We start from the raw sequence: 226,729 nt of genomic DNA, 5'->3' as shown, positions 1-226,729 counted from the left end.
AGAAGGGGAAGGGGAAGAAATAGATTGTCTTGTGACATCTCAGTGGAGCTCACCATGTCACTTGATCCAGCTGCAGCCCCACCAGGGAGTGGGGAGAACGTTACACCCACAGGAACATATACTGGGGGCAGGTTTTGTGGGAAGTGGACAGAAAGTATGGAATGTATGGAACGTGTGACGTAGGAAGTATGGGGTGTTTTCAGTCCCCCCAGGGAGAATCCTGCATGTAACTGGAGGGGTTCCCCCGCCATGTGGAGTGGAGCCTGACCCCCTGAGATCACTCTGTGGAGTCTAGTGAGTCCCTCAAAGTGCCTTCTAGAAGGATGTCTTGCCAAACAGGGTGTGTAAGCCTGTGGCGAGAGATGACTGCTCCGTCCAAGGCAAGACCCAGCACTGTTGCAGCCCCGACCCCCGGCCCCACAGGCCCAGAGTGTGAGGTGAGGCCCTAGGAGTCAGAAGAGGGGCTCCTGGGGACCCCAGAGCATTCTGAACCAGAAGGTGTGTGCAGGAGCCTGGGGGTGAGTTTGGAGACAAGCAAACGCTAAATGACCTTAAAGGGGGACTGCGGTAGGGGGAGGGGAAAGCAGTTCTAGCCAGGGGTGTCCAGACTGTTTGCAAAGCTATTGCAAGATCTAAGGGCCCCCCAGGGGTGCAGCTTGAGGGGGGGCTCTCCTTCTGTCTGCCTCCTGTCATGGAGGAACATGAGCCCAGACTGTGTGCCAGGGGTCAGTCCTAAAGCGATTCAGGGTGCTGGCAGCTGCAGAGCTGGGGTGCGCCTCTGCCCAGGCTGACTGAAGGTGCCGCACGCCTGCCCTGGGGTTTCTTTCATCCAGCTTCTGCCGGGACTTCAGTCGCTGCTGAGGACCAGCAAGGTGCTGGAACACAGATTCCCCACAGACCTTGTTTTACAGGGTCTCACTTCCTGGTAACGCCTTCTGACAACGTCCACCTGCCCAGGACTTCATAAGAAATCTGACCCATGGGGCCAGCCCAAGGCCATCAGATGTACCCTCCACCCTTCTACAAGACAGGGAGATGGCTGCCACCTCCAGTGACCCTGCCGTCCGGACACAACGCAGACACTGTGCATCTTGGGATGCGACCTTGAGTGCTGAAGACAGCCGAGCAGGCGTGAATTGTCGCCACTCCTGCTCAAACCCTCTGCTGCTGCCCCCAACTGGAAAACAGTGGGAAGGGGGCCCAACCTGCGGTGCCCCCTTGACCAGCAAAAGGCTTGGTGCTGACGGAGGTGGAGCTGTGGCTCACAGTGAGGCTTGGGGTGCTTGGCGAGTGCGCTACACATGGCGCCCGCCTCCCGGGGAGCCACATGATTGTCGGGTTTGGAGGGGATCCTGCCAGCAGGGGTGAGGAGCTGGAGTCCAGAACGCAGCCCCTGGCCCTCCCTCGCCTATTTCCCCCAGACAGAGCTCCTAAAACCCTTGGAATGTCCTAGGTGGTAAGAGCACTGGTCGCCTCCTTTATCCCAATGAGGGGACCTGGGTGGCTCCTGGATGAGGGCTGTCACCAGAAGAACCAAGCCCTGATTAGAAGCTGGAACCTCCCAGCCCCGCCCCCACCCTCCAGAGGGCAGAGGGGCTGGAGATGGAGGTGATGGTCCATCATGCCTAGGAGAGGAAGCCTCCGTAACATCCCAACAGTACGGGGCTCGGGGAGCTTCCGGTGGGTGGACACATCCGCGCCCCAGGAGGGTGAGGCAGCCCTGGGCTGAGGCAGGCCTCCCTTCCCGCCAGGAGCGTGCCAGCCCAGCTCCACAGCTGTCTGTCATCTTTGGTCTGGAGCTCCTGGTCATCCTGCCAGGACCCCTTGGGCTGACTGACCGCTGAGGGAGGCCTTCAGTCCCCATGGACCTGGGCCGAGGCCCGCGGTGGCTTGGCCAGGACAGCCAGCCAGACCCTCAGAGCTGCAGCCTTCACACATTGCTCCCAGATCCCTGAAAGGATGCAGGGAGAAACTGGAATTTCTATTAATAACCATCAAATACTCAGAACATTCAAAACAAAGCATTTATTACATGTGGTCCTGAGCCAGCCAAGTTCTGAGGAGCATGTTAAACACTTAGCATTGAGATAATACATGAGCCATTGATGTTCAGTAACTCGGCCATGGACGCATCTGTTTTAGGCTGTCAGGCAACCATGGGTACCCCTCTTGGGGTGGGGGCTGTGCAGCGCGCTTGGGCTCAGAACCACATCCGGCACTGCCTGCTGCATCTTAGGTGAGTGAGCAAGGACTTGGGTGCAGGTGGCCCCAAGGAGGGGGCAGGGGCGTGGGGAGGGTGAGGAGAAGAGGCCAAGGAGCCACGACCGTGCCCGTCATGAGCTGGTTATCTCTGTGCCTCAGCCGCACCGGGCCTATCAGAAGCCATGCACGATGCGCTCTGAGCAAGGGGGGGCTGGCACATTTACCCACCGACTGGGTGCAGGACAACCTGAGGTGCCAATTCCCCGGCACTGCCTGCCGGGTCGCTCTGGGCCCCTGGAGAAGGGCCTGGGCCTGGGGCAGGAAAGTGGAGGCCCTGAACGTCCCAGAGGTGGGACCTTTCCAGTGCCTGGCTGCCCCATTGCAGTCGAATCAGAGTGAGCTGAGGGCAAGTGGCCTGGGGCATCCAACATAGCTGGTCTTCATGTACCACACAGATGCTGTGACTGGACAGTTTTCATGGTGCCGCTTAGGTGGGAAGAGACACGTGGAAACCTGGGCTGGCAATACCACCCTTCCGCCTTTTCCAGTGAAGTGTTGGTGCCTTGGAAGCCGGCATCCTGGTTGGCTCAGCCCTTAACCGGCCCTTCCCTTCCACCCTCCTCTTCTACCCGTCACCCCGGTATTAGATATGCCAGGACTGGCACAAGAAGCATTGGCCCTGCTCCAATGGCTAAGCCAGGCCACAACTGGCTCCCGCCACCAGGATGGGGGTGGCTCCTTGGGCTTGAGAACAGCTCAGAAAGAGTGGTGAAGGACAGATGAGGGCCTCCAGCAAGATGGTCACTCCGGACCCCACCTCCCACCCCCGGTGAGCAGGGACAGGACAGGGATATGCTTGGGCATGGACAGGCGTCTTGGTGGGGGTGGGAGGTGGGGTCCGGAGTGATAACCTCAGCTTGACAGGAGAGAGTGAGAATCCAGGCTGTGAGCAAGCCAAGAAAAAAGGCAACTGACCTAAAAATAGATAGGCACAGTGAACAGAATGTCCAGAAATGCCAGCCACAGCTCCAGGTTTCATTTCATCATGGCTAATTATTTAAGTCACATAATGCAGAATGAAACCTGGGAAGAGCCTCCAGTCCTGTATAGGTGGGGCGTGTGGGTTCTTTATGAGAACAGTACACAAAGACAGCGGTGGTTAGCAGCGTGCTGAGTGCCTCCCTGAGGCCAAGAGGCCACCTGGGCCTGGTCACACCCTGGCTGAGCCCTTTACCCACAGTGCCCCCTGCTCCTGAAAACAGGACAGTAACAGCAGCACTGCCTCCCTGTGCCCTGGCTTCAAGCCCACATGAGCAAGGGGCTCACCGTGTCCCTGGTGTGGCGGGGCCCCAGGGGTCTGCTTGCCAAGCTGTCACGGGGCAAGCACTTAACCCTGTCTGTACATCCACCTCCCCGTGTGTGAGCTGGAGCTAGAAATCCCTTCTCACAGGAATTCTGTGGGGACCATGTTTTGGAGGGGGACATTCTGTTAGGAGCCCTGCTTTCAGATGAGAGAGTTGAGACTCAGGAGAGAAGTGAGGACCTATTTAGAATCCAAGTCCCCGGCTAGAATCTGCTACCTAACCTCGGGGTGTGCCCTTTTTGCAGACAGCTGGGCTCCATCCAGGTAAGTGGAGAATACAGTGGTGGGAAAAAGAGGGAAAAAGTCGTTTCCAGTCCAGGAGAGCCACTGCCAGCATTTTGATGCGTTCCTTCCACTCTCTTTTAAAAGAGGTTTTTGCTTTTATGTACTTGTGATCATATCACATCTTCATTTTCTCCTAAGACTTTTCTTTTTTTTTTTTTTGCTTTTCAAAAGCCAATGTTTATTCCTTCTGAAATGCTCAAAATACTTTTAAAAAGGTCCAAAGGCCTAAAGATATCCCAGTTTCAGATAAGATTATAGGCCGGTGCTGACTGCTGCATTCTCCTTTGCTAAAGCATAACTTTCAACCTGTTCAATTCCCGGCCTCTACAATCCTTCCAGCTGGGCAAAGTTCCCCAAAGGTGAGCACTCCAATTGCGACAGGTAAACCATAGCAACCACTGTCACTGCAAGGTAAAAGGTGTTCTGATCCAGGTATCGCGTGTTGCAGAAAATCAGAAACCCTTTCCAAACACCGTTCCGATGGTGATGTAACATGTCAAGTGGACATGGCATAATTTATGTAACACAGTTCTTGGTACTTATTTTAGGTTGTTTCCAGTTTTTGGCTGATGCTGTGTTTTTATCCATAAAGGTTTGGGAGAGACTCTCCTTAAGACCCACAAGTGGAGTTGCTGGGTCAGAGGACAAAAGGGTGTTACCGCCTTTTAAAAAGATGGCAACTCAGGTGGAATGGGGCACCGTCCGCCTGCTGTCTGCCTGTCTGACTGCGCCCTCACCTGCCTGGCTCTTCTCGCTTTCGTTTCCTCCCAAGTTCTTGTTAGTTTAGCAAAAAAAGAAAGAAGGAAAGTGTATGTGGTATTTCTTGGATTATTCATGAGGTCGATTATTTCCCCACATTATTACATAATTACTACCTCTATCTGCCTTTTTGTGGACTGTTTCCTCACCTGAGGATATTGTTTTTGGAAGTCTTGGTTAAATGTACACATGAAATGCATGTAAGATGACCGCTGACCCGGAGGCCCAGGGCAGTGCTGCCCCTAAACACCTCGGGGTGTGAGGTGCCCTTAAACAGAGGGGCAGGTGACTCACGTGGTACCACTTCACTCAGTTGGTTTATTTTTTTTATTAAACTTTTATTTTGAATAATTGTAGCTTCCCGTGCAGCAGTCAGAGAGATCCTATGTGGCCTCTACCCAGACCCCCAGTGGTGACATCTCGCACGACTCTAGTTTAGTATCACATGGAGGATGTGGGCACTGACACGTCCAGACACAGACCGTGCCATCTGCGCACGGGTCCCTCAGCCGCCCTCCTGTGGCCACACTCTCTCTCCTCCCACCCACCCCACCTTAACCCCCACCAACCACTACTCTCACCTCCATTCTGTAATTTCGTCATTTCAAGAGTGTTCCATTAATGGAGTCACACAATATATGGCCCTTTGGAGTTGGATTTTTTCCTTTAGCATCGTTCTATAAAGATCCATCCAGGTGGTTGCATGTATCAGTCGCTCAGTCCTTATTGCTGTGTAGGGTTCCATGGTCTGGGTGGACCAGTTTGCCTAACTAGCCACCTGTCACAGGACATCTGGATTGTTTGCAGGTTTTGGTCACTACAAATAAACCTGCTGGGAACATCTGCTGGCTCACCGCTCTTTATTTTTGGCCCAGCCCCCTGTGGAGAGGGCCTGAGCAGTGGGGCAGAGCAAAACCTGGGTGCCTCCCTTTAGACCCAGCAAGCATACACAATGTCCCAATACATAATTTAACAGGCTCTTTGCATCCTGGACACAATGTAATGGGCTACCAGGAAAGGCTATTTGGGCTCAAGTTCCAGCAACCTTTAAAAAAAGCAAATGCTATCTCAGGACAAAAGGATCTGAAAAAAGAAGGGACATCGATTAATAGCAATGCCACCATTTTTGCCATTATTAAATGGAATTGCTAAACCAGGATTTGTGCTGAATTCAAGCATTTCCAAAATTCCCAAGGCTCTCTGATGGTTCTGCTCAGAGAGAAAATAGCCCAAGTCCCCTTCCTTTTCACAAGCCTGAGTGTTGCCTGGAATGGATCGGAGAGCTGTGCCCTGCCCTGCCTCCCCTCCAGAAAGAAAACGCTTCCACACCGAGCTGGCCCGTGGGGCTGGGACACGGTGTGTACATCGTCAGGAAGGGTTTTTCGTGTCTGTTTTCTCAGTCTCAGGACGACGTCTCTGAGAGAACAGCCTAAAGACATGGAGGTCTGGGCTTGGAGACTACATTTGGTATCATCAAGCGTTTGTTGTTGTTGATTATTTTTATTTTAGCTATTTGAGTAGATGTGAAGTGACATGTCACTATCACTTTAATTTGCATTTCCCTGATATCTGATGGACACTGAACATCTTTTCATGTGATGACTGGCCATTTGCTTTGGTCCTTTCTGACTTGTGTTCTTCTGTTGTTCCTTTCTCGCCTTCTTTTGTATTAATCAAATATTTTATATTCTTCCATTTTATTCTTCTACTGGCTTCTTAGCCAAACCCTTTTTATTATTATTTTCAGTGGTTTTGCTCTAGGGCTGGGTACATGTATCCTTATATCAAATTCCATTTCCGTCAATATTGTCTTACTGCAGTCTTCTCAATGCCTACTTCTCACTTCACATGTGACATTCCCCATTTCACAAATATAGCAGACTGCCATTGCATGAGTCCTCGATCGCCCCGCCCTTTGAGCTACTGTCGTTATGCCTTTTAGTTTTACACACATTTTAAAACCATCACACAAACTTACTATGTATGACTGTCTCTTGCGGAAATTATGGCAAGAAAGTAAAGCATAACAACTTACGTTTACTCACCTGTTGCCCGTTTCCAGGGCTATCCCTTCCTTCCTGTCCGTGTAACTTTGCATCTGGTATCATTTCCTGTTACCCTGAAGAACATTCTTCAGCATTTCTTGTAGTACCTGCCTGCTGGCCACAGGTTCTCTGAACTTTATCTGAAAAAATCTTTATCTGCTCTCATTTCATTTTTGCTGGACATGGAGTTTTGGGCTAAGTTTTCAAAATTCTGCACTTTATTGGTTTTTTAAAAAAAATTTTTTTTAACAGGACTTTATTGGGGAACAGTGTACTTCCAGGACTTTTCCAAGTCAAGTTGTTGTCCTTTCAATCTTAGTTGTGGAGGGTGCAGCTCAGCTTCAAGTTGTTGTCCTTTCAATCTTAGTTGTGGAGGGCGCAGCTCAGCTCTAGGTCCCGTTGCCGTTGTTAGTTGCAGGGGGCGCAGCCCACCATCCCTTGCAGGAGTCGAACCAGCAACCTTGTGGTTGAGAGGACGCACTCCAACCGAGCCATCCAGCTCAGCGGCAGCTCAATGACTTCACTCTAGTTGCGGAGGGCACAGCTCGCTGGGCCCATGCGGGAACCGAACTGGCAGCCCCACTGCCCAGGGCTTACGCTCCAACCAACTGGGCCACCTGTCTGCCCCAGCACTTTGTTGGTTTATGCCACTGTCTTCTGGCTCAGACATTGTGTCTGACAAGAAGTCAGTAGAAATTCTTATCATTACTTCTGTGAAGGTAACATGTCTTTCTTTGCTGGCTGCTTTCAGTAATTTCTCTTTATGGTTTTCAGCAGTTTGATTGTGATGTGCCTGTATGTGACTTTGTACATATTCTGAGGTTTGGCTGAATTTCTTGATCTGTAAATCAATGTTTTTCATCAAATTTGTGGATTTTGGGGCATTATTTTTTCAAATAAAATTTCTGCCCTATTCTCACTCTCTTTTCCTTCTGGGACTCTCGTTACATGTGTTAGGCCATTCTATATTGTCCCACAGGTATGTAAGGCTCTGTTCATTTTTCTTCAATCTTTTTTCTCTTCTTCAGATTAAAGAATCTGTATTGATCTGTCTTGAATATCATTGACTCCTGCTATTTCCAATCTGCTGTTAAGCCAATGTAGTGAAATTTTCATTTCAGTTGTAATTTCAGCTCTTGAATTTCCATTTTTTAATACTTCCTATTACTCTGTTGAGTCCCTATCTCTTTAATGATTAAAACCACATTTTCATTTAATTCTTTGAACGTATTTATTATATAGCTGTTTTATAGTCTTTATCTGGAAATACATTTGGGCCATCTGAGGGTTGGTTTCTATTGACTGCTTTTTTACTTGACTATGGTTTATACTTTCCAGTTTTTCATTTCTAGTACATTTTTAGTGTATATTGGACATTGGTAAATCATAAGTAGTATAGACTGTCAATCATTTTCCACAGAAGAGTCTTGACTTGTTGTAGCTGGTGGTTCAATCACTGTCTTTATCAACTTGACCTTGTATAGGTTTGGTTTTATGCTTTGTTAGGCTGCATCTGAGGAATGTCCAAGGTGTCCCCAACTTGGCAGGATTCAACGCTCAAACTCTCTCTTGTAGATCTTGTCCAGGCTTTGCTGTACCCTTCGTTAAGGTCGGGCCAGCATGGCCTTACTTTAGGGCAGGGGTTAGGGATGGCTCACAGGCCACATCTTGGCCGTGACCTGTTTTTGTATGCCCTTTGAACTAAGAATAGTTTTTATATTTTTAAATAATTGTTTTTAAAAGATCCCAAAGAGGGGCCGGCCCGGTGGCTCAGGCAGTTGGAGCTCCGTGCTCCCAATTCCAAAGGTTGCTGGTTCGAGTCCCACATGGGCCAGTGGGCTCTCAACCACAAGGTTGCCAGTTCAATTCCTCGAGTCCCGCAAGGGATGGTGGGCAGCGCCCCCTGCAACTAAGATTGAACACGGCACCTTGAGCTGAGCTGCCGCTGAGCTCCTGGATGGCTCAGTTGGTTGGAACACGTCCTCTCAACCACAAGGTTGCTGGTTCGACTCCCGCAAGGGATGGTGGGCTGCGCCCCTGCAATTAGCAACGGCAACTGGACCTGGAGCTGAGCTGCGCCCTCCGCAACTAAGATTGAAAGGACAACAACTTGAAGCTGAACAGAACCCTCCACAACTAAGATTGAAAGGACAACAACTTGACTTGGAAAAAATCCTGGAAGTACACATTGTTCCCCAATAAAGTCCTGTTCCCCTTCCCCAATAAAATCTTTAAGAAAAATCCCAAAGAAAAACAGGAGAGAAACTGTAGTGGCCCTCAAGCCTAAAATACTTACCTAGGCCTTCACGGGTAAAGTTGGCTGAGCCCTGGGCGCATGGTCCATAATATAATGTCTCAGCTGAACTGGGTGTTAATGAGGTATCCACCAGGTCTGTCCTGGAGCCCTGACTGGCCTCTAGTCTTTGTGCCGTTCTGGACTCTGTAAGAGCCTCTTCCTGGCAAAGCCAAGACCTGACAGGGCCCCCCACATACACCTGGCTCCCCACCTCTGCCTACCTCCTCATGGGCTCCCTCTGTCCTAACTCTGAGCGTCTCCCCCTCTCCCAGCTATAGTGCACCACACACTACCCACACACACTTAGCAGCAGTGTTCACACTCAAAACTCTTTCACACGTACATTTACTTTTTCATTTGCAATAGTTACCTCAAACATACTTTCCTTACACAAGAAGCTTATAAGTAGTTAAAAGTAAGATTTCATTTTGTGCTGTTCCCAAAATGTGTACCCCACAGGGAAGGCTCTATGCAGCTGGGTACTGGGGCAGGAGAGGAGGAGGTTGGGCACGCACAGCGCCTAGTTTCAAAATGTTACTGTTATGGACACCGGAAACCAGTGCTAACAGGAGTGGCAGGTCAGAGAGAGGTGCTTCATTCCAGTGATCTGGGTTTGTTGCAAGTTGGCCTTGGAGGTGATCCTGGAGGAGGCACTGGGGTGCTGTGGGGTCTGTGGTTGTAGTGAGAAGATAGTAAATCTTGTTCTACTTTATGGCAGCAACACTACTTCGTAAGACCTGTAACGAGAAATACAAGACCCAGGGTTTCACAAGGACTAACGGCCATTCCGCACGGTGGCAGGAATTAATCCGGTGTCTTCACTGATTCCGCCCCCGGCATCCTGCGTTTGGTAAAAAATCGCAAGGCTAGGTCATCCCCACAAGCTCCCACAGTGAGAAACTGTGTGCCTGTGTCCACATGCTGTTGTCAGTGACCCCCTCCCCCGCTGTCCCTGCATCCACAGGTCCTTGTCAGCGACCCTGGCGTCAGCCCCATGTCCACATGCCATTGTCAGTGACCCCCGTGCTGCCAGGTTCCCTGCCCGGGGAATCTGCGAGGTGGAGCTGGGGCCGCAGGGCCAGCCTCCCACCTGTGCCACCAGGTGCGGTGGGGGTGCGTGTGTGGTGGTGTCGGCAGCCCCCTCGGCCGCGTGCACCCGCCCTGGGCATCCTGCACTCCGGGAGGGGAGATGTCTTGGGAGCCCCGCGGCGTCGCTGCCGCTCCCAGGCCAGGCGCCCAGGCCACCCCAGGAGGACCCCAGTCTCGGGGGCAGCTCCCAGCCGTGCAACCCACGCGGGTGGCCGCCGCCCCCCACGGCCGGCCCGCGCGCTGCTTTGGCTCCGAGGGAACCTCTGCAGGGACCTCCCCGCTCGCGTCCGCGGCCGGCCTTCCCTCCCCGCTCGCCGCGCCGCCGGCCGCCTTTCCGTCGGAGGGCAGCGCCAAGGCCGGCTGGACGCCCTCCCCTTTAAGCCGCGCGCCCCGGAAGCGGTATCGCAGCAGCGCCGGCACCGGAAGTGGATGCAGCCGGCAGCAGCGGGCGGCCGGCTCGGGAGCTGCCTCGCTCGGCCGGCCGGGCGTCGCTCTCGCGGCCGGCGGCGCCGCTCAGGCTCGGGGTGGCCGGGTGCGGCCTCGGGACTGCCCATGGGGCGCGGGGGGCCGGGCCGGTGACGCCGGACGCCCATGGACGCCCCTGAGGAGCTGCTGCCGCCGGTGATCTACACCATGGAGAACAAGCCTATCGTCACCTGTGAGTGCCCGGCGGCGCGGGAGGGGGCGGCGGCGGCGGCGGCGGCGGGCAGCCCGGTCCAGGCTCGCCGGCCCCTCGGCCCCCGCTGCCCGGCCGCGGCGCCCCGGCCTGGATGCTTCCTGGATGGAGGTGTGGCCGGGGCTGCGGCGGGGCCTCCGACCCCGCGATTGACCTCCGACCCCGCCGGGGGCGCCCTCCGACCCCGCCGCAACCCCGGTCCCCGGCCGTTGTGTGCAGTTGCCCCACGTCCCGGGCGGGCGGGCGGCGCGCCCAGAACGGAGGGCGAGGACGGGGCAGGGGGACGCCGTGCGCCGGCCCGGCCCCCAGGCTCCGCCGCTCGGCCCGGCCCGGAGGCAGCCGTCCTCCCGCGGGCGGCCGTGCTCCCCGGGGCGCCGCTCCGGGTCCGGGGCGGGCCCTCGTGCGTCGCCACTTGGAGCGGGGACGAAGTTTGCGTGCGTTTTCCGTGTTAGAAGACGTGCGTTTGTACTTCAGGGAAGTGCTGCGCGGTGAACGGCGCCGGCGACCCGTCCGAGCCCCGCAGAACCGCGCGTGCACGGCTCGAGCGCTCCGCGGACGGGCCGGGGCCGCGACACGCGCGGGGCCCCTCCCCGAGTCCCCCGCAGGCCCGCGCCCGCCCGGCCGGGGACAGACGAGAACCCATTTTACAGACGGCGCCGTGAAGGTTGGCCGGGCTCCCGCTCGCGAGTCCACGCTCGGGACTGGACCGGCGCCTTCCTGTCTGGGAGGCGTGGGGTTTTTGCCACGGTTTTGCACACCCAGAGGAAGTGTTTTTCTGGTACAGAAAAAAATTGCCTCTAGTTTTTACAGTCGTGACTTCAGAATTAAATTCTTTAAAAACCAGAACAGTGAGTGTATGGGAAGTGCTGAAACGCTGGCTGACATTTTGATGAGCTGCAGAGACGTGTTTCAAACTCAGGCGTTTTGAGCTTTGATAGTATCCTGTGTCCTCAACTTATTTTTCACATGGCCCTCCATGCCCTGAGAGGAAGCAGTTTTTACAGCAAAACGTGGGCACCGGGGCCTTAGAGGACTGTCCTGTGTCCGTTTTCTCCGCGGACACGGTCCTTGCAGGCTCCCCGTCGTCAGTCCTGAGAAAGGGTGCATGTGAAGTTTGTTTGTTGCTTCGTCTGTGGACGACGAACTTTCTTAGGGAACTGGATGCTTCCATCTCACTTTGGACACTTGCAAAGTTCAGCAATGGCTGTCCCCGTCCCCCCAATGCTTGTAAGTGGGAGTGTTTCTCACAACTCTGCACCTTGAGTCCGACGGCACAGGTGCCTGGAGCTGACCAGGAGACCCTGCTGAGTCCTCCCAGATGCTTTCTGACCCCTCAGGGCACAGGGACCACGCGGGCCAGGTTCTGCGTGCCCAAGGGAGGGCCCCTGAAACCTCTCCCCAGGTGGCCTGCGTGTTGTGAGTGCGGCATAAATACTGCTTGCGGGAGCAGCCACAGATCTAGTCACCTCTGGTTGTCCGCCTTAGCTCACCTTTTAATAGCACGTTCCTCTAGGTGTTGTGTCAACACATTTCTGAAGACCAGGTCCTAACGCGTCCTTGGATTCGTGAGGCCCAGTAAGTAGGCCGTGTTTAACGTCTGCTGTCACCCACACATGCGTGACAGACGGCTGAGGGACAGTTTCCTTTCCTACAGACGTACGTTGGTGGCGGTCCCCCGGTTAGAACCTGAGCACGCGCTGCCTGCACTGACGCCGTCTGAAAAGGCACAACCTTTCATTCCTTGGCGTCTCCGGGAAAAAAGTGGCTTCATAAACTTCCAGAGACAGGTGGCTTGAAAAAATGAAAAGGTCCCTTTCCAAGTTACAGACTAACTTTTAGAAAGGCTGCCTGCAGAGTTCACACGGGCCGTGCCGTTTTGTGCATCGGCTGAGGCTCCGTGCTGTGCTCGTGCTGCTTCCGTTTCAGCCTCTCCTTCCTTCTTTCAGCTGCACGTGCTTTGGAGGGAGGAGCTGGTCTAAGGGAGGAGCACAGACAGGTAGCGGGAAGATTGCTTTAAAAAAATCCATCCGGGTGTTTTATTCACACTTTTTGATATTATGTGGCGCTCTCAGTGTGCAGCACTTTGTTCTCCGAAGTCCATTTACGTCTCCTCCTTGACTGCTCACCCAGCCATTGTGCCCTCAGGAGGTCTCTGCTTGTTCATCTGACAGAGCAGAGCTCATGCTTGTTGTCAGTTTTTTTCATAGAACTTAGAATGTATTACTTTAAGTGAAAATGAATTGTGCGTAGACCTTTCTGAGAAGAATGTAGAATGTAACTGGTTCATGTAAATTTAGGAGCTGTTTATATGTGGCCATGAGAAGAATGGAAAGTCCCCAGAGATGAGGGGGACATAGAAGTCATTATTACTTGGAAACCTTGCTGAATTATTTTAGTGATATTCTGAAGCTCCCTACGAGTTTTAACGGCCTTCGATCCTTAATAGAAGGTTTCGGAGCCTGCTGCTAACTGCCCCTGCTGCAGGGTCTGCCTCAGCGGGGTCTGCTTAGGCCCAGGACTAGCTAAGCTTGTAAACCTGGAGAGGTGCCTGCAAGGTACCTGACGGATGTCCGCGGAACAGCTCGTGGTACTAGTGACATGACAGCGTTGGGTGATGAATGACCTAATCATAGCAATTGGAATACCTAGAGTATAATTTATTAATCATGAAAAATGCACACTGAAACTGAAACAAATCCAGCAGATCCATTTGATCTAAATTTAAGTTTCAGCTTAGATATTTTTTCAACCACTGGGTCAATTCTTTGCTTTAAAATAAAGTCTTAGGTTTCTGATCCAAGGGTATGTTGGGAAAGATATGTCCCTTTTCCAGCTCTCCTTCGTGGACAAAGTGATTGTAATTCAGTGATTTGTGACTTTCCTTTGTTGACCGTCAGCATCAAACCGAGAGTAGTACATCCTGTCAGCACGCAGTTGTGTAGTATCTGAAAACAGCCACACTCCATCCAAATGCTCTGTTCTCACCAGTCACATCTTGTGTTGCCTCTTTCTTTTTTCCAAATCTATCTGCAGTTCCAGATCCTACGTACATTTTGAAAAGGGGAAAAAAGGCAACAAAACTGAGCAGCTCCGCAGTGCTTTGTACCTGGGTGGAGTTTGTTTTGCTTTCCCCTGTAGCTTAGTTTTTAAATTTGCACATGACAGTTTTCCACCGAGCCGGAAAGGATGGTGCTTGTGATTTAACACCGTCTCAGTTTCATTACCGAAAAGTAACTTAAAATGTCGTTTTGTTTTTTTTAAATCGATGCATATAAATGCAGGTCTTGGTCCATATCGAATTTTTAAATCAATAGCAAATCAGCGATTGAGAAGTGGGAGAAACGTTTCTCCTTAGGGACCTCCGTCGTTCCATGGGGTGTGTTCGGAGGGCAGGGGCTGAAGGCACTACCAGATGTGCTACTTCGCTTTATGTCGTTTCTACCTGTGTCTGGGTAAAAACAGCCAGGTCTGACCTGGGTGACCTAGGGTGTCACAGCCTCGTCCGCACCTGTGGAATAGGGATCATGATCGTACCCATCTAATAGGGGTTAAAAGAATGAATACTGCGAAGCACGCAGAAGGTGAGCAACGTGCAGCCAAGTTAGAACTAAGGACAGAGTCCTAAACTTCCTCTGTTCATGGTGGCCTTAGCGTCTCAGTAATGTTTTCATGACACCACTAGGACGAGAGGAATACTTAATCATTCCAGTTAGTAAGTCGTTAGGTCCAAATAATTTTATTAAGGATTATCTTGTAACAGTAGTTATTTGAAAAAAATAATACACATAATTTGGAAGAAAAATGTTTATTTCATTGTTAGATAACCACAGTGACACACTCATGGGCGGTTACACCTGCTGGGCCGGCACCACTTCTCTAACCTGAGAGTCAGATTGAACACTGCTGCCCTCCCTGATTGTGTGTGTGTGTGTGTGTGTGTGTGTGTGTGTGTGTGTGTGTTGGGGGGGTACTTGCCTTTTATCCCACCATCCACCCTGCTTAGTGATGATAATGACATCACGGAAAGGAGTGGACCATGACCTAGTATTGGTACTGAGAATACCTGGAGTGGTCTGGTTCATCTCCAGCGTTGCTGTTTCCTCCTAGATTTAAACTGTCTCCTGGGCCTCGTGGGCTTGCTGGTCCTGAGGCTCCTGGGTGCACCGTTTGGGAACCCGTGTTATTAGCACAGTATCCCAGCTTCTGCGGTGGATTTGAACCGATAGTTTAGAAGTGAAAAGCTTCCTCTTCTATTTGAACGTCAGCTCACATTCCTAATTTGCAAGATGAGGGGTTTCTGAAGCGTTCCTGCTAAAGTAAAATTTGGTTTATGCAAATGAGATGCAAGAGGCTGATTGTTTTTAAAGTGCTGATGAACCTGAAGCACCAGATACGGGCGGACATGGCACGCGAGGCTGAACGGAGCTGACAGCGCGGTGGTGTGGTCCCCGCAGTGAGATGGGACCGGCTAAGGTGGTCGTCTCTCATCGGAGACGCAGTGATCGACTTAAGAAGACGTCTGTGTACGAGAAGCCTTTTGCCAGTTGACAGTGTCTTTTTATGAGTTGCACGATTTAGTGTGTGTGGTCTCACAGGGACCACTTGGGCACAGACGTCTGTTCCTTCTGCTCTTGCCTGGTGGCTTCAGATCTAAATGACAGGCCAGAGGTGGTGGGAAAAACTGCATGGCCTTAAATACTCTGTGGGGGAGGAGGAAACTTTCCCTTGCTCTTCTAGACTCTTCCGGCTGGTCTGATAATCGACATGAGGCAGATTAATAAGAGAAAATGACCAAATTTAATTACATACATACGTATGGAACCCCACATGCATGGGAGAGTCAAGACCCCACATATGTGAAAGGTTCAGAGACAGAAAGAAGCAACGAGGTGTCTGTGACATTCTGAGCTCAGGGTGAAGGAAGCTCATTGGGGCTCCAGAGGGGAGGAAGGTCAGTGCAGGCGATAAGAGCAGATGTCCAGTCATTACTAGTTTGCCCCGCCCTGCGGGTAGGGCCAGAAGGTGATTTCTGGTGCTGGGTCTTATTATGAGCAAGGCCTCTAATTTAAGGGCGAGGTGAAAGTTTCTCACGAGCCTTCAGCTCAAAATAATCCACGTGCCAGAGAGGCACATCTTGGGGTGACTCATTCTGAACCCCTTCAACTCCAAGACACACCTCTTTCTGAACAGCCTATTGTGTTTGCCTCAGAGCCGTCCGTGGCTTTCTCTCCTTATTGCTCACCTTGCCTCTGTCTTTCCTTTCTTCTACCCTAATCAAACCTGTAACTGCTCTCAACATGAATTTTCAATGTGCTGACAGTATTTTGGTCTCAGAAAATATTTGGTTTTTAAATTAAACATCGATGACTTTGGATCATTCCCAACTCCCCTTTTTCTCTTACAGCTGACATTCAGTCAGCAAACAGCATTTTGACTGAAGTTTATTTAGAATTCATCCGCTTCTCCCCACCTTTACTGCTGCTCCCCCAAGCCCAGCACCTTCATCCATCCCAGGGTGACTCCAGCGGTCTCCCCGCTGGCCTCCCCATTTCTACCCAGGCCCTTGAAGCTAACCCTCAGTGGGGAGGAGAGTGATCCGACTGAAAGAGAAGTCGCAGCATTCACAGACCTTTCTGGGGGCTGCGAGACCCTCCATGACCCTGACTGTGACGTCTAGCCCCCTGGCCCCCAACAGCGGCTCTGGCTGTGCCCACACCCACTGCGGCCTTTGCGGCTTGGCTCCGCAGTACCTGCGTGGCTCTGCGGTCCCTCCGTGTTCCCTTCCCTGCCCTGGGGCCTGCTCCATGCCACCCCCGCACCCCACTTCCTGGTGAGCCTCCCTTTGACATTGTTCAGTCTCCTTGGCTCAGCACCCCTAACATTAATGTTTTTTCTTGGGTCATTGTCTCTCTGCACCCTGATCCCAGGCCGCCTGCAGACTAGAGTGTGAGGTTCAGAATTGCAGGAACTTCATCTGTTTTGTTCATGGCTGTGTTTTCAGCATCTGGAATGTATTTGCACAAAGTAGCTGGTCAGTAAAAGTTTGTGGAGTAAATAAATAAATAAGCAAACAAGTCCGCATTCCTCTAAGGGAAAAACTGCTGTAGGTCATTTAACGCTTCCATAAGTTAGAAGCTTGTGATGGCATCCAGTTGTTTTCTTTAAATACATGTTTTTATGAAGCTAAAACAGCTTTGTAGAAAATGCTTGTAGAGTTTGGATGCTCCTCATTCAGACCTGTTTTTAGGTAAACTGCTATACGCTTAGTTGTTTGTTTGTTTGTTTTCATATACTGGAACATTCTCTGTTGAGAGTTTTTGAACTGAGGAAACACGTCAACGCAGTGACAGAAGTGACGCTGACTCGCTGTCTGGTGTGGCCCTCTGCTTGTGCTCAGGTGCACTTCCTGCACTGCACGTCAGCAGGCGTCACCACCGCCGGGCCAAGACGTGGCCGGGCCAAGACGTTCCCGGGCCACTGGTCCAGCTTCTGAAGTGCACATTTAGGTTGGGGACTGTCAACCCCGGCATTTGGATGCAGCCTTGAAAGAAGATACATCTGTAACTTTTCAAAATGAAACTTTACACCTTAAAATGCATAAATAAAACAGGAGCGCATTTTTATTGTAAAGAATGGAATCTGGAAGTGGACTTGCTGGGTCAGAAGGTTCGAGAGCAGGTTCAAGTTTGAAAACTGCTTCTGGATCACGCTGTGAAAAGCCACACCCACTTATGTGTGCCACACAGTGGGACTCAGTTTTTGCCAGTCTGGATGGATGGGGAGAAAACTACCATTATTTCTTTCTTTCTTTTTTTTTTTTTTAAATTTTTATTGGGGAATGAGTGGGGAACAGTGTGTGTTTCCAGGACCCATCAGCTCCAAGTCATTGTCCTTCAATCTAGTTGTGGAGGGCGCAGCTCAGCTCCAAGGCCAGTCTCCGTTTTCAATCTTAGTTGCAGGGGGCGCAGCCCACCATCCCATGTGGGAATTGAACCCGCAACCTTGTTGTTAAGGGCTCGCGCTCTAACCAACTGAGCCATCCGGCTGACCTACCATCATTTTTTTTTTAAACAGCTTGATTGAGCTTTATTCCATGGACTATAAAATCTATCCATTGCAAGCGTACAGTTCTTTGTTAGTATATTTTTAGAGTTGTGCAGCCATGGCCATAGTTCAGCTCTAGAACATTTGCATCACCCAGGAAGTCCCCTCGTACTTGTTAGCGATTAATCCCTTCTACCGAGGCAGAGGCAGCCACCGATCCACTTTCTGCCTATAAATCCGCGTTTTCTGGATGTTTTGCACAGATGCAGTCACGTACTACGCAGTCTTGTGTCTGGCTTGCACTCAGCACTGATTCTGAGGTTCATCCGTGTTGCATCGTTGATCGTTTGTCCCATTTATTGCTGGGGAGCGTTTCACTGGAAGGACGGACCGGCCGCCTCTTGTGTATCCGTCACCAGTGACATTGGGATTGTTTCCAACCTGGGTCTGCATGTGTATCTGTGTGTGGACATGTGTTTTCCTGTTCGTGGAGTGGTTCCTAAGAGCTGGATGGTAAGCTGATGCCTGACTTTCTAAGAACTGCCCCGGTGCTTTCCTGAGTGGCTGCTCTGCTCAGCTCCCCCAGCGCTGTCTGAGGGTCCCAGTTTCTCCACGTCCTCACCAATACTTGTCTGTCTTTTCGATCACAGCCGTCCTGGGGCCTGAAGCAGTGAGACTGTGGTTTTAATTGGCATTTCCCTAGTGGCTAGTGACATTGGGCATCTTTGCTTGTTCTCGTTGGCCATTTGTATGTCTCCTTTAGTGAAATGTTTGTTCAAATCTTTGGCCCCTTTTTAAATTAGATTGTCATTGTGTTGTAAGAGTTCATTATATTTTCTGGATACACGTTCTTTATTAGATACATGGTTTGCACATATTTTCTCCCCTTCTTTGGTTGTCTTAATTTTCTTAATGGTGTCTTTTGAAGTGCAGACATTTTTAATTTTGATGAAGTTACCAGTTTTTTTCCTCATGGGTTGTGCTTTTGGTATCACATCTAAGAACTATTTGTCAAGCCCACGATTAGCATATAATGATTAGTGAGTCTCTTTATATGCTTATTGGTGAGTGGGCCTCTTCAGAATACCTGTTCATCTGTGTTTACTTTGACATTTAAGAGGCATGGGCAAAAACACGTCTAAAAGATGAATTGGAATAGCACCAGGAAACAAATGTGCTTTCCATTTTTGTATTTTGTACCATATGTGTTAGTTTTTTCTAGGGCTGCTGTAACAACTTACCAGAAACTGGATGGCTTAACATAGCAGATATGTGTTCTCTCGCAGTTCTGCAGACCAGACGTTGAAATCGAGGTGTCCGCAGGGCTGCGCTCCTCCAGAGGGTCGCGGGGCGGGTCCTTCCCGCCTGTCCCCGCTCCCAGAAATCCTTGGCGTTCCTTGGCTTGTAGCCGCGTTCATTGCTCTGATCTCTGCCTCGTCTTCACAAGGTCTTCTCTCGCCCTGTGTTTTCTCTTCTGTCTCTTATCAGATGGTCTGGAATGATCTCATTTGAGATCCTGAACTTAACGACATTTACAAAGACCCTTTTCCAAATAAGGTCCCATTCACAGGTTCCGGGGATCAGGATGTGGACACATCTTTTGGGCCCTGTTCAACCCCTTCACCACAGTATCTGCTATTGGCCCGCACCCATCTAGTCTTTCGTTTTTATATCCCTTCTTCCATCTTCTTCTGTCCTCGCTCTGCTGGCTGAGGGAACGATTCCTTGGCATCTAGAATTTGGGCTCCAGAAGTTGACACAAGATGGGATGATCTCTTAGAAAAAGATGAGCCTTTTCAACAATCTCTACTTCTCTCAGAGACATAAATGCCTTTATTTGGCTTCTTGCACGTGTAACTTACATGATATTTCCTTCCTCGATATTATTTTAGCCCCTTGTGTGTGTAGCCCCTCATTTTTTAAAACATGAGCAGAGAAATGATAAACTGACAACAGGTTTAGGCCTTGGTCTCACCAGGAGTGTTGTACGTCTGGACATTTGTCCTGACAGATGTATTGAGCATAGAAGTCATTGCATCAGTTTCAGAGCTGAATTTTTTGGTACGGCCTTGGAACGAACAGTAAGCCCTTTTGGTAGTAGTTTTGTCCTGAATCTGTAGCGCCCCTGAGGGGCACTTTCAGTTCTGCTGGATTGGTAGTGAGTTTCTAAGCATGGGGGTGGAGGGGGCTCCGGAAGGGCTGTCAGGGTCAGTAGGAAGGTGGCGACCTGAGGGCGATTTCCTGGGTCTGACCAGGGTCCTCAGTGTTTGGCAGCGCAGCGACCAGCACCAAGGTGGCTGGCTCCCCTCTACCACGAGTTACAAGCAGTGGGGGAGTAACCCACTCTCTGCCCACATGGAAGGGGTGGTTTTCCTTCAAATTAGCCCTCAGGGAAAGTCTTTCCCATGGAGTTAAGTAAAATAAAAATATCACTTCCTTTAGTTCAGCAATCTAAAAACTGACTAAGTCAGCTACACTAGAAATTTTTAGTATAATCTAAAATTATGTTCATATTCTGAGAGCGCATTCTGCCTCCCAGCACTGTCATTCCTTCTGCTGCAGGATATCCTGTCCTAAGGGGCCCTGGCTTATCTAGGACCTGAAGGAGTCGGGTAGGATTCACGAGTCAGTACGGATCAGCGTGTCCCGTGCCAGGCAGAGTACGGATCAGCGTGTCCCGTGTCAGGCAGAGTACGGATCAGCGTGTCCTGTGCTGGGCAGAGTACGGATCAGCGTGCCCCGTGCCGGGCAGAGTGCGGATCAGCGTGCCCCGTGCCGGGCAGAGTACGGATCAGCGTGTCCCGTGTCGGGCAGAGTGCGGATCAGCGTGCCCCGTGCCGGGCAGAGTGCGGATCAGCGTGCCCCGTGCCGGGCAGAGTGCGGATCAGCGTGCCCCGTGCCGGGCAGAGTGCGGATCAGCGTGCCCCGTGCCGGGCAGAGTGCGGATCAGCGTGCCCCGTGCCGGGCAGAGTGCGGATCAGCGTGCCCCTGCCGGGCAGAGTGCGGATCAGCGTGCCCCGTGCCGGGCAGAGTGCGGATCAGCGTGCCCCGTGCCGGGCAGAGTGCGGATCAGCGTGCCCCGTGCCGGGCAGAGTGCGGATCAGCGTGCCCCGTGCCGGGCAGAGTGCGGATCAGCGTGCCCCGTGCCGGGCAGAGTGCGGATCAGCGTGCCCCGTGCCGGGCAGAGTGCGGATCAGCGTGCCCCGTGCCGGGCAGAGTGCGGATCAGCGTGCCCCGTGCCGGGCAGAGTGCGGATCAGCGTGCCCCGTGCCGGGCACCGTTGCAGGTGCTTGGGTGATGTCCTTGAGCAAAGACCCCAGCCCTCTTAGAGCTTGCATTCTAGCAAAAGGAGACAGACAGTATATGTAACCAGTAAATTACATAATATAGTAGATAGTAAATGCTGTGGGGAAAAAGGAAGAGAAAGGGAGAAGAGAAATGGGGGAGTTGTATCATTTCAAACATTTGTTTATGGAAACTTGCAACTATGTATAAAAATAGACAGTAGTGTAAAGAAACCCTGTAAACCTCTCACCCAACTTCAGCAATTGGTGAGTTGGCCAATCTTGCTTCTCTATATCCCTCATTCACTCTGATCCTATATTATTTTGAGGAAGATCTCAGGCTTTACGTAACTTACCCAGAAATATATATATGGACTGAATGTTTTTGTTGCTCCCCTCCCCCCGTTCATGTGTTGAAACCCTACCCCCCACAGTGTGATGGTATTTGGAGGAGGGATCCGTTGGGAGGTGATCAGGATTCGATTAGGTCACCAAGGTGGGGCCCTCATGATGTGATCAGTGGCCTTAAGCACCTGTGCACACCAAGGGACGGCCACGCGAGCGCACAGTGCGGGGGGCCATCAGCAAGCCAGGAGAGACGGCCTCAGCAGGAGCCGGATGGATGCCGGCCCCTTGATCCTGACTGCCAGCCTCCAGCTCTGGGAGGAAATGCGTTTGTGCTGTTGAAGCCCCTCTGTCTTTGACCTTCAGTCATGGTCACCTGAGCTAAGACAGTGCGTGTCTCTAAAAGATGGGACTTCTTTATAACACCAAAAAAAAAAAAAAATCCCTGATATCAAATATTCAGTGTTTATATTTCCATTGTTTAAAATATCTTTTAAAAAACTCTTTGAATTAATTAGTACCCAAATACTTTTTTAGATCAGTATTTTCAGTCTCTTAAAATCTTGGTTTGCCCTCCACCTGCCTTTCGTTCCCTGCAGTTTGTTGAAGACCCAGGTTGACTGTCCTGTGGTAGAGTTCCCCCACGCCTGCCCCGGACTTTGCCAGCTGCGTCTTGTATGGTCCTTGTAAAGAATCCTCTGCCTGAGTTTCCTGGAAAGTGGTGGTTGGAGCCAGAGGCTCCATCAGATTCAGGTTGGACTTTTCTGGCAAGACCATTTCATAGTACTGGTGTGTTCTCTGGCCAGCGTGAGCAGTGTCTGGGGGGCTCTTTGTGACCTTTGCAGCCATTTATTCTCGCATCAGCTCCCTAAGGGTTGCAAAACGGTGGTATTCTAATTTTACCATTTCTTCTTCACTTATTCGGTGAAACATTTCTGTACAGGAGAGAGTGTGTGTGTATACGTGTGCACACGTGTGTACATACGTATGTTGATAGTATTGGTTACCCAGTGGTGGAGTTCCTACAGGGAAGGCAGACAAACTGCTTGATTCATGGCCTTTTCGTAGCTGTTTTCAAAACGAGCTGGTTTGCTAGTGTCCCTCGCTGATGATCAGTAGCTCCTTTTAGTATCATTATGAACGAAAGGGTTGAAACACCCCTGACTTCTTCCTGCCTGTTGCAGTTGGGGTCCTACTGATGAGCGAGTAGCTCCCTCGTTGCCAGGTGGCTTCTGAATCATAGGAATGCTTGTTCGTTTCTTGGCTGGCTGCTTTGACAAGGTGTCCCAGACTCATGGGTACGTTCCCTGCCCCAGACCCCGAGTGCGCCATTCCTGCAAGGTCCCTGATTCCTCGTGCTGGGCCTTTTCTGGGGACAGAGCTAGGAATTGAAAGTTAGCGCGCACCCTAAGTCCACACTGACCTTTTCGGTTCAAAAGCAGAACTTCGGGGTTTTCACGAGCTGCTCTGTGTTCCGTATTTTCTTTCTTGCTGTTCTCCGGGGTACTTGGGGATGACAGAGTTAGAGCCATGTCGCAGTCCCCAGGGGCAGGACATTAGATCCTGCCACCAGGCGCCACTACGTGTCTGATTCAGCAGGTCTGCTGGCCTGGGACTCTGCATTTCTGCCAACCCCCAACAGATGCATAGGACACTTCCACTCTGCCACCCGCAGGAGGAGCGTGAGCGCCCATCACACTGGCGGCTGTAGTTCTGGGCCGCATGGGGGTTATCCCACCAGGCTGAAGTCAGTGACTGTAGGTTTCAAGTCCCTTGGCACGTTTCCTGTCTCTGGTTGTACTACTGAGTATACATTTAACTGCATTTGTCTTATTTTTCCTGACATGTAGGGAAAGTTGTTTTAAAATTTAGTTTTATAATTATATAAAAATAATTTCATGCTTTCAAAATCAAATCTATCAAACAAGATGCGTTTGAAAGCAATCTAGCATATATCCCTGTCTTTCCTACCCACTCCTTCCCTTACCTAAATATTCTCCTTCCATAAAAAAAATTCATGCACGTTGGTATTTCCCTTTCTTAGATAAGAGCTTGCAAACCGCACACGCTTCCCCACCCGCTTTTCCCCTCAGCGTTACCTGGCGCACGCGCCACTGAAGTCCAGAGGTCTGTCCTCCCCGCGGCGGCCCCGCAGAACCCCGCTGGTCATTCCTTTAGGTGGCTGGTCTGCGGCCCACTGTCCCAGACGCCCGTGTCAGCATGTCGGCCTTTCCGTCCGCCGCTGTACCTGTTGGGGTAGAGGCCTGCAGGGCTGCTGGGCTGTGGAATTCCTCTCCGTGATGGTGCGCCCCGCCCTGCCTCGCCTGGTGGAGAAAGTGATCTTTGAACCTAGACTTGAAGGAGGTGAAGGGAAATGAAATGTGGGGGCAGGGCAGTCTGGGAGCCTTCTGGGCAACGCCCCCCAGCCCCCGGCAGGGGCTGGCCTGGAGCCCTCAGGGTCTCTTCTTGAACTTGCAAATGCTAGGGTTCAAACTGCTACAATCGTCCTATATATTTATTTTATTTAAAAATATACAAACGTTTAGAGGCTCATTCTTCAGTATTCTTACATTTAGATGCATTTATCCAATCTTTCTTTTTCTGTTTAAACTCTCCGATTTTAAGTCTAGTTTGGTCTCTGAGTGCTAGGGAAGCTGACTTCTCCCTCTGGTTCCACGTGTTGTTCAGACCCCTTAACACTTGGCATGTGTGCTAATCATCTTTCCTGTTGAAAAAGAAAAAGACTTGGGGACTTAGAACCTTGTGGCCAGTCCGTGTGTGGGCTGTAGCTCCTCCTCTGCAGACTCCCACAGCACAGAGCTTGCTGAACACTAAGAAAATGTGTCCTTCCCCCCACTGATCACACCTCCCAGGGCTGGTAACTACAGACTGGGAGAGGGGAGAGTGGGCAGAGCAGAGTGGGAAGCGCGCATGTCACAGCGTGTCACAGAAGGGTCAGGAGGCCACGTGAGTAGGCATGCCGTGAAAGAAAGCCAGTGATGAAATGGCAGGATATACCGAGTTGTGGTTTCAAGTCACACTTTTTCAAGCCCAAAAGTGACGGCCAAGTGAAGGCGATCCCATCATGACCTCGGGAGGAGTTGCTTTTCTTTAAATTCGGCCTCTGCGGTGCAGAGCTGTGGGAGGGTTCATTGCTTTCTTCTCACATGCGTGCCTCCCAGTAAAGGGAGGGCAATGTTTGTGGGTAGAAATGGGGATCAGGTGCCTGGTCATTTTAGGGCACAGACTGACTAGCCTGGTTTTCTGCTCCTGTAGTCTGGACAACAGCTGGATTTCTCTTGTTCTTTCATGAACCTTCACTCCCCACCCCAACCCCCACGGAAAAGTGCCGGGAGGTTTCCCTAGTCCGGGAGGTTTCCCTAGTCTGGGAGTGTGCATTTGATTAGTTTTCCCCATGAAAAAGCTGCCAGCTTGAAGCATTAATTAATTTTTATTACTGCATTGACGTTAGGCATAAATTATAGCAAATACTGCTTTACGCATCATTGAACAGGCTGAAATGACTTCCCAGTTTGTGACCTTGGCCATTTTTATCGTCCATTTGAAAGTCTGTTCTGCCAAATCTGTTTCTGTTGAGAAATTACTGTCTGCTCTGTGGGCAAGCACGTACAGTCGTAGGGTTACAGATAGTGCTCTCTTCTCAACGTGCTTCAAATAGGAGTGAGCTGCCGCCCGAAGCAGGAGTGCGGCTTGCTGAAAGAACAGCCTTTTCTGCCAAGTTTTCTATAAAGCAAAAGTTAGAAAAATTATTATTCCCCTTGACTTTTTTCTTCAGAAGTGGAATCACAGCTCCTCTTGCTTGAGAGGGCCTTGAACTAGGTCGTCCTCGGGCAGCCACCCGACTCTGCAGTCTCCAGACCTCGTAGGTGGTCCTCAGATGTGGGAGACCGGCCTCCAAATCCAAGTTCCTCTTACCAGAGCTTGCGTCTGAGTTGAGCTGCAGTCCACCCCCCTCGTCTTCCCACCCGTTACTCTGGGCAGCCTGTGGAGCCCCACGGGGTAAGTTGGACCCTTTTCAAGGAAGACACCGCCCAGCAGATACAGTAGCTGGAGGCAGCCTTCTTGTTGCCAGGCTAAGATAATCCGGAAGTCTTCAACAATTCACGATGAAATGTGACATGTGTCGAATTGGACGAGTTACGATTGCCCTTTAACTGAGATTATACTAAAGATTGTGAAGAAAAATCATGCCGTGTGAGAGCATCAACAAATGTTTGAAACCTTTGTTTAAGGTCTTTTACCCAGTATAAGTTTCCAAGTAAAAATACTGATCTTGAAAATACCTGGTGTCAGTATGAGGAAAGCTGTACGTCAGCTGCCAGTTGGCCGAACATTCTGTTTCTCTGCCGCTTCTCCTGGGTACAGTTTCCTTTATACTTTTGTGTTAAGACCTTCACAGCTCTGTGTGTGTAAGGATTGGTTACCGTGGACAGCAGATGACAGAAATGTCACTCTGCTGGTGGAGGGGCTTCTGGAGCCTGTATTTTCAGCTGAGCGGTGTCACCACAGCCACTGCAGGGTAACAGCAAACCGTAAAAGTGAGAAATGCAGAAGCTGCCGAGCCCGGAGCCCCCTGCCCAGCCCGCAGCCTGCAGCCCGCTGCTGGGTGCGTCTGTCCCGGCTCCCAGCTCAGGAGCCGCCCACCTCGGGCCAGGCAGGGGCGGTCTGGTGCCTCGGTTCCCACGTGTGGAGCGGCTCTTCCCTTGGGCTGGTGTCGGGGTTCAGGGTGACAGTGCCATGCTCCGGCGTGCCCGTCCACGTGCTATCGGGTATGCACAGTACACAGGTGGCCCCTCTGGACTCCCGTCGGCGCTCAGCTGGGGCCTAACCCTCTGGAGCTTCGGAAGCCCTCCTGTATCATCAAATCACAGCTATTGCAGAGATTGCAACTTAAGTGCTTTTATTTTTCCCCTTGAAGTCTTTCATATACTTCTCATAGTTTTTAGTTCCTGGGGCCGCTGTAACCAGTTACACAGATTTAGTGCCTTAACACAGCACAAACGTCTTCTCTTAGCGTTCTCAGGGTCGGAGTCTGGGGTGGGTCTCCTTGGGCTGAAATCTGGGTGTTAGCAGGGCTGGTTCCCCCTGCAGGCTCTGGGGAGAATCTGTTTCCTGCCTTTTCCGGCTTCTAGAGGCGCCCACTTTCCTTGGCTTGTGGCTCCTCCTCCATCTTTAAAACCAGCAGTGACCAGTTCAGTCGTCTTGGTGGTGCCATCTCTTTGGTTCTGGCTCTTCGGCCTCCCGCTTCCCCACTGTAGGACCCTTGTGAGGACAGTGGGCCCATCTGATGATCCAGAAGAATCTCTTTATTTAAGGTCAGCTGATGAGCAGCAACCTTAGTCCACCTGCAGCCTCAGTTCTCCTTTGCTGGGTAATGTAACCTAGTCACAGATTCTGGGAGCAGGATGAGTATAGAAATTTCTGAATGCCCTTAGCACATGTCTGGGGAAAAAAAGTCATAGGAAGTAATGATTTTGCAAGTATGAAAACGCTGTCCGTCTCAACTGAGGGTACTTCCGTTTCCCCGAGGCATAATTTATAACTCGAGCATTGAAACCACACTTGGTAGTTTACGCTACTGTTGCTGTGGATTGTGTTGTGCCAGGTTCAATCTTATGTCATAGCTGAGCCCTCGAATCTTTTTAAAGTTCCTGCGTAGACACTAGAGGAACACTAACAACAGTACATGTACTTTTTCATCACAGGTAGCAAACGTGTTCTCTTAGGGGAAAGAGAATATGTGCCTTTAGTGTAGTTGGCCTGTATCCCGGAAGTGCAGAGGGAACACCCTTTGGGGGGCTGGTGTGGACAGAATTTCAGCAGCGCGGTCCTGGCTGCAGGTCTTGTCTGCGCATTTTCACACAGAGCAGGACGTCCTCGAGTCCTCTGCATATTATCCATTCTGTTCTGGCTGCAATGACTGTTAAGAATTCAGAATCTGAATTTTAAAATGCTTTGACACTAAGGAACCGACTTTACAGTCCTGGTGGGCCCTAGAATGAAAGGTTAGCGCATAAAATGATTGGGAGTGACGCTTCCCTGGCTCTTAGTAAGACAAATGCCGTGTGGCTGACGACAGCTGTGACGCCTGCTCACGTGGCTCTTGCAGCAGCAGCGCATCTCTATCTGTCAGGTCCTTCACTCAGCTCGGGTCGGACTCTCCTGGTGACAGCGCCCTGGGTCTCAGTAGATGGCGGCGCCTGCAGGTGTCTATTTTCAGTGATAATTGACTTCTTTGAGGACTAGAGTTGCTTATTGTCTCATTGTTGGAGACACGATAGCTAAATGATACAACTGTATCTAGTTATTTCTGTTTTGTAAATTGGACAAGTGTTAGTGTCTTTTTAATACTGATATAAGTTATTGATTATTTGCTCTATAATTTAGTTCCCAAGTCCTTCTGTTTTAAAGATTTTTAAGGAAATGTTAAGCAGTTCATTGAAATATGACCCATTTATGCTTAAATCACTGAAATCATCTTTTTAAATTATTTTTTCCCATGTTTAGTTAGTTCTTATCTGCTTTTTAAGTTTTTTATTTTTCAATTACAGTTGACATTCAGTATTATTTTATATTAGTTTTGAGTGTAACTTACTTGCTTTTAACATAAAAAAATGTAAATTGCGCGATTAAGACATGGCTACATGCTTGTAAAAATCCCAGCGTGTGCAGTAATAATTCAGGAAACAGTGAAGGCCTGTGACAGTCGTCTGACTGCATGTGACAAAAGCCGTTTACAACCAGCGTAAATAAGGGCACAGGTTCATATTATCAGAAACACTGGGCGCTGCCTGCCTTTCTTGAGGGGTGTCCGAGCTGGGCCGTCCTCAGCCGCGGGGCAGGTGCTGCACACACAGTGCCCACGTCCCTCCCTTCAGAGCCAGGTGGCCGTCCCTGAAGCGCCAGTCACAGTGCAGTGCCTGCTGTGCCGCCTGCTCGGCCACCCTCCTGCCAGGCACCGATCCTCAGAGAGGCAGGGGACGCCCCAGATGGTCCCGTGCCCCGCAGCTGCCTGTGGGTCCGGGGCCGCGGTGTCCTCACGTCTCTGTGTGTCGTGGTTTGTGGTGAGAACCGGTAGCATGTTTGTAGACCACGTGTACAGGGAGGGACGTCTGTGGTCATGGAAGTGCGCTTTGAGGTACTCTCATTAATTAACTATTTGGATAAGTCTCCCGCTTCCTGCCCCGCCCCCCCCGCCCCCCCCCCGCAAAAAGATCTTAGTGTTTGTAATAGTCTGAGTTGACTCTTGTAAAAGCCTGAGTCAGAAAAATAGACAGCAATTTTCTGAACGGCGTTCTCTGAACGTGGGCTCGTCGATCTTAAGCCTCTTTTTGCCTTCAGCAGCTATTTTCTAACCATTGAATCCTTGCTGGTGTTTCTCCTGCGGCTGTTGCCCTGGGGATTAAGCTAAAAACAGCCTGGAAGTTGTTGCTCTGTCTTACGGTTCAGACCTCAGAGCTCTAATGACTTTCTACTTAGTGGTTGGGCTATTTTGGGAAGCTACAAGTCTACGATGTTAACTTAATTACCTGTCATATAAGCTGAGATTTCATTCTTTTGGGGTTTTACACTGTCGTGCGGGAGACCCTGCTCTGTCCGCCATTTGTTGGGCGGGGTGGCCTGCGGGGTCTCTGGTCCCGCTCCCCACACAAGAACGCAGGACATGGTGAGGCCGAAAAGGAACACCCACGGAGCCGTAGGTAGGGGAGTCATATCACTATGGTCTCACTGGAGGCTGGGCCCACCTTACGCGCGACCTGCCGTCCGCTTTTCTGCCAACCGACCGACCGACGACTCCTCCGCTCTCCTCGACTCTGTTCCTCTCTCTCGGCCCTCCTCTTCGGCTCTGCTCGACTCCTCGGCTCTCCTTTGTAGCCGCAGCAGTTATACCAGCGGCCAATCGGCCAACCGGCCACAGCCGACGGCCAATCAGCCACAGCTGACGGCCATCCACCACCCGAGCCAGCACCCCTCCACGTGAGGCCGAGAGCCTGTAAACTACTTTCTGGGGCTCTGTCCCCACATACACCTAAGCCCTTTCCTGTCTTTGCTACATGCTCTGGCTCTGGATAGCCCATTTTCAAAGGCATTTCTAATTTTTATGACACTTGGTAGAAAGATTTAAGAGTATTATAATTAATAATAGCTATGTATTCTGAGAAAATCATGGTGGCTTTTCTTCATTCTTGTTCAATCAGTGCAGAGCTTCAGCAGGTGAAAAGAATTGACCTTCAGAGGTAAATTAGGGAACTTATTAGTTTGCAGGGCTGTCATAAGAAAATACCACACACCGGGCGGCTTAAACAGCAGAAACTTATTTTCTCACAGTTCTGGTGGCTGGAAGTCCAAGATCAACATGTGGCCAGGGTTGCTTCGGACGGAGGGCTCCCGCCTTGGCATGCGGAGGGCTGCCTTATTGCTGGGTCCTCACAGGGCCTTGTCACCCCCCTGGGGTCTCAGTGTGCCCACACTTTCTCTCTATACAAGGACACCGGGCAGGTTGGGTCAGGGTCCACCCTACAGACCTGTTGTGACTTAATCACTGCCTTCCAGGCTTTCTTTCCAAATACGGTTTAACGTGAATTTGGGGATGGGGTGGGCGGGGCACAATTCATAACATGTTAACTCCCCAGTTATTGTCAAATGACATCTTTGCCCTGAGAGATGTGCTAATTAACCTGTAATATTTTTAAATTACATTTTTGGACACAAATTGAAGATTTATTCCATGATAGAATGTAAGAAAAATTGTTACCATGTAGTCTCCAGTAGACAGGCTTTACTGTATAACTGGGTTTCCTGTGGGAGATAGCTTACGGGTACAGGCATTTCCCTTTGCTTACTCTGTGTACATGTGTTAATTGGGCGTTTATGTGAGACTGTGGCGAACCAAGTGAAAGGAGAAAGCCAAGGGTAGTGATGTTTTTCCCCCAGTTTCAAATTATTTTTAATGGAAAATGAAATTCCTCTTGGTGGAAAAAATTCACATGGAGTTATTTTTTATGCATAATCTTTAACGCGAACTTAAATTCCTAGCTGCCCAGCTGTGACATGTGATTCAGATCTCTTTTCTACGGTAGTTATAATTCTCCCGAGAGTCCTAGGTTTGTACACAGAGTCTCTTTATCCAAAACTATTATGGTCACACTTTTATAACGATTAGTATTTAATAACCAGATTCATCACTCAATAAATTATAATGTTATATAACATACACCAAAACAGTTTTTTTAAATCACTGAAAGAATTTCATTGTTATATTCTACAGTTTTCCTATTTGATCTTTTTCTAACCATCGTGATTAATAAACTTGTAAAGAAATGATATTGTATCTGAGAGAAAGTACCATATTTTTGGCTATCTAGAAAACAATAGGGGAAAAATGCAACTGCACACACTCATAAGGTGTAATTCTCTTCATGGTAAATCTATTTTGTTGATTAATATTAACCTTCTCATTCTCAAATGTTTGGGTGATTAATTATATGGTAGCCCTAATGATAAGCTACCTTCTCTCTTTCTTGCGATATAAATAAGAGAGTCATCAAGGGTAGTGGTTTCTATTAATCTTGGAACCTTTTAAAGAGGCGACAGAAATTGGTAGTCACAGATAAGAAATCTAAGCTAACTAAAGACTTTCTTATTTTAATGATTTCTAAGATGACTACCGAATAAATGAACAGGATGGAAAATAAGTTAAAACATAAACATTGTTTTCATTTGGGCAAACAATGTAACAGTAGCCTTATGAAGTATTTACCTGGTGTTAGGCCTTGTTCAAGGTTATTTATTTGTGTTGACTCATTTAACCCTCACACAGCCCTGCTGGGGAGGTATTCTTATCTCCCCATTTCACAGCTGGTCCTTGAGGCCTAAGAAGGGTAAATGGTCCCCCAAGCTCTTGGGTTGAGATGGGAGCCAGGTGGCCAGGCCGTCAGCGTCTGTGTCCCCAGCCCCACCGCCCGTTGCCACCACTCAGCCGCCCAGAGACCTCCTTGCTCTCTGCAGTGGCTGGCTGCTGTTATATTGTTACGGGGTTTGGAGGCGGTTTGTGTTTGTTTCTTTTAGTTCATGATAGCAAGATAAACAAATGTGTTAAGGGCCCAGGTGAATTCCCAATGCTTTTTTTAAGATCAATAGAAAAGCAATTTGGAAAATGATTTTGCATAAAGTTAGAGGATCCTCTGAATATAAGAATTTGAGTCACCTGTATTACAAAGGTTCTTTGTAGTTTAAGGATAATACGGTTATACCAGCATTTCATGACAGCTAAATGGAGTTTTCAGTTCTGCTAAAGCGACCACGAAAGAGCTAAGTGTGCAGTGTCGAGTCAGACACACGTGGACTCGCTCGCTGGCTGCGCGCTCTCAGCACCTTGACTCTCAGGCCTCACCTTCCTTCTCTGAAATGGGTGGTGTCGTCCTTGCGTCCTAGGCGCCGCTGTGAGGGCTGAGTGTGACGCTGCTTGGCAGGTGTTTTGTGTGGTATTGCGTGGTATGTGCGCAGAGAGTGTCCCGTGAATGTTAGCTCCTATCGGCATTTGCATGCATATTAAGTTTGTTTTGGTGAAGAAGTTCACGTGCACTTCTCCGCGTTTCCTTTTCTGCCTCGAATTTTCTGGCTGTGCCCTTGAAGTTGAAGAAAACAGTGGCTGTGGAGCAGACTCAGGGACAAAGCGGGTGGGGTGAGCCGGTGCCATCTCTCCCACTTTCCTTACCCCTCATTCTCCTTGTGGGGAAATCACACCTGCCTCATGGAGGTGTCCTGAGGGTCAAGTTAGATCAAGTATGCTAAGTGCCAGGTTTTGTAGAGACCAGTTATTTAAGAGACAATCTTTTTTTTTTTTTTTTTTTTTTAAAGATTTTATTGGGGACGGGGAACAGGACTTTATTGGGGAACAATGTGAACTTCTAGGACTTTTTTCCAAGTCAAGTTGTTGTCCTTTCAGTCTTAGTTGTGGAGAGTGCAGCTCAGCTCCAGGTCCAGTTGCCGTTGCTAGTTGCAGGGGGCGCAGCCCACCATCCCTTGTGGGAGTCGAGGAATTGAACTGACCACCTTGTGGTTGAGAGCCCGCACTCCAACCAACTGAGTCATCAGGGAGCTCAGCTCAAGGTGCCGTGTTCAATCTTAGTTGCAGGGGGCAGAGCCCACCATCCCTTGCGGGACTCAAGGAATCGAACCGGCAACCTTGTGGTTGAGAGCCCACTGGCCCCTGTGGGAATCGACCCGGCAGCCTTTGGAGTTAGGAGCACGGAGCTCCAACCGCCTGAGCCACCGGGACGGCCCTTAAGAGACAATCTTGTTTCCTGATACCGTTTTACTACATATAAAATTGTCTAAAATTAGCAATTTAATAACATGTAGAGCCCATTTTGCCTCGATTTACCTAAAACTGTCTCAACTGGATTTCTCGTTGTTCCTGTTGCAGCTGCTGGAGATCAGAACTTATTCGCCTCTGTCTACCCGACGCTTTCGCAGCAGCTCCCGAGAGAGCCTATGGAGTGGAGAAGGTATGTTTGCTTGCTTCTTGGCTGCTCTTCCTTTCCCCTCCCCCGTTTCTGTGAGGAAGCCCAGTGGTCAGTTAAGGCGGAAGTTCTGCAGTGGAACGTGGAGAAGCTGAAGGGCGTCCCACACAACCTTCAGCCTTACTCCTTCAGGGACATGGTGACTTCCTTAACAAGACACAGGGTGGTAGGAACACGACGGCTCCTTTGTGTCACAGGCCTGCTTTTATGGCGGTGCCACCTGACGCTTCAGGCTCACCAGACTGTCTTCAAGGAAGGACAGGCGTGTGCGAGGAGCCGCCACTCACTCAGGCCCCTCGGTAAAGCCGAGGACGTGGCCTCGGTCTGCGGTCTGTCCCAGACCTCCCTGCACCCTGCGTTCGCTCCGCGTGCTTTCTGGAGGCTGAGAAAGTCACAGAAAGCCCTTTGGTAAGAGTTAGGAGACCAGCGCCGGCAGCCACCAGGCGCCCTGCTGTGTGTGGTGTCTGTCCGGTGACTTGTTCAGAGGGAGTCATTGACTGAATCGTCTTACTGGAAAACTCACTTGTGGTAAGGTGTTACTTTTAGAAAACATTTGGATTTTGATTTGTTCATACAGATAATCTGATTTTAGCCAAGGTGGATAAAAAATGTCCTGTTGTTACTTCTGCTCAGTAGTTCTGGTTCTTGGCCACTGTCCCTTTCTGACCACCAGTTTGTACCACAGGAGGATTAGTGTGGTTTCCTGGGGTTGACTCACTCAGGGTCTCTGTTGACTCTCGGGTCATTTTTGAGCCCGATGGTTGTGTTACAGGAATGTATTTAATTACTAACGTTTAATATAAATAGTGTACAGAAAGGGAGAGAATTCTCTTACAGAAAATCGCTCAACCTTCGAGGCGGCCCAATGCTGTGAGCAAGGGAAGACAGTGCAGCAAATAGGGAAGTTAATGCCTGAAGGAATGGAGTCATTGAAAAGGGTTTCAAATAAGCATACGTTATTGAAACATTCAGAAAGATAAAAGCAAAACAAGTGTGGCCATGAAACAAGAAAGGGGGTTATGAGGAAAAAAGTGAAACAGAAAAGCTACAGAGATTCAATGTCTGTATTCATCCTTCACCTTCCTGAAAGCTCTAAATGAGAAAAAGGCCCAAAGAGGCCCAAATGCACAAGGACAGAGGAAGGGGGTGGAGGTGAGGGTGGCACAGATGTGGGCACCTTTGTGGTAGAAGCAGGAAAGATGGAGGAGTCGGAAGAGAAAGCCGAGCCCGTGCACCTGCAGTGTGGCTTCCTAGGGAGCAGGCGCGTTCCTGGCAGGTGACAGGACTGTGGGCCTTTAGGGGAGGGCAAGACCAGGCTGCAGAGGGTGGTGGCCGAGGTCATGGCAGGGAGCCGTTAGACACAGGGCCCCTAGTGCTGTGTGTGCGTGAGAGAGAGAGAGAGAGAGAGAGAGAGAGAAAGCGACCGCTGTTGTCTGCCACTTTGGGAACCTGGGGGCTCTTTCTGGAGACAGAGAAGTTCTAGAGCCTTGGATGCGAGCACTGCAGAAAGCAGGGAGAAGTGCTGTTCTGAAACCAGCAGGTCGAGCTGAATAGCGTACAGCTCAGGTCCAAGGACCCTGTGCCACATGCGTGCTCCCCAGGCAAGAGCAGAGAATTCTTCTCAGGGGAGAGCGGAGGGCCCCGGATCTAAGACCTACCACGCCCCCTTCTCCAGGAAACATGCGGAGGAGGTGCTTCATCGAATTTAGGACACAGACGCATCCCTGCTTAGAGCAGGAGGACGTGGGCTCCTGAGCGACGTCACCGAGGAAAGGGACTGGTCGATTGCCTGGTACCTGGCTGTGTGGGTAGCACACAGCTTACGGTTCTGTTGGAGAGCTTCGGAAGGTTTAAAAATGGTGACACTGACAGCTAAGAAAATGAGAAGTGCCGTGAAGAAGAAAAGTGACGCCAGAAAGCTGCTGTAACCAGAGGGCGCTGCGTGGCCTGTAGTGAGCAGCTCCTGCGTGTAATCCTAAGGGAAACGTGGACTAGGGACAGTCTAAACGTGACAGCTGTCGGGAGGGGGCGGGAGAGCAGGATGGACAGACAGACAGACTGCATCTGCCATCACAGACAGTGGGAGAGCATGTCTGAAATTAAAGCACTTGGGGAGATGCTGTGGGCTGAATTGTGGCCTCCAAAGGGTAGGCCCGTCTGGAACCTGGGAATGGGACCTCATCTGGAATAGAGGTCTTTGCAGATCCAGCAAGTTAGGGCTCCCAGGATGAGGTCCTCCTGGATTGTGGTGGGCCTACGTGCAATGACGTGTCCTTGGATGACACAGGAAAGAAGACACGTGAGGGGGGAGGCAGAGGTTGGAGTGATGTGTCCACCACCAAGGCTCAGAGGGTGGGAGAGGCAAGGAGCGAGCGGGGCCGCGCCGCCCTGCCGACACCGGGGCTTCAATCTTGGGCCCTGGAGCTGTAAGAGAATGTGGTTTTAAACTCCAGGGTTTGTGGAAATTGTTACAGTAGCTGTAGGGGACCAATATGTGGGGAGGTGGAGAAGGGTGGGGTACGCACCTGCTTGTGGAATGCGTGTTTGTGAAAACTATTACTTGGATAAAAATTTAAAGTGAACTGATTAGATCTTGGTGATAAAAAATAGTTGAGGCAGAAACTTCAGTCGGTGCAGTGAACAGCTGCGTAGCTGAGGAGCAAAGTAGTGAGTTGGAAGACTGAGCCATGAGCTGCTGGAGTTTAATGCTACGAGCTGGAGGTGGAGAGCATGGAAAAAAAGCTGAGGTGTGGAGGGTAGACCCAGAAGTGTCAGGAGCCCTCTAATGGCCATTTCCAGGAGGGAACAGAGAGACTGGAAGACAGGCAGTATTTGAAGAACCAATGTCAAGATTTTCCCAGAAGTGAATCAGAGCTCACAGGAGCCTGCTGGGGTCTAGCGGAATACAGCAAAACAGCAAACAGAAAGCCGTGCTGAGAAAACAGAGACAAGGAATATCAAATTAGCAGTCTCTCACAACATTTAAAATGCAGCATAAAATAGAATATTCAGGAAGAGTCTCAGAGTACTAAGGGAAAAGACTCGCACGAGTGGGAAGACTGTATCAGAGCCTTCCTTGGGGGGCTGACCGAGAGGGAGCTGGGAGACCTTGTTCCCCTGGGGGGTGGGGGATGGCCAGCTGGGGCCCAGGACGGGCGGGGACCCTGACCTGTCACTTCTGGCTGCACAAAGCCACATTCGAATATTCTGTTTACTGCTTGCCACGGCATGGAGACAGTTGAATAACTTTCTTAGACACGTGATCAGACACCTCACCACCGTGTCTGAAATAATAATGAAAGGATGTATCTCAAGAAGAAAAACGAAACCAGAGTTCACAAGACGAAAGAAGCAGCTGCCAGCAAACAAGTCATACGCAACATTTTGTGGAAGTTAAGGAATCAATCCTTTTAAAAATGAAAAAAATCTGAAATCCCAGATGTGTGGAAGAAAGCAGAGAGAAGAAAGTATACTGTCTTTCTTGTCTTATTCAGGGAGGATACACATTTACTTTAGACTTTGAAATAAAATTGAAGTTTGTGCATATAAAAATAAAAGTGTAACCAACCTCAGAATAGAAATAGATGATTAAACTTTCCAACCAGCAGAGGAAAAGGAGGGAAAAAGGAACCGTGATTAATGTCATGAAGGGCAGGAAAAGTAGGAGCCTGCCAGTAGGACAGAGACAAGCTCAGGCCTGAGCACGCTCGTGCGCAACAAGGCTGATGTCAGCTCGACAAACACGGACACTCCTGACATGGAGACACAGCCACTAGAGGTGGGAAATAAAGGTGTGGAGAAAAGACACGTGGGGCGTGATTTATTTTTAGAAGTATAGCAGAATTGCATCCGTACCCTCTGATAGCCTTGGATGGGATGTTTGTAGCTTGTGGGACTTCTCTGTGTGGTTTCCCCTGGGGTTGAGGAAAGGGGGGTGTTACCACTGTTTTATTTGTGCTGCGAACAGAAACCTGTTCCCTTTCACCAGACAACCCCCTTTCTGGATAATACAGGGTGTCACAAAAGTGTTAGTGCACTTTACAGCTTTCGTAGTTTCAAACTGCGCTTTTGTCATCTGGTAAACTGCTTTTATAGTGACTTCCAGATTGAGTGACACCCCAAGTATGGTCCATTTTTCTCAGAAGTCTGGATTGTTGCAAATTGCCCTGGTTAGAGAGAATATTACTGTGCAGATATCATTGAGTAAAATGAAAGATTTTATGGGGGCAGCTTTGACATGTAAATGTGAACTATGTTTATAAGTAATTTATAGAATCTTTCTGGACAGGCTATTACAGTTATGATTCAGGGTTAATATTCTATTTGTACTTCTGAACTCATGGAAATGATTAAATTATTGTTGCTTTTTTCTTTTTTTTTCCTTTTTTCTTTCCCTCTTTCTGCTGAACGTTCTGTAGTTGCTTTTCTCAGTGACTTTTTAAAATTGTTTATAGGTCCTACGGGCGGGCTCCAAAGATGATTCACCTAGAATCCAACTTTGTTCAATTCAAAGAGGAACTGCTGCCCAAGGAAGGAAACAAAGCTCTGCTTACGTTCCCCTTCCTGCATATTTATTGGACAGAATGCTGCGTAAGTACCATTTAGGGGCAGTTACGTTGGCATGTCTCGGAATAGAGCTAAGAACTCACTGGCCTAGGGTTTGTTAAGACAACTACGTTTTCAGATGGACTTTTTGATGCACTTTACTTGGGTTTTCTCCTCTTTCCTCCGTTCCTCAGCCGAACGTATGGCTTTGTCGCATATTCTGCCCTGGGCCGGTGTGTGGCACTGGCGGCGGGCCCCCGATAAGGCTTCCTCCTGGGGTTCCGACTGGTTGGGACCTGGGTCTCTGCACCCCAGCAGCCACTGGCATCGGTTGTCTTTAGCTCCGTTTTTCTGAGCCCGTGTGCCCAGCAGCACGGCAGTTACCCATCACCCTCGTTTGACTCACTGGGCTGTGGACCTGCGGGCGCGGCCTGCTCTCCTGCTCACCATGACCTGCATTGTAGGGGCCTCGTGACTGGCCCGCTGGCGAGTGAAGCTGCTGCCCTGGGCATGTGGCCTTTCCTCGCTCCCTGCATGTGTGTGTTCACAAATCCAGACAGACTCTTCTCATTCTCGACACAGTTCATCTGTCAGGTACCAACAGAAAATTCTGCGGGTCATTTCTTCCTGTCCATTTTGACTCTAAGCAGACAGACAATTAACAATACTCAGCATCTGTAAGTCGTTGCCTATTGTGAGAATGCAGCCTGAATCTGAGGAAGCGGAAGGAGCGTTTCTAGTTTGAGAAAGGACTCCGAGCTCACGCCTGGTTTCCCTGGGCTTCACCCCGGGCACCTTTTCCCTCTGCCCAGCAAGGCGTGTGACAGCATGTGTGAGGGGTCGTCTGCAGGGAGCTCATCAGTGATGGGGCTGGTCCCCCGGCACCTCTCCTCGGCACGTCCCCAAGTCCCAGACTCCCAGAGGGCGGGCAGGTGGCAGCACAGCCGTCGTGTCTGTGGGAGTGGTTCAGGCCCGGGAGGCGTTCTCATCACGGGGGTGGGAACCTGTCCTGGTGCAGCCAGGGGCCCACCTCGGGCAGGCCTGGCGAGGGCCGCCCCGGGCCTGGTAACATCTCTGTCCAGTCCCTCAGTGGTGCTGTTAGAGTTGCTTCTCCATGCTGGTTTCTCCATGCTGCAGCCCTGTTTTCCCCTCTGGACTAATAAGCCACCCCCAGGGGGCCTCCTTCTGTCCCCACCCAGCCCCCAGCCCTTAGAAGGCTTGCAAGCACCCCGCCCCAAGGGTAGCAGCCAGAATCCTCCAGGAAAGCGCCTGCCTTGGTTTTTGTGTAGTGTGCTACAGTCAGGGTGTCCCAGATGTGGCGAGAGGGTCATGCACACCGGCTCGTGTGCTCTGTCTGAGTGTTTCTGAGCCCTGCCGCCTTCTCCTGGCATCCGCTACCCCACCAAGCGCTGCTCTGCCGTCCTCCCGCAGGCTTCACGTCCTGTCCGTGTTTTCCTAGGCGCTCTTGCCCATTCGTTTTTCCATGTAAACTTCAGTGTCAAATTGCTTAGCTCCCAACAGAAGCTTTTTGGTATTTTTATTGGGACCACAGGAAATTGATAAAGCGTCACGTGCAGATCCATGCCGTGATGCTGAGATCTTCTAGCACAGACGGGTGTCTTTCCCCTGTGGGGGGAGGTCTGCTTCTGTGTCTGTCAGGTGTGTTTCATACGTCACTGGAGATTCGAAACAGTTCTTGTTCAATTTACTTCTAAGTATTTCACTTCGTTGTTGCTATTGTAAAACGAGGTCTCTGTCTCCCATTGTATCTCCTACTTGGTTGTCTTGTGTGTAGATGAAGGCTGTTGATTTTTTCATGTTAACCTTGCCGAATTCTTTTATTGTGTGAGTTGGTTTTATCATGGATTCTCCATGCCCCACTAGGGTTTTCCAGATATCCTATCGTGGCATCAGAAGACTTCCCTCTTCTCATGCCTCAGATTGTGTGCTCTGTTGTGAGACATTATTAAATAGCAGTGGGGATAGTGGGCGTCTTTGCGGGTCCCTGACTTCAGTGGGTTCCTCGTTAGGTAAGATGCTGGCTGCACGAGTCAGGTGAAGTTGTGAGCGTATGAAGGAAGTGCCAGCCATCCCTGTTCTCTCGGGGTTTTATTAGGAATACATCATTGAAGTTTTTAAAGTCTTTTTCAGACTCAGTGGAGATGATCAGATGATTTCTTCTGCTCAGATCTACTAATATGTTGAGTTATATGAATGGGTTTCTTATTGAGCCATACTTGCTTTCCTGGTAGAAATCCCACTTGGTCAAAGTATTATTTTCTTAATGTGGTTTTGTGTCCACTTTATTTAGGAATTTTGCATCTATATTCATAAGTGATTGGTCTATAACATTTTTTGTGCTATCTTTATCTGGTGTGGGTATCAATGTTATACTTGATTCATAAAAAGAAATTGGAAATGTTTTCTTAATTTTCTATTTCTTAAACAATTTATGTAGCCCTGGTCTCTGAGGTTTGATGGCATTCTCTTGTGAAACCATCTGGGCCTGGTACTTCCCGTAGGATGGTTCCTTTGATCACTTTCTGTATCCCTCCCATGGAAATTGGTCTGTTTAAGCCATTTGTACATTTTGATAAAACGATTTTTCTTAGAAATGACATATTGCAGTTAAGTTTTAAGATTTATTTTCATTGAGGAGTGTGGTCTTCTTTTGACTTAAAATACGCTCTGTGTCAATAGGTGTTTGCCCATTGTTGTTTCTTCCTTTGAGTGTTTGTATGTTCTCCTTTTCCTCCTTGGTTAAGTTAGCTAGTAGTTTGTTGCTTCTTCCCCCCAGGGAATCAGGGTTTTTATTCATTAACCTGATGTACTGTTCATCTGTTTTCTATTTAATTTAATTTCTGCTTTCATTTTTCTTATTTCTTTCCTTTGTTTCTTATAGTTTCCTTTGTTCTTTTTCTTGTTTTTTTTGAGAATGCATTTATTTTCATTTTTACATTTTTATTGATATCTTTGAAGACGTGAACTTAAATATATCCCAGTGTTCTATCATTATTTTTCAGAAATTCTCTGTTTTCTGATTATATTGCCCTTTTCATCCAGTAGTTTAACAGAAAGCTTTTAATTTACAGAAAGTTCAAAAGTTTTTCATTTTTAAATTTCTAATTTTATTGCATTATGATCAGAGAGTGTTGTTTATAATATTTCTGTTTTATGAAGCTTATTTTTTTCTCTGCCGGCCTTGTCCTGGCATCAGCCGTCCCCTCCCGAGTGCTGCTCCTAATAAATGATCAGTTTTTATGGATGCTCCTTGTGTTTGAGAATGTAGTTTCTCTGTTTTCTGATTATAATGTTAAGTATGTATTCGTAAGAGCTATCTTACTGGTTATGTTGCTTAGGCCATTTAAGTCTTAGTGATTTGTCCCCTTGTCCCATCTTTAACTGACGGCGGTATGTTAAAGCTGTCCCTTATAGATGTGTTTCTGTTTCTCTTGCATCTTCTGTAGTTTCTGTTTTGTACAGGTGGTTTGATGTATTATTTAGTGCATAGGTATTTGTAATTAGTGCAATTTTTATGGAATCAGATGTGTCATTTAAAAAATGGTTTCTGAGGAGTGTATCATGTTTGGGGAAGCCTTGTCTGTCTGAAGATAACTGATTTTCTCCTATATTTTCTTTCAATAATTTTATAATTTGTGTTTTATATTTTGATCTGTACAGCTTCAAGTAGTTTTTGTGTATGGTAGGAGCTGTGAGGATTTGGGGCCTACCTTTGTAGTCTAAATTGGTTGCTAATTGGCCTAACATCATTTCATAATTGTCTTTTTCTCACTTGTTGCAAATGTGTCCAGTATTCCGGACACTTCCGTTCTGATCATTGTCTGATCCGTGTGAGGGTCAGACTTATAACTATTAGACTTCTGTAATACGTATTGATATCTGTTCTTTTAAAATACAGCTCTTGGCTAGTATGCATTTTCTCTGCCATATGGGTTTTAGAATCCGATTGTTAGCTGTACAAATTTTATTTTCCAAAGATGGCTGGACCAGTGTGCACCGTCTCTCCGCTCTTCTGTGCATGGCCGGGACATCCTTCCATGAGAGGCCAAGTCTGCGTTTCCACTTGTGGAAGCTGGGTGGGTCTCGGACTGGGAGAAGGGACACTGTCTTTTGAGACTATATATCTTCTGCCAGTCCTCTTAAGATGCTTGCTTTAGAGCCCAGCTACCGTTCTGTGAGGAATTCAAGTGGCCCTTTGCGAAGGCCGCCCGCCCCGGTCTGCCAGCACACACAGCCTTGCTCCAGCCTCAAACCTGACAGCGGACACCAGGGGGCGCAAACCAGCTACCCACCAAGTGTCTGGGTTGCTACTAGAGAGAGTTTCGTGGGCATTCTGAACGAGGTGTTCTTTTTTTCCTTCCAATTGCATTTTCTAATAGGGGGCCTGTGTTTTTCTTGTTGTTGTTTCAGGGTTTTATTGTTTCTCAGTTTGGGTTAGTCTTGATTATTACCTATTAAGTTTCCTAGAGCAAGGTGATAATGTTTAGGATTTGAGATTTCAAAGTAAAGCTCCGTCTTATTTCAGTGCAGTTAGTTCTCACCTACCATCCTTCTCAGGCTGGTGGAACTGCAGCGAAATGGCACCTAAGGAACCAGCCTGACCGCAGGCTGCTGGGTATAAACAAGAGTTAGGTGCCTGTGACACCTTGGCAGTGTCATAACTTAATGGCGTTGAACAAAACTACACTATTGGAGGACCTGCTGTGGTGCTTTAGGGCTTATAGTACACGTCTGTCACTTGTCACTTCCTGCCTTCAAGTCACCTTGTACTACCTGGCACACAGTGTGCTTCTGGCCGCCTCCCAGCCTTTGGTGTTGTGGAGCTGTTATGATTTCAGCAGTCAGTTGTGTTGCAGAGAGAGCAGAGGAAGGAAACAGGTTTGGTATTCGCCCTCACAGCTACCTTTCCAGCCCCCCCCCCCCCATTCCTTTGTGTGCGTCCAGATTTTCAATCGGGTTCATGTCCTTCTGCCCGAGGGACTTCCTCTACGCTTTGTAGGGCAGGCTGTTGGCGACGAGCTCCAAGAAAGTCTTTATTTTGCCTTTATTTTGGGAGAATGTTTCGCTGGCTATAGAATTCTAGATGGAAAGTTCTTTTTTTTTCTTTCAGCACTTAAAAGATGTTGCTCCACTATCTTGATTTCCATGGTTACCCATGAGAAAATTTTTTTTGGTCTTTGTACATAAAGTGTCTTTTCTTTTTGGCGGCTTACGAATTTTTTTTTCTTTATCACTGGTTTTAGACAGTTTGATTATGCTATGCCTTGCTGTAGTTTTCATGTTTCTGTGCTTGGATTGTTTTGGGCTTTCTAAATGTATAATTTTCATCAAATATCTAACATTTTTGGTCATTATTTCTTCAGATATTTTTTCTGTTCCCCCATTTTTCTCCTCTCCTCTGGGGACTCTAGTTACCTTGTATATTTGGCTACTTGAAGTTCTACAGCTCACTGATGCTTTATCGGTCATTTGCTCTGTGTTTCATTTGGGTAATTTCTGTTTCTATGTCTTCGAGTTAACTGGTCATTTCTTCTGCAGCATCTAATCTGTTCTTACTCCCACGCAATGTGTGTCTCGGCAGCTTCACGGTTTTCATCTTCACGAGTCCTGTGTGCGTGCTCCCCTCCTCCTCCTCCTGAACATACCAGATTCCGCGTTTCTGCCTGACACCAGTCTTCCCTCTGCCTTCTTGAGCATATGAACTGTGGTTACAATAACTGTTAGTGGCTTTGTCTACTAGTTCTATTGTCTGTGTCCTTCCTGAGTCTATTTCTACTGATTGATTTTTCTACTTATTATGGACCATATATTCTTTTTTTTTTTTGCCAAAAGAAAGAAAAATTTTAATAGCATAGGTATGTTCAATGGAGAAGTGCAAGCTGTATGGATGGAGTTTAGGAAGCTGGAAAGGATATACTGTAGTTAAGATTCACAAAAGATTTTGCACATCAAACAAAAAAGATTGAATTTTATCCTGAAGGCTATACAGAATATGAATATCATCAATTAAATCTGGAAAGGTCAAATGCCTGACTTCAACAAATAGTGAGCTATTTTTTTTTAAATTAAATTTATTGGGGTGACAGTTGTTAGTAAAATTACATAGATTTCAGGTGTACAATTCTGTATTACATCATCTACAAATCCCATTGTGTGTTCACCACCCAGAGTCAGTTCTCCTTCAATCACCATATAGTTGATCCCCCTTACCCTCATCTCCCACCCCCCACCCCCCTTACCCTCTGGTAACCACTAAACTATTGTCTGTGTCTATGAGTTTCTGTTTTTCATTTGTTTGTCTTGTTCTTTTGTTGTTTTTGGTTTATATACCACATATCAGTGAAATCACATGGTTCTCTGCTTTTTCTGTCTGACTTATTTCGCTCAGCATTACTCTCTCAAGATCCATCCATGTTGTCACAAATGTTCCTATATCATCTTTTCTTACCGCCGAATAGTATTCCATTGTGTATATATACCACAACTTCTTTATCCATTCATCTATCGAAGGACGTTTTGGTTGTTTCCATGTCTTGGCCACTGTAAACAAAGCTGCAGTGAACATTGGAGCACACGTGTCTTTATGTATAAATGTTTTCAGATTTTTTGGGTAGATACCCAGGAGAGGGATTGCTGGGTCATATGGTAATTCTATTCGTAATTTTTTGAGGAACCTCCACACCGCCTTCCATAGTGGCTGCACCAGTCTGCATTCCCACCAACAGTGTATGAGGGTTCCTTTTTCTCCACAGCCTCTCCAACCCTTGTTACTATTTGTCTTGTTGATGATAGCCATTCTGACTGGGGTGAGGTGATATCTCATTGTGGTTTTGATTTGCATTTCTCTGATGATTAGTGATGTTGAGCATTTTTTCATATGTCTATTTGCCATTTGTATGTCCTCTTTGGAGAAATGTCTCTTCAAGTCCTCTGCCCATTTTTCAATTGGGTTGTTTGTTTTTTTGTTGTTGAGTTGCATGAGTTCCTTGTATATTCTGGATATTAGCCCCTTATCGGAGGCACTATTTGCAAAAATCTTCTCCCCTTCAGTTGGTGGCCTCTTTATTTTGTCGATGGTTTCTTTTGCTGTGCAGAAGCTTTTAAGTTTCATATAGTCCCATTCGTTTATTTTAGCTTTTACTTCCATTGCCTTAGGAGTCAAATTCATAAAATGCTCTTTGAACCCAAGGTCCATAAGTTTAGTACCTATGCTTTCTTCTATGCAGTGTATTGTGTCAGGTCTTATGCTTAAGTCTTTGATCCATTTTGAATTAACTTTGGTACATGGTGACAAATAGCAGTCCAGTTTCATTCTTTTGCACGTGGCTATCCAATTCTCCCAGCACCATTTATCGAAGAGGCTGTCTTTCCTCCATTGTATGTTTTTAGCTTCTTTGTCAAAAATTATCTGTCCATATTTATGTGGTTTTATTTCTGGGTTCTCAATTCTATTCCATTGGTCTATGTGTCTTTTTCTGCCAATACCATGCTGTTTTGATTATTGCGGCCCTGTAATACAAGTGGGAGTTTTTCTTAATGGATGCCAGACATTGTGAATTTTATCTTGTTTGGTGCTGGCATTTTTGTGATCCTAGAAATTTTCTTGAGGTTTGTTTAACCAAGTTACTTACTAAGTTTGATCCTTTTAGAAATTGCTTTTATGATTTGGTGGGTCCGGAGCAGTGGCCAGTTTCAGACCAATGATTTCTTACTTCCTGAGTTCTGGACCCAGTGCCCTGTGAATTAGGAAGTTTTCCTGTCTGGCCTGTGAGATTAGGTACTGCTCCCGGCCCCCGGGGGGGTGTCTGGTCTTGTCTGATGGCTCTCTCCACGCCCTGGGCAGTGCCTACCTGCACGTGCCGGTCAGTTCCCTGCCGAATTCTCGAGGGCCTTCTGCACGTGGCCAGGGTCTGTCATGCTGCCCTGCCCTCCCCTCTGGTAATCTGACCTCCTGGGAAGTCAACTGCCTTCACTTCCCAGGACTCCTCAGCTCTGCCTCCTCCACGCGGGGAGTCTGCCCGGCTCTGCCTCAGCCCCCGCCGCACTGTGGTTTGGAAACCCCCAGGCAGTCAGCTGTGCCCCTCGTGGGGTGCCACGCTTGTTTCTGTCCTGGGGTTCACTGTCCTTCGCTGCCTGGTGTCCATGGTCTTGGAAACCCTTGATTCATGTTTTCTTTTTGGGGATAGGAGTGGGGAGATTGTTTCAGGTGGTGTGTCAGTCTGGTCCCTGTCACTTCCTCTTGTCTGTTCATTGATAGATGGCAGAATGCACTCATTGATTTCTAGTTTTTGGAGTATAATCCATTGCTGTCATTACTTATTGTAATGCTCAGATTGTCCCCGATTTGGCTTCTGTGACCTTCTGAAATGTCCTCATTCTCTGAGTACTCCCTAACACAGGGGTTTCAGGGTCATCTTGTCCTTTCTCAGCCTGAACCCTGGGGTCAGCTGTTTCTCCAAAAAACCCTGGGCCTTTTAGTGGAAAATTATATTTAGAAACCAAGATCTGGAGCCACGCGTGCTCTCTGCTGTTGAGCCCTCTCAGTGGATAGAGGTGGAGAGCACACGTATGTGTATATGCACATGTATGTCACCCACACATGCCCCCACATCTGTATTTCCTTCTGTAGCTATATGTGTATGCATGTACACTCGTGTGCACACACACACACACACACACACACCCCATTCCCGTCCTAACCACAGGGTTGATGCAGCTGTCCTCCCTTCTCCGACACGGGAAGCCTGGCACTATCCTCCTTATGTTGGCTCATGTGAAGAGTCGCTGCCAGCAGGCACGCTTCCTCCTGTCCCCGCATCCTGCCCCCACATCGCGGTGCGCCCTGCTCTGGGCAGATGCTCTGCTGGACCATCTGCTCCTCACTCCCCCTGCCCACAGCCCCAGGCCAGCTCACCCACAGGGAGCCCCGCCCTGCTTAGCCCCAGACACCCCGTGCCACCCCCGCCCTGGTCCCTCATTGTCTCACGTGGGGTCCCACATCTTGCTCCGTGATGCCCTGCTCACCCTGCTTGACTGTGATTCCTGGGCGCAGCTGCTGCCCGCAAAGCTGCCCTCCCCGCCCCCAGCACAGGGGCCCTCCCTGCCCTCGCTGCTCATGGGTTTTTCCTCCATTAGCTTTGTTTTCCTGAGAGACCCTTAACCTCACTGGCTCACCTGGGCTCCTCTTCTGAAGAGCCACCAAGTCTACCGAGGACTGTCCCCATTTGCTCACTGTCACCTGTGATGGGTCAGACTGTGCTCCTGCTTTGCCCCAGAGCTCCGGGAGCTCTGTCCTACCTGCTCCTCAGCGACAGCTCCTCTGAGTCCCTGCAAACGGCCCACGCAGAGCAGAGGGCTCGGAACCAGCTGTCTCCTCCCCAGTGCGGAGAGCAGGGGGCGGGTGGAGGGTGCCTGGAGACAGGCCCTGGGGCTCGGGGCTCTTCACGGCCGCTTGGCCAGTGGAGCCTTGTGGTTTGGGTCTGCCCTTCGATAGAAGCTGCTGGGGCCTGTGGCTGCCGGTCATGGCCTTTGGTTTCACCGTCAGATGGGTGATGATGCATTTGGGCTCTTAGGGTTCCGACAGAACACCAGCGTTGTGAAGTCTGCACTGCAAGTCCTAAAAACGGCCAGTCTGTGGGGAATATGCAGCGTGTAGTGTGAGGGTAGCAAGTCACAGAAGATCGAGTTTTGCAAGATGCTTTTCCTCGTAATTTTTAAGCCAAAGATCTTTTCAGGTTGTATTTGCTTCTAATTTAAATGAGGACCTACAGTTTTTAAATTTAGGCTGAAAGTTATTTTGGAACTTTTCACTCATTAATTAAACCAAAAGAAGGACTGGGTACAGAATTTGAGGTTTCACTTGCTCGTGGATCGGTCGCATTCATATACGAGGTCGGATAATTAAGCTTGCGAACTCATCCTAGAAAACGTGCTACACACCCCATTGCTGAATATGACTACAGTCACCTTGGAAGTGCTCCCCTTGGGAAGCTATACACCAACATCAGCACCTAGTCCACCCTTCAAAGCAACTTTGGAACTCTTTTTCTGGAATGGCCATCAGAGCTGTCATCGTATTACCCTTGATGTCCTGAATATCATCAAATGTTTTCCTTTCCATATTTCCTTTATCTTCGGGTAAAGAAAGAAGTCACTGGGGACCAGATCAGGTGATCAGGGAGGGCGTTCCAATACAGTTATTTGTTTACTGGCTAAAAACTCCCTCACAGACCGAGCCGTGTGAGCTGGTGCATTGTCGTGATGCAAGAGCCACAAATTGTTGGCGAAAAGTTCAGGTTGTCTAACTTTTTCACCACTTCCAAATAGTAAACGTGGTTAACTGTCCAGTTTCTGATACCAAAAAAGGTTAGCAACATTGTTGCAACAAGTTGGTGAACTTAATTGTCTGATCTGGTATGTCTGCATGAGTGTTATTCCAGAGAGACTGAAAAATCTATACAGAATGTGGCCAAGATAATAAGGAATCTTCCAGTAAAAGAGGCGAAAGTGTATATTTAAGCTGTAGCTATTATAGTTGACAAAGGTTTTGAAGTGCCTACTTTTGAAAGGATTTCAGCATCTTGGTCTGTGGTTTTCTAAGTGGGTTTACAGAGCCAAGGGCCCTTGTAAGCAGAGGAACAGGTAGCGAGGGAAGCTTGTTTCCCTGCTTCTCCCCGAAGAGATGGGGCTGGACTCCCCGGCCTCTGGGAGGCTGGCTGTGCTGCCCTCTTGGCAGGCTGCTCAGAGTCAGAAGCAGCCCTGCTCTTTAGGACCACGATGTTTCCCCTGTCGATCCATCCACGTGAAGCAGAACAACTTTCAGGAAGCCCTCACTTGCCTTCTTTGCTTGGGTTTGCATCTGAAGCTTCCTTGCCCCTGATGTGGCCTACGAGTGGCATTGAGGTTGGAGTGGCTCTGGGGCTCAGAGAGCTGGGGGGCTGCCCTGGGCCCCGCGCTGCCAGGCAGCCTGCAACTCTAGGAGGCCACCCCTCCTCCCCCGGCAGGGCACACGCCTGGCTGAGACTCCTGCGGGGCTTGGGTGCGGCGCCTTTGCCCACGCAGGCCTGGGTTTTAAAGTCCCACTCACCAAGCCGCCTGGGTCACTGTCGACAAACTCCTGAGCTCCCTGACTCAGTGTCTTCCTCTGTGACCCTGGAAGGGCTTCGGGGGTACTGTGCCCCGTGGGGTGGCGCTGAGCCTGCCCAGAGTGCCTGTGGCCGTGGCTCGGTGCGGGACGTCCCCTGGAGCGTCCCCATCCCCAAGCCGGACACCGCTGTGTTCCCTGTGATTAGACACAGTTTGCCGTATAACGAAGGGATTGATTAACTTGCTTTCACAGTGACTTATTTATTTTTAGGACACTGAAGTGTATAAAGCTACAGTCAAAGACGACCTTACCAAGTGGCAAAATATTCTGAAAGCTCATAGCTCTGTGGACTGGCTAATAGTGGTCGTTGAAAATGATGCCAAGAAAAAAAACAAAACCAACATCCTGCCCCGAACTTCTATTGTGGACAAAATAAGAAATGATTTTTGTAATAAACAGAGTGACAGGTAAGTGCATCTTTAATTTTATCTCCTTGGGCTGCTGTCTGGATGGGACAGATTACTGGCCTCTGGGTAGTCAGCGACTCATATGGCTGCCACTTGAGCACGTGATGGGGCACTGAAGAGAGGACCAGGCCGTTCCGGCACGGAGGTCCTGGTCTGTGCAGTGCCCTGCCCGGGAGAGGTCCTGTGGGTCAGTGACCGTGGGAGTGGCCGTACACTGGGTCCCTTTTCTGAAGATGGGTAAGGGGTGTTCGCCTAGGGGGGCCTTTGAGGAGTCTTGCAGGCCTTGTGAAAAGCAGGATTCCTTCAAGGTCTTATCTTTGGGACCCTCTGTTTTGTTCGTTGACCTTTTGAACACCTAGTGAGAGTTCCTAAAAGCAGAAGTTACAAACTGCTGACTCATCTCCTTCAGAAACTGGGAAGGGACAGCTGACGCTTTGGCGGTCACGCTGTTCGTGGACCGACTTTCCCCTCCGACTTTCCCTGCCTGGGCCCTGCACTCTTGGGGGTGGCTCACTTCCTCTGTCAGTGTGCCGTTTCCAGCCGTGCCGACCAGCATGTTGCTTAACGCCCGGACAGTTTTCATGTGTATCTCAGACTTTAGCACTTTAGCTCACCCAGGCCCTGGGGTGCAGTGGGGAGCTGGTCCCCGCTCTGGTACCACGTGATCCAGTGGCAGAGATAGACCTTGCTTCACACCCAGGTGATCACACCTGGGGTCACTACGGTCGCATGTCCTCAGACAGAGGGTTCAGGGTGTACGGCCGGAGCCTGGTGAGCTGCCCTGAGAATGCAGCTGCGGGGCTGAGGGGAAAGGGTGCCAAGGAGTGGAGTTAGGGGCGCCCGGGGGTGAGGCCTGGGCACCACCCACACTGCCACGTGGCTGCCTGGTTCCGTGCTGTGCCTGTGTCAGGCCACGCAGTGAATGCACAGCTCTTCCGGGGACGCCACACGTGGGTTTCCTTTTCAGGAGTGTCCAAACGTGCCTTGTTTATACTTTGTTGATCTGATGGTTTATATTAGAAAAAGTTCATGCAATCTGGACTTGTGGGATTTTTTTCTAAGGTCTCTTATTCACACATTCGAAAGGAATTCCAAGGGTGAGCCATGACCGAGTGTGTTCTCCAGAGCAGGAAGGGCAGGTTGCCACAGCCCTGGAGGGGCCAGGGGAGGATGGGCCAGCACGGACGAATGAAAACCAAACAAAGTGGCCTTGGAGTGCTTTTAATATAACAAAAGACATCATATTTATTGGGGATTTTAGTAGGTAAATAAGTTGGTATTAATGGAGTGTAGTAGTCTAACATTGTGAAATGTTCAAATTCTGTAATACATTTTTCAAAGTACCTGTTGATTACTTTTAAGTTATGTATTTTTATCTAGTTGCCAAAAGTATGTTTCTGGTGAGCCCATTTAAAACTAACTTGATTTTAATGACTATCTGTAAAATTTAACTTACTGAAATTTTTAGCATTTTATCTTCAGTATTTAAACATGCCTCCTAACATTTTGATTTTCGTTAGTTTGAAAAGCCACCTTGGACAAGTCTATGTTTCTTAATGTAAAAAGCTGGGTCAGATTTTCATAAATTTGAGTTTAGTAGCATCCGTATTGACAATTGTTTTATTAGACTGTGTCGTTTCTGCTGTTGGGGATATTGGAACCTGGTCTTAAAGTGGCTTACTGTTTTTCTAATTTCTGATTATAAATATTTACATGTTCATTGTAGAAGTATTTGAAAAAGGTAATGAGCAAAAAGAAAATAGATATTAACTTGTAATATTTGATATGTATCTTTCGGACTTGCAGACATATGTGTAATGTATTATGCGTAATGTTTTATACCTGCCTTTTCCCCTAAATACATTGTGACAATTTTTCCTACAGTGTATTCCTACACCATTATTGTTGGTGAGTTTCTAATATTCTGTAGTTACCAGTGTACTATAACTTATCTATACAGTCCTCTGCTGGGCTTGTAAGTTATTGCTGACTTAATATTATAAACAACAATGTTATGAAGATCTCTCTAGCTCTGATACTGTATGCGTCCTTAGGGTAAATCCCTAAAAGGAAAATTGCTTGGTAACAGTTTGGTGCATTTCAGGCAGTGGGTAAGTATGCCTGAGTCAGAGGGTTGCCTTGTTAGTTGTCCCCTGACTGGCGGAGATCCCAGCCTGCAGCTCCTGGTGACACTGCGCCTCTGAGCAGCTGCCCAGGACGGCCGAGCAGCCAGGACCCTGAGACGCTGCTCTTCTCCCGATTGGCCCCCACCTCCCCTGACTTGAGCAGCTGTTTGGGGCTCTCCCTTTCCGAGTTAACCATCTAGGCTTGATGGGAATTTCTGAAACATCGTGCTTTTTAATTATCAAAAGGTCTAGAAGCAGCAAAAGTTGAAGGACATAAATACGGGGTAGAGATAATGATGAGTATAGGGTCCGAGTGATAAGAACCCGGTCACTGAGGAAAACACTGTTTCGGGGGTTGCTGTCGGTGTCCGTTTCCTTTCCCACCCACCCCTGGAGGTAGGGGGGCTCTCCTGTGTCTTGTCGGGAGTAACCTGGAACTCCAGTCCTGGAGAGGGCCGGAAGGAGGAACCGCTGAGCCGTAGCTCCTAACCGCTCAGATGGTGACTAAATACATGGCAGTCTTTTGGGGGGGCTCAGGAGTGAGCTGGCTGGACCCCTCTGTCTCTCAGCAGAAGGAACAGTGTGCAGGGGGGTGGAGTGACTGGAATTGAAGTCAGCTCCTGAGTTTTGCATTTTCTCCGTGTGCTGATTGCCCACCTGAGAGTCACCTAGACCGTGCGCTGCTCCCCTCTGTCCAGTGGCGTGTTGTTCCCTAGTTAGCCCTTCGTGCAAGGGTGTGAGTGAGGGGTACAGGGAGAGGAAACTGAGGATCTGGTCCTGTCGCTGGTCAAGCAGGTAGACTTAACTGAGGACACATGTTGGGGCTCAGAGCATTAATATTGTAAAATTATTTCTGAGTTCAGATTGATTCGTCGTCTTTCTAAATTATTAAAGGGAAGAAAGTTGCCTTGCCCAGCCTGTTGGATGGATACGTTGTCGTTTCCAGATCCACTGGACTCTCTTGCAGTGTTAAGCCTCTGATGCTTTCCCACCACAGATGCAGTCTTTGTGTAGAGAAACGTATCGTGCCTCCATGTTAGGCCTGTTCTCCTAAGCCTTTATTTATTTATCATTTACTCGCCCTGCTCTGGAGGAGCTCACAGTCTGGGGGGAGAGACAGGCCTACAAAGAGAGGAGGTGTTGACAGCGTGGCGCTTACTGGGTTAGGGGTGTAATCACGGGCCCAGGGGACAAGCCCTGGGGCGTGATGGTGGCGGGAGGGTTGTGAGGACGGGTCAGCTGAGCTGGGTTGTGAAGTGTGAGTAGGAACGTGCTCGATGGAAAGGGAAGAGCATGCGAAGCTGAACTGAGATCGTAAGGATTAAAGAAGACTGAGTGGGACCCAGTTGTAGGGGTCCTCATATGCCATGTTCAGAAATTTAAATTTTATCCTGTCATGGAACCAAAAGAGACTTTTGAAGGGGGGCAGGGGAAATAAGGTTTAAGAAGTGAGTGTGACATGGTCACCTTTTGTACAGAGAACCCAGAGTCGGAGTCGAAGCTTGTAACCCTCTCCTCCTTTCCAGTCCGTTCTGGAGCGTCTCCTTGGAATAGCACTTACTGCTCATGTGGTGTTAACCTTTTCCTAATCTGATTTCTCACTGCTCGCCTGATTCTTTCACCAGTTAATGAGAGAAGGAGGGAGGGAGGGACGGAGGGAAGGAAAGCGTGGAGGGAGGCAGTTGTTTACACTCCGGAGGATGGCACAGCGGGGCAGTGGGGCTGTGCTTGGAGAGTATTTCCCAGGTAGTCCGTCCGTGTCTCCGCAGGTGCGTCGTGCTCTCCGACCCCCTAAAGGACTCTTCTCGAACTCAGGAATCCTGGAACGCCTTCCTGACCAAACTCAGGACATTGCTTCTTATGTCGTTTACCAAAAACCTAGGCAAGTTTGAGGATGACATGAGAACCTTGAGGGAGAAGAGGACCGAGCCTGGCTGGAGCTTCTGTGAATATTTCATGGTTCAGGTACTTGACTGAGATGGAGCTAGGCAGTTTCTCTCTCTCTCTCTCTCTCTCTCTCTCTCTCTGTCTCTCTCTCTCTCTCTCTCTCTCTCTCTCTCTCTCTCTCTCTCTCTCTCTCTAAGTCTCTAAGTAAGGCGGCTCTCTGTGGTGATTCTAATTGGCATAGTTTTTAAAACCAAGAGACAATGTACTACCGTGTTTCCCTGAAAATAAGACTTAGCCGGACAGTCAGCTCTAATGCGTCTTTTGAAGCAAAAGTTAATATAAGACCCGGTCTTATTTTACTATAAGACCAGGTGTAATATGATATGATATGATATAATGATATAATGTAAGTACCGGGTCTTATATTAATTTTTGCTCCAAAAGATGTATTAGAACTGATTGTCCGGCTCTGTCTTATTTTGGGGGAACAGCGTAGCTAACAGACGTTTCAGTCTCTTGGCTCATCAAGCAGAGGGCCAGAGGTGGTCCCCTGAGTGGCTGTCATCAACTCCCTGCTGCCTCAGCTTGGCATCTCGCCCTTGACGAGATGACCTTGTCCTCAGCGTGGTGCTGGCTGTTGGTGTCGCAGGCCAACACTAGGTGTAATGAGCACACCTAGTGTCGAGATCTTGGTTTCTAGACTCCATTGTCCAGAGGCGCCCGAGCAGTGGTGCCGGCCTGACGGGCAGGGGCCCCGCTGCCTGGCTCGCGACAGGGCCTGACTTCGCAGGGGCGCGGCCGCCGCACTGGGTCGTGACCTTGGGCTCCAGTACCAGACAGTCTCATGCTAGTTCTTTGCTGTTGTTGAACGTGTCTAGTTTTTACAGCTGTTGTCTGTGACAGCCCTGCTTCTGTTTGAAGAAGGAAAGGTGTAAGTGAACACAGGGATGTGTGATAGTGTGCTTCGGGGACGAGGGGGCCTTCCTGACTCTGCACAGGGACAAGAATGTTGCCCTTAGGGTTCCTTGTCCTTCGTCACCATGGGTTTCACGTTTAAATGGCGCTGTGTTTCAGTTACTGACAGAACTGCACTTGGGACGAATAGAAACCAACTCTGCACGTTGCGGAGTTCATCTCTTGTTCTGATGCTTATGCTGTAGTGTATTTGGATGGTTTGCTCCACATGAGGGAACTTCCCGTATGATTGGCCTGCTGCAGACCCTTCAGAGGGCCTGTCTCTTCACCCTTCGAGCTTATTAAACAAAAAAGGAAAAGGGGGAGGGTCTAAATGAAACCGCTGGTGTTGGATTGGAATCTGAGGTATCGTTGTGAACCCGTGGTTTGGTGGATGTTTGGATGGGTAGGTAGATGGATGGTGGATGGACGGGTAGACTAATGGATGGATGGATGGGATGGGATGGGTGGGTGGGTGGATGGATGGATGGATGGATGGACGGACGGACGGACTAGTGGATGGATGTGTGGGTGGATGGATTGATGGACAGACTAATGGATGGATGGATGGATGGATGTGTGGGTAGATGGATGGATGGATGGATGGATGGATGGATGGACGGACGGACGGACTAGTGGATGGATGTGTGGGTGGATGGATTGATGGACAGACTAATGGATGGATGGATGGATGGATGTGTGGGTAGATGGATGGATGGATGGGATGGGTGGATGGATGGACAGACAGACGGACGGACTAGTGGATGGATGTGTGGGTGGATGGATTGATGGACAGACTAATGGATGGATGGATGCGTGGGTGATGAATGGGTGGATGATGGATAGATTAATGGATGAGTGTGTGGATGGATGGATAAATGGGTGGATGATGGATGGATAGATGGATGGATGGATAAGTTAATTCAGAAATATAGGGGCATGTGTGTGTGAGGGTTAGTACACAATCATATACATACATTTTCTTGCTGTGTCCTCTGACAGAACCTAGAAGAAAATGACACCTCAATTGTAATGAGCACACCTAGTGCCGAGATCTTGGTTTCTAGACTCCATTGTCCACTAAGGTGCCAGGGCTTCTTGTAAAAGTGGCTGATTCCAGGGCTGGTGCCCGGGAAAAGACAGGATGGACCCGGAATATCTTGTAGAACCAGCAAGTAAGGAAGTGCACAAGAAAAGATGGGAGGCTGTCAGAGGGACAGAAGCAGCGCCTAAAGGAGCCTCCGTGGCCAAAGCTGGACCAGTTTTGTGCCACAACATAAAGGACAGAATCGGATTTTAACCCAGGGAGTAAACTGAATGCCCACGAGTCTACATGGACAGAAAGAACTAGCGGTTAAATGAGTAAATGGAGGCGAAGGCCCAGCTGTTCCACAGAAGAATTCCAGTTATAAACGTGTGTCTGAGATGGCAAGGGAAGCACAAGGGACTGGAGGGTGACTGTCCCGTGCTGCTGACAGGTCCTGGAGCTTCCCAGCGCTCCTGGCCGCCTGCTTCGTTTGGTCCTCTGTGCCTGTGTAAACGGTGACGTGTCATCACGCTGGCTCTTACTAGCACAGTCCACGCATCAGTCAACGCCGCGTGCCTTTCTCTGGTGTCATCTCTAGGGCTGTTTCTATATCGTGTTTCAGAAAGTTGATTTGTGTTTGTGTTTTTGGACTTCCTGGGTGAACAGGAGGAGCTTGCGTTTGTGTTTGAGATGCTGCAGCAGTTCGAAGACGCGCTAGTGCAGTATGACGAGCTGGACGCCCTCTTCTCGCAGTACGTGGTCAACTTCGGCGCTGGTGGTGAGTGCTGACATCTCGGGCGCAAGTCCTTGTCACAGTGGTTCCCCCACTTTTCAATAGTATGGCAGCTGCCATTTATTCACCACAGGATTCAGTCATCTTTTGTTACTGCTTTTACGTAAATTATATAGGAAATATTCCCACGGTTCCACTAGGAAATGAACAAGAGTTAAGAATTAGTCACTTTGACTTTCGGAAGAATCTTAAGTCCTAAGTAGTTGCTTTTCACCTGTAGTGTCATTGCTACAGCTTAGTGGGGAATTTGACTCCTGTGGGGAGGTCGTCTTTGTAGTATCTGAGTGCTCATTGCACTGAGCTGTATATGACACCGTTGTAATGGGTGCTCATCTTTCTTTGAAACTTTCAGATGATTTCTTAAATTCTTTTAAAAGTGCAGGATTAGCGCAGTGAAACCATATACAAAGAAAACGTTTCTAATCGCCCTCACTGTTTTTTGGTTGATTCTTTGATGGACACGCATCCTCTCTGTGGATGTTTGTCTGCAGCCTGTTGTTCCTGTTGCGGCCCATCGCAGGCGTCTCGCCCGTTAGTGGGCGAGGGTCTCAGTCACTTGTGTCCCCGACTGCCTGGGCTTCGCATTGTGGGCTCCTAGTTTATCAGCCACACCTGGTGTTGGGCATTTGGGTTGTTGCCACTCTTCACACCACAGTGGGGCTGTAATAGACGTCTTTGTTGGTGTTCTTTTTGAGAGAACCCTTGTCATGGTGTCCGAAGAAAAGAGTCATGTCAGAGAACCAGAGTCTGCCAGCAAACCCGGGCAGCTGAGGTCCTGGGCCAGTCTGCCCGGGCCCAGGCGCTGCGCATGCTCTGGACGTGAGGATGAGGTGTCACCGCCGAGTCTCACTCCAAACTGGGTCTCACTGCCTCCGGGTTTGGAGCTCTGACTTTGCTAAGGCACGAATGTAAACATACAACCAAAGCAAAGTATTTACTAATTACATTTTTAAAAATTTAGAAGAGGTCAAGTTACATTTCCTATATTTTGCATATTTGTTTTATACACATATATCTTTTAAATAATCTTCCACATTCCAAGATTTCTTTGTTCTCTCAGTTTTAAAATAAATCTGGGGCCATTTAAAATCCAGAAGTGAGCCTGGACCAAGTTTTGCAGCTGAATGATAAGGTTGTTCGTTTTTGGTCCTTCATTCCATAGATACTTGTGGGGAACCCACTGTGCACCAGGCACCGTTCTAAATACCGTGGGGAATTAAACAAAATCCCTCCCTTCATAGAGTTTACGTGAAGGGGAAGCAGCCCCAGAAAGATAAATATTAACGTAAAGTTAGGTGGTAATAGAATAAGAGCCGGCTGCAGGAAAAGATACAGGGAAGGGGGGAGGGAGGCGGTAGGTGCTGTTTAATTTTAGGACAGTCCTGGAGGGTGTCCGCGCAGCTGGCATTGGCACAGAGACCTGAACGGCAGGTGAGGGTGAGCCAGGAGCATCCTGAGGGCCGGGACTCCGGGGGGTGGACTGGCCCTGCCCTTGGTGTGCGCCCTGTCAGCTCGGAGTGTAGGGTCAAGACCGGAGCGCATGCTGGGGGTTGTAGGTGGCACTCAGACATTCCGTGGCGTTAGACGCCAGCATTGGGTCCTTCTGACGTGAGCATAGAATGAAATGGATATGACATTGCTTTGGAAGTGAGGAAAATAGATTGGAATTTTCTTTCATAAAAATTGAATGACTTGTTATTGTAGATTCTTATGTTGTCTTAAGATAATATTTGGGTGTTGGGGTTGTAAGTTAAAACCGGGAGCCTCGCTGGAGATTTTCCCCACAAGAATATCCCCGGTGCTCCTGCTGCTGCGCCTGCTGTCCCTTCTTGCTGCCCAACACGGTGCAGTTAGGGACAGCAGAGTATGGTGGAGTGTGAGGTGAGGGGGACCAAACGCTCAGCGTGGCCGCATGAGCAGGCCGCCCTCGGGCGCAGGGAAACAGTGCTCCGCCCACGCCCGCCAGGCCTCGCACCCCGCCTTCGAGCTCCCTGAGCCCTCAGTCTGTCACTGTGCACAACGCCTGGCACAGTACGGCGGCGTGCCAAGGCCTCGGCCGTGTTACTCTGCACTCATCATCAGTGCCGAGTCCTGCGGGGGGCTTGGGGTGACTGCCTGGCCCGGAGCCCCTAGCCTGCTCCACGCCGACCCGAAGGGGAGGGCCAGTGGTCAGGGAGGAGCCAGGGCGTCAGCTGCCCGTTGGTGCCGACGCGCCATCGTCCTGCGCACGAGCCTGGAAGGTGAAGGGGAAGGACTGTAGTCAGCGCCTTTCATGATGTGTGTTTGTCTAGATGGTGCCAACTGGCTGACTTTTTTCTGCCAGCCGGTGAAGAGCTGGAACGGACTGGTCCTCCGGAAGCCCATAGACATGGAGAAGCGCGAGCTGATCCAGAGGCAGGAAGCCACGCTGTTGGACCTGCGCAGCTACCTGTTTTCTCGCCAGTGCACCCTGCTGCTCTTCCTGCAGCGGCCGTGGGAGGTGGCGCAGCGCGCCCTGGAGCTGCTGCACAGCTGTGTGCAGGAGCTGAAGCTGCTGGACGTGAGTCGCCCTCCCCACGCGCCCCTTCCGCGTGTCCCCACTGCCCCGACCGCAACCTCCCAGGCCCTGAGCGGGCTGCATAGGCAGCGGTCATCTTCCTGAATGCCCTTGCTTCGCAGCGTGTTACTTGCACAGGCACTCCCGACAGTGATGAGTGAATGGCTGCGAAGTAAGCTGCTCTCTGCGTGGTGCAGTGAGAGCATGTCGGCCCGAGGCTAGCCTCCTAGGTCAGTTTCCTGGTGGACTGAAGCTAGTTCCGTGGGAGTTGGTCTCCACTGGTAAAGCTGACTCGCCCCGGGTGGGCGTGCAGCCCCAGGCCCCGTTCTGTCAGAACTGCCCTCGTTGCTCACTGTGTGGCACGCACGGCAGGCTGTGCCACGGGGTCCGCAGCACGGAGTTTCAGGGAAGGCCCAGTGTGCCTGCGCGTGTGCTTTGTGTGTGAAGGCAAGCCCAGTGAGGCCTCACGTTGCCTACCTGGAGGGAGGAAGCACTGCCCTTGGAGAGCAGAAGGGCTCCCGAGCTCTTCTCCTGCCTGTGGACTCTAAACACCACAGGGCGCTCAGGAACCTCATGCCTCTCGCCTGGGTGCCCACCATTTTGTTTCAGCGACCTCCTTACCCAGAAAAATGCACACGAGCACATACAGAACGTTACATTCATTTCAGAGGATTCTCCGAGTGAGTGGTCTAGTACCCTTCACACCTGAGGAGAGTGGTCTCCGTAAGTCGTCCCAGAAGCAGCTCCCCAGCCAGCTGTCCGGGCCCACACACGTGCTCCCGAGGGGAGGGGCGCAGTCACCAGCGTCTTAGAGGAGATAACGTTACTGGATCAGCTAAGCCATTGGGAGGGATTGTCTTTCATAAAGCAGTGACTCTTCTTTTATGTGCCTACAATACTAAATAATAGGCTCAACGCCTGGTTCAAAACCATCTCAAGAAATGTCAACATGTTTTTAACCCAAACGGAGAGAAATCATTTTAGTTAATTTCTAAAGAACTGCCTAGCCCCACTGAGTCACAAACCCAAGAATTTAAGAGTTTTTAGCAAACTATTTTTCTTGCCTTAGACATCTAATCAGGCACGTGAGGAAAAAGAACATTTTCCACCTTGAAATAACATCCTTTCGGCTGCCTGTAGCCGAGCACGTTTCGGTCATTGCTCTGGCTGCTCCGATCTTGCTGTGCAGACGGAGGCTGTGAGGCAGCCGTTTGTTCACTGGACAAGCGTCCGTTCACGTGTGCTTGGAGAGCTGGCCCGACCTAGAGAGGTCGTCTGGTTAGTGGACTGGGGGCGGTGGGGTGTGTGTTACAGCCCACGGAGGTCACACTTGGCACTGAACTTGGGATAAGCCCAGGAGGGCTCATCAGGCAGCGCTGCACAGCGTGGCACAGGTGTGGGAGCCACAGAGAGTGGTGCCCAGCCAGCCCCTTTTGTGCTTCGCCCAGCCTGTCACAAATGCAAGGACTTGAGACTCTTTCTCAAATTCTGCTTTTTGCCTTTGAAGATTGACTAGTCAGAGCATGGCTGGCAGCCAGCAGAGCAAGTGGCCTTGAGGGCGCAGCGAGGGGCCAGTGGTCCCGGGGAAGGAGGCAACAGGGCAGCAGGGCAGCCCCTCCATCCCTCCCTCCCTCCCATCTCCCCAGGGCACTCTGGAAGCTGGAGGCCAGGGGGCCCCTTGAGGCATCACATAGGACAGCAGGGGGAGAGTGTGGAGAGCGCATCTGGGAGGCCAGCGGGGACATCCAGCGGAGTAGGGGTAATGATGCCTTTCCCTCCGCTGTCCGACCCTGGATCCCTTCTCGCTCCGGTGAGCCCAGTCCATTCTGGTGGTGTCCCGCTCGCCCATGGCCTCTCGTCAGCTCTCCCAGCACACAGCTTGTCGCCTGGGTCCTGTCAGACCTCTGGCCACCGCGGAAGGGCATGGAAAGAGCTGGCTGTTACCCTTAGGCCAGAAAGAGGACGTGCCAGGAGGAGGTGGCATGGCTGTCCGGGGGGAGGTGGCATGGCTGTCCGGGGGGCACGGCTTCCCGGAGCTTCGTGTCGCCCCCTGCTCGGCACACCCGGCTCTCGTCTGAGCGAAATGGTCGTGGTCATCTTGCTCCTTCCCTGCGTGGACGCTGTCCCCACACTTAATCGTGTCTGTTATAAATAAACGGATTAGAGAAAAATTTATTCAGTGACTACATGGTTCGGAGTCAACTGAATATCTGTATGTAAAAATAAGTCTTGATCTCCCACCATGCACAGTTAATTTCAGGTGGAGTTTTGATCTGAATTTGAAAGATGAAACAAGAAAACTTCTAGAAGATAAGGTGGGAGGGAGAGATCATGGTCTTGAGGGTAGCAGGTATTCATCAGCACGCAGGCAGCAAGCATGGAGGAAGGAAGAGGGTGATAAACTGGAAGTGAGCCCTTCTCTTCCCAGGAGATGCCCCTGAGGGAGTAAGAGGCAAATGGGGGGTGGGAGGGGCAAAGGGGGGTCTGCAGGATGTGAGGTCAGGAAGGACTCGGATCCAGAATGCACAAGAACTAACCTGTCACTTAGGAAACACTGACAAATCTGTAGAAAAATAGGAAAAGGAGGTATGCAGTGACCAGTGAGTGCTGTGCAATGACCAGCGAGCATGTGCACTGACCAGTGAACACTGTGCAGTGACCACTGAGCACTGTGCAGTGACCAGTGAGCACATGTGCAGTGACCAGTGAGCACATGTGCAGTGACCAGCGAGCACTGTGCACTGACCAGTGAGCACATGGAAAGATGCTCAGTCTCGCTGATCAGTGCCGTGCAAACGAAAGCCACAGTGGAATGCTACCTCCTTCCCCCCCAGGATGGCTGGACAGCAGATGCTAGTGGGAGGGTGGACACGCTGGACCATGTTCATTGGTGGAGGGATTGGTGTCGCCACTTTGGAAAATTGTTTGGCAGTGTCTGTGGGAGCGTAACATACATGTACCCCTGGTGTAGATAGAAACACATCCGTGTGTGTCCCCAAAGGCAAGTGCAGTGCTCGTGCAGCATTATTCATAGTTTCTAGAAACTGGAAATAACCCAACTGTCCATCACGCCCCAGGATGCAATGAGCAGGACCACGGACACCTCGTGGTGGGTGGACCTCCCCAATGTCAAGTGCAGCCAAGGAAGTCACACACAGAATGCACATGTTTTGTTTCCACGTATGCGAAGTTCAAGATTAAGCAAAACGGTCTGTTGTGCAGGTCTGGCCAGTGCTGGGTTTGCGAGGGGGCTGGAGACTGGCAGGGAGCTCCGAGTGGGGGCTGCTGCAGCTGTGCTCCTCCAGTGGGGGTGGGCGTGTTGGGGTTCACCTGGGACGCTGTGGTTTTCAGTATTCAGATTATGTAAGAAACACAGGTTTAACAGAAGAAAGAATAGAAAGAATGCCTTTCCTTTTAGGCTTTGAAAGTGGTGAAACAGCTTTTGCTGTTTAATAATACCGTTGTTGGGAGAGGTGGGGGCTTTAGGAAAACTAAAGAATGTAGATTAAGAAATTAGGTGACGATTAAGACGTTAGCCCCGAAGTCTGGAAAAGTCTCAGCATCCTTTTCATTAGGGACTGTGAATTGTCAAGAGTCGCTGAGCACACCACCTGGTGCCAGGAACATGACAGCCCAGAGCTTTGCCGGGTACGCTCGGCCTTCCGAGCCCAGTGCAGGCTCACTCTTTGTTGGATTTGGGTGACCTGGATGTGGGTTCTGGGCTGGCGGCTCTCAGGGATGCAGGCTGCATCTGTCCGCAGACATGTGGCTCCTGGGTGACCCATGTAGGTCACTTGGCACTGCTGGCGTGTTTGTCGAACATGGAGGTCCCACGTCGGCTGCCCCTCGGGCCAGGGGCCGACGCTCCTGGGTTGGCTCCGAGGTGAGCTCGCTGTCATTTGCACAGGTTTACACCTGTTCTAGTGGTTACTTGGTACCAGGGCTGCAGAACAACCACTCTTTCCCAAGGTTTATTGGACTTTTAAAAAATTTTCAAACTTTCCCTTAATGGATAAAGTAGTCTTTAAAAAGATGGACAGTTCCAAACATTGGTGAGGATACAGGAGCATCGGAACCTGGGTTTGGTGATAACACATGTAGATTTGGAAAACCACCTGGGAAAACCCTTTGGCGGTGTCTCCGAAAGCCTAGTACGCACATGCCTGTCCTGTGACCCAGCTACCCCGTTCCTAGGGAGGAGTGAGTCCCACGGGCAGATAAGTGGAAGGGCAGAGGTGCCTGTGACCCAGCCGCTGCTCTGATGGGAATTTCTGGGAGTAGAGAAAGCTGGTGCGACTGCCCCTGCGCAGCATGGCTGACTGGCCGCCTGCATCTGGACGGGAGACTAGGGACACCTGCTGCGGCCCCTCCCTGCCCTGTGCAGCCGCTAGAGGAGAGTGGGCCACGAGGCGGCACGAGCAGGCACCCTGGGGAGGGGCACCGGTGCTGCCCGAGCTCCAAGCACAGGGGCCTGGCTCGTGGGGGCCTGAGAAGGCTCCCTCCCCACACGGGTGACAGTCACACCGTTGTACCCGGAGCACAAGCCCTGGGGACAGCCCGAACGTCCATGGGCAGGGGTGGGTGAATGAGTCGCACGTATCGGGAAGGCCTGATGCCTGCAGGGGAGCAGAGCAAGCTGCTGACAGTCCCAAGGGCACCCCACGAGGGTGCCACGTGCAGTAGGGCTCGCCTGTGTGACTGTATGAAGCTCAAGTCAGGCAGAAGGCATTGCTGGTGACAGAATAGGGGCTGCTTTCGGGTGCTAGGTCATAACTGGGAAAAGGGGCCCGAGGGAAACTTCTAGAATAATGGAAATGGTCATTTCTTGATTTGAGTGGTGGTGACAGATGTAAAACTTCAGTGAGCTGTAAACTTAGGATTTCTGCCCTTTACACACCTCACGGTGTGTATTTTGGAACTTAGTTTTTAAAGCCGTGAAAAAAAGTATTACTATAATATTTTACATAAATGATGAGCCACAGCCAAAGTTGTGCTGTGTGGAGCCCGGCTCCGCCAGGCCTCTGAAATGTGTGGAGAGGAAACAGGGTAGCTGGTTTCTTTGGGGGACTGGGCTCTGGTTGGCAGCTAAGACGGACACACAGTGAGTGGCAACGTAAGAGGTAAATGTCACCAGGAAGTGACAGATCAGAGGTGTCACAAGATGCCATATGACCTGCTGGTTAACGTGCAGGTGTCCTCCAGTGAAAACTGACATTTAAACCGGTGTATGACAGGGAATGGAAGAAGCCACACAAGTATCTGCAAACGGGCACTCGGCAGTGTTGTTGCTGAGCCTGCCGTGTGCTGGAAGCAGCGCATGCCGTGGCTTCCCACTGGGCAGGCCTGGCAGGCAGCTTCAGGTTTCAGTTTGTGAAGCCACCACCGCGTGTGGACAGCGGCTGGAGCCCCCAGCAGCGCCTGTGTCAGCGTGCCCTCGTGCTGGCTGTGCCCTCCCCCAGCCTGGGAGGGGACGTTTCAGTAGCAGCCAGGGGCTGCCACTAGTTCTGCCTTTTTACCCCTAGAGAAGCTGCTGCTGCTGGACAGTGGTGCTTTTTACCTGCTTTTCTTCGAACTTACTCCAGTGGGACTGGCTCTTTGCAGAAAACAAACACACCAAGAAAACATCTGTTCTGTAATCTTTCCACAAAGTAGCCTACTGTTCCATCATGGCGTGTGACTGCGATTCTTCCCACGCACGCAGATGTGCCCTAGGGTCCCTCGCTGTTCTCTGTTGCTGTCACTCTCGCAGGGCTTGGAGAGCAGCCTGGCGCCCAGGTGTGTGGGGGCCCTGGTCGTGGAAACCAGCCGGCCTGCACCTGGCCGCTCATACCAGCAGTCGCCGGTTGTCCCTTCACAGGGCTTCCTGCTGTGACTCCTGGGTTCCCTTGGAGTCGTCTGAGTCGGAAGACTCTTAAACCTAAGCGCTGTGGACAGCCCTGCTCGGTGTGCATCCCCCATCCTCCCTGCACGGAACCACCGTAAGCTTTGGGACGTGGCCTGTGAGCAGGTCTCCACAGGCTTGGTACCTGTGTGATAGTGTCTTGTGAGGCCAAAGTACCCAGGTCGCCTGGCCCCTGGGAACCAGGAGGACCCTCGGCGATGCCAGCCCCCTCAGAGCCCGCCCTGGGTTGACTAGGGAGGGAGGGACGTGTTCTGTCCCGGGTCCCAAAGCTGCGTCCTGTGACCAGCTCTGTCTGGACCATATAATTGTTTTCTGTGCTGATCTTTCAAAGGATCTGAATAGTTTCTCATTTTTCAGAGACCGGGCAATCCAGCTTTTATAGGAACATTTAATGGCACTCTGGTTCTTTCCAGTTGGTTCCAGGTCCTTTTATTTGCGCTCATGGTGTGTTGAATCAGTTTCATCAGCATTGTGCAGCTCTTCCCTCGTCAGCTGTCGGAGAATTACCTTCTAGGTTCCCATTTTGAATAAACCAGTTACCGTCTCATCCGGACTGGGGCGCAGTTGTAAGATACCCCATGATGTGAGTGCCACATGTGTAGTCAGCACTGTCAGCTGTGAGTATGAAGATGCCGTAGATTGTGACACACATTCCTGTTTCAGAGATGCTAAAATGTGGCCACAAGTGCCTCTTAGTTATTAGACTCGATCGTGTTCAGTAAATGCTTTTGCATAATGCCACAGTTGTTTTATTATTTTTTTAATGGAACGGCATGTTTTTAGTGGCAATACATACAAAAGTAGAGACGATAACATAACGAATTATGGGTGCCCATCACCAGCCAGCATGCCGCTAGTCTCTTACTCAGGTCATCTCTGTCCCTGTCCGCTTTCCCCTGGATGATTTTTCAGGAAAATCCTAAACGTCGTGCTTTATTTGTGTGTAAGTGGTTCAGTGCGTATCTCTGAGCCCCCTTTTACAAACATGATCACACCTAAAACACTAACAGAAAATCCTAAATGTCATCTAACATCTACCTAGTATCCTGATTTCTAGGATTACGTATGGCCTTTTTTGAAGTCATCTGAGGTCTTCACTTCCTCCGTAATGTGTGCTCTTCAAAGTGGGGTGTGACCAGTTGTCACACTTAGAGAAAAGGATGATAGTGGCCTTTTATAGGCCCGCTTTCTTCACAAGGCTTAAAAATCTATTTCTGAAGTTACCGCCCTGTCAAGTCACTCGTCAGCATCCAAATACAAGACCAAATCACATAGTTGGACCTAGGTCATGCCTTTCCTCTCCATAGGTGCCCGGGTATAACGATTATTACGGTCCCCTTTCCTCTGCTGTAGTTTGGCGGGTGCCAGCACCTTTAGACGGTGGCTGCTTGGACGGGGAGGCTGTAGCGAGCAGGGTTGGGTGCCCTGTGCAGCGCGTTCGTCACGCGCCCGCTCTTCCCGTGCAGGTGTCGGTCACGCCCGGCGCGCTGGACTGCTGGGTGTTCCTGAGCTGCCTGGAGGTGCTGCAGAGGATAGAAGGCTGCTGTGACCGGGCACAGATGGACTCGAACATCGGCCACACCGTGGGTTTGTGGAGCTACGCCACGGCCAAGGTAGTCTGGGTGTGCGGGCACTGTGGGCTGAGCCGTCGGGGCCGGCAGAGGAAGCCATTCGCAGACGTGTGCACTGGGGACTCCTTGCACAGTTCTGGTTACTTTCGGGCGTGGCTCGAGGCAATCGTGGACTAAAGGAATGGTCCCTGAAGTATCGCTTTACTCAGGTGTCTGTGCTACAGCTGTGGTTTGCCGGCAGGAATGGGGCGCAAAGGGAAGCGTGTAGAAATGCCGGTGGCTTCTGTTTAAGTGACTGATGGTTGCCCCATGGGTGCAGCAGGGTAGGCTGTGGGATGGGGGTCATGGGGTGCAGACCAGTGTGAGACCTTCAGAGCTTGGGAGAGTGTCGGCAGGTGAAGGGTGCAGGCTGAGAAGCACCGGCCTCAGAACCACTCTGAGAATTATTGTGTGGAATGTATGCGTCTGATATAGTTGCATGTACAGATGAGAATCAGTTAGACCGGAAAGCTAAATTTCTTCTAGAATTCAGTTAGATTTTAATTTTTATATTTAAATTCATAGTCTCTGCTGACTCTTATGGCAAATTAATTGAAATTGTGGGTTTATCTCAACAGCTGAAGTCCTTGGGCTACCTGTGTGGACTTGTGTCAGAAAAAGGCCCTAACTCAGAAGACCTCGATAGGACAGTCAATCTTTTGGCGGGTTTGGGAGCTGAGCGACCTGAAACAGGTACTTTCCGAGATGAACCTCTGCAGGTGGTACAGTGGAAAGTAATGAAATTAGGGTGCGGTTAGCTCTGTTGGTTAGAGCCTGGTGCGAATAACACCAAGGTTGCTGGTTCAATCCCTACATGGCCCACTGTGAGCTGCGCCCGCCTTAAAAAAAGAAAGAAAGAAGGAAAGAAAGAAATAAAATTGTCGCTTGTAACTTGGCACCTGTGACTCAGGTTCTAACACTGCAGTTACTGTTTGGGAAATTATACTCATTATTAGCTGACCAGATTAATATGCAGGGTATTTTACCTCTTAGTAACATAAAAAAATGTTAGAAATAGTTTAAGGACTTGTCGAAAGGACTCTTAAAAATGTGTTTGAGCTTCCTAGGCTTAGATGAGCTGATCATGACTTACAGCCCATGCGACATTTAAATGCACCAGTCTCCCTGGGAATTGCAGATGGTCTGCTTTTCTAACAATATGGCCAGACAAGCCCTTTCACTCAGTGAGTTACTCCTAGGGAATAAAGCATGTTGAAAGGAGCGTTGCTGGTTCTCTTAGGTGCGAGTACAGGGATGAGTCTGATTTAGGAAAACAGGTGCTAAAGTAAAGAATACCTGAAGAACTGAAAGGACCCCACTAAATCGACTACATTTGAAAGGGGAAATGTGTAATATTTGAGACCACCTCAGATCATTTTTGCAGTAATTTAATTCATTGGAGGATTTATATTATAATACTTTTACAAATTCTGATCTCAGTCAAAACTAAAAGTATTACATGTAGGGGGAGACTATTTCATGCATATATTAATTGGACAAGAATATAGGTAATTATGCAGTTTCGGCCAGCATGGCTGTGTGTAATTTCCTCAAGTGTCACATGAAGTCATCTGTCCACCTGCGGCAGGTGAGGGGCAACGTAAGCTCACATGACTGGACGTAATGAAAATGAGTAAGGACTCTTATTTCTTTCTGTTTAAGCCAACACAGCTCAGAGTCCTTACAAGAAACTCAAAGAAGCATTGTCATCAGTAGAAGCTTTTGAAAAACACTACTTAGTAAGTATTTCATGTTCCCCATCTGCCCTTGACAGAAAATCCGACTCTAGGACACTTGGTGACTGCTGACCTTCCTCCTTGGGAATGAGCTGGGGTGGGGACCTCCTGCTAGTCGGCCTTGCAGTTTCGTTGGTGCCCTGGGGAGTCGGGGGTCACACCTGCAGTAGTTGTTGATCTTCAAATGTTTATTAGTATTCACGGTGCCCTAGGAGACATCAAAGCATCCTCGGGTATTTATAGTTTTATTCAGAATGGTATTTATGGCTCATTCAGTAGAACGGAAATTGTAAGAGAGGATAAGGAATGGTTTTCTATGGACAGAGGAATAGTTTGGACTTGAATAGAGCTATTGTGCCCGATTTTAAAGGATTTACATTTGCGAGAGACCGTCGAAAGCAGTGTAGGTAGAAGTTCGGTGAGTCGGCCGTACCTGAGTTACGGTCAATGCAAGAGTATTGCATAGCAGCCTCTCATAGTTTGTCCCTGTTACCCAAAGAGTGAGAAAAATATGAGAAATGTTACCCACATATGGAAAGTACTTTGAAAAGTTAAATATTCTGTGCCTGCTGAGTTCATATTTCTTTTATTATGCTTCATAATTTTATGTACAAGTTAACGACTTTGTATAAATTACATATGCCATAAAAAGTAGAAACAAAGTAAAAAATAATGTTATATTCATAAGTCTTTTGCTTCACATTTGGGTAAATAAATGTGGGGTTTGTCTAGCATTGAAATGAAAGTACAGAATTACGTGTTTGTTTTCCTTTCCCACAGGACCTGTCGCATGCTACCATTGAAATGTACACGAGTATTGGGAGGATTCGATCTGCTAAGTTCGTTGGAAAGGATCTGGCTGAGTTTTACATGTAATTGACTTTGAACTTTTCTTTGCATTTCAAACATTTCCCATGTGTAGTAAGAGAAGGTGTGTCATGTATGGAATTAGTATGGGGTGAACATAGATGTGTAGCATGAAAAACGCAGCATCTGCTAACCACTCGTCATCATTTTTCTGTTCAATTTCTGAAAACCAAATGGAAATATTTTCAGCTATTACTTTTAATACCGTTTCCCCGAAAGTAAGACCGGGTATTATATTAATTTTTGCTCCAAAAGACACATTAGGGCTTATGTTTAGGGGATGTCATCCTGAAAAATCATGCTCGGGTTTATTTTCCAGTTAGGTCTTATTTTCGGGGAAACACGGTAGCTCTTATGGATCTTTCTGTTTCTTTTATTTAATTAAATTAATATAATGAACTTATATATAATATGTAATGTTTATATGTAGGTATTATGTGTAATATATGTGGTAGGATGATTACATTTATTTAATTAAAGAATTATGAAGAAATATTGAAGAAGCTACGTCCAGTGACAGCTAAATTGGGATGTAGGTTCTTAAATATTTTGTTCTGTAGCATTTGCTCTGGTCTGTATGAAGTACCCCCTGGACGATTGAAAGCCTGGAGGCCAGGGATGTAAAGTAACCACTTGTGTTATGTCTGTGAGAGGGGGACCCGTGATTACATGACGGTGTGTACACATGCAGGGGACGTTTCCCAGTGTAGCTCCAGCTTTGGAGTCAGAGTCCACAGAAAAGACTCCAGACGTAGTGTATTTCTTGTGTGTTTGATAAAGCGGCCTATAGAAGAAAAGAAACCCCGCCAGCAGTGTAATTTCTGTTTAAAAGCATTAGAGAGAGATATATTGGATTTTGCCCTGTATAATGCGCTCCCGTGGATAATGCACACCCACATTTTGGGCCCAAACTTTCAGGGGAAAAAAATCTTTTGTTTTAATTTTTTTAATTCAAATTTTTATTTGCTTACATTTAGGTACCTGTGTTTTGTGTTATAAAGAAATTTTAGCATTTACTTTTTAACATGTTATGGTACAAGAAATTTTATGTAACAAATAATTATAAAACACAAGAACAGATACAAGGTACAAGAAATTTTATGTAGTGGTAACAAATTTACGATATTCATGCATCTTCATAGGCCAAGAACTCTTCGTCATTGCAAGTTCATCATAAATTCAACAAAACTGATTATCGTATTCCAGGGTATTATTTTTCATATGGGTATCATTATTGATTTCTAGAGTTACGCTTTTAACTCATAAGCATAAATAAAAGACTTGAAAGCATTTACATAGATACAGAATCAGGTACCAATTCAGGTGTCACAGCTTGTTAACGGCAGAGCCAGGGCGAGCATTTGGTTCTCATGAGCCCCATCCCGTGATCTCCGGAGTAAGTTAGTAGTAAATGGAGCAAAGAAGCCCATCTTAGGTGCTGTCCGTGCAGCCCCCTAACACCAGTCCATTCTGAGGCCAGGAGCTACAGTGGGAAGACGCCGGCCTGGGTCCAGCTGGGCCATAGTCCGGCTGGGTGACCACCAGCCTCCATCTCCAGGGCTGGATGGTGCAGGGTCTGCAGGAAGTAAGAATCTTCAGCTAGAGGTACTTATGAAGAAGTACTGACGGTTCGGGCCGCTTTAATGGCGGAGGGGTAGGAGAGGACCATAGAAGTGCAGAAAAACTAACATGCAGTTGGGCAGGTTTAGAACTTATTGATTTGAGAGTTTGAGAAACGTCATTGCTTCAAGAGCAAGGTGGTGAGCACCAGGCTGCCTTCCAAGGGGCCTGTTTAGAGTTAGCCTTCGGTGACTCGGTGGTCCAGCTTCGGGGAGGGTCAGGGGAGCCATGCTGTCCAAGGCTTTGGCAAGCTCTCCCTGATGGTGCTTTAAACTGTGTTCCATGCTGAACATCTTGCAGCTTTAAATTGGGAGTGCAAATCCTCTCCTGGGTGAGAAGTGTTGCTCCTTAAATTCTCCGTAGTTCTCTGTAAGTCTGTTCGCCTGAGTTGCAGAGTTGACCCGAGCTGCCCTCTCAGTTGGGCCACATAGACTGCATCTGTTTTCCTGTCTTCAGTAGGTAGGTGGCACTGGGCCCTGGTGTCGTAGCTTCCTTGCTAACTGGCCATGTGCCTGTGGACAAATCCTTCCTTCTTTTGCCCTTGGGGTCTTTATGTGTCAGCTTGAAACAGTGAGTGCGGCCCTCACTTCCAGATCCTGAGATTCAGCTGTGAAAGTTCTCTGGCTAGTGTATGACGCCAGGCAAACTATGGGGTGTCGCCGTGAGCCCGGTCCTCAGTCTGTGCCACTGACGTCGTGCTCTGTCACACCAGGGCAGGGGGCAGAGGACGTCTGCAGATGGTACAAAGGTCGTGGGGGTTGGGGGGGGTGAAGGGCGGAGGGTGTGTGGGAAAGAGTACGTCCGAGTCTGTGGATGATGAACCATAATGAAAGTTTCTGTTTGTTGATTTGCAAGGAAGAAAAAGTCTCCTCAAAAGGCGGAAATCTACCTTGAAGGAGCACTGAAGAATTACCTGGCTGAGGGTTGGGCATTACCTGTCACACACACGAGGAAGCAACTGGCCGAATGTCACAAACACCTCGGACAAATTGAGAAGTATCCTTTCAGTGTAGTATGTCAGTGAGCTAGGAAAACCGCTTTCTGTTTGAACAGCACCAATGCCCACAAAAGCGTGTTTAAGAAGCACCCAATAATTAGGAGACAAAAAGCCTACCTGCACACATGTACCGTGTTAAGTGTAAGCTAAGTGTCTACTCCATGTATTTGATCCCTTTGGGAGTTCCTAGTAGCTTTAAAAAAACAGGTGGGCTGCACTGTGAACGTCCGGGGGGGCCTGTAGTTGCTGTTAGCACAGCAGCGCCCTGGGTGTAGGCCCTCCCTGCAAGTGCCTTGACTCCCACTCCAGCTACCTGCAGACCAGCAGCCTTTTGGCCAGCGATCCTCATTTAACGGAAGAGGAACGGAAATACTTCTGCCAAGAGATACTCAATTTTGCCAGCAGACAGCCAGACAGCCCAGGTAAGACTAATTGTTAAAACTTTTGATTAGGAGAATTTTCAAATATCATAGAAAAGTAAAAAGTAACACAATGTATAACATACACTAACCACCTAGATTCAACAACTAGTAACATTTGACTGTGTGCAGCAAACATGTGTCTGTTTCTTTTTTCTTTTTTTTATGTGTGTTTTTCCAGGACCTACCAGCTCCAAGTCAAGTAGTTATTTCAATGTAGTTATGGAGGGCGCAGTGGCCCATGTGGGGATTGAACCAGAAACCTTGTTTCTTTCTTTTTACTTTTTTCTTTTTGTTGAACTTGGAAGCAACCCCAGCCCATGTGTAACCCTAACCCTGAAACAGTGTAACATGTACCTTCTGAGAACAGGGCTGTCCCCAGCCATGCCCAGATCCGCAAGGTTCTAACATCAGCTACTCAGTAGCCCAAATTAAAATCTCATTGTCTCAAAAACGGTTTTTCTCCATTATTTGCAATAGAGTCTAATCAGGAACTACATATCATAGTTGATTGTATTTCAGTTCTCTTTTAACTTAGAATAGTTCTTCCCGCCTCTTTTTCTTGTTCTCCAGACACTGACCTTTTTTTTAACAAGCCAGCGTTATTGAGAGAGAATTCACAGGCCATGTAATTCGCTGGTTTGAGTGTACAGTTCAGTGACTTTTCATGTATTTGCAGCTATGTGCAGCCATCACCAGAGTCCACTTTCTAGGTAGCGATTCTGGGTATTTCATGTAAATGAATCAAACAACATGATTTTTTTATGACCGGCTTATTTCACTCAGCATAGTGTTGTTTCCAAGATTCATTCATGTTGTAGCCTGTCGGTATGTCATTCTTTTTTATGGCTGAATAATACTATTTCATCGTGTGGATGGACCACAGTATGTTTATTTCTTCCATCAGTTGTGTGACTTGGGTTGTAAGACACTGACATTTTACAGACACAATCCGGTTGTCTCAGATGGTGCCACCTTCTGGGATTTGTTGTTTCCTCATGGAGCATCCAGTGGGAGGGAGATTTGTAAGGCTTAGGTTCAGGCCGGATGTCTGGGCCTCTGTACTTTATGGCTGATGCAGCTGGGAAGGTTAAATAGGTCGTACACCCAGCTCCTCGAGTTCAGTTTATCCAGAAGAGTGCTATTTACAATAGTTACTGCCTTAGTCAGCTCGGTGGCCCCGACAAAAGGCCGCAAGCTGCAGCTTAAACAACAGGCATTTGTTTTCTCACAGTCTGGAGGCTGCTCGTCTGAGATCAGGGCGCAGTAGGGTTGGTTTCTGATGAGGCCTCTGATTTGTCCTTATGTGGCAGGAGAGGGGGGCGGTTAGGGCTTCAACTGAGGGAACATAGTTCAGTCTGTGCCGCTTACTAACCACTGAAAGCCAGTGTTTTCCTAGGTTTGGGCTTCAGATGACATGGTAATGATCATGACCCCTGCTGTATTGCATTCAAATCAGGCCACTTGGATGGGTGTGTCAGGGGCATTTTGTTGTTTTGTTTAGATTCTGTAGTGTGCCCGAACTGGTCATTGATAGAGCCGTGTGCCACATGTGCTATGTGTGGCATGTGACACTACGCAGTTACGCCTTTCCTGCCAACGTTCCTTGGGCATCTCTGCGTGAGTAAGATAGTCTGCGCTTGTCCACTGTTTTCTTGTAATTTTATAGCATCGGGCTCAGCGAATCCTTCAGTTGATTGGTGTTTAATCACTATTACTGGTCAGTCCTCCAGCCTTGTGGGTTTTCTGGACAAACCAGGTGCTTGTAGGAAAGAGGTCAGAGAGGACCGTGGGTTCTTCTCCCCTTAGTGACACTGGGGCTTGGGGCCTCCCTTGCTCTCAGGAGTCCGGGAAGCAGGGTCCCCCGCTCTGTGGGCTGGCAGACAGCTGGGTTTGTTCCCAGGTATTGGGAGGGCGGGCGTGGGCATGTTCACTCAGGAATTTCTTTATGTAGGTAGAAAGTGGTGGAATTCCTTGAAACAGCTCTAGGAGTTGGACTATTTGTAAATTTTGTTTTGAAGTTGAGGAGTTAGTGGACCTGTATTTCTCTTAGGTTTGCTGAAACAGAACTTGGAAACCTTAATTTCTCCAGTGGTTTTGATTTCCAGGCGTCACCCAGGCATGTGTCGTGTTCTGCATTTGACACAGCCGCTCTGGTGTGTGGGATGTGAGGCTCTCTCTCTCGAACATCTTTGCTCTTGCTTCTGTGTTGCTCCTCCTCCAGCTGGCCCGACAGTCCGCAAGGCCCTGCCTGTGTGTCTTCTGCCAGTGTGCCAGGGGAAGTCACACGGGGACATGTGCCTTTGCAGGTGACAAAGTCGTCCTCCCCATGCAGTCGTTTGCATTCCTGAGAGATCTCCGCTTCACCCCGTCCAACGCCGTGGTGCACGTGGGCGGCGTGTTGGCCTTGGACATAACGCTGTGCAGCCAGATGCCCATCCCGGTCCGCGTGGAGCAGCTGGCCATCAGCGTCCATTTCAGCATCGAGAAGAACAACTACCGGAAGACGGCTGAGTGGCTCACCAAGCACAAGACGTCCAACGGGATCGTTCACTTCCCCCCGGAGAGCCCGCCGTTCCCTGCAGCCCCGAGCAGCTCGCCCGCGCTGGAGCTGTACGAGACGTTTGAGAGAAGCCCTTCCGATAACTCGCTGAGCTCGACAGGCATCATCTGCAAGAATGTTCACATGCTCCTGAGACGGCAGGAGAGCGGCCCCCCCCTGGACGTGCCCCCCGCTGTGGCCATAGACGACGGGGCCCACGTGCTGAAGTGCAGTGCCGTGACCCTGCAGCCCGGGGCCAACGTCATAACGTTCAGGACGCAGGTGTGTGTGGGTGGGGTGCCAGGAGCCAGCGCCCCTGCTTTGTTCTCCTGAAACAAAAGTAGACTGACATTTAAAAACTCTTACGCAGTTTCAAGGTAGTCGAAAAATTGCGAGTGAACTTCTTCACATAGCTGATTATTTGTGTTCTCACTGGATTGAGATTTTTTTCCCTTGGTATTAAAATGCACCCTCATTTGTTAGAATGAAATTTCGAAGAAGATGGCACACTTTTACATTAAACTGTGTGCCGTTTGTGGCTGCGTGTCAGACAGTGGCTTCTGACCCACTGCGACACAGGTCTTTCTCGGATGCAGCAGTGTGTCCTCTGAGTCCCACTGGCCGAGGAGGACGTGGCTGCAGCAAAGTCCAGCTGTTTGTCACATGTTAGTCTAGTCTTAGAGCAGGTCTCCAAGCTCCTGCTAAGCGGCTCCATTAAATATCTTTACCGAAGAAAATACACCAAATAAAGTTAGTAAGTTGAAAATGCGTTATTAGAAGCGTGAAGTCAAGTGTAAGCATCAGTCACGCAGAAAGGCGCCGGCTGAGGGTCTGCGGGCTCGTCTGAGCAGCGTGTCCACGTGAAGCAGAGCAGGAGGGAGGGCGGGAGGGCGGTCATTTCAGCGAACTCGTGGTGTGGCCTTCTCGTAGGAAGCCCATAATGACAAGCAGGTGTGTCCACTGCAAATGCTTGGTTTTGACCGTAGGCCAAGGAGCCGGGGACATACACGCTGCGGCAGCTCTGCGCCTCCCTGGGCCCGCTCTGCTTCGTCCTCCCCCACATCTACCCCCTGCTACAGTACGACGTGTACTGCCAGGAGCCGCAGCTGCGCGTGGAGCCGCTGGCCGGTGAGTGGCCGCGGGAGCTGGGATTGGTTCCGGGGCACCTCACCCTCTCACAGAGGGGTCACGCGAGGGAAGGCTGTCTGCGCCGTCAGACTTCACTGCATTGTAGCCAGGCCCCTCTGTGAGGGAGTGCCTGGGACCTCACTGGCGGTGGCCCTTCTGGTCATCGAATATTTGCTGTCCTGTAATTGCTGACTTCCATGTTTAAGAAACATGGTGTATCTGAAAATAAGAGAAATGAGGTATTAGGTAATGCCTGCTGCAGAGAACTTAATAAGTAAGTATGATTTCCATTTCAGGGAGTTCCATTTCAAAGGCTAAGTCCTAGATGTCGTTATATTCAATACTCTGATCAGAAGTCTTTTCTTTTGAAAATGTTGATTAAACTTGACCCTTTAGCATGTAGCATGGCATGTGAGAAATTCAAAGCTGCTATCCTTGTTAAGTCAGATGGAATTGGTATATACAAATTAAGGCCACACGTCACTTAATTAAAACAATAATGAGTGAATGTTGCAGTTATTCAGGCTGGAATAATGTATTTATTGGCCTTTTTCCTCCATTTGAGAAAAAAATCAAGGAAAGCATTTATTCTGTTTACTCTCTGCATGCTCCGTTTTTCTGCTTTTACTTCTCTCCCGTGGCTACCAGGACCGGACAGCCCTCAGTTACTGAACACAGCAGTCAGCTTCTCAGATGGTTCTTCTTCCAGATGGTTCTTCTTCCAGATGGTTCTGTCACGGAGCCTTTTGTGAGCAGGCTGGGCTTTGCTCTCCTCAGGACCTGGAAAAGGCCCCGTGAGACGCCCGGCCGTGCTCACGCCGCCGCTCCACAGCCCCTCGCTCCCTTCTTGCCACAGGCCTTCCCATCCCTCTGCCTCCATTCCTTCTCCTTTCTTTCTCTGCCTTCTTCCTTCTGTCTTCCCTGGAGCGGGATTCTTAGACACCTCAGCTCATGTCCACGTAGGAGAAACCAGCAGCCATAGCTTTTACAAGCTGTCTCTACACCAAAGGCCTAACCTGGAAAAGCCAGAGAAAGTTCTGAATAGCTCTGGCACCTTCCGTTTCACTGAACTGTTCTTGAGTCCCCTTATCTGATTCTCTCTTACTAACTTCTTGGCAGGTGACATTTGAGCCCCTCATGGACACGGTTGCCACCGTGATCCCTAACTCCTAACCAAGATGGTGAGAAGACCCTTCGGGCTCCCAGATTCTCTTGTTCCCAGCAAGAGCCCCTCAGCCCTGCGGTCCATGTAATTGAGATGAACAGTGAGGGTGGGGGCATGGAGACTGGAAATTTGTGGGGTATCTAAAGTGAACAGATCTTTTCTACCAGGAGAAACAGTGCCCTTCTCACCTCATAGGGGCCTCCATCGGTACTTTTGGTTGAAGTGATGCTAATTGTTGTCTTTTTCCCTTTAGACAGCCTTTTGGCTGGTATTCCTCAGAAGGTCAAGTTCACTGTCACTACTGGCCATTATACAGTGAAAAACGGGGACAGTCTCCAGCTCAGTAATGCGGAAGCCATGCTCATCCTGTGTCATGCTGAGAACAGAGCAGTGATCTATTCCAACACAAGAGGTGAGGCACCAGTCACCTAGGAAAGGTGGGCTCTCAGCGTTGTCATGCACCGTGTGGGTGGAAGGGGCCTGTCTTGCCTGTCCTCCTCAGGTGGCGTCTAAGGCCTGCTTTTCCCTGCGACTCTTTCGAGGCAGCTTCCCGCCTGTAGGTGGACTGTGACCCTGCCCCTGGATGGGGCGCTACACTGGGGGGAAGACCGAGAGCTGTGCATGTACCTCATGGCCCCGTGGTACTGACAGTGGTGCCCTGCCAACCCCCAGCCTTCTTCATCCCTCCCCAAAGTCCCTCGCCAAGAAGCAAAAGTCAGTGAGCCTCTTAGGCACTGGCCGGAAGCCCTGAAAGAGTCCCATCTCCCCCGAACCCCGGCCATGAGGTCTGAGGGCAGCACGCTGCTCCCCTTCTGGTGGGAGCTGGTCCGGTGGTTTGATGTACTGGGGACACACACGGTACTTGGATGGGACACACAGGAGGTGTCCCTTTTCTGTCTTCAGACTGAGCACAATGACAGTTCTCTGGGCTGTTACCGACTGGCTTTCCTGCAGAGTCACTCCGTCTTAGGGGGTTTTGTTCCTGATTTTCCTGTCTCTTCCGCCCACCTTAATCCTAGGCACACTGTTGTACACACATAGGAGCAGCAGGAGTTGGGCCGGAACTTCAGTGCTGGGTCTATCGCCTGCTAGAAGAGGAAAGAACAAGGAAACGGAGGGTATGTGTTAGAAGTGACTTTTTCTATCTTTCCTAGAAAAGGCTTCTGACGCGTCCCTCCGGGTACAGTCGTCTGACAAGGTCACGAGCATCAGCCTGCCGGCTGCGCCTGCGTACCACGTGATCGAATTCGAACTGGAAGTTCTCTCTCTGCCTTCGGCTCCAGTAACTGGAGGGGAGAGCAACACGCTGGGGATGCCAGAGCCCCAGAGGAAGCATAAGGACGCACAGAAAGCTGGCCACCGCATGGCTACCACGGACCACAAAGTAAGGAGGAGCTGGAACTGCTCAGCCTGTGGTGTCAGCCTCTGCCTGTCCTGCAGACAGTGCATAAGAGATGACTTCTGTGGAAGTGGCAGATTTTCAGTTCCTGTACCACGAGCTCTCATTGGGTTTAGCACTTATATCTGTGAATCGCCCCTTTTTAGCTAAGGGGTACATGTTAGAGACAAACATATCAACCTTTCCATCCCAACTCGAGGGAAGGACAGTTTATTGTAAGAGAGTGTGTTTGCTTAGGGGGAGGTAACTTTGGGTGTATAGTCCATTTGTCCTGGTGACTAGTCTGGAGGGAGTTCTGAGTCTTGGTGGGCTTCTTTTTCTACCACTGTAGCGTCACAGGAAGCTTAGCGAGGAAAAGGCTCTCCTTCGGTGCTGGTATTTACTGACATTATTTGAGAGATCCATGACTTTGCTCCTAGACCCACAGCCCATCAGCTCATGGGATGTGTTGCTAGCGTTGTGCTTTTTCCAGGGGTGTCTGTTTCTTGTAGCACAGATACCAGTTCTGAAGGCTTCTCAACAGCCCAAGTGTACAAGTGGACGCCTGTGGTCCCCCAGGCTGGGTATATGTGCACCCTTTAGAAAGCTGCTGCCTGAGGGTCTGGCTTCCAGTCAGCCCGAATCTAGGTGCTGAGATCCTCCTCTTGGGGACAATGACAGATCTTGTCACATCCTCAGTCGCTGGGAGCTATTAAAAACAGAACAGGCTGCTTGGACAAGGGCAGAGCTTTGTGAGACAACCAAGAGCGGAGGCAGAGTTGAACGACAGGTTCACCTCCTACACGAGGCCACACCTTCAAGACGGGAGAAGTAGTTGTTTCATCTACTGCATAGAAACCAACACAGAGGGTCAAGTAAGTGAAGAAACAGAGGAATACGTTGCAGATGAAAGAACAAGAAAAGCCTTAATGAAACAGAGATCAGTCATCCACCTGACAACGAGTGCAAAGCAGTGGTCATAGAGATGCTCACGGAACTGGGGGGAAAGATGGATGAGTAAAGATCTTCAACCAAGACGAGAAGTATAAGAAAGTGGCAAATAGAAGTCACAGAGCTAAAAAACACTAGTGTGACTGAAAAATACACCAGAGGGTTTCAGGGGCAGACTAGATGGAGCAGAAGATAGGACGCGTGAACTTGAAGACAAGGCCGTGGAACTCACCTAGTCAGAGCCGCAAAAAGGAAAGAGAATGAGAGAAAGGGAGGAAAGGTTAAGGGACTTAGGGGAGAATGAAAGGAAGTGGTGAAAGTTTAAGGAACGTTTAGAACAACATCAAACAGACTAACATTCTCATGATGTGGCTCCCAGAAGGAGAAGAGAAAGGGGTGGAGATGTTACTTGAAGAAATAATGGCCGAAAACCTCCCTAACCTGGGGAACAGACATCCAGATCCAGGAAGCCCAGAGAGTTCCAAGTAAAATGAACCCAAGGAGACCCACACCGAGACATATTACAATTAAAGAGCCAAAAGTGAAAGACAAGGAGAGAATCTATGAAGCAGCAAAAAAAGAACAACGTGTTATACACAAGGGAACCCCCATAAGACTGTCAGATTGCTCAGCATAAACTGCTGGCCAGAAAGGAGTGTCACTGCACACTCGTATTCAAAGTGCTGAAAGAAAAATAAAACTGCCAGTCAAGAATACTCTACCCAGCAAAGTTATCAATCAGACTTGAAGGATAGTTCACCAGACAAGCGAAAGCTAAAGGAGTTCATCACCACTAAATGGCCTTACAAGATATATCAAAGGTACTTCTTAATATGAGAAAAGGACACTAATTAGTAACAAGAACACATGAAAGAATAAATCTCATTGGAAAAGTAAACATATAGTAAAAGTATTGGATTAATCCCTTACAAAACTAGTATGAAGGTTAAAACACAGAAGCAGTTAAAATAACTATGATTACAATAATTAGTTAAGGGAAACGCAAGATAAAAAGATGTAAAATACGACCTCAAATACAGAAAACTTGGGGGCGAGGAGAGTAGTAATGCTGAGCTTTACGGTGGGATCAAACTTAGTTACTAAGTTTAAATAGACTGTTATAGATCTAAGTGATTACATATAAGCCTCATGGTAACCACCGATATAGTAAACTTACCAAGTAAACTTACCAAGTTAATAGACTGTTACAGATCTAAGTGATTACATATAAGCCTCGTGGTAACCACCTATATAGTAAAGACACAAAAGGTAAAGAGAAAGGCATATAAACATACCACTAAAGGAAGTCATCAGACCACAAAGGGAGAGAGCAAGAGAAGACAGGAACAGAGGGAAACTGCAAAAACAGCCCCCCCCCCCAGTAAACAATTAACAGAAGGGCAATAAGCACGTGGCTGTCAGTAATCACCTTAAATGAAAAGAGACAAAGATGGGCATTACATAATGATAAAGGGGTCAACCCAACAAGATGATACAACATTTATAAGTGTTATGCATCCTCCATAGGACACCTAAATATATAAAGCAAATATTAATAGACCTACAGGGAGAAATAGACAGCAATAAAATAACAGTAGAGAATTTCAATACCCCACTCACATCAGTGGATTGATTAATCCACTGATTGAGTTTCGGTCGACAGAAAATCAGCAAGGAAATATTGGCCTTAAACAGATGAACTTAACAGATATTTATAGAATATTCCATTCAGAGGATCCGTGTACACATGAACATTTCTAAAATAGATGATATGTCAGGGCACAAAATAAGTCTTCATAAATTTAAGAGGATTGAAATCATATCAGGCATCTTTCTGACCACCGTGGTATGAAACTAGGAATTACTTACATGAAGAAAACTGGAAAGTTTGCAAATAGTGTGGAGATTAAACAACATGCCTAGTGAATAACCATTGGGTCAAAGAAGAAATCAAAACAAAAAATACCAAGACAAATGAAAATGGAAATGTAACATGTGAAAATTTATGGGATGCAACATAAGCAGTGCTAAAGAGGGTAGTTTGTAGCGATAAATGCCTACCTTAAGAAACAAGGAAAGTGTCAGAAATTTCTCACCTCCAAGAACAAGAAAATGACGAACAAAGTCCAAAGTTAGTAGAAGGAAGGAAATGACAAATATTTGAACAGAAATAAATGCAAGAGACTGAAAAAGACAGTAGGAAAGATCAATGAAACTAAGCTGGTTCTTTGAAAAGAGAAAATTGACAAACGTTTAGACTCACCAAGAAAAAAGAGGACTCAAATCAGAAACAAAAGAGAAAATGTTACAGTTGATACCACAGAAGTAAAAAGGATCATAAAAGACAACTATGAAAAATTATACACTGATAAATTGGACAACCTAGAACACATTCCTAGGAATATACAACCTATCAAGACTAAACCACGATGTAATAGGAAATTTGAACAGATCGATTACTAGTAAGGAGGCTGAATCAGCAATCAAAAAGCTCCCAATAAACAAAAGTCCAGGACCAGATGGCTTCACTGGTGAATTCTACCAAATATTCTAAGAAGCATTAATGCCAATCCTTCTCAAACTGTTCCAAACCATTGAAGAGTAGGGAACGCTTCCAAATTCATTTTACGATGCCAGCATTACCCTGATAGCAAAATCAGAAAAGGATGCCACAGGAAAGAAAATTATAGGCCTGTATCCCTGATGAACACAGGTGCAAAACTCCACAACAGAGTATTAGCAAACTGGATTCAGCAATCATACACCATGATCAGGAGGGGAGGGGTTTATTCCAGGGATGCAGGTTCAAATCCACCAATCACTCAGTGTGATACACATCATTGAAATGATACGATCGTTTCAATAGATACAGAAAAGGCATTTGACAAAATTCAACATACATCTGCGATAAAAATTTTGAACCAAGTGAGCGTAGAACAACTTTATAATAAAGTCCATGTACGACAACCCCTCAACTAACATACTCAGTGAAAATCTGAAAGCTTTTCCCCTAAAATCAGGAACAAGACAAGGACGCCCACTCTCACCACTGTTACTCAACACAGTATTAGATGGTCCCGCCAGAGCAATCAGGACAGAAAAAGAAATAAAAGCGTACAAAATAATACAAAGGAAGAAGTGAAGCTCACTGTTTGCAGGTGATATGCTATTGTTTATAGAAAACCCTAAAGACTCCCATCAAAAAACAGAACTAATAAATGAATTCAGTCAAGTTGCATGATACAAATTCAGGACACTAAACTCTCTTGCATTTCTATGCATGAATAACGAACTATGAGAAGGAAAAATTAAGAAAGCAATCCTATTTATAGTTGCATCAAAAAGAATAAAATACCTAAGGAGTAAATTTAACCAAGGAGATGAAAGACGTGTATATTGAAAACTAGAAGAAATAATCAAAGACAGCAAAGAAGACACAAATGAGTGGAAAGATATTCTGTGCTCATAGGTAGGAAGAATTATTATGTCCATATTATCCAAAGTAATATACAGATTCAGTGCAATTCCTGTCAAAATTCCAATAACATTTTTCACAGAAATAGAACCAACAATATTCAAATTGTTTGAGAATACACACACAGACCATGGAACAGAGTAGGGATCCCAGAAGTAAGTCCATGTATATATGGTCAATTAATTTACAACACAGCAGCCAGGGATATACCATGGGGGAAGGACAGTCTCTTCAGTAAATGGTGTTGGGAAAACTGGACCACTCTTAAACCACACAGAAAAATTCAGTCAACATGGATTAAGATTTGAATGCAAGATTTAAAACCTAGAACTCCTAGAAGAAAACGTAGGTGGTAAGCTCCTTGGTGTAAGCCTTAGCGACGATTTTTTGACTCTGACGCTAAAAGCAAAAGCAACAAAAAATAAACAGTGGGACGACATCAAACTAAAAAGCTTCTCACAGCAAAGAAATCCTCAACAAATGAAGAGGCAACCTACTAAATGGGAGAAGATATTTGTAAATCTGATGAGGCTGATATCCAGAGTATATAAAGAACTCACATAATTCAATAGCAAAAACCAAACAATCCAATTAAAAAATTGCAGATCTGAATAGAGTTTTCCAAAGAGGACACACAGACGGCCAATAGACACATGAAAAGATGCTCAATGTCACTATCATCAGGGAAAGGCAGTCAAAACCACAGTGAGGTACCACCCCACACCTGTCAGAGTGGCCATCATCTAGAGGACAAGTGATAAGTGCTGGCGAGGATGCTGAGAAATGGGACCCCTCGTGCACTGTGGGTAAGATTGGAAATTGGTGCAGCCATCATGGAAAACAGTGTGGAGGTTCCTCAAGAAATTGAAACTAGAGCTGCCATGTGACCCAGCAATTCTACTTCTGGGTATTCATACAAAGAAAACAAAAACACTGATTCAGAAAGACATAGGCATTTATGTTCATTGCGGTGTTACGTACAGTTGGGAGGATGTGGAAGCAATCTAAGTGTCCATCGATGAATGATGGAATGATGGATAAAGAAATTGTCACACACACACACGGGGGTGGGGAGGAATATTTCTCAGCCATAAAAAAGAATGAAATCCTGCCATTTGCAACAACGTGGATGGACCTTGAGGGCATTATGCTGAGTGAAATGACTGAGACAGAGAAAGACAAAATACCCTATGATCTCACTTACATGTGGAATCTGAAACAAATGAAAAAAAAAGCCAGCTTATTGATACAAATAGATTGGTGGGTGGGAGAAATGGGTGAACTGTTTTTTGTTTCTGTTGTTTTTTTAGTTTAAGTGACTAATTTTTAAAAAGTGCACAGATGTGGTAGGATAAAAGGCTAAGAAAGCAGTCGTTTCAAAAAGGTTTGTGGCGCAGGCTTTCAGACTAGTCAACACCTGAAGAATATTCATTCTCAGTCCTCGGGACGTTTCCCTTCATCTGGTCCAGAGTCCCGGGGGTCATGCTGAGTGACCGAACGTTCCATACTCAGTGTGTTCATTTATTCCCTGGGGGAGATAAAGTGACGCGTGACGCCTGGTTTCTGCCCTGACGAGAGTTAATAGCTTGGTCCACACGGTGGCCCCAAATGGATTGGTTTTCAGTTATGTATTCAGCATCACGTGGATTCAGTGTTTGGATATTCATTAGTTTTGTAATGGTTAATGAGTGATGCGTGTCATCGGGACATACGTGACTAACAGCGTTTTGTCATAACCTCCTGCTCAGTGAAAATGTTTGGCTGTGTGTGTGTGTGTGTGTGTGTGTGTGTGTGTGTGTGTGAGAGAGAGAGAGACTGAGGTGGGATTTGTGTCGCTTGCTGTAGCGTCTGCTCCGCAGCCATCGAAGCCGTTCTGGTGACTCGTGCGTGTTCTGCCAGTCCCGCGCCCATGTCTCCTGTCTCTGTATGTATTGAATGTGTTAATAGTTTCGGGCCTCCTGTGTGTGTGCACATGTTTAATGGGGTTTTCTTTCTGAGAGAGGAATCGTAAAGACATGAAGCGTGTGGGACACTGGCGGCCACTGCAAGCTTGGGTGCTGGTGGCGGTGGCTGTGCCGTCGGCCAGCGTCTGAGTGTGTGTCCTTCTGGTCCCTCAGGTGTCCATCGACTGCCCGTGGTCCATCTACTCCACCGTCATCGCACTGACGTTCAGCGTCCCCTTCCGGACCACACACGCTCTGCTGTCGGCTGGGACCCGGTAAGGGAGGCGTGGCCCCCGGCCTGCTCTGGCCCAGGCTCTGCCCGGAGAACCTTGCTCTGCAGGGCTTCGCCTCAGTGACCATGATGCCACTGGCCCCCTGTTCAGATTCACGGCCAGCCCAGGTGTCCTGCAGCACCCAGTCCATTAGCATCTCCCCGGCTGTCGCAGCGGGGACTGCTCAGCTGGCTTGTGGGGTGGGAGGTCCCAGCACAGTCCCGTGTGAGTCACTGTGGACCCCTTTTTCTCCCTCCCCTGTTTTTCAAGCCCTGGCCCCACTGACCGTCGTGGGTTGGCTGTTCTCGAGTGGGTCCACCACTCTGCGTCTGACTGGTCACGTCTCGTGGGTTTGTTCAGCTCATTCCCTGTGCACTGCTGGTTTCCCCAGAGTAGGCCTGGTCAAGCAGGCCTGCACTCCTGACGCTTTGGGTCATAAGCCTTTGCTGTGCGGCTGCCCTGCAAACGCTGGGGTGTTAGCAGCTCCCCTACTTTATGCCGGTGGCACTCCCCATCCTGCCCACCACTATGTGACAACCCAAAATGTCTCCACACAGTGCCCGATGTCCCTTGGGGTGGGAGAGGGGTCAAAATTGTCAGCGGGGGAGAACCGCTGCCCTACACGCCTGGGTAGATTCAGAGTCAGCCTTTGGAAAGGCTGGCAGTTTGCCAGTAGTTACTGTCCCTGTGTCCTGTGTCACTGCACCAAGCGACACTCAGTGTCTGGGTGTCCCACCCTGTGTGGCAGTGCTCACGCTGACCACTGGCTCGGGCGAGGCTGGCCTGTCGTTGCTTTCATCCGCTGCTATTTGGGTAATTTGGAATGAAAAATGTCAGAACCGTACTTAGAGTAGAACATTATTCTAGCAGCTTCTTTCCCCCTTCAGGGTACAGTGAGAGAACTGTAGATACTCATGGTTAAAAACATCAGCAGTTCTAAACAGAACCTGAGTTGCTTCCAACCTGGCTTCCAAACTCCCCTTTACAAGGAACAGAAATGAAAGGGAGCCCTGCACGTGGTTTTCCGTGAGGGTCCTGACTCGTAACAATGCCAGTAATCACGCTTCCTGTGGACCGTGTCGCAGCCTGTTAATTATAGGCTTAGGAAGTGCAGTTCCAATCCTGTAACGACGCTGTAGCAAAGACAGTATTCTGTCATCCATTTTTCCTCCAAATGGCCTGCTTAGAAAGATCTCTATTTTCTGACCCTTTTACATGTGAAATCAAAGTAGGAGTATGTGTGACAACTACAGCTCTTATTTTACTGTGTCGTTTTCTTCAATTCCCCAGAGAGGGTCTTCTTAACAAAGCCAAAGTATATTTAATAAAGTTCTTAAGTATCAAAATTCTGTTTTTTGTTTTTCTGTTTTAGAAAGTATGTTCAAGTGTGTGTCCAGAATTTGTCAGAACTTGACTTTGAGCTGTCAGATAGTCGTCTCGTCGATACTGGGGACAGCACCAGCCTGCAGCTGGCACCGCTGAACACGGCATCCCAGCAGGTAACCACTGGCACGACTTGCGCGTAAACTCTCAGCAGAAAGCAGTGTAATGACGGAGCAGGAGGTAATGACGGAGTCGCCACGGGGTCTTGATGAAAATGGCAGTGTTTGAGATGGAGTCCTCCATACTGAGCGAGCGGACTGGGGACGGGTAGCAAGCGCGTACGTGACACTGCCACGTACACGCCTGCCCCCCGCCATGTGGCCAAGGGGAGCGGTGCAGGTTAGGAAATGGATTGCTGTTTGTCAGCTTCGAGGAATTAGCTCTGCTCCTGTCCTGTTCTGCTCACAGATTTCTGTAACTACAGGCTTATTCCTGAGTCACACGTGGGCAGGAAGTGGCGGCTGTTCCTTTCCGCCTGTGCCCTGGAAAGAAATCAGGTGTTGGTGTGAGGGGTCATAGTCATATTCACGCCGGCTGACTCCTGACCTCGCTTTTTCTGTCATTTGTCATGTGTGTTTTTAGACTATAAATGCTGGGTGTTTAGAAGATCAAAGGTTTTCTTAATGGGTATCTGCCGTTAGCATTGTCTGAGGATTTTCCCAGCTAACCACGGACCCATTTCAAATGCTGCCCCATCTGTCGCTGTGCTGGGCGTGTGACTGTATGTGTGAGGTGGCACTAGCTTCTCATTTAACTTAAAGTACAGAGCAATTGGCATGGACGTAGGTGACCTTTCTAATGGGTTGATGCATTTCCCATTTTGGAAATGTATGGGATACTAGATACTAGTTCCCCTTCCTTACGTATGCTGTGAAGCTTGTGGAATCATAAAAAGTTAAAGCCTTTTTACCAATCTGTGCGGTCTTCTTCAGAGTCAAGGCCAGGCAGGACCCAAGGGCAGGGGTGCGGGTGCAGGGCTTAGGGCGGCACACGCAGTAACATGAGAAGCAGGGCTCGGGGGGGTCACTTCTTCATCTCACACACACGTTCCGTTTGCAGGAAGTGCTGCTGGGACCGAGTGTTGGCTTTGTCCCGTGTGTGCGTCTTGCTTTGTCCCTGTGCGATGACAACTGCCTCTCTTGCAGCACATCTGCAGCCAGCAGTCGGTGTTCTTCGTCTGGGAGCTGACGTGGACACAAGAGCCTCCCCCTTCGCTGCATGGCCGCTTCTCCGTGGGATTCTGCCCAGCTTCTGAAGCACAGCTGTCTGTCTCCTTAAAGCCCTATACTTACGACTTTCACATGGAAAATTTTTTTGTATGTATTGTATTATTTTTGGTGGGGGGTGGGGGGAATGAAAGGTGGTTTCATAGGCTTTATAATCTGAAAACATCAGACAGACACAACCTTTCAGTATAATGAAGCAGCCAATTAAGGAAAATAGTTAACACTTGGGAGTAGTTTGGTCACTCACTGGCTGTATTTGAACCCAGGCCCTTTTCAGGTGCCATGTTAACTCGTGCACTCTAGCCGGCAGCTCTAAGGTGAGTGTTTGTAAAGACCAAAGACTCCTGATCGCTTCTCCCATTTCTCTAACGTTGTTGACTTAGTAATGTTCTGGAACTATTTCATCTTGATCGTTAGCTGCTACATAGGGGATTACATTATAAAAGCGTGTCTTAGTTTTCTAAAAGAAACTGAAAATATAGAAATTTACTTGATCAGTGTTGGGAAGGTTTTCTTGTAACCTGCACAGTTAGTACATTGTGTTAGGTGAGTAGATGGTGTTTGTTCTTCTGGTGAGATAATTGCACTTTGTGTCGGTGGGTCAAAATGTAAACACCACTGACCCTTGAGACAACTCGGGGTTGGGCCCCAGCCCCCTGTGCAGTCGGAAATCCACGTATAACTTGTGACTCCCCCAAAACTTAATCACCACTAGCCTTCTACTGCCTGGAAGCCTTCCCAATCACATACCTAGCTGATTAACACATACTTTGTATGTTATATGTATCACATACTGTATTCTCACCATAAAGTAAGCTAGAGAAAAGAAGAGAAAATCATAAGAGAAAATACATTTACAGTATTTATTGAAAAACATCCATGTGTAAGTGTTCAAACCTAAACTGTGATCAGTTGTAGTTTTGTGGTATTTCCTTTTCTTCCCTTTACTGCTGAAATTGTCAAGCAACACTTTCTTTGCGAAGGTGTTTGTGTTGCTGGCTCTTGATATCAGCAGTCTTCAAAACCTCCTTCCGTTTCATTTAACTCCCCTTACTCGGTTTAGAGTTGCATGATGGTTGTAGTGTAATTTGCCTTTTTGTAAACACACAGGTACCTTTCAATGCGTTAGCAGCAGCTGGACAGGAAGTCATTCACGCAGTCAAGTCTGCAGAAATGTCATCCGGTTCGCTTACTGCAGATGACTGTTAACTAGTTAGCAGTTTTCACTGTTACTTTTCTGACTGTTTTGCTCCCGCTTCACGTTAAGAGTATAGAAAACGTCTTCCTTGTGCAGGCCAACGTAAAATGTCTGCTGGATTGTTCTTTTCAAAACTGACATTCTGAGGCCGGGTATATGGATACCGCTTTTTTTTTTTTTTTTTTTAACTTTTTAAAAAAAAGTATTTTAAATGTGTTTTTCCAGGACCCCTCAGCTCCAAGTCAAGTAGCTGTTTCAATCTACTTGTGGAGGGCGCAGCTCACAGTGGCCCATGTGGGGATCGACCCAGCAACCTTCTTGTTAAGAGCACCGCGCTCTGACCGACTGAGCTGACTGGCCGCCTCCGAATACCACTTTTCAAAAAAGCTTTATTGAGATATAATTTGTATACCATGGAGTTCACCCATTTGAAGGGGACAGTTGAGTGAGCATAGTGTGATGACAGTGGGGCAGCTATGACCGTGGTCTTGTTCTAGAACACTCATCAGTCCCACAGGAAACCTTGTGCCCCAGTGACAGCCATTCCCCGTTCCGTCCTCTTCTCAATCCCGCGATCTCTACTTTAGAGGCAGGTCTGTCTATGGGATTGACTATCCTGACCATGTCATATAAATGGGACCATATTATGTGTGATCTTTTTGTGATGCTTTTTTCACTGGGCCCAATGTTTCCAAGTTTTATTCATTTTGTAGTGTATATCAGGACCCATTCCTTTCTATGACTGCATAATATTCCACTGTATGGATGGGCCTCATTTTGTTTGTCCATTTATCAGTGGCTGACGTCTGGGTTTCCACTTTGGGGCTATTGTGAGCAATACTGCTGTGAAAATCCTTGTGCGAGTTTTTATGTACACATGTATTCAGTTTTCTTGGGTAAATACCTAGTAGAGTTGCTGGATCATATGGTAACTGTTTAACTTTTTGAGAAGCTGCTAAACCATTCTTCAAAGATGCTTCACTTTATGTTCCCACCAGCCACGCATGAGGATTCCAGTTTCCCCATCCTCACCAACACTTGCTGTCCTTTGATTATAACCACCCAGCAGTGTGAAGTGGTCCACGCAGTCTTGACTTGCATTTCCTGTTGATAGTGAGCATTTCTCATGTGCCTATCGGTCATTTGTGTGTCTCCTTTAAGAACTGTCTATTCAGGTCCTTTGCCCGTTTTTTAATAACGTTGTCATTTTATTCCTGACTTGTAAGAGTTCTTTGCAATTCTAGAACCCGGCCCTTACAAGAGAGATGTATTTGCAAATATTTCTCCCCATTCTGCAGGTTGTATTTTCACTTTCTTGATGGTGTTCTTTGAAAAAGTTTTTAATTTTGATGAAGTCCAACTTACCAGTCTCTTATTGCTTGTACTTTTGGTGTAGGATCTAAGAAATCGTTGCTTATCCCAGGGTCAAGTAGATTTCCTTCCGTGTTTTCTTCTAAGAGTTTTATAGTTTTAGCTCTTACATGTAGGTCTGCGATCTATTTTGAGTTGACTTGTGTGTGGTGACAGGTGGGGGTCCAAATTCATTCTTTCCATGTGGTTATTCAGGTGTCCCTACACCATTTGTTGAAAAGACTTCTTTCCCCATTGGATGGTCTGGCACCCTTGTGGAAAATCAGTTGGCCCTTAGTGTTCACTCCTGCAGAAATGAGCTCACACTCAGGCTGCAGCCTGCGCAGCTGTCAGGCCAGGAGGCACGTCAGTGCTCTCTGTGGTTCTGTGTGCCCTCAGCCCCTGTCCCCTGACCCGAAGGCGGAGTCAAGGACACACCCTTAGCACACTCCCAGCATCCTGAGTGACTGTGCCCTTCCAGGCTCTCAGCAGGATTTGCGCTCTTCCTCGTCTGGGCTTAGAAACATTCCATCCAGACTGTGTGCTCCAGCCGCCAGCTTCTTAGGCGTGGGACACTCCCCCCAGCCTCTAGTAGTGGCCTTGCGGTGACACCGTCCTTCATCCACTTGCCACCGCTGCGTCTCCCAGGACACGGGCGTCTCCCTACCCATCCAGGGCTTGCGTCCCTTTGCACTGCACGTGCAGGCCTCGTTTGTGCACTTTCTGTCTGAGAGCTGTGTCAAATCCCATGCGGCCCCCGTCAGGTGGGTGGAGGTCTGTGCCGTCCCCAAACAGATGTGACAGTCAGTGATTGACGCCCATCTGGGCGTAATGCTTAGCCTGTTGGTCCCATGAAAACGTGTTATCTCGGCAGAAGGCTTTTAAAATTCCGAAATCTTTTTCCTTTGAGCATTTTACAATAGCCACAGAATACTTGTAAGTCGAGTTATGCTGTAATTGCTTTATATATCCATCATGACTTGGGTAAATTAATACACTTACTAAGCGGAGCCCAGGTTGCCGGATGGTGAGCTGCGGTTCAACAAGAGACCACAAGAGGGATTGACGTGGACAGGTTTAGTACTCACAGGTCCCGGAGGAGGTACCGGGCAGGCCTGGAGGGGCCACACGGGGCAGTCCTGCGGGGTGCAGACATAGGGGGGATGGGGGCTCACGCCTTTATTAGCCTCTGTGGGCGGAGTGCCTCGAGGTTCCCCTAAGGCTGGGTTGGTCCGTTCCAACCAAAGGAGCGGGTGTCGGGTACGCCCGGTGGGGCTCTTATCTGAGGGGCACGTAGAGAAGGCTCTGGGAGATGGGGAGACTGTAGGGCACAGGGTGTTGGAGAAATGGTATCGGGGCCTCCCGGTGCTTGCGACTCTGCAGGCTGTGGCCGCAGGCACGCCCTGGCCTGAGGGGCCGGTGTCTGGTTAGTGGCCAGCGTGTGGCAGGTGGGGGCTGTGCGGGTTTGGGTCTTTGCCCTGGTGGTGAGCAAATGTTGGTTAAGTGTGAATAGGTGTGAATCTCAGGTAAGATGTCACGGAGAAGGAAGCAGTCTGGAGAAAGTTGGTTATGGACTCCGTATTGGATGGGCCCGAGGAATTAGTGATCATTTTGCTAGTTGTGTAATGGCACTGTGTTTTGGTGAGAGAACGGCCATGCTTTGTAGCGATAGTACTGAAGTGTGCAGGGCTGGAAGGACAGCTTCCTCTGCGCTCCTCCAGATGGGGCCGCACCGCGTGTGTGTGCCTCACGGAGCCTATCTTCAGACTTACACGTCTCTGTCCTCTTGTCCCCTCTCTCGCTCAGACATTGTACAGCGTGAAAGCCGAGATCCTGCCGCCTGTGGGGACGGAGCACTGTCGGACAGGTGCGCTCTGCGCCCTGGAGGTATGTGTCACGCGCCTCGCAGACCTGCTGGAGGCCGACAGGGATGAGGCACTGACACAGTCCGACGAGTATCTTTCCACCAAGCTCATGTATGAAGGTAGGTCGAGGGGCTTTCTTTCCCTAACTGCTGTGCTAATCCGGTGCTTGAAGTGACTGTGCCCAAAGAGAGAATGTTCTAGAATTAAAAGCTCTCATGGAATGTTTCCTTATGTAACGGGGTTCTAGGCTCGCCAGAAGTGAACTGGTTATTGTGGAGTCGTTCTTCTAACAGGTATTATCAAGCCGTTGTCAGGCTCAGAGCTGAACCCACGTTGTCACTGAGAGCTGCCCTTTGCTCCGCCCTGAGGCGACGTCCAAGCCCCGTTGCTTAGCGTCCGGTGTCCTAATCATGGCTCCGGCCCTTTTCACTGCGGCTCCCTGTTTTCCCACCCCCACCATGACCCCCCCACACACACACCCAAAGGCCCCTGCTCCCCCAAGCTGGCTCCGGACAGCCCTCTACGGCCCCCTCCCGCAGGGCCTGCCGCCCTCAGGACCAGCTCTCGTTTTTTATCCTCTAAAAAACGATTGAGGAGCCAAATACATGTATATTTCCTTCCCTAGAGTAGCAGTCAGCCTGTTGCATGATGTTGTTACTGAAACAGAGCTGGTTTTCAAAACCAGAAGCGTGGGGCGAAGAGTGCCGTTGTGCACTTTCAAACCTGCTCACGGCCGACTGAGTTTCCCACCGGCTGCCTCCGAGCTGTGCTGACGTATCCTGTCGTTTGAAGCACGTGAAGCACGCAGGCCTCACGTTCATGTAGCTGGAGATGGGGGGACACTTACCAGCTCTCAGCTAACGGGGGACGCTCTCTGATGCTTCGCCAGACTTGACAAGCGGTGTGTTTTCCCGCCTGGTTACAACGTGAAATCTGTTCCATTAAATACTTTGATCTCTTGCATTTGGAAAGGCTTGTCACTGGTGGTACCATGTGTCAGTCACCTGGGAACCGTGGTTCCTGAGGTACCAGATCTTCCCAGTCTTGTCACCTGTCATGTGTACTGTCACAAACTCACATTGCTTCAAGCTCACCCTGAGCTCATTCCAGGGACACTGTCAGGCTCACAGTGGCAAGTGCACATTTTCCAAAGTTTTCATTTTGGATCCAAGTTTCAAATTGTGTCATTGGCCACTTCTTAGAAATGACAGACTCATGCCATTGATTTTCAAGAAAATGTCTGCCAATACCCCAGATGAGCAGCCCGGCTGGTGGAGTCACAGAGAGCTGAGCGGCCAGCACCCCGCGCTGCGTGTGGTGAAAAGCACGCGGACCTCGGCTCCCGCGCGGGCCCCAGCTTTCCCACCACACGTGTGTCCACACACTGAGGATGGCGGGAGTGCGAGGAGGGCGTGGACCTCGTGGGTGCCCCGAGGAGCACACTCAGAACGCGGCTCCGGTGTGTCCTTCCCGGGCGCTGTCTGTCCTCTGCGTACCTCTGCTTGTCCTCGGCGCCATTCGTCTTCAGAGGCGCCCCGTCCCATCTGCAGGATGCCGCCCTCTGCGACCCCTTCTTCCCTGCTCATGTGCTCCTGGGTTCTCGCCTTGTGCTGACACGGGGATGCTGTGGCCTCTGCTGTCCTGCGTGTCCTGCCTTGGAACGGTTACACTGACGTACGTCCCAGCTGTGTGTTACAGCTGCTGGTAGTGACTGCATCTGCTGTGTATTGAGACTCTCCGACGTTCTGGGAGAGGTTCTGTGGCTTATCTACCCACCCGTGGAGATGCTGTGTGAGCAGCAGCGGGGATTCAGACGCCCTGGTCTGTGCCGCCGGTTACCAGGCGCCAGCAGCCTGTTCCACGCCCACGCCTCATGTGACAGCCAGAGCAGCCATGCTGTGCCCTTGGAGCAGTACACAAAGGGTGCAAGGTCCTTTCCAATGAGAGCTGAGTCCTGGTTCCTTTATTGACTTGAGGGAAGGGTGTTGCCCGTGCACCGCACGTGTATCTCAGGTGTGGTGTGTGTGTTGTAGTGGAAGGTGCCGTGACGAGGCAGCAGAGGCAGCCTGTGTGCCCCAGCTTCGCGTCTCCCCTGGGGACTGGGACTGGGTGCTGTGACTTTGGCGTCTGAGCACTGCGTGCCCTTTCCCGGGGTAAACGTGGTCCTCCTCTCTTTCAGTGGTTGACAACAGCAGCAACTGGGCAGTGTGTGGCAAAAGCTCAGGCGTCATCTCCATGCCTGTGGCCGCACAGGCCACGCACAGAGTCCACATGGAGGTGATGCCGCTGTTTGCCGGCCGCCTGCCCCTTCCCGACGTCAGACTCTTCAAGTACCTCCCACATCACTCTGCGTACCCTTCACAAGCGGACGCTGGTAAGGGCCCCTCACTGGTGTGGTGAGCGGGCGCTCCGTGCACAGCTGGCACGCCGTGTCCCAGCTGGGCCTGCGTACACAGCCCATGGCCGCACCAGCTTCCCATAGCAGAGCCCCGCCCGGGTTCTAGGCCTTGGGCACCTGCTCTGCGGAGCAGCCCTCCGAGGACGTGTACACTTCCCTGCAGTGCTGGCCTGGTCAGCATGTGCCGCCCTGGAGGTCAGCTCCGGCGGCGTGCTCCTCCCCGGGTGGGCGAGGGGTCCACGGCCGGGGCCTGCGTCTCTCACCTCCTGTGCGTTTTGCAGATAGCTGGATAGAAAACGACAGCCTGTCAGTGGACAAGCATGTGGATGACCAGCTGGACAGCAGCAGCGTCAAGAGCAGGGGCAGCGTGCACGCGGCCCCCGGCAGCGAGCACAAAGGCTTGCCTATGCCCCGGCTGCAGGCACTGCCGCCCGGCCAGGTCTGCAACGCCAGCACGGCCACGCAGGTCCTGGTTGTCCCCAGCGGAGACGACCATGTCCTGGAAGTCAGCGTCACATGACCACGCCCAGACCGGGGGCGTGCACTTGAAGGGATCCTGACTCGATTGTGACCTTCTGGCTCTGACTGGACTTGGGGACTCTGCCTGCCCACAGGAGCCTCAGCGAGTCTCAGTGTACAGTGCTCAGCAGAGTCCCAGCTGAGTCTTGTGTGTCATCTGTGGTGTCAGGTTTCGTGTTAGTTTCTCATGTCCCTGTCCCCGAGCTGCTGTCCTCCACGTTGGCCCCAGCCCATTTCCCTACCCACCCCCTCCGTGTGCGTGAAAGGCCATTACAGGCAGCTCTCACCGGGGCGGCCTTTCAGTCTGCTGCTTCTGTGCGGAGGGTCTTATTAGAGTAGAGACACGTGTGTGCCTTCCTGGGCACAGGGCCGCCCCCAAGGGATAACGCAGTCCTTTGCCCCCGCTCATCTAGTTGTGCTTTTCTAGAATAACACCCTTTAAGGGCAGGTGGGTGGGGCTGAGAGGTGGGGTGGGGAGGGAACAACCCCTTCTGTGCCTTGGGATGTGACATGGGGAGGGCCAGAGCAGCCATTAGCCAGAGCCATTTCAAAGGTACTTCAAGGACTAGAGCAGGGTGCAGAGAACAGCCCGGCACTGGAATAGTTTAGGAATGAATGTTTCTGGAACGCTTTTTCCCTCATAATGTTGATTATCATATGCACTTGAAATTAAATACATATTTATTTTAATTATCATATATGTGGGGGTTAATATGTTGTGTTTTCTCTCACTTTTAAACTTAAAGTCTTGACATGTAATTGTAACTATAATCAGTATTTTTCTTTTGCACCTTAAATCTTAGAAATTACGAGGTTCCTTTGAGGTAAAAATTAGAGGGGTCCTCTCAGTGCATTTCTAGTCTGGTTGTAGGAGGGGTTTGAGAGTCTTGGCATAGTACCTGCTGGCCACTAAATTGCAGTCATACCATACCAATGGATTCATTTGCTTTCGGTTGTAAATTTAATTGTACATATGGTTGATTTATTATTTTAAAAAGTACAAACTAACTGATGTAATGTTTATGTATAAGTTGCACCAAAAATTAAGGACAAAATAAATATGTGTTTGTTTTTATTGGTGTGAAAGTCACAGCTTGTAAATAAGCGTTGTATGTATTAAACCTTTTCCAGCTCTCTAAAGCAATGTCTTTTTGTACATATGAAACAGAGAACTCTTAATTCACTGGGACAGTGTGGTTGGAATTGAACTTGACCAGGTTACTGCACTTGAGGGTGGGGCCTCATGGGTAACCTCAAATGCATGAGCCTTAGAACAAAAGGAGCGCCCTGCAGCTGTTACTGCCCTGGCCTCTCCCCTGCAGGGGGAGGCGGGTGGGGTGGCAAGCAGGTCAGACCAGTAGGCACGCAGCGGAGCAGGCGGCAGGCGGCACCCTTCTGTGTGTTTTCAACTCATCCAACAGATAAAAGTGGTGTGATTCCCCTCCCCAACCCCCGTCCTTTTCATTTATAGAAATCGGAGAATTGTGGGAAGAAGATAAATGTTTGTTTACACTTTCCAGAAATTTATCTTCTTATGAGCAATTTAAAGCTAATAAACTTGGTCAACTAGTTAGGCAAATTAGAACTTCAGAATCTAATGATTGTTTCAGGTTTTTTAAATGAAGTTGCTTTTGTTGTAAAAATTGATGCTTGTCCTGCAGATCTGCCAAGTCCAGTGAAGGAAGAGATTTTTGAGGTTTCTGTCGGAAAAGTCTGTAATCCACGTCGTCAGCCTCGGAGCCAAGGGCACAAACCCTCCCTCCGTGTAATGTAGTTTTCCCTCTTTTTCTGGAAAGGGGACTGTGATTCAGTAATTACCTTATCTCTGTTTGATTTTTGTGTTCTAATCCCAGAATGAAATTCTCTAATTACATTTATGTTTAGAGGGGAAAAATGAAGGGAAAATAAAAAATGTTTACGGTGGTTTCTTCTTGTCCAGAAATTGAATGAAATCAAATTTATCCCAGGTTTATTTTTTTCCTCTAATTACCCAAAAGATCCCTTGCAATATGTTACATTAGTGTCCGGGGGTTTTTTGTTTGTTTTTGTTTTTTACACAGAAGAGGAATGCCACCTAAAACTTGAAGTCCTTTGTTGTTTTCAAGTAAAAAGCTGTAATTTGATTTTCGTTGTGTTTAAAATAAGGCTTATGCGTTTGAGACAAGCTGGTTTTGTTGATAAAGATGTAGCAGCTGTTAAATAATTGTGAAGCCCGATACTGAATGTGCGTCTAAAAACCAGAATATGCAGCCATTTCACAAATATGTGTGGAACATGTAAATACTAACAAACGGAAAAGAAAATAAGTTATAATTTTGGTGAATTTCATGGGGTCTCCTATGATTGGAAAAATTATAACTTCTGATTCTAATGTGAAAATTGTTGTATTTAATCTGAAAATGACTTCTACCTGCAGTTCCATTGTCAGCACAGGCCGATCTGCATTAGACTCCTGCATCAGTAAGTCTTAGCGAAGGTACACACAGGCTTCTATTCAGTTTTCCTTTAGTGTTGAAATAAGATTGAGTTCTAAAATAAAATGAACACTCCAGGTGTGTAAATAAAATGAAAAGTTATATTTATGTAAAAGAACAAACTAGACTGATGGAAATGTTTTACTGTCAACTGGGATCTTTAAAATAAATCCTATATGATTTTAAAATTAGGTTTTTCACGAAAATACCCCCTTCTCTAAATTTATTAATCCCATATGTCAGGCTGTAAGACAATTAATACAGGTTTGCTGGGATTCTGTGACTGGAAAATGTGACACGGTGACTTTGATGCTGCAGGTATCCCATTTTCATGGTTTACTATAAAAGTCATTTTTCACATTATTTTGTAATATATTAGACTAAAAGCATTGTATTAAGATTGTTTAAAATGTAAGCATTATAATTCTGAAAATACACATTTTAAGAAGAAACTTTGCTGACTTGAACTCGGTTCTTTTGCTGTGGGGTGAAAACTGAGTGTGCAGAGTTACACAGTTTTTCTTATTTTCTCTCCCTGACCCTTGTTTCCGAGTCCAAACGTAGATGAGTCACTTTGGCGGGAGCATTAGGGATTTGTTCTCATGGTTTATTACCCAGTAGCTCACGAGAACGAAGACACTTGAGTCGTCAGAGGTTTCAGAGTTTTTTTGTAGACATATTTGCCAACCTAACCTTTGACAAAGTATTATAACTGCCTCTGTGATGGTTGGTAGCGTCGCTGATACAGTTTCTTCGGGAAAGAGTGGTTTTCCACGTTGATTCAGAATCCCATTATTTTTGGTCCCCCTTTCATAATCCGAAGCTACTAAAAGAGCGCGGGGTCGGACCTTCGCATCCTCCTTAGTGCATGAACGGTACTCGGGCGGCAGGGCGAGCCCGGCCCAAGCCCGTGAAGACGAGAACCTCCCCGGAATGCGCCGCCCAGCTCCCCGCGTAGGTGCTGGGCTCCGGGGCAGCGGGGGGTGGGGCTCGTGGGCTCAGGCTCCGCCTCGGGGCGGGGACGGGCGGGGCCTGAGACCCTGGCTCCGCCCCTGGGGGAGTGGGCGGGGCCTGAGACCCTGGCTCCGCCCCGGGGCGGGCGTGGGCGGACCCGCAGGCTGGGACGCCGCGCCTCCGGGCCGCGTGGGGCGCTGTGGCGGAGGTCGCGGGGCGCCCCGGAAGTGGTTGCTGCGCGCCGGCTGACGGGCGCAGAGGCTGCGCGGTGCGACACGTGCTGTCTCCGCGATGAAGTTCGCGTACCAGGTGAGCGTCCTCAGCGACGGGGAGTCCGGCTGGGGCAAGGGCAGCGAGGCGGTTGCTTTGCTGCTCGCTCGGCGGCCAGCGGACGGGGCCTGGGTGGGCTCGGCGTCCGGCAGCCCTGTCCTCACCGTGTGGCCTCCTGAGTGGGGCGGGAGCGGCGGGCCCGGGTCTGCAATCCCGGTTCCCAGAGGCCGCGCAGACGCGGGAGGTGTGCGGGCGCGGACGAGCGGGGCGGCGGGAGCGGGCGCCCCGACGTCGCGCTGCCCTCGTCTCCCTCCCTCCCTCCCTCCTCCCTCTCCCCCTCCCCCTCCCTCCCTCCTCCCTCTCCCCCTCCCCCTCCCCCTCCCTCCCCCCTCCCCCCTCCCCCTCCCTCCCCCTCCCTCTCCCCTCCCTCTCCCCTCGCCCCTCTCCCCCTCCCTCCCTCTCCCCCCCTCCCCCTGCTGCTGGCGTGTGTGTCTTCACCGAGCTCCACACGCTCCGTCGCTCCGTAGCCCCGCCTCCGGGGCCTGGGCTGTGAGGGCACCGAGGGCAGAGGCCGTGCCCGCAGAGCGATGTGCGGGGAACCTCACATTTGATGACTGACTCGATGAATGAGTTACTGCTAGGACGCTGGCAGGCGACTCTGCTCAGGAAGCCGTGCGCCCACGAGGCGCTCGGAGCGCTCGCTGTTGCATTGCCGCAGCTGTTCTCTCCCCGAGACGTGGGCCCTGTCCTCCCTCCCCTGGCAGACACCTGTCTGTGCAGCTTTCCCTGCCACTCGGTAGGGCTTCGGCCCTGGGCGTTGCACTCACCCGTCTTCCGCGCTCTTGCTCAGGCCTGGGCCGCATAGGTGCCCAGCAGGTGTCTCGGGATGGTCAGGGGCCCTGCACAGGCCCTGTGCCATCTCCTGCACTGGAGACCTCACGTAGCCCTTTTCTGAAGTTGACGCTCTGTTTTCTTTCCAGTTTTCAAATTTGCTGGGGACAGTCTATCGGTGTGGAAACTTAAATTTTACGTGTGATGGAAATTCAGTTATCAGTCCTGTGGGAAATAGAATCACTGTATTTGACCTTAAAAAGTAAGTCCGCTAAAATGACGTTAACAGTAGCAGTCATTGTAGTTGGCAGGTAAAAATCGATGGCGTCTTCCTCAACTTCCTCTTAATGGTTCACTCGTTAATTAAGTCCAGCGAGGGGACCACAGGACTATGTGGAGTGGACCTGGCTGTGGAGCCCAGTCTCTTTGTTCTCGTTCCTCAGCTAAACCGCGTGTGTCCAGGTCGCTGTGACCTTCAAGGTAGAAGTCCTGTGTCTGCTCATTGTGTAGCAGGCACTGGGGGCATGGAAGCCGCCGTGGACTCCTGCTCTCAGCACAGTGCTTGCCGCACGTGACTTCTGCCTGCTTGGGTGCCCGAACCAGCGTGTGACTTTCATAAGGGGAAGGACTGAACGGGCTGTCACCACCTCCCAGACTTGTGTGGCCTGGGCGGGATCCTCCTGTCACAGACTGTGTGGGTTTCTGCCCTGTTCTGCAGGCCTCAGTTTTTCTGTCTGTAAGATGGGACAACAGTACGAGCCTTCTCTGCAAGTCCTTTGCTAAAGAGCCCAAGAGCGGTGCCTGTGTGGGGTGTGCCCAGGGCTGGCTGCTGGCATGGTCATTACTGTCACTGTTTTGTTTAAATGATATCTGAGAGGGGCTCTCTACAGTAACAATCACGTTCATTGAAGAAAAATTGGAAAAATAACAAAATTAGACTCTAACCTAATAGTTACTTGTCTTTAATATTACTTATTTTTCAATTTTTGCGCATTTTCCTATTTCTGTAAAAAGTTTTAGATGGGTGAGCTGACCTTGCAGTTAATCCCTCCCATTGGGCAGTGAGCTTGCTTCTGGCTTTGTCTCTCACGCCATCCTAGTCTTCCTGGGATGCAATCCTAAAAGCAAAACTGACACATCCAAAGCCTGTTTTTAAGCTATTTAACATGCTGTCCAGAACTTTGTCCAGGGACATTGCCTTATTTCCTTTCCCTCCAGCGAGGAGCAAGGATTAGTGATGAGCTCTGGCCCAGGAGCTCCCGGGGACAGGAGGTGCATGAGGCGGGGCAGGTGGGCTGCTGGTCCCAGCCTCTCCGTCTGACGACATGACACCAACACTCGGCTCTGCTTTTTGTCTCAGCAACAAGTCCAACACTCTGCCCCTGGCCACGCGGTACAACATCAAGTGTGTGGGGCTGTCCCCAGACGGCCGCCTCGCCATCATCGTCGATGAAGGTGACGCCTTCAGCCCAGAGATGACAGTGGTGCAGGGTGGTGACTGGTGGCACTGGCTGGGGGGTGGGTATGGGCGTCAGGGTGACAAGAGGCCGACTCCAAATCCTGCTGGGTCCGCACCCCTGTTGCTCCCATGTCTGGAGCCCTGGTGTGTAGGCGTGGGGGTGGGTGGACGTGCCTGGGCTCCTCCCTGGCTGTGTGCCCTGGACCTCAAGCGGGAGCGGGGCTGTGTGTGGTGGGTGGGTGGGGGCGCTTTCCAGAGCTGTGCTGCTGCAGTGAGAGGCGAACCTGCATGCAGCTAAGCTGTGTGGGGCGAATGGCCATTACCGCGTTCCTCCCTTTCTGCAGGGGGCGACGCGCTGCTGGTCAGCCTGGTGTGCAGGTCCGTGCTGCACCACTTCCACTTCAAGGGCTGTGTGCACAGCGTCTCCTTCTCCCCTGATGGCAGGTATGGCCTGTGTGCTCAGGATGGGCCGTTTTGTGGAGGGCTGGCGCTGGCTCGTGTGGACCTGGTGGGGTCACTGTGGGAGCCTGTGCCAGGGCCTGGTGTGGGCCGGCCAGACAGTAACGGCTCGGAGTCCAGGCTCCTGCAGGGCGCCCCAGGCGCAACCCCTCCCTCCGCCACTCCAGGGCTGGCCTGGCTCACAGCAGGTGTCATGGCCTCCAGATAGCGGGACTGTGAAGGAGCCCCCGACTCGGAAGTCCCAGTGAGGCGGGTCTTGTGTGGGGACAGGTCCAAGGCCCGAAGGAAAGGGTTGTTCCCAGGTTGCTCAGCCCTGGGCTGACCGGATCCCCATCCACGTCCACACTCAGAAACCCCCAGCGCGGCATCCGAGGCGGAGGCCGTTCCTTGGTGCCTGTCACACAGGGTTGGTGTCTTCCTTTCAGTTCCACCCGGAGCTGTCTGAGCTGGTCCTGGCCTTGGTGACCAGACTGGCGGGAGTACCTGAGGGGGCCTGTCCTAGGGCTGAGGTGTGGCAGCACCGCGGGATGGGTCCCTTCCCTGGGTCTGCATCTGTCCTACTTTGGCCTGGGTCCCCTTGGGGCCAAGGAGAGGCAGGTGCCCAGGTTTGCCTCATAGGAACCTGGCCTCAGCAGGTGCGCCGTCCGCCCAAGGCCCTGAGCTGGCCTCAGGGCTCACTGGTGTTGAATGCTGACTGCTCCCGTTCCTGCTGCAGAAAATTTGTCGTCACAAAAGGCAATATTGCTCAGATGTACCACGCCCCTGGGAGGAAGCGAGAATTCAACGCGTTTGTCCTGGACAAAACCTACTTTGGGCCCTACGACGAGACCACATGTATTGACTGGACAGACGACTCTCGGTGAGGCCTGGGAGGGGCCGTCAGGACGCCTGTCACCAGCCCCTTGGCACACCCGAAGTTTCCGTCTGAAAGGCCCTCCTGAGACTTGAGGGGTCTGGGTGCAGGGAGGGCTCCTATTGAGTTAGGGCCACGCAGCCTGGCCTTGACCTCTGAGACCGGGGAACAGAATCTGGTCCTTGAGGAGGTGCGCTCTGGCCAGTGCGCTGAGGCCAAGTTCACGCTACCAAATGTCTAGAGGGCCGTGGTCAGTGTGTTCGTTGGTGGGCTTCTCCCACGTGGGTGCTGGGGTTGCCCTGGCCCATCCTTTCACAGCCGCCGTCCCTATCCCAAATCATCCCCAGAGGCACCTGAGAGCAGCTGCCTTTTTCTCAGCTGCCCTGCATTCTGTGGTAGGGAGGCTGACGGTGGCTGCCGCTTTATATTAATACATGGGACCAGCTGTTGTCATGAACGCCAGGCCACAGAGCGGTGGGGGGACGTGGCCCCAGGCAGTGTGTCAACCCTCGGGCAAGCTGCAGAGTAGGGTGGGCCCCCCAAGGCCGAGCCTTCCTGCCTCTTCAGGGAGGCGTGAGGAGCAGGTTCTCCAGGCAGCACCCAGCAGGCCGGTGGTTGGTTTTGCCCACCACATGCCTCCGTAGGGACTGCTTTTCAAGGAGGGACAGTGACACATGTCCACCGATGCTCCTGGTCCCAGAAGACATAGGAGGGAAGTGGGCAGTGCCTGTGACCCGTCCCCCGTCCCCCTGGGCTTGGGCGGCACTCAGCTGGGAGCCCCCCGCACGAGCTGTGTTTCCTCTGCAGGTGCTTTGCGGTCGGGAGCAAAGACATGTCTACATGGGTATTTGGGGCCGAGCGCTGGGACAACCTCATCTACTATGCGCTGGGGGGACACAAGGACGCCATCGTGGCCTGCTTCTTTGAATGCAGTAGCTTGGACGTACGTCCCTGCACCAGAACCCCTGGTCCCATAGCATCCTGGGTCACAGCCGTGAGTGGGGTGCTGGGCCCGCCTGGAGGACCCTCCTGGTCAGCTGGGAAATCAGCAATGGCTGTTGGCTGACTTGGGAGTCGCCTGACCCAGTGCTCAGGGGCTTTGGTGGAACGGCTGAGGCCAAGACAAGCTCTTGTCACGCTGCCTGCGGTCGGTGCGGCCGGGGGTGAGGGCAGCCCACGCCTACCCGTGTGCTTTCCTTTGCAGTTGTACACGCTCAGCCAGGACGGAGCCCTGTGTGTGTGGCAGTGTGACACCCCCCCTGAGGGCTTGCGGCTGAAAGCCCCCGCAGGCTGGAAGGCGGACCTGCTGCAGAGGGAGGAGGAGGAGGACGAGGGGGAGCGGGAGACCACCATCCGAGGGAAAGCCGCGCCGGCTGCGGGGGAGCAGCAGGGCAAAGTGAAGTACTCACGGCTGGCCAAGTAGGTCCCCTGCCGCAGACAGACCTGGGCGGGAAGGCTCAGAGGCACAGACCAAGGCTGTGACTCTGCGAGCTTATCCCTGGGGACCACCTGAGAGGGCCTCGTGTCCTGAGCACGGGGCCGGGGGCTTTGGGAGAGGAGAGCTGCGGACGTGAGGAAATAGGGAGTCATCCTCAGAGGAGCGAGAGACAGTGCGGTCGGGCTAGCTGGGCCGCTGTTTGGCATGGAGTGAGGGCCTGTGGCCTGTGGGTCCCAGGCCTGGCTTGTACCAGCCTGGCTCTCTGGCCCCTCCCACAACTCTGCTGTTCCCCATTTATTAGGTACTTTTTCAATAAAGAAGGCGACTTTAACAATCTGACAGCTGCAGCGTATCACAGGAAGACCCACCTCCTGGTCACTGGTTTTGCTTCTGGAATCTTCCACCTTCATGAGCTCCCAGAGTTCAACCTGATCCACTCCCTGAGGTGGGCACCTCTGCTCTGTGTGGCAGCTTCAAGCGCTGGCAGGGGAGCGGACAGAGGCTATGCCGTGCCTGCCCTGAACACAGGCCCTGGAGTGGCCAGGAGTCCTGGGTGGCTGCTTGGATGGCTTCCCCAGACACCTGCCCTCACCTTTGGCCTAGCCAGGTGGGAGGTGGGTTGGAGGGGATTCAGGTGTTGCTGCCCTCGTCCCCATCTTGGACACGTAGTCCCCTCCCATGGGCTTTGGTCCCACGTAAGGTTTCCAGGAGGGAATTCTCACCCATTCTCGTGAATTTTTTTCGCTTTCTCTTTCCTGAACCCCGAGAAAAGTTTATCGGGAAAATCGGCTCCTTGAACCTAGTAATGCCCACAATAGGAAATAAAATAATACTCACAATGTATCTCTTAGACATTTTTCCTATTTAGCGTTTGGGGTTTTGGGTGGGAATTCCCGCCTGTTCTCAGGAATGTTTTTTCGCTTTTCTGTTCCAAGTTGGTTGGGAAATCGGGAGGATCGGCTCCTTGAACCCAGGTGGCTGGTAGTATTGGGCTTCACTTTGTGGAAATGATTCATCGTGGAGAACAGAAAACAGTTTATATTTCGGGATTCGGAAACAGGAAAGCGAAAAAAATTCCTGAAAACGGGCGGGAATTCCCGCCTGGAAACCCTAGTCCCGTGTATGGGTCACATCGTTTTTATTTTTCATTTTGGTTTTTTCCCTTCTGTATCTTGGGAACATAGAGAAAATCAAACCTGGTTTCACAAAACGACAGGCTCAGGGTTTTGAACACAGGGCATCACTCTGGATTTTCTGATGCTTTCAATGCGCTGGGTTCATTGAAGGGGGTGGGGAGAGGTGGGTAGGCCAGAGCACCTGGCCCTGTCCTTGCTTGCCCGGCCACCGCGCGGGTGACGACAGGAGGCTCTTCCTGTGCTCACCCGGTCCTGCTCTCTGCTCAGCATCTCGGATCAGAGGATCGAGTCCGTCGCCATCAACAGCTCTGGGGACTGGATCGCCTTGGGCTGCTCAGGTCCGTCTTCCCGCCGGGTTGTGTGAGAACAGGATGGCGCTCCTGCCCTGGGATGCAGCCTGTGGTCCCTCCAGGGCCTGGGCCTCCCCTGGCCTTGGGCGATGCCTTCAGGGGCCTGTGTGAGCAGAGCAGTCAGCGGGTGGCTCGTGTGTGGAGGACCAGTCAGTGAGACTTCCAGAACACAGGCTCCTCTGGCGGGTTGCATGGCGGGGCCGCTGTGTCCCTGCCGACTCCTCCCTCAGCGGGACGGGCAGTCATGGTGCCAGCATGAGTCAGGGCCACACGGGCCCACCCGGAATCTCAGGCAGTCGGTGTGGTGAGTGGGTCCCCAGCATCCCGCCCGTGTGCTCCTCAGGACTGGGCCAGCTGCTGGTGTGGGAGTGGCAGAGCGAGTCCTACGTGCTCAAGCAGCAGGGCCACTTCAACAGCATGGTGTCCCTGGCCTACTCCCCCGATGGGCAGTACATCGTGACCGGCGGGGATGACGGCAAGGTCGGTCTGGTCAGCAGCAAGGGTGCGTGGCCTGCGTGGGAGGAGCTCTGGGGCCTGTCCTGGCCTGTCCTGCGTGCTGGGGCACGGGCCTGTGGCCAGGCCCCACTGTGGTTCAGCCTAGAGCTCATGGGCGCACCTTGCCGTGTCTGGGCTGGACAAAGGGTGTTGACACACTTCCCTGGGTCTGAGGGAGAGGGTTTAGGTGTCTCCCTGTTTGTGGCCCAGGGTCCTGTAGATATGCAGCTGCTTGGCTGACGGGTCTGCGGAGCCAGCTGCCACCCTCAGCCCCAGGCGGGTGCTTGCTGCAGCTCCCAGGGTGACACGGCCCCCCACACAGTGCCCCACCCTTCCTCGCTGGGCCCGCAGGAGGACACATGGGGCAGGCGGCCTCTCCAGGCCTCCGTGCATGTGCGGGTCCCTGGGTGGGGCTGCGCACGCATGTGATCTCAGGCCATCGCCCACCCACCCTCCCTGGCTGTCTGCCACAGGTCAAGGTCTGGAACACTCTCAGCGGGTTCTGCTTCATCACTTTTACGGAGCACTCAAGCGGGGTCACCGGCGTGACCTTTACCGCCACCGGCTACGTCATTGTGACCTCTTCCATGGATGGGACCGTGAGGGCCTTTGACCTTCACAGGTGACTTTCCTGCTCAGGTTATGGCTCAGAGGTTGTCCCTCTGCTGGGCTGTGAGAGGGAGGCTGAGGGATCCAGCTAGTTGGGAAGCACGTGCTGTGGACAGAAGCTCAGGGGTGAAGCCCCAGCACTCAGGCCCTGGGAACACATGAGGGTCGGGACCTCGGCCAGCGATGCCAACCCTGCTCCTCCCTTCCTGCAGGTACCGGAACTTCCGCACCTTCACGTCCCCACGGCCCACCCAGTTCTCCTGTGTGGCGGTGGACTCGAGCGGGGAGATTGTTTCTGCCGGGGCCCAGGACTCCTTTGAGATCTTTATCTGGTCCATGCAGACCGGCAGGCTGCTTGAGGTGAGGGAGCCTCTCTGGAAGGGGCCGGCTGGGGTGGGGGGCACACGCCACCTACAGTGAGGGCACCTCCAACTGACCTAAGGACGCGAGTGGGACGGAGGTCACTGTTGACGTGTGTTTCCTGGCCTGGCCCCCTCCCGGTCCCCTCATCTCAGCCTCGGCCACTCGGGCCGTTTCGGCAGCCACAGTGTGTGCCCGCCCCAGTGTGCAGCACAGCACCCCCGAGGCTCTCACCCCTTAAACCTCTGAATCGCTGTAGGTCTTGTCCGGCCACGAGGGGCCCATCAGTGGTCTGTGCTTTAATCCGATGAAGTCGGTCCTGGCCAGCGCTTCCTGGGACAGGACAGTGCGGCTGTGGGACATGGTGGACAGCTGGAGGACCACAGAGACGCTGGCGCTGACCTCTGACGGTAAGCTGCCGGGGGGGGGGGGGGGGAGCGGGTGGAAGGCCTGGTCTCAGTGTCGTCCCACCGTCTTGGTTGTGAGTTTGGATGTAAGCCCAGCATCCCCAAGGACCCTGCAGCTCTGGGCGGGCTGCCCTGTCATGTCACCTGGTGTTAGCTGGGGAGACAAGGGGCAGGAGAGCAGCGGGGCCCGGGCTGCAGCTTCCGCCACTCAGCGCTCGCCTGTGGGTTCGCCACTGGCCCTGAGAGGCGGGCTGGGTGGGCCCTGCCGCCCGATCCGGGGAGTGGCTTCCCGGTGCCCAGCCGGGCCGAGCGTGGGTGTCTTGTCGGGATTGTTCTCCCCTGCTGCAGCAGAGGTCACTGGTCATGGCAAAGACCGGACATGTTTGCCAGCTGCACAACTTGCCGGTCTCTGCGGGGTTCTCTGCTTCCCTGCGGTCCCCCCAGCTCTGAGCCAGGCTCTTAGCAGGCGGCGTCCTGCCTCTGGAGCCTCCACACTGGCCTCCACCACCACTTGTCTGTTTGCAGTCGGCCCTATGGTTCTATCAGAACCTTTGCCGTGACCTCTGTGGACTTACTTCTGCCCAGCCGTGCCGCCCACCAGGCTGGCCTCTGCCCAGTCCTGCCTGTGACCATCCTGTGGCCCCTCCTGGACCCCCCTGCTCCTCTGCATGCGCAGCCGCCATGGCTCTGAGCTGTTGGTGCTGGGGCCCGGGGCCTCCCCAGAGGGGCGGAGTTTCTCAGGGAGCGCTTGTGTGCCCCCATCCCCACCCCACCCCACCCACAGCTGTCCGTCAGGGAGCGTGCTGGTGGTGAAGACGAGCGAGGCTGTGGCCCGTGTGCTGGAGCCCGGGGTCTTCCTCAGGACCTGATTCTGCACCTCTTTCCAGCTCTGGCTGTGACCTTTCGTCCTGATGGTGCAGAGCTGGCTGTGGCCACGCTGAACTCACAGATCACCTTCTGGGACCCCGAGAATGCCGTGCAAACAGGCTCCATTGAGGGCAGGCACGACCTCAAGACGGGCAGGAAGGAGCTGGACAAGGTCACCGCCAAGCACTCGGCCAAGGGGAAGTGAGTGCCTCGTGGGAGCAGCGTGGGGTGTGGGGCGTGGGCCGTGGGCCGTGGGCCCTGCCCTCGGAGCCCAGGAGCCTGTCAGCTGTTTGCCAGAGGACACATCAAAGCTGTGTTGGGGTTTGCGGGTAGGAGGCTGCGGTGTGCTTGCACTCGGTGGGCTGTGTGAACGCTGCTGCTCTGAGCAGCATTCGAGGACCGGCAGTGCGGACGCCCCTGCTCAGTGTTCGTAGGCCTGTCCCTGGGAGACCGATCGTGGGCTGACTTTCAGTTCCTGAGGAACCACCAGACTTGTCCCAGGAGGCCGCGTCATCTCCCATGCAGGGTGGGAGGGTTCTGAGATCCCCCGGCGTCCCCGCACGCCTTTCTGTCTGCTGTTGGAAGTTATAGCTGTTCCGGGGGCTGTGGGCGGGATTCGCGGTTCTGATGTGCATCTCCCGGCCGCTGTCCGTGAGCATCTTGGGGGCGGACTGGCCATTGGAATGTGCCTTTGGAGAAGCGCGTCTCCAGAGCATTTGCCTGTTTTAGTTGGGGCGTCTGTCGTTGAGGCACGAGAGCCCTCCATGTGTCCAAGATCGGAAACCCCGTCAGGATGTGAATTGCAGACACCTCCCCCCTTCTGTGGGTCGTCTTCACTTCCTTGCTGATGTCCTTTGAAACACAAAGGGTTTTATTTCGAAGACACCCAGTTGGTCTATTTTTTTTTCCTGTTGCTTGTGCTTTTGGTGTCATATCAAAGAATCCGCTGTAAGACCCAAGGTCACTGTCTCAAGTCCTGTGAGCAAGTGGGATAGTAGGTGCCCGGTTTCTGGCCCTGTGAGCAGCCACGGGGAGGGTGGCCCCCTTTTCATTCTGACTTCAACAAGGACATGCCCTGATGAGCCAGGCAGCCCTTCTGTGCGGAGGTCGTGCCCGTGGGAGGCTGCAGTCCCCACCCCCCACGTGGGCGTGCTGCTGCCTCAGGGAGCGGGCACTGGACATTCTGAGCTGCAGGTTCAGGGCCCGCAGGCGTCTGGGCCATGAGCCGTGGGGGAATGTGGGTGGGAGGGCCGCGGTCTGCGGGCCCTGCGTGGTCACTGAGCCGCTATCCCCCTGCATCAGGGCCTTTACCACTCTGTGCTACTCCGCCGACGGTCAGAGTGTCCTGGCTGGAGGGAGGTCCAAGTTCGTGTGCATCTACCACGTCGGGGAGCAGATTCTGAGGAAGAAGTTTGAGATCTCTCACAACTTGTCTCTGGACGCCATGGAGGTGAGCGAGTGCCGGGCTCCATCTCCACTCAGGGGCTATCACCTGGGGTCACGCTGTGAGCGCACGAGGCAAGTGTTTCTGGAGGAACGTGTCCTCGGCATTTCCTGAGGATGCGCGGCCAGGATGGGCCTGGCAGACGGCAGCTGCAGGAGCAGCCTCCGCCGTGTGTTGGCAGACGTCCCCCATGTGCGCCCCTCTCTTCTTGGGGTCCGTGTGTCCTGTGCGTGTTCCAGACAGAGCTGGGTCTCCTCCATTGCGTATGCACACCAGCAAAGGGGGAGACGCGCCCTGCTCACCCCTGATGGCGAGACGACTTCCGGGGTTTTGCTTTTCTAGGAATTTTTGAACCGAAGGAAAATGACAGAGTTTGGCAACCTGGCACTAATTGACCAAGATGCTGGGGAGGAGAATGGAGTCGCAGTACCATTGCCAGGAGTCAGGAAAGGTGAGCGGAAGGCCCTTATGTCCCCCTGTGGGCGTAGGTAGGCTGTTGAGAACGGACAAGGACAGCCAAAAGCCCACACGGCACGGTGTTGGCGGCAGCTGACCCACCTGCCACCTCATTCCAGTCCTGGCTCATGCCCACGCAGGGCACCTGAGGCCTGCCATGCACTCGGGAGCCAGGGCACCTCAGCACCTGGCTGGGGGAGGACCGACGGAGCTGGTGCAGGTCCCGAGCGCTCCCTGCACCCCGTGGCGACCCCCCTGCACTGTGTGCATCCTCGAGACCGCACCGGGAGCGTGGTCCCTCATCCTCAGTGTTAGAGCGCTGGCCCTCCCCGCTGCGGACATTCTGATTGTCACAGCCTGGCGGGTGTGTTGCTGTGGGTATTGAATGTGGAGAGGCCCGGGGTCTGCAGGACCCACATGGACCCAGCCCCACATAGTGGTCGTCCCGAGCTTGAAAGCCCCCTGCAATGTATTTCTGGGGGGCATGCACAGAAAGTGCTCTAGCAAGGGCTCCAGGTGGGTGGGGCTGGGCAGCAAGGAGACTGACTTCTCATGGGTCACCTTCGTGTCACTGAATTTCATGCATGGGAACGTGTTCTCCTTTGAAAGCTAACTTGACAGTAAGTGCCAGAAAGGATGCATGTGACGACAGAGCCCAGGGAGTCTGGGCCTCCACTCCAGAGCTGCCATGTGCAGTCGTGAGGCTGGTGCATTGCACCAGTGGGCAGGTGGGGCGGGAACCACCCTGCCTCCCAGTCCTGGGCTGGGCGGGGACCTCTTCCAGGGAGAAATGAGTCATCTGCCCACCAGGCTGGAAGCCCACAGGCGCATCCACTCCAAGGGCTCAAACGTGGAGGCCAGAGGTGCCTGTGAAGCCACATCTGAGGCTTGGGCACAGGGCTCACCTGCTGCATCTGCGATGGGGCGCGAGGGCCAGGGCAGGACTACCGCTCACAATGGGCCCACAGCCACCCCTGCCAGCCAAGTAGCCCTAGTGGCCCTCCCTTGTCGGGTGGGTGGCAAGGGTTGTGCTGCCCTGTAACTGAGAGTCGTTCCTTTGGTTTCCAGGTGACATGAGCTCTCGTCACTTCAAACCTGAAATCAGGGTGACTTCGCTCCACTTCTCTCCCACTGGTAAGCCCCAAGCAGCGGGTTGTTGGTGCTGGAAGGGGTGGGGTGGGCGTGGGGGCCCACAGTGTGCACGACGGGCCTGTCACCTTTGCTCCAGGGACGAGCTCGGTCTCGGAGCTTCTGGCTGGCTCTGGGCTGCACTGTCCCCGTAGGTAGGACCTGGGCGTGTTTATCCACTCTGGAGGGTGGTTCTGAAAGCTGTGACGTCAGACAGGCCGCACATGAATATAGGCAGGCGGGTACCTGCCCTGAGCGCCCTGCATGTGTGCCAGTTGGGACTGTCCTGGGGGGCTGCCTCCTGGTCTGCCCCAAGTGCTTTGTTTCCCCTGCCCTGCCCCCGCCATCGAGAGTGTCCAGCAGACTGGCTCTGAGGGGCTGCTGGGGGCGGAGTCAGTGCCCCCAGGGCCTGGGACCAGTGGCTGTGTGCTGTCTGTAGACCACATGGTTTGTCTCAGCGTCGGTGGCTGATCGCCTGCAGCAGACTGAGTGACAGGCAGTAGGGCCAGAGCAGCACATGACATGGTACGGCTGTGAGCCGGGGTGTGGACTGGCTGGGGAGCAGTTTCGGCGACCCTCTAGTTTTGTGAGGAAAGTCTTATAGACCAGCCACGCCAGCCGGTTTGCACATTTTGTCCCGGCACCACGGTGGAATTGAGATGGTGCCACAGGGATCACATGGCCTGCGAGGCCGGAAGTGTCTGCCCTCGACAAGAAGGTTTGCTAGGCCTGCCTGGTGCATGCCAGCCGGGGAGGATGTGTGCCAGTGGCCCGGGCGCTCGTTCTGGAGAGGACCTGGTGTCTGCAGCAGGAGCAGGAGGAAGGCGTCCCCATGCTCCTTCCGTGGCCGCATCGGGGACCATGGGAGTGGGTTCTCTGAATGAGGGGGAAGGTGAGAAGCACTGCTGAGGAGCCGCTTGACTTCACCTCGCAGGACGCTGCTGGGCGGCCACCAGCACCGAGGGCCTCCTCATCTACTCCCTGGATGCCCAGCTGCTCTTCGACCCCTTCGAGCTGGATACCAGCGTCACCCCTGGGCGGGTCCGTGCGGCCCTGCGCCAGCGGGACTTCACCAGGGCGCTGCTCATGGCTTTCCGGCTGAACGAGAGGAAGCTGCTGCAGGAGGCCCTGGAGTCGGTGCCCCCGGACGAGAGTGAGTGGGGCGGGCGGGCGGGTGGGCGGGCGGGCGCTGGGCCTGCCGTAGTGGACGCCCCGGCATACGGGGTCCTCGGCTGGCCTCCCGGTGTGGGTCCTCCCGGTGTGGGGCCTCCCGGTATGGGTCCTCCCGGTGTGGGTCCTCCACGGTGTGGGTCCTCCCGGTGTGGGTCCTCCCGGTGTGGGTCCTCCACGGTGAGCCTGGGCCACTCCTCCTCTTCCAGTTGAAGTCGTCAGCTCTTCTCTCCCTGACTTGTACGTGGACAAAGTGCTTGAGTTTTTGGCTTCGTCCTTTGAAGTGTCTCGCCACCTAGAATTCTACCTTCTGTGGACTCAGAAACTGCTCATGCTGCACGGGCAGAAGCTGAAGGCCAGGTACGGTGTGCTTCCCGTGTTCGTCTGCTTTGCCCCTCGCTCCACCTGCTGGTCTTTGTGGACAGAAAGGGAAACTTGACCCGCGGGATGGGGGCCTTTACACGCACGTGCAGCACTCAGGGCGTCTCCGTTCCAGGGTGGGGAAGCTGCTGCCGGCCGTTCAGTTCCTGCAGAAGAGCATCCAGCAGCACTTGGACGCCGTCTCCAAACTGTACGTGTCCCTGGCGTGCTCGGGGGGGGGGGGGGGCACCTCGCCAGCTGGCTGCACACCAGGTCTGCGTCCGACTTGGGGACAAAAGGTGCTGCTGTTGCACGTGCTTGTTCGCTTGCTGCTGGTGAACTAACGCTGCCGGGCCCACCCCACAGTGGGACTCACGTTTGGCCGGCGTCACCTGTGGCCTGGAGTTGAAAACAAAGCGCTCAGTGAGTGGTTGCCACAGTTAGACTAGTGGAGGAGCCATCATCCCCCATCCCCGGGCAGTTTCTTTGTGGTTCGTGCGCTCTCTGGCCCCTCCCGGGAAGTCCTCGCAGCTTGTCCTCTCCTGGGGGCCCTCCCTCCCTACCATTGCCTGGGCCAGTGGAGAAAGGTGGCGTCCAAGGTGCTGTTGTCAGGAGCGGGGCCAGCAGCCCAGCTCCGTTACCGAGGGTGAGTTTCTGCCTGTTGTGTCAGCCCAGTGTCCACAGACAGAGGCCTGCGTCTGGGCCTGGGGGCCCATGGTTCTCAGCCTTTCTGAGTCTAGAGCAAGCCCTTCCCCCCTGAGGCTTTTCTTCCCGAGTATCCTGGCTGCGTTCACTGCCGTACCCCGGGAAGAGCCTTCCCCTTGCGGACACTTCCCGGACTCAGAACCGTCCCATGGGCCAGGGCCTCTGGTTAGATCGAGCCCTGGTTTGGGGTTCATGTGAATGCATTGGTCCTGGACTTCATTGTCTCGGGGTTTATGCTGATGTCGGGGTACAGCTGGCAGCTGTGTACTGGTTTGGGGGAGGCTGTGGCTATGCTGCCAGGCCCACGAAGGTGCTCTGTTCTTGTTGTCCTTGTCGTCACCGTGGGTCTCCTACATTGAAGCGCTTGTGCAGTTTCTCTTTATTCTGATAATGTGGGGAATGAGTGTCCCTGTCCGCTCTCTGAAACGGCCGGTGCTTCCTCAGGTGTCTGGTGGAACTGACTGGTGAAGCCATCTGGATCGGGTCCAGGGCTGGGTCAGGAAGTCACTGGGTCCCCAGGGGCAGGGACAGGGACCAGAGGAGGAGACATGTGGGGCAGGTGGGGGCTCATGCAGCCCTGGCTGGTTTTTCTCGATCACAGGGAAGGTGGTGGGTGACGGGTGAGCCAGGGTTCTCAGTGGAGTAGAAAACACCGGGCGCGCTTACCCAGGTGCCTGCTCTGCACTTTACAGCTGTGACTGGAACCGCTACAACATGCAGTACGCTCTGGCTGTGTCCAAGCAGCGGGGCGTGAAGCGCCCCTTGGAACCGCCGCGGAGTGAGGAGGAGGAGCAGGACGATGACAATGACAGTCTGCACCTGCTTGGGGACGGGGACGGGGCCGGGGCCGGGCTCGGGCTGCTGGAGTAGAGCTGGCTGCGTTGCAGTGCCACTCGTTTCGGTGAAGACCCCAGAGAAGGTGGAACCACGGCTACCTGGGCCCAGGAAGTGAGTGGAGGGCATGCGGGAGAGCTCTGGAACCACTGTCACCGAGGACTTGCTCTTCCTGTAAGGACCAAACGCGGGGGCAGCGCCATGGAGCAGGCTGACTGGTCCAGGACAGCTCGGGCTGGCTCGTGGCCGGGACCCCACGGTGTGAATAAGATGAGCATCTGCTTTTGAGAACGCTTTTCAGAGAGGCAGATGGCTTCCTATTTATAGACTCAAACTTTGTATGAAAGTTTATATTTTTAATATAGTTTTCATAATAAAACTGGAAAAGATGGAGTTTTCTAACATGTAAGTATGGCTTAAGTCTAAATTGGGAATGAAACATTTTTTCCTGAGTGTGATTGTCATGCAGGGGGATCAGGGCCCCCACCTACTGGCTCCTCCATGCCAGAAGGACAGGTGAGCGGGGTAGGGCAGGTAGTGGCCTGTCACACCCCAGCCCTCGGTCCCCTAATAGACACAGGGTCAGGACAGAGAGCATCTGCTTGACTCTGACCTTGGAGAGTTGCACAGGAGCCCTGGTGCTGGGACTGGATGGCCTGGGGAGCTTGCTCGCCTGCACCTGTTGCAGCATGGCTGCTGCCCTCCGTGGTGCCCTCAGGAATGGTCCCTGAGAGGCTGTGACCAGTTCCTCCACCACAGCCAGGCACCTGGTCCCCATGGATCAGGACCCTAGCAGACCCAGGTGCAGTACGTCCCTAACAGTGCAGGCCTGATGTCCAGCAGACCCCAGCCTGTCAATCATCGGAAGTGGGACCCACAGGTCACGCGACAGCACCCAGCTCTCCCGTGCTCACCTGAAAATGGAGCGATACCTGCCTATCTCCCTAGGCTTGTGTGCGGCTTGAGGGGTGAGGGGATGCATGTGACACAGTGCACCAGGAGCTGCTGCCACCACCACCATCCAACTGGAAAGCCCTCCACTGCACCCACGCCCGGGGCGGGGGGGGGGGGGGGTTGTCTGACCCGAGTCCGGTCACCCACAGTGTGTGTGCTCAGGTCAGCAGAACTCGGGCCGTGTCATTGGGCATGTCCATTCACGTCCCCATTCATGACTTGACTGGATTCCAGCCTCAACTCAGCCTTTCCAGTGTTTCACATGTGCACAGTGCAGTGCAGCTGAGTAGATGCCCCCAGAGGTGACAGACAGCTGGGAGTGGGGCTCTGCAGGTGGGGTCCCGGAGCAGCCGCCAAGGCCCAGGGCTCCAGGCCAGCAGGAGCAATGCCCCCAGGGGGCCTGGTAGAGAGGCAGTCATGGCTCCCAGACTGAATTAGAATGTGCATCCTAGCATTTTCTTGCTAAGAGTGGAGCACACCTCGTGTGTTAGCATTAGCCCCACGGCCTTGTCACTCACCAGCTGAGGTTCTGAACATGGCATCGAGCTGGTCCCCCGTGATGGCTGCTACAGGGAAAACAAGGGCTCTTGGGAATGGGAGAGGTAAGGGATGCAAGTTCAGGAACAAGGACAGTGGAGCTTTTCAAGCTCTTTGGTTATAATTTTTATAATATCTTATTTGTTTCCCATGAGAGTCTCCTTGCAGAGATTAACTGTAAAAGTCTTAAAAATGGGACAATTTGAATATCAGAGCGCTGGCCCTGGGCTGTGTCTGCAGTCACAGCCTGTCACCAGTGGTCTCCAACTGCCCAAATTATTTCAAATAACCTTAGATTGAAAACTGGTAAATGAAGGGAAAGAACAAAGCTTCTATGCAGGCGCTTGTCTGTGAACTGACTCGCGTATACGGAGATTTTCCCTTGAACGTCCGAGTTCCAGCCGGTACCCGAGGGAAGCAGAACGCCGCGTTTGGCCGTGACTGATGCATGGACGCGCGCTGAGCATCAGGGGCGGTGCGTCGCTGGAAGAGAACAGACCTCACGGGCTCTCGATGAAAAAACGCGCCACCCCCTGCCGCCGTCCGGGTGGAGCCCCTCGGGGGCCTGCAGTTTACAGGAGACACCAGGACAGGCAGTGTCAGCGACACGCGTGCGGTCTGCACGCCCAGGGGACCACGTGGGCGGAGTGACGGCGCGGCAGGCGGAGGGCGACCCGCAGCGACGCGAGGACCGCACGCGGATCCCGAGGCGAACACAGATGGACATCTCGGAGGCGCGGACGTCTGACGCCGGCTCTTCGCTGTTCGAGAATCACTTTTCGGGTGAGACGGCACTGACGTTATTTCCCGGACTCCGTTTCAGCGCAGTGGCTTGGCCAGCGGCCCCCTGCGGCGGTGCGGGGGACACTGCGGCGCGACCCAGAGCCCGCCGGAGCGAGAGCGCGGGCCAGCGCCAGGGCAGCCCCAGAAGCGGCGCGGCCCGAGAGCCCGGACCACCCAGGCCACGCGGGCTCAGGCGAGCACCGCCCGGCGACTGCGCAGGCGCCGCCCCGCCCACCGGCGCTAGCGGGAGTTGGGCGGGAACGGGGTGACTGCGCAGGCGCGAGCGGCTCGGTCAGCGCGAGGTTCTTCCGCTGTGTGACCTTCTGACCCTGCTGTCCGGCGCGGCCATGGCAGCTGTCAGGGCCCTGGTGGCTCCCCGGCTGGCGGCGGCCTCCACATTCGCGCCGCTCCCCGGCCTGAGGCCCCTCCTGCCCCACAAACCAGCGCCCTCCCCGCGCGCGGCCCTCCACGGCTCCGCGCCGCGCCCTGCGGCCAAGGTCGCGCTGGTGAGTGACGACCGCGGGGCTTTGGGGCGAGGTCCCCGAGGCTGGGCACCCCCGAAGCCGCAGCACCCACGCTCCCCCCGCCCGAGGCAACCCCCAGCGGGTGGGCCTCCGTGACCCGCGTTCCTCCCGCAGGTGCTGTCCGGGTGCGGGGTCTACGACGGGACGGAGCTCCACGAGGCCTCAGCGTAAGCGCCTCGGCCGGGCGCCCGGGGAGGGGGACGGGGGGTGTGCGGGCCGCGCCGGTTGGGGAAACCTTTCCCGTCACAAGGCGGAGGGGCTGACAGGACGCAGGGGGGCCCAGCAGAGTGTAAAGTCACCCCGTGAAACACACGGAGGCCACAGTGAGCGCCCCGCGCGTGCTGTCCCCGGGGATGGCGCTGCAGGGCTCCCTGCTGCTGCTGGGAACACCCACGGGTTACAAACACTGCGAGCTGCTGCGTGGGTTTTGAAACCGTAGCTTTCCTTCCGCTGCGTCAGCGCCAGCGCGGGTTTGCATCCAAGAGCCTTTGGCTGTAGACGGCCCGACCGTCGCTGATGTAACCTGTCGGCTGTTGCTGAGCAGTTCCTGTTTTGATTTATTTTATTTAAAAAGTTTCCTGTGATCAGGACCGGCAGGGGCTGTCAAGTTCAGAGTGAGTTCCAGGGGACAGTTAGGTGGGGGTTGGGGATCGCGCCCCTCCCCGCCCCCAGCTCCTGGCCTCATGCGCACGCAGGAGCCTGAGGCTGGCGGCTGTGCGCGGCCGCGAGCCCGTCTGCCTAGGAGGTGCCCGCTGCGCTGGTGTTGGCGCTGACGAAGACTTAACTTGAGAGTGTGCAGAGCTGGTGGGTGGCAGAGGCTAGCAGAGTTTCCTCTGCGAGTGGGGGGACCAGAGCACAGCAGGCAAGGAGTAGCTGGGAACAGGTGGGAACCTCCCAGCACAGGTGGAGCTCCCTGGGGGGCCCTGCGAGGTTATGAGGAGCAGAGCCCCAGTGGGTACCAGCGTGGTCCCAGCTCTGCCAGGTTACATATCTCGGGCCTCCACCTCTGAAAGGGGGACAGTGACAGCACCGAGTCTGGGACAGGCTGGTGAGTTATTGCGTTCCTGGCACACAGGAGCCCTCAGGGAGACCTGAATGTCTCCCTGTCCCCACCTCCATGACAGCAGAGTGGGGGAAACCAGGACTTGAACTTACTGTCAGGACCCAAAGCCCCCCACAAGCCCTTGAGCCCCACATCAGTTGGCCTGAAGGAGGAAGACACCCCAAAGCAGCCTGGGAACCCACATATCCAGGTTGTGACACCAGCTGGTCCCACTGTTCCCTGTGCCTGGTTTGTAAAGGGACCTTGGGGAACAGCTGGTCTCTGGACGCTAGTTCAGTGACGATGAATTCCAGTTGTGAGCATTTGGGTCTTTAGCAAGCCAAGCATAAATTTTTGCAAAGCAAGTGGGATATTAACATAGAATTCACACCTGGCATTCCGCTAAAGTCTTGTTTTAAAAAACACATTAAAAGGTGAAGCTGGGTTGGGCGTGTCTCAAAGCCTGGTCTGATTTCCTCCTGTGCAGGGCGCTGGTGCACCTGAGCCGCGGCGGCGCTGAGGTCCAGATCTTCGCTCCTGACATCCCTCAGATGCATGTGATTGACCACACCAAGGGGCAGCCTTCTGAGAGCGAAAGCAGGTGTGTGTTTGTGGCCATGAACGGGCGGGTTGCAGCTCCCTGAGAACCTGCGAGCAGACTTGTTTCAGCTGAGGCGAGTCGGTTGAGATGCACGTCCATCTCCAGGCGCTGCCTCCAGACTGGCCTGCACTAGTGTTGCCAGTCACGGAGCCTCCCCTGCCATCTCTCACCCGCACAAAGGAATCCCTGCTGAATGAGCTCCATGCCTTCTCTGTGACTGACGGTGTGCACCTCACATAGGCTGTCCCCTCGTTCACCTGTCTGCACCCCACACATCTTTGAGTAGCTCCCGGAGGCCTTTGTGTTGCTGAGGCCGCATGTGCTCTGAGACCCGCGTCCCCCTTCTGTCCTGTCTCCTTCCTGTCCGGCCCCTGGAGGCTGTGGTTCCCAGACAGTGCCTGGTGGGCAAGGGGCAGAAACCACAGGGCTGAGGGTCCCAGTCAGGGCCCTGTGGTCTCTTTTTCTGCCTGGGACCCTGGCTGAGGGTGGCAGAAGCTCCTGCTGTGCAGATTCTGGGGTGCCCCATGCACCCCGCACAGCAGCTTCCTAACTGTCCCACCTCTACCTGCTGTCCAGCTGGTCCCCGCGTGAATGCAGTATGGGGACAGAGTCCCAGAGAGCAGTTTCCAGGCTCTCGGCCTCATGTGGAAAGGTGCTGGCTTGGGTAGTAGATGGTCATCAGCTGTGGCTAATTGACCCTCAGCTGTAACCAGTTAGCCAATTAGCCCCTGATATAATTGCCACGGCTGCGTTGATTGGTCAGTCGGTTGGCAGGGGTCGGTTGACAGGCAGAGAAGCGGACAGCAGGTTGCAGGTCGTGTGGATCCAGCCTCCAGTGAGACTATAGTGGTATGACTCCCCTACCTATGGCTCTGTGGGTGTTCCTTTTTGGCCTAGCCATATCCTGTGTTCTTGTGTGGGGAGCGGGACCAGAGAGAGAGCCCGCAGGCCGCCTCGCATGACAAATGGCGCAGCGAGCAGGGTCTCCCGCACAACAGCGGTCTGCTTCAGGCACTTGGGGTTTCTGTCTTCCTCGTGGTCCCAGCTGATGCGGGAGGCTCCAGCTGACTTGGCGTGGGTTGCCAAGTGCCCATCTAAAGGGTTCTGAGCGTAGACGTAGGCGCCTGTAGCTCTGTCGCCTTTCCTAGGTGTCGACCTGAAATTCACGTGTGAGCACGCCCACCGGCCTGTCCTCTTGTCATGGGAGCTCCATCCGCCTGTTCTCCCGCCTGCACGCTGAACCTCTTGTTGGTCTCTCTGTGCTCTTTCCAGGAATGTTCTGACGGAGTCGGCAAGGATTGCCCGCGGCAAGATCACCGACCTGGCCCAGCTCAGCGCCGCCAACCACGACGCCGCCATCTTCCCTGGGGGCTTCGGAGCCGCCAAAAACCTGTGCGTGTTTGAGCTCGGAGCCTTGCGCTTTGTGGTAGATGGGGACCAAGTGGTGACATGGGCCACTGCTGGGGTCTTGAGGTCCAAACGATTCACATAGTGCTGTGACAGGGAACCTTAGTAGGGTGAGGCTTTGGTCGCATTTTAGCAACATGTGGGTTTTCCTCTGCTCCTTTCTAAGCCCTCCTGGCACCTGGCCGCTGTCCCAGGTGTGGGTCCCTCAACCTAACCACAGCGTGCTAGGTCTCGTCACATCACAACCGTGTCCCTGTAGGTGTTCCTACAGGCCACACAGCATGGAAAACTACTTTTCCGGTCACCTCTCCTGACTGGAGGAAGGAGCCCTTCCTTGCTTTGCCCTTTGGGTTGTTGCCATGGCAACTGGATGGGAGCCCTGGAGGCCATCACTGTGCTGTGCTTTGGGTTTCAGGCCTCTTTCTGTCACTCCTGTCTCTTCTTCCTGTGCATTTCATGGAAACACTGTGCCGGCCTCACTGTCCCAACACGTCTCTCCGTGGTGGGCACAGGGCTGCAGCAGTGACAGGTCACCACACAGCTGTCACGGCTGCATAAGCACGCGGTGTAGGGCACATGACAACTATACGGGTTTTGATGGAAACAACAGATTGGCAAATCAGCCCCTTGTCGCAGATAAGAATGTTCCTCTGTCCCAGGCCTCTCTGGTGACAAAATCCTGGCTGTGACCGCAGGCAGCCAGCCCTAAGCTTGCCTTCTTGCTGCCTCGGCCGTCCTGGGGGCGCTGCAGCCTCCGTGCTCCCCACCCCCACTGAGGCCCCCGCTCTGGGCAGCGCTCCAGCTCAGGAATCTGCTTCCTCATGTTGTTCCTCATGCCTTTGTCCCCTTTGCGCTCAGGCCAGGCGGGTGTGGCTCTCCCCCCACCCCAGCCCCGCACCCTTCGCTCCTCGTGGTGCTGTTCACACCTGATGCTATTCACACCTTTCGCAGGTGTCCAGTACCCATCTCATCCTAGACACTCCCTGTGCTCTGCGACTTCTCCAAGCCCTGTCGGAAGTGCCCACTGCCGCTTCGTGGTCTCCTCCCTTCTGCACCCCGTTCCGTACTCCCCAGGAGTTTCATCAGCAAACCTCCCCCTTCTGACCCACGTTCCCAGCTGCCTGCCCGAGGGTCATGTGAGAACATTGTGTGATTTAGAGCCGAGCCACTTACCTGCGCTCACTGGCCATGAGAAGCCCCACGTATTCAAGGGGATGGGGTTGGTGGGCTTCCAGCCTCAGCCAGGGTCCCTGTACCCACCGTCCCCGCTCACCCTGTGGGGTCAGTTGACCGCTTGGTTGTTTTCATTCCCCCTGCAGTGGCACAGTGACCCCCTGGTTGGCTCTGCCTGTCCAGGTACCCTGCACCCCGAAGTGAGGGTCAGCGGCCAGCAGGCTCCCTAAAGTCTGACTGCTCACGGCCCCTCCGTATCCTGACGCCTCTGGGAGCCCTGCTCCCACCTGACATCCACTGCCTATCCCGAAAACCAGCCTTTCAAGTGCCACCTTCACAAGTCTCCTGGCGGAGATGGCAGAGAACGGTCCGTGTCAACTGGGCTTTCATTTCCGGCATGACCACGGTTTCTTTCTTGGAAGGATGAGCTGGATTCACAGACCTGACTGTCAGCAGCTCCCCTGGGGTGAGGGCGTTTGAGGATTTGTTGGGTTGTGTCCCCGTTAGGGGCTCAGACAGGAGGGGCGCCAGTTGTTGGTGCGTCCGTGTCAGCTCTGGAGGACACGCGGTGCCCCGGGCCGCCACGCACATCTGGGGGAAGCTGCGGCCCCTGGTCATAGCCCATCCCTCGCGACCTTTCCAGAAGAAAGGCCAGCTCCCATGTCTGTGGTGTCCGGTGGCTGCTGGGCCGTTAGGGGGCCGTGCACGCACGTGGCAGTGATGGGAGTCTCCCCGTTCCTCCTACTTGGGACCCCTGCTCCCTCGCTGGCACTGTTACCAGCTTTTGTGTGAGATTCATGTATTTGGTGTTTTACAAATTGACCCAGACAGTAGCCTCTTAAGCCCCCTGATCTGCACGTTGTCCTTTCTTACTTTACACTCACCAGTGTGGCGTGTCATTGTCTAACAGCTGCTCACGGTCCCACTGGGTGGACGACCCAGCGCTGATGGGCACGTGATTGCCAGCCCTCTCCTTTGTCTCAGCTTTCGGACGTATAGTTGGCGAACACGTGCTGAAAGTGGAAAGTCGTCCATTTTGATGTGTGAACACACTGATAGCATCACGGCAGGATAGTGAACGTCCGTCACCTCCAGACGCTTCCTGGCCCTTTGTGCCAGCGCCGTGCAAGGGCCCTGGGTGGAGGAGTGGGACCCATGACGGGTGGCGGGGGGAGCCCGCAGCACAGCTCCTGGCAGAGGGGGTGGGCCTTGAGATTTGGTGGGTCTCACCTAGCTGCCTTCCAGAGGGTGGAGGCAGGCGTGTCCGCAGACTGGGTGGGGAGACCATTCCGGACTCCTCAGCCGCTCTTGCTCTGCTGGGAAAGATGATGTCTTGTTTGCATTTCTTTCCTTTGTTTGTGTAGTGCAGCGTCTGTCACGGGTCTTAGGCCAATTGCATGTCCTGTTCCTTGGTGTCCGAGCTGGGAGCACGTGGGTGTGGCTCGCGGCCTGAGCCTATGGCCTTGGTTTGCACTGGGGTCTCCTTTGTGTGCTTCTTTCTCTTTCAAAGAAACAGAGAAACATAATTCTATGAGAAGCCATGTACACATGCGTGAACACACACGTGCCAATTACATCAGGTTCTGGGCAGTTGATGGGACCACCCGTAAGGTCCCTGGCAGGGGGCGGGGGGAGCTGCCCATCGACTGGGATGTCAGGAAGCCTCTTCTTGCTGTAGGAGCACGTTTGCCGTGGACGGGAAAGACTGCAAAGTCAACAAAGACGTGGAGCGCGTCCTGAAGGAGTTCCACAAGGCGGGGAAGCCCATCGGGTAAGTGAGACTGGGCCTCGCTTGGGCCCGACCGGCCGTGGGACAAGGTGAGAGGCTGGAGTCCATGGCCGGTGGCTTGTGGCTCCAAGCCGGGAGCTGCCGCTCTGCGCTGTTTTGTCTTGAAAATTTTCAGCCCCTTCATTTTAACTGAGGGGGTTTCACGCAATTTCACAGGTGCCTTCCAGCTCAAAGTTCTGTGGTCATGTGGTTATGGTAATTTTTCGTGATGACTTAACAGGAAGGAGAGGGGATTGTCAGCTTCTAGAAGGTTCCCCAGTCAGTCCTTCCCGGACCCCCAACCTTTACCAGCACCCCTCGCCCTGCCTCCACCTTCCCATGCTCACTCAGCAGCCCTGTAGCTGCTGCAACTACCACCCCTGTTGTGTGTCGCTCTGGCGGCCCCGTTTCCTCATGGAGTTGCACGTGGGTCACATGTCATGGCCCAAGGTCTGGATCCTGAGGCCAGCTGCACGCTAGGGTCCCCTCACTTCTCTGTACCCTGAAGCTCGTTGGCATAGCCATTGCTCATGTCACAGCCCATGGTCCTTGGTCCTGGCAGATGGGCGAGGTTGGTCACACCTGCAACCAGGAGAGGGCCTCCGAGACCTGCGATGGGGACCCCGTGGTCAGACCTGATCTCATCAGACGTCCGAGCCCACGAGCCTTGAGGCTCCTTCCTGGGAACTGCGTGCTGCCGTGTTACTGGCAAATACCCTCCGTCCGGGCGGGAGGCAGGCTGCAGAGCACACTCCCTGCCAATGGGCAGCATCTCAGACCTGTCGTCACTCACCTGCGGCCTGTCCAGTTGCCGTCCTGGGAGCGGTCTCCTGCCGGGTCCTCCCGGCCGGGGGACTGTGTGGAGGGCAGTGGCCACGCTGCATGTCCCTCCTGGGCCACTGTCCCTGGAGCAGCCACAGTTATGTGGCAAGTGTCCGAGGCAGTGGCCCCTTTCCTGTGACTGGTCCAGAAGGACAACAGACAGGACAAAAGCTGAGCAGGTTGGCCCCCTGGCTGGGACACCTGCTGTCGCTTAAACAGGCCTCTCAGCTGAATTGGGGTCCACAGAACTGAGGCCCGTGTCGCCCCCAGTGGTCAGGGTGGGCAGGGACGGTGACATCCAAAGCTCCCTCGTCCCTCCTGCCACCTTCCTTGGCTTTCTCTTCCCAAAAGCGATGGCATTGTCCTGGCCGTGCCAGTCACCCTTTCCGGCCGGCTGGCACCTCAGAGGAGAATTTCCTGCCTGAGATTCCAGCTTCTCCCCTAGTCACCTCTGCCTGCTTGTGGGAAGTGTGCAGGGGAGTGGCGAGGGGTGTGCCCCCGACCCTCAGGGCAGGGGCTTCTGTGTGGGGCACAGACCTAGGTAGGTGGCTGCACAAATAACCAACGAGGGCCTCCAGGCCCTCCCTCCAGGCTTCTGGGTGCCTTTGAACCCCGACAGTGCCAGACGCCACTGCCGCTTCCTGCCTGTTTGGTGGCTGAGGGAAAGTTGCTCTCAGGTTTCTAAACACAAGTTGTGTAGTTGTTGTTGTGACACTGAGGGAGTATGGCAGCGTTTCTCCTGGCTTATTGCAGCTGTGTCAGCCCAGGGCCTTCAGGGTCAGCAGTAAACGCAGACACGAGAGAAGGGGGATGGACGCCAGGCGGGGACAGCAGACCCTGACAGCGCATGGTGGGGTGGCCAGCTGGAGCTTCTGTGCCGACGTCCCCCGTGCTCTCTGGGCTGAGCAGCTGGGCTCAGGCGCTGCTGTCGGGAGCCGCTGAGGAAGAGCAGAGCCTGGCACGGGCCCCTCTGGGAACGGCCTGCCCATGGGGGTCGTGGGGCTTGGTGCTCTGCTCAGAGAGGGAACCTTGGCTCCCCTAGTGCAGGGCAGGGCTGCCGGGCATCCACTCACCTCCACACACAGGCCAGACGAGCTGCTGGTGGGACTGCATCCCGGGCCTCTGCCTGCCCCTGGTCACAGCCCGTCAGCACACCGTGCTGACCTGCTGCTGTGTGACAAACCACCTCAAATCTCGGGCCTGAGACAGCCGCCGTCATCTGTTGCCTTCTCTGGGAGTGGCCTCTGTGCCCCTGGACAGCAGGTTGAGAGGCCTGGCGCACATCGGGCAGCTGAGACTCAGCTGTCATCCAAATGGCCACCTCTCCACCAGCTGCCCTGCCCCGCCCCCTGGTGCCCAGAGACGCCAGCACATGGGGAGCGATCTGAGGGTCAGGTCACAAGTGGCTTTCCCAGACTTCGTGGGTCACATCTCCGTGTGTGGCCCAGGTTCGGGGGACAGGGTCCCCTCAGGGCCGGTGGAAGCTGCCCCGCTGCGCACCTGGCCTGGTGTCCACCCTCACGGTCCTGAGCTAACCGTGTTCTTCCCCTTTCAGCTTGTGCTGCATCGCCCCCGTCCTCGCGGCCAAAGTGCTCCGTGGCGTGGAGGTCACCGTGGGCCATGAGCAGGAGGAAGGTGGCAAGTGGCCATATGCTGGGACCGCAGAGGCCATCAAAGCGCTGGGCGCCAAGCACTGTGTGAAGGGTGTGACAATATCCTTTCCTGCCGGGCTGGCGTGGGGTGGGGGCCCTCTGGCCTTTGGGACACCTCAGGCAGACAGAACCGTTAACTAGAACTGCACTGTGGGGCTCGGGGGGTATCCGCTGACACGTGTGATAGGCACAGCGCCCGAAGCCTGGAGGGTCCCCACGTCAGTGGAATGGCACAGCACGGTGTCCTAGAGATGACCGCGTCACCCTTTGGGCGTCTGTGTGCTGAAGGTGGCTCTGTCGTCAGTCTCAGGTGTATGTGTTCCCTTCCCCCATGGAGAACAGATGGAGGTGAGGCCAGTTTTGTCACCTCCCAGGGTCTGTGTGACCCAGGGCAGGAGCTCAGGCTGCGTTGAGGTGGGTCCCAGCTGGACCGTGTGGACGAGCTCTCTTAGTGTCAGTTTCTTGATCTAAATGAAAAACAGGAGCTGCTTCTGCCTTCAGGGTCGTCACGGGGTCCCATGTGGCACGCTGCTGGACAGCGTGTCACAAAGCCAGCCCTGTTGGCAGAGATGGTGAGTGGCTGCTTCCTCTTGAGCACGTGCCGACCACGTTCTCAGCTGGTTCTGTAGTGCAGATGGTGCAGAAAGGGGGGCTGAGATCCACTGGGAAGAACGTCCCCAGTCACACTGGGGCCAGCGCGTGCTTGCTGGCTGATGCGTTCCCTAACTTGTGTCACGAAGCGCATGTGGACCAGAAGAACAAGGTGGTCACCACCCCGGCCTTCATGTGCGAGACCGAGCTGCACCACATCCACGATGGCATCGGGGCCATGGTGGCCAAGGTGCTGGAGCTCGCCCGGAAGTGACGCCGCCTGGCCGTGCGCGCCGCCTCGTCCCCCAGGCCAGCTGGTGGCCTGTTGGCCCGTCCGCCCTGAACACGCAGGAGTTTATTTCTCTGCTTCAGTCTGTGGGTGTTTCCTACCTGAGCGCTGGTGGCGCGCTTGGGCTTGGGCAGGCGGGTGTCAGTGTCGCCCTCCACTCAGCTCCCCTTCCCTCCTCGTGGGCTGAGCGGCGGCTGGCACTTCTCTCAGCCTTTGGGATGTACAAGCAACTTGATCCCAGTGTAGCCTGGAAATTAAGATCAGGGTTCAGCGTTCTCAGGAAAAGTATCAGGTAGAGAGGTGATTCTGTAATCTTAGTGTTTGGAAGGGAAGGTAATTTGCAGTGTGTAAATGTAGTCACCAGAAACCAGGAACATGCTTATTCACAGTGAAAGAGCCTCTAATCTGAAGTAAACACATACTAATTAAAACATCGTGGGGCTTTTGGTATCAGGCCGTCCCTTTGGCCAACAATAAACTCCTTTTGAAAATGGACACTGACAGCTGCATTTCGGGTCTGACTCTGGCAGATGAGGAATGTAAATGAGGTTTCTGAAATTAATCTCAGTTCTCTAAATCCCAGGAAGGAAGGGAAGTCGCAGGCGCTCGGCCTGCGTGGTTGACCTGCTGGGTGGTGACTGTCGGGTTGGTCCCAGGCCATGAATGGCGACTCACACGGGGCGTAGAGCAGGAGCAGTAACTTCTGCCATGTTCACCTCTGTGTATGGTTTCTGTTCCCGAGGCTTTCGGGGCAACCCCTGCGTGTGAGCAGGCATCACCCCCTGGAACACACTCCCTCCCAGTCTGTCTGGACGCGCAATGTCGGTGCTTCATTGGGTGGATGCAGCTGGGCTGCTGAGTGTGCACGGTGTCGGTGCTGGCCGGGGCACAGGGCATGGAGATGGGTGCCCCCACTCCACCCCTTGGGGACCCCAAGCAATGGGCACGCTTCTGCTGGTGTCCCAGGTGTGATGGCCGACCCCGAGCTCACCCCGGCCTTCAGTTCCCCTGCACCTGTCGGCCTCAGACATTCCAGGCCTTCCTCCACGGGAGCTGCATTCTCTGGTGGCCGGCCTGTGTCGCACCACAGCGGGGCCCCACAAGCAAGAGCCACCTTGACAGGCCTGTCCCTGCCCTCGCAGGGCCCAGCGGAGGTCAGGAGACTGAAGGTAAAGACTCCTTCCTAAGAAACTCGTTGATTAAAACATTGTTACATGTGCACTTGTGCGTACATGTGGAAGGGAGCACTGATCACAAGTGTGCACCGCGGTGAGTGTTCACACTGTGAGGGCACCCCTGGGGCCTCCGCTCGGATCCAGAGCCGCGTGCACAGGCCATGGTGCATCTCAGGGAGCCCCCGCTGTGTGGCTCCCCATTATGGGAGACCTCCAAGCGGGCTTCTCCCTGGGCAGGCCCGTGTTCTGCACTGCACCCCGATGGCATCTTGCTGCTTGTTTTGGGGTGTGCAGCTTCGGTGGAGGACACCAGGCAGCCTTCCTGTGTCCGTGCGCATGTGTGCGAGTGTCCAGCTGTCCCCAGCCTGCTGGGCGCTGGCGCTGGGCGCTGACAGGCCATCTGTGTCATCCCCCAACCCCAGTGGGTGGGTGGTGTTCCCCGTGTTTTTTTCTGTCTTGTCCCGGATGCCCGCGGAGGCCGGTCACCTTTGCGGACTTTTTTGGCCTTTGGTGATCCTCGGTGGTGAGGTGGCCCTGAGCCAGGCGTGCCCCTCGCGTGTCTTCCTGTCTCACTCGGGGTTTGGCGTCACGTGTGTTCTTGTTCCACGTCCTTCGTCAGTTAAGTGGGTCACGTGTTCTCTCCCGTCGTCATTCGCAGCGTTTTCCTGATGAGCAGAGTGCTAGTTTTATGTCAGCTCGTTTGCCCTCTTTCCGGTTTGTGTTTGTCGTTCTGTTGAACACGTTTCCCCCCGTCGGGTCACAAAGGCATTTTCCGCGTCGTCGTCTCATCTGTGTCATCCGTTGTGCCTTCACATTCAGATCCACGGCTCATCTGGAATCAGTGTGTGTGATTGTCTCTGGGAAATGCCAGGGGCATGGCCATGCAGGAGCGTGTGGTGCAGTGGCCGTGAGTGGCCACCGAGAGCCACAGCACCCTCAGAACTGAGCCGTGTGTGGGGCAGCACCAGCTCCCCTCCACCCACTTGGCCACCCCCGGGCTCGGGCGATGGCAAGTGGTGTGGGGCAGGAGGGAAGTGGAGCCTGCGCTCGGGGAACAGCGGCTGGCTGGCTGTCACCACTCGCACTAATTCACCGCCGTGAGCCGGCCAAAGGCAGGGGAACAGAAAGGGAGGGAGGGGTAGCATCTGTGTGTCACTGCTTGGCACTCTGCTGTCACCTGTCCCATGCGTTCCCCCTAAGGTCCATGGCACAGCCGACACACGTGAGCCCCTCGGCACTCGTATCTGCCCACGTAACCCTTGTGTCTCCCTTCGGAGGTGGGTCCCTGACTGTCTCTGTCATAAGGCCAACCTGGGGTTCAGGTCAGGCAGAAAGACCGGCCCTGTAATCTGAAACGTTGGAGCCTGAAGAGGCCCCAGCAGCCTGAACACAAATTCAGTCATTTATTCATTTGACAATAATTGAGCGTTGACTGCATGCCCAGAGCCAGGGGACACCGGCGACATGAGCTGCACTCATGCAGCACACACGAGCAGGTCGGCCATGGAGCCGATGGACAGTGGGGGACACGCTGGGAAGGAGAGCGGGTGGAGCTGGTGGTCAGGGCGGGGGCAAGGCACCATCTGAGCGAGGACGAGAGGCAGAGTAGGCAGGGGGCTGTGTGTGCAAAACGTTCCAGACAGGAGTGGCCAGTGCAGAGGCCCAGCGGGAGTGGCCAGGAAGTTCAAAGACAGCGGGGCGTGGGGCAGCATGGCGGTGAGTGATGGGCTCGGAGCTGCAGCCGAGCCCGGGCAGCCTGTCCCTGGAGGTTCCTGGAGCAGGACTCCAGGCCGTGGTGCAAGCCTGTGGCTCAGGCCCTGCCACCACGAGCGGCGCCGCAGAGCTGTCCTCTGCAGTCAGGCATAGGCTCCCAGGTTGACCCACCTGGCGGGGGGAGGGTGGGTGGCCTCCATGAGCCTCCCTTGCCACCTCCACCAGGGGCAGGAGCTGTCATCTTCCAGAAGCCCTCCTGGACCCCAGATCCCTCGCACCTTCCCTTCCCCCATCTGGTCCCCTTCACGGGCACCTTTTCACCACCCCGCCTATCCTTCCAACTGGAAAGCCCAGCCCCCTCGCTCCTGGCGCCTTGCTTCAGTGTCAAGCTGCAGAGGGCTTCCTGTGCTCCCTGGCCCAGGAGGGGCCCCCTGAGCTGCTGCTGTGAGCTCATTGTCTGTAATTACACCCATGGCAGGTAGGGGGTGTCCGGTGAGCTCCCGGAGAGAGGCACCAGCTTCATCCGTGTACCCAGGGCCAGGTGGCAGCCCTGAGGGTGGTGGGCCAGACGAACCTGCCAGTGGGTGCTGGGAGCCCTGAGGCTCACTGATGGGTTGGGGTCCCCTCGCCGACCCCCACCACTGGGCAGACTCTGCCCGTCCTTGACTTCCTTTTCCTGCAAGACTTCCCCTCATAGCTCTTTTTTTGGTTTTTATAGACTATTTTTTTTAGAGCAGTCTTAAGTTCACAGCAAAATTGACGGGAAAGTACAGAGATTTCCCGAATACACCCTGACACCCCCCCCTCCCGTATCGCTAAGTATTATTGATTGCTGTGCACAGACTTAATTTCAAGGCCCGATACAAAGTCACACCACCACAAGCCAGGATGAAGGGGTTAAAGAGTTTTATTACAGAGTGAAAGTAAGTAAGACAAGACAGAGATTAGGGGAATATATCATCATACCACTAACAAGCGAGGAGGCAAATCATCAGACCACCAGGGCCCAGTCAATTAGCGTCGTAGAAACAGCACCGGCCCTTCATCAACACGGGGGAAACATCATGCGCAGTAAACATCACCGGCCTTTCATCAGCACGGGTGAAATCCCAGTCAAGTAAAGTCATCAGCACGGGTGGAATATCTTGCAGCAGCCGAGGCGGCCGGCCCGGGGAACAACCGTGCCTGCCTCGGTTTTTCTGGGGTTTTGAGGACTTCACTGACAACAGCGGCAAGGAGCCAATAAGCATACATCTCAGCAACACAAGGAACTGGTCTCGGATCTGGCTGGGAGCCGGGCCAGTCCTTGGTACGAGATTAGATGTATCGGAGCTCGGCCCAGCTGCGCTAAGGTGAAGGCCAGGCTCCTCATTCTGTTGTTTTCCTGGTCCTTGGGAGGGTAGCCATTCCTTCCAAGGCCAAGCACGTACCCCAGCCACTGTGAGAGTTTACATCCCCAAATGTTCCCAGGCAGGCCTTCATATTTTCTATTCCTTACAATTCGGCCCTAGGGCTGTGTGGGGGCATAAGCATAGTTTACATAGCGGTTTTGAAACATGAATGCAGTGTGAACTTTTTGTACGTGACAGTACATCCAACAGTTGCATACACATAATAACAGTAAAATGCTCACAATAATTAATAGGGGAGTAAATATTGCATTAACACACTTATGCGCAGTTGTGCTGGTGAATAGAAAATCATACCAATGATGATTGGAGTCCTGGGTTATAATATGTGAGAGGCCCTTCGATTTATTACTGATAATGGTAGTGATAACCCGATGTTCAGCGAGGGACTGGGCATTACGATCTAGGTGGCTTTGCAAGAGTTGAGAGTTCTGTAATATCCGAGCCAAGGACAAGGGTATACAGGTAGCAGGGGGCTGTAGCCGCCGGGGGATCCAAGCAAGGGATACATCAGCCTCTAGATCGGGCGTTAAGTAGAATACATCCCCGTTCCAGTGGAGCAACTCGAGATGCCGCAGACATCCCGGGAAAGGGGAGGGTAATCCCATGGCGGCTAGTTCGGCAGCATTAGAGCTAGCAAGGCATATATGCTGTGGCTCTATTTCATATAGGACAGAGAAATTGGCTATGGGAAAAATCGTTAGAGTACATAGATTACCAGAATGAGATAGTAAACAGGGTTCCATCATTCGAAATGAACCATTACACGCAAAGCCTTTATCTGTAGATATACAATCTATAAGCTTATAAGTACTATTATTATTATTATCTATATGGGTGCCTTCAATGCGTGGCTATAAAAAATAATTACCCTTGATAATGGGCAGAACATGAAAAGAGCATAGCAGGTTAGTTATTACGGGTATGTAACAAGTTACAGTGCCGCTACACCATCTAGAGGTGCACGTAACATTGGGCTTGACGTTTGCTATCCAAGCATCCTTTGGAATGGGGAACATAGATCTCCACATGTAGGAGTCTCCTTCTGTTAGTATGCGCTGTGCTTCTTTTTGGATTAAGGTATATAACGCTTGTAGGGAGCATCTAGTCCAATCAAACAACTTGCTAATGTTAAGTTCCACCATGTAGATATCTATATTAGTAGTTTTGAAAATTTGTAACATTTATTGTTGGTATTTTAAGGTATTAGAATGGGGTGTAATAGTAGTGGGTAACCATTGTGCATTCAGGGTGACTGCCTCAGCTGTATCTGAGCCGGTCTGCCGAAGATGGCTGGCCTAGTCTTCTAGGTCTATTGAATTGGCAATACCAAATCCAGAACCGAGGCCACCCAGAAGGGTATCATACCAGGCTCGGTGGCGCCGGTTATAATCAGGCAACTCAGGAAATGAAATGTGGAAATGGATTAGGTGTTTTCTAGCGGCAACAGAAACATTACTACAGGTACGGGGTACACGTACAAGTTGGGGAGTGTTATTTCGAGGCCGAGCAACAGAAAGCCAGAGAAAATCTCCCCATATGGTTCGATTTTCAATTGGGGTTGCATTACTACAAAGGATAAATTGAGAAGTCTGTACAGAAAAAATACGGTTATAGGCAGCCGGGTGGCCTGTTGTTATATTAACCCATTGGTGGGGTTGTTTCCAATTTAATCCCGGTCTTTTGTAAAAATCAGTGGAATTTTGTTGCCACCATGACTTATTTACATGTGCAGTAATAGTTATATTAGTGGGTGGAGGTCCAGAGAAGACAAAACGATACGGGTTGTTATCTCCTATCCATCTGGTGAGGTTTGTGGCTCTTACAGTTCCATTAGCTATAATACATGGTTGGTTTTCTTTGCAGGTGTAGTTATCTTGTGTGCGCGGGATAGTTTTATTCCGCCATCTCCAATGGAATGTGATTGGGCTTGTATGACGGAGGAGCTGCACAGGTGTGCCGGGGTCCACGCTTCAACCAGAAACAGGCCCAGACTAGGCCGCCATAAATCAGGAGCTAATTTCGTAAAAACAATTGGTTTTTACATTTCAGGTTTATGTTGCCCAGGGAACATGACAGCTATTACATTGTTGTCTCCTAGGGCTATGACCTCCTCGGCCCTCGGAGGGTCAGTGGTGTGTTTTCTGGCCCAAACTTTGGTACCAGCCACATAATCTGTTGAGCCAAAGCCTCCGTATCATGTGGTGGCATTAGGAGGAGTATCTAACTTCTCCCAAAGTCAGTGGAGGCACATGGAGTGATCAATATCTGAGCGATCCTGGTGCCTGGGAGAAAGTGCAAGGTTCCTTTTGAGACATTAAGCAGTAACATCTTTATTTCTCCCACATAGTCTGCATCAGTGGCTCCAGCCATGATTTGGACTCCCTTCCGTGCCAGGCTGGCCCTGGCAGCGATCTGACCATAGAACCCTTAGGAGTTTGAATTCCAATTCCAGTGGGGACTGTTTGGCTAGTATTAGGCTCTGGCCAGATTTCTTCCACATTATGTAAATCATGCCCTGCAGATGCAGTAGTGCCCACATATGGGGCTTGGGCATTGGGGTGGACTGCCCACCAGTGCAGTGCTGGGAAAGTATGGATCTTCGTATTTGCAAATTGGGAGTCATCATTCTAGATAAGGGAGTACCTCCTGTACTGAGAGCGCGATTATTGAGTTGCTGCAGGGCTGTAAAACGATGATCTTTCCACTTGTAATACGAATGGAGCCCAGCAATGGAGCCCATTCTGCGTAATTTTTCTTTTAACAACCATTCATGCGCTCTATTAAACCAGCTGCTTGTGGATAATGGGGAATATGATAGATCTACTGAACGTTGTTTTTCTCACAATAGTCAGTAATCTCTTTACCTTTAAAATGGGACCCATTATCACTTTGAATTTGTAGAGGTGTTTCCATAATGTAGGGTAAGAATAGCAAGAGTCTGCGTGGCACGCTTGTATGCACAGGCAATCAGAACTCCCGAATAAGTGTCTACACAGGTACAAATATAACGACACCCTTTGGAGGGGGAAAGGGCCCAATATAATCAATTTGCCAAATTTGAGCTGGAGCCTGCCCCCGCAATAATTCTCCAGTGACTATTTTTGGTAAAGGGCGTTTTTCATCCAATTGGCAAGTGGGGCATCGTTCCTTAGTGCTCTTTAAATCACACATAGGAACACTTATCCCTCTGTCCTGTGCCCACCTGTGCATAGCAGCGGAACCAGCGTGTCCTGTCTTTTGGTGGATCCATCGGGCAAGTGCCAGAGTTTCTTCACTTATACGAGTGGAACACTCTACTTCAGCAATTGCTGTGAGGCGATATAGATATCAGCATTATACTCACGTTCCACCGAGGTTTCTTAGCATGTGCATCTACGTGAAACACAGAGAGGTTAGTGGGCTTTGCAATTTCCCAAATTTCTTTCCATATAGCAGCACCCCATAACTCCTGTCATCGATTTTCCAACGGTCCTTTTCCCATCTAGGCATCCAGGTGCTCAGACCTTTGGCCACAGCCCAAGAGTCAGTGAACATGTGGCACTGTCCATCCTTTTTAAAGTTTATAGCTTGACAAGCGGCTTGCAGCTCAGCAAACTGACTACTTTTCCCTTCCCCACTAGTCTCTAACACCATTTTGGTGACAGGGTTATAGGCTACAGCCTTCCAGTGCCGAGCATTGCCGATATATTTGGCAGAGGCATCAGTAAGCCAGGCATGCCTCTTGTTCGGCAGAAAGGGAATTATATGCAGGTTATATACTACAGGAGATTCAGTTCTTTCAATGGCTATTGGTTGGAAATCATCATTGGTAATTGGGGCTTCAATAACTAACTCAGGGAGAGATAATATTCCAGCTGGGCCTGTTTTGGCTCTATTTTGTATATACCATTTCCGTTTAATAATACTGGCCTCTTGGGCATGTCCAATCTTATGGGACACTGGGTCACTCATACTCCACTGCATAATAGGAATTTGGGGCCCTAAGGCCACCTCATGTCCCACTGTTAACTGTTCAGTTTTAGTTAGTGCCCAGTAAGCAGCGAGTAACTTGTTCAAAGGGAGTATAACTCTGTCCAGCCTCTGGTAATTTTCGTGCCCAAAACCCTAGAGGGACGCGCTTGGCGTCCTGCTTTTGCCATAAGCTCCAGTTAGCATACCCGGCGTCCTCAGTAACCATTAATTCTAAGGGTCCCTCTCTTATTGGCCAGAGATCTCAGGCTGCTTGGATTGCAGCTTTTGCTGCTTCAAATGCCTTATCCTGCTCAGCTCCCTAGTCAAATTCATATTTTTTCCTAGTAACTCTATACAGAGTTTGTAAAATCTGATCTAAATGAGGAATATGATTTCTCCAATAGCCAAACAGGCCTATAAATTTTTGGGCCTCCTTCTTATTCTGGGGTGTTGCAAAGTCTAAAATTTTCTGCCGGGCTTTTAGAAGGACGGCCATATGCCCAAAATTCCAATGTATTCCTAAGAACTTGACTTCCTGGGCTGGCCCCTGGATTTTGTCGGGGTTAATTTCCCAACCTTTCTTTTTCAAATGTTCTACAATTTGTTCTAAACAATATCTTACAGAATCTTCAGTGGAAGCTTGGATTAGGATATCATCTATGTAATGAGTGATTAAAACTGAGGGGTGGAGAATGTTACAATCATCCAAATGTTCAGCAACCAGGCGATGGCAAATGGTAGGGCTATGTTTATAGCCTCAGGGCAACCTAGTAAAGGTATATTGACACCCCTGCCAGCTGAAGGCAAATTGTTCCCGTTGGGATGGATCAATGGGAATAGTAAAGAAAGCATTAGCCAGATCAATAGCAGCATACAAAGTACGGGGATGAGACTGAATACGCTCAATCAAAGTGATAGTGTCCGGTACGGCAGCAGTCAGTGGGGGAGTGACTTGTTCAGCTCCCTATAATGTACTGTCATCTCCAAGACCCATCTGACTTCCTTACTGGCCAGATTGGATTGTTCCAAGCTGAAGTAGTTGGAATTATTACACCAGCATTAACATAGTCTTTAATGGTTTGAGTTATTTCATTATGCCCACCCAGGATACGATATTGTTTGCTCGTGATAATCTTTGTGGGCTCAGGGAGATGAATGGGGTCAATGAGTGATTTGCCTACTGTAACAGAATGCATTTGCAAAGCTCTGGTTGCAAAGTGATAAGTCCCGTCTTGTAGCTTAAGGGACAGTCCCCATAAAATATCAATGCCAATTATATACTCAGGAAGAGGGACCACTACCACCGAATGTTCTCAGCGGGGCAAATCGCCAATGCTCATTATCACCTTAATTTGTTTAGCTGGAATTTCATGGCCACCAAGACCTGAAATAGTAACTGGGGTTCCTTTAAATTTGGCTGGGTTCCCATAAATTAAAGAGGCCTCTGCTCCAGTATCCACAAGTGCATTAGCCACTGTAGTGGACCCATTTTGCCAATGTAGTGTTATTTGTACATGCGGGCGGTAGTCCCATCGGTGTATTTCCTTAATTTGTGGGATACCCGAAGCTTGGCCTCCATCCTATTCAAATTTACTCAAATCCTCAAAGGGATAGATTCCAGCAGGTGCCCCAGCAGGTGGGGCAGAGGGGGGAAGGAACCACATGAGGAATGGATTCAGTCTCAGCCTGTTGGACTTCTACCCGGTTGGCTCGCTTTACTTTGTACTTGTACAGCTGCCACATATCTTTAGTAGAAATGCCATCCAGTTTGTCCAGGCTCATCCCGGCCTTTAATAAGGCTTGAAACATTTCTTTTCGGGGACCCGATTGCTGTTGCTGGGTCCACCAAAATTATTGGGCTTTCCTCTATTGTCAGTGGCATTTTGCTTTTCCTTATTCCATTCTCCCATATCTCCTCCTTCTGACATCATTTCTAAGATTTGCTCGACTGGTTGCCCAGTCTCTGCTAATAGCAGAGTCATCATTATGTGCTTGTAAGCAGGAGGGGCAGTCCGTACAATTGGGTTGCGATGGTAGGCGGTTATGGGGCCTGTCAGATAGGGATCGGCCTGTCCTAGCATGACTGCAGTTTTCATTGCCTCCCCCTTCAGACAGTGCGTGCCATCCCTGTGGTGTACCAGGGCCGTGTCTCAGCCAGTACATATTGGGCTGTACATCCGCGGGCCGCTAGCGCTAATCAAGTGGTCATTGCACCTCCCGCGTGTTGGTGATCACGGATGGCTGTCTGAACAAAGGTTGTAGAGATAGTAATAAAGCAGGGGCATCCACACTATCTATATTAATGCCACCTGACCCAGTATCAGCAATTCTAATCATCCAGTCAAGCACTTTCTCTCCCGATTTTTGGGAAAATTTGGATAAGATATCATTAATTTCTTGTTGGGAGAAGTCTTCATTAATTACTAAAAAGTCCCTCTGCCCATTAGAGATCCGCTCCTGTCTATGCTGCAGAGGCTTAGCCTGTAAAGCCGGGGGATGTTTTTCCTCATCATGTTTCCTGGCTTCCTCCTCCACGTCGCCCCAATCTACCTCATCAGTATCATCCCAAATAGCTCCGTCCCATTTATCAGGGTCCCAGTCAGCCTTGGCCGAGGCAATCACTGCGTGCACTTTACGGGGAGTCACGCTACCTCTCCTTTTCTTATATTTGTATTGAGCACACCGTACAGCAGCTTTCTCAGCTGCCGTTTGATAGCCACAGGCCTGATCACCTAGACAATAGTTCTGACATTGTAGCATGGCCATCCTGCCTTGTGAATCAATATTCTTTTTGCAGATTACATTTTTCTTCAATTAAGGTATTAACACATTGACACATGCGGCGATAAGCAGTAAGCAGAATCTATCCTCGCCTTGCTATGGCAACCGATACCCCTCCCCCCTTTTCTACAGGAACAGTCCTCAATACCTCGAGCAACCGAGGGGGGTCGGCAGTCTGTAACTTGCCGTCCCAGTTTTCACTTAAACCATCCCTATTGCCCGTTCCTTAGCCAGAGAAGCAAACTGAGGATCTTCCCATCCGGGAACATCACAAGGTACACAAGTCACCTCACTTTTCTTTTTAAACAGGGGCCTTGTTTCGGTGGTCGTGCGTGTCCTGCTGACTACGCCAATTTGTATCGATAAGTATTATCGATTGCTGTGCACAGACTTAATTTCAAGGCCCGATACACAAGTCACACCACCACAAGCCGGGATGAAGGGGTTAAAGAGTTTTATTACAGAGTGAAAGTAAGTAAGACAAGACAGAGATTAGGGGAATATATCATCATACCACTAACAAGCAAGGAGGCAAATCATCAGACCACCAGGGCCCAGTCAATTAGAGTCATAGAAACAGCACTGGCCCTTCATCAGCACGGGCAAAATCCTAGTCAAGTAGAGTCATCAGCACGGGCGGAATATCTTGCAGCAGCCGAGGCGGCCAGGGAACAATAACAACTACTGCTGCGCCCGCCTCGGTTTTTCTGGGGTTTTGAGGACTTCACTGACAACACCGGCAAGGAGCCAATAAGCATACGTGTTAGCAACACAAGGAACTGGTCTCGGATCTGGCTGGGAGCCGGGCCAGTCCTTGGTACGAGATTAGATGTATCGGAGCTCGGCCCAGCTGCGCTAAGGCAAAGGCCAGGCTCCTCATTCTGTTGTTTTCCTGGTACTTGGGAGGGTAGCCATTCCTTCCAAGGTCAAGCACGTACCCCAGCCACTGTGAGAGTTTACATCCCCAAATGTTCCCAGGCAGGCCTTCATATTTTCTATTCCTTACACCGCCCCCCACAGGCACAGACTCCCCCACTGTCAGTGTCCCCACCAGGTGGGGCCTCTGTTACAACTGATGGACCTACAGTGACACACACGTCGTCATCACCCAGGGCCCACACTTTACACCAGGGGCCCCTCTTGGTGCTGTGCCTCCCATGGGTTCGGACAGATGTACAGTGACGTGTGCCCACTGTCACAGTGTCATACAGAGCGTGTCACTGCCCTGAGCACCCTCTGTGCTCCTCCTCCTCACCCCTCCCTCTGTCCCCTGGCGACCCCTGACCTCCCACTGTCTCCGCAGTTCTGCCTTTTCCAGAATGTCGCAGAACTGGACGCCTTCTCAGATGGGCTTCTTTCACTTAGTAATAATATGCACTTAAGGTTCCCCGTGTCTGTTCATGGCTTCGTGGCTCATTTCTTTTTAGTGCTGAATAACATTTCACTGTCTGGATGCATCACGCTATGTCCATTCACCTACTGAAGAGCGTATTAGTGTGAAAACTCTGAGCATCTCATCAAGTATGACTTTAGCTGTAGGTTTGTCCTAGATTTTTCTTGATCGAGTTAAGGAAGTTGCCCTCTATTTATATAAATTTTATTTATTTACTTACTTATTTATTAAGAAGCGCACAGCTCACAGTGGCCCATGCGGGGATCAAACTGGCAACCTTGGTGTTATTAGCACCGCGCTCTAACCAACTGAGCTGACCGGCCACCTCGCCCTCTGTTTCTATATTCCTGAGAATTTTGATCATAAATTGGTGTTGGACTTTGTCAGAGGGCTTTTGTGCATCTATTGATAGGATCGTGTGAGTCTTCTTGTTTAGCCTGTTGATGTGATAGATTACATTTATTGATTTTCAAATGTTGAGCCAGTCTTGCACACCTGGAATAATTCCCTCATGGTTGTGGTGGGATTTGATTTGCTAATATTTTGTTGAGGATTTTTGCATCTGTGTTCATGAGCGCTAATTGGTCAATAGCTTCCTTGTAACGCCTTTGGTTGGCTGTCAGGGTGATGCTGGCCTCTGGCCTCATGGAACATGTCAGGAAGTACAGTGGTACCTCGGTTTTCGAACGTCTCCATTGACGAACATTTTGGTTTATGAACGCCATAAATTTTATGGATCTATAGTATCATAAGATAATAAAATTCATGCTAAATTTGCAGTTTTAGGGGTTGATTTTAAAGGTCTGGAACGGATTAATCCATTTTACGTTATTTTCTATGGGGAAACCGTGCCTTGGTTTTCAAACGTTTCAGAACTCAAACGGTCTTCCGGAACAGATTACGTTTCGAAAACCGAGGTACCACTATATTCTCTCTGCTTCCAGCGTCTGGAAGAATGGGTATAATTTCTTCATTAAATGTTTGGTAGAATTCACTGAACCCATCTGGACCTGGTGCTTTCTGTTTTGGGTGGTTATGTAATTATTGATTCAGTTTTTTGTAATAGATATAAACCAGTTCAGATCGTGTGTCTTCTTGTGTGAATTTTGACAGATTATGTCTTTCAAGGAATTGGTCCAGTTCACCTAGGTTAATTTGTGAATGTAGAGTTATTCACAGTATTTCTTTATTATCTTTTTAGTGTCTGTGGGATCTGTAGTGATGTTTCCTCTTTCATTTCTGATATTAGTAGTTTGTATCTTTTCTCTTTTTTTCTTAGCCTGTATGGAGGCTTATCAGTATTACTGATCTTTTCAAAGAAGAACCAGCTATTGGTCTCATTGATTTTTCTATATTTCCTGTTTTTAGTTTCATTGATTATTGATCTAATTTTTATTATTTCTTCCTCTTGCTTAGGACTTATAATTTGTTCTTCTAGTTTCCTGAGGTAGAAGCTTAGGTGATTGATTTTAGATCTTTTTTCTTTTTTAATGTATGTATCGATGCTGTAAATTTCCCTCTGAGTGCTCCTTTCTCTGCATCCCACAAATTTTGATTGTGGTACAGTGGTGCCTCAGTTTTCGAACGTCTCCATTGATGAACATTTCAGTTTACGAACGCTGTAAATTTTATGGACCTGTGGTATCATTAGATAGTAAAATTCATGCTAAATTTCCAGTTTTAGCGGTTGATTTTAAAGGTCTGGAACGGATTAATCCATTTTGCATTACTTTCTATGAGGAAACTGTGCCTCCGTTTTTGAATGTTTCAGAACTCAAATGGGCTTCCGGAACAGATTATGTTCGAAAACTGAGGTTCCACTGTATTTTCATTTTCCTTTAGTTCAAAATATTTTTAAATTTGTTTTAAGATGTCTTCTTTGACCCCTGTGTTATTTAGAAGTGTGTTGTTTAATCTCCAAGTACTTAAGGGTTTTCCAGTTACCTTTCTGTTACTGATTTCTAGTTTAATTTATGTGGTGTCTATTCTTTTAAATGTGTTAAGGTATGTTTATGGCCCAGAATATGGTCTCATGGTGAATGTTCCATCGGAGCTTGAGAAGAGTGCTGTTGGATGAAGTTGTCAGTAGATGTCAAGCGTGTCCAGGTGACTGACGGTGCTGTTCAGTTCATCAGCACCCTCACCACCTGTCTGTCAGCTGGAACTGCCCATGTCTGAGACGTCTTTGCCTGCGGCAGTGGGTTTTCTCCTTGCAGTGCTGTCACTTTTTGCCTCGTGTAGTTCGACTCTTCTGTTTTTAGATACACACAAGTCTTCTTGGAGAGTCGGCCCTTTTATCATTATGTACTGAATACCCTCCTTTATCCCTCATAACTTGCTTTGTTCTAAAGTTGCTGTCTGAAATTAACCCAGGTATTTCCATTTTCTTGCGATTCGTGTTAACATGCTATACCTCCACCCATTTACTTGTAATCTTAATGTGTCTTTATATTTAAAGTGGATTTCTTATAACATGTAGTTGGGTCTGACAATCTCTGTCTTTTAATTGGTGCATTTAGACCATTAACATTCAAAGTGATTTTTGATATAGTTGGATTAATGTCTGCTATATTGTTACTGTTTTCCATTCACTGGTCTTGTTCCTGTTTTTGTCTTCCACTCTTTTTCTGCCTCTTATGGTTTTGAGTATTTTATGATTCCATTTTTCTCTCCTCTCATAGCATATCAGTTATACTTTTTACTTTTTTCAGTGGTTGCCCTAGAGTGTGCAACCAATCCAAGTCCACTTTCAAATAATAGTAGTACAGGGTAATGTGAGTATGTTCTGATTACAAAGGATTCTGCCCCCCCCCCCCATGGTGCAGGCTGTCCCCTCCCTCTCCAAGTAGGCTGTCCCCTCCCTCTCCAAGTAGGCTGTCCCCTCCCTCTCCAAGTAGGCTGTCCCCTCCCTTCCCTGAGCAGGCTGTCCCCCCTCACACCCCTCCCTCCCCAGCAGCCTGTCCCCCGTCTCTCCCCAGAGCTGACTGTTCATTTCTCTCCCATGTAAATGGTCATTGTTGCTACATGGCTGCTGTTACTGTTTTGAACAAACTGCTGTCTGGAGATAAAGAATAAGAAAAATACCTTGTTTTCCTTCACTTGCCCATTGTCGTTGTTTCCCTTTCTTTATGTGGATCTTAGTTTCAGCTGTGTCATCCCCTTGTCTCTCAAGAGCAAGGCAGGTAGCCTGGCAACGGACTCCCTCAGTGTTTTTACCCAGTCGCTCCTTCGCTTTGAAGGGTGGTTTTTCAGGCTCCAGAATTCTAGGCTGGGGGTCTTTTCTCGGCACTTGAGATACTTTGCTCCCCTGGCTCTGCCTTCATGGTTTCTGAGCAGACGTCATGTCATTCTCACCTGCCCCTCTCTAGAGCAGCTGTTTGATTCTGTGGCTTCTTTTAAGATGCCACCTTGATTTTCTGCAGTTTGACTGTGACAGGCCTCTTGGCACGTCACCATTAGCCTGCTCCACAATGAGGGCGAGATTCCCCACCCTCCCCACCCCCATGGGGCAGACAGTTCTGGAACTCGGGCCCAGCTTCGTCCATGTTGCTGCAATGCGATTCCCTTCCTGTTGCACTTTCATGAGAAGGGGATGTGGCTTTGGACGCCCTCGCTGGTTCTTATGGGATCTGGAAGCCCCCCCCCCCCCCCCCCCCCCGTGTCTGCTGCTCTGAAGCCAGCAGCCTTGCTGAGAAAGGGATAGGTGGGTGCCGAGGGGGCTGTGCTGGCCGTGCAGTGTCCCCAAGCCCTGTCCTGAGCCCCGAGCCAGGTGCTGCCCCAGCGGCAGGAGCAGGGTCCCAGGGGCACCGCTGTGTGTGGCGGGCTGGGTGTGCGCTCCCACCGTCTCACAGTGTCTGACAGCTCCGGCAGCCACAGCATGACTGCTGTGCGTGAGCAGCCGGAGACCAACGCACATCGCTAGCTCGGAACCATGAACAAGTGAAATGAGGGGTTTTAGGCCATTGGTGTTGGGCTGCTTTGTTACACGGCAGGTGGTACCTCATACCCGCCCCGCCATGCTGGGCTAGGGGCCTGTCCAGTGGGCTGCCCACACTTAACTCCCTGACTGGGGGGCCTGTGCTTCTGGCTGACCCCCCCATACACGGGGCTCTTGCCCCTGTTGTGCCCAAGCCCCCAGCTCCACGCTGCTGTGAGGGGGACAGACTGACTCCGTGCTCGTGGAGGCAGCGAGTGGCTGGAACAGCCCAGAGGAGCCTTCCCCCCCCCAAGTCTGTCCACACAGCGTGGGCCTCTCCCAGAGCCCTGCACGTGCAGGTGTGTGGTGAAGGGAAGGAACCGAGATGGAGCGGCAGGGATGCAGGACAGGTCCCAGGCCTCAGCATCCATAGAGGACAGGTTGTCTGTAACTGCAGGTGAACTCGCGCCTGCCCAGGTGGAGCTTGGGCCTGTCCTGCGCTGCAGAGGCCTGGCCCCTGGCTGTGCCCTGTGTGCCCCCAGGAGGTGAGCGTCACGGGGCAGAGGGCGCTGCTGGAGGGACTGGCTGGCTCGCTGGGTAAGGCCACTGTGGGGGTTACCCTGCTGTGGCTTTAGGCTGGACTGCGTCTGAAGATGTTCACCCCATCCTCACAGGCCTTGGGGAACGCGCCCCTCGTGTCGGGTTGCATGCTGGTTAGGGTCTCGCAGGACGTACTGGTAGCCCCCCCATGGCGTGGGCTGTGTCTGTGGGAGCTTGGAAAGAACTGATGGAATTGTCTCCAAACAACATAGCCATCAGCGTTCTTCAGATGTTCCCTGATATCATGCGTCTTTCACTTCCGGGTCTGGGCTAAGGTCACATGGCAGGAGTTCAGACGTCGTTCTCATTAGCTTCTTTCTCATGGTGCTTCTGACCTGGCCCGAAACAGGAAGTTCTTTGAAACATGGCACCGGAAGTCTCCGCATCCACGGCGGGCTCTGACCACAGGCTGCGTCATGAGCATCCGCCCTGGGGTCCCACAGGGACACTGACTGTTCCCGGCCTGGGGAGACATCACTTACTAGCGTTTAAGGATGGTTTGGGGGAAAGTAGGAACCCAGCTCTGCTGGGTCCTGGGGCAGCTGTGACAAATACCACAGACAGGGCAGCTCAGGTGACAGACATTTGTTTCCCAGTCCTGGAGGCCAGAGGCCGAGATCCAGGTGTCCCAGGGCTGTTCCTGCTGAGGCCGCTCCTGGGCGTGCAGACGGGGTTTCCTCCCCGTGTCCTCACGGGGTCGCCCCTGTGTGTCTGATCTTATAACGACACAGTCAGATTCGATCAAGGACTCCCCCCAACAACCCCCTTTACTTTGGTCACCTCTGGAAAGGCCGTATCTCTACATACAGTCATGTTCTGAAGTGCTGGGGGTCAGGGCTTCAGCATATGATCTGGGGGGCACAGTGAAGCCCTCAAAACCATCTTGTTTTCATAAGCCAACGCGGAGGCTGGAGATGAGGCTATTAACTGCCTTGGGCTAAAGGGCGGCCCCCGTTGACAGCGCAGAGCCTGTCCTGGGTGGGGCTCTGAACAAGGTGGCGCCTCGGACCCCCCTGACGGCCTCGTGGGGTCCTCGCCTGGGCTGGCATCTCTCCAATGTGAGAGGTCGTTGGGGCACACGCATGCTTATTGTGGTGACGTAACAAGTCACCACTTAAGCCGTTACGTGTGCAGCCCAGTAGCAGCAGGACAGTCACCGTGCTGTGCGGCCACCAGCAGAGTCCAGCACCAGGACATCTGGTCACACGAGTCACTGCCACACCAGCCAGCAGCCCCCCTGCCTGTAAGGCTGGTCCACTCTGGGCAGACGTGGGTTTTGGATCCTGTAAATTCAGAACAAAGCTTTAAGAAGAGGCCGCCTGGGCCTCAGACCCCGGCTCTGCCCTGAGCGCTGGGACCAGGCCGTCCGTGCCTGAGGCCATCTGTGAGCACACAGCAGTGCCCAGGCGCTCAGAGCCTGGATACACTGGTGACGGCCACACTGTCCCCAAAGCACTCCCAGACCTTCCTCTCACAGCCACCCTGCCAGGCCTGGGCCGGGACCCCACTGTGCCCACAGGGGTCCCGCTTCTGAGACTCAGCTCCCAGCTGGCTGTCGCAGGCTGGTCCTCCAGAAGCCACTTGACACGGATCAGTGATTTGTGGGGGAGGGACACAGGTGAGGGAGACAGGTGAGGAGTGGACCAGGCAAGCAGGGCCAGTTTGTGGGTCATGGGGCTCTGAGGGTAACTGAGCCTCAGGATTCCCTGTGGGACAGGCAGGCGGGGCTTCCTTCCCTCCCCTCCTCCCCTCCCCCACCCACCCAGCAGTCCTGGGGCGCAGGTCCCCAGTGCCTGCAGGCCCAGTTGGAGCCAGTGCCCAGATTGCCCCCCGCAGTGGGGTAGGGCACCAAAGGGCAGAGGGGACTGGGAGGGGCCACAAGTGTCACCCCTCCAGCAGCTCTGGGTGGAGCTTGGCAGGTGACACACCATCCCAGCCCTCGCTCTGTCTGGGAGAGGAAGTTGGTCTCTGGAGCTTTGTAGGGGATTCTGAGGGGGATTTCCAGCCAGAGAGCAGCTTTTATTGATGGTGCTAAATGCCTCTAAATGTCAGTTGTTTATCAAATGAGTCACCTTAGAGAGGGAGAGGGAGAGGGAGAGGGAGAGAGAGAGAGAGAGAGAGAGAGAGAGAGAGAGAGAGAGAGACACTGCTGCAGTGTCTTCAGGGCAGGGGCTGGGGGGTGCCAGGCTCCCACGAGTGGCAGAAGGCAGGGCCCACCCAGCCTGCCCTTCGTCCCGGCAGCTTGTCTGTGATGGTTACTTTTACGTGTCACCTGCCCCATGGAGAGCCCAGATTAAACAGTATTCTGCATGTTTCCTGGTGAGATAAGCACTTGATTTGATGGACCTTCCCTCTTTGCCCTGCAATCCCAGCCACGCCAAAGGCCAGGAAACCAAAGCAAATGCTAGGCTATGTGCACATGAGCTGCGTCCCCCTGGGTCTGTGAGGAAGTGTGTTGCCGGTCCCCGGCCAGGCCAACTACAAGAACATCAGGACCGGCTGCTGTCACAAGGGCGCGGCCCGATGCCCCACGTCTGAGGCTGTGCAGGCCCCCTGGGGGTCTCCTGGAAGCCTGAGCTGGGAGATGGGGGTCTGTGGGCTACAAGGGGGGAGCGCTGCCTGGATGGGCACGGTCCCCTTGGAAAAGCCCTTAATTGCCCCAACATGGGGAAGAGCCCAGCGGTGACTGCAGCGTGGGAAAGCAGAGGGCAGGATTTCCCAGGGGCCTCCCTAGGGCTAAGCTGCAGCTGGCCGTACTTTTGATATTCAGGTACATTGTTTCTGGAAGTGGCACAGCCAGATTTCTGGAAAATGAGAAAAGGAAGGAAAGAAGCCTCACCTGTGATCCCAGCAGCCCAGGTGTTCTTGCACTGCAGTGCGTTTGAGAGACTTCTGTCACTCTCTGTGTGTGAAACTTAGCGTGTTTGAAAAGTCACTTGCTGTCACAGCCCTTGGCCCAGTGCAGCCCGGGGCACCTGGAGGCTGTGGCCGTGGCGTTGCCTCAAGGGCGTTGAGGTGAAACCCCGTCTCCATTGACAGCTGGTTGTTGGCAGTTTTTCCTGATGAAAAGAAGAACTTTGTGTCCTTGGAGACCTTTTCCCTGGGTATTTTCTCAGAAGTGGGTTGTAGAATCCAGGTTCTGGACACTGGTGTAGCCACACTGCAGCAGAGAGGTTCCCAGAGTGAGCCGTTCTGTCATGGTGTTTGGCCCTCCCGGCGAGGGTCAGCCAGGATGGACACTCCAGGGCCTTCTTGGGGGCTTCTGCAGAGAAGCCTTCTCCTGGGAAACCTGCCCCCTGGCTACTACGGCCACGGCCATGCCGCTGGCCTCGAGTGGGAGTCCACACAGCACACCCTCCACTGACACGGGCTCACTGCCTCGTAGGTGGAGGCCCCCCTTTCTTTGTAATCGTCTAAAAGCAGCCAGTTCTGGGCATGTGAACTTGACAGCCTCTTGACGAGGGGCCGCTTCTGGGAAGGTGGGTTCACCTGCCTCGGGCCCGTGGGCCAGGCGAGGCTCAGCTATAGCAGGTGGTGTATGCACAGGCAAGGGCCACCCCAGGCACGTGGATCCACTGTCACAGTGTCTGTCACGGCTGCCTCCGCGCTGAGGTCAGAACATTCATACAAGTTCTTGGGTTTTCTTATGCGCAGAGCTTTGGGGCTCCCTATGCCTCTCTGGGGTCCAGGTGGCTGCCCCAGGCCCTGGCCCTAGGGGTCGTCTCCTGGGAGACTTTCTCCTGGCAGGCTCTGCCCCTCCCCACCCCACCTTGTCCCCCACTCTCCTTCCTGGGTGCCCTTCCCTGCACACGCCCCCACCTCCCTAGCCTCTGGTGGCTGGGACAGACCCCACATGTCCCTTCCTCCTTGCACTGTGACCCAGTGACTGGGGCTGGTGAAAGCCCCTCCTTGACCAGACTTCAGCCGGGCTCCTCTGTGCCCTCTGCCAACCGGGCCTCAGCCTGGGGCTCCAGGGTTGGGCTCTGCAGGTCACTTGTGGCCGAATCCTGCTGAGTCGTTTGGAGAGATGCCACCTCTACGTTACCTCTCTCAATGGCTGATCAAACTGCACGGCCCCTGTGTCCCCGGAGGTATCTGGTCACCCTGCTGGCCTTCAGTAAGACTTCTGCAGGTTGGGGAGCCAGACCCCCACTCATGACGTCCCCTCTCAGTGCCCCCCACACCACACCCAGGCCTGGCCACACGCCCCCACTGTCCCTGCTGTCCTGGGAGCTGAGCTGACTTCTCTCCCTATTTTGTTGCTCTGAATGAAGTCTACCTTTATTCACTATTCTACGTGTCAGAAGAAGTTACCTTTAGCTGGCTTCCCCGAGACTGGGCAGGGAAGTCAGGGATATAAATTACAGGCTGGCTCCAGCCCTGCCGCCCGAGGCAGCTCGAGTTCTTTTGTAAGCATCTGTCCCAAGCCCGGTAGTTGGCACTGGTTCTGAGGTGCTGTGAGCTGGTCATGTCCCTCATCTCATGCCCGAGGGCTTCCTGGTGACCCAGGCTGGACACGGAGGGAGGTAGAACCCAGCAGAGGTGGCCCCCAGGGAGCCGACCGTGCTGTCCTGTGGCCGCAGGGATCGGGGGAAGCTGGGTCAGCCCAGGAAGGCACACTGAGGCTCCGCCCCCTTTGGAGCAAAGGCCAGGTGTCAGCCGAGGCACACACCCCAGACAGGCGGCCCTTCCTGTGCAGGTGTCAGGCGCACGGGGAGTGCCAGGCCTCTCCCAAAGGCCGTCACTGACCCCCGGAGACTATCCAGGGCCTGAGGTACAGGTGTTGGCATCGCAAGCTACTGATCAACCCTTGATTGTGTTATGTCATCTGGGGGGGCTCTCCAAGACCCCATGCCCCCAAGGGCGCTGGGTCTGCATGGCACGGCCCAGTCACGGCTGCTTCTCTGTGGGATGCTGGAGTGGGGCGAATTGGGGCCTCAAAAGATACAGGCATCCAGAAGCACAGGACATTACCTTCTTGGAAGCACGATCTGCAGATGTGACCCAAGTAAGGATCTCAAGATGAGAGCATGCTGGGTAACCGGGGTCAGCCCTGAACCCACGACAAGTATCCGGATAAGAAACCCTTGTGAGAGAGGAGACCACGTCCCGTGGAGGCAGAGACTGGTGTGCTGTGGCCAAGCTGGGCCCAGCCCTGACGCTGAGGATGGCGGGTACCCAGCGGCTCCCGGATGGTCAGCTTTGGGGTGCAGTGTCCCTGAGTCACCAGAAGGGAGGGCCACTTCCAGTGCATTCTGGAACCAGGCAAGGATCTGACCCCGAGGCGGTGACTCCGGTCCGACAGAGGGCGCAGAGGCCACAGGCAGGATGCGAGCAGCTCCCTGACCTGTCTGTTCTCCAGGCCACAGGCAGGAGAGGCCTAAGGAGGGCGGCCAGAGCTGCAGACCCGTGGGCCCTGGCAGCTTTGCTTGGTGGCAGTGTGAGTGTAATGGTGGCACACTCGTCCAGGCCCGGGGGAGGGAGCCAAGTGCTGTGGTTCCCGACGGTTCCTCGTGATGTTGTCAGCGCCAGCCCAGCTGTTTGTCTCCAGGTGTGGAACTTAGACAGCAGGCTGTCCTCTGTTGTGAAAGAAAGGCCTCTATTGCTGCCTGAACGAAGTGCTCCCAGAAGCACCCATGGTGCAGCCCCTGCAGGGGGCTGGGCTCTCACAGGAACGACCTGGAGGCTGGTGCTCCTGCCCTGACCCCTGACCTGAGGTGGGGGTCAGGAACTTCTCAAATCCAGCCCCAAGTCTCCACCACGGAGGGGACACACTGACGACCAGCCCCAGCACGTCCCGTCCTGGTACTCAGAGCCGGGGACTCGTGTGGCCGGGCCTTAGTATCTGCACTTCCGCCCTGACGTGAGGAAACGCAGAGGGAACCGTTTGCAGGAGGCAGGCGCCAAGGAAGTGCCTCCCATCCTGAAGGATTCAGGCCCCAGGGCCCACACCAACTCCGTCTGTGGTGTGACCGAGGACGCCTGCCCTCAGAGCCATGTGGTGACTCTGGGAAGCTGGTGGCCCCGGCCATGCATCCTGGGGCTCGGGGCTGCTCTCTGGGGGCCCCTGCCTCCCTATAGTGGGGCCACGGGCTGAGAGCCTGGGGAGCATGAGGGGACGCACCAGACCCTCCAGTTCCCAGGGTCCCCCGCTGTGTTGGTCCCTCCAGCAGCTCCAGTGCCCTGGTCCCTGCATATCCGGTCACCCTCCGCGGTGCTGGGTACCACTCTGACCCCCTGCCCGTCTCCAGCCAGCAGCCAGCCCAGCCACACCCGCCTCCTCTCTGTCTCACTTCCAACTCCAGGAGCAGCAAGTTGCTGGTCACCCCCAGAAGAGATAGGATGTCCCCCCCAGAATGGGGGGGAAGCTTTGGGGGACCAAGTCAGCCAGGGGCAAGTGGTGGGGCAGTGGGGGCTCTCAGTGAGCTGCTCCACAGAGCCCCGTCTCCCCAGCCTCAGGAGAGACCCCCACTTCCAGGAGGCAGTGGGGCTGGAGTGAGTCCTGTGGGTGGACAGCTGGGAGGGAGGCGGGGGATGGGCAGCGATGCCCTGAGAGTGTCACCCTGCTGACCACACTCCCCTCGCTGGGCACCAGGCTGGCGCTGACTCAAGCCAGGTTGTCCTCGTCCCGCACCCCCTGCCCGGCCCCACAAGCCCCTCCAGGTTTGGGATGAGCCTGCATGGGCCACGGGATGCGCGAGGAGCCTGCCCCGGACAGAAGTGGAGGGAGCGCCCAGAGCAGGGCAGCTGCGTGTGCCCTGGGCCACCTGTCGTCCCTCTCGGAGCTGAAGGCCACTGTCTCAGGAGGCGCTGGGACACGGGTGGCCGGTGGGGCCTGAGTTTCAGGATGTCTGAGGGGGCAGCTTTCAGCCTCAAGAACAGAGCGGAAGCTGGTCCCCTCCGTGGTGGCCCAGTGACAGGAGCAGCCAGGCAGCAGTTCCCCTTCCCTCTGCCCCACCCGCAGGCACCTCGGGCCACACCTGCAGGGGTGACGTGGTGGGGAGCTCTCCTGGGGTCTGAGAGCAGCTCTGCTGCCGGAGCTGTGCTTCAGAGCCCTGGCAGCTTCCCAGCCTTCTGTTGTGAGAACTTCTGAACCAATATCACCTTTTAAAAAATTGTGGTAAAGTACACATCACACGAAATTCACCATCTTTTTTTTTTTTTTTTTTTTTTTTTTTAAAGATTTTATTGGGGAAGGGGAACAGGACTTTATTGGGGAAGAGTGTGTATTTCCAGGGCTTTTTCTAAGTCAAGTTGTTGTCCTTTCAGTCTTAGTTGTGGAGGGCGCAGCTCAGCTCCAGGTCCAGTTGCCATTGTTAGTTGCAGGGGGCGCTGCCCACCTTCCCTTGCGGGACTCGAGGAATCGAACTGGCCACCTTGTGGTTGAGAGCCCACTGGCCCATGTGGGATTCGAACCGGCAGCCTTCGGAGTTAGAAGCATGGAGCTCCAACTGCCTGAACGACCGGGCCGGCCCACAAAATCCACCATCTTAACCATGTTTTTGTGTATGGCTCAGTGCCATTAGGCGTATTCACACTATTGGACAACCGTCACCTCCATCATCTCCAGAACTTTCTATCTTCCCAAACGGAAACTGCTTCCCTCCACTCGCCCCCCCACCCCCCACCAATCCTACTTTCTGTCTGAATGTGAGGACTCTGGGGACCTCCTATAAGTGGAATCGCAGTATTTGTCCTTTTGTGACTAGCTTCTTTCAGCATGAGGTCCATCCGTGCTGCGGTGCGTGCCAGCTGCCCTTCTTTTTAAGGCTGAGTGATGTCCCCTTGCATGATGGACCAGAGTCGCTTGTCCACCTACCCACCGGTGGCCCCTCAGGCTGCTTCCACCTGGTAGCTCTTGTCACAGTGCTGTGTGAACGTGGCTGTGCAGACATCTCAGGACCCTGCTTTCACTTCTTTGGGTGTCTATTCAAAAATGGAATTGCTGGGTCATATGATACTTCTATTTTTAATATTTTGAGGAACCTCCATCCTGTTTTCCATGGCAGCTGCACCATTTTACATCCCCTCCAACACTGCGTGAGGGTTTTGATGCCCCCTCCTCACCACGCTTGTTTCTGCGCTTGTTTTGATGTAATAGCCATCCTAACTGGGGCTGTGTTTGGGAACTGGCAAGTGTATAAAAAGGTCAAGGCGTAAGAGAGAGAACGCCCACCCACACCCTCTCCCCCACGCCCACAGCATGTCCACTTTATCTCAGTGTCGACACGGATGATTTTTCATGTGCCATTTTGTAGGCGTTGGACACTAAATACTAGCAAACTTGTGTGGGGAGGACAGTGTGAGCACGGCGCCCTCAGCAGCCTCAGAACATTCCGTAGCATGCGAAGTGTTGCAGCGAGTTGCAGCCGTGACTGTTTGAAGCTCAGAGGGGCTCCTTCCAGCAGGAGCCAGGCCGCGGCCTCCCCTGTGTGCCCATCGTGCCTCCTGCTTCCACGTAGCAGGGGATGACGTTTCAAAACCAGACCCAGGCAAGAGCGGAAGCTGCTGGTGCCGTGGTTTCTATCCTGCTCCATTGGCCTGGCCCGGAGACGGTGCAGAATGTATAGTAAATATATACAAGTAGGTGAAAGTGTGTATTGACTCCCCATGTCAGACGAACGTCACGGTATGAGGACGGTTAACCTCGTTCGTTGCACAGCCACGTCCCCCGTTACTTATACTGAAACTCTCGGTTTCTAAGAACATCACCTTATTACTCAGTGGTGCCCACAATCTCAGTGTGACTCTCAGGTCTTTTCGAGGCAGAGATTGTCCTGAGGTGCAGCCAGAAACCCACATTCAGAAGGTGCTAGCAAATCCTCTTCTCTGAGTGGGTGTGTTAACAGTTTGAAGAATATTTGAAATTTAACAGTTTCCTCAAAGTACCGAAAACAATGCTTTGCACATAGACTTTTTCCTTTCAAATCTTGGAAATATTTTGAGAATGTCTTTTAAGGTGCCATAGCTCACCCAGCCCCCACCCCCGATGAGGAGAGGGGCTCCCGAGGGCCCAGAGGCCCAGCACCTGCTCCACCTGCTCCTGTCACCAGCTCCCATGCAGGGTCACATGGTGACAGTGACCACTCGCCACTAGAGTCTCCGCCACCTCCCCAGGCCAGGGGGCTGTCCAGGTGCCTGCAGCCAGGCTCCAGCCAAAGGAGCAGTCGGTGGCCCCGTGGGTCACTGCCGGGCGGTCTGCATGGCGCATCTGGCCCGAGCAGGGCCTGAGCTTTCTTGTGTCCTGCTCTCCTGCCCACTGGGGCTGGCGCTCCACATCCCCGAGCTGCCGGTCCAGCGCCAGCCACCTGCATCTGGGGGCCCCGTTTTCCGGTTTAGTGTCAGCAGAAACACGCCCATGGCTCCGGCTTTCTCCTCCCAAGCTGTATGCGTCCCTTTGGGGGCATCCCCACTGGTTGGGCAGCTGGGCCCGAAGGACAGGGGGGCTGGCAGGGCCATTCTTCACCCTGAGTGGTCACCACCCTCTGTCTGTGTGGCCCGGAGCAAGATGCCCACCTCTGTGGGCCTCGCTCACCCGTGAAATGGGGAGAGCAAGGAGCTCCTTGGTGGGGTGAGGGAGTGGGGGCAGGACAGGTGAGGGCTGCAGGTGAGGGGCACGGCGGTGTCCACGTGAGGACGTGGCCAGGCTATGCAGAGTGGACGCCGCAGAACGGGATGGGGTTTGCTCACGTGCAAATGACAGGAGTCCATCACCACTGCCCACGAGACGATGCCACTCTCCGCCCAGGGCTCGCCGACTGGGTCAAGATGGAATGAAGGGCACGGGTGGGAGGTGGACACCAGGGAGGGGCCGTCCTGGGCTGGAGTCTGTGTTGGGGTGGGAGCACAGCAAGGTCTTGAATGGGGGTGTTTTGATGGACAGAGCAGGGCTGGGAGGCAGCTCCAGGGCGTCAACAAAGGGGCACAGTAAAGGTGATGCCCCCAACGTAGAGGGCAATGCCCTGAGGCCAACAGGGAGAGCGTGGCCAGTTGGGGTCGTGTTGGGGCCCCTGCAAAGGGCACACACTGCACAGCGTCCCGTGTACGTCTCACAGTTGTGTTCTTGTCCTTGTGAAATGGGCCTGCCTGGGCTAGAGGTCACCATCGTGAGGGGAGGAAAAAGGTGGGGACACCTGGGCCCGCAGGACACCCCACTTTCTCTTGCGGCACCCACCGAGGGCCCATGAGAGCGGAGAGCTCTGGGGCTGGGGAGGGAGCGGGGCTCACCAGCACCCTGGGAGGGCCGTGGCCAGTGGGGCTCACTTAACACCTCCACAGGCTGCCCTGGTCCACCCTCACCTAGTACTTCCGGGCTCCGTGGAGAGCACATTACTCTGAGCTCCTTGCTGGCCCAGGCTGCCCACTACACAACGCCCACCTCTGGCAGGTGGGGGCAGTCCGCTGTCCCCGCCTCGGTCCCTGGACCACACCCGCCGCCTTGAATATCACTGCGTAATTGAGGGCTGGGCAGCACAGAGGCAGGGAGATCAGTGGGAGGCCAGGTGATCTTCAGGTCCTTGGGTCCCAGCGCCAGAGCTGAAACCAGATGTCTAGGGGCCTTGGGAGCCCCTGCAGAGGGGGCACTGTGGCCTGGCCTTGCTGAGCCTGCCCTGGAGCGAGGTTTTCCTCCTTGTCTGTGGTCTGGGACTTTCCTGGTCAGGCTCCTTGCCACAGAGACAGCTCCCGGGGAAATCCCAGGTGAAAGTGGAGTCACCCAGGTCAGCCAGCAGCAAGGGAGACCCATCCTTATCAGAGGAGCTGGGGGAGGCGCGGCACCGAGCCTGAGTCAGGTCTCACTCTGCCAGCCTCAAAGTGCCCGTGTCGCCAGGCCACAGCCACCCCGCCTTGACACCTGATCTCTCTGAGCTCAGCCACTCTGCCCTGTCCGAGTCCCTGTGCCCCAGGGCCTTTGCACTGGCTGTTCCCCCTGCCTGGAGGGCTCGTTCCCAGGACATGCTCAGCCCAGGGCCAAGGGGACCTGACTCAGGATGCACTTTACAGGCTTGTTGGATGCAGGTCGGTGATCAGTACAGACTTGTTCAGAGTTGCAGACAGAGCAGAGACCAAAGGGAAATATCCCAGATGAGAGACCTGTGTCTTGGAAGGCTGAAATTAGGGGCTGGGACCAGGGAGCCTTAAAGACCCCATGGGGAAGCTGAGGCCCTGGGGACACCGTGAGGATGCACCTTGCTTCTGGGGTCCCCAAGGCCCCCACACTGGCCAGAGCTCAGGACACCCTCCTGTTCTGTCATCTCCCTGTCACCCCAAACATCGCTGCTTCTAGTCCCCTTTTCTGTAGCGGCCCCTGGTTCCTGGGAGAGGGTCTCCAGTCTCGCTCACATGGCTGCACTGCTCTCCTATGCGAGGGGGTGCAGACTGGTGTGAAGACACCGTCCCGAGAAAGGCCTGGAGAGGCATAGCACATGCTGCAGTGTTTCGGTGCCCCCAGTCATGGGGGTGGGGGTCCCCTCACGTCCTCCAGGTACAGTGAGGCTATAGGACAAGCTGGTGACAGCCAGCATTAGGGCCGGGTTAGGACACGTGTCAGGCAGGTAAGGCCTGTGAGACTGTCAGGAGGAAGAAACCCCCATTCCAACGTGGGCTAAAAGGAGCCTGGTGGAACTTTCTGCAGACAGTGGAACTCGGCTGGGACTTTCCTGGGAAGCTCCCGGGACTTGCCCTGACTTTCGCTTCTCCACGTGGGAGCCAAACCCAGTGGCAGGCGGGGTGGGAGGAAGTGAGCTGTTCTTGCACAAACATACGGTGGCACCAAGCTGGGTGGAGGGCGGCGTCCCTGCCAATCAAAGCACTTGGCACAGAGAACAGCCCTATACGAGGGGCCCGCTTTGCAGCCCCAGGTCTAGCCACGAGCAGAGTGTCCTCAGTGGTGTCCGGGCAAGTTTGGGACCCAGCCCCTGGACTGTCGATCAGTGAGGTTAGAAGGTGGCATGTCTCTGGGCTGCAGTGCTCAGAACCCAGGCCTGGCAGCCTGAGATTCCCCGTCCTGGCCATGCCTCAGTTTCCCCGTTGAAACCTGCAGCCTCAGGTTGTCATGACAGGGTTGGGGTCAGGTAACTGGTTTTCCATCCACACCAGCCACTGTGGTCCCTGCCCCAGGTCCCCGGACCTTCCCCGCTGTGGGCTGTGCCTCTGCCGTCCTGCTCACCACAGCAGCAGGGCGCACACCGCGGAGGCAAATTACAGGCAGGTTGCGTGCTCTGGTCCCGTGGGTAAGCAGGTGCCACGCTCCTGGCAGAGGACGCCGGGCAGCCAGACCACACTGGCCTCCAGTCTCAGGCAGAGAAGGCGTTCCCTCCTTGTGTTGGTCCCGAATCCAGTGGGTAAACCAGCCCCGTGCCAGGCAGCCTTCCCACTGGGCCTGCAAAGGCACGCGTCATGATTAGGGCAACATGTGCTTGATTTCTAGAAAATACCGAACATGGGGAAGAATTTGGGCGGAACGATCGGGGACCCCGTGTGCTTGGAGGGTGGCTCCCATGAGCCTGCTCAGGGTCAAGCTGTCAGCAGTGTCCACCTGCCCAGCCCTGCCCCCATGCACCTCGGGCCCTTCGCACGCTGACTCTTGTGTCCTGGGACATGTACACACAGCTTTATTGGTTCTTCCGCGTCTGCATACACACAGCCTTGGCGACATGCTGCCGTCCACCCCCATCCTGCGTCGCGGTCGCCGGCTCAGCACAGAAGGGGCCGGGCTCACTCACTCGCCCGCCAACGGAACATGTGAACCTGATGGAGTTGTCACTGTGCCCTCGCTGTCCCTGGTGAGCGACCCGTGCCCAGGCTCCGCGCCAGGCCTGACAGGCAGGGGCTTGTCCTCTGCACGAGGACCCCACACTCCGCAGAGAGCTGTAGACCAGCCAGCCTGCTGCAGCCCCTGCCGCCCGTGGCCTTTAGAGACCGAACTCAAACATGAACCCCAGCCAGGGGCCTTCTTTTTTAATTTTTAAAATTTATTTTGAAAATGATTTAAAGTTTATATTTCAATTACAGTTGACATTCAATATTATATTAGTTTCGGGTGTCAAATGCTGGTTAGACATTTATGTAACTTACGAAGTGACCCCCCCCAATAAGTCTGGTCCCCACCTGGCACCACACATAATTATTACCATGTTATTGATTATATTCCCTCTGCTGTGCCTTACATCCCCATGACTATTTTTAAAAATTAAAAAGGTTATTTCAATTACCATTGACGTACAATATTATATTAGTTCTAGGTGATTAGATATTTAATTACCTTAAGAAGTGATCCCTCCGATAAGCATGCCACCCACCGGGCCCCACACACAGGTGTTTCCACATTACTGACTGTCGTCCCTGTGCTGTGCTTTGTGTCCCTGGGACTACTGTGTACCTACATTTGTACCTCTTCCTCCCTTCACCTTTTTCTGCCACCCCTCCAGCCCCGCTCCCAGCTGGCAACCGTCAGAATGTTCTCTGTGTCTCTGAGCCTGTCTCTGTTTTGTTTGCTCCTTTACTCTGTTCTTTAGGTTCCACATATAAGTGAGATCACATGGTGTTTGTCTTTCTCTGTCTCACTCATTTCACTCAGCATAATGTTGTCTGGGTCCATCCATGTTGCTGCAAATGGCGAGATTTCATTCTTCTTTATGGTGAGTAATACTCCACCCTACCTGTGACCACCACTTCTTTGTCCATCCATCTGTCGATGGACACCCAGGCTGCTCCCATGTCTTCAGCCAGGTAACTTCTCAATTGTGTGATTCGAGAATTGAGACACCGGCTCCTGAGAGCAGGGTGTGCTCACGGTGCGGCTGTCACATGAGGTGAAGCGTCAGCCTCCGTTTGGGCTCCTTCCCAAATCAGACACGTAGGAGTCGGAGGGCGCCGCGGCTGTGCTCACTCGGCGCACACTTGCCGACACAGGTGAAGTACGCGATGGATTTGTTGGCAAGAGGAGGTGCTCCTTCGTCTTGTCTGTATTTAGTATAAATGTTATTGAATAAATCTGGAATGAGATGCAGGTAGAAAATCAACCTCTTTTTAAAACCTAAACTCACGTTTTTATTGTGTGTTGTTTAAAAATAGCAAAATGCTGAAGTGGTCTGTGAGCCAGAAGAGCTGGGGTCTGGGGTCTGAATGACGGGGCGCTGGTGGGGCCGCGAGTGTGTGTGTGTGGGGGGGCTGCCCCCTGGGGACACACTGACGCCAGGCTCGGTGCCCGTGCTGGGGAGGCAGAGGGTTTGGCTGGGGCAGCACCGTCTGCGGGTCTGCATCCTGGCAGGTGCCTGGCGCTAAGTGAGGGTGGGTGGGCACGTGCCCTCCCATCCTGGTGCAGGGGCAGCAAGGAAGGGCATCTGCCCACAGGGGACTGGTGAGCCGCGTTTGCTGACATGACCCACCCGAGGGTCCAAAGGTCCATCCTAGGGTCAGAAGGTGCTCTCGGGGCAGCAGGGCCGGCCCTGGGGTGAGGATGGGGAGAGCTGGAACTTGGGTCGGGGCTGCCCTGTAGTCTGGGCACCCGAACCCTCAGCCACTACCACCACCTGCAGCCTGCCCCACCCTCAACCAGGGACACAGCACAGACCGGGCCACGGAACCGCCAGCCACGACCTACACCTGTCCCCACCCACCGGGACCCTCGGCCTGCCCTGTTCCTTAGTCAAGGATCCCCCCAGCCCTCCCTGCCCTGTCCCCAGCTTGTGCTGCTAGAGTGACATCCCCAGGGACCAAAAATGAGTGTGGATTCCCGCTACTGTATTTCATAGGACTGGCACACATCTAATGTCATTTATCACAGTTGGTTCTGTTTTAATTCATTCGTCTTGTTAAAGACCGGGAGGGAACACAAACACGCTGGCAGTTGCTGGCCACAGACTGGGTGATTTTTAGATCATGGCCTGTGTTCTTCAGTACTTCCCAAGTTCCCCTCAAAGTGCATAGATGGAGATAGGACCAGAGAGAATGTCATTTGTTTTCGCAGCAGCCACTCACACCTGTATTTGTGACATGATCTTGCGGTACAAGCATTTCCTAACAGGGACACGGGCCTTGTGCCAGCACTCACAGCCTTCCCCCAGCACCGCCATGCCAGGTGTGAGGATGGCACGTGAGGTTTCCTGAGCCGTGATGGAAGGGCCAGGGGTTGGGCCCTGGGATCCTCTGTAGAACCTTATAAAGCAAGCGCCATTACACCCCACGTAACAGATGAGACAGACGTTCAGAGAGAGAAGGGAACCAGGGCCGGGTGCCAGCTTACACTCAGCCACCCGCCAGGCCCAGGCCCCCTACGGAGACTCGACCTTTGTTTTCATTTCCTACAAAAATGGGAACTTTTTAAGTGAGGAAGCTAAGGCTGGCAGATGTGACGGTGGGTGGGGGAGAGGAGGGAATTGGCTAACTGCGTTCCCAATTACTTCGATGGGAGAAAGAAGAGTCTGGGACAGAGTCTCGGTGTGGTCAGAGGAGGACCCCAAACACCCCCACGGCACCCCACCTCAGGCCCATGTGGTTTGGGAGGGGACAGGCGGGGGGGCCGCGTGTGGGGCCGCGTGTGGGGCCGCGTGTGGGGCCATGCTCTCACGTGTTTTCATTACAGCCTACACACTTGCGCTTGGACAGACGGGCGGGTCCACGTCTGGTCAGAGAGGCTGTGTTTTGCAGGAACTCCTCATGGAGGAGTATGTGGACCCTGTCACGGGGCCCACAGATCAGAAGCACCCCAGGTGACAGGTGTGGGGAAGACGTGGGGACCCCAGGAACCAGCACTGCAGCCGAGGTGGTGCCTGGGACCTGTCAGCCCACCCCCCTCCAAAGACAGGCCCAGTGCAGGCCAGCCCCTCCCTCCCCCTCCCCCCCCCAGACGTTCCTGGGCACAGGGGCCGGCCTGAATGTCAGGGACGCAGGAGAAGGTGACCTGTGGCCCTCAGTACCCAGGTCAGGAGCAGGGCTGACCCATCACCCTTCCCCACCAGGTAGCATGCACTTGCCTGGGGACCTTTGAGACAAGAGAAAGGTCATGCTCACTTCCTCGCTGTGCCTGAATGTCCCCCTGAAATCCAGTCGCACTGGGCTGGGAGCGGAGTTTCCCTGGGCACTGGTGGGCGAGGAGAAAGTGAGCCCAGGAGGGGCTTGCCCTGAGGAAGCAGACCCCCCCTGCCCACCTGAAATATCCTGCAGGGACTTCCCAGGGCTCCCATGGCCTCTGGCAGAGACGAACCTACTTTCTCCGACTGTGTCCTCAAAGACCTTAGTTTGGGGGCGCTGTTTATGCAGCGAGTTGGGGCGGCTGGAAGGTCCTAGAGCTGCGTAGAGGTGGGGATGGCTGCACAACACTGCGAATGTACTTAGTGCCACTGAAATGCGCACTTGAAAATCGCTTAAGTGGTACATTTTATGTTATGTATATTTTACCACCATAAAAATAAATCGGTCAATGGAAAGAGGCCCCCATTTATTGCTCTGTCAACCTTGGGCACCTGTGCAGCATGGTTGGGGCCACCAGGTTGAAACCAAGGGACGCCCAGCGTGGGGCCGCCCAGGCTCACCCAGCTTGTTGGCAGAACTCAGTGCCTGGGTGCAGGACTGGGGGCCTCTTCCTGCTGCCTTTGGGCAGGGACTGTGCTCAGCTCCTACAGGCCACCCTCCGTCCTTACTTGGTGGCCCCTCTGTCTCCAGGTTAGCACCACACATCCAGTCCTGACTTTCCCTCCTGCTGCAGCCAGAGAAACTGTGCTCTCCAAAGCATGTGTGGTGAGGCCAGGCCACGGGTCATGTCACCAGTGGCAGGTCAGCTGGTGACAACCATGCCGCCAGGATCCACGGTCACGGGGGCGGCATCCTGGAGGTCTGTCCCATAAGCCCCCTTGCTGACCAAGTTGCTGAGGTTGTCTTGTCCCTTCAACCAGAGTCGTGGCCACTCCTGGGCATCTCAGAAGTGATTGCGCACAAGTCACCTGAGGTTCTGTCCAACACAGGGTCGGGGTCACACTCCGTGAGGCTGCTGTCCGAGGTCCACACTGTGGGCAGCTCATCCAGAGCTCACGCCCAGGCTAGCCCTCCTCCAGCAGGCACTGCCCACCGCGACCCTGGCCTGGGGCTCCCGGGTCCCCCCTCCTCTCCCAGGCTGTGCTTCATGCTGGGCCTGTCAGAATGAAGCCCCCTCCTCACTGCCGTGCTCAGTGCCGCGTATGTGCGTGCACGTGCGTGTGCCTCTGTGTGTGTGCTGTGGCCTGTATGGTCTCTCACAGACTGCCCTGGGTCCAGGGAGGGTGGCCTGGTGAGGAGGCCACAGCTGGCACTGCCCACTGGGCTCTTGCCACTGCACTGCCCAGACTGCCCTGCATCTGGGTCATTTGCTCCAGAATCAGAGTCCAGCACAGAAGCATCTGACAGCCATACTCAGGCTGGGCACACAGTGGACCTTTTCAGTGACCCCTTGAGCCATGTTTGCAGAATGCTAATAGATTAGTTCACAGCAAATATGCCCGTCCAATCGACTATACATCCCAGTTACACACTGCGTTTAGGGGTGGGCACCCCCAGGATGTGGACAGAAAGACCAAGGACCCTGGGTCCCTGATGGGGTCATGGGGCTCTGTGCCAGCATGGGTGTCCAGCTGGCTCCTGATGCACGAGGGAAAGTCCCCCCCCCCCCATACTGGTCCAAGTCCCTGGTTCTCGGAGGTCCAGCGCAGCCTTACGTGCATGGTCACCCACCTTCACGGGTTTGAGTGCAGCCTGCAGGGGTTTGGCCCCGGCCCTTCGGAGGAGGGATGGCTGGCCCTGCTGAGCCAAGTCACAGCCACTGAGCTAAATAGATCACTGTTTTTGTTTTAGCCAATAAGTTTGGGGGTGTTGGTTACAGAGCAATCAGTAAGCAGAACGCAGCCAAAAATCAGTCGTGAAGATGGAAGGTCAGGTTCCAGGGGCTGTGCCCCATCTCCTTGGCTCTGGTCTCTGCTTTTGTCCTCACGGAACTCATAGGTCCCTTGGGGCCTTGGACCTGCCGATGCTGGTCACGCCCCCTCGCACCCACCCTGCCTGAGCTGCAGCCTCCACTGCTCAGCTGGACCCGGCGGGCAGCTCCCCAGCCCATGTCGGTGACGTCACGTGTGAGTGTATTCACACCACGGAAATGGGCAAATGCAACAAAGCAGGGCTTTCCCCCAGGAGAGCTGGCTAGCTGCTCCCTGTGGTGCAGCCTGGCTCACAGAGACTGGTGCCGCTCCCTGGCCACCCCTGGCGACGCAGCTGGCCTGTCTCTGTCCCCCCTCCCCAGCCTGGGTGCACGGGGGTGAGTTGTGCTGGCCTCGGGGGCTGCCTCGTCTTGGGTGGAGTTTGGAGCTCCTGGCTCTGTGACCCAGGGTGGGATTTATGGAGTGACATGAAGACAGTCATGTGGGGGACCTGAGAGGTGGGGCAGCTGCCTGGAGAAATGGTGGCACGCATTGAAGCCAGTGGTGGCAGCGGTGCGGTGCCAAGCCTTCATGTCCCTGCTCCGTTATCATTTAGCCAACGGGAAGAGGCCCTGTGGTGATGTGACATCCCCAAGTGTGGGCGTGGGATCCCGTGAGGTCATAGGAGGGCAGTGGTAAGGCTGCTGCCCATGGACGTGATTAGCTAAAGTGCCCCGCTTCGTCATGTTGTCACCCCTCTCATGGTGAGGGGACAGGCCCAGCAGCAGCAGAGCCCATGTGGGACTCAGCAGCCAGCTCCAGAGCCGGAGGCTACGAAGGTGACGCTGACAGTGGTGAAGGTGACAGCAGGGCCTGGCTGGTGTTTGCATGTGCCTGCCTCTCCATTCAATGTGGCACTTGGGTTTCTTTACCAATGGTTGCAAGCTGCCTGTTATGACATGCGCAGGCCAGGCTGGCCTGGGGCGGTGGGACCTTGAGAGGAACAGGGACAGACCAAAGGGTCCAGGTCTGGGCCTCCCAGGAATGAGGGTGGGACCCCAGGCAAGGTGGCCGTCAGAGTGGGGACGAGCGGGGTGACAAAGCCTGGGTGGGCCTCTGGGCCCGTGGGAAGGTCTCTCAGCATCCACGGGGTAGCATGAGAGTCCCGTGACTGAAGTCCCTACTGATTTTCTCTGACATGATACCCAAACCGACTTTCTTCAAGATGGGCTGAGAAATGGGAAGTTTCAGAAGGTTGCCGAGACACGTTACTGTAGATTTACGTGTCTGGTTATTGGATTATGTAAGTTTTCCTTTGGAAAGAAGTGGTCTGATTTGGGGGTTCTTTAAGTCACCCAGCCAATTCCAGTGTCCTAATTTGAAACCACTGGCAGAGGCTTGACCCTTGCCACACTTCAAGGCGACAACTGGATTTCATGTCTCATCCTGTGATACGGTGATGCTGAAAATTCACATCGGCCACGGGGCACTCTTGCCAGAAATATTTCACTTGAATCTATCAAGCCCTTAGAGCAAACCTCCAGCTGCAGGAACAACTGGAAAACCAGTGACCGAGCAAACCAGACACTACACGTTCTACAGGACAGCTGGCCCACGTCCAGCTGGCCAGTGTCGTGGGGAAAGTGTGTGGCCAGGGGCTGGATGCCCTGGGCAGTACCGCCTACACCCGTGGCCCAGTCGGGTGTTCCTTGGGAGATGCAGCTAGAGAAGAGATTTTTGGCAGTTAGGGGAGATCAGACATTCTGAAAGAATTCTTCTTGATTTTGTGAAGTGTGAAGATGTCATTTGGTTGTGGGGAAATAGTTGTATTTTTTAGACCTGCATGCAGAAATATTTCCGTGAGGTATAGCATGGTGTCTGCAATTTGCTATCAAATCTTCAGCGTAAGAAAGTAGAATGGAAATATGACAGTATTAGGATCAGATGAATACGGTTGTGGTCCCGCTCCCTCCCCCTGACTGTGTAACTGAGAATGAAACTTTACATGTGTGAAATGTAATAATAAATATACACACAAGTGGTAGCAATAACCCATGTTGTGTGAGGTAAGGTTAGGCGGTTCTCTGGAAAGGGAAATATTTACCTGTCCTTACGTTTTCTTAGAAACTTAATTTTTAAAGGCTTGACAAGGCATGATAGTTAATTTTATGTATCAATTTGGGTGGGCCATGGTACTCACATATCTGGTCAAAGAAATCTGGCTGTTGCCATGGAGATAGTTTTCAGACGCGATTAACATGAAATCAGTAGTTTGAGGAAAGCAAATGATCCTCCGTAGTGTGGTGGGCCTCACCAAATCAGTTGAAGGTCCCAGGAGCAGCCAGAATGAGGCTCCCTGGGGAGGAGGGCCCTCTGACTCCAGAGAGTCTTCAGACCAGAGCTGCAGCACGGCCCCGCCCTGGGTCTCAGACCTGCCCTGCAGTGTTCAGCCTTGCCAGGCTCCACAATCCGCATGAGCCAGTTCCTTAAAATAAACCCCTGTGTGGCTACACGTCTAGGTCTCGTCTCAGGAGAGAGCGATCCCCCTGGGTTCTGCTTCTCTGGAGAACCCTACCTGCCACACGAGGGAAAGGAGGAGACTGGACGTTACGAAGCTGCAAATTACAAGAAGGTGGGGCCAGGCCAGGCCAGAGACAGGCGGCCCAGCTGAGGGTGCAGGCGGTGGGGCCAGGTGGTGGCTGGTGTTCTTACTGGAGCTGTGTCAGAAGGGCCCTGGCGTGGGCAGGGGACCCTGAGACGTGCCAGCTGCGGGCAGGACGGCATCCAGCCCTCTCCCAGGTTCTGCCCACCGTGTACATGTTTGTGTCCTTGGCAATGACCCCCAAAGAGCCATTGGTCCTAATAAGGTGAAGAAGCCTTCAGCTCTAGCGATAGTTCTTTTGTCATTTTCAGGTTTTATTCACAAACTCTACTTGGATTTCACTCCAGCATCAGTCATCTCCACCCCCTGTCCGCCTTTTCTTGCCTGCCCTTCCATATTTGTGGATCTTGATTTTAAGTCTCTCCTGTTTGCCTGGATAATTTTTTGAGTTGGTTTTTCAGGAAAGGAATGTTCTTTGTACAGTTTCTGAGCCCGCAGGGAGCTGATATGCAGCAGGGCACCGCAGTGACCTGGCCTGACTGGTACAGAGCCTGGGTTTGCAGTGTGACACTGGCTGTCCTCACTGTCTTCTGCTGTTCCAGCAGAGTTTGTGGGCCATCGTGCTTGTCGGCTAGTTTATATTTTAATATAAAATACTCATTAATTCTGCTTGATACTCAGTGAGCCCTTCTGTTAAAGAGATTGAGATCTGTCTTCGGTTCAAGAAAGTTTATTCTATTGTATCTTTGGTTATTGTCTCTGTTCCAGTTATTCACGTCTCCTCATTTGCAAAATCAGTCATCCACCTGGCGAGCCTCCAGCTTTCGTCTGCGAATGTCCCTTAATCATCACTGCACCTTTTCCTTAGTGCCGCGTGATTTCCTTAGTTCGCCTGCTCTGTTCTCACTTACCTCGGCCTGCCTCAAACTCACACCCCACCTCAGTCTAGCCCATCTACTCCTCAGCCCTTAATTTCCTACAAGTAAGAATTTCTTAAATTTTATTGACTGAAAAGAGCAGCCTGCATGAATTATGTGTTCTTCCTTCAGAAATTTTTTTCACAAGTAGGCGCTGTGTTTTCCTGGGTTTATGGAAAAGAATACTGAACGGCTCTGTGCTGGTTTCATTTTTCCTTCTACTCCTCTTGGACAGTTAGGGTTTTGTGGAGGCTGGCATTTCCCCCACACGGGGACAGCGGTTCTTCCTGACCCCTCGTCCTTTGCTTCTGTTCCTGCCATTCAGTTCCTTGGTGGACGGTGTTTGCCAGTTTGGTTTGCAGCTGCTCAGGTTGGGGGCAGGGGTGCAGGGAGGGGCCTGGGAATGTCCCTGGGGGACTTCTCATGCTTGTGGTTTTTCCCCCTGGCCTGAAGCCCAGTGCGGGCCGGCCCTGCGGCTGCCTCTTCCACCCTCCCCGTGTGCCAGCCTGGACCCTGACCCCTGGGGCAGCCCGTGCCGCTCAGACTCGGCCACCCCAGCCACTCAGCCCCTGTGGCCCCGTGTGCCCCCTGTGTCACGGTGCTGAGGTCCCCTGTCTGGTCCCTGGCTGCCCTCGTGGCTCACCCTCCACACCGGGATTCCTGTGTCCCAGGGCTCCTGGCCCCTCCTTGGTGCTGTCACCTTCCTTTGAAAACCCCACAGACATCAGCATCCAGGAGACCCCAGGCAGGCTCTTCATCCCCAGGCCTGCCGTGCCTGGGTTACAGTGACAGTGTGCTTGGGGACACTTTGGCTCGCAGGCCCATGTGGTTGTGTCTATACTTTGGGGAGCCTTTGGACGAAGTGTTCTAGTCTGTGTGGAACCAGAGCAGGGGTCACTGTCAACACCCACCACCCAGATGTGCCCCTTGTGGAACCAATTTACCTCTGTACAGGGCCCCTTGTCCCAACTTTGAAGCCTGATGGCCTAGGGGAGGGCAGGTGGCCTGTAGACACAAGACCCTCACCCATCCAGCTCTAAAATCCAACACCCGGCTCCTCCTCCCTCTGCTCCTGGGGCCTGGACAGCCCTACCCACAAAGGTGCACACGGGAATCTGGTGGTGGGGAGCTGGGGTCCAGGCGTGGGGCCTCTCCCAAACTCCCTGTGCTCTTCTTACCTGTCGCAGGTGAGCAGGCAGGTGAGGGGTCAGGAACCCAAACCACAGCCTGGTTCCCTGGGTGGCTAGTTGTCTGAGTGTGGACAAGCTCTGCCTCAGTTTCCCATCTGAAATAGAGGCACTTCCTCCATCAGGTGGGCAGGAAGATTCAAATCACTGTAAAACGGAAGTTGGACTAGTCAGATGTGCCCGTTCTTCCAGGGCTGGTTTCAGTAATTTCTCTTTTGCGGGAAAAGCACCCATTTTCTTCCTGCGTTCACGGGCTCGCCCTGACCCTCCAGCACCCTCCCGAAAGCCCCAGAGCAGGCCTGCTGCCAGCCTGGGCCGCCTACCACCCTCGGCATGTCTCTGGCAGGGCCGCAGTTTCCCTTTGGCCGGGCTCTAGCTTCTCCTGTGACCGGTTGCCGAAAGAACCTCTCACTGTGGAAGCAAACAGTGGGATGTGTTGTCACAGCAGTGACGATCGAGACATTTAGGGAGACGTGATGGTGGACAGCTTGGAGGCCGTTGAGATTTCCTACACATTTGTTCCCAATATTACGTCTCAATCAGCACAGCTCACCTCACCACTCTGGAATATCCCTCACTAGACTTTATCTTACTGTTTGAAAACTAGTTCAGCTGGTTAGTCAAGTTCAGAAAGCAACCCTGGGTCCTGCCAGCCTCCCCAGGTGATCGGCGCCTTCACGTTGATCGCTGTTGATCAACTTTTTATGAAAGTTAAATTCCCTCAGTGTTTCAAGTTCAATTATAATCTAATGTATTCGTTTTTCTTTCTCAGCATTTCAACACAAACCAAATTTCGCAAACATGAAATTATTTTTATTTATCTAATAAAGTAAGCTTATAACACACCAAGTCCACTTACAAATTCCAATACTGTTTTTCAAATTTAAATTATTTAACGTCTCCCAGCTTAAAATCACAGTCTAATGGAAATAGCGGTTATTCCTAAACTTCACTTACACGGCTAACGGGAAGCCGCTGAGTGGTGCGTTGTTTCTGTTTTCTGTTGTTTCTATGCAGTGCAGTGTAATGCTGATTTTGATCGCTGTAAAGAACTTAATGAGCGGTAAAACTTAGTGTTTTTATTATGAAAACACATTTAGTTATGTTTGGGCTCTTAATTTTTTTAACTGTTGTAAAATACATATAACACGAAATTTACCATTTTACCAGTTTTAAGTGCGCAGCCCAATAGCGCCTGGTCCACTCACATTCTTGTGCGGCCGTCACCACCGTCCGCCTCCAGGACTTTCTCATCGTCGCCAACTGAAACTGTCCCCATTCAGCAGTGTCCCTTCCCTCAGCCACTGGCAACCAGCATTCTGCTTTTTGTATCCATAAATTTGACATAAATTGGCACCTGGCCAGAGTGGAATATACAGGGTTTGTCCTTTGTGACTGGCTTGTCTCACAGGGTGCAGTGTCCCCCAGGTCCGTCCGTGCTGCAGCAGGTGCCGGAATGTCCTGTCTTTTTCAGACTGAGTGATACTCCGTTATGTGCATGGATCACGTTTTGTTTATCTGTTCATCCGTTGATGGACATTTGGGTTGTTTCCTTCCATCCGATGGCTCTTCCGATAGAGCTGCTGTGAACATGGGTGTGCAAATGTCTGTTCAAGTCTCTGCTTTCACTTCTTTGGGTTGGGTGCCCAGGCGTGGAATTGCTAGGTGATACGATAATTCTATGTTAACTTTTGCAGGACCTTCCACACTGCTTTCCACAGGGGCTGCTCCATTTTCCATTCCCCACAACTGGGCACAAGGGTTCCCTTTTCTTCACATCCTCGCCAGCACTTCCTGTAGTTTTGTTTTGTTTGTTTGTTATTGTTGTTGTTTTCATGACAGCGTCCTAGTGGGTGTGAGGTGCCGTCCCACCGTGGTTTGAGTTGTGTTTCCCTGACAGTTAGTGATGCTGAGCATTTCTTCATGTGTTTATTGCCCATTTTTACATCTTCTTTGCAAAAATTCCTGCTCAAGTTTTCCGCCCATTTTAAGATCAAGATTGTTTTGTTGTTGTTGAATTTTAGGGATTCTTTGTATAATTCTGACATTAGCCCCTTATCAGATATGTGACTTGCAAATATTTTCTCTCATTCTGTGGGTTGTCTTTTCATTTCACTCTGTTGATTGTATACTTTGGTGCACAAGAGTTTTTAATTTTGCTGCAATCTCATTTAATCTAGTGTTTCTTTTGTTGCTTGTACTTTTGGGGTCATATCCAAGAAATCATTGCCCAATCAAGGTCGTGAAGCTTTTCCCCTACATTTTTTATTAAGAGGTTTCTAGTCTTAGCTCTTATATCGAGGACGTGGGTATAGTTTGTGTTAATGTTCACGTGTGGTGTCAGGTGAGTGTCCAGCGTCATTCTCCTGCATGTGGACATGTTGGGGGCTTTTTAAAGGAAGACTTCAGCATGTTTTTCGCTGGAGATTTTCCTGTGCTCTTGTCTTGCTTTGCATCTGGCAGCGCTTCTGGCAGGCCGTGGGGCTGAAGCAGAGTGAATGTTTAATTCAGATCATTTATTTAACCTTGGCTTGGATTTGCAAGTAAACACACTTAGAGACAGACCCAGGCATCCAAAACCACATGATGAATCTCAGCTGAAGACAATAAAAATCCCGATTGGAATCCGACACCGTAAACATGATGTTGTCTGTCGCTGTCGCTGTCGCTGAGCTCCCAGCGAGCTTGACGGCCCTGTGCATGTGGATGAGTGTGTGACTTCGGGCTTGTTTTCACTGTGGAGTCACCAGTCTCAGCAGTGTGATGGCAGCCCTGCGGCCCCTCATGCCGTCTGTCCATGGTCGCCATCTGGGATGGGGTCTCAGTGCTGCTGGCCTTGGGTCCTGGCTGTACACCCCCCTCCGTGGCCTCCCCATGTCAGCTTATCCCTGGTTCTCACATGTGTGAGGGTGTCTGTGTCCACGTGTGCCTGTGTGTGGACTTGCTGAGAGGCCACTCCCGGCTGCCCTCCCATCTCCTGTCCCTCCTGGCCAGAGAGTCCCTCAGCCATGTCAGGGTGTCAGGCCCTCCTTTCCCAGCTGGGGCGGACACCCCTTGAGGTTAAGGGCTCCGCCTGCCATCATGTTTATCCCTGTCAGCGGCTGGTGACAGCCGGTGCACACGGGACCCTCAGGTGTGGGCCGGAGTGGACCGCGCATTGTCATTCGTCTCTGCCCAGTGAGCCCCTCCCGGTGTATTTTTATGCCTTTTCTTGCTCTGCTTTTCATTTGTCAACAACTAAACATGCAAATTAGTGGGAATTCGAAGTCACTTTTATTGGCTGTGACCATAGGCTGTAAGTGCTCAAACGTGTCTCTGGGCTGTGAGCCTTGCAGCAGTTCCTGGGCATTGGGTGAGCACGACCAGCACGTGCTGCCGTTTAGAGGCGTGGTTACCACACAGCAGAGTCGGATCCGATTGGGGGAGCGTCTCCCCACGAGGGCTGAGGCCCCTCGTCACTCATCCTACGGTTGTGTCCCCAGAGATGAGCTGTCTCGGGGCGAGAACCACCCCAGCTCGGCGCCAGTTCTGTCCCCGCCTTCATTTTCTACAAGGAAAGGGGTTTTCTAGCAGCAACAGTTTACAAATTACCCGCCTCTTGCCCTGGGTTCTTCCCTAGGTAAGTGCCCGAAGGCACAGAACAAATGGCGTGTGAGGTTCTGCCAGGTGCCGACTTAGGAAGGGTGTCCGTTCTCGTCTGGTTTACAAAGGATTGGCTCAGACACTTGCCTAACTGTCTTCTTGATTTCTGGGGCACCAACCAAGGCTTCCCCCTTGTTTCCAGGTCACTGTAACACGTAGAGGCTCCGAGTGTAACCCTGCCTGTTCACAAGAGGCTGGGAAATTTTGAAAGTCTGTTCATTTCATTGCTCAGTACTTTTGCTCAGTACTTCTGACTTTTATGTGCTTCCCATGTATTTTTGTCAAAAAACACAGAGCTGCAGAGTTTGTGCCCCGATGAATGGAGAAGGTCTGCTATGTCGCTTCCCTCTCGTCACACCAATTGACAAAGGGAACTTTCTGTCCCAGAAACAGCTGGGTTTCATTTGTCAATTCAGGGACACGTGCTGGGGTGTAATTCGTGGAGCATATGCTGTCCAAGCCCTGCAGCCACCGAGGCGGGAGTGACAGACATCACATGTCATTAACTGATGCGCCCAGAAGAGACCGTGGGCACGCCGAGCCAGCACGGGCACGCTTGGTCCCCACTTTGTTTGTAGCGAGGTAGTGTGAGGCATAGCTGTGCGGATAAGCTCTGTAAACAGAGGGACATGCAAGGCCTGGAATTCTTTAGTGAACTGTGTGAGTGTGAGTGTGTGTGTGTAGGTGTGAGTGTGTGGATTGTGTGACTGTGTATGAGCGTGTGCGTGTGTAAGCGTATGTGCATTGTAGGTGTGTGAGGGGGTGTGTAGGTGTATGCATTGTAAGTGTGTGTGTGCATTGTGAGGATGGGCGTGAATGTGTGAGAGTGTAGGTGTGTGTGCATTATGAGTGGGTATGAGTGTGTGATTGTGGACGTGTGTGAATGTGTGTGCATGTGTGTGAGTGTGTGTGGATGTGTGAGTGAGTGTGCACTGTGAGTGAACTGAACTCTGGGGTTCAGCTCTGGGACATTATTACAGAAGAATCAAGTGCACAGTCAGGTGAATGCGCTTGGTTCCGGTCACGGCGAAGGTCAGGCTTGCCCTGGGCCTTCAGTAGAGTAACTGGGTCCATGAGGCGCCTGCCCTGCTGGCCCGGAGCCCAGGCTGGGACGACAGGTGCATTTTGTTGGAAGGATGCGTAAAATGTGACTTTTGCCCAGGACAGCGAAGCCATGGCCCTGCCAGAAATCTGTGCCCACGCGCTCGTGGTTTCAGGGGCCCTGGCCCAAGTCACACCCTCAGGGGGCATTGAGAGCAGCTGAGAAGCTTGGGGGCTCTGTCTGTGGAGTTGGTGTTTGTGCTGTGCTCTCTGTGCTGTGACTTGGGGTCTCCCCTGCGCCTGGCTCTCCGACCACAGTACCAGCTTGGGCCCAAGGACAGGGACCAGAGACTGCTCTGACAGTCATCTCCAGAAAAGAGCCTATGGGGGTTGAAGCTCTGCCACCTGTCTGCTACCTGTGCCGCAGTGTGAAGGCCACCAGCCCCGCCGTCCTGCCCCCCCACTACATGATCAGGCATCGCGGTGCATTAAGTATAGGTGTGTCTCCACCGACTGCCAGCACCCAGGGACAGGGGACATAGCCTTTGCTTTTTGGGTTTTTTAATAATTGAAGAAGTGTTATTAAGTAATAACTGCCCTTAGTTTAAAAAGAAAGAAAAAGGAGTGAGGGAAGGGAATGGAATGGAATGGAATGGAATGGAATGGAATGGAATGGAATGGAATGGAATGGAATGGAATGGAATGGAATGGAATGGAATGGAATGGAATGGAATGGAATGGAATGGAATGGAATGGAATGGAATGGAATGGAATGGAATGGAATGGAATGGAATGGAATGGAATGGAATGGAATGGAATGGAATGGAAATCGGAAGCGCTCATAGAAACACATTTTGCTCTGTGTCCTCACACCTCCCACCTGCGCCGCCCGGGAGACACCACTTCCAACTCTTCCATGTGTCGTCGCTGCTGTTCTTTACATTTTTCATCTTCAAGTAGTTTCCGATTGAACTGGGAAACTTGGCTACAAAATCTAGTTGTACTCGCTGAATAATGGCCCCCAGGGGGCTGTGTCCTGGCCCGGACCCTGTGAGGGTCTTATGTTGTCCTTCCAGGGTAACAGGGACTGTGGCAGTGGGTAGGGGTCTTGAGATGGCAGATGACCCTCATAAGGAGGAGGCAGGCAGGTCAGAGATGGGAGAGTGTTGCCTGTTGGCTTTGAGGATGGGGCAGAGGCCAGGGGTCACGGACTGCGGGAGCCTCTAGAGACTGGAGATGGGCCCCCCCACCGGCTGCCCCCCTGCAGGAACCAGGCCTGCTGACCCACACCTTTGGGTCGTAAATCTGTGTTGTTTTATTCGAACAAATACACTGTGTTATCCAAATTCCCATCAAATACACTTCAGCAGCGTGAGAACAAGAACATTGTAAGCAAGTATGAAAACACACATAACGAGACCACATGTAAGAAAAGCCAAATCCGAACAAGAGGTAAGTGCTGAAGTCGCAGCCCAGCAACAGCGGCCGATACGTCTGAACAAATACAGTGGCCTCGGTCCAGAACTTAACACCTAAAACAAACACGACTTTCATTGCAATTATGTAGTAAGGATGTTTCAGCATTGAGTTCTGGCATCAGCATAAATCACTTCCCTCTGCCCGGGCAGCTGGGTTCAAAGTAGCCCAGAAAAGTAGCCTGCAGCCGGCTTTCCGGATGCGGAGTGGCCACTCCAGGAAGTGACTGAGACCTGGGACGGGGGCCAGGAAGGCCTTTGCACGGGTGGGAGCCGGTGGGGGGGAGGCAGGAGAAGTCCCGTTCTCCTTCCCATCACTGGGGTTCCCGGGGGCCCCCAAAAATGAGGCCGCCACAATGCAGGGTGCTTTGCACTCCAAATCAGGACCATGAGGAGCTGATGGGGAGCTCTTAACACCTCGAGGAAGCACCCCAACCCCAAAGCAGCCAGCCAGCGTCTGCGAACAGCTGGGAGAGCTGAGGTTGTACACAGGGTGCAGTGAAGTGAAGCAAAGATCCACTTTTTTTTCCAGAATGTGAAAGTCCAGAGGAATTCTGTTCTTTGTGGTGGCGTTTGGGGTCATTGTTAGCATTCCTGCTGCTGCTTACAAGAAAACAAAGCTTATCCACCCTGGCCTGTGAAGCAAATACGAATCTCACACACGAATAAACCCGTGAGAAAGGAAATGGCTTCTATTTATCTATGTTACTTTAGTCTAACGGTGGTCATCAGTCACGGAACTGGCTTGTCTTCTCTGTCATGTCTCTGCCACGGAGCTTCCATGACTGGGCTTTCACGGCACTGATTCTCTTTCTGGCCAAACAGAAATAAAACTTTGCCACGGGCTCCCGATCAATTCATCGCAGAAGCGGTGAAACACTTTACTTATTTTAGTCTGAGACGTTTCATGTCATCTGTTTTTCATGCTGTGATGTTTTATCCCTCCCCCGCCATCTATTGGGCTCTAATGGACATATGATACTGTATGTTTCAGCCGTACAGCATGTTGGTTTGATACGTTTACATAGCATCAGCTGACACCGCCATCACCTCACATAGTTACCATTTCTTCTTTGTGCTAAGCCACTGAAGATCTACTCCCTTGGGGCAGTTGGATGGCTCAGTTGATTAGAGCGCGAGCTCTCAACAAGGTTGCCGGTTCAATTCCCACGTGAGATGGTGGGCTGCACCCCCTGCAACTAAAGATTGAAAACAGCGACTGGACTTGGAGCTGAGCTGCACCCTCCACAACTAGATTGAAGGACAACAGCTGGGAGCTGATGGGCCCTGGAGAAACACACTGTCCCCCAATATTCCCCAATAAAATAAAATAAAATAAATCTACTCCCTTTGCACTTTGACTTTCTCATGTACAATGCGATCTTAGTAACTACTGTCGCCATGCTTTGCATTCGATTCCAGTACTTATTCATCTTATAACTGGAAGTTTGTCCCATGTCCCCCACCCAGCCCTTGGTAATGACCTTTTTACTCTTGGTGTCATTTTTTAGCATATTTGGACAACACAAGTTTTCCCTCAAAGACTCAGAAGAGCAAATTTTCTAAAAATAGATGCAAGAATGACCCACCTCCTGGGATGAAATTTTAGAGCCGACATCAGTTAACACGGAGAGGTCATCCCTGGAAACGCACCCTGAGCTCCATTCAGACCGGGCTCTCGCCTGTAAAGCAGGCCCCTGCCAGGCCCCTACGGCCTCTTCAAACAGAGGCACCAGGGCTCTGCCCTGCTGGTGTGCCCCTGCTTTCTTTCCGGGGCCCTGCACTGTGAGGGGCTCCCCTGAAGAGAGGGCCCAGGGGCACCTGAGAACAGAGGCTTTGTCTCACCCTCCCCGTAAGTCCGCAGCATGGAACGGACACCCAGGAGTGCCCACAGAGGCTGACCAGAGCTCAGCCAGGCAGGTGCTGGCCACCATGCGGCCTGTGGCTCGGCCTGGCTTCGGGGGATGTGACCGTTGCTTGTGGTCAGAGTTCAGGCTTGCAGTGTGTTTCTCTGAAACAAATCCCAGTGGCCCCAATCTTGGGGGCTTTCTGAGTTTCCTGTGCACGTTTGGGGAAGAGAAACGTTCGTGGGTCTCCTGAAAAATCCCTGGAATTCTTCAGAGACCCCAGTCCACATCTGTCCATGGTCCTTGGGGAGGCTGCCCAGCGCGGCTTCTCTGTGGGAGCCCCCAACCCCTCGACCACAGGAGAGGCTCTCAGGATGGGAGGGGCAGGCAGCTGGAGGCGGTCTCCAGGGGACAGTCCGAGACCCGAGGCACTGCCCGCTGTGCCCCCAGCTGTCGGCCCCGGGCCATTAGCACTCCTGGTGTCCTGCCCGGGGATCTGGCACAAACCTGAGCCCACAGGACAGAAGGTGCCCCAGGCAGAGGGGACCCAGGGACACACCCAGGCCAGCAGGTCTGCACTTGAGACAGACCGATGGGTGGCTGTAGCAGCAAGGAGGGAGGCGGGCTCGTCACTCGTCCGTCCACAGCCACTGTTTGCTGGGCACCTGCCGTGGTGACTGTGATGGTTCCGGGGCGGGGCGTTCTGGGCCCTGGACACGTAGGGTGGAGACACAGAGCCCCTGAGGTGAATGCAGTGGGCTGTGAGTGCTGTGGGGAAGGGGGATGAGTCGGGGAGCCAGGCCTCTCAGAGCAGAGACCAGCTGGAGGGAGGAGGTGTATGCGAGGGTTCCTGGGAGGAGGTTAGGAGAGGGAGTAGTGAGTGCAAAGGCCCTGAGGCAGACGAACCCTCTGCAAGTGAAGGGACTGTGGGAGGGGACGATGACAGGGCAAGGTTGGGCTTTGCTGGTGGGAATAACACCTGAGAGGAGAGATTAGGAAAGAGGGAGGGTGAAGGCCGAAGGAGCGAGGAAAGACTATAGGGAAAGGCGGGCCCTCAGTGCAGGTCTTTCCCAAGGTTCCATCCCCACGCTCCATCCCACCCCACCCCATACCCTGAGGCTGCCCAAGTGTCAGCCCCAGGCCCGTGGTTCCTGCAGACACCTCTCCCGGGGTCCCACAGACCCGCAGATCCCGTGTCCATTACACAGTTTACCGGGTCCCCCAGTCTCGCGTCTGTGGCCCTGATGACCAGGGGCACAAAGACACGGCTGTCATCTGGGGCCTGGAAACGGTTTTTGAGACCTGAGTGTGAGGAAATTTGGAAGAAGCAACAAGGATTCAGAGATGACACGTCTCCAGTGGGAGTGGTGACTCGTAGTGGGGTTGGGATCCAGCCTGTTCTGCTTTGGAATGCTTCCACACTCTGAATCATGATAACACTAGCAACACGGGGAATGCTCATTTGTAGACAGTGGGTTGAAGAGTGGCCCCCAAGGAGACGTGTCTATGCCCTCAGCCCTCACACCTATGGGTGTGACCTCATTAGGGAAACCAGTCTTTGCAGATGGAATTAATTTAAGGCTCTTGGCAAACCATCCCAGATCTAGTGACCTTACAAAAGAAAGGAAAGGACTTCTAAGCCACATGGCACAGAGGAAAAAGCCACGGGGAGGTGGAGGCAAGAGTGATGTGCTCAGGAGCCAAGGACGCCACCAGGAGCTGGGAGAGGTGGGAAGGACCCTCCCTCAGCACCTCTGGATGGATCCTGCCCTGCGGACACTGACCAGGGCTTGTGGCCTCCACGTGAACCGTCCTTTCTGTGGCACTTTGTTACAGCAGCCCCAGGAAACACTAGCGCCCACAGGTCACTTCTGTCCGGTGGTGACCACCACCTTTGCTCTGGAGACGCATCCCAGCAGGGCCAGCTCCGACACCGCATGGAAACCCACCCTCGTGCCCTCGTGCCTGTGAGTGCGGGCTCCTGACACTCCTCCTTTGAACCACCTGGGACATCTGACCATCGCCTCTCTGAAACCAAGCTGAATAAAACTGTTGGCATGCATTCATTTTATATGTGTATTTCTGAAGATTATCTCAACATGAATAGTTTAGGGATTGCAAAGTGGAAACTTCCGGACATAAAATCAATCTTTTGGCTGCCAGTCCAAGCATTTGCTCCAACCATTTCCTCATGATTTAGGAAAGAGAAAGTCACAGTGCTTGCAGGGAAATAGCTTCCATTCCATGAGGCGTATCAGCGTGAACCCTGAAGGAAGTGACCCCGTGAGCAGTTCTGTTCAGGTCTGCTGGGGCCCCGGATATGGGCCTGAGGAGGAGACACACACGGGGGCCTCAGGAAATGGCGGGACGGGTGCATCCGGGGTGCTGGTGCTGGGGGGCTGGGCGCTTTCTGACTGTGGCAGCCCCCAGGGTGTCACTGCAGGCCCCTCATACCAGGGCAATGCCAGGACCAATGGCGGGTATGTGTCCCCTGCCCAGACCTGGTGGGCAGGTCCCTGCACCCCGGGCTCCCTCAGTGGTGTGGCAGGGAACCAGATGGCTGCGGCGCTGCAGCTGGTCAGCCCAGCAGGTCTCCTGGCCATGGCCCTCTTGCTCTCCTGCATCTCATTGGCTCTGCCCCTCCCCCCCACTCGCTGGCAGCTGTCCCCCAGGCTGCTGAAATCAGGGATGACACTGATAAAGGCAGCAGTAGCGACTCCAGAGACTGGTGGGATGTAGTACCACCCCCATCTGTGCAGAGAGGGTCCCGTTTCACAGCTGTTTGCAGGTGGCTGCCCGAGCATTAATGCGTCACCACTGTTTGCTATTTCCTCCCCTAGATGAACCGTACACCTGCTCTTTTTCTAGACTTTTTTGAAGGGGTTTTCCAAAGTTAGGCAGCAAATTCAGCTCCAGGGTACGGGTGGGAGACCTGTGGTGAAGAACAGCAAACAGACAGCGTTTGTCACCTGTCTCCCTGTCTCCACCTGTCACCTGGAGATGTTTACTCCTCTCTCCCTCCCTCATTAGTTTTTGTGCTGGTTGGTCGTTCGTTCGTTCATTCATTCATTCATTCATTCATTCATTCATTCATTCGTTCATTCACTGATGTGTTTGTACCCAAGACTGTCTCAAGCATCAGGAAGACAGAAAACCCACCAGTGGCCTGGCTGGGGACCAGACAGCTTAGACACTGTCGTTATCTGGGGGTGCAGCTTGGGCTACACGAGGATCTCACCTGGGATGATTCTCAGACATTTGGGATGTCACTGCTGGGGCGCGTGCTGCTGGCACGCAGAGGGTGAGGCCAGCATGCTGCTCCTGGTGCCAGGACAGAGTGACGTGGCCAAATGTCCCTGGTGCTAAGCAAGAAGCCCTGCTCTAGACAAAACCTGTGCTGAATTGCTTAGACTATGTTTAGCTGGTGGATGTCATGCTGTCACCACCCTGTCTGTGCAGTGACCTCCGCTGCCGTGCGTGACAACCCTCTCCAGGATATCCCCCGTGAACCCACTTTTCTCCCTTTCCAGCCCAGCTCAGTGGGCCCTGCATCCCCGTCTGTGTCTCCCTTCCCTGGTCACTCTCCTTCCCTAAGAAGCTGCTCTCGGCCCCACCCGGTCCTGCCGGCCCCTCTGGTGAGCTTCCTGCCCTCTTTCCTGGGACGTGCAGGGGCAGAGTGAACGTCGGGTTCCACTGAGGCCACGCTGGGCTCAGTCAGTACCTCACCTGCTCCTCACACCACCCCACAGCCCAGGAAGGATGCCAGGCCTGGGTGACCTGCTGGGGCCCAAATTGTCACTCTCCGCCTCCTGTCACATCAGTCACCATTGGGGTGTGGAGAAGGCTTGGATGGGGAGATAGGGCTTCCAGGGGGGTCCTGAGGCACGGGGGGTCCTGAGGCGCCTAGGAGCTGGGTAGACATCGGAGGAGAGGCAGGACAGGGGAGGGGACAGCTTGGTAGGAAGTCGCGGTGGGTGAGAGCAGGCCCCTCGGAGGGTCAGGGGTGGCCTGAGACAATGGAGCAGGGTGGATGGAGCAGTGGGCACTCAGGCCTTGTGGGCCTGAGACCCGGGCTTGTTCTGCAGGAGGTGAGGAACCTGTAAGTTTAGGGGGGCCCGGAACACCCCGTGTAGCTGGACAGTGCGTGAAACTGGACCAGGGAGGCAGAGCCGAGGCTCAACCTTGGGAGGCCGACCTGGATGCTGTCTCCTCATGCGTCCTCCTGCACGTACGTCCTGGGCCGTCCTGCGCACACAGGGCCAAACCCTAAGCCCCCAGCAGTGCTGTTCTCAAGGGCTTCTCCAGGGCATGCTGTGCAAGTCTTGTGTTTTAAATGTCTCCAGGTCAAAAGACGTAAATCTAGTCTGTTCCATTACCACAGAGCAGGGCCGGTGGGGGGCTCAGGACCACAGAGCAGGGCTGGTGAGTGGGGGGTGGGCAGGACCACAGAACAGGGCTGGTGTAGGGCGGGTCAGGACCACAGAGCAGGACCAGTGGGGGAAGGGCAGGGCCACAAAGCAGGGCGCATGGGGGTAGGGAGGACAGGCCTTCTGTGGCTGGAGAATAGGGGCGCTGGCCATGTCAGGTCATGTCAGGAGCTGTCTGGGAGCAGATTCTGGAAGAACGTTCCCCAAGGCCCTGTTCACCCTGAGAGAGAGGCTCAGGCTTCCTCCTCCCGCCATCCTCCCCCCACGTGGGAATTCTAACCCCTGACTCAGAGCCGGGCAAGCCACCAATCCCCAACAGCAGTTAACCCAGCTCTTCCAGGGCTGAGAACCTGATATTCTGGACCTTTCCAGCAGCTGGTGGCGGGGGCGCCAGGAGAGGGTGGGCACCTCTCAGCCACCTCGTTCCCGGTAGCGCCCTTCCCGACACACATGCCTGCTCTCGGCCCCACCCTGCCAGCACCAGACACCCAAGGGAGCCCGTGCAGACAGGTCATGCTTCGGGGGGCGAACCCCACAGGGAGTTGTCAGGCACCCATCACGCACCCCACCTGGTGCCCAGATAACCTGGGACTCCTGTAGCAGGAAGAGCCTCCTTGGACAGTGGGCTGCAGATTTGGGCAAAACGACACATGACCGGAACTGGGAACAAGGAGCGGGAAAACGAGGAACACCCATTGTCGATGGAGAGACGTCCTTATCAATGTACTAAATGTTCTACTTTTCCAAAGAAACCCACCAGTCTCAAGATCAGCCTAACCACTGCTCTTCCTGGGGAATGGGCCAGGCGGGCCCCAGGCCTGCTCCCCACCGACAAGACCAGCCACAGAGGGGCCTCACCAAAGCCCCTCCTCTGCAGACCTCCCCCAGCCATAGCGGGAAGGATATTTCAGTTTCTCCGTCAGCACGTTCCTTGGCCCAGGTCCACTTCTTGGGAGACAATTGACGTCTGACTATGTGTCATCTCTCCAGCGGGTCACTGCTCTTCAGCGGGAGGCGTGGAGTCACGGTGCCCAGAATGAATGAATGAGTGAATGAATGATATAGGGGATAGGTTTGGACACACACCGCCTCCTGAGAAACCTCTGCAGAAAGCAAAGGAAAGGCCCCCTCTGTCCCATCCCCCATTTTTATGGAGCCCTGGTGTCTGAGTTATCACGTGTCTCTGACTCTGGGAAGCTCACTGACATCCCAACGCCTAGAGCAGTTCCAGCCAGGTCCACGTCCCTCAGAGAACGTTTCGGGGGACCGGGGAGGGGGTGCGTGTTGAAGGAAGGGACACTGGATGAATCAGTGCATGAACAGAAAGCCACCCCGAGCACTGTGACAGGACTGTTTTGTGAGGAGGCACCGCTCTTAGATCCAGGACCTCAGAAGGACAAACTTGGGGCCTCAGCTGAGTGTTAAAAATAGAAGCTGTTAAAAAAATTTTTAACACAGATGGAAATTCCCTTTATCAAAAGGAGCGGCTGTAAATCAAGCCACAAAAGTGATGTGTCCAGGAGCGAGGCCTGTTTCTGGAGCAAACAATGCACCTCGGGGGTTTCCTGGGGCCAGCCTGTGAGAGAGCCCACCGCCCCAGGAGGGGTCTGCGTCAGGCGTGGTCCTGTGGGAAGCAGCCGTCCAAAAAGAAAAAAAAAACACAGTTGATTCCTGGATCTTGCATGTAAACACGGTCCCGTGTAAAGGGCTGTCATTTAGGGAAAATGCGTGTTTTGCACAGAACAGCATTGCAGCAGTTGGGAAGTTTGGACAGGAAATGCAGAGATCCAGGTGAACCATTCGCAGGCGGTCCTGAGCTAAGAGTGGGGTGTCAGTCAGAGAGCAGGGCGGATTATGTGTGTAGGCTACCGCGGCTCTTCAGGACAGAAGGGCACCGTGTGCCCAGCCTCATGTGTGTGTGTGCATGCCAGTTTCTGCCATATGGACACCTTACTTCCACCGCAGACATGGGCAAGCCACCAGCCCTTCACAACTGGTTGCAAAATCCCCGAATTTTTTACAAATATATTTTAATTATGGTAGATATACAATGTTGTATTAGTTTCAGGTGTATAGCATAGTGATTAGATATTTATGTAACATATGAAGTGATCCTCCTATTAGCCCAGCCCCCACCTGACATCACACAGAATCATTACCAAATTACTGACTGTATTTCTGGACTGTACCCAGCATCCCGTGACTTCGTCTGTAACTGGTAACTGGAAGTTTGTACTTTTTACTTCCTTTCTGCTTTTATGCCCCCTACCTGCCTCCCGTCTGACAATCATCAGTTTGTTCTGTATCTGAGTTTGATTCTGTTTTGTTTTGTTTGCTCACTTATTTTGTTCTTTAGATTCCACACATAAGTGAGATCATACGGTATTTGTCCTTCTTTGTCTGACTTATTTCATGTAGCATGATACATTCCTCCAAAGAAGACACACAGATGGTCAATAGATGTATGAAAAGATGCTCAGTGTCACTAATCATCAGGGAAATGCAATCAGAGCCACACTGAGATACCACCTCACTCTGGTCAGAACAACATCATCAATAAATCAACAAACAACAAGTGCTGGCGAGGACGTGGAGAAAAGGGACCCCTCATGCACTGTTGGTGGGACTGCAAATTGGTGCAGCCACTATGGAAAACAGTATGGAGGTGTCTCAAAAACTTAAAAATAGAACTACCTTATGACCCAGCAATGCTTCTTCTAGGTATTTATCCGAAGAAATTCAAAACATTAATTTGAAGCGATATCTGCACCCCTATGTTCATTGCAGCATTACTTGCAATAGCCAGATATGGAGGCAGCCTGGGTGTCCATCAATAGACAACTGGATAAAGAAGAGGTGGTCATAGGTATGAAGGAATATTACCCTTAGAAAAGAAGGCGGTGTGTCCATTTGCGACACCGTGGATGGACGTTGAGGACACTATGTGAGATCCCTGACTATTTCATCACAGCCCCCCACCCCCACCTGCTCCACCAGCCGGACCCAGGGGCAGGCGGAGCCTGGGAGCAGCTGAGGAGGAAGGCCCTGGCAGGTCCCAGCACAGGCTCGGTCCCGGGGGTGAGCGCCCCCCAGGCTTTGGCTCACAATGCCCTGGACCTCCTCTTCTTTCAGTAAACCAGGGCCAGGCCCCCATTAGGCTGCGGATGAGTCGCCATCCCTGGGCCCCGTGATGTCCTCAACCTGGGGAGCTTTGAAAACCCGGCACCTGGGGCCCACCCAGACCTTCCGACACCCGGGCCTGGAATGGAACTTTGCTGAAAGCTCCCAGGCAGTGCTCATGTGATGTCAGGGTGCAGACCAGAAATTTAACCCTGGGACGGGGGGGGGGGGCACCCAGGGGTGCTGCGGGGGGCATTATGGGCACAGTGCACAGACAGAGGCCAGTATGTGGAATCAGGAGATTCTGCCCTTAGCAACGGGGGCAGGGGGGTGCGGGCAGGTTGGTCCCCCTCAGCTTCCTAGCCACTGGGGGGGGCGGTCGTGCCTGTCCTATGTGCATGACAGTGTTATTGTGAAAGTGCAGTGAGCTGTGACAGCCTGCCATGCAAATGCTCACCATTTGTGGTGTGGCTTTAGGAAGACACAACAGACTAAGTGCAGGAGGTTTGCTTTCAAGGCTGGGGGTGTTGATGCCCACAAGTGACAGAGCGTGACCGGTTCAACCCAGTGGGTGAGCACCTGCAGCGATCCAGGCCTTCAGCAGGGCAGGCCTCGCCTCCCAGAGGGAGCTGGGAGAGGCGCTGTTGGCTGGGCCCAGCGGGGAAGGGGAGGGCTGGGGGTGGCCTGTGACACAGGCCCTGGGTTTGGGTACAATCTCTAAGATGTTCTTTTTCGTGGGGTGACACCAGGAGAGCCTAAGAGCAGCTAGTCTGGTTGTTGTGGAATTTTTCCAGGAAAAAAAAATTGCCGGTTTTTCGGAATTTGCTACAATTTAAAAACTAGCTTGTGTATTTATCTAATCATGCCGTTGGGTTGGCCGTGCTTTCCCCTCTAAACCGAACCAACGTGGCTGCTTCGTCCCTGCCTGTCCTCCCTGATCCACCCCCTGACAAGCACAGGCTCACGGCACCCCTGTGGCCCGACGGGGACAGACCCTGGAGTGTGGCTGCTCATAGGGACTGGCTGGTGGCCCTGGACAGACCGTCCCTTGGGCCACTCACAGTGGGCAGTCCCGGCACCCTTTTCTGCAGGAGCACAGCAGGGTCCCCTGCCTCCATGGTCTCAGCTCTGTACCCCACACCTGCAGCCACTCTGAAAGTCCCAGAGTCAGAGAGGAAGTCAGTGGCTCAGAGCAGAAACTTGCAAATCTCTGGGAAGGTCATTGCCATATTTCTCCTGAGCCACACGCATGGAGTTGGTCCCAGCTGGCAGAGGGGCACAGTCCCCAGCTCGGACCACGGGCTGCCTTCCAGGTCCTCCCCCCACCAGCCCCCTGCCCCAGGGTGGGGGTTCTCAACAGCCCAGCCCAAGCAGAGCGGGACTGTGGGCTGGACAGTGTCTGGCTCTCCCCCCCCCCAAGCACATTCCAGCATCTGAAAATTCTGCCCCCACTCACAGATGGCAGGCCCCCACGCCCACGGAGGAAGCTGGTCCAGGAGGGACAGGGTGGTGGTGATGAACCATACCTAACGTCCTGTAGCATTGTCATTTTCCAACACACCACACACCCTTCACATTTGTCCTCACGGAGACCCCCCCCCCCCGCTGGGCACCACCTGCGTTTTGAAAAGGGGCTGAGTCCCCTGGCCCCACAGCGAGGTGCAGGAGCCTGGCTGGCCCCTCTGTCTCTGGCCCTGGCCCAGCCATGGCCATCAAGCTGCCTTCATACCTTGGTTCTGGAAGGAAAGCAGGGCCAGATTTGGGGAACCTACATGCTTAAGAGTCTTTTCCGACTTTGCTTCTTGGGCTACAAAAGAGTCACTTCCTCTTTTGTGCCCTGAAGGCAGAGAGGACATTTGGGAGGTAATTTTAACTAACAGTCTGTTGCTTTTTCCTCTAAGGGGGTGGGTTTTATTGCCGTTTTCCCTGCGGCTATTGGCTGAAGCTCTCTCCAGAGACGCCTCAGGCCACACGGACTGGACCATGCAAGACAGTTGGAGGGCTGTGGAGCAGCCCCCACACCCCCACATCTGTCCTGAGGCTCAGCACAGTGGTTGCCCAAGCCTGGAACCCTGGCCTGGAAGCAAATGCTCACACAGGACTTAGTTCCGTGTGGGCAGCCTCAGCTCTCTCCGAGGATGAGGGAAGCCACTTCCAGGCAGGACGCCGGCTATAAATCTGTGACCTCAAGGAAGCCTTGAACCGGAACACTGAGGCTGAGGCCACTAGTTCTGCCTTGTGTGTGTCAGGATTTATGATGAAAACCCTCCAGAACAACCCTTCCTCAGGGTATGAATGGTTCCCCTCTCCCCCTGGGCCCCTCCCACTGTGGGTGCCTCTTGCCAGGGGCCCCCCTTTCCCAAGGGCACACCCTCACCATGGGCCCCTCTCGCCCTGGGCCCCTCTCACTGTGGGTGCCCCAGATCTGGGCCCTGGAATTCAGGATCCTTTTGCTGTGCCCCTGACTGTTGCACGTTATAGTACTTTGTCTGGATGCTTTATTGTAGAGGGTGAGGGAGTCCTGGGTTTGTTCCACCAATAAGTAATGTTTACAAACAAGCCCCCCCCCCCCCCCACCAAGTTGCGAGATGTCACTATCCTTTGAAACACAAAATGCAGGCCTTCTGTCGCCATCCTGACCCCAGCCCCTGACCCCGCCAGCCTGGCTCCTTCCCTTCCTTGACTGTCCCATCCCTGCCTGGCCCCGCCGAGGATGCGTTAAACTCAGACGGTGACATGAACTCCCCTCCTTCACAAACGGGTCTGCTGAGGCTCACAGAAGTTTCTCCTTTTTCACGAGGGTAGGTTTTATTGGAAGATAACAGAGAACCCGGTCAGTTATTGTGGGGAGCCATGGTTACAGGAAACTCTGAGCTTTACAGAATGGCTCGGTTTATGCTACCTGTTTCCTCCCCCTGAGGCAATTGTCTCTGCCTGCACCTGAGGGGAGCTTGAGCTTGTAAGCTGCTGAGGAATTTGGTGGGAGCGGCCCATTCCCAGACACAGAAGGCTGATGCCTATCAGGGCAATTGATAAGATAATTACTTGTGAGAGTTTCGGTGAATTTTGTATCCTCTATGTGAAAGCTAAAGAATTTACATTTGTTATGTTAATACATACTTGCACGTGCTCAAACTGCTTATATGGGAGCAGTAAAATAAACTTAGTGTCTTCAGGATCACTGAAGTCCACGATCGCCATCATATGTGAGAGTGTCTTTTATTCATTCCCACTCCCCCATTCGGGAACCCATCGACTCGTGGCGGCTGGCCCGTCACAGTTATAAAAATGAAAATTTGATAACTGTGGCGGCTGGCCCGTCACAGTTATAAAAATGAAAATTTTGCAGGATTCTGATGTGGCTGTAGGGATAAATGGCCTTTTCCAGAAGTCAGATGCTGGATAAGTCTGTGCAAACAGCCCTGCACGACCAGCGCTGAGAGCAGCGTGCAAGTTCCTGACGGGCTCCCGTGCACACTGGGCAGCTGGGAGCGGGATCAGAGCCCACAGGCCCCTACGTGGTGGTGGCAGGCCACCCTCCAGTGTGTGTGTCGCCCTGGCCTGACAGCCTTGCAGGGGAGACCCCTCAAGCTCTTCTCAGGTGTTGCCCAGTTATGGGGCCCCCTACACAGATTGCACCACTTTTAGGGCACAAATCGCTGTATCTTCAAAGTTTAGACATCCTAGACCCAAATGCACTCTTCATGGCTGGCCAGGCCTGTCCCCCAAGACGTGTGACAGTTCTGGCCCCCCTCAGATTGCTATGCTCCACTCACAGTTCAATGAAAGAAACTGGTCAGGTTCAAGGCTCTACAACGTATCCACACTCCTCCCCGCTTCTTTTCAGGAAGTGATCTTTTTAAAACCTGATTTCCCCTCCCCCTAAGAACTAAAGTGTGGCTCGAAACTCTCGTGACTTTGGAGTCTGAAGGGTATCCGATCAGTGACTCTTCTGTCTGGGCCAAGGTCGGCCGCTGGCCCCGGGCCTTACAAGAAGGGTTTGCTGTGATGGCGGTGGGGAGGGTGGGCCGGCACCAAGGGCAGTGCCAGTGTTTAGGGTTAAATGGGACGACGTGCTGGCTCTCGGCTCTGGCAGTTCCTGGGCCTGAACCGGCCTCTCATCACCCCTCACTGGGGGTCTGGGCCACACATTGTGTCTTCCCCGTCACATGTCCAGGGTTGGCCGCTGAGTCCCCTGTCCGCCAGCCTGGTCCTCCGTCCACAGCTTCCTCCGGCCCCCCCGAGATCTTGCCACAGAGTGCCCGTCCTGTCAAGCTGCCCGTGCACCTAAAGGGGCCTGACTTAGCGGGGAGGGGGCGTGGGCCCCAAGGAGGGCCCAGAGGAGGGGGTTCTGGGCTGGCTGGGGCTGCCCCTTTGCAGGCTGCTGTGCTGGCTTGCCGAGACAAGCCTGCTTCCTCCCGGCCACCCTCACAGGCTCAGATGTTGCCTGCACCCGACCTGAGTCCCCACTGTTAGAGACTGGCTGAACCAGATCACGGTGAGATGACACGGGCCAGAGCCCTGTGCAGTGGAAATCGTGGACTCCTGCCACGGGGTGGGGCTGGGCCACAGGCGGGCCTGGCATGGGGCACACAGTCCCCGCAGCAGGTGTGAATGGGGCCGTCCGTCTGTGCAGTCGTCACGTGGAGCAGAGAACCCAAAGGTCGGCACAGAGCTGGGAGTGTGTCCGAGTGAGGTCTGGACGTCAGCCAGGCTGCAGGCCTGCGTCCGGGTCCCTGGCCTCCCTTCTGCCAACCATCCCCATCTCTCCGTCTTCCTCTCCTCTTCTTAGGGCTGTAGTGGGTTCAACAGGGTCCCCAGAATTCATGTCCTGGAGACTCCGAATATGGCCTTATTAGATATAGGGTCTCCGCAGATGGAACTAGTTAAGCTGAGGTCACCCTGGGTTAGGCCGGGCCCTAAATGCAATGACTGGTGTCCTTATCAGCGGAGGACAGAAGCCCCACACCAAGGGTCACCTCAAGTCTCGCACGGCTGGAGGAGACATCGAAAGGCCCTGCCTCAGCCCCCGAGGGAACCAGCCCTGCCCACACCTGGGTCTGGACCTCCGGCCTGCAGAGTGGGGGACAATGGACTTCTGTTGTTCTGAGCCGCCCAGGACCCTCTCAGCAGCGTGGTGTGCCCCCATCCTCTGCAGACCCCCACACAGAGGCCCTCCCTGTCGCAGTCCTGGGGTCCTGGGCCTGGCAGCGCCCTCAGGTTGCATTTTGCCAAATCACGGTGTTTGTTCCTGTCATCTCCTGGTCACTTCCTGGGGTCAGGGAGACGGTGAGCGGGGGACTCACGCTGGACGTGCTGAGAGCAGGAGTCCTGGCTGTCCCCTGGTCCCTGTCAGTTCATTTGGGACATTAGAAACGTGACAAACCGGCTCCCTCACGTAGGCGAGCAGGTGCCTCTCAGCATACAGACCCCCACTGCCTCCTGGCAGACCACTCTCCCTTCACAGCTAGTCCCTGCCTGGGGAATGGGGAACCCCCACTCCCCTTTCCTGGTCAGCTGCTCCTAGTGGCTCTGGCACCTGTTGTAGAAAGACAGACACAGGGTCAGGGACTGAGTGACTTAGAGACATGAGTCACACTCCCAGGGGAGGGCAGGGCCCTATGCTCAGACCAGGGTGGGGGCAGGGAGGGCATGGGGGCCACGGAGCTGAGGGAGGAAGGAAGTGACGACCTTGGCCAGCTCCTGGCCCAGACCCAGTCCTCAGGAGCCTTTGACCGTGGGGTGGTGCAGGGGGACAGGGTAGGCAGAGGCTGCTGTGAGCCAGGAAGACCACAGGGGAGGGGCTAAGACTGCCCCCCTTCAGCCACTGATGACCTCTGGGCTGTGTGTGTATGGGGGGAGGGGGTGGTCAGTCACCAAGGATAGAATCTCCCAGGTCAGATAAGATGGCTGCCGTCTCGGGGGCAGTTGTGCTCTCTGTAAGGAAATAAAGCTGAGATGCACTGCCGTGGGGCCAGGGGACCCAGAGCAGCCGGCTGCTGCCCTGACCAGCGTCTTGGACCCAGGCCAGGGCTGTGTTGTAAAGCCCCAGCTGCCTGCCCGGGTGGGGCAGAACGGACTGGCTATAGTGGCCACGGCCACAGTAAGTGTCCAAGCTGCAGAATTTGGTTGCAGCCACCTTGCCTTACAGGAGAGGAAACAGGCGCAGGGAGCAGTGAGGGCTCAGGTCACTCAGGCAGCTGCTTCCTTCCTGTCCTCCTGCCCCCGGGATCAGTCACCCTGTCACTAGCCTTGGTCTCACCTACTATGTGCAGGAGCTACGGGCACCAACAGCACTGACCCCCACAGTAGGGCCAGGTTCTTGTGCCCACCCGGCCGACTCTGAGCGCGATGAGATGGGCAGACCCCAGCCTGGAGGGAGGGCGTCAAGCCCCAGCGACTGTGCTGGGTGAGGAGGTTGACAGCCCCAACCTGGAACCCCTGGGATTTGCTGTGAATCTGTGTCTCCTCCTGAGACCAGTGCAGATGGGGGTGGGAGGCGAGAGTGACCTGGGAGGGCAAGGACCCACCCTCACACTGGACACTTTTCTGCAGTGGCCCTGGTGCCTTTGGAGTTTAGCAGTGTCCCCGCCTTCTGCCCATCGAAGGCCAATAGCAACCCACAGGGCAACTCAAATGTCTCCAGGTCTCGCTCAGTGTCCCCTGGGGGACAGAGATCCCCCCGGGGGAGAACTGACAGGGCGAGGCAGGGGCCCCAGACCTGCTATGAGGACGAGCTGAGCTGACCAAGCACTGGACAAAGCTTGCATCGTGTATTCTCTCACATCGAGTTTGCAGGACCCGAGGTCAAACAGAGGCATTCAGCCAGTCCACAGTCGGACTGCAGGGGGTGGGTGGTACCAGTGCAAGCTGAGGATGGGGATGCGTGCTGCCTCCCGGAGGCCAGGGAGGGGCTGCCACGCTGTGGCTGAGGGTCTGAGGGCCCAGCAGGCACCGCGCCTGGAGAGCATGGCCTCGGCCCTCGGCCCTCCCCTCGGGAGCCCCAGCTCCAGGTCAGCACAGTGGGAGGAGGGGCTGTGGGACGGCCTCCCCCAGCCCAGGGCAAATGCTAGACACAGGAGAGCCAGCCCCGGCCACCTCCCTGAGGACACTGGCGCCTGGTAGGAAAAGCTGCAACCAGACTCAGCCCCCACGTGGCTGCCCCATCCTGCCTGGGTGTGGCTGGGGGGCGGGAGGGGACCCTGAGCCCAGGCTCTCGGGCTCAGAGGATGGGCACTGCACCCTTCTCCCGCACCCCAGTGCTGCTTGGCTCCAGGTACCAGTTAGTGAGCCTTCTGTCCTTGTAGGGACGACCGATACGCGTCTTCTAATGCTTTCATGTTAAAAGTCTGTGTGGGCCCCTCATCACACTCAGCTGAAAGCCATCTGAGGGCTTTTGGCCGCAAAGACAAACGAACGATTTCTTGTACGAAGTGTGAACGTGCTTCACCATGGAGACTGGTGGTCACTTCTGCTCCAAGTCAGGGTCTGGGGCCCATCAGTGCCGAGTGACCATGGTGGAACCACAGGCCTGTTTTCCTGGGTGTGCACATCTGGGTTACCTGGCAGACTCCTTGGCAGAACCTTCTGAAAACACTGAACTACTCAATTCATCCCAGGCAACACCATGGAAACCGCCCAGGGAGGGCCAGGGCCACTGTCCATCTCCCATCACCGGGGGGTGGGGGGGCTGGAGGGCTCTGAGGAACCCGGCGTTTGAGTTGAGGTCTCCATCGGACTCTTCATCACACCATGCAGGTCCCCGGGGTGGCCAGGCAGGAGGTGCCATGCAGGGTGGCAAGGAGCTGCCCACCCTACACTCCAGGGAATCGCTGCGCCACGCCCCCGGAATGCCCTCTCCATCCACACCACGGCCCCATTTGAAGGACTTGGGTGCTCGCCTCTCCAAGCCCGTGTCCACTGGAAACGCGTGTTCTCCATTCCCAGCAGCACGCCTTCTCTCGAAACTCCACTGTGCTTCTGCAGGAGGGAAACCTAGCTTTTCACCACAACAGACAAGGCCGGGCTTCCTTCCCAGCCTTGTGAATGTGCCGGAGGAAAGCCAATCCTGGAGTCTTCCAGTGGTAACCATTTCCTGCATTTGGGTGCGTGCACACACAGACCCGTGCACAATCACGGGGACCCTCCAAAACCCGCGATGGACCTCCACCCAGCAGAGGTCGTGTCCGAAGAGTGTGGCCACCTTCACTCTGTGGCCAGCGCCCGCCCTCGGCTCTCAGAACACCTCGCCACAGCTGGTCTGGGTGCTGAGAAGAGCTGGGGGTGCTGGGGGAGGAGCCGTCTCCAGGCCCCTTTCTGCTGCGTGACTGGCAGCAAAGGTGGCACTCCCGCTCAGTTGGAGGCAGATGTGTCCCAGAACTGCTGGCCCTTTCAGGGCTTCACTCCAGGACCAGGGCAGCACCTGGCACATTCACCCGGGGGGAAGCCCCTGCATGTCCCCGACAGCCAGAGGCACATGTCCGTGAACACCTTGGTAATGTTGCAGGTGGGGACCGAGGGCCTCCCTTTGCTACCAGTCTGCCCAAGTCAGTTTTCAAGCTGCCGTGTGATGTCCCTGTTGGTGGCATCTTGCGGAAGCCCTGTCCACATCCTGGGTGGTCAGTTCTCGTCACGCATGGCCTTGGGAGGAAAGAAGGGAGGGGGATGTGAAACACTGTACCTGCACATCTCATTTTGGAGGCAAAGAGACTGATTTTCTCAAGACTCAGGATGGTGAAACAAAGGGTTTGAAGACAGCTGCCTGCAAACAGCTTCGTTTGGCTGAGACGAGGCAGGCCCAGGTTTTGGGGCCCCCGGAGTGCATCTCCTGCAGCCAGTCAAGCGACCTGTTACTCAGGTGGGCCCACTCACGGTGGCTGCTCTGGGCGCCAGGGTACACCCTCCCCCGGATGACCCCTTCCCATCAGTGGGGAAATGAGGCTCGGAGAGGTGCGGTCATTTGCCTAAAGTGTCACGTGAGGGCTGGCCTGACTGCAAAGCCCCTCACAGCCAGAGGCACGTGTCGGTGGGAAACTCGAGACTGTGGGGGAATGTTTTTCCCAAATTGAGAGGGGAATCACATGAAGCTTTGCTCACGAACCTGTGGGGTACTCCCCTTCCCCAGGGAACCCAGGGCGCTATTCTATTACGCAGGACTCAGTGTGAGGGGCCCCTGTGTGGGGGAGGCAGTGATGGACAGTGGGGGCTCGGTGGGGCCACAGTCATTGTCCTAGTCTCTCTGCTTCTGTGTGTGTTTGGAAAATTCCGTGAGCCAATGTCAGCAAGTATCCACACGGACAGAGCTACATGCCGGAGGTAGCCAATGGGAAGTGCCTTCACTGGGGGTTTCAGTGTCTCGGAAAATGGAAGCATTTCCGTCCTGGTCACCAAGTACAGCTCGTGCCAGATGGCAAGCACAGAGGAAGTGGCTGCCAAGCCGCCCAGGCCCAGGTGACCGACACACTTTGTCCCCGAGCCTCCTGCCCTCTTGGCAAACTCACCAGTGAGCTCCAGCTCCGGCCTTGCAGCTGGGCACCTGCTGGAACAAACCAGAAGCGCTCAGGGCAGGCGGCAAAGCGTGGGGAGGGGCCACTGTAAAGACCCCAGTGGCCTGAGTGCTCGGGGCGGGAACGCACTCATGGCGAGGGGCTCCCAGGCCACCCTGCTTCTGGGAAGACACTTTCTGGGAGGAAGTGTGGGGAGCGTGTGAGACGCCCTGTGCCCCCGACTCAGGCGCCCTCCGCAGCCTGGCCGACGGGCAGCAGGGCGTGGGGTTGGGCAGTGCTTCTGAGATGATGGACAACACACCGGAAACGCCAGGTGGCACGTGGGCACTTCTGCCAGGAAAGGCCCTGCTATGGGCACACTCCCTACCCTGGCTCACCTGGGGTGGGCACGTACTTTGCCCCCACCCTCTTGGGGGCCCAGGAAGACCCCCCGCTTCGTGGTTAGGTCCTGTGCCGACACCTGCCCACCTGGGGAAACTGCCTTGTGCCCAGGCTCTGGGCTTTTCTGCCCCCATGTGAGTTCTGCTACTTGTCAGTACTCGCTCAAAATCCAGGCTTTCGGGGTCCATCTATGAGTTGGGCAGGAATTCAACAGACAGCCTTGTTAGGACTGAAGGCAGTTTAGCTTCCCCAGAAATGAACTCCATCTGATTTGGAGTCTGTCCTTCCCGCCCCAGACCTGGGAGCCGGTATCGGGAAAGTGGAGCCCCAGCAGCCACACCGGGAGCTTCGGCAGAGCTGCAAGGCTATTAAAACCACACTTCAAACGAAACCAACTCTGCGCCGAGCATTTCAATATTTTGAGAAAGGCAAGAACACTCACTCCCACCAAGTAAACGCCGCCCACCCGCCCACACCGCCCGGTACCTGCGTACGTCCCGTGGCGTGGACACCTGCTCCTGCACACCCAGCCTGCGGCCACCGCCACAGCCACGCCCAGCACCGCAAGCCCGGCCACCACGGCTCGGGTCCGCCCCTCGGGGTTGTCACCTAAACCCTTGGTGATGCTGTCTTTGGTTCCCGATAATGTTTCTACGAGAAAGAGGAAAATAACCTGAGACTTACAGGGTAGGGAACAAAGGGGCCTTTTCGTCCTGAACAAGAAAGCACTACAGGGAGTATTACTTCCTAAGAGCTTCCCTGACGGCATTTTGTGATTTTTAAAATACAAGGCTGACGGAGAGGAAGGCTTTCTTCCAGGTGTCACTCCTCCCACCGCCTGTGACACGTGTGACACGCAGCCCGCCCTTTCTAAGGCCGCACCTGCAGAGGGGCGCAGCGGGAAGCACAGCTTCTTCCTGGCTTTTCACATCTAACTTAAAATAATTCTTTTCTAGCTTTTTTGCTGACTTTTAAAAAAAGATCGAGGCTAAATTCACATAACATGAAATTCACCATTTTAAAGTGGACAGTCCAGTGGCCTTCAGCACCGCCTCTGAGTGGTGCTGCCACCGCCAGGACCTCATCCAGGACTTGTCTGTCAGCACATAGGAAAGCCGTCCCCATGAGCAGCCCCCCCTGCCCCCCACATGCTGATCCAAAGGCTCTGAGCACCGGGGCTTTTGAGGCTCCCAGCTCATCCCACAGCGCAGCTGGGGTGACAGCACCACCCTGGGAGAACCTTCCGGTCTCCGCCGTCTGCTGCCCAGGCTGCTTGCCAGGGAGGTCGCTGGCCGGGAGGCAGTGGTCAGAGGCGGGCTTTTCGGTACAGTCCTGTCCTGGTCTGTTCAGACTCAGGGACCGTGACCACTGAGTCACATGGCTGCACCCTGATTTGGGGAAGGAGGGTGTCCAGTCATCCAGCAGGAGTCCCTGGCAGTCAGGGCCAGCGTCATGGCCTGTGACTGGGGCCTGTGCTTGGCGTCATGGTGTGCTGTCACCGTCCTGGTCTCTTCCAGGTCCTGAACAAGGAGCCCTGCACTTCTGTCCATTGTGCCCTGGGTCCCGTAGATTATGTCGTGGGCAGCCGTTTCCTGCAGCTGGCAGGGCCCACAGACCCCACATCTCAACACTGGTGACAGGGACACAGATAGCCCGTGGCCTCGCAAAGGAGTCACTAGTCTGTGCCCCTTCCACAGGGAGGCCCCCTATCGTGGGGGGCCCGGTCTTCTGAAGGGGCACATGCCCAAAGTGGGGGCCGTGCAGGCATGGGCTTCGACCCTGACGTTGTCGCGGCCTAGTCCTGGGGCTTCTGAAATGTCACACAACTTTTCAGAGCCTCAGTCCCTTGTGTGTGAAATGGGCCACCAAACTGACCCGTGAGTGAAGGTTAAGTCAGGTGGTGTGCTGAGCACCCAGCCCCCTGCCTGCCCCACAGAGGCAGTGATGTCATCGTCACACTGGACTGTCCTCTCCTCTCCCTTCTAGCAACCATTCTGATGCCGCTGACAGGTCACCTTGTAGGGACTGTCTTCTGCCTGAGAGGCTCTGCCAAGTCACCCCAGGCCCACAGCCTTGGGTCGGGGCAGCGGCCTTACCCGGCTCCGCCTGGCTGCTGACAGTCAGGTTCTGAAGCAGGAGCACGTTCTCGATGCAGCAGTCGATGTTCACGTTGGGCGCCCAGCGGATCCTCAGGACGCTGACCACGTCGTACAGGCCCCGCGCGTTCCGAGACACCGTGCTGTTCTGCAGCGCCTTGTCCAGCAGACTGTTATCCGTCTTGTTGATCCAGTACACGTTGGGCCAGGGGTAGCCGTCCGTGGATGTGCACGTGATGGTGAGCTCCTCGCCCTGGGGGCCGCTGCTGGGGGCGCTGACCACCGGCATGCTGTAGTTTGCTGCAAGGGAGGGGAAGGGCGGTGAGTGGCACGTGGTGCCCAGGGCCAGGCGATAGGAGGTCGTCCGTCGTGCCCCTGCCCTGGCAGGGAGGTTGGACTGGCGCTGCGGTCTGGGCAGCGGGCACTGGCCCTGTTCTGCCTAAGAGTTGCCCCCCCACTCACCCCCAATTGTGGGGGTTACTGAGCCCGGGGGCAGTGAGTGGCCCCACTCCCTGCTCCAAGGAGGCCGGCCTCATTTGAATCTAGTGACATGGAGAGCTTGCAATTCACCCCAAAGGGACACAGCATATCGCTGCACTAAACTGTGCCCTGAGCTACTTGGTTGACTTTGATTTTCTTCCTAAACTCTGATCTCTTTTAGTGCCTCATGGCATTCCCTCCTAATTTTATTTTTAAAACGTAATCTGAGTTGAGTCGGACAGTTCAAGGCAAAGAGCAAGATTAAAAGTGCTTCTGTGAACCTGGTGGTCAGCGTACGGGAACCTCGCTTATGAGTCGAATGGCTTTTCCACCAGTTCAGCTTCTTGCAGTTAAGCAGAAGCCCGCTAAATTGAGGCTGGGATTTCCTTCACGGGGAAAAACAGGTGAATGAGCCAGAAACCGTCTTGTTAATGCTTCCTCCAACCATAAGGCTGGGCTGAGGTCAGCTGTCAGGGTCACCGCGCTTACCTGCCACGTGCAGCGTCACCACAACATGCAAAATCTTAATAAGTTTCAAAAACACCAGGCAGTCGTACTTTGCTTCGTCTTGGGGGGTGACGTTGTACAGACGCAGAGAGAAGTCTCCCCGTTGCATGCTGTCCAGTGACACCTTGGCCCGGTCCTTGTACTGGTTATCGTGATGGCCCGTGGAGTTGTTCGTAGACAGGTAGTAAGTCACGATTGTTGGTTTGTCAGCAGCACTGATTTGCCAATAAACATAAAGGTCCTTTAAATCAAGACTATCTTCTTTGGTGTAAATGCATTTGAGTGTGACGTCACTGCCCACCATTGCTCTGACTTCTTCTTGCTGAATATCTGCAATGATCCAAAAAGTACAAAATTTGCCTCCTAGCCTGCAAAGTTCTTCTGGGAAGGTTGGGGGCAGCTTCTTGGTGGCAAGACTCAAACACCAGTTCTGACTCATTTCAGTAGAAGACTAATGTCTCCATACGATCCGTGCAGGAACGCAGTATTTTAACAATTCGGACATGTGCGGTAAGCTCCTATGATGTATTGTCTAGTGCTGGTTTCCTGTTAATATGTAAGCGGCTAACGCTGGGAGAAGTAGGGCCCGGGACACGGGACGCCCAGGACGCACTGCACTCTTTCTGCTACTTCTTGGGAGTTTATATTTAAATTGAAAAAGGTGTTTTGTTTTTTTTAAATGCAGACATTTACAAGAAAACATCAGTTTCTCAACAGCGTTATCCTGTGTCATGTGTCCAGAGTGGCTTTACCATCGGTACGCCCTCTCAGATGCCTGCAGTGAAAGTGGCCGTGGCCCCTGACCTGCCACCCTTGGGGCTGCAAGGCTCAGCTGGCCTCGGTCTCAGCTGTAGTATGCATCGCTGTTGCTTGCTCTTCTGGAAGCTGGTGGCTTTGGGGGCTCCCCAGGGCTGACTGGGGCAAAGGGACCGGAGAACAGCAAGCTCCCAGCTCATCTGGGACAGACGACTGGGAGGAAGTGTACGCCAGCTATCTTAACCCACGATCAAACAAGGATTACGGCCTCTGGTCAAGTGTCCCCTTTGTGACCTTCAGTCCCAACATGACCCAGGCTTGGGGGCTCAGCTCTGTCAGAGGGGCCCCTGGAAAAGGAAGAAGGGCTGTGGCGAGGACCCTGCTGACGCTGGCCTTTCACAGTGGCCCTCCCACAGCCCCCCTGGAGCTTACCAAGAGTATCGGCCAGCAGGCCACTGAACAGCAGGAGGAACGGTGCAGGGCTGGAAAGAAACCAGAAAGGCAGATGAGACCTGCTTCCTGCAGCCTTTCAGCTGGCACAGCGCAGGCTGCTTCCATGGGCAGGAGCCGGATAGGGTTACAACCAACACAGAAATGTGATTAGTCCCCAGCCAGCCATGCCCAGGGCTCCTGTGCTGATTCAGGGAGAGGAGCCAGGACCAGCCCCCCCCGGCCCACACACACACACAGCAAGTCCCGAGGGGCCTGCAGCCCCAGCACCCAGCCAGCTCCCAAGCCTGACAGGGTAGTGAGAGACACGCCAAGGCCACAGCCTGCGACCCTCAGTGGCCTAGCCATGCAGGGGATGGATTCCAAGAAACGGCATGAAATCAGAAAAAACACTTTCAGGGTATTTACAGCAAGAGCTTCATTTATATTTTGGGGAGACAGATATAAGATGCCCAGCGGCAGTCAGGGCTGCAGGACTACCCTCTGTATGAATCTGCTCGTTCTGAAACCAAATCCGGTGAATTCTCCCAGCCGGCGCGTGAAGCCCCCCTGTGCCCAAGACTCGGCTGGAGGCCTTTGCACCCTGCATGCTTCAGCCTAGCTAACCTCTCCTGCAGCCCTCCCAGAATGCCGTGTCCCTGAGCTCTGGACCCACAGAGACCCCTGCCTGGCCCGACAGCTGTCATCTGACTGCATGGAGGCACATTCCTTGCCACCAGGGACTCCCCCTCACCCCCCAGAGGCCACAGCCTGCAGGTAGGCCTGTCCTCTCCCACTGTCCCTGTTGGGGCCACATTCCTGTTTGTGGGGACAGCTGTGATAACCTGTCTCCAGTCCTGACCCCTCCAGCCAATCCCAAGCCACAGCAAGCTTCTAAAACACAAAGCTGCACAAACCGCTCTGTGGCCCCCATTTGTCTCCCATGGAGCCCACCCTGCTCAGGGTCCAGGGAACAAGTGCCTGTCAGGGCCTCCCCAAGACCTCTAGGCACACTCTGGGCTTTCGCAGGGGCTACAGTTTGCTCCCTCCTGGGGGCTGCCTGCCTGTGGGCCTCTCGGTACCCTCCCCCTTGCTCCTCCAACCCTGCTGTCAGACATTCCCCCGCCCACCCCCAGGCCCACAACCCCTGCCTGGGCCCCAGCCCACTCTTCCTGGGGTCAGACAGGACCACGGCTGGTGGCTGTGGCATTCTTGTACTTTTTTTTTTTCTCTTGAGGAAACAGAACCGTCTTAACCACCCACCTATATTTCTAACTGGGAAGACTGGGCCTAGGACCCAGGTGTGGGCAGGGTCTGGGGCTGTGTGGTGGGGACCAGGTTCCTCATCAGTTTATCAAGGGAGGCAAAGTCTGTTAACCCTACAACGTCTCTGAAGGTGGTATTTTGGCAAAAACCTAGGAGTAAAGTGGTCGTCCGCCCCTCAGGCTGGCGGGAGACGGGGGCGGGTGGGCTGGACCCACGCAACTCCACCTTCCCCAGTGTGGCTCTGCTGATGGGGGCGGGGGAAATCCCAGGGGTATGGGAGGGGGCGTGTCCTTAAACGGTGGGCACCAGCCAGCCTTTGAGGTACCTAAGTGTGCCCTTGGTACAGTGCCACCATATCCGTCATTCTTCCAACTCGGGGCACTCCCCTGGGGGCGGGGGCGTGGGGGCAAGTGGAGGAAGGGGTAGTGAGCGCGCTGGTCTTCTCCGCTTCCAGCTTCGCCCTTCCCTTCCCTTCGCAGGGACCCCGCCCCCAGGCACACCCACGCAGCGCCGCCCGCCCCGTCTGGCCCTCCCCGCGCCGCGCCTAGGCAGAGGCCCGCGGCCGGTAGGTCAGCGCGCCCCCGGCCCCGCCCCGAGCCGCCCCGCTTCCGGCGGCCGACCCTCCGCGCAGATCCCCGCCGCTGTGCGCGACGTGAGCAGGTCCCCGGCCGCAGCCGCCAGGCGCACTGGGTGCCACCTAGGACCCCACTCCCGTCTGTGGCGCCTCCACTCCTCCCCTGGCTCCCTCAGGGCCAGTCCCGCCGCCTTTCACCTTCTTAGCCTCATGGTGGTGGCGCAGACCTCGGAGCGCGGGAGACCTGGGGCCGCCGGAAACCTCGGAGCGCGAGAGCCCAGCTCCAACTGCGCGCCCGCCGCCCCTCTGAGGCTTTAAGTGTGAATGGCGTCGCGGGGCTGTGAGCGGACTCCGGTTCCCGCCCACGCCCCGCCCCTGTCCCCACCCCCCACCCCCAGCCGCGGGCGGGGCGCCTCCGAAGCGCAGCCTGCAGCAGCCTCCGGAAAGGTTGGCCCTTCCTTGGCGGGTGCCAGTCGGGCCCAGACGGGCGCAGAGCCGCGGGTCTGGGTGCTGTAGGTGTGCCGGAAAGCGGGGAGGGGTGTGGTATCAGAGAGGAGGGCGTCCAGGGGCGCTGCGGGGGGGCTGGCGGGGCTGGAGTGGCCGTGGGAGGCTAATCGCACCCCAGTGTCGCCCAGAAAGTCGCTCCCCCAAAGCGCCCGGCTCCTGCCCGCTGCGCCCTCGGGCCCCTGCGGCCCAGTGTCCCTGCCCTAGGCTCCCTCCCTCCCTCCCTCCCTCCCTCGGGACCTCCAGCTCTTCCTAGTGAAGGATCCACGGCTCTTGAGGAACGAATGAATGAATGGAAGGAAGGAGGGGAGGCAGGCAGGCTCCACTGTACAGTGCAGCCCTAGGTCTCCCCCTCCTGCCCCCCAGCTTTGCTCTCCGATACAGTGTGGATCCGATACAATGTCCGCAGCAAATTGGCGTCTTACAGGCTCCGCGAAGCCCGCCGCGTGGAAACCATTTCATTTTTGCTGGGCGGGAGAGACCTGGCATTCTCGCTTTCTGGTCTAGGAAGCGCTACGCAGAGCCGCGGAGCGCGCTTTAAGGCGCCGTTTGCTCCCTTCCTCCACCCCGCCCAGCCCTCTCCGCGGGGCGCAGCTGAGTCAGTTCTCCCCTCCCTGCCTGCACCCACCGGGGTCGTGCCGAGGAGGTGAGGGAGGTGGGGCCACAAGGGAATAGGGTGCCCTCCCTGCAGAGGCCGCCAGAAAGGGCCTTCGCTCCCAGGCACCCCGCTCAGGACGGGAGGCTTTTGTCCCCCTGGAGCAGGCAGGGGTGTGTGTCCTGCTGCCTGGGCTGATGTGGGGGCAGGAGGGACAAGGTGTTGGTGAGGGCGGAGCCAAGGGGGTTCTGACAGTCCTGCCACCTCCCTCCGGCTGGCATCGCTGGCCATGTCCTCCGTGCAGCCCAGTTAAAACCTTTTGAAAGGCAGAACCTCTGCCCCGCGGAAGTTTCCATTCTTGTGGGGACGAGCAAACAAGACAAGGTAGCGAAAGAGACGGGCTGGGAGAGGGGACACATGCTGCTGAGGAGGGCGGGGGCTTGCGGTTCTCAAGCCCGGGCTTCACCCCTCCCCGTCACGCTGGGGGACTGGGGTGGGGCATTCAAAGAGGCCAAGCGGGGTTCACCCTCCCTTTTAACCGGGGCGGGCAGGGCCAGGGACCTGGCTCCGTTCAAGTGTCCAGTGAGGGAACAGACACTCTGAACTTGGGGGAGAGGGGCGTCGCTAAGCGGACAGGAGACGGGGGTCGGGATGAAAGGTAAGATCTGGCTAGGAAAGCAGTGGGGGGGGCATAAATCAAATCAGAGGGTGGTCTGAGGATGCACTCCATTTTCGGAACCAGAAAACCAGTGCAGTCCAGTGCCGCAGCTTGAAGAAATGTAGCCGGGTACACTGGAGGGGGGGGGCCACCTTATCAGGCCCCGCGGGGCTGGAGGGGACATGATGTCGGTGGCTTTGGTTCGTCTCCCCATGCGTTGGCAGCAGCTGGCCAAGAACCGCGTTTGGAGAGGGCCAGCCTCCGCATTACCCGCAGATGAGGAGGGAGGCCGGGCTAGGTGCGCCCCACCTCCCCCACCTGCCCACGTCCAGCCCCGCCCTCAAGTCCGAGATTCGCTCTGATTGGACAGAGAAAGGCCGTGCTCCACACTAATGGGTTGCCGCTTTACTCCGATTCCCACGGGAATCCCCACTCTGCGGGGATTCGGGGTGGGGGGTGGTGGACCCCACATGCAATCTCAAGGACTGTTGGAGAGGAATGGGTGCTGGGGAATGGAGAGCCCCCCCTTGGTAAAAGTCTCCCTCAGAGGGTATCCGCTCTTGTAGAGTTGGGAAGGTGCCCAGTCAGGTGCGTCCAGTAGCACAGCCTTTCAATGCAACCTGGGCACTGCTCATGGCAGGGGGGCGCAGGGCAGGCAGGGGGCTTGAAGGGGCCGACACCGAAGAGCTGGCGGGTGCTGTGGCTGGTGGGGAAGGGGCCAGGCTCTTCTTCCTGGGCAGCCCCCGCCCCGGACCCCACAAGGACAAGTGCTGCTTCCAGGCCCACCCAAGAGTGGGGACTCTGGGCCCAGGTCATTGAGCAGGCAGTGCATCTGGCCGGGAAGGGGACATCCAGGCGGGACTGGGGTCATGGGTGAAGGGGCACCGCCAGGAGTGACGCCAAGACCAACCCCAGGAAGTTCGGCCGGAGACATGTGTGCTGGTTTCCAATCCCAGCTCTGATCCTCAGGAGGTGTGTGACCTCGGGCACGTTATATGACCCCCTCTGTGCCTGCATTTTCCCATTTGTGAGGTGGTGAGAGTTATGTGTCTTCCTCATAACACAGCTGAGTGAGTGCATGGTTCTTGTGACTTAACACACATAAAGCACTCACACTAGTGCCGGCACGTGTGTTAGAAACACGGAGAGCTCTAAGACAAATGGAAAAACAGACCAACACACTCCACACGCTTCCTGCAGGGACGTTTCTCAGGCAGTGGAAGGTGCGGAGGGAGCAGCCCCCTCCAGGAATGTCTGGGCTGAGCAGGGAACCAAGTAGGAGTTGTATTCGTGCCGGGCACTCGGAGCTCTGAGTGCAAACGTGGAAGCAAGAGGGTGCACCGTGGTGCTGGAAACCTGGGCTCTCCCACGGCTATCCTGCAGCAGCTCCCTGAGGTCCCCACAGCCATGTGCCTGTGACAGGCATCAGTGGCTGATCCCTGGTCCCAGGAGCCCATCTTTTCTCTCAGGGCACCTGTGGGTGCTGTAACTAATGACCACAAACTTGGTGGCGTAAAACAACAGAAATGCATTTTTTGCAAGTTCTGCAGGCTGGGAGTCTGAAATCCACACTCCTCCAGGGCTCTAGGAGAGGACCTTCCTGCCTCTTCCACCCCTGGAGTCCCCCCTCCCCGATGTCCCCTGGCTCGAAGCTGCTCACTCCATCTCCATGGTCACGGCCTCCTCTGTATGAGGCCACAGCTCCCTCTGCCCCTCCCATAAGGACCCTGGTGATCACATTTAGGACCCACCTGGATAATCCAGGGCCATGTTCCATCTTGATTCCATCACATCGGCCAAGTTCTTTTTTGCCATATGCGGTGACATTCACAGGTTCCAGGAATTAAGACAGGGACATCCTTTGGAGGTGATTATTATTCAGCCAACCACAGGGAGTCCCAGACAGGGTGGAGGGGGCTCTGTGGCTGGCATGTAAGTACTTAGAGGAGGAATCTGCAGGTATTTGGGAGAGAACTGAAAGCAGAAAGCTGTTCTGAGTGGCTCTGGGCCCTGTTTGGGACCAGCCTGGTGGGAGGGGACACTTATTAGGCTGGGCCCCGCAGCATGGGTTACCTTGGGTGGAAGCAGTCTGCAGTCAGCCTGCCAATGCACAGCCGTCAGCACGCCTTGTGCCGTCAATTGCTGCCATGAGCGCACGTCTTTGTGGTCAGCTTGGATCCAGAGCTTGGCCTCCCAACGAGGTCTTGCCTACCTGGATGTGCTGTGCCCATGTCCCTCCATGTTTCTGGGGCTCCCAGGGCCTCGGTTTCATTACCGATCTTGCTAACCTAGTCCCTGGACATGGGACCTGTGGCATCAGAGGGGAAAGTTCACATCGCTTTGATGAGGATGCCTGCCTCAGCCGGGGCTCTCCAGAGAAACAACCAACAGGACGTATATAGAGAGAATTTACTTCACAAAAGTGGCTCATGCAGTTATAGGGGCTGATATACCCCAAAGCTGCAGGTGCAGGGCTGGAGACCCAGGAAAGCACTGAAGGGGAGCCCACACACGGTCTGGAGCCGGGCAGCCTCCACTCCAGTCAGGCCTCAGGGGCTTGGACGAGGCCCACTGTCGGTCCCATTGGGCTGCTATAGCAACACCGCACACGGGGCTTATAAACAACAGAAGTGTATTTCCCACAGCTCTGGGGGCCAGAGTGAGATCAGGGTGCCAGCCCAGTCAGGTGGGGCCCTCTTCCTGCTGGCACACTTTTCATGTGCCCTCACATGTCAGAAGGGGCAGGGAGCTCGCAGGGGTCTCTCATTCGGGCACTGATCCCGTTCTGGAGTCACCTCCCAAAGGCCCTGCCTCCTCACACCATCACCCTGGGGGTTAGATTAGAACATATGAATGGGGGAGGGGGCACAGACATTCAGATGATAGCACCCGCCCACATTATGGAGGGCAATCTACTCAAAGTCCACCGGCTTAAGTGTTAATCTCATTCAAAAAACACCTTCACAGAAACATCCAGAATAACGTTTGGGACCCTGGCCCACCCTAGTTGATACATGAAATTAACCATCAAACTTCTATTCTACTTGAGAACATTTTTTAACAAACCTTCAAAAGGTGCAATTTTAGCCCCACCTTTCTTCCACAAAGCATCTTACATAGCACTAATGGCACCAGCGCTGGACCTGAGGGTCCCCAGGTCCCGCTGTCATGCCCAGGACAAGTTGAGTGTTTCATGCTCTAAGTCTAGATCCCTTTGGGGGTTTCTGGCTAATCTGGAAAAATCCCTCTGGGATTCAGTCCCTGTGTGTGGAAGGCGGCTCCGTCGACGCTCTAGCCCAGCGTAAACAGGAAGGTCACACACTTTGGAAGTGGGGCGACCTTGGCCTCTGCACCTCTTCTCGTTCCGTTCTTCCTGTACTCACACCCAAAATTCTATGCTGTGCAGAGGTTTGAGGTGCCCCGTGTGGCTGTCATGAGGGTGACTGGTTTTAACTATCACAGCTATTGTGTGACGGCTTCACTCCGTGCACATACGGAGCTCGTGGGACACGTGCTTGTAAAAATGTTTCTTGCTCGTCTGTCTCACCCACACCCCCGAGTCCCACAGAATATAGGCTGTGCTTATACATCAAAACACCAAAAACGACCAACAACTCTCATCAAAAATGTATTTTTAACTTCTCAGCCGGCACACAAACGTTTCAGCAGCACACTACACACCGTGACATCAGGGCTTTGTCCATGGTTTGACGCCAGGCACTTCACCCCCTCCCTTGGAAGGACGTGGGTGGGTCAGACCCAAAGGGAGGGTGGGGCTGTAGCAACCATGGGAAGTCCTGTCATGCAACTAAAATAATAATTTGAAGAGGAAAAAAGAGACATCAGGAATGTTGTTTTTGTTCTAAGAAAAGTCTTTTTTTTTTCTTTCATAGTATAATGACTCATTTATAAAGGGGAAGTGAGTTCACTGAAAAATACTTGAAATATTCTCTCAGGGGGAGAAAACAATTCTTCACCAGCTTGGCTGGCCCTGGGGTGGGGGACTTTGCTCTTTGCCTGTCCCAGGCCAGCAGGGACAATTCCTCTTGAGGCACCAGGGCCGAATGCCTGCTGCAAAGGAGAGAGGAAGCAGTGACCAGTGGTGCACCACGTGTCCCCAGGCCAGGGAGGATGGCGGGCGCGGAGGGCCGAAGGCTGTCTGGTGCATCTCGCCAGACAGTGCGGAGGTCTCTGTTAAACACCCTTTGAAGAGCCCGGAGCATCCGTGTCCAGGGCAGTAGGGGACAAAATGGTCCCCACACCTCCCGCCTCCCCCAGGGAGGAGCTGGTCCTGCAATAAGCAGGCAGAGAGAGACCTCAAGGACAGACCCTTGGCCCAGCTGGATGAGCCCCCTTTTCAGTGAGAAGCAGCCATCACGGAGCAAACCCACAGAGAAGGGGCAGGACTTAGGGCAAAGGCTGGACAAACCACATCGCGCGTCATCCCCAAGGAATTCTGATACCCCCAAGACCCAGAACAGTCAGAGCACATCCCCAAGGGTCCTGTGGTGGCCCATGCTTCAGGCCCTACATGTGGCGCGGGTGGATGAGGAGACCATGGGACCCCAACTTGCAATTTGATGGGACTCAAGGGACTCAAGGCCCCGCGGACATGGCACCCGGCAGCCCCATCTCATGCTCCCAGGTACCCAATGAGTCAGGGGACATTCCTGGACTTCCTTTGAGAGGCAAAGACCACACATGAGACAGCAGAAACAAGCAGGGTCCCTCACTGGCACCGCCTGCACCACCTGGGGTAGCTGCCCAGCATCTCAGCAGGAAGGCTGCCTCCCATAAGCCTGGGTCTCTGTCCTCACTAGTAAGACAGCAGGCGCCTGAAGGGCAACCGCCCTTCATTTCTGGGAGCCAAGTGGAGGTGGTGGGGGGGTTGGTGGGCAGGGGAGGATGGCAAACGTATGGGGCTGTCCACAGAAGAACCATCCAGGCCTCCATGGAGATAGCGTCCTGGAAAGCTGCCTCACCTCAGCCCCACCTGTCACAGATCCCAGGTGTGGACCTGGCAAGGGGGCCTGTGGGTGGGTGGGAAGAGGCTCCAGAAGGTCACTGTGGGGAGGAGACAGGACCCAGCTGTCCATGGTTCACACAGGATCATGCTGGGTGGGGGTACAAGGGGAGAAGCCGGCCAGCCCCTCAAGGCCGGGGTGACAGGGACAGGGACAGTGAGACAGAGCCAGGGCAGATTTCTCAGAGCAGAAAGGCTGCCTGAGGCGTGGGGTTGGCCGAACCCAGAGGCTGAGGGTGTGGGGGCAGTCTGTTCATGAGAACGGACAGTCAGAGAATGTCCAAGGAGGGGGCCACAGGAAGGCCGAGGCCAGGCGTCCAGACAGAGAAGTACTGTGCAGCCACAGTGCACTGTGGGTGTGAGCGAGTGTGAGGGCTTGTGCGTGGCTTGTGTGAGCATGTGATTGTGTGTCATTGAGTATGGATGAGTGTCAGCGGGCTGTGCTCCACGAAGCTGGGAGGGGTACCAGGCCCAGGGACCAGGGGGTGGGGCTTTCTTGTCAGGATGCAGGGAAGCCTGCAGAGTCCTGAGGTGAGGAGCTCATGACATCCGTGCGGCCCCTGGGAGAAGGGCCCTGGAGTGCAGGGGCCCTCCTCCCCTGAGCGAGCCTGCAATTTGGGGGGTTGTCTTGTAGGCCCACCAGACACAGCCCCTGACCTGGGCACAGAGGCCACTGGGCATGGCTGGGCTCCCCGTCCCCTCAGACTCCCTTTTCCTCACTGGGCCAATGTCCCTGCGCCCGCCCAAGGACTGGAGGGCACGGGAAGTACCTCCTCACCGCCGGGATGTTGCTCCACACGAGCACGGCGTCCTGGATAGTCACCGGGTCTGTCTGAGGGTGGGGACAGCGGTTGGGGGTCAGGGCGGCCTGATGGTGACCTCTGCCCCCACAGTGCCACGGGCCTCAGCCACTGTGTGTGGTGTGTCGCGTGCAGGTGTGTGCATGTGAGCAGATGGGGAGCCCAGTGGCGGAGTATCCTGAGTGTAGCGTGAAGGAAACACTCTCCAAGGCCCTCGTGGCACAGAATGAACCTCACGGGCCCTGCAAACTGAACTCTGAGGCCTGAGGGGTCGGTAAGTGAATTGCCGCCCCCCGAAAAGGCCCAAGTGTCCCCGGGGAGGCCTGGCCGGGCCAGCACCCCGAGACTGCGCCTGCACGCACCTCCAGGAAGCGCGTGGCAACCGAGCGGTCGTCCTTGCTCAACAGCAGGTTGTCCACAAACATCCAGAAGAAGGGCTGTGGGCGGCCCTGCCGGGGCCTTGCGTACTGCAGGATGCGGTGGAACTGGAGCAGGTGCCAGCCTGGGGACCAAGCAGCCAGTGCGCTGGTCTGCCCGGCGGGTGCAGCGATGCAGGGCACAGGGTGGGCGGGGCTGGGGCCCGGGCTGGGGTGACTTGGGAAGGGCAGGCCCTATCTGGCTGCCAAGGTGTTTCTGCGTCATGGGGAGACATGTCAGAACCCACCATGCTGTACTCACTGAACATGGACAGTGCACGCCAGTTATCCACAAAAAAGCTGCTCTTTAAAAGTGCAGGCAATTTGCAATTTCCGCTGTCCCTGAGGAGGCTGGGGTGGGGGTGGGGGGAAGAGGGGGCCTGTGATGAGGGAGATGGTGCTCTTACCGGGTGGGCGGTCACAGGCCTGGCCCGGGTGCGGTGTGCAGCCATACACAAGGTCGAATGGGCCCCAGTGCTCCACCTGCAGGACACGGGGCGGGGGGGGGGCACTGGGGGCCACGCAGGATGTGGGCGGCCTGTCCCAGCAGCAGGCTCTGCGTGCCGAGCGGTGGCACCTTGTACCTCTAACCCCTGATTCACACCAAGGCTGACCCAGTCGGCTCGCAGGACCCCGGCAACATGGGCAGGCAGTGCGGCCCACTGGGTCAGACCCACCAGTGTCCTCGATCACCACCGGCCTCAGGGAGCTCGTAGCTGGCTATCACTGTCTGAGGCGAGTCCGGCCGCCTCAGAGCTGGGAACCGAGGTGACTTCTTTGCGGCAGACATGACCCTACAGAACCACTCCTGGGAAGGGGGGCACACTGACTCCCCAGGATCCATGCGGACTTTGTGTATCGCAGGAAAATACAGAATGTGTCCCATGACGTGACAGCCAGCAGCTCACAGCTGGACGCCGACTGTGAGGTTGCACGCCCCCTTTCGGAGCATGAGCAGTGGCCACACAGCGGCCACGGTCAGCGGTCACTCCATGGCCGAGCTGGAGGTCGATGAGACACGACCACTCAGTCGCCTGAGCAGAAGCTGGAAAGGGAGGTCTCCAGTCACAGAAGTGGTCCAATGCCCCTCTCCTGGGCGATGGACGTGAGGGACTCTGGTTAATGACACGTCTCACCTGTGGCATTCTTCTTAAAAATGCAATTAGTGGAAAAACCTAAATACTGGCTTCTGAGTGGACCCGTGCTGCTCCAAGTCACAACAAGTGCCTGCATCCCGAGTTCAACCCCCAACCTCCCACGCCCCCTGCAGCATGTTCTCCATGTCACAGCAGCTCCTCGTGGCATCTGGGCCCCCATCTGTCACAGCTTCCTGACGGCAGCAAAGGTACCGACAGGGAAGGAGGTGAGCATTGGCTGGGATCCAAGACACAAAATACGGTAAAATAAGACTGGGTCTTATATGAATTTTTGCTCCAAAAGACGCATTAGAGCTGATGGCCTGGCTCAGTCTTATCTTCTGGGAACCATGGTACTTGCTGTGAAAGCCCAAGCTGGGTGCTGGGGAGCCATTTTAGGCACTTTCTCCAAGGCCACAATCCAGAACTAGCCTTCAAGGGAGCCAGGACATTTCATGACTGTTCAAAGGCTATTTTCAGTCAGCGCTTATTGAGCTCAAGATGCAACACTTTTACATTGGGGGAGGGAGGGCCTAAGCCCGTCTGGGCAGCACCCTCACAGGTGGTGGCACTGGCACCTGGGATCCACCAGATCGGACAGCAGGCTGGGCTGACCGCTCTGCTCTGGGCTGTGGGCAGCATGGGGGCCACGAAAATGCCCTTATCGTCTCTCCCACTGCGCGGTGAACAGCCAGCGACGGTGCCAGCGGGCGCCAAGTCCTGCAAGACCCCCAGTCCACCCTCGCTGGGGCCAGAGCTGTGCAGCGTCCGGCTGCCCCACCCCCATCGCACAGCAGCCCCCAGGACTGCCTGCACATCTGCTCTTATCTTGGCGTCTGGACAAACAGGCTGTACTTACGTCCCTCCGCACTATGTTGGTGACATCATCGAGATGTTTTAGTCTTCCTGTGCCAGAACCATCTTCCAAAAAGCCCAAACTCGTCAGCTCTGGGTCGGGAGAAATAAGGACACAGAAGGCCTAGTGTTGACTTTGACCCCAAATGGAATCAAAAGGCCAATGACTGATCAGCAGACCCATCTGTCATTAAGGAGCAAACTTTGTCCTTACATGTCGGGGGACCGAGGATGAAGGCATTTGCTGTGTTAGAAGCCGAGTGAGCAAACTCCTTGAATATAGATTTGAGAAAGGCAAGCAATTTGTTGTGAACCCAGCCTTCTGGGGCTGACGTCACCCTCTGGGTTAGGGAATCTGCGGGGCGGGCGGTAGATCCCATGTTGATGTCACCCAGCCAGGCTGTGTGACACAGCGGGTGGGCTGCTGGAGCTCCGTATGGCCTTGAGAGTCTGTGGCCTGGGGACGGGAAGCCGAGCCCAGGAACGACCTTACAAATCGGACTCAGAGATGTGTCCTTGGCTGGAGATGAAGGCAGGGCAGCTGCGGCCTGACTCCGGGTCCCTTCAGCTCAAGAAGTGCCCACTCTGTGCGAGTCTCAGGCCCTCGTCCGTCTGTGACATGGTGTCTGAGGCTGCTGTGACCGCACTGCACGGGCACACAGCACAGTGCCAGAAGTGGGGCAGGCCCCTGATTCCATCTGGTACCAGACTAAGGGGTATTTTCATAGATTTTCCTCAAGTCTGCTGGGCCCAGAAGAATCCATGGTTTCCAAAGGCACCGGCAGGTGGGATGTGCCTGGGCTCCCGAGTGGGCAGGACGCCTGAGCCGGGCTGGAGTGCCGCAGGTAGCAGCCAGGGCCCGCTAGGAGTGAGGGTGCCGGGAGCCCCAGCGAGAGGGGCAGCCCTGAAGGTGGCCAGGTGAGCAGAGGAGTCTGAAGTAGGCTTGGTGCTCAGTGGCCATGGGCAGAAAGCCTGGCCACACGCCCTCAGGAACAGCATTTCGTATCTGCCATGTGCATGTTCTTTCCAAGGCCCGTCTTCTGAAGAAGTGATCTCCAGGGCTCCTGCACGCCCGCCCCCGCCCCCACCCCCCTGGAAATGACCCTCCGCCCCAGCTGCCTGGAGCTGCCCCACTCATCGAGTGTGGTGCTGGGAACATTGTAGACCCCACACACCCAGGGCCCCTGTGGGTCTCGCTCTCGGCAGGTGCAATCAGTGTGTGCCCTCTGGCGTCACCGCACTCACCTTTCCTGATATCCCCAAAAAGGGACAACACCCGGACTGGCTCTCTCTTCCACACAGGCACAATTTTATACATCTCAAGGGGACTCTCCTATTTAAAAAAAAAAAAAAAAAAAAGACAAGACATTCTGAGGATGACTTGGTTATGGAGCCCCCTTCTGGCCAGCAGAGGATTCTGTCTCTCTGATGAACAGACACACCTGGGACCCCACCTGCCCCCAGCACCACAAGAAGACCCCGCCTGCCCCCAGCCGGTCATCTCAGTAAAGGGCAGGCAGACCCAGGGGCTTTTCCTGAGCGTGGGGGAAGACAGTCCCATTCTGGGAGGAAACCTCATGTTTCTTGGGGAGAGCCCCACTTCTGGGGACACTGAAAGCAAGCAGCAGCAGGGTTCACCCCCTTCATCTTTTTCCTGGGGGCTCTGAATGTGGCCAAGCCGCCTGGCACCTCTGAAAGCTGCCAGCAGGAGGCCCTTCTCAGGCTGCGGACTGAGACCTACTGCGCCAAGAACCTGTGCCCGGCACTCAGCCGTGAAGGAGCCACACTGAGGACCGAGGCCCCAGGGAGGCCTGTGGGTGATGCCCGCCAACCCCGCCCCCCAGGACACGCAAGAAGAGACTGGGTCGATCTACTTGGGAAACAGGTCCCCCGAGCCCATGCCCCCAGGAGGGAGCACTTTGGGGTGCCTGGCCTCCAGCAAACAAGACATTCAACTGCCGATTACCAGAGACCAGGCCTGAGCCAGGGGCTGCCTGCCTGGGAGACTTGCAGGGGACCCCAGTGTGCCTGGGGCTCGAGAGATGGGACAGTGAGTGAATGATCAGGGGAGTCTGGGGGTCAGGGGACAGGTGGCCCTGGCTGACTGGAGAAGGTGGGAAGGGATGGCGGGCAGGGCCGCCCTGGCACAGCTCTGATGACACAGGGACACACGTTCTTGTCCCCTGCTGCAGCTGCAGGAGCTGAGCGGAGCCCTCTGTGCCTGGCACTGGGCCGGCATCACCACCATATCTGAATGTCAACTTCATTTTCTTTCGAGGTGAAACTCCTGCACTGTGCAAGCACTGGTCCCTCCACACTGAGACAGTCGGTTTCTGCTACTAAATGGCCCCAGGAGAAGGCTCTCTAAGGAGCACATATGCCTCTTTTCCAAAAATCACCATCAAGATGCCTGCAAAAGTTGTCATGAACATGTCCACACTCCCAGCCTGTGTCAGGGAGGCTGGACAGCACACACGCCCGTGTGCCCCAAGGGGGGCCCCCGGCAGTGCCGTGCTCCAGTCCTCAGAACCGGTCCTGGCCCTGGGGCCCTGCTCTCCTCTGCTTGCTCTCCGAGCGCTCTCACCTTCTGTCTTAGTTTCCTGGGGCAACCACAACAAATGGAAATAAACAGTGTGGCTTAAAACCACAAGTTTATTTAGAAGGCCTGACGCGTCGGCAGGGCTGGCTCCGTCTGGAGGCTAGCGAGGCTCTGTCCCAGGCCTCTGGCCAGCTTCTCCAGGTGAGGTGCCCGCACTCCCTGGGCTCCAACCTCTCCCCCATCGTCACCTGGCCGTCCTCTCTCTGTCTGTCTCTGTCTCCCAATCTCCTGTTCTCTCTCTTATATGTCACCAGTCACAGCACTTCAGGCCCCCTAGTCCAGGATGACCACATAGCAAGACCTTTAATGCAACTGCATCTGCAAAGACCCTCTTTCCAAAACAGGTCACGTTCGCGGGCACCAGAGGTGAGGACTTGGGCAGATCTTTTGGGGGACACAGTCCATCCCACGTCGATGAGCCTGAAGCTCCTGCCTGGCTCCCGGCTCCTGGCCTTGATCTTTGCGAGGCCCCATATCCATGCTGGCCGCCCAGGTGTCCACTCCTACTTGCTGAATTGACGGCACACCTCTGCCAAGTCCCTCTCCTCCCTGCTACAAACACCTCAGTCCCAGGCTTGGAATGAACAAAACCGCCATGCGCAAGTAATTCAAAACAGAGACCACGTGGTGGGACCTGCTATCAAAGAGGAAAGCGAGAAACCGTTTTTTGCCTCACAGCCCCGTCTTTGTCGTGTACCAGGGCAGGTGGGCATTTTGCAGCTAGTGCGCAGAGGAAAGCAGTGAAGCTGGGCCCGCGGGCAGCTGTCCGTCCTCTGAGCGGCCCCTTACCGACTCCTGGTCGTACAAGGCCTTCAGCCGCCCGCGCCACTTGGGCCTCTGCCGCAGCAGCCCGCAGCAGGAGAAGGGCAGGCAAAGAAAGCACACCCAGTGACTCATGGCTTGGACCGTTCCCGCCGTCCCTGGGCCTGCCAGGGCGTCCACACAGTCGAAGCAGTAGCACCTGCAGTGAGGCAGAAAACCAGTGACTGAGCCAACACGGCCTCAGCCAGCCACCAGGGACACCGCTGGCTGTCCGCTGGCAGAGGGAGCCTGCCCCTTGCTTTGGTGCAGGCGATCGAAGCCACACCCAGGCTCGTGTGAAAAGACAAAGTTGGCCCTGTCCGTCAGCATCCCACAGGTGGGAAGGTGAGGCTGCGGACCAGGGAAGGGGGACCAGTCCCTCTTGGGGACCTAGAGAGACAGACACCAAGTGATGTGCGGAAGACAGCAGGCTGTTTATGATAAATTTCAAAGAACCCCCTCAGCCACCTGTCTTCCCCCAACCCTGCAGCCTGTGGAAACAGTAAAGGTCTCCCAGCAAATTGAAATGCAGGATCACGGGGAGGAGGGAGGAGCTACAAATAGAAGGCTGGCCCCTGAGGACAGAAGGGGAGGGGCCACGAATGGTGCTCACACTGGGGACCAGGGAATGAATGTGCCTGCCAACCTGTTGCACCCCCACCCCAACCCCTGGCCGTGACCCGCAGCCCCACGGGTGCAGGGCTTCCCTCACACCCTACATCCTGATGGACGGAGCAGCTACGTCTCGGCATAACAATCACAGGAGGAAAAACTGAAAACACAAACCTTTAGACACCCCACCTACCTTTGTCAAAGCTCTACACCAAGTGAAGTTTTTGAGATGGGAACTGAAAGCTTTGGAGAAAGCCCTCCTTTTGGGGGGAAGTCCCTCGTACTCCGGGATGGGATGCGGGATGTGTGGCTGAGCAGGAGGGAAACATCCTGGGCTCCTGGGCCCTCCCCCAACCCCACCTGTGCGCTCCTGGCCTCACCGGGTGCAGTCAGGGTTCTCGCAGACGAGCAGCGTCTCTCCGGCACAGCAGATGGAGCAGTAGGACTGGTACCCGTCCTCGTCGTACAAGAAGAAGCCGTCCAGGAACTTGTCCTTGGTGAGGGGCAAACACCACTGCTGCCCCCTCTGCTCCAAGAGAGGCCTCCACGCGCACCCTTCACCTCCCTGCTTACCTTGCACGGGGCACACATCCCTCCCTCAAACAGAGGGTGCTGGGTATGCACCTGGAAACTTCCACAGCAGATGCACAGGTCTACGGGGGACAGAGTGCAACGTGAGTCATGACACCCTCAGAGCGACAAGCTTGGGAATGAATTTAACAAAGGAAGCGCAAGACCCATACACTGAAAACCTCAAAACACCAATGAAAGAAATTAAAGATACAAGTAAATAAGGAGTCCCGTGTTCATGGCTCAGAAGGCTGTGAATTGCTAAACTGGCACACCTCCCCACTGGCCCAGACAGTGGGTTTTTTGTTTGTTTGTTTGTTTGTTTGCAGAAATTGACAAAACACACATCCTAAAACGCACATGGGAAGGCCAGGAATCCAGAACAGGCAAGCCCATAGAGAAAGAAAGTGGATCCATGGCTGCCTGATGTTGAAAGAAAGAGGGGGGTAAGGAATGGCGAGTGACACGGCTGTGGTTTTTCTGGGGGGTAGTGATGAAAATGTCCTCAAATTAGATTGTGGGGATGGTGGCACAACTCTGTGAACATTCTGAAAACCACTGAACTGCACACCTTAAGTGACGCCTCGGGGCTGGGTGGTGGAGGGGACATGAGCAGGGCAGCCGCAGTGTTGCTGTCCCCTTCCGGGGATGGACGCCTGGGTGAGGCTGCAGCAAGCCTTTCCTGAGCTGGCTGTCATCCCCCTTTACCTAGGCGTGGGCAGGTGTGCGACCGCTCACCTTCTATGTCTCGCTGGTTAACCTTGACTTCATATGCAATAAGATCTGGAAAAGAAAATTAAGAAGTGGACCCTTTCTTCTGCCAATCTGCCATTTGACGGCTGACAAGTCCGTCACAGTTGATTTTCTGAAGTCACAGGAGCCGGAGGACCCCCACCCCCCCTCTGCCTTTCCTGGCATGTTCAACTTCCGAGCTTGGTGGGGGGGGCTCTGAGTGGGGCCCTCCTGGCCCTGCCAGGTGTCTGAATGATGTTGCCCAGGCCTGGGGTTGGCATCCTAAGTGATGGGTCCAGTACCTGAGTGAGCCCTCACCTCTGCGGAGCCCTGGTGAAGGGGGGCACGACAGCTCGCTGGAGCCCACCAGGATGACGTCCGTGCTGCACTCTGCATCTGGGTCCAGGACTGACGCAGCCACCATGGGGACGCCGCCCAGGAAACAGGACACCCATAAGCAGAGGGAGAAAATGGCCCCTCGGCCTCGCCTGAGAGCCCCTGGCCCACAGCATGGGGGACGAAGCCCACCACCCAGCTTGGCCCCACCCGCCTTCTACACTGACACCCACTCCTCCCCACGTGGCAGGAAGGCTGGTGGTCAGTGCCAACCTGGCGAGGGATCTCGGTGTGGCCCCTGTCTTGTCCCTCCCACCGAGGACCCTGTCACAGTTTAAGCTCAGATAGTCTTCTTTCCACAAAGGGGGGGGGCTGAGGACCTGAGGCCCCCTGCAGCCCCTGCCTCCATCTGCGCCCACCCACAGCAGGGGGCCCCTCAGCCACCCCCACGCTCCCGCCTCCCACAGTGTCCCCCAGACCCTAGCCTGCGGTGCCTCCTGCTGGAGCAGAAGCCTGGGGAGAAGCAGAAGGGGCCTCACTGATCTCACAGGGCGGCTGCCATGACTCCTCGTCCAGGGCCCTGGCCCGGTCAGGGTCCGAGCTGTCCAGGGGCTCCAGGCTCAGGGTCCCGGGGGAGGAGATGGCCATGGAACCAGGGGAAGGAGCCTCCCAGAAACCAGCAGGAAACACGTCAGATGGAAGGACTGGGGGCCACCGGGGTGTGGGCGGCTGAGCAGCACTGCAGGAGGGGGCGCACGGTTCCCCCAGACGTGCGGGGGCGGGCAGGGGTGGGGCGGAGCGTGCAGCCCTGCATGTGAGGGGGCGCTGGGTGGAAGGTGAAGGGGGTCAGCAGAGGGCTGCTGAGTGGGGTGTGGAGTCGGGTGGGGGAGGGGCAGAGCACTCAGGGGCGGGGCTGAGAGGGCTGTGTCGGGGTGGGGGTGGGGCTCAAGGAGGCGGGGCGGGGGCCGGGAGGGGGAGTTCATCAGGGGTTCAGGGAGCTGAGGGGGCGTCCACGGTGGGGGTGGAAGTGAGGGGGGAGGGAAGAGGAGCAAGGGGGTGTTTACTTCAGTGGAATCGGCCGAAGGGCATCAGTGGGGGTGGTGGAGGGAGGGCTTGGGAAGGGACTCAGGGCAGGGCCCCTGGGCAGGGGCTGTACCCCAGGGCCTGGGCCAGATCCAGTGCTGAGCACAGTGGGGGAGACCCCGGGGGCATGAGCGCCTCCTTCCCCACCTGGGTGTGGGTTGGACCGCGACTTCCCTGTGGAAAGTGCAGTGTGAGGTGAGGGGAGTCACTGGGCAGTGAGACACCTGCTGGTCGCCTCCTCCAGGTGCTCAAGGCCAGTATCAACAGTGATAAGTCAGGTGGACGGTAAGTGCCCCGTGTGGGATGCGATGGGGTTTTCCCCAACAAACTGACCTCTACCGCTAACCAGGAGAAAAGCACCGGAAAATTCCAGGACTCCTTAACTGTCAAGGTCATGAAAAGCAAAGAAAATCTGAAGAACTCATGGCCAAGAGGAGCCCAAGGAGACACGATGATAAATGTGCAGTGGAACCTGGGAGAGGAAAAGGACGTTAGGGGACAGTGAAGGAAATCTCAACCAACTGGGGCTTATTTGCTTAGTTAATAATGTGTCAGCACTGGTTCATTAGTTGTAATAAACGTGTCAGACCAACAGATTTTATTAACAGGAAACTGTGTGGGGTTCTTGGAAACTCTGTACTAGCTTTGTAAATTTTCTGTAAATACAAAGCTGCTCTGAAACAGTTTTCTTGCACTATAGTGTCATTAAGTGTAGTCATGATGCTGCACATTACACCCCCAGGACTTATCTATTTTACAGCTGAAGGTTTGTATCCTTTGGCCGCCTTCTCCCATTCTGCCCACCCCTCCACCCCACCTCTGGGAACCACTTATCTGTTCTCTGTATCTATGAGCGCAGGTTTGGGGTATTTTTAGATTCCACAAATAAGTGAGATCATATGGTATTTGTCTCTCTCGGTCTGACTTATTTTACATAACATAATATTCTCTAATCCATCAACGTCGCAAATGGTAATATTTGATTCCTTCCATGGCTGAGTAATATTCCATTGTATCCATGTACCACCTGTTCTTCATTCATCTATTGATGGACACTTAGGTTGCTTCCTTATCTTGGGTATTGTAAATAATGCCGCAGTGAACATAGAGATGAGTATATCTTTTCAAATTAGTGTTTTCATTTTCTTCAGATAACTGCCCTGAAGTGGCATTGCTGGCTCGTAAGGTAGTTCTAGTTCTAATTTTTTGAGGACCCTCCATACTGTTTTCCACAGCGGCCGCACCAATTTGCAATCCCACCAACAGTGCACGAGGGGCCCCTTTTCTCCACGTCCTCACCAGCCCTTGTTATCTCTTGTGTTTTTGATAAGAGCCGTTCTGATAGGTGTGGTGATGCCTCATTGTGGTTTTGACTTGCATTTCCCTGATGATTAGTGACATTGAGCATGTTTTCATGTGTCCGTTGGCCGTCTGTATGTCCTCTTTGGAAAAATGTCCATTCAGGTCTTCTGCCCATTTTTAAATTGGATTGTTTGGGTTTTTTCCTATTGAGTTGTATGAGTTCTTTATATGTTTTGGGTATCAGCTTCTCATCAGATAGTGATTTGCAAATCTCTTCCTTTTAGGAGGTTGCCTTTTCATTTTGTTGACGGTTTCTTTACTGTGAGAAGCTTTTTAGTTTAATGTAGTCCCACTTGTATATTTTTGCTTTTGTTGCTTTTGCTTTTGGAGTCAGATTTTAAAAAATCATTACCAAGGCTTACACCAAGGAGCTTACCACCTATTTTTTTCTCCTAGGAGTTTTATGGTTTCAGGTCTTACATTCAAATCTTGAATCCATATTGCGTGAGTTTTTGTGTGTGGTGTAAGATAGTGGTCCATTTTTATTTTTTTGCATGTGGCTGTCCAGTTTTCCCAACACCATTTACTGAAGAGATGCCCTTCCCTGATGTATATTCTTGGCTGCTTTGTCGTAAATTAATTGACCACATGGGCGTGAGTATGTTTCTGGGCTCTCTATTCTGTTCCATGGTCTGTGTGTGTGTGTTTTTATGCCTGTCCCATACTGTTTTGATTACTATAGCTTTGTAGTATAATTTGAAATCGGGAAGTGTGATGCTTCCCACTTTGTTGTTCTTTCTCAGGATGCTTTGGCTATTTGAGGTTTTTCATGGTTCCACACAAATTTTAGGATTGTTTCTCTATTTCTGTGAAAAATGCCATTGGAACTTTGATAGGGATTGTATTAAATCTGTAGATGGCTTTGGGTTGTGTGGACATTATAACTATTAATTCTTCCTACCCATGAGCATGGAATATTTACAATATATTTAAATATTTTAGAATACATATTTTAAATAGTTTATTTAAAAAACTTTTAAAGTGGAAGGAAGAGAATGTTGATGGCAACAATGAACTCATTTTCCCCATGTTTAAGTAAAATCGTCTTAATTGCTTTCTCCTCCTTTTATTTGGTTTCGCTTTGCTTTTTTAAGGAGGACACCAGCTTAGAAATGATCACAGGGACCAGGTGTGAGTGGGGGGCAGGCCCCCCTGTCGTCTGATGGGCTCCAGTGTCACCCCCACCACCGCCCTTCTGCACCGACACAGCTGCAGTGAGCCCTTCCCTGTCTGTCGTTTCTGATGACAGAAGGGGGTGAACGTGGGTGTCCTAAGGCGAGTTCCAGCTCCACAAAGGGACACTGTTCTCATGTTGGACCCGTGCAGCAGGGAGGGCAGCCTGGCAGGCAGGAGCTCCCGGCCCTGGCAGTGTGTGAGCGGGGGCTCACGGGAGGTTCCACCCAGGGTGAGATGACAAGCTCAGTTGTCACCTCAGGATGCTCCAGGATGCTCCCAGGCAGGGGCCTTCCCATCAGAGTCTCAGGGTCCCTGTGTGCCCCACGGCAGTTTGGCAGAGACCAGTGCCAAGTGGAGTGGGGACAGAGGGGACCCTGGGGGTCTGTAATAGGCCTCAGAGCAGCTGGTCTCCTGGTGACTGGCTCAGTTCCCAAGGCCACCACCAGGATCAGGCTCTGAGATCCTCAGGCTGCTGTGCCAACCATGGGTCCTGGGCCCCGGTTGACCTTCTGGCCGCCTGTCCTCGGCAAACACCCCAGGAAGGCCTCAGACCACACACCTGGAGGGTCCCACACAGAACAAAGGGCAGGACCTAACACAGCTTCTCCACCTCCACAGGACCTGTTGCTGAGCAGCCGCCTCCCTGCACCCTGGCCCCCCTGTGCCCCGAGAAGCAGGCTCTGAAGCTTCTTGGGTGTATCCCAGCCTTCCCACGGCCAGGATGTCCTCGGGGCTGGCGTGGGCGCCAGGAGGGCCTGCTGACACTCCCTCACAGCTGCAGTGAGCATGTGATTAGGTCCCACCAGGCCTGGTGGTTACCCTCAGATGACAACCTCTGCTGGTTGGCCTGATGAGTGACCCACAACTCGGTTGGGTTCAGGTGCTGGTGGTCACCCAGCTGGGCCTGGGGTGGCCACGTTCAGCCAGGGTACTGACCAGGTTGCCCTGCTGGGCCGATGCTTGGGTCCTGGCAGTGGTGGCAGGCACCCCAGGCCACTTCAGCCCACCTGCTGTCCTTCGCATTCCTGCCGGATGGTCTGTGGGGCCCACACCAGGCAACTGGAAAGGGTTTTCCGGCAAATGAAGCAGAGAGGGGCCTGGCAGCCAGTGCTGTGATGTGCCTCAGCGGGAGAACATGTCAGCCCAGGGGACAATGGGGACCAGCATCCTGAAGCAGCCTTTGGGGAGTGACAGACGGTGCTGGGGAGGCTGCAGCAGCAAACAGCCTGGGCTCAGGGTTTCAGACACAGAGGCTGGTGTCCGGTCCTCTCTTCCTGACCTTCGTGGTCCCGGGTCCCCTGTGGGGCGTACCAGCTGACGGGACAGAACCCGCCTCTGTCTGGAGTGTCTGGCCAGGGCAAAGGAAGGGAATGTGGTGACTCACCCCAGTTTCATTGGCCAAATCAAGTCACGTGACCACCTAAGGGTCATGGGTGAGGAGTGCTAATGTTTTGTGATGTTTGCTGGGTTTGTTGCCCTAAATAAAGAAGAAAACCCAGGCCAGCTCAAGAAGGTGAGTTTCCTGGGGAGGGGAGAGCAGAGGAATTGCTTCAGGACAAGCAAACTGCAGCGAGCTGTGGGCGAGGCTGCCGAGGGTTGGGGTGGGCTGTGTTTACGGGCAGGGGACGCAGAGAGTGGAGAGTTCACTAGTCAGTTAGAATAAAAACACACGGAGACCAGCCTTGGAAACATCCCAGCAGACAACCCAGTCCAGTAACACAAAAGAGCTCAATTTAGCCCACTTTCGAGACCCGCCAAACCTGGATCACTTCCCGTTCGTGCCTCTGGCAAAACTTTCCAAGGTTGACTTAAGGCTCCTCTGACCAGCGCCATGGTCCAAGGAACTCCCAGTGCTCTCAGTACTCTGAAAAGCAGGCATTTACCAGAAATGGCATTCACTCAGTCTTTCTCTGCTGTCTGTAGCGTCCCGCGGAAATTCTTTCACAGGTGAATGAATGAATGAGTGATGAGCATTCATTCTTCTCCAGAAAACTGGCCCTTTCATTGGGCCTCACCCAGACAGGACTGCAGAGTGAGCTTGGGCTCTTGTCCGGCGGCCCCCAGCTTCTGCCCTCCCCACACTCAGCCTGCGGCTCGCTGACCGGACCACAATTGAAGGTGATGCTTTAAACATGGAGAGAAGGCAGCCCTGTCGCTGGGAGCTGCCTGCCTCTGGGCCAGTCTTTGGTGTGCCATGGGGGGTTGTCAATGACATCCTAGAGCCCGCCTCAAACAAGGCCCCTCTGTGACCGTGACAATGTGAGTGGAAAAAGACAAGACCCTTTCACACCTGATGTGTGAGCACAAAAACAGACGGTGCCACCCACAGAAATGGCCAGACAGCCCCCTCTCCTGGCTACACCTGGTGACTGCAGGGTGTCCAGCTGTTGAGATTCCTGAAGACACCCAGTCCCACAACTGTACCTCTCCCCCACATCACCCAGTCCGGAGTGGCCGGGAGCGTTCACGGTGACATCACTGCATGAAGGTCCCCGAGAATGCCACGATGACACATCTGCTTCTTATATTTAACCTGCTGTCCCAGAGACCCACTTTCGCAAAGATACTCCCTATGTGGTACGTTTCTAAACACTGTGAAATTCCGGTTTCATCATCTGTGTACAGGTTATGCATTTCATAGTTTGATAGTCAAAAGTCACAAAGTAGACAGTGATGGGGGGGCTACATTCCAGCTCCTGATGCCACAGGCTGTGGGATAAAACGTTTAAGAAAATTAGTCTCTCTTCTCTGTTGGTTTTTTAACTTGAGTATTTGTCTTTTTCTTATTGATTTGAGAGCTCCCTTTATATATTAAACACAGTAACTCTTACATAATGTGCATATATATGTCACAAATATTTTCCTCAGCTCGTCATATCCATTTTAGCATTTTATGATATTTTTATATACAAATGTCTTGCATTATTAAGTCATATCAGTTGGTCTTTTCTTTATGGTTTCTACTTCCCCTGTTATCCTTAAAAATTTCTTCTCCACCCGAAGATGATGTAAGCATTCTTCTTTATTTTGGCATTTTATTTCATTCTTTTAACTGATACCTTTACTCTAGCCTGAATATTTTTTGGTGTTTGGCATGATTTTTGTAAATGATTAGTCCCTCGTGTCAAGGCCATTTGTTGATGGCTCCATCCATTCCCACATGCACACAAAACGATGTGTTTATTTCATTACACATCCTCAGATGTGCTTGGACTCGCTCTGAGCTCTGTATGTCCCTCCAGCAAACTGTGTCTGTCTGCAGGAGTCCCACTGCCATTCTCACTGTAGCTTCTTAATACACTTAAATATCTTCCAAGTGTCTTGTTCATTCGTCTTCCAAAAGAGCATTAGAAGCAAATCCTAAAACCCCTGTACTAATTTGATTGAAATAATATTAGCTTTATAAATTCATTAATAAAGAACTGGCTTTTTAAAATACAACTAAGAAATTAAATCCAGGAACATGGTGTATCTTTTTTAATGCTTTAAAAAATATTTTTATTAAAATATAGCTAACATACAATATTATATCAGTTTCAGGGTTACATACAATAGTTATTCAACACTCACAGACCTAAAGCAGTGATCCCCATGAGAAGTCCAGCAACCGTCTGACGCCGTCCCAGCTGTCACGATGTTATGGACTGTGTTCCCCACGCTGCACGTCACATCCCCGTGACTTGTTTGTTTTATACCTGACATGTGGACCTCCTATTGCCCTTCACCTTTCCCTCCTTTTTAATTTTTCAATTATAGTTGACGTTCAATATTATTTTATATTAATTTCAGGTGAACAGCACAGTGGTGAGACATTTATATAATTTAAGAAGTGATCCCCTGACCAGTCTAGTACCCACCTGGCACTACACATAGTTATTACCATGTTATTGACCATGTTCCCTGTGCTTTACTTTACCTCCCCATGACTATTATGTAACTACCAATCTGTACTCTTTAATCCTTTCACCTTTTTCACTCTGTCCCCCAACCCCCTCCCTCTATCGTCCCAACAAATCCAGTCCCCATATGACACCATGCATCGTCATTACAATATTATTGACTATATTCCTTATGCTGTACCCTGCATCCCCATGACTACTGTGTAACAATCAATTTGTACTTCTTAATCCCTTCCCCTTCTTTCACCCACACCCATAACCCCCTCCCATCTGGCAACTATCAAAATGTTCACTGTATCTATGAGTCTATTTCTGTTTTGTTTGTTAATTTTTTCTTAGGTTCCATGTATAAGCAAAATCACATTACATCTGTCTTTCTGTGTCTGACACTCCACTCAGCACAGTACCCTCCAGGTCCATCCATGTTGCCACTGCAGATGGCAAGAACCCATTCCCTTCCCTGGCCGAGCGATATTCCACTGTACATATGTACCACCTCCTCTGTACCCATTCATCCATTCAGGGACACCCAGGCTGCCTCCACATCTTGGCCATTGGAAACACTGCTGCAGTGAACATATGGATGCACACGTCCCCTCGAAGTAGTGTTTTGTGTTTTTTTGGATAATTACCCAGAAGTGGGAGTACTGGGTCCTTCTTTGTCTCTTGTTATAGCCTTTGTTTTAAAGTCTATTTTGTCTGGTATAAGTATTGCTACCCCAGATTTTTCATTTGTTTGTTTTGTTCCCATTATCATGAAACAACATTTTCCATCTCTTTACGTTCAGTCTGTATCTTTCAATCTGAAGTGAGTCTCTTGTAGGCGGCATATGTAAGGGTCTTGTTTCCTTATCCATTCAGCCCTCCTGTGTCTTTTGAGTGGAGCAGTTGATCCATGTACATTGAAAGTAATTGTTGACAGATATGTAGTTACTGCCATTTTATTATTCATAATTTTATTTTCCATCTTAAAGAAGTCTCTCTAACATTCTTTGTAATACTGGTTTGGTGGTGAGGTATTCCTTTAGCTCTTTCTTGTCTGGGAAGCTCTTTATCTGTCCTTTGATTTTAAATGACAGCTTTGCTAGGTTGTGTAATGTTGGTCCTTACTTTTCAGCACTTGGACTATTTCCTGCCAATCCCTTCAGACCTGCAAAGTTTCTGCTGAGAAATCAGCTGACGATTTTATGGGAGCTCCCTTATAAGTTACTAGTTGCCTTTCTCTTGCTTCTTTTAGGATTTTCTCTTTGTCTTTAACCTTTGCCACTTTAATTATAATGTGTCTGGGTGTGGGTCTCTTTGAGTTTATCTTATTTGGGACTCTGCGCTTCCTGGACTTGTATGCCTTTCCCCCCCCCCCCCCCCCAGATTAGGAAAGTTTTCAGTCATTATTTTTTCAAATAGGTTCTCAATCCCTTGCTTTCTCTCTTCTCCTTCTGGTACCTCTATGATGAGACTGTTGTTACACTTGATGTTGTCCCAGAGGTCTCTTAAACTATTCTCGTATTTATTGGATTCTTTTTCCTTTTTGTTGTTCCAATTGGGTGTTTTCTGCTACTTTGTCTTCCAAATTGCTGATTCAGTCCTCTGCTTCATCTAGTCTGTTGGTGATTCCTTCTAGTGCATTCTTCACAGGATGGCTGCCAAGGGTACCGGGCCTGGGGTAGCTCTGCAAAAAGCCATGACACCTGGAGGCCTGCTGCCACCTGACGGCTCCCTTAAGGTTCAGCCACTGATAAAACCTTGTGTGGTACCTGAGTTAAGTGAGGCAGGGTCTCAGGGAGTCGCTAGAGTGGGAAGAGTTGTGGTCACCAGGTTAATGTAGATGCTTGTTTGGTGCCAGTGCTCAGCCTGGAGCTACTCAGCAAACGTCTCAGAGCACACCGAGGCAAGTTGCTGCTGTCTGGAGCTCGTGGATTCTGATAGTTTTTCAAGAAAGATTGCAATGCGGGAGGAGCTGGCTGCTCCCAGAGAAAGTGCCTCTGGCCCTAGGAGAGTTGGGTGGGCAGGATCCTAGTGAGTCAGCAGGAAAGAGCAGTGGAGCTCAGCAGGCCAATCAGATTCAGGTTTGGCTGTAAGCGTCGGGGGCGGGCTCAACACAGGCAAGATGGCGCCCGCCTGCTGGCTGCACGGGAGGAGAATTTCTCACAGGGGAAATGCTGACTGTCCTCCAGGACACACTCCTCTGTCTGCCCTCCGACCCCCCATATGTCTCCGGGGCCCCTGAATCACTGTCCTTCCACTGGAGCCCAAGGTGTGTGCCTGTGAGTGAATGAGTGAGTCTATGCTCAGGCCATTTAAGAGGGACGGCTGGGTTTCCTGTAGCTTCCATCCCACTTAAATGATTGGAATCCCCACTGTTTTTCACAGCCAGATGTGGGGGTTCCTCTTCCTGGCACCAGTACTCTGGGCTGGGGAGCCGGGTGTAGGGGTCTGGGGTCCCTCCCTCCTCTTCGGGGGAAACTCTGGCCCAGATATTTCTCCTGATTCTCAACTGCCACAGGGAGGCCTGTTCCAGTCTCCTCTCCTCCTACCATTTTTGACGTGGCTTCTTACATTTTTGGTTTAGGACTTCTGTTTGGCTAGACTTCAGATGGTTCTCCAGGTTGACTGTTCTGTACTTTAGTTGTATTTTTAATGTGTTCACAGAAGGACATAAGCACAGTGTTCACCTGCCCCGCCATCTTGGGTCTCTCTCAGGAACATGGCGTATCTTTTTATTTCTTTCTCCTTTTTTAGAAATGTGGCTACTGCAAATTTTTTCTTATTTGTGTTCCTAATTATTTGATGTCTGATTGGTATTGTACATATTTTCTATTAGAGTTTATTTCCAATGTCAGTACAGAAATTAATGAATGTGCATGTTATTAAGATTCAAATACAAACCACTTTTGATTAAACAGGGAGACCCTCACCGTCGCCCGCTGCTGCCCTGGGCCTCATACCTGTCACGTATCCTTTCAGGTAAAGAAGTTTTCCTTTTTTCCTCCTTCACAACAATTGAACTTGCAGCGTATAACAGACACCGTGTGGGTCCCTGCACATGGCCCATCCCTCACCCATGGAGAGGTATGTTTGCCCTCCAACCTGCCTCCATTAAGGGACACCTGGGGGGTTCCCACTCCTCCCCCCCTCACACATAATCTGCACGGGACGCCTTCTAACCCTGGAGTGGATCACACTTCTCTTTTGTTCTCTGCACATTGAGCAGGACAGGAGCAGGTGGGTACATTCTGGAAGGCATGTCCCCAGAAAACCCTGGTCTTGGGACAGGCTTCTACAACCTGCAGGGCCCAGGGTCCCAGCCCCAGACACCCAGCAGTCATTGAGTGGCCAGGCTCTGTTCTGGGGCTCAGGGCCACAAAATTGGGGCGAGGGGCTCAGGACACTGGTACACGGGTGCTGGCCAGAGGCCCTTTGATCTGGAAAGTCCCTATGTGTTTTCTGCTCTTGCACTGTCAAGGGCCCTGTCCCTATCTTCAAGGGTCTCACCTTCCCCAGTAGTAGGCCTTCAGCATTCCCTGGGCTGGCTGCCTTGTCCCTGGCTGGGCGAGGGCTCATCCTCTTGTCCACTCAACAAGCATGTCTGGACACTGCTCTGGGACGGGCCCTGGAGGAGCCTGGGCAGGGATGCAGCCTGTGGCCAGGTGGGCTGGCCCGAGTCTTTCAGGACCTGAGGCTGGATGCCCCCGGCGCAGGCAGCCCACAGGCAGGTCAGGTGGCACGTTGCTCCCAGGCCTCCGGGCTGGTCCCCTCGGCTCCGGTTCTGGTGGTCAGGGCCCTTGGCCTCCACAGCTCAGGCACAGTATCCGATTCCAGATTCAACACTACCAGTCTTTCCATCCTTTCTCTGTCTGTCTCCTGTTCACTGAGTCAGGAGCTGGTGCCCTCCGTGGGGAGCCCCTACCAGGACCCCAGCTGCCCTGTGATCCTGCTCTTTGTTTAATGCCCAGCGTTTCTCCGTCTGGCTTTTCCAGAGTGCCAGCTGTTTGTGGCATGTTTTTGTTTTCAACCCCCTCGGCAGTGGGAGCTTCTGCTATAACCCTGGTGCTGACTGGGCCACATCTGGGATGGGGCTGAGAGGTGTCTTCCTGGTGGGGGGAGGGCGAGTGAACAGGCAGAGCACAGAGGATTTTTAGGGCAATGAAACTATTCTGTGTGCTATTACAGTGATGGACACATGTCATTATACATCTGTCCAAACCCATCGAATGTTCAACACCAAGAGGACCCCAATGTGAACTACAGATTTTGGGTGACAATGACGTGTCACTGTAGGTTCATCAACTGTAACAAATGCCTCACTTTGGTGGGGACGCTGAAGGTGGGGGAGGCTGTGCGCGTGGGAGCGGGTTGGGGGGGCGTATGGGAAACCTCTGTACTTTCCCCTCAGTTGTGCTGTGAACCTAAAACTGCTCTAAAGAATAAAGTCTTTTCTAAAAGATTAAAAAGTTAAATCTATTTTGAAAAATAGGCCATGGCTTGCAGGCCTCTCTCTTTCCTCTACCAGGTAATTTCCCATCTGGGTTGGGTCCCTCCCAGGGGTGACATATGCTGGGGCTGTTCCCGAGTCTGCTCCCCATTTCAGAGTGCCACTTCACAGACGGCATGCCCCTCACATCTCTGCCACCCTCCCCACTCTTTCTGGAAGGCACTCCACTCTTCAAACGCCTCACCAGTAACCTCAGACCGGCTGTTTGAGGGCCAGGCCTCAGTCCTCACAGGACATGACCTTCGAGATGCAGCTGAGTCTTCCCCTCCTAGATGCTTTCTGGCTGACAACCCACACGCTCTCCCCCAGTCACCCTCCATCTCAGGGACAGAGTGGCCACGGGGACAGCTTCCCTTCCCCTCCTGCACTCTTATCCCGGGTCGGGGTCTGAGGACACCAACAGCCTGATGGCCTCCAAGTCCACATCTTCAGCTAGCTCTCCCAGCATGCCAGAGCCTAAAGTCCCCCTGACATCTGTACACGGTGTCAAGAAAGATAACTACAGGTTAACATACCTTGTGAATACAGATGCAAAACTTCTTCACAAAATATTAGCTAACCAAGTTCAACACTATATGAAAAGAATGATACACCATGACGAAGTGGGGTTTGTTCCAGGGATGCAAGGCTGGTTCAATATTCAAAAATCAATCCCTGTAATCTACTGTATTAACAGGTTAAAGAAAAAAAATCACGTGATTATATCAATCCATGCAGAAAAGCATCTGACAAAGATGCAACACCCATTCGTGATTAAGAACAAAACAAAAAACTCATAAAAATAGAAATTGAAAGGGACTTCCTATACGTGATAAAGAGCGTCTCCAAAAGCTTCCAGCTTTCCACCTAAGATCTGAAACAAGATCTTACTCTCATCTCTCTTATTCAAACAGTGCTGAAAGTTCTCACCACTGCAATAAGGCAAGGAAAGGGAACAAAAGGCATATAGATTGGAAAAGAAGAAATCCAACTGTTCCTATTGACAGATAGCATGATTATCTTTGTACAAAAATCCCAGAGACTCCATAACAAAATAAAACAAAAACACTCATAGAACCAATAAAATGAGTTCAGCAAGGTTGTAGGATACAATATGAATATGCAAACAATCATTTGTATTTCTGTATACTAACAATGAACATATAGACACCAAAATTAGAATCACAGATCTATTTACACTTGCTCAAAAAATTAGTTAGGTGTAAGTCTAACAAAATGTGTAGGACTTGTGTGCTGAAAACTATAAAACACTGATGAAAGAAATCAGTGAAGCTTTGACTAAATGGAGAAACATACCATGTTCATGGATTGGAAGATTCTACATAATAGAAATGTCCCCAATTTCCCCCAAATTGATATATAATGTAATCCCTATCAAAATCCTAGCAAGATTTTATATACTGTGTTTCCCCGAAAATAAGACCTAACTGGAAAATAAGGCCTAGCGTGATTTTTCAGGATGACATCCCCTGAACATAAGCCCTAATGCATCTTTTGGAGCAAAAATTAATATAAGACTCGGTTTTATTTTCGGGGAAACATATAGTTAGAGACAAGCTTATTCTAAAATTTATTTGGAAAATCAAAAGAACTAGAAAAGCAGAAACAATTTTGAAAAAGAAGAATAAAACGGGAAGACTTCGTCTACTAGGTTTTGAGATTTTTTTATAGAGTTACAATAGTCAAGGCTTGATGGTACTGGTGGGTGGATGGATGGATGGGTGGATGGACATGTAGACCAATGGAATTGAAAACCTAGAAATAGACCCACACAAATATGCCCAACTGATTTCTTAATTAATCTGTATTGTGGTAAAATATACATAACATAAAATTTACCATTTTAACTATTTGAAAGTTTAAAATTCATCACCCCAAATGGAAACCCTATACTCGTTAAGCAGTCACCCCGCCTTTCCCCCTCCCCCAGCTCCAATAATCTCTTTTCTGTCTCTATGGATTTGTCTGGTGTGGGTTTTTCATAGAAATGGAACCACACAATATGTGGCTTTTTATGTCTGACTTACTTCACTTAGCATAATGTTTTCAAGTTGTAGTGTGTATTAGAATTCCATTCCTTTTTATGGCTGAATATACTCTATTGCATGGATGGACCACATTTTACTTGTCAATTCTTCTGTAGATGGACACTTGGGTTGTTTCCACTCATTGGCTCTTGTGACAGTGCTGCTGTGAGCATTCGTGTGCACGTTTTTGTTTGAACATCTGTTTTCAGTTCCTTTGCGTATATACCTGGGAGTGGAGCCGGTGGGTCATATGGTCGCTCTACATTTCACTTACTGAGGAACCGCCACACATTTTTTCCACAATGGCTACACCATTGTATGAGGGTGCTAATCTCCCTGCGTCCTCGTCAACACTTGTTACTTTCTGTTTTTTGGTAATAGCCATTCCAGTGGGTGCGAGGTGGTATCTCATTTGGCTTCAATTTGCGTTTCTCTGATGATTAGTGACGTTGGGC

General features: G+C 52.9%; 7 protein-coding genes across 11 annotated transcripts; 3 read left to right on the top strand and 4 right to left on the bottom strand.

The window, feature by feature from the left end:
* Positions 1 to 9,279: 9,279 nt before the first annotated feature.
* Positions 9,280 to 10,593, bottom strand: LOC148754726 (uncharacterized). Its single transcript, XM_088794439.1, has 2 exons — positions 10,041 to 10,593; positions 9,280 to 9,687 (listed from the first exon to the last, which is right to left on the bottom strand). Exons 1-2 carry the CDS (start codon positions 10,591 to 10,593, stop codon positions 9,674 to 9,676), a joined length of 567 nt encoding a protein of 188 aa, XP_088650565.1. The 3' UTR covers positions 9,280 to 9,673.
* TRAPPC10 (trafficking protein particle complex subunit 10) lies at positions 10,465 to 95,460 on the top strand. Of its 3 annotated transcripts, none has more exons than XM_074324482.2 (23): positions 10,465 to 10,697; positions 32,838 to 32,919; positions 37,389 to 37,524; positions 48,857 to 49,053; positions 52,949 to 53,144; positions 55,714 to 55,825; positions 58,132 to 58,379; positions 65,745 to 65,891; positions 66,467 to 66,581; positions 67,551 to 67,627; positions 68,405 to 68,496; positions 70,967 to 71,107; positions 71,418 to 71,530; positions 73,837 to 74,351; positions 75,056 to 75,197; positions 76,616 to 76,774; positions 77,517 to 77,746; positions 84,284 to 84,384; positions 85,754 to 85,880; positions 86,910 to 87,080; positions 91,345 to 91,522; positions 93,583 to 93,777; positions 94,083 to 95,460. In XM_074324482.2, exons 1-23 carry the CDS (start codon positions 10,631 to 10,633, stop codon positions 94,319 to 94,321), a joined length of 3,780 nt encoding a protein of 1,259 aa, XP_074180583.2. In that variant the 5' UTR covers positions 10,465 to 10,630; the 3' UTR covers positions 94,322 to 95,460. The 3 variants fall into 3 exon arrangements, with proteins under 3 accessions (XP_074180583.2, XP_088650563.1, XP_074180585.2); XM_088794437.1 differs by lacking the exon at positions 10,465 to 10,697 and adding an exon at positions 25,390 to 25,408 and having other exon boundaries at positions 94,083 to 95,410; XM_074324484.2 differs by lacking the exons at positions 10,465 to 10,697; positions 32,838 to 32,919; positions 37,389 to 37,524 and having other exon boundaries at positions 48,879 to 49,053; positions 52,930 to 53,144; positions 94,083 to 95,410.
* A 1,982-nt stretch (positions 95,461 to 97,442) lies between these two features.
* Positions 97,443 to 98,992, bottom strand: LOC148754725 (uncharacterized). The gene is made up of 2 exons (XM_088794438.1): positions 98,846 to 98,992; positions 97,443 to 98,193 (listed from the first exon to the last, which is right to left on the bottom strand). Exons 1-2 carry the CDS (start codon positions 98,935 to 98,937, stop codon positions 97,656 to 97,658), a joined length of 630 nt encoding a protein of 209 aa, XP_088650564.1. The 5' UTR covers positions 98,938 to 98,992; the 3' UTR covers positions 97,443 to 97,655.
* On the top strand, positions 97,920 to 113,781 carry PWP2 (PWP2 small subunit processome component). The gene is made up of 21 exons (XM_019745764.3): positions 97,920 to 98,057; positions 98,999 to 99,111; positions 100,210 to 100,304; positions 100,653 to 100,752; positions 101,483 to 101,626; positions 102,428 to 102,563; positions 102,825 to 103,039; positions 103,360 to 103,503; positions 104,462 to 104,532; positions 104,888 to 105,024; positions 105,513 to 105,661; positions 105,861 to 106,008; positions 106,268 to 106,418; positions 107,303 to 107,483; positions 108,585 to 108,732; positions 109,069 to 109,177; positions 110,251 to 110,316; positions 111,245 to 111,463; positions 111,690 to 111,840; positions 111,977 to 112,051; positions 113,238 to 113,781. The coding sequence occupies exons 1-21, from the start codon at positions 98,040 to 98,042 to the stop codon at positions 113,413 to 113,415; spliced, it is 2,748 nt and encodes a 915-aa protein (XP_019601323.3). The 5' UTR covers positions 97,920 to 98,039; the 3' UTR covers positions 113,416 to 113,781.
* Positions 113,782 to 115,510: 1,729 nt separating this feature from the next.
* On the top strand, positions 115,511 to 126,017 carry GATD3 (glutamine amidotransferase class 1 domain containing 3). Its single transcript, XM_019745767.3, has 7 exons — positions 115,511 to 116,159; positions 116,292 to 116,344; positions 117,707 to 117,820; positions 119,093 to 119,212; positions 122,079 to 122,171; positions 124,546 to 124,702; positions 125,379 to 126,017. Exons 1-7 carry the CDS (start codon positions 116,001 to 116,003, stop codon positions 125,505 to 125,507), a joined length of 825 nt encoding a protein of 274 aa, XP_019601326.3. The 5' UTR covers positions 115,511 to 116,000; the 3' UTR covers positions 125,508 to 126,017.
* A 61,344-nt stretch (positions 126,018 to 187,361) lies between these two features.
* On the bottom strand, positions 187,362 to 196,949 carry ICOSLG (inducible T cell costimulator ligand). Of its 3 annotated transcripts, none has more exons than XM_019745771.3 (7): positions 196,797 to 196,949; positions 194,762 to 194,811; positions 193,556 to 193,903; positions 192,587 to 192,886; positions 190,977 to 191,141; positions 190,104 to 190,138; positions 187,362 to 189,243 (listed from the first exon to the last, which is right to left on the bottom strand). In XM_019745771.3, the coding sequence occupies exons 1-7, from the start codon at positions 196,808 to 196,810 to the stop codon at positions 189,223 to 189,225; spliced, it is 933 nt and encodes a 310-aa protein (XP_019601330.3). In that variant the 5' UTR covers positions 196,811 to 196,949; the 3' UTR covers positions 187,362 to 189,222. The 3 variants fall into 3 exon arrangements, with proteins under 3 accessions (XP_019601330.3, XP_019601331.3, XP_019601329.3); XM_019745770.3 differs by having other exon boundaries at positions 189,081 to 189,243; positions 190,104 to 190,141; XM_019745772.3 differs by lacking the exon at positions 190,104 to 190,138.
* Positions 196,950 to 201,154: 4,205 nt separating this feature from the next.
* DNMT3L (DNA methyltransferase 3 like) lies at positions 201,155 to 212,902 on the bottom strand. The gene is made up of 12 exons (XM_019745692.3): positions 212,775 to 212,902; positions 212,218 to 212,307; positions 211,906 to 211,950; positions 211,171 to 211,250; positions 210,978 to 211,090; positions 209,974 to 210,145; positions 207,831 to 207,918; positions 206,590 to 206,678; positions 205,002 to 205,077; positions 204,541 to 204,680; positions 204,149 to 204,210; positions 201,155 to 202,426 (listed from the first exon to the last, which is right to left on the bottom strand). The coding sequence occupies exons 1-12, from the start codon at positions 212,881 to 212,883 to the stop codon at positions 202,258 to 202,260; spliced, it is 1,233 nt and encodes a 410-aa protein (XP_019601251.2). The 5' UTR covers positions 212,884 to 212,902; the 3' UTR covers positions 201,155 to 202,257.
* Positions 212,903 to 226,729: the final 13,827 nt, after the last annotated feature.

This window comes from Rhinolophus sinicus, chromosome 17 (genome assembly GCF_057876585.1).
Source record: "Rhinolophus sinicus isolate RSI-liver-muscle chromosome 17, RSI-T2T, whole genome shotgun sequence".
NCBI lineage: Eukaryota > Metazoa > Chordata > Mammalia > Chiroptera > Rhinolophidae > Rhinolophus > Rhinolophus sinicus.
This window is presented reverse-complemented; position numbering and strand designations above follow the sequence as displayed.

Coding starts and splice junctions, on each gene's coding strand:
- LOC148754726 (XM_088794439.1), bottom strand. CDS start 10,593: ATGGGCAGTCCCGAGGCCGCACCCGGCCACCCCGAGCCTGAGCGGCGC.
- TRAPPC10 (XM_074324482.2), top strand. CDS start 10,631: ATGGACGCCCCTGAGGAGCTGCTGCCGCCGGTGATCTACACCATGGAG. Junction 66,582..67,550: donor AGCTGAGCGACCTGAAACAG/GTACTTTCCGAG, acceptor TTTCTGTTTAAG/CCAACACAGCTCAGAGTCCT. Junction 67,628..68,404: donor CTTTTGAAAAACACTACTTA/GTAAGTATTTCA, acceptor CCTTTCCCACAG/GACCTGTCGCATGCTACCAT.
- PWP2 (XM_019745764.3), top strand. Junction 106,009..106,267: donor AGACCGGCAGGCTGCTTGAG/GTGAGGGAGCCT, acceptor GAATCGCTGTAG/GTCTTGTCCGGCCACGAGGG. Junction 109,178..110,250: donor ATTGCCAGGAGTCAGGAAAG/GTGAGCGGAAGG, acceptor TTTGGTTTCCAG/GTGACATGAGCTCTCGTCAC.
- LOC148754725 (XM_088794438.1), bottom strand. CDS start 98,937: ATGGCACAGGGCCTGTGCAGGGCCCCTGACCATCCCGAGACACCTGCT. Junction 98,194..98,845: donor AGCAAGAGCGCGGAAGACGG/GTGAGTGCAACG, acceptor CGCCCCACTCAG/GAGGCCACACGGTGAGGACA.
- GATD3 (XM_019745767.3), top strand. CDS start 116,001: ATGGCAGCTGTCAGGGCCCTGGTGGCTCCCCGGCTGGCGGCGGCCTCC. Junction 119,213..122,078: donor TTCGGAGCCGCCAAAAACCT/GTGCGTGTTTGA, acceptor TTCTTGCTGTAG/GAGCACGTTTGCCGTGGACG. Junction 122,172..124,545: donor AAGGCGGGGAAGCCCATCGG/GTAAGTGAGACT, acceptor TTCCCCTTTCAG/CTTGTGCTGCATCGCCCCCG.
- ICOSLG (XM_019745770.3), bottom strand. Junction 193,904..194,761: donor CCTGCTGGCCGATACTCTTG/GTAAGCTCCAGG, acceptor GGATCATTGCAG/ATATTCAGCAAGAAGAAGTC. Junction 192,887..193,555: donor GGTGACGCTGCACGTGGCAG/GTAAGCGCGGTG, acceptor CCTCCCTTGCAG/CAAACTACAGCATGCCGGTG.
- DNMT3L (XM_019745692.3), bottom strand. CDS start 212,883: ATGGCCATCTCCTCCCCCGGGACCCTGAGCCTGGAGCCCCTGGACAGC. Junction 212,308..212,774: donor GCAGCCGCCCTGTGAGATCA/GTGAGGCCCCTT, acceptor TGGCTGCGTCAG/TCCTGGACCCAGATGCAGAG. Junction 205,078..206,589: donor CCAACATAGTGCGGAGGGAC/GTAAGTACAGCC, acceptor CGTGTCCTGCAG/GTGGAGCACTGGGGCCCATT.